Raw genomic sequence first — 244805 nt, 5'->3', positions numbered from 1 at the left:
TCAATCTGATGAGTTATTTGATTCAGATCCTTCATATTACTGTGTGACCTGTGGCTTATGCTAAAACCTTGGGCCACCCTTTATCCAATGTGGTTCAGTTCATTTACCTCTGCTCAGCCGGCCTTGTGCAAAGGTGATGTCAGAGTGTGGTCCCATCTCTCCTCTTTCTACCTTCCCCTCAGGCTGTTGGTTTGGGTTAGCAGCCTAGCTCAGACAACGTCAGGGCACAAGATCACTGGAGCCTCTTGACAGCCCAGGTTCCTGCCATGCTGGGGCTTGGAGACAGGCTCAGGGAGTGACCTTCTCTGATTCTCCAAGCCCACCTCTGTCCTGAGTTATCATATTTCCAGGTAAAGATGTAGGCCAGACCCTTCAGGACCCTGCCACTTACTTTTAAGGATCTTGCGTCCACTTGAGATCTGGGGAGTAAGGAGGGGCAGTTGAGATCTTCCTCAAGTTTTTTGCAAATATCTCTGAGTCTGCAAAGATACGCTTGCCAATTTGCTCAAATCTGCCACATTCATTATAGACGGGATACTCTTCCATAATTTGCTCTGCTATTTTGTTGTTGTTGTTGCTGCTGCTTGCAACAAAACAGGGTGGGGTGGGGTCTCACTCTGCCATCTTTTTGTCCTCATATTTATCTCTGCCAATTGCTTCTGACTGTTGTCACATTCTATGAAAGTTGACAGCTGGATTCTCACCAAATTGAGAGACTGTGTGTTGAATCGTCTGATTCAAAATAAATGCCATTCGTTCTGTGTATAGCTGGAACACCTCACAGGTCACTCTGAAACTGGAGTTCAGCAGGAGGCCTGTGTGCCTGCTTGTGACGACACACTAGGCAAGCGTGTTAAGATGTGGTGGAGAAAGAACATAGTGGCTTCACATCATAAGTCACAAGAAGAGAGAGATGCTCCCCGTTGTGTCTCACATGGGCGACTCTGCGTGGCCTCCAGATGAGCAGCAGCCAGGCTTTACCGGTTTAATGACGTTCTTTTTCGCTTCCTGTGCAACATCAGGGAGTTTATTGAGTTGTATATAAATACAGTGTTCTCACTGGGTATGGCAGCTTATGCCTGTAGTCCCAGCACTTTGGGAGGCTGAGGTGGTGGATCACTTCAGCCCAGAAGTCCAGGAACAGTCTGGGCAACATAGTGAGACTCCATCTCTACAAAATAATTTAAAAATTTTTTAACTTAAAAAAAATTAAAAATTAAACATAGTATTTTTTAAATGTCCCTGCTTTTCCTTTAATGTTTTACGTTTCACTTTCTCCTTTCCATTTTGTTCTTTTTATTCTGTCTCCTGATCCTGTAACAAATTTGTAAGCACCAGTACTTCTAATGCCCAGGAGGTGCTTTTATGACTCCACTTTCCCTCGAACAAGACCTTATTAGCTCTTTCGTTATAATTCTTTTAATTAATTAATTTATTTATTTATTTTTGAGATGGAGTCTTGCTCTGTCACTCAGGCTGGAGTGCAGTGGCGCAATCTCGACTCACTGCACCATTCTCCTGCCTCAGCCTCCAGAGTAGCTGGGACTACAGGTGCCCACCACCACACCCAGCTAATTTTTTGTATTTGTAGTAGAGACGGGGTTTCACCATGTTAGCCAGGATGCTGTCGATCTCCTGACCTCATGATCTGCCCGCCTCAGCCTCCCAAAGTGCTGGTATTACAGGCGTGAGCCCCTGAGCCCAGCCTTTCATTATAATTCTTACTTCCTCCTCAGTCTGTCTTTTACAAAAACATCTATTTTTTTAAATTATGTGTTATTATAAAACAGGCTAGAGAGCTTAAATTTATCTGATAGTTGACCATGCAGAAAGTTGATTTTTGATATGGCTACAAGTCAGAGGGCACCCTACCCCAATTTTTCTAGTTAATTCCAAAGTCCCTTTACAAAGGAGAAACTTGAAGGTAGGTGTTTGTTCATTGTCTTTTCTTCACCTCCTTATATATAGAAGTTGGTATTAGCCCAGAGGACTCTTTTATTTATTTTAACTGGTAATTATGATGTGAAAACTGGTAATTATGATGTGATATATGTATCAGTCAGGTTTCACCCAGTTATGCTGCAGGACAAACAGCCCCAAGATCTTAGCACCTTCCCACCACCATGGCCTATTTTTCACTCACATTATACATCAGCTGTCGCTCTGCCCCATGCCCTCTTCATTCTGGGATCCAGGCTGCAGGTGTAGCAGGACGAACCACAGACAAAACTCTTCAGACACCAGATTAAAGAAGGAAGAGGTTTTTTTATTCAGCGGGTAGTGATGGCAGACTCATGTCTTAAGAGCTGAGCTCCCTGAAAAAGAAATACTTGGCCTTTTTAAAGGCTTACAACTTTAAGGGGTCCACGTGAAAGGGTGGTGATAAATCAAGCAAGCATGGGAAACGTGACTGGGGGCTACATGCATCAGCAAACAGAACAAAAAGTTTTACAATGCTTTTTTCATACAGTGTCTGGAATTTACAGATAACACAAGTCGTTTAGGTCAGGGGTTGATGTTATTATTATTACTTTTTTTTAACTCCTAGGGCTGGGTGGTGGTGCCAAGGTTGTCTGACTGTTTATCTTACTTTTGTTTCTTTCTCTCTTTCCTCCTGTCTTGTGAACTAGGCAAGGTGGGGGGAGGGAGGCAGCAGGAGTAGTAGTCTCCTTCTACTTCCTTATCCCCCACTTTGAGGAGAGGGATAAGGAAGTGGTCTCCTTCCTTATTCCCTCCTTTGAGGAGAGGGATACAATGTAATACACTTGTGCTGAAGTTTTCTGATGAAGGATGGTAGCTACACAGGAACAGCTGTTACCTGGAACATTGACATTATCCTGGCAGAGGGAAAAGAGAAACGGCAGAACCATCCTCTCGCTCTTAAAGTTTCTGTTCAGGAGCACCAGGCCACTTCCACTCATCTTTCATTGGCTAAAGTAAATCCCATGGCTGCGCCTAATGTCAACGTCATGGGAAATAGAATCCTCCAGCAAGGATGATTTGTAGGGAAAGTCCAGTAGGAAGGACTGATAATGGAGTGGCTGCAAATGTTTTAAACAAATAATGCAATCTACCAGAAGAACAAATAAGCAATCTACTATCTCTGCATTAACCTTGCACTTATTTCATTGTCCCTTGCATGTGTGTTTTTATTATGAAATATTACAGACATACAGAAAAGTGCATAAAACATCACTATGTACTATAATGAATATGACTGAAAGGGCTGGTCCATACTGAGTTGAACACATCTTTTTTTCTTCTTCTTTTTGCTTTTTTTTTTTTTTTTTGAGACGGAGTCTCACTCTGTCACCCAGGCTGGAGTGCACTGGTACGATCTCGGCTCACTGCAACCTCTGCCTCCCGGGTTCAGGCGATTCTCCTGCTTCAGCCACCCGAGTAGCTGGGATTACAGGCACACACCACCACACCCAGCTAATTTTCGTATTTTTAGTAAAGAAGGGGTTTTGCCATGTTGGCCTGGCTTGTCTCAAACTCTTGACCTCAAGTGATGTGCCCGCCACGGCCTCCCAAAGTGCTGGGATTACCAGCATGAGCCACCGTGCCTGACCGAACACATCTTTTTATGTACAGAGGGTAGAACTTATTTTCTGCAAAGTGCCAGAGGATCATTACAATGATTCAAGAGGTTTGTGAGTCCAAATGATAGTTATTGTCTAGAGAATCTCAGCTGTCCTTCTGTCCCCAGGGCCTTGGCTCTGTGTATCGGAGTTGCAGATGAGCTTCCTGAGGAATGAGATGGGCTGGCAGCTACTCAACCTGGCCATGGATCACTTCCTCCCAGCATGCACCAGTGAAAAGCAATGCCTGTTCATCTCACATGCACCGTTTCCCTCCAGCTGCTCCTCTGGATTTGAGCTTGGCCTGTGTCTTCCCAGGGCAATGACATAAAGGAATTCACAAACATAATGTTGACAAGAGGCCAGACACAAAAGACCACATGCTATATGATGCCATTTATATAACATTCAAAAATAGGTAAAACTAATCTATGTCATTAAAAGTCAGTGAGCAGTTTCCTTTGTAGGAGTGCTGACTGAATGAGAGATTGAGGGGGTGCTTCCAGGGTGCAAGTAACGATATTTCTTGATCTGGGTGGTTACATGTTTGTGTCCATCTTGTGAAAATTCTTTGAGCTGTACAACATATGATTTGTGCATTTTTGTATATGTGTTAGATATCAAACTTTTAAAAAATATATTGGGTAAAAAGTGCTCAGAAATGCTGTTTTTATAATCATCACTTACCTGTCATCTAAGAAAGTCAATGTGTGTAAACTATGAAAAGTGATTTCTGGCTGGGTGTGGTGGCTCACATCTGTAATGCCACTGCTTTGTGTGGTGAGGTGGGAGGATGGCTTGAGCCCAGGAGTTTGAGGCTGCAGTGAGCTATGATTGTGCCACTGCACTCCAGCCTAGGCAACGCAGTGAGACCATCGCTATATATACATATAACAATTTCTGTTTATTGGCTGAAGTGATCTTATGACAATCATATCCAGCCGAGCCTTTGCACTAAATAGTTATATCAGTTGGGAATTAAATTCAACTGCAGGGAACCAAAAACAAACAAACAAACAAACAAATAAAAGTGTCTCAGTCAAGACAGAGTTTGTTTTTCTTAATGAGGAATATGAAGAAAGATAGTCCAGAGCTAACAGGGCAGCACCAGTGGGACATCAGGTACCCAGTCTCCTTCTGGCTTTTCTCTCCGCCATCCTGAGAATGTGACCTTCTTCCTCATGCTCACAAGGGGGACGCTGTGCTCCAGTCATCATGCACGTTCCAGGAGGAAAGAAAGAGAAGATCTAAGAGAAAAATGGACAAGTTAGACAAGTCTAATCCCTTTTAAAGGGTTTTTTCAGGAGCCCACCTCTTCCTGATTCAGGCGTGGTCGCTCAGCAACCTCCTACCATGCAGGCAGCTACTCCAGGACCCAGTTCCTGCAGTGCATGGCAGCCAGCAGCACCACAAGGCCAGCAGCTTCCTGCAGTGTCTTCTTTTTTGGTGATTTTGTAGCAGAGTGCCTCTAGTGAGACACCATTCTGTGAATAGCTTTCTCTCACTCCATAGAAGACAGTTTCCTGGAAAGTTCCAGAGGACAGATTTCTAGCAGATTCTACCAGCAAACACCGCAGTGGCTTCTCTGCCATCCAGGGAACCACAGCTGTGCCCTCTGCAACAAAGTCTGGATCTCAGCCTTGCGAGAATGGGGGTAGAGAGTTGGGGGGAACTTTTTCTTAGTCCTGAGAATGGTGGCTGCTCTTTATTTTTTTATTTTATTTTTCAGACAGGTGCTCTCTCTGTCACCCAGGCTGGAATGCAGTGGCACAGTCTTGGCTGCAGTCACTGCAACCTCCGCCTGCTGGGCTCAAGCGATCCTCCCACTTCAGTCTCCCAGCTAGCTGGGACTACAGGCACACACCATGCGCAGCTAATTTTATTTTTTGTAGAAATGGGGTCTTGCTATATTGCCCAGGCTGGTCTGGAACTCCTGGGCTCAAGTGATCCTCCTGCTTCAGCTCCTAAAGTGCAGGGATTACAGGCATGAGCCACTGTGCCTGGCCTATTACTATTTTAATAGTTCTTGGTTTGCTCTTCAGAAAACTGGGGCGGGATTTTCTCTTCACCTTGAAGAGTGAATCATCTCTGGTTTAGGAACCCCAAAGTGAATTCTAACTCTTGTGAGGTCTTGGGGCATCCAGAAAAGTCACTATGAAGTGATAGGAAGATAGCGGTGGTGAAAGGCCCAATTCCAAGGAGGAAAGAGGAGGTACCAAGTGCTCGTGGTAGATGTGAGCTTGAATTCACCAAAGCCCAGCTGTGAGTTTCTTCAGAAAGGAAACTCCGTTGAAAGTGCAGCCTGCAGCGCCATCTTTTGGCCATGTCTGGGAATGTCACAACTGGAAGGAACACTGTAGGCAACTGGTCACCTAGGATGCTGGCGAACCCTGCAAGTTCTTAGACACACTCTCAGAGGTACCGACTCAGCAGGTTTGGAGGATTCACATGTTTATCATATCCCTCCGGGTATTCTCGTGTAAGTCGTTCAGTAATCCCCTACCTCCCCGCATCTGGAAGCCCTATTTTAAAGTTGTCAACAGGCCAGGCGCAGTGGCTCACGCCTGTAATCCTAACATTTGGGAGGCCAAGGTGGTCAGGAGTTCAAGATCAGCCTGGCCAACATGGTGAAACCCCGTCTCTACTGAAAACACAAAAATTAGCCGGCCGTGGTGGCACATGCCTGTAATCCCAGCTACTCGGGAGGCTGTGGCAGGAGAATCGCTTGAACCCAGGAGGTGGAGGTTGCAGTGAGCTGAGATCGTGCCATTGTACTGCAGCCTGGGCGACCGAGTGATACTCCATCTCAAAAAAACATAAATAAATAAATAAATAAAGTTGTCAACAAAAATGTGCACAAGGCTGTGATGCACTGAATAGGTCACCGTGGTGCCCCAAAACACCTAACCCAAATCTAACCATGAGGAAACATGAGTCAAACCCAAAAAGGAACTTTCTATGACATGACTAGTCTTCACTTTTAAAAAATGTCGAGGTCATGAGATACAAAGAAAGGCTGGGGAAATATTACCGACTCAAGGAGACTCTGAGACGGGGCAAATGAATGCAAGAGATGATCGGAGATTTTGTTTTGTCATATAGGACACTGTAGGAAAATTGACAAAATCTGAATACGGTCTGATCATTAGATAATAGTACTGTACCAATGTTAATTTCATGATTTTGATACTTTTACTATATTTGTATATTTGTACTAATTTGTACCAATTGTACTATATTTGTACAATTATAGTATAATTGTATATAGGAGAACGTCCTTGCTTTTAAAAAATGCACACTGAAGTATTAAGGGGTAAAAGTCCAACAAGTCTGCATTTGACTCACAAACAGTTCAGGGCGAAATATGTATATACATGTTTATATGTTTCTATGTGTGTACGTACATGTCAATGTATATATTTGTGTTTTTTTCTGGGTTTTTTTTTTTTGGTTTTTTTTTTTTTTGAGACGGAGTCTCACTCTGTCACCCAGGCTGGAGTGCAGTGGCACAATCTCGGTTCACTGCAACCTCCGCCTCCCAGGTTCAGGCAGTTCTCCCAGGTTCAGGCAGCCTCCTGAGTAGCTGCGACTACAGGCGCCCGCCACCATGCCTGGCTTTTATTTTACTTCACTATTTTATTTTATTTTATTTTATTTATTATTTTATTTTATTTTATTTTTGTATTTTTAGTAGAGGCGGGGTTTCACCGTGTTAGCCAGGATAGTCTCGATCTCCTGACCTCGTGATCCACCCGCCTTGGCCTCCCAAAGTGCTGGAATTACAGGCATGAGCCACTGCGCCTAGTCCTGTTTTTTTCTTTACGTCTTTATGTATATATTTGTAATCTTGGTGAAAGGTATTCAGGAATTCTTCGTGCTACTTTGCAACTTTTCTAAAGTCTAAATTTATTTTTTTAATGAGGAGTTAATTTTTTCCAAGCCTCCTGAAAAATAGCGTTATAATGCCACCATTCAATTACACGGTAAGACAGTAATACCCCACCTTTCTATGGAGCCCTTGGTAGGTGCCAGGCATGTGCTAATTTGAGGTTTATCTCATTGAATCCTCACAGCAATCCTGCGAGGAGATGTTATCATGACCCCCAATTTTCAGATGACGAAACCTTCAGCTCAGAGAGGTGAAGTGACTTGCCCAGGGTAACACAGCCAGTAAGTAATGAAACTGGGTGGCTGTGCTCTCCGAATCCAGAGTAATTTCAAAAGTACAAGTAGCAGCACGTAGGGTCCACAACACTGGATGGCAGGGTCGCACTGTTCAGAGGACTGGGGGCCGCTCCCATGGCTGCAGATTGAACTCTACAACCACCTTCAAATGTGCCTGGCCCTTTGCTATGCCTCTGCCCACCCTTCTGCTGCTCCTGGCATGTCCTGCTCACTGTCTCCACCAGTCCCTCTCCTACTTCCTGTTCTGGAATAGACTATCTGTTCCCCCATGTCCCCTTCCCAAGCTCCCTACCTGGGAGAACACTCTCCCTGCTCTGTGGTTCCACAGCCCTATACCTGTCCCTTTCTCAGGGACCATCCCAGTGTTTTTGTTTTGTTTTTTTTGTTTTTGTGTGTTTTTTGTTTTGTTTTGTTTTTGAGACAGAATCTCACTGTATTGCCCAGGCTGGAGTGTAGTGGTGCAATCTCAGCTCACCACAACCTCTGCCTCCCAGGTTCAAGCAATTCCCCTGCCTCAGCCTCCCGAGTAGCTGGGATTACAGGCACATGCCACCACGCCCAGCTAATTTTTGTATTTTTAGTAGAGACGGGTTTCACCATATTGGCCAGGCTGGACTCAAACTCCTGACTTCAGATGATCCGCCTGCCTTGGCCTCCCAAAGTGCTGGGATTACAGGTGTGAGCCGCTGCATCCAGCAGACTATCCCACTCTTTATCTCCTGCTGCAATTCTCCTGGCAAAGCAGAAGAGTGTAGCTGTAGCTAGCTCCAGCTGGGGACTCAGCCAGGCCTGGATCCAAAACCTGGCTTTATCTATCACTGGCTGTCTGATCTTGGGCAAGTCACTCGGCCTTTCTTAGCATCTATGTTAGTCTGTTCTGCATTCAATACCTGAGACTGGGCAATCTGTAAAGAAAAGAGGTTTATTGCCGGGCACAGTGGCTCACGCCTGTAATTCCAGCACTTTAGGAGGCCGAGGCAGGCAGATCACAAGGTCAGGAGATCGAGACCGTCCTGGCTAACACGGTGAAACCCCATCTCTACTAAAAATACACAAAATTAGCCGGATGTGGTGGTGGGCATCTGTAGTCCCAGCTACTTGGCAGGCTGAGGCAGGAGAATGGCATGAACCCGGGAGGCGGAGCTTGCAATGAGCTGAGATCGCGCCACTACGCTCCAGCCTAGGTGACAGAGTGAGACTCCGTCTCAAAAAAAAAAAAAAAAAAAAAAAAGAGGTTTATTTGGCTCCCAGTTCTTCAGGCTGTACAAGCATGGCACCAGCATCTGCTCAGCTTCTGGTGAGGCCTCAGAAGCTTCCAATCGTGGCAGAAGGCAAAGGAAGAGCAGGTGCATCACATAGCAAGAGAGGGAGTGAAGAGAGAGAGGAGGAGGTACAGGCTCCTTTAAACAACTGGCTCTCTCGTGAACAAACAGCAAGGACTCACTTATTACCATGGGGAGGGCACCAAGCCACTTAAGAGGGATCCACCACCAATGACTCAGACACCTCCCAACAGGGTCCATGTCCAACATTAGGGATCACATTTCACCATGAGATATGGAGGGGACAAATATTCAAACCGTATCAGCATCTTTTAAGTCAAACAGAGGTATTATAACCCAATTCATTATAAAGAGTTATTGGGCATTTAATAACATCTGACAAGCAACAAGTACTTAATAAGTCTTAGCTACTATTTTTATGTCCAATCTCCATGACTGTTTTACATTTTTTTCACAAAAATTAGTTATAAGCATGTGTTGAAGTTTTGTTTTAAGCTTGTCACAAAGCCAAGTCAGTAGTTCCCTTTTGTTATGGATATTTCAAAGGAAAAGAGAATGGTTGGATAATCATTATTAAACTGAATACAAGACAAAGAATGTGTGATAATCATCCAAGTGTTTGGGTAGCTAATTTCCCCAAAGAGGTTTTAATCTTGTTAAAGTTTATCAGAAAATTGCTTAAGCATTTATCAGGAATGCTCATGTCCTCCCAGAAGGAGGTTGTGAATTGTATCACGAAAGTGTTCTATCCCAGGCTGTGACTGGGACACTTTTCTTAATCATACCCTTAAGAATTGGCAGAGCACCATGTCTCACTCCTGTAATACCAGCACTTTGCGAGGCCGAGGCAGGCAGATTACTTGAGGCCAGAAGTTCAAGACCAGCCTGGCCAACATGGTGACACCCCATCTCTACTAAAAAAGAAATACAAAAATCAGCTGGGCAAGGTGGCATGTACCTGTAATCCCAGCTACTGGGGAGGTTGAGGCATGAGAATCACTTGAACCCGGGAGGCAGAAGTTGCAGTGAGCTGAGATCACACCACTGCACTCCAGCCTGGGTGACAGAGCGAGACTCCGTCTCAAAACAAAACAAAAGAATCATGGCCGACATTTCCTGAGCCTTCACTATGCATCTAGTCTGCAGCTGTGTCAGAGGCCTGGCTTTGAAGCAGGTTCTGGATGCATTGCATCATTGATGCCCTCCACTCCCCAGCATGCTCAGTTCAGTGTACAACTCTGCAGGTGTCTACAACATGCTGATGAGATGGGTGAGTGGGAGCAGTGGCCATCATGTCCCAGGCCTTTGCACAATGTGGAACACACAACACCCTCTCCATACCACCAAGATGGAAATAAACAGGTTTCTGAGAGTAGAAAGACCACCCACTGCTCTCCCAGTTTCACTGGGTATGAGTTTGTGCTATTTGGGAGAATGTGACATGCTAGGTGCTTTGTCCAACACCATAAAGTAGGTTCCTTGTCAGGGAGATAACAAGGCACTTTGTTCTGGCCACAGAGCCTGGTAGAGCATCCAAAGGCTCATTATCAAGCATGGATTCCTTTCCTCTGACGGACAATGAAGAATTGGATCCAAGTTGCTCATTAAGTTCCTTAGGGAGTTGTTGGACATCTTGCCACTGTATGAACAAACAGATGGACCTGGCTGCTGGCTGCAAGGATATTTTGGAAAAAGCAGGTCTGCCTATCCATTATGAAGACTAAAATATTATACTGGGATAGGGTGCATCATCTCCAAGCTGGTTTGGGGGTGAGGTCAGTGGTTCTCAAAGTGCGGTCCTCTGAACAGCAGCATCGGCATCCCCTGGAAATTTGTTTGAAAGGAGAATGAGCCCGGGTGCGGTGGCTCACACCTGTAATCCCAGCATTTTGGGAGGCCGAGGCAGGCCAAGGTCAGGAGTTCAAGACCAGCCTGGCCAACATGGCGAAACCCTGTATGTACTAAAAGTACAAAAATTAGCAGGGCGTGGTGGCACACGCCTGTAGTCCCAGATACTCCAGAGGCTGAGGCAGAAGAATTGCTTGAACCCGGCCGGGCGCGGTGGCTTAAGCCTGTAATCCCAGCACTTTGGGAGGCCGAGACGGGCAGATCACGAGGTCACAAAATCAAGACCATCCTAGCTAACATGGTGAAACCACGTCTCTACTAAAAAAATACAAAAAACTAGCCGGGAGAGGTGGCGGGCGCCTGTAGTCCCAGCTATTCCGGAGGCTGAGGCAGAATGGCGTGAACCCGAGAGGCGGAGCTTGCAGTGAGCTGAGATCTGGCCACTGCACTCCAGCCTGGGCGACAGCAAGACTCCATCTCAAAAAAAAAAAAAAAAAAAAAAAAAGGAATTGCTTGAACCCGGGAGGCAGAGGTTGCAGTGAGCCGAGACCACGCCACTGCACTCTAGCCTGGGTGACAGAGCGAGACTCTGTCTCAAAAAAAAAAAAAAAAAAAAAAAAAGAAGTCAGAATGCTTAGTCCCCATCCCAAATCTACTGAATCAGAAACTCAGGGGAGGAGCCCAACAATCTGTGCTTTAACAAGCATTGTAGGTGATTTGGATGCATACTCAAGTTTGAGTTGAACTGAATTTTTTTTTTTTTTGAGACAGAATCTCACTCTGTCACCCAGGCTGGAGTGAAGTGGTGTGATTGTGGTTCACTGCAACCTCTGCCTCCTGGGTTCAAGTGATTCTCGGGCCTCAGCCTCCCGAGTAGCTGAGATTACAGACACACACCATCACACCAGCTAATTTTTTTGTACTTTTAGTAGACAGGGTTTCACCATGTTGGCCAGGCTGGTCTTCTCAGGCAAACCACCCACCACGGCCTCCCAAAGTGCTAGGATTACAGGCATGAGCCGCTGCACCCGGCCCTGACTTGAATTAAATGGTAATATCTTTTCCTCTTTTCTTCTTATTTCACTTCCTAGCATCTTCTCTTTCTCACCATCCTCTCCCATCCCTTCTCCCTCACAAACCAGCAACACCTTCTCAGAAGCCACTGGGGTTTGATCTAAGCGCTCAGGTGGGTTGCAACATCTTTTGAGAGATGACCAGGGTGGGAGATGATCAAACTCCAGAACACTGTTAAGTTCTCCCAGTGGAACCTCTGAAAGCAGACCTGCCTGGATGAGCTAGGAGACATCTTGACGACCATGACAGCACGTATTTCTGAGGCAGAAACAAATCCGGGCCAGAGTGTGGAGCCTGTGCTGTCCTGGGGCCAGCTTTAATTGATCATAAGAATGTTTGGGGCAAAATGGCATAGGATAAGAACAGCAGTGGGAGAAAAGGCAAAAGCCATAGGTTACCACAGAGAGGCCTGGAGCAATGGAGCTATTCAGAGAAAAATACAACAAACAGCCACCAGGGTGGATTTGTTAGAACACATCAGCATTGGTCCGGTGCAGCGGCTCTCGCCTGTAATCCCAGCACCTTGGGAGGCCAATGCGGGCGGATCATCTGAGGTCAGGAGTTCGAGACCAGCCTGGCCAACACGGTGAAACCTCATCTCTACTAAAAATACAAAAATTAGCCGGGTGTGGGGGTGCGTGCCTGTAGTCCCAGCTACTCAGGAGGCTGAGGCAGGAGAATCGCTTGAACCCAGGCGGCGGAGGTTGTAGTGGGCAAAGATCACGCCAGAGTACTCTAGCCTGGGCGTCAACAGCGAGACTACATCTCAAAGAAAAAGAGAACATATCAGCATTTACTGAAGACTCAAACGGACTTCCTACACATCTGGGGCTGATATTCGGAGGATGTTCAAGGAAAGGGTGACTTCTGAAGGTTGGAGAACAAGGGATACTCCTATAACACATGGAAAAAGAAGATACAGCCCAACGACTCGTTTCAATAAATATTTGCCAAGTGCCAGCAATTCGCCAGGGCACATGCTGGATTTTTAAGCAGGGTGCAGATCTGGTACCTCACTCTGGTACTGTGGTCCCTGCTAGGAAACTCTTCAGCCACATCCTCAGCCACCTCTGGGTTGACACAGACCATTCAGGATCCCAGGGCAGCTCCGGGATGCTAAAGTCCAAAGGACTGAATTGCTATGGACTGAACTTTGTACTCCCAAAAGTCACATATTGAAGCCTGATACGGTTCGGCTGTGTCAACACCCAAATCTCACCCTGCATGATAATAATCCGCACATGTCAAAGGCAGGGCCAGGTAGAGACAACTGAATCAAGGGGGTGGTTTCCTCCATACTGTTCTCGTGGTAGTCTCAGGAGATCGGATGGTTTTATAAACGTTGAGTTCCCCTGAACAAGGTCTCTTGCCTGCCACCATTAGTAAGACGTGACTTTGCTCCTTATTCGCCTTTCGCCATGATTGTGAGGCCTCCCCAGCCATGTGGGAACTGTGAATCAAATAACCTCCTTCCTTTATAAATTACCCAGTCTCGGGTATGTCTTTATTAGCAGCCTGAGAACAGACTAATACAAAGCCTAACCCTCAATGTAATTGTATCTATAGATAGGGCCTTTAAGGAGGTAATTAAGGTTAAATGAGGTCATAAGGGTGGAGCCATATTCTGACAGAATTAGTGCCCTTATAAGAAGAGACACCAGGGAGGCCATTCTCTCTCTCTCCACCATAGGAGGACACAGCAAGGCGGCCATCTGCAAGCCAGGAAGAGAGCCCTCATCAGAAACTGAATCAGCCAGCACCTTGATTTTGGACTTCCTGGCCCCCAGAACGTTGAGAAAATTAACTTCTGTTGTTTAAATCACCCAATCTATGGAATTTTGTTATGGCAGCCCAAGCTGGCGAAGATACCTCCCTCTGCCCACCCACACCAAGCTGTCCCGTTGCCATGGCTATGCCACAGTTTAGGGCAGGGGGCAATTCAAGAGGTGGCCTCTTGCGAAATGGGAAGCAAAGTCAAGGTCTCCTCTCTTGTTCTCAGTGTTCTAATATACTTGCACCCTCTCCAAGTCAAAGTCCAGAGAAGGGAAATTGGGACACCCATGTGAGCCTCTTGTCATCTGCTTCTCTGTTCCCCTTCTTCTTCCTTAATCCCTTAAAAAAAAAAAAGCATCAGGTAAAAACCTTTTGTGATCCCTAATTATATCTTTATTCTTTCTGACTCCAGCTAAGCCTTCATGGTAGACAAAAGTGTCTACTTCACATCCCTGAAAAATTTTATGGGAATAGATTCTCCAAGTTTGCTTACTGGTTACAAAGGAGCAATAATTTAAATTAAAAAAAAAAAAAAAAAATTGAAGAACTCTGCCTTGCAAGGTTGTTGTCCTATTGCATAATCCTATTTTTGAATGGTAAAGGCTGACTGACACTGTGGTCTTCCTTGGCATTCAAATCTCCCCCTAGCCAAAAGGATGCCTGCAGTATATTAGAGAAACTATGATGTTCTGGGAAAGAAAAAAGAGAAAGGCATGTTAAAATAAAAAATATATCACCCCAATTTGCATATATACATACAAATCTTTTTTTTTTTTGAGATGGAGTTTCACTCCTGTTGCCCAGGCTGGAGTGCAATAGTGCGATCTCAGCTCACTGGAACCTCCACCTCCCAGGTTCAAGCGATTCTCCTGCTTCAGCCTCCCGAATAGCTGAGATTACAGGCGCCCGCCACCACACCTGGCTAATTTTTGTATTTCCAGTAGAGATGAGGTTTCACCATGTTGGCCAGGCTGGTTTCAAATAAATCTTTTAACCAAAAAAAAATGGTATATCACATTTTACATACTTCCCTGCTCTGAGCTTCATTCACCTAAAATTGTATCTTCACCTTTCTCTCTTGGAACATAGATATCTATCTTGCTGTCTACCTCTATCTCCCTAGTCCAAGTCACCAATATCTCTCACCTACACAACTGCCATAATCTTCCAACTGGTCACCCTGCTTCCACTCTTGCCCTGGTATAATCCATTCTCCAAACAGGAAAAAAAAGAAAAAAAAATTTAAATAAAATTTGCTAATGTCAAGACTTCTGCCTCTAAATAGAAGGGAGTAGTTGACAGGCCAATGTTCCTGCTAAGAACTGGAAAGGGTGGATAAAATAGAAAACCATCGTTTTAAAGGCATCAGAGAGCTCTGGAGGCAAAGGACTAGAGACATTAAAATTCCAGAAAGGGGACGAGGCGTGGTAGCTGATACCTGTAATCCCAGTACTTTGGAGGTCAAGGTGAAAGGACAGCTTGAGCCTAGGAGGAGTTTGAGACCAGACAGGGTCTCAACATAGCAAGACCCTGTCTCTTACAAAAATTAATAAGCAGCTGGGCACGGTGGCTCACACCTGTAATCCCAGCACTTTTGGAGGCCAAGGTGGGTGTATCACGCGGTCAGGAGTTCAAGACCAGCCCGGCCAGACAATGAAACCCCATCTCTACTAAAAATACAATAGCCAGGCATGGTGATGAGTGCCTGTAATTCCAGCTACTTGGGAGGCTGAGGCAGATAATTGCTTGAACCCGAGAGATGGAAGTTGCAGTGAGCCGAGATCTCACCACTGCACTCCAGCCTGGCCTGGGTAACAGAGCAAGACTCCATCTCAAAAAAAAGAAAAAAAATTAGCTGGGCATGTTGGTGCAAAGCTCAGCTTCCCAAGCAGCTGAGATTAAAGATAACCATTAGCATTCTTTCATATTTTTAAATTATGGTATTTATAGTTTTGGACATAATGCTATTGCACAGTTAATAAACTACACTATAGTATAAACTTAATTTTTTTACACAAGGGTCTTCACTATGTTGTCCAGGCTGGCTTTGAACTCCTGGGCTTGAGCAATCCTCTGCCTCAGCCTCTAGAGTAGCTGGGACTACAGGTGCATGTGCCACCACACCTGGCTAAAATAACTTTAATGCAGTGGGAAACCAGAAAATGTGTGCAATTCACTTTATTGCAGTGGTCTGGAACGAAGCCTCTAAAATACAGCTACATATACTTATCTGGGCTGGGATCTCCTTGAGGGCACAAACTGCCTTACTCACCTAGTATCCTTTCCTCTAGCTTAGCGTCTGGCTCCCAAGTAAATGCACAATGCTTTTTGAGCGAATGAGCCTCACTCTCCCAGCTTTCCATTCTCCTCTCAGTTCTGCTGTGGAGTCTCCCACCAGCTGCTTCCCAGGCCCTCATACTCAGCACACAGCCCAGCAAGGGCCACGCCTCCTTGACCTAATCCTGGCTCTTGGGCCACCTTGGTCAATGGACTGCCCTTCTCAGAGTTCTTCAGGCCCTGAAGACCTGGGATGGCTCCTGCCTCACATGCAACAGTGGCAAGAGGCACACATGATGATCTAATGCCAGATGAAATATGCAGACTTAGGTACTGGCCTGTATTCTACTGCTATCCCCTCCACTGTGGCAGACATCAGTCATCAGTTACAGCTTCCTCAAGTGGACCCAGATTCCTTCCCCTGGCATCTGTTCAAGCAGCCACAGCCAGTTGGCTAAAGGTGGCAAACAGAAGTCAGAGGATGGTCCTCAAAGGCCAACGCAGAAAAAGGACCTGTGATTTCTGGATCCTTCTGCAGGGAACCGATTGGTGGTGTGGTGCCTTTAAACATCAAGAATGCCTGCCCCTTAGGCCAGGCATGGTGGTTCACATCTGTAATCTCAACACTTTGGAAGGCCAAGGCAGGCGGTTTACTTGAGGTCAGGAGTTCAAGACCAGCTGACCAACAAGGCAAAACCCCCGTCTCTACTAAAAATACACAAATTAGCTGGGCGTTGCAGCACATGTGCATAGTCCCAGTCACTTAGGAGGCTGAGGCACAGGAAGCGCTTGAACCTGGGAGGCAGAGGTTGCAGTGAGCCAAGATCACACCACTACACTCCAGCCTGGGCAACAGTGAGACTGTCTCAAAAACAAAAAACAACAAGAAGAAAAAAAAAAAAAAGAATGCCTGGCAGACCATTAATGTGTGAAATTCATCAAGACAGGCTTACCAGCCTGATTTTTGCCCCAGCTCCAGCCAAGGTGGTTTTCACTTCAAATGGGGAGATGAACTGCACCTTTTCACCATGGCCCTTGGGACACGTGTAGATTCCTCCCTCTGTAAATCAAGAGATGAGAGTTCACACACGCACATCCTTAGATAATGTCATGGCTGCAATTTTTCTTTCTCTTAAAAACAGGTCTCACTCTGCCACCCAGGCTGGGCTGCAGTGGTGCCATCATTAACTCATTGAATCCTCAAACTCCTGGGCTCAAGCACTCCTCCTGCCTCAGCCTCCTGAGTAGCTGGGACTACAGGAGTGCACTACCGTGCCTGGCTAATTTTTGTGGAGACGGGATCTGTTGCCTAGGCTGGTTTTGATCTCCTGGCCTCAAGAAATCATCCCACCTTGGCCTGCCAAAGTGCTAGTAATACAGGCACAAGGCACCATGCCTAGCCCTTGCAATAACTGACTGTACCCTAATCTCCAAAGCCTGACTGTAAGGGAACCCCTCAGTTCCATCAACGGCAGCTGCTCCATGTTCACCCTACTCCCACTGTTACCCCATAACCTGGCTCTCAAGTTGACACCATGGATTTTACATCCCACACATGCTGACCAACTTGCCCCAGTTTGCTCAGGATCTCCCTGGGTTTAGCAATGAAAAACCCACTTTCTGGGAAACCCCTCAATCTCAGGCAAACTGGGATAGTTGATCTCATAAGTAGGCATTTACTTATGAGCCAGGTCATCCAGGACACTCCAGCCTTCCTGAATGACATCGGACCTGTCTCACTCCATAATCTACCCTGACTATTCTGCAATGCCCTCAATTCTCATGGGTCCTAAATGCCTAAATGTGAACCAACTACCAGCACTTGTTCACCTCCTAGTTCCAAATGTATACCTCGAACAATAACCTCTGAGTCAAGTCTCCAGAATATATGCATTAAGAATAGGAAAGGCTCAAAGAGTGAAAATCAGATCTGGCCTATGGCCTACCTTCTCCAAAGCCAGTCTTGCAGGCTCACAGGTTGTCACTGATTTAAGAGGCAGATGGAGCAATTCTGTAAGGTTTATTGAATGGGTGGGTAAAAAGTGAACGACAGCTACAAATTCAAGAATAAAACTCTTAGTTATTAAAGTCATTCCAGGCATGGCCAGAGGGATGCAGGGCTGGCCTTCCCTGTCCACGGTCCTCCGAGGCAGGTGAAGTCTCCCATGTCTGGACCCCGAATCTTGTGCAGATTGAACAGTGGATCCGGGGTGCTCTGAGCAGGCAGCAGGGAGCAGCTCTGGTGACGCTTCATGTGGTGGCCTCACTCTCTATTCTCTGCCCCTCTGGTGTCCATAAACACCACCAAGAGATCCTGCAACAGAGAACAAGTGAGACCAGTGATTCAAAGTTCCCATCTGCATAAGCACAGATCAGTCGGGCCTCTGGCTGTGGGTTCCAGCTCTTGGCATCAACTCACCATGGTAAGAAATATCAGCAAACCCAGATGCCAGGTCACCAACTCCATGGTCTTAGGACTTCCTTGGACTGTCCTTGAATCTAAGGCTGAGACCTAAGAGGGTAAGAAAGCATACAAGTATTTAGTCTCCAGGGCCATCTCCTCCTCCCCAAGCTGACACCACAGAGAGGGGTCCCATTCAAGCAGGGCAAAGCTCCTCATTCAGGCACACCAAATTAAAAATCCCAACAGAAAGGACACAAAAGGACAAACATCTTAGTTCTGTTTTTCTTTCAAACAGTTCACAATCGGGGCAAATGACCAGCTAGAGTGATCCACAGGAATACAGCTTTCCTAGTCCCACCTACAACTTTCTCCATTTATTCGACATTACTGATAGCGCCTGGAGAAACAATACGGATTTCACATTTCATGAAGCAAAGCCCGTGATTCACAATTCTCACGTGTGCCCTTCACTGCTATCTGAATTCATGCCAGCGTGGGGCCCAAAGAGAAATGCAGACTGGTTTCTGGCAGGAGGATCCCTAACATGAAAAGACAAAATGAACCCTCAGAAGTCAGCGGGTGGGTCTAGTCATCATATCACACGGGCCTACAAAGGCCCAAGCTCTGAAGGGCTGGCAGGGAAAAGGCTGCAGCATGGGAAAGCTCCAGGGTTTGAAAGGGAAGGCTGGGCCAACGCAGGGAAAACGTCTCTTAGCACTCCTACCCCTGCACTATGAATGATCGGGGCGCAGGCAACCCATGGCCATTTTTGGATACAAGAACAGGGAAGGACAGAAGAGAGCCAGCAAGGGAGGGAGGCTGGTGTCAAGGGCCTGAGGAATGGCCTGAGACAGGGAGAGCAGCTGAGCTGAGCAGAGGCCTAGCCACGGCCACTGTGTGTACTTCTAAGACCCCAAAAGGAGTCAAGACACTTTCAGCATTTAAAAAATGGAATGCTTTTGGGTTGGAAAAGGTCAGGAGCATGTGGTCCTAACATCATACACGCACACCCCGAATGAAAAACTCACTGCTAATCCAGATCACAGCATACTGCGGACACACCAGCGCTCAAGCAGGGAGGAAGGTTCCCCCAGGGAACTCACTTTACCCATCCAGATTTCTGGAGGCCCTTCCTCTGCAACAGCCACTGAAGGCATGTGAGAGACAGCCTCACAGCAGGACAGAACGGGGAACCACGGGATACCACTTTTACCTTGTTTCCCCTACATCATCCAAGCCCCAGGAATAGCATACGACTCTGTAGGATGCAAAAAAACATATTCCAGACAACAGTCTAAAAATCTCACCTTAGGGACCCATGGTCCAGCGCCCTGCTGCTATGAAGACGACACATCCCATGGAGCCTCGGCACACAGCGGACCCACCTGAAACAGACACAGAGAACACTTAACACAGGGGCTGGCAGATCATAAGCATCCCACAAATGCCACTGTCTCTATTAGTACTTACAGCCACATTATTGTCTCAGGAACAAGAAAAACGTCACTCTAGGAGGGGTCGGCAGACTGTGAGAGAAATGGCATCTATGCTAACCGATGTGCCCGCTGTGTGCTGCTTATCAGTATACATTAAATAGACCCAGCTATCCCTTTTCTGGACACATACTCAACAGAGATCAAATCACACCTCACAAAGACATCTGCACTCCAATATTCACTGCGGCATTACTACCAATCACCAAGATACAGAAACAATCTAAGTCACCATCAACAGATGAAAGGAAAAAGAAAATGTGGCATACACACACACACACACACACACACACACACACACACGAAACATTCACCCATAAAAAGAAGACCCTTGGCCGGGCGCGGTGGCTCACACCTGTAATCCCAGTACTTTGGGAGGCCGAAGTGGGTGGATCACCTGAGGTCAGGAGTTCAAGACCAGACTGACCAACATGGTGAAACCCTATCTCTACTAAAAATACAAAAAATTAGCCGGGCGTGGTGGCACATACCTGTAATCCCAGCTACTCGGGAGGCTGAGGCAGGAGAATCACTTGAACCTGGGAGGCGGAGGTTGCAGTGAGCTGAGATTGTGCCACTGCACTCCAGCCTGGGCTACAAGAGCAAAACTCCAGTTCAGAAAAAAAAAAAAAAAAAAAAAAAGAAGGCGACAACGACGACCCTGGGCTAGGCATGGTGGCCCATGCCTATAATCCCAGCACTTTTGGAGGCCAAGGCAGAAGGATGGTTTGAGCCCAGGAGTTGGAGACCAGCCTGGGCAACATCGTGAAACCCCATCTGTAAAAAAAATACAAAAATTAACCAGGCATGGTGGCATGTACCTGCAGTCCCATCTACCCAGGGGGATGAGGTAGGAGGGTCACTTAAGCCCAGCTAACAGAGGGAGACCCGGTCTCAAAAAAAAAAAAAAAAAAAAAAGAGAGAGAGAGAGAGAGAGAAAGATCCTGTCATTTGCCACAACATGGATGGACCTGGAGGATACTATGTTAAACGAAATAAACTAGACACAGACAAACAGTGCATATCTCACTTATGTGTGCAATGTTAAAAAAAAAATTAAAAAAAGGTCAAGCATACACAGATAGAGAATAAAATGGCGATTACCATGGGCAGGAGCTGGAGGAAATAAGGAGATGTAGGTCAAAGGACACCAAGTAGCAGATACACAGGATGAGTAAGTTTAGATGGCTCATGCACAACGTAAGAGATTTCTGTTAAGTAGATTTCAGCTGCTCCTCACATACACTAAAAACGGTGACTATGTGAGATGACAGATATGTTCATCGGCTTCACCACAGTAACCACCGTGCTATCTATATCCGTCCCATTATTCTATAACATCATGTTGTAAACTTCAAATATAGACAATAAAAATTTTAACAACAGGTTGGGTGTGGTGGCTCCCGCCTGTAATCCCAACACTTTGGGAGGCTGAGGCAAGTGGATCACATGAGACCAGCCTGGCCAACATAGTGAAACCCTATCTCTACTAAAAATACAAAAATTAGCTGGGCATGGTGGTGTACATCTTTAATCCCAGCTACTCGGGAGACTGAAGCGCAAGAATCACTGAACCCGGGAGGCAGAGGTTGCAGTGAGCTGTGTTTGCACCACTGCACTCCAGCCTGGGTAACAGAGCGAGACTCTGTCTTAAAAATAAAAATTAAAAACAAAAGGATGCCGAGGCCAGAAGGCTTTTGGAGCAGGCTATGTCTGGCAGTGATCAGCACAGACCTGGAATGGGTAACGAACAGGTGGGGTGGGAGAGCCCCACGCCCACCATCTAGTGTGTAGGAGCTGTGTTCATACATCTGACTATACCGCACATTGTCTCCCTCAATTATTACTCCAGCCCTTGCCACTGTAATCTAAGGCCAGAGGGAAAATCCACCCCTGGTGGACCACGGATGCTGCTCACGGCCAGGACTGAAGGTGGACTGTAACAGCTGGCTTGCTCTAGGACATTTTTAACCCCAGCACTGCTCAATGGGATAAGCCTTGTCACCTTACAACAATGTGTCTTCTCATTTACTTTGTGTCCAGGTGCAACATGTCAGTTACCAGGCATGACGTGAAACAAGACAGAGGCACTGCCCTGAGGAAGCTCACAGCAGAGGGGGCATGAGAAGCAAACCAAGAATCCCCAGACAGTGTGACCAGTGCTGACAGGTGGGAAGGAGTGTGATGGGGAGGCAGAGAGAGCTTCTGCGTGTAGCTCTAGGAAGGGGTAACCACTATTGTGGCTCCAAAACCAGCTCAGAGACATAAACTCAGTGAGGCAGGTCTCTGCTTCACCGTCCTTTCCTTTAGCCTCTGAGTACCCTCCACCATGCTGGGCACAAGGGGCACTCAATGAACCATACAGCACCAGTGTATGGTAGATGGACATAACAATGGCTTCTTAGGAAACGAAGGTTGCCATGTGGAGGTTACTGGGAGAAGGTGCTATATAATCTGCATGCTTTTTACAAGCGGATGAGGTGCTCCCATCCAGCCCACCACCACTAGACTGCTGACTGCCCTCTAAGTTCCCCCAAATAAACCCTGTTTCCTTCACTGGCTCCAGGTCTCTTCTCCGGCCTGTTGAACCTGGCGCCATCCCTAATGAGGAAACAGGGGTCTGGCACGACAACCAGGAACCAGGAGGTAACATCACTGATGAGAATAAAGACATGTACGAAAGCTCCAGAGTTTGGAAGGGACAGGAGTGGACCCTGCAAACACGGGGAAGTGCTTTCATTGATTCCTCTCCCTGCACTATCAATGACCAGGGCACAGGCAGCCCACGATCACTTTCGAATACAGGGGGCAAAACAGGGCAGTGAGTGAGCTGAGAGGGGAGGCACTGCCAGCAGCTTAGGAAGAACCCAAACTAAGAGACCTGGAAACAAGTCAGTGACCAGATTCGCAGCCTAGAATTGCAGCAGCTGCTTCTGATTCTCAAAGATTTCTAACATGCTTTGATTTCTCAAACTTGAGCACGAGTAAGAATCACCTGGAGAGCATGTTAAGCCAGATTGCTGGCTCCAGCCCCAAAACTTCTGATGTAGTAGGTCGGGACAGGGCTAAGCACTTGCATTTCTTACAAGTTCCCAAGTAATAGGGATGGTGCCTGGTTCTGGGACCACAGTTTGAGAACCACTACTCCAATGCTTCCCTCATAAGATAATGAGAGGGAAGATCAACTCTGGGTGAAATATTGAGAATTCACTGGCTTAGGAAGTTAGAATTGTGTGATACTACTATCCATACATCGGCCAGGCATGGGCTTACTATCCATAATCCCAGCACTTTGGGAAGAAAAGGTGGAAGGATTGCTTGAGCCCAGGAATTCAAAACAAGCCCGAGCAACATGGTGAGACTCCGCCTCTACAGAAAAATTTTAAAAATTAGCTGGGTGCAGCAGCATGTACCTGTGGTCCCAGCGACTCGGCAAGCTGAGGTGGAGGATCACTTGAGCCCAGGTCGAGGCTGCAGTGAGCCATCACTGCACCACTGCACTCCAGGCTGGGTGACAGTGAGACCCTGTCTCAAAAAAAAAAAAAAAAAATCCATAAATCACTTGATAACAAAGATTGCCACCAAGTCCAGAGAAAACCACTAGTTAATTGCCTGCCTCCAAAATGCAGTACTCCTCCCACTTCAACAAACTAGGCCAATCCACACTAGGATGACTCAGAGCCCAAGGGGAGCTCTGTAACCCCACCGTGCTTCACACAGTGGAGTGGCAGAGGAGGAAAAGAGGGTGTCACATGTCCCTGTGGGCCTCAGTGGAGGAGCAAGCAATGGGAAGCAGCCTCTGCCTCCCCTCTAGTGACCTCAAAGCCTTCGTCCTTGCAGCCTGAACACCAGTGCATTCTCTAGAGAAGCACCCAAGATTCATACCTTACAAGCACCACAGTTCAGCCTCTTCTTGAAGAAATGTCACCTGAGGCCTCTGGGCCCACAGGACAGAGGTCAGCTGACAATCCTGCAATGACAAGAAGCCACACACATCACTTCTTATAACACATCCCACTATCCAACATGTTCAACAGGAAAAAGCGACCTCTCAATTAGGGTGGGGTAGGCTAGAAGGCGGCTGCATCAGTGACTTCCACTTGGTCCTCCCTCTCTAGCTTTATTCCTGATCTTACAACTCCACCCATTCCTCCAGCCAACCTGAGAACCAGTCACCCTCAGGGGAGCCCTGAAGGCCAGCACAAAAGGCAGAGGAATTAAGAGCTGGAACGGTGGCCAGTGAGTGACACCAATGCACACCTCAGAGGGGCAAGAAAGCAGGCGAAACTCTTGGGTGGGAAGTGAGGGAAGTGTTTTGCCTCTCAGAACACAGCTATGCTGCCCTTGCAGCAATGAACACTTTCTCTTTCTTATGACAAACCCTTCAGGACCCCCTATTCCAGGCCAATGACATGTAAAGATGTAAAGATGCTACCCTATCCTGTCCCCAAGTTACACACAAACACACACACACGGTCAGCCCTGCTCACCCCAACCTCAAAGTCTCCCTCATGTCCCCTCTTCCCTGGTACATGTGCTCCTCACCTCCCCTCCTATTCAAGTGCTATAGAAACCACCTTCAGGAAGTTACTTCATGGAAATTCTGTGGATATCACTGTACATGCCAATATTGCACTCATTCAAAACCGTGCTATCCCCCGCGATGCACCATGACTCATTATACATCACATTCCCTTCCCATGAGCCAGACTGATGCTCTACAACCCAGATCCACCCCTCAATACACAAAGCCTGGTTTCTGCAAAGAGAGGTCAAGCTGAGAAAGACCTAAGCATGATGTCCCCCGGCACTGACTCTCATGTGGCAGTCAAGAAAGCACCAGACTCCTCAAGGGCTGGCAGGAGAAAAACAGGAGTGTGTGAAAGCTTTAGGGTTCGGATGGGATAGGGTGGACCCTCCAAACACGGGGACAACTTCTTCCGGTGTTCCTCTCCCTGCACTATCAATGACCTAGGCACAGGCAGCCCGTGATCACTCTCGGATGCAGGAGCAGAAAAGGACACAAGGAGAGTCAGGAAGAGCAGGAGGATGGCACCAGGGCCTGTGGGATGACCCAAGTTAGGGACAGTACAAGACTCCTGCAGCTCCCATCTGTCCTGCAAAATCCCATAAAACCTAACCACCAAGGGGAATAAAAGGGGAGACACCTCTGGCAAAAGCCCTGGAAAAATCTGGGGACTAGAGAGCAGGATCATGAGGTCACATCCGTAAAAATCAATTCTGCCCTACCTTTGTTTTCTGTATCAGGAAATTGAGATTCAAAACAGGTCAGATGGCCCTTTGCTGGTATCTGGGAACTTGGCTCTAGAGATGTTCCCAGTCAACAGTTTACTGATCAGAGCTGTTCACTGGACACAGTCTCTCTATGCAGATAATGTGGTACAGGCGCCTGTTTTCCTCCTGGAAGTCTGGAATTCTGGTGCATGCTAGGCCGATGGTGTCTACATAACCAGCTCCCAGTAAAAACCCCGGGCATGGAGTCCCTACTGGGCTTCCCTGGGCAGAAACACTGCACACAGGCTGAAAGCATTTTCACTGCTGAAGGGAGAGTGGGTTCCACGTATTTCTGAGGGAGGGAGAGAGCATGAGGAAGCCGGCACAGGGATTCCTCCAGACTCAATCTGCATCATTTTTCCTGAGTCATATGGCTGTGGACCCCTACAATGTCGCTAGGATAAATCTAAACCATTGATTACAACTGGAAAGAAAATGGTCAGAGCCAGGTGGTGGCAGAGGAAGAACTAAGGGCCAGATACGGACGGCCCTTACTCCAGCCATTTTCCATTATGACTTGCTGCTGATGCACTGCAGGAAAAGCCCCAGCGCTCGCCCCGGGCAGGTCCCTGCAGGGGCCTCCTCCTCCACAGCCCCTGAAGGCACAGGAGGGCCAGCTCCAATCCAGGTTTCCCAGGGAAGAGGAGTCTGGATCTGGGAATCCATGGGATGCGGCCCCTCTTCTCATCCTCACCTCTCCCTACATCACCACTAAAGCACCAGAAAAAAGGGAACGTGACTTTACAGGGTGCAAAAAGCCAAAGTTCCAGAGATGGACCCGAAACCTTACCTCGGGCCCTGCGGTCTGCCACTCTCCTGCGTCCCAACACCTCTCACCAAGCCTCTCTACACAGTGTTGCGAAAATGCTGACTAAACTGTTTTCACCTGAATAGCCGGAACGAAACAGCAGCTCATCTCTAAGAAAGGGCCTGGAGAACTTCTAAGGCAGGGATGACAACCGCTTCATCTGTCAGGCCAACTGTTACTAAGTTCAAGAGGATGCTGGGACCGTGATGTTCTTGGGACTGACTGTGCTGTTTCTCCAGCAGCGTCTGGCGAGCACGGAGGAGGCAGTGGGGAAGCCGTGTGGAGGCTGCTGCCATAGATCCCTCGGTGATATTCTCCCCTGCCTGTCTCTGGTCCTTGATTCCTTTCCCCACAAGCTGGGGCGAAAATCCTCCCCAGTGGCCATGTAAGGTCAAGGCCAACAGAACTGAGTCACCTCAGAATCCTCTGAAGGGGTGGAAAACACCAAATCTGCTCCCACCAATCCCACGTAGGTGCTGACTCAGTATTTTTCTCTAACACCACAAAATGCAATGAACCCATCTCCTAACAATGGAGGGACTCTCCCTTTCTTGTTGTTCTTTCTTGAGACAGGGTCTCACCCTGTTGCCCAGGCTGAGTGCAGTGGCACACCTATGGCTCACTGCCGCCTTGACCTCCTGGGCTCAAGAGAGCCTCCTGCCTCAACCTCCTAAGTACTTGGGACTACAGGGGCAGGCACCGCCACGCATGGCCAATTTTTAGTTCTTATAGAGGAGGGGTTGCTCAGGCTGCAGTTTATCCTTTGTCCCATGCTGTCGGAATACTGACCATCTGGCAGACAGAACAAAGTAGGGAACAAAATTCAGACACTACCCTTAAGACCACAGCAAAGAGGGCCAGGAGACAAGTCAGGCAATAATTTCTGTGGGGTCAGCTTGGTGCAGAGGGGGTTGGATAAGGACGTGGAAGGAGAGGTGTGGAGGCAGAGAAAGCTTCCGGGAGGAAGGAGCAGGGCTGCCCTGTCTCAGCTCCACACCCAGCCCTTCTGCTCCTTGAGGCCAAACCCTTCACCTCATACCCTTCACTCACGTCTCACACTAACCTGCCCTGGGCCAGGGAGAAGAGCAACACAACTCAGTAGACGATGCCAGGCACCAGGAGGCATCGAAGAGGTGGTAGGAGGGAGGAGGTGTGGGAAAGCTCCAGGGGTTGGGAGAGACAGGAGTGCACCCTCCAAACACGGGGAAGTGCTCCCGGCAGTTCCTCTCCCTGCACCACCAATGACCAGGGCACGGGCAGCCCATAATCACTTTCTAATGCAGGGTCAGAAAGGGCAGAGGGCAAGCCCAGAAAGGAGGCCAATGCCAGCATTCTGGGCAATGGTCTTACCTAGAACAGAACAGCTGCCATTGCAACGAGCAGACTTACAGCCTAAGATTACAGGTGCGACTTCTGATTCCCCGAGATCACTTACCACTCCCTGCCAGAAGCTGAAAGGAAGGTAAACACCGGCAGAAATATTTAGAATCCTGGGGCTCTTCTCAAAGACTGGGCTGGCCGGGCGCGGTGGCTCACGCCTGTAATCCCAGCACTTTGGGAGGCCGAGGCAGGTGGATCATCTGAGGTCAGGAGTTCCAGACCAGCCTGTCCAATATGGTGAAACCCCAACTCTACTAAAAATACAAAAAAAAAATTAGCCAGGAATGGTGGCGGGCACCTGTAATCCCAGCTACTCGGGAGGCTGAGGCAGGAGAACCACTTGAACCCAGAAAGCGGAGGTTGCAGTGAGCCAAGATTGCGCCATTGCACTCCAGCCTGGGCGACACAGAGAGACTCTGTCTCAAAAGAAAATAAAAATAAAAATAAAAATAAAAATTGGTCAGGCGCAGTGGCTCACGCCTGTAATCCCAGCACTTTGGGAGGCTGAGGCGGGTGGATCACCAGAGGTCAGGAGTTCGAGACCAGCCTGATCAACACAGTGAAACCCCATCTCTACTAAAAATACAAAAAACTAGCCAGGCGTCATGGCAGGCACCTGTAATCCCAAATGCTCAGGAGGCTGAGGGAGGAGAATCACTTGAACCCGGGAGGCGGTTGCAGTGAGCCGAGATCACGCCACTGCACTCCAGCCTGGGCGACTGAGCGAGAGTCTGTCTCAATAAATAAATAAATAAATAAATAAATAAATAAATAAAACAGACAGACTGGGCTGGAGGGTAGCAACATTGGCTATCTGTTCCACTGAGGCTCACGGAAGACCACTCAGCCGGCCACTGGGTATGAATCCAGGCTTGAATCGGAAACGCAGCCCCTCTGTCCATTCCAACACACGGTTTTCCTCTCAACATCACAGGGACTTTCTCAGGGACTCTCAGAGCCCAAATCAAGCTCAGGGAGCACCTTCTCGGCAGCAGCCCTGAAGGCAGAAGAGGGTCCAAACCTGTCCCTGCCTGCTGAGGAAGCAAAGACGGGAGCAAAGCGAAGCAGCCTTCACCTGTGCCCTCGATCCCCACCCCTCAGCACCCAACCACCTCTGGCCTCACAGCCTGCAGAGAACTTGAGCTCTAGAGAACCGAGCAGAACCCCACTTACCTGGGACCTCAGAATCCATGCTCTCCCAGAGGACACCTCTCACACACATGGGGCAGCAGTCGTGTGACACTCCTGCGGGGCACAAGAAGCCAAGATGTGACTGATGCACTTGACACTGCTTATGGCAAGTCCAGGAAACCACAACATTCACCCACAGAAAACACACCTGGGGAATCAGGGTCTCAGGAGGCGAATGTACTGACAGCTTGTCTAGCCCATCTTGGGTCACTGACACAGTCCCCTGAGGTCATCCCGTCTGAAATGGACAATGGTTCCTCTCCACAAGAGGAAAACCTTGTAACTTTTCCTTTATTACCAATAACCAAGACACAAGCAGCCTGTAATCACTTTGCACACAGGGGCAGAAAAAGATCCAGGGCTTGTTGAAATCGGAGACCAGTGTCAGAAGCCTGGAAAATGGCCTGAGCCGGGACAGTGGCACAGCAGAGCACAGGATGAGGCAGCTTCCATCTTCTCCCACATAAATGGAACCTGCCCCAACCAGGAGAGGTAAAGGAAAGACCCTCCAGATGAGAAGCTGACAGAGTTCTTCGGACGTGGAAGACAGGGACTGTGTGATCCTAAGAAAAATCACCTCGGTGTACTCCTGTTCTCCAGATGAGGAAACTGAGGATCATAAAAAGAACCAAAGCTAGGGAGTGGTGGTAAGGCGTTCAGGACCAGGATACAAGTAGGTTTGATGCCAAAGCCCTCCAGCTTTTGAGTCACATATTCCAAGACACAACAATGATAAGGGATCCCTGAAGACACTAAACCTAAGCAGGCACAAGAGAAACCCAATGCGTTCATCATGGCCCCAAAGAGAGTAAAACTGGGGCCAGCACAAAGACACCCTCACCTCACTTCTGTCTACTTCCCAGACGTCACGCCCAGGGAACCTGCATGCACCCACTCTTGTGGGACACAAAGCCCCAGATCTCCAGAGGACAGACCTCGTGGAACACCATGGTCCACCTGCTTCCCGGCAGGACGGAGACACCTCTCATGGGCCCCTCTGCACCAATCAACCTCCTCTGCCAGAATCAAGAAGCCCTGGATGAGCTATCTAGACGTCACCTGGTCAAACCTGTTCTGGAAAGGACAAGGAGAAGACTGGCACAGAACCAGGTGGTAAACGTTTCCTAAAAGTTGGCTGGTGTTAACAGTGGTTCACGGTCTCAGCAACACGAAAAGAGTTCGTCTAGAGAAGAACCACACATCAGGGACAGCTTAAGTCTCATCTTACGCACATATTGTTGAATTTGTGATCCTGAAGCAGCACACTGAAGGGGACTCTGAACCTAGGACAGGTTCTGGTGTGGCACACCAGCGTGGCGGAGTCTGGCATACACAGTAAGGGCTGTTTCGGGCAGGATGGCCCATCTGTCATCTGTGGGTCAGGGCTGATTACACATCTCACTATCAGCCATGCCTACCTACACCTCTGGCTTTGGTCCTTGACATCACAATGACAATCCTGTGGGGAAATTCATCCTGGTGGCCCACGGACAAGACAGTCAAGGGGAACACCATGGGATGACCACTGGGCCAGTGGGAAATAGCTCTGACCACCCCCACACAGGCTGCCTCGCTCAAAAGTATTCCACTGACATGCAACAAGGTGACATGCAAAGCCCTGTCACCTTACAATTCTAAGTCTTTAGGCTGGAATGCAGTCCAGGCTGCAGCACAGGCTGGAATGCAGTAGCACAATCTCGGCTCACTGCAACCTCCACCTCCTGTGTTCAAACGATTCTGGTGTGCCTCAGCCTCCTGAGTAGCTGGAATTATAGGCATGTGCCACCACAACCTACTAGTTTTTGTATTTTTTAGTAGAGATGGGGTTTCACTATGTTGGCCAAGCTGGTCTTGAACTCCTGGCCTCAAGGGATCCATCCACCTTGGCCTCCCAGAGTGTTGGGATTATAGGTGTGAGCGACCGTGCTCAGCCCATCTCCTGTTTTTCATTTGTTCCTTAACTGCTGAAAATCAACCATCTGCCAAGCACCAGGTAAGTCAAGAGACAAGACTCAGATACTGAGACAGGCGAAGTGGTTCGCACCTGTAATTCCAGCACTTTGGAAGACAGAGGGAAAATCACTTATAGCCAGTTCAGGACCAGCCTGGGAAACATAGCGAGACCCTGTCTGTCCCAGCTATTTGGGAGGCTGAGGTGGGAGGATCACTTGCGTACAGGAGTTCAAGCTATGATCACGCCACTGCACACTGCACCCCAGCCTGGACAACAGAGTGAGACCCTGTCACTAAACAAATACAATAAAATATTAAACAAAAGCTCAAGACACTGCCCTCAAGGTCAAAATAGAGAGGCAAAGACAATCAAGCCAGTAATTGCCACAGGGTGTGACTAGCAGAGCTGTAGCTGTGGTTCCACCACCAATCCTAAGGCAGGGACACACCCTCATACACCTTGGTGAACGCCTTACAGACACCGCACTGAGCCTTGCACAGGGAGCACTCAATAATCATCAGACACCAAGCGCCAGGAGGCATTTGACAGATGGTGAGGAGGTGTGAGAAAGCTCCAGAGTTTGGAAGGGACAGGAGTGGACCCTCCAAACACGGGGAAGCGCTTTCAGCGATTTCTCTCCCTGCACTATCAATGACCAGGGCACAGGCAGCCCACGATCACTTTCGAATACAGGTGCAAAAAAGGGCAGGTGAGCCCACGTTCGCGTGTTAGCTGCCACATCTCCAAAGGGGTGCTCACTCCCCAGGGAAGAGAAAGGTACCCAGGACCCTGACAGCCATCATCACTTCACAGGCAGATTCCATCTGTCCCCACCCAGAGTCCACAGGAAAACTGACTTCTGGTAAAAATGCCTCGGCTGTACACTCAGCCCACCAATTCTGAGTATCTACACGTGGACAGGCACTATGGGTTTAAAATCAAGAAAAACAGCCAAGGCCTCTGCCCTCGGAGAGCTTTTGCAGTTTCCCTACTTTACAGAAAATCACCCTCAGGAGAATGAAGGATCTTAGCCAGGATGTGGGCCCCAAGGCCAGCCCCTGTCTCCTAAATCACGCTTTGCTCTGCACCCGCTTTGCCAGACAGTTCTCAGAACTCAGAACTGGCTGAGCTCATTGACCGTCCCCTCTACTGGGTCCCACAGAAGGGTCCTTCCCCACGGTGCGCATAAGCAGCGGGCATTCTCACCCCGCGGACAGTGGACGCCCCTCTAGGGGTGCAGATCAGAGTGCTGCAGGAGGGGGCGCTGGCTGGTGCCAAGCCCTCCGAGGAGCAGCACAGCCCACAAAGCCTAGGCAGGGAAAGAGCACGGGGAGGGGGCTTTAGGACAAGGCCCGGGGACAGAAGTCCACACTCTGCCCCACTGGGGTGCTGGGAGCGTCTTCCATTTAAACCACAGCTAACTGGTCTGTAAAATGAAGGTTCTAACACCTTTTAAAAGGTACTGAGGGGAAAACAAGTTAACGGTCCCAAGGACATGGCACAATGACTGACACTTTGCAGGCAAAAGACAAGTGGCTTTGGGGACTTCCAATGCCAGGAGTCGGGGGCGGGCACCTAAAGTCGCCGAGTCCTGTTTCCCGTCATCCAGGGGCACTAAGCCTCCCCGCAGAGTAGCTGCGCGGACAGGGGGTCTGACGTCTGCACGTGGCCGGCTCAGCACACCGGCGGCCGAGGGCGCGGCTCATCCGCCAGTATCTTTCCCGAGGACACGCGAATCCCAGGGGGCTCACTCCAGCAAAGGGGACGAGGCACTGCACCAGGGACCGGGCCTGACCTCTCTGGCCGCCTTCCCTGGGGCCTCAGTTTTCCCCGATGGTGAGAGTGTCGCAGACCACGCGCCCTGCTGTGGACTCACCTGGCGCCCTGGCGTCGAGTGGCGGCGGAGACCTGACAGCGCGGGAAAAATCAAGATGTCTGCAGATTTCGAGCGATGGGGTGCGGTGGCTTGCGATGGTGTGTGATGGCGTGCGATAGCGAGGGACGGCGAAAGACCGAGGCCACACGACTAGCAAGCTACACTGGTTTCGCGCCGGCGGAAATACAGATGAGAGCGCGAACTGCGGCCTAGAGCGGAAGGAACCGACGCGAGCAGCCCTGCAGCGTCCTCTGGCGGAGCGGAGCTCAACTCCAGACTCTGGAGGACTTGGGATAAATTTCGAAAACAGCCTGGAAGTTTAGAAGTAATCTTCTCCCACTTGCTTTGCTTTTCTGTTTGTTCTGAAGATGTTCCTTGGTCACTGACTCTTATTAATCTGTAGGAATGGCCAATTTTCCATGATAGGAGCTGTTACTACGATGAGGGGACTGTGCTTAGTTTGAACTTCTTTCTGCAAGAGTTCAAAGGCGTCTCTTTGATTCACCACTGTACTCGGTACCCAGTTCAGTGGCTAGCACCGTTGAATGAATGCATTCTACCCCCACCCCATCCATTTTTTTCTGAACAATGTCAGGCCGAGATGACTGAGTCATGGCCAGAGACTGGAATGTGAGGGTGAGAAGATGAGCCAAGAGGGGAGCACAGCGGGTAACTGCTTTGCTAAACTCCAGCCTCGAAGTACACGGGATGGAGGGTGGAAAGAGTCTCTGAACTTCAAGATTTGCATATGAGGAACTTGATCAGATTTGCACAGTGACGGAGACTATAGACAGATGTTCCATGTTCTCTGCAGCATACTGGAGACAATCTTGGGAGGGGACTTAATGGCCCACAAATTCTCATAAGCACTGGCACTGTCTGCATCCTGGGCAGGGTGTGCCTCTTGGGCCTGAGACAGCCCTGCTACTGACTCTGCCCATGTTCTGGAGTGCAAGCAGCCCACCCTTGGGCCTGATGAGGAGCCCACACACTCCGCTCCAGTCAGATTCTTAGTACTCAATAGGTCAGAAGGACAAGAAAATCCAGGCCTGACCTACGCGACCATGAGGGAAATGGGGGTCCTTAAGGTGAGATCTGCTCCATATTTTGTACCTGGGAGAGGCCTATGGGATTCCAAGACTGTAAGAACATTGTGAGTCTCTGTGATGGGGAGGGGCTGTGGGATGCTGCTATGGTTTGGCTGTGACCCCACCTAAATCTCATCTAGAACTGTACTTCCCATAATTTCCACCTGTCGTGGGAGGTAATTGAATCATGGGGGCGGTTACCCCCATGCTGCTGTTCTTATGATAGTGAGTTCTCATGAGATCTGATGGTTTTATAAGGGGCTTTCCCCGCTTTTGCTCTATACTTCTCCTTGCTGCCACCATGTGAAGAAAGACGTGGTTGCTTCCCCTTCTGCCATGATTGTAAGTTTCCTGAGACCTCCACAGCCATGCTGAACTGTGAGTCAATTAAACCTCTTTCCTTTATAAATTACCCAGTCTCAGGCAGTTCTTTATAGCAGCGTGAGGATGGACTAATACAGATGCTGTGACTGAGAGGACACTGGGCAGGGGGGTCAGGTGTGCACACTTGTGGCCACACAACCCTGATGTCCTCTTCTGCCTCCTACTCTTGCTGTTACTCTCCATGTGACTTTGGCTAAGTAACCTAACTTCTCCGCCCAGCCTTAGTTTCCAGTTACGGAAAATAGGCAGTCATAGTTCCCTGCTCATAGCGTTACTGTGAGAATTAAATGAAATGATTTATATCAAGACCGTAGCACAGAACAAATATCCCAGGCCTAGTAGTTGCTGTATTGTAGTATTCTGAGAAAGCTGAGGGCTTCTGTCACTGTAAGGACCCTGGGATTATTTATGAAGCAGAGGAAATGTGCTGTGTTTGAAAAGTCTAAGATAGCATTGTCAGCCAGGCATGGTGGAGCAGTCCTGTAGTCCCAGCTACTCAGGAGGTTGAGGTGGGAGAATCACTTCAGTCTGGGAAGTTGAGGCTGCAGTAAGCCGAGATCACACCACTGCACTCCAGACAGGTTGACAGACTGAGACCCTGTCTCAAAAAAGAAAAAGAAAGAGAAAGATAGCATTGTCCAATAGAAATATAATGCAAGGCCGGGTGCGGTGGCTCACGCCTGTAATCGCAGCACTTTGGGAGGCTGAGGCAGGCGGATCACCTGAGGTCGGGAGTTTGAGACCAGCCTAACCAACATGGTGAAACCCTGTCTCTACTAAAAATACAAAACTTGGCCGGGCCTGGTGGCATGCGCCTGTAGTCCCAGATACTCGGGCGGCTGAGGCAGGTGGATCACCTGAGGTCAGGAGTTCGAGACCAGCCTAACCAACATGGAGAAACCCCATCTCTATTAAAAATACAAAATTACCAGGCATGGTGGTGCGTGCCTGTAATCCCAGCTACTCTGGAGGCTGAGGCAGGAGAAACGCTTGAACCCAGGAGGCGGAGGTTACGGTAAGCCAAGATCTCCCCATTGCACTCTAGCCTGGGCAACAAGAGCGAAACTCCATCTCAAAAAAAAAAAAAAAAAGATAAAATGTAAAAGTAAAATTAATTGTAATAATTTATTTAACTGAATATAACCAAAATATTATCATGTCAGCATGTAATCAATATTTTATAATTACTTATGAGCTATTTACTATTCTTTTTCTTGTATGAGGTCTTTGGAATCTGGTGTGTGATTTACATTTATGGCACATTACAATTCCGACTGGCCACATTTCCAGTGCTCTGTAGCCACATTTCCAGTGCTCTACTCCCCACCACAGATCTAAGGCAATCTGGCTCTCATCACCCCTTTGGAGCTGGAAGAGACACAGCAAACAGGAGGCTGAGTGCAACCACAACCCACGCCCGCCTCTGCCGCCCCACCTATGAGCCTGAAAGGGCTTGGCCTCCTGCATATTCAGATTGAGGCCTCACCGAGCTGAATCTTAGGAGCTAGCAATTAAGGCCAAGGTGCCCTCAGAAAGCTGGAAACAGGCAGAACTGCAGATTTTCTGTAGTTCCAGATTTTCTTTTGCACTCCTTATTCCCATAACACTAAGGAAGGCACCTTGGCAGGTTCATTCCTGCAGCCCCAGTGCCTATAGCAGGATCGGCACCTAAGACGAGTGGTTGATGCTTGTTCCACAGTAGTGGAACAGGATGTTAAATTAGCCGGATGTGGTGGTGGGCGCCTGTAGTCCCAGTTACTCAGGCGGCTGAGGCTGGAGAACAGTGTGAACCTGGGAGGCGGAGCTGGCAGTGAGCCAAGATGGAGCCACTGCACTCCAGCCTGGGCGACAGAGGGAGACTCCATCTCAAAAAAACAAAAAAAAGGAAGTTTCAGCTGACACATCAAGGAAAGGAGAAAGGAGGCACCAAGATAGAGGGAATAACCATATACAATTGCATCTCAAGAAACAAATGAGGCCGGGTGTGGTGGCTCATGCCTGTAATCCAAGCACTTTGGGAGGCCAGGGCAGGCGGATGACAAAGTCAGGAGTTTGAGACCAGCCTAGCCAACATGGTGAAACCCCATCTCTACTAAAAACACAAAAATTAGCCAGGCGTGGTGGTGGGTGCCTGTAATCCCAGCTACTCAGGAGGCTGAGGCACGAGAATCACTTGATCCCAGGAGGCAGAGGTTGCAGTGAGCCAAGATCACACCACTGCACTCTAGCCTAGGTGACAAGAGTGAAACCATCCAAAAAAAGAAAGAAAGAGAGAAAGAAAGAGAGAAAGAGAGAAAGAAAGAGAGAAAGAGAGAAAGAAAGAGAAAGAAAGAAAGAAAAAATTAAAAATGCAATAAAATTGCTGTTGTGATAGGCAAAAATTGATTTGAGTATTGGCAGTTTTTGAAGGTTCCGTGATAAAATAGCGGCTGCCTTCCAAAGAAGATGCTGGACAGATGCAGAACTGAGGAAGGAGATAACTTAAAAGAAAAAGAGAGAAATAATCAGGATTAAACATCTCCCTAGCTTGGAGATGGTGCGGGCTTCTTGCAAAAGCACCAGATGAGACGTCTCCCCTCTCCTTACCCTTTACTCCACCTGGTTTGATCCTGAAAGTATTGAGAGTGAGTAAATGGACAGAAAATTCCTATTGAAGAGAAACATATCTGGATACATGAAGAGAGAAGGCCCATGTCCCCACCCCAGCAGACAGCAGCCCATCCTGTACGTCGCCCCAGCTGGTGGAGAAATGTCTTACCTATGAAAGATCATTGAAAACATAATAATGCATTAGACTGAACATTTAAACTTGTTGAATGGATTCAGCAGATCTGTAACTAATCCTGGTTTTTTTGTTTGTTTGTTTGAGACAGAGTCTTGCTCTGTCACCCAGGCTTGAGTGCAGTGGTGTGATCTCAGCTCACTGCAACTTCCGTTTCCTGGGTTCAAGCGATTCTCCTGCCTCAGCCTCCCGAGTAGCTGGGATTACAGGCACATGCCACCGTGCCTAGCTAATTTTTGTATTTGTAGTAGAGATGGGGTTTTACCATGTTGGTCAGGCTGGTCTCGAACTCCTGACCTCGTGATCCACCCACCTCCGCCTCCCAAAGTGCTGGGATTACAGGCTTGAGCCACCATGCCCAGACTTTTTGTTTGTTTGTTTGTTTGTTTTTTGAGACTGAGTCTCGCTCTGTCACCCAGGCTGGAGTGCAACGGTGCGATCTCGGCTCACTGCAACCTCCGCCTCCCGGGTTCAAGCACTTCTCCTGCCTCAGCCTCCTGAGTAGCTGGGATTACAGATGTGCACCACCACACCTGGCTAATTTTTTTGTGTTTCTAGTAGAGATGGGATTTCACCATATCGGCCAGGCTGGTCTCAAACTCCTGGCCTTGTAATCCACCCGCCTCAGCCTCCCAAAGTGCTGGGATTACAGGCGTGAGCCACCACACCTGACCCTACTGGTGTATTATTAAAAAATAATAAAATAAAATTGTTGAATGGAAACTGTGTTTTCCATATTTAGTGATTGCAAGACTTTTTATTACCTAAGAATGATCAGAAAAATTATAAGGCTTTGCCTGATATTTTTTAGGGATAGGGGAGAGACACTTCCACTTAGCAAGTCTAAGCAGACATATCAGGAGTCCTGCTTTCAACCTACTGGTTGCAAAGGATTGGATTGTAGCTGAGAAGACAAGGTTCTACCACGGGAAGTCTGTGACCTCATAGTAGCTGAGAAATCCCCGGGGCCTGCAGCCCCTTCGCCAGAAGAGATGGAATCATGGCCAGCTGGACAGCGTCTTCCAAAGAGTTGGTGCCCGGAGTCTAGGTGGGAAGTCAGCAACTGACCATGCAAGACCTGCGGGAGCTCCAGACCCATCTCTGCGCCAAGAGTGACCACCGTGCTGCAGATTTCGTTGTTATCTGTCCATTCTCCTCCTCGGCTTCTTACTGCTCCTCTGTTACTGTGTCTTTCAGGAGTCCGTTTGGGTGATGAGCACTCTCTGGGGGCACTATGGGGGCATCCATGGAGCGTGGCAGCAGAGTGTTGCAATAGAAAACAGGTAGATGGGCTGGGCCAGGTGACTCACACCTGTAGTCCCAGCACCAGGGAGGCCAAGGCAGGCAGATCACTTGAGACTTGAGGTCAGGAGTTTGTGACCAGCCTGACAAACATGGTAAAATCCCATCTCTACTAAAAATAGAAAAATTAGCCAGGCATAGCGGTGGGCGCCTGTAATCCCAGCTACTCAGGAAGCTAAGGCACAAGAATCGTTTGAACCTGGGAAGCGGAGGTTACAGCAGGCCGAGACTGTGCCACTTCACTCCAGCCCGGGTAATACAGCGAGACCTTGTATCAAAAAGTAAAATAAATAAAATAAAATAATAAAAGTAAATTAAATTTAAAAATAAAATATAAAATAATAATAAAATAAAAATGAAGGAGCATCAGAGATACTCGGGTCCCAATCCCCTCTGCCATGATCTAGCTCTGGGCCCTGCTTTTCACCTCAGTTTACTCATCCCAAAAACAAAGCTGTGACGGAAAGGAATTTCCACTATTGTTGTTGTCATTGTTCTTATAAATACAATCCTGATCTTTTCCAAAGCCAGGATTTTTTTCCTCTCTTTTACCAGCAGCGTGTTCCCTTTCATTCCCTGGCAGGGAAATTTGCCCGGGTTTGGAGAACAGGGTGGCTGTTGCTGGGCTCCGTGCTCACCGGGCTGCTCTTTCCCATGCTGGCCATTGGCATCTGCCTCCCGCCCTGTGTCATGCTGTGCTCTCTTTCTGTGTCTGCATTTGAAAGCGATCATCAGCTGCCTATTGATGCCTTGGTCATCGATAGTACAGGCAGTTGAACTGCACAAAGCATTCTCCGTGTTTGGAAACGCTGGTGCTTTTCTCGCATTCGACTTCTCTTCTGTGAACACTCTCAAGCCTCTGGGGCATTGTGCGCTGTCATTTTGTTTGGCCTTTCTCAGCTTGACTTCTTGGCAAACATTAGGCTGTGTATATCCGGGACTATTTGTTCCCCAGGACGAGGTTAACTACTCAAGGGATGGCTGAGGCTCACAGAGCATGAGCCCTGCACAGAAGAGGTAACATTCACCAGCCAGGTGAATTGTATAAAAATTGGGTATAGATCCTGATTATGATAGGATTTCCAAAGAAAGATGGCTTCTTGGAGGTGGTGTGCTTTGGTGGTTTTCTGTTTGTGTTTTGAGACATGGTCTTGCTCTGTTGCCCAGGCTGGAATGCAATGGCATGATTAGAGCTCACTGCAGCCTCAACCTGCTGGGCTCAAGCGATCCTCCTGCCTCAGCCTCCGAAGTAGCTGGGACTACAAGCACATGTCACCATACCTGGCTAATTAAAACAATTTTTTTTTTTTTTTGTAGAGATGAGGTCTCACTATGTTGTCCACGCTGGTCTCCAACTCCTGGGATCAAACGATTCTCCCACCTCAACCTCCCAAAGTGCTAAGATTGCAAGTGTGAGTCATCGTGCTTGGACCTTGGTGGGTTTTTCTTTTTCTGGAGACGAGGTCTTGCTATGCTTCTTTGGCCTCAAGGGATCCTTCTGCCTCAGCCTCCCCAGTAGCTGGGACTATAGGTGCACACCAGCGTGTCTGGCTCTTGGTGGATTTTTGAAGTACTCAAATAGGAGTCCTTTAAAGTTGCAATGGGAAGGCTCTTAAGGGTTGGGGGGGAGAAAGAGGAAGACTCTGAAGCTGAAGAGGAGGAAGGGATGGGGAGTGGACACCTGTGCTGGTATGTGGATAAGTTAGGAACCAGAGGGGGCAGTATCTCCCCATCTCATTGTGTGGCCTGTAATAGATGACCTTTAAATGTTGATGCAAAAGAAGAAAGGGAAATGTTCATTGTGGCAACAGGAGAGGGCTCACTTAATTCTGACATGTAAGAAAAATTCCTTGTGTCTCAGTCTGCTTTTGGCTCTGAGGGCTTAAAAAAAAAAATGAAAAAGGCTGGGCATGGTGGCTCACACCTGTAATCCCAGCACTTTGGGAGGCCGAGGCAGGTGGATCACTTGAGGTCAGGAGTTCAAGACCAGCCTGGCCAAGATGGTGAACCCCGTCTCTACTAAAAATACAAAAATTAGCTGGGCATGGTGGCGGGCGCCTGTAATCCCAGCTACTTGGGAGACTGAGGCAGGAGAATCGCTTGAACCCAGCAGGTGGAGATTGCAGTTAGTGTGCCACACTGAACTCTAGCCTGGGCAACAGAGCAAGACTCTGTTAAAAAAAAAAAAAAGGAAGGAAGGAAGGAAGGAAGGAAGGAAGGAAGGAAGGAAGGAAGGAAGGAAGGAAAGAAGGAAGAAAGAAAGAAAGAAAACAGGACAACTTAACTGATTCAAATAAAATAAAATTAGGGCGAGGCATGGTGGCTCACGCCTACAATCTCAGCACTTTGGGAGGCTGAGGCAGGTGAATCATTTGAGGTTAGGAGTTCGAGACCAGCCTGGCCAAGATGGTGAAACCCCGTCTCTACTAAAAATACAAAAATTAGCCGGGTGTGGTGGCGGGCACCTGTAATCCCAGCTAATCGGGAGGCTGAAGCAGGAAAAATCACTCGAACCCAGGAGACGGAGGTTGCAGTGAGCTGAGATCACACCACTGCACTCCAGCCTGGGTGACAGAGCAAGACTTTGACTCAAAAAACAAAACAAATAAATTAATGAAATAACAAAAGCAGAAAATGAGCATAGGGCCAGGCCTGGTGGCCCATGTCTGTAATCCCAGCATGAAAGTACATCAATAGGAAATGTATGTTGGTGTCGTGGAGCAACATCTCAAAAACCCTTGGAGGATGTTATGGACTGAATATGAGACCAAGGCAGGAGGATCATTTGAGACCAGGAGTTAGAGACCAACCTGGACAACATAGTATGACCCTATCTCTACAATTTTTTTTTTAATTAGCAGGGCCTGGTGGCATGCTCCTATAGTCCCAGCTACTCAGGAGGCTGAGACTGGAGGATTGCTTGAGCCTGGGAGGTGGAGGCTGCAGTGAGCCATAATTTCACCACTGCACTGCAAGCTGGATGGCAGAGCAAGACCCTGTTTCAAAAAAAAAAAAAAAAAAGTTGGCAGACTTCAGTTGGAAAGTCTTGGTCCCAGTGCCCTTGAAGGGCAGGAGTGGTGCTTCTGCCCTGTGAATGCCTTCTGACCCCACCACTCGGGAGAGGTGGACACGAGAGTGGAAATCAGTTGCCTCTATAAATGGTGACAGCTGGATGTGACCACCTGCAGGCTCCCTGACACCTACTCCTCCTTCCTTTACCTCTGTTGCAGCCCACCTTCCCACCCCTACCACACACCCTGCCATGCTGGATAGGGCCTGCCGGGTGAGCTTCCTCAGGAAGGAGTGGGGACTCGGCCAAGCATCCCATGAACGAGCAAAGCACAGACACCCTGAGGGGTGTGCAGCCTCAACAAGTCCTAACCCACACTCAAGACAAATTAGACGAGGGATCTTAGAGATGGGTGACTCCTCCAAGAGCTCCAGAAAGGGTGGAAGTGCCTATCCTTGGCCCAGAAGGTAATTTTGAGAATTGAGAGCTTGAGTGTCAAAGGTTGTAAAAATCAGGCCGGGCATGGTGGCTCACACCTGTAATCCCAGCACTTGGGAGGCTGAGACAGGCGGATCACCTGAGGTTGGGAGTTCAAGACCAGCCTGGCCAATATGGTGCAATCTACTAAAAATACAAAAATTAGTCACCAGGTGTAATTCCAGCTACTCAGGAGGCTAAGGCAGGCAATCCCTTGAACCTGGGAGGCAGAGGTTGCAGTGAGCTGAGATCGCACCACTGCACTCCAGCCTGGGTGACAGAGCAAGACTCTGTCTCAAAAAAAAAGTTTGTGGAGTTCAGAATAGCATTTCTCAGAAAGCCCCGCTACTGCTTGCAAATCTTTCCTTTTTTTTAATGACCCTGCACAGGTTTCACTGTCACAGGTTTAATTAAAGTCTTCTGCTTGATCTCAAGTAGCTTGGAGAAAAAATCCCTCAAAGTGTTGCCCTTCAGAGATATTTTCAACGGCCTTTATTAGAAGGACCATTATTTAAGGATTACATGGTATGACACAGGGTGACTCTGCTGCACCAGAGAAGAACACGCTACGGAAAACACTTTCTCTCCTTTAAGTCAAGTGTTTTCTGTGTCATCGGCTTGCCCAAGCATCCCTGGCATCTCTGCTTCTCAACCATAGGCTATGATGTGAATGGTGCTCCCAGGAGTAGTGCAGTACACGACCTGCACAACTGTATGTGGCAGTCCTGCCTACCCTCAGTGGAAGCAGGATGGAGATATTCCCCTGGGTAAATGTGGCATATGTCCCTCACTATAAGCAAAAAACTAGAGCGAGTGTGAAGTCAGAAGTCCACCCAGAGAGAGAGGCAGAGTTGCAGGACAGGGATGGAATTCCAGTTCTGGTGTTCGTTGTTTTGGAGGCCCAGCTTGACCTCTGCCCTTCCCCTCGCTTGATTACATAAGTTTCCAATAATGTATTTTATTTTTGAAGCATAAGTTAGGTTTGTATCGCCAACACATTCTATCTAAAAGCCCAAGTCTTTTCCTTAACTTGTCCTAAATGGCCAGTTATTAAGAAATTCCACTGAGGGTTTGGCTGTTGCATACAGCCTTGTGGGCGTTTTGCTTATCCAGGTTGACTTTCCCATCTGTGACACTGGCCTACGTGGTGAGGGATTCCAGCAAACAGGGCAGCATGTTGAGTTCTTGAATAAGTGTGTTGTGACAGCCTTTGTTACAGCATTTAAAGAACAGTCTGTTCTCAATGACTGACCCTTTGTCTGCTGACGTCAAAAACAAAACAAGACTGCAGACACACTCTTGCCAATGATAGAAGGGATGCATGTTTGAAGTGGATTTTTTTCTATTTTTTTGCTTGGAGAGGAGGGTGTGTGGACACTAGGCTGGCCATGGTCCAAGCTGACCTATTTGCCAACCGACCCCCGACTGGGCTGCCGTAACAAAGTGCCATCATCAACTGGGTGGCTTATAAACAACAGAAATTTATTTCTCACAGTTCTGGAGGCTAAAAGTCCAAGATCAAAGGTACCAGTAGATTTGGTAAACCAGGAAGTGGTGAGGGCCCACTTCCTGGTTTATAGACTGATGGCTGTCTTCTCACTGTGTCCTCAAATGGAAGCTGACGTTTCACAAATATTTTCTGGGTAAATGGATGGGTGGGTGAACTCATGGAAGGGATGCTCCTTTAGATGAACGCTTGGATAAAGGGCGTTAGTAGAGGGACAGAATTGCAGCTCCGTCCGGCCAGGGGGCGCTGCAGGCACGTCTGCGCAGGTAGGGGCCCGGCGGAAGCGCCGCTCTAGGCTGCAGCCGCGCCCCCAGCCGTATTTCCGCTGGCGCAGAGCACCCGAGAGAGAGTCTTGTGGCTGCGGTTTGCAGACTGCTCTTCGCCCCCCTCCGCGAGGTTACCCCTGTACTGGCCGCCATCCATCCTGACGCCCGGGATGAGTCACTGAGAGGCAGCGCCCGAGGCGTGGTCTTCCCAAGAACCCCCAGTGGCCTCCCAAGGCGGGTGCTGTGTACCTCCTTCCCGACAAAAGGGGAAACTGAGGCCCCGAGGGGAGTGGGAAGAGCCGGCCGGACGTCAGGCCCAGCCCCTGGTGCAGTGCTGCGTCCCCTCCGCCGGGGTGGGCCCCTCAGGATTCGCGTGTCCTCGGGAAAGAGACTGGCGGGTGAGCCGCGCCCTCGGCCTTCGCTGGGCTGAGCCGACCCCATGCAGACGTCAGACCCCCGGTCCGCACAGTCTCTATGCGGGGAGGCTTAGTGCCCCTTGAGAAACGTGCAGCCCGGGGCCTTGCACGCGGGCTGAGGGGCTCTAGAGACCTCGCGACTTTCACTCCCCCGACCCCGATCTCCGACTCCTGACTTTGGAAGCCCCCAAAGCTGCTTGTCGGTTGCCTACAGAGTGTCAGTCATTGTGCCACGTCCTTGGAACCGTTAACTCATTTTCTCCTCAATAACCTGTAAAACCTCCACTTTACAGACCAATTGGCTGAGGTTTTAATAGAGGACGCCCAGGGCCCCAGAGGGGCGAATTCCAGACTCCTTTGCCAGAACCTTGTACTAAGCCCCTTCCCTATGCTTTTCCCTGCCTAGGCCTCGTGGGCTGTGCGGCTCTCCTGGAGACAGATGACAGCTCTCCCTTGGATGACTTTGCTGGTTCCGCACCAGCCAGAGCCCCCGTTTTTCCCGCAGCACCCTGATCTGCACTCCCTGAGGGGCTCCCACTGTCCGCGCGGTGAGAATGTCCCTGGGTAAGTGGTGTTGGTCATGAGCACCATGGGGGACCCCAGCGGAGGGCATGGCCATGAATTCCGAGAACTGTCTGGCAAAGCCGGGTGCAGAAGAGAGCCTGGCTAAGTTCTTTCATTCTCTTGAGCTTGACTTTCTGTAACGTAATGAAACTGCGAAAACTCTGTAAAGGGGAGATCTTGCACGTTTTTCTTGCTTTTGAACCCATGATGTCTGGCAACCCGTAGATACTTAATATTTGTGGGATGAATGAACAATTTAGCCTTTTTTTTTTTTTTTAACCAAAAATTAGTCTTCTGTGACTTTCTTGATGGGGGCACATGAGATCTTTGTACTGCATTAGGTGGATAGCGCTCAGATCCTTTGGGCTTGGCGCTTTGGCAGTCTCCAGGCAGCTCATTTTGGCCTCTGTTCCTGGATTGCCCTCTGCTCTTTCCTGCGCCTGCATTCGTAAGTGATCACGGGCCGCCCATGTCCTGGTCATTGGTAGTGCAGGCAGAGGAAATATGGGGAAGGTTGCCGTGTTTGGAGGGTCCACATCTTCACCTTCCTGTCCCGGGAACTTTCCTACACTCCTGCTTCTCAAAGCTGCACACACCTGGGGCATCCAGGGGATTGGGGGCTGCCGTGGGTGTCACGTCATGATTAGAGCTTTCACTTCCTGCTTCCTGCTGTTGGGAACCAGGCTATGTGTGTTGCTTAAATTCCCTTGACGACCAGCAGAGTCACTGCCTCAGCCGCGGCACACTCCTGTAAACCTGGTTTTGATCTTTCAATCTTCTGCTGATTAACTACACATTGATCAGTGCTGGCCACCCTCACCCTGCCATAGACCATCCACTGTCTTCCTCTGTAGAGTTAACTATTTTCTCTTTTATGAGGAAATAGTGTGTTTGCTTAGGAATGTTTACTGTCTGGTAACTACTGTGCTAAGCCCTTTCCTGTTGCTTGCCATCCCTGCTGTGAGCAGGGACAAGCTAGGTGCTCACTCATGGCATCTTATCTGTTGCAGATAGTCCACTGTGTGCAGAGGCATGGGAGTTGTCATGTCGGGAACATGCTAGACCTCCGTGTCCTTGAGGTAAGATCTCTGGTTCATTCTTTGGAATGTTGGTTCTTTGTATCTAGTACAGTCCTGTACATGTTCCCAGGGGCTTTGGGGTTGGTGTAGGGGAGTTGAGAGGTGAGATGAGAATGGCACTGTGGGTCCCCAGATCCGCTGTCCACCCAGCCAACCCACATCACCTCTGGCCCTTCATGTGCCTTTAGGACTTCCTGCTGGGGGGAAACCTCCAGAGTCCCACTTTGGTAATAAGAGGTCTCTGCCCTTTCTCCCTGGGCAGCAGGATGTTGTAATGGAAAATGGGTGGACCTAGGCTTCAGAGACTCTGGTCCTCTGGCTTTAAATCCCCTTCTGCCACTATCCCAGTCAAGGACTGATTCAGAACCTAATTTTCTTCATTTGGAAAATAATGTTCTGATAGAGGTGACTTTTGTGGTACTTGAGACCACATGATTCCTATCATTACCAACCAGTATTTTCCCACTGTTTTTGCCCCATGTGACTTCTCTTTGATTCCTCCTGGCAGGGAAGTTCTATGGGGCTTTTACAGGAAAGCAGAGCCACTTTTGGGGTCCTGGGCTGGATTGTTTTCCTGGACTGGACTTAGTCCACAGGCTGCTGGCATCTGTTTCTCCTCCTGCATCTCTCTCTGCCCTTGTATACACCTGCATTCAAAAATGATCACGGGCTGCCTGTGCTCTGGTCATCGATAACGCAGGGAGAGGAATTGCTGAAAGCCGTTTCCCGTGTTTGGAGGGTTCACACCTGTCCCTTTCAAATGCTGGCGCCTTCACACACTCCTTCTCTCCTGCCAGCACCTTCTGGTCTCAGGAGCATTGCAGGATGCTGTGTGAGTGAGTGATGGGAGACACTTTAGTGTGGCTTTTTTCAGCTTAGCCTCCTGTTATCAGAGAACAGTCTCTCTCAGTGTCAAGGTTTGGGTACTAGATGGTGAGAAAAGCCTGTGTGAATTATTTTTTTTAACAAATAAGTGTGATGTTGGGTGGCATACAGTCACTGCCTTAAGATTTTCAAAGAGAAGCAGCCTTTTGGAGGTGGTGGACCTGGGCAGGTCTTTCAAAGAGTGGGATGCGATGGGCAATAGAAAGGTATTCCAGGGAGGGGTAGCAACATGAGAAGGTCTTTGAGTCTGGGGTGAGCAAGAGTGAGACAGATGTGCAGGCAAGTAATGAGAGCGTGGAGGGATGGCTGCTGGGGTGGTCCTTGGCTCCCAGCACGGCGAGGTGGGACATCTATGGGAGGGGCCCTGAGAGGTCTCTCCAGCTGTCTCTCTGCCAGTTGCACATCTGCTCGGTTGCATGTCAAGACTCCTAGGACAGTTTTGCTAGACTCCTAAGTTTTATTTTGAGTAATCTTTGGGAGCATTGAGATTCCTTTTTGAGATGAGTTTGGTATGAAAGAAACTGGCAACTCATACCTTGATTAACTGGGGGCATTCCCATTGACATCAGCTTGAAGAAAGATGGCAGAGCACTGGCGACCAAGCACTTGCAGCCTCCTGCTCTGTGGCCCCTCCTCACTCCAGGGATGCCGCCCTGGGTCTGGAGACTGTTGGAGGAAACCCCAGGAGGTGCAGGCACTGAGCCTCTCGAGACAATGACCTGGGGTCCCAGCTTCCCTGGAGGGGTCTCCTCATGGTAAGTGAATGCCAAGAGGTTAAGTCGGCCTGTGTTTCCCAGGCAGAAATTCCAAGCCGCTGGCTTCATTTGTCTTCTCTTTTAGATTGTTTGAGGGTTGATCACAGACCAAAAGTGATGAGTGATGTCACTCCATGACGCATGGCTGGACCTTCTTGCCCCTATTGTCTCAGCACAACACTAATCGACTTTTCCCTCAGCGTGGGTGGAGGGTGGGCAGAGGAAAAGCCCTGTGGCTCTGGGGACTTGGGATCCAGAGGTGAAGACCTTTCAGCTGGCTCTGCCCTGCCAGTGCCACAGAGTGCCATGGCCCAGGAAGACTGGTTTTCTTCCATCTAGGCCAGGCCATCCAGTGGCCATCCTCCGTGTCCTCCTGCCTGTTCCTGGTGTGACTTCTGAAAACCAAGAATTTGTTCCTGTTGACTTTTTCTGTGCTGTGGACCATTGTCCTCTCACGCACTCAATAAATCTTGAAACATGCCCTGCTGCTAGTTCTTTCATTTTTGTGTATTTGTTTTTTTTATCAGTATCTCCGTGTGCCAGCAAGACTGGGTATAGAGACTGCGTCACAAGGGCAGGTTTTCTGGTTCTCATTCGTTAAGACTTTCCCCTTGACACACACCCAAGGCTTGACCTAGGGAATGTGAGATGGAACGTGGGATTTGGACTGGGGTTGAACAGTAATCCCAAGTGCATCTAGGGGTTGCAGGGGTTCAGGCTTAGGAGAGACGGGGAACTGTTAGGATTAAGTTGGCGGGGGAAACATTTGAGCCAGAGCTTTGGGAGAGAAGACGGGATGACTTAGGGATGGAGGCAGGGGCGGGAGTCCTTGAGGAATGTAAGAGTGCCCTGAGCTCAGGTGGTGGATTGCAGGTGAATGTAGGAGTTGGTTTTGAGCAGAGGAGAGAGTGGAGTGTATGAGGAACAGCTGCCCTTGGAGAGCTCTATGGGTGTGGTAGGCAGTGCCAGCCACTGGGGCTTCTGTTACCATGAGATAGATTTGGTCTTTGGGAGTTCTCTTTGGTAGCAGCGATCGCAGTGATGTGCTCAGTGTGTATGTGTGTCACCACCGCACATATTACCCTGTCCTCGTTTTTTAGGTAAATTTCACACACAAGAATACTCCCAAAGGCCATGGGAGAAAGTGGGGGGTCAGTTGGTCCCATTCCTTTAGTTGAAATAGAAATCACTGTGACTAAGCCGGGCGTGGTGGCACACGCCTGTAATACCAGCACTTTGGGAGGGTAAGGCGGGCAAATCACTTGAGGTCAGGAGTTCAAGACCAGCCTGACCGATATGGTGAAACCCCATCTCTACTAAAAATACAAAAATTAGGCATGGTGGCAGGCACCTATATTCCTAGCTACTCAGAAGGCTGATGCAGGAGAATCACTTGAACCTGGGAGGTGGAGGTTGCAGGGAGCTGAGATTATGCCACTGCACTCCAGCCTAGGCAACAGAGTGAGACTCTGTCTCAAAAAAAAAAAAGAAAAGAAAAGAAAAAAAAAAGAAATCACTGTGACTAGGATTGAGGGAAACCAGGCTTTCAGGCATCTCTGATGACCTCTGCCAGCAGGAGACATTCTTGGGACTGAAGAGTCCGCTCTGCCAGCCATTTCTGGCGAGGGCCTTATTTCTGCATTGTCCCCCTCCTTATTCCTACCCGAGAACCACCTGACACCTCTGATTTGCTCTCTTGAAGATCCCCCCACCTGCTGCAACCCCTCTCTGGTCAGTTTTATCCAACTGTGTCCCTTGTCCTTTAGTGAGAAATGACCACATTTCCCCCACCAAAGAAAGGGGGTCAAAGTTCTCCCCTTTTCTGAGTCCACTATTTTTAGTGAAGTTTTACACTGGTTGGTGTCTTGAATTGGTAGACCTGTCTTTCGTTAGCAAACTGACCCCTCTCATTGCTAAGCAGGTTCCCGTCCGCTAATAGGACCCGTGTCTACACCCCACTCCCTTCTCCTTTAATCTCTCATTGTCTTTCTCTCTTTTATGGTCTTCTTGACCCACTATCTCAATCCTGCAACCCGGGGGTCCCTTACACCCTGTTTAGTTTGTTTTATAGGAGGCAACAGTGATGGAGTAGTGAAAAACACGGGAAGAGGCGAGACTGCCACGCAGTGGGGGAAGAGTGTCAGCTATAGAGATAGATCACTTACCATGACCTGGCCCCCAGCATAAAAATTTCCTTACTAACCCAGACTGGTTGATTTGTGGAGGGTTCCCTCATTTATCACCCTATTTTCATGCATCCTAGTGGTTGCAGGCTGGATGTGAAGGTCAGTGAACTAATATGTTAGAAGCTCTTAGCATAGCACTTGGCACACAGGAAGTGCTCAGTAAAGGACAGCTCCTCTCAATCACTGGAACTTCCTTTCCAATTGTATGTGGTCCTCATTGCTGGCCCAGCCTCTTAGGTCTTTCTTCTCCTGCCCTCTGCCACCCTCGCCCGACCCTACCCTTGGCCTCTAGCCTAGACTTCCCATTCTCCAGAGGAGACAGCGAGGCCCTCCTCACTCTGCCTGTGGCCTGCCTGTCCACCCTTTTCTCACACAAGCACCCTAGGCCTCAGCCACCCTTCTGCTTAAGGTCCCTGCACATGTTCTTTTCCCGGCCTATGTGCCTTGGAATGCATCATTCACTTCAAGCTTAGCTGATTCAGCTTGTGTCACTTTCTTCAGGAAGTCTTTGCCGGCGGAACCTCCACCCAGACTGGATTCCCCGCCCCTCCTTCCATTCATGTGAAATATCAGTTCTGTGCAGGCACAATTCTAGGAACTGGTAAACAAAACAGGCAAAAGAGCAAATCCCTGCTTTGTACTTACATTTTGGAGGACAAGGGCATATCATAAAGTACTAAAATGGGTAGAATGTTTGAGAAATGTTAAGGAAAAAAGTTACAAAGCAGGGAAACAAGATAGGAAGTTTGGAGACCAGCAGAGGGAGTGGCATTTTAAATTGACTAGACGGGAAGGCCTCCCCAGGGAGGTGCGATTTGACTAAAGTGAGGAGCTCTCGCGGCTGGGTGTTCACGGCAGCCTGTGCAAGCCGCCATCACCACATGGACCATGGACAATAGGAAACTTTTCCTTTGGATACCAGGCTCGGTGAAGTGGGGAGACAACAGGCATCTGAGGCCACTGCAATGCTGCTTCTGATTATGGACGTTTCACCATGTTGTGAGGGTGGCAGCTGAATCAAGCCAGGATTAACTGGTCAGCACCTGGAAGGGTGTGTCTAGAGTCCAGGCTCTGCACCTGTCAGCTCCCCATCCCCCACACCTCCAACCGCAGCTCAGCGGTCTAGGGAAGCCCAGTCACCCAAGGACAGCCTTGATAGGCCTAACCCATCACCTTGGTCCAGGACCCATAGCAGTGATCACCGAGCCCTGCAGTGTTTCTGCTGGGAGAGTTCTGCATGTCAAGAGACTGAGTAATTGGTTGCAGAAACAGGAAGAGACAGAGTAATTAAGTCTTAACAGCAGCCTAGGAGCACAGAACATCGAGCTCCTGTTGCAAGTGAGCTCCTGTTGCAAGTTTCTAGAACTCACAGGTGGAGAATGAAATTTCAGTTGCCAAACCACGTTCGTGCTCCTCCAGGCATGACTGTCAGCAGTATTCTGACTTGCCATCAGGCCTGGGGGTCAGTTTTTTCTGAATTTTTATAAGGTGTGGCCATGTGACCAAGATTCCTCTTCCTTTTCTAAAAAAATTTTTTGTTTATTTTTTGAGACAGAGTCTTGCTCTGTCACCTAGGCTGGAGTGCAGTGGCGCGATCTCGGCTCACTGCAACCTCCGCCTCCTGGGTTCAAATGATTCTTCTGCCTCAGCCTCCCAAGTGGCTGGGATTATAGGCGTGCACCCCCACACCCAGCTAATTTTTTGTAATTTTAGTAGAGATGGGGTTTCACCATATTGGCCAGGCTGGTCTCAAACTTCTGACTTCAAGTGATCCTCCCGCCTCAGCCTCCCGCAGTGTTGGGATTACAGGCATAAGCCACCATGCCCAGCCTGTTTTTAATTATTTTTTTATTTTAAGACAGGGTTTTACTCTGTCGCCCAGTCTGGAGTGCAGTGGCGCAATCTGGGCTCACTACAGCTTCAACTTCTTGGGCTCAAGCAATCCTCCTGCCTCACCCTCCTGAGTAGCTATAGGTGTGTGCCATCAGGCCAGGCTAGTTTTTGTTTTTGTTTTTGTTTTTGTTTTTGTAGAGATAGGATTTTGCAATGTTTCCCAGGCTGCTCTCGAAATCCCAGTCTCAAGTGATCCTCCCAAATTGGCTTCCCAAAGTGGTGGTGGTACAGGCGTGAGCCACCACACATAGCCCTTTTTTTTTTTTTTTTTTTTTTTTTTGAGAGTCCTTACATTCACTACTACTGTGTCCATTACTAAAGGCAGCAAAATGAGTCTTTTCTCATTATAGTAAAAAAACTTACCAACATAATGCCTGACAAGTGGCAGGTGCTCAGTCAACATTTTGGGATAAGGAATGAGGCCAGCAGATGCCCTGATAGTGTGCACCAGGAATGACTCATGCAGGCCCCTCTGCCTCTGTGGGTACAACTGATGACAGGTGGGCCTGGTGAAGTCATTAAGAATCTGATGTGGCTGGGCAAGGTGGCTTGTACTTGGAATCCCAGCTACCCAGGAGGCTGAGGTGGAAGGATCACCTGAGTCCAGGAGTTTGAGACCAACCTGGGCAATACAGCGAGACCCTGTCTCTAAAAAAAGAATTTTTTTTAATTAGCTGGGCACATTGCCACATGCATGTAGTCCCAGCTACTTGGGAGACTGAGGAGGAAGGATTCCTTGAGCCCAGTTCGAGGCTCCAGTGAGTTATGATCATGCCACTGCACTCCAGTCTGGGCAACAGAGCAAGACCCTGTCTCTTAAGGAAAAAAAAAAAGACCCAGGCAGGTGGCCCATGCCTGTAATCCCGACACTGGGAGGCTGAGGTAGGGGGATTACTTGAGCCCAGGAGTTTGAGACCAGCCTAGGCAACATGGTGAAACCCCATCTCTACAAAAAAAATACAAAAATTAGCTGGGTGTGATGGCACGTGCCTGGAGTCCCAGCTACCAGCATGAGTGAGACCCTGTCTCAAAACAAACAAACGAGCAAAAAAAACCTGATGTGGTCACTTAATTGCTATGGGGCCTGGAGCACATTATTTCCCTCCCTGACCCTCAGCTTCTGGCTCTCTGATTTGACCATCAACACAGCATTTACCCCCAAATAGCAAAGATTAAGATGATGCATGTTAAATGCATAACATAGTAACTGCCTTGCATGGAGTGCTCGATAAATGTCTGCTGTTTTTATCTGATGAGCACATATAGCTTGTTGATAGTTAAAATGAAGAACAAATATAAAATGTCATTATGACAGGCTCATCTGTTAAGGCACCACGAATACTTTCTTCTTTCTTGTTTGCTAATTTGCACACATCCCAGCAGGGTTGGTGTTAATCACTGCTACCATTGATTGAAATTCTATTAAATCCCATGCACTGTATTAAGCCTGTATATATAATTACCTCACTTAATCTTCACAACCACCCAGCGAGGTAGATTTACTTATCTTCCATTTTACAAATAAGGAAACCAAGGCTCAAAGAAACGGAAGAGACCTGTCTCACACCTAATGAGTGGCTCAGCTAGTTTTCCATTTCCTGCTGTATTAAATAGTGAAAAGTGTTTCAGGCTGATTTCATAAATAGCATAAGCATACCAAGCTGCTGGGCGCGGTGGCTCAAGCCTGTAATCCCAGCACTTTGGGAGGCCGAGGCGGGCGGATCACGAGGTCAGGAGATCGAGACCATCCTGGCTGACACGGTGAAACCCCGTCTCTACTAAAAAAATACAAAAAACTAGCCGGGCGAGGTGGCGGGCGCCTGTAGTCCCAGCTACTGGGGAGGCTGAGGCAGGAGAATTGCGTGAACCCGGGAGGCGGAGCCTGCAGTGAGCTGAGATCCGGCCACTGCACTCCAGCCTGGGCGGCAGAGCGAGACTCCGTCTCAAAAAAAAAAAAAAAAAAAAAGCATACCAAGCTTGTCAGATCCTTGTTTATACTGGAAAACTGGAAATTAGGATATTTTACTATTTGTTCCATCTGCTTCAAATTATTGCCTATTATTTAGACTTGTTGAAATAGTCCCCATCTAAATCAATGGTTTTGCAGATCGAACTTATGAACCTGACATGTACAGGGACAATAGCCATGTTTTAACCAACACCAAAATATCAAGTGTCCTTCCCACTGCTGTTGTGTCTGAAGCAAGAGTCATCCCAGACCCCCAGAACTTGAGGAAACTTGAGAAGGGTATAACCAATGTGGCCCAATAACCAGGATTAGCATCAAGAAGAGCCATAATCCTACCAGGCAATTGTTGCCTGGCACCGGAGCACCTGTGACACAGTGGCTGGGAGATTCCATGGCTGAATTGAGCTGGGAGAATGAAGAGCTGGACAGAATGAAGGTTCATTTGTCCATCCGAAAAATATTTTTTAGGCACTGTGCTGGGAATAGAGATACCAGGATGAACAAGAAAGTTGTTGCCCTCAAGAGGATCGCATAAATGTATAGAGATAATAAGTTATATGAATTCACATTCCAGATACATATGAACAATCACTATGTGCTGGGCCTTGCTCTCAGATGGGCATTTGGGTCTGAACAAAGCAGATGAAGGAGCTTATAGTGTAGGACAATGCTGTCCAGTTAGAAATATAATGTGAGCACATATATAAACTTTTCCTGGTAACCTCATTAAATAAAAAGAAGCAGGTGAAATAAATTTTGGTAATATTTATATATTTCATTTAGCCCATTACAGCAAAGAATATTGTTATTTCAACATGTAATTAATATTAAAAATTGCCATTATTATTATTTTGAGATAAGAGTCTCTCTCTGTCACCCAGGCTGGAGTGCAGTGGTGTGATCTTGGCTCACTGCAACCTCTGCCTCCCGGGTTCAAGTGATCCTTCCACCTCAGTTTCCCAAGCAGCTGGGACTACAGGCATGTGCCACCATACCTAATTTCTGTATTTTTAGTAGAGATGGGGTTTTGCCATGTTGGCCAGGCTGGTCTCGAACTCCTGGCCTTAAATGATCTACCCGCCTTGGCCTCCCAAAGTGCTCAGATTATAGGCGTGAGCTACCTTGCCTGGCCAATATTAAAAATTATTAATAAGATTTTTCCCCAAATGAAATCTTTGAAATCTGGTATATATTTTATACATACAGCACATCTCAGTTTAGACTAGCCACATTTAGAGTGCTCAGTAGCCACATATGGCGAGTAGCTATCTTACTGGACATCATAGCTTTAGACAATAAAGGGTTCAAGGATGCCTCCTTCACAGGAAGGCTGCTGCATCTTGTGGGGGCTTAATGAAGCTGTTCCAGCTTGGATCCCCCATTCTCTGGTATCCCCTCTTCCCCCATCTTGGCAGAGCAGGGCCAGGTATATATCAGACATGCTTGATGGAATCCTACCTCATGTTCCAGAGCCTTCTGGAGGCAGGACACCGAGTCCTGGGTGTGCTTCTCTAGCACAGATCCTACTGGAGTTAACTTTAGTGTGCCCAGTCAGTCACTACCTATTTACAAAGTGCTGGCCTCTGTGCTAAGCACTGTGAATGCACGCCAGTGAACACAGACATTTGTTAGCTCATAATCTCATCAAGATAAACAAGATACAATGAATAAATTGTTGAAAAACTATGAGAAATTCTATGGAGGAAGAGGGAAAGGTGCTGCAGGAGTAAATAGGGCACCTGACCTCTTGGGACTCAGGGAAGTAGACTTAACTGAGCAAAGGAGGAGAGTGGTCCACATGCAAAAGCAGCGTGGAGGATGCAGGGAGGAGCTCAATGGTGGTTGGTGTGGCTGGCATGCAGCCCAGAGTGGTGTGAGCACTGGCTTTGGAGTCACAGATCTGGTCCAACTTAACTAGGTGACTTTGATGACAAGTTTTAAACTCTGTGCACCTCAGTGATCTCCTTTAGAGGGATGTGGTGAAGATTAAACAGATTGATGTTTGTTTTTTTAAGACGGAGTCTTGCTCTGTCACCCAGGCTGGAGTGCAGTGGTGCAATCTCCACTCACTGCAACCTCCGCTTCCCGGGTTCAAGCGATTCTCCTGCCTCAGCCTCCCGAGTAGCTGAGATTACAGGCATGCGCCACCACACCTGGCTAATTTTTGTATTTTTAGTAGAGATGGGGTTTCACTATGTTTCACCAAGATGGTCTCAAACTCCTGACCTCAAGTGATCCACTCGCCTTGGCCTCCCAAAGTGCTGGGATTACAGGCATGAGCCACCACGCCCTGCCATGAGCAGCTTTTTTTTTTTTTTTTTTTTTTTTTTTTTTAAATAAACCTTTGATTTTGGAATAATTTTAGATTTACAGAAAAATTTAAAACCTAGTACAAAAAGTTCCCATATGCCCTTCACCCAGCTTCCCCTAATATTAGCATCTTATGTAACCGTGACACATTTGTCAAAACTAAGGAATTAACACTGGTACATTACCATTATCTGAACCACAGACCCTATCTGGATTTCGCCAGTTTTCCCATTGATGTCCATTTTCTCTGCCATACAGAATAGCACATTACATTTAGTTATGTGTCCTTATCTCCTCCATCTGGAATGGTTTCTCAGTCTTCCTTTGTTTTTCATGACCTTGACAGTTTTAAAGTGTTGGTAAGATATTTTGTAGAATGTTTCTCAATTTGGATTTTTCTTTTTCTTTTCCTTTTTTTGAGATGGAGTCTTGCTCTGTTGCCCAGGCTGGTGTACAGTGGCACAATTTCAGCTCACTGCAGCCTCCACTTCTCAAGTTCAAACGATTATCATGCTTTAGCCTCTCCAGTAGTTGGGACTACAGGTGTGTGCCACCATGCCCAGCTAATTTTTGTATTTTGTTCTGTTTTGTTTTGTTTTGTTTTGTTTTGAGATGGAGTCTCCCTCTGTCATGCAGACTGGAGTGCAGTGGTGTGATCTCGGCTCCCTGCAGCCTCTGCCTCCTGATTTCCAGTGATTCTCCTGTCTCAACCTCCTGGGTAGCTGGGATTACAGGCATGCGCCACCATATCTGGCTAATTTTTGTGTTTTTAGTAAAGATGGGGCTTCACCATGTTGGCCAGGCTGGTCTCAAACTCCTGACCTCAGGTGATCCATCCCCCGCTCAGTCTTCCAAAGTGCTAAGATTGCAGGTGTGAGCCAACACACCCGGCCTAATTTTTGTATTTTTAGTAAAGATGGGTTTTCACCATGTTGGCCAGGCTGGTCTCATACTCCTGGCCTCAGGGGATCTGCCTACCTTGGCCTTCCAAAGTTCTGGGATTACAGGCGTGAGCCACCGCACCCGGCCCTCAATTTAGGTGTTTTTAACATTTTCTCATGATTAGACTGGAGGCTATGGGTTTCTGGGAAGAACACCCCAGAGGTGAAGTGCCCTTCTCATCACATCATATCGGGGGTACATGGTATCAACGTGACTCATCATCAGTGACATTAACCTTGATCACTTGGTGAAGGTGGTGACTGCCAGACTTCTCTGCTGTGAAATTCTTATTTTTCCCTTTCCATACCATAATATTTGGAACATAGATTTGATTTTAATAGATATTCTAAAAATATATATTTAGAAATCTATACCCACACTGAAAGAGTATATATTTTTCTCAAGCACCTTTGGGGTATTTATTAATATTGTTTGCATATTTAAAATATTTACAAATATCGTCTACAGCATAGAATGTGGTAACTTTTATGCTGCAAAGCAAGTCTCAAATATTAATACCAGCACATCAGTATCAGGAATAAATGGGCTGGGCGTGGTGGCTCACGCCTTTAATCCCAGCACTTTGGGAGGCTGAGTTGGGCAGATCACCTGAGGTCAGGAGTTTGAGACCAGCCTGGCCAACACAGTAAAACCCTGTCTCTACTAAAACTATAAAAATTTGCCAGGCATGGTGGCATGTGCCTGTAGTCCCAGCTCCTCAGGAGGCTGAGGCAGGAGAATCACTTGAACCCCGGAGGTGGAGGTTGCAGTAAGCTGAGATCTTGCCACTTTGCCACTGCACTCCAGCCTGGTCAACAGAGCAAGACTCCATCTCAAAAAAAAAAAAAAAAAAAAAAAAGAATAAATGTCCGCAATATGTCACTACAATATAAAGTCTAAATAAAAACAAAACAAACATTAAAAATACTCAGACCTGAAGGATGATGAAAATACTGTATTATCAAAACTTCTACTATGTATAGCTGAAACAGTAGGAAGGAGAAATTTATAGCCTCAAATGCTTTCATTGGGAAAGAATTTCCCACCAGTAAGGGAGGGTGTGACTCATTACACAGGTTAGATGGAAGTTCAGAGAGTTCTCCCCAGTGTGTTTGGCATTTCTCCAGGACTTTTGCAGCACTCCGAGGAATCAGAGCCCCAGTAACGACTGAGATTGAATGAGCCACTAGTGCAGTAAAATGCAGACACAGAACAGATTATATTTGATTCCACAAAGAAAAGGAATGAGGTCTTTTCCCACTTTAGCTTTGTGAAATAATTTCCACTTCCATTGGAGATGCTGAAGGAAATCAGGTTTTATATTATGTTTTATTTAGATCTGCTAGAGATACTGTGTTTTGTTTTTCTTTTTTATTTTTTTGGTTGGTTGTTTTTGAGACAGGGTCTCCTCTGTCACCCAGGCTGGAGTGCGGTGGTGCAATCACAACTCACTGCAGCCTCAACCTCCACTCAGGCAATCCTCCTGCTTCAGTTTTCCAAGTAGCTGGGATCACAGGCACCTGCCACCATGCCCAGCTAAGGGTTTCACCATGTTGCCCAGGCTGATCTCGAATGCCTGGGCTCAAGTGTTAGACCCACCTCGGCCTCCCAAAGTGTTGGGATTACAGGCATGAGCCACTGTGCCCGGCCCGTTTTGTTTGGGGCAAGGGTTTTAACATTTTTAATATATATATATGTAAAATACACACACACACGCACACACACACATACACATACATACTGGCTGTATGTGGTGGTGCACAACTCTAATCCCAGCACTTTGGGAGGCCAGGCTGATGGCTTGAGCTCAGAAGTTCAAGACCAGCCTAGGCAACATAGTGAGATCCCATCTCTAAAAAAAAATACAAAAAGGCCGGGAACAGTGGCTCCCGGCTGTAATCGCCCAGCACTTTGGGAGGCTGAGACAGGCAGATCACAAGGTCAGCAGTTCGAGACCAGCCTGGCCAGCATGGTGAAACTCCATCTCTACTAAAAATACAACACATTAGCCCAGGCATGATGGCGTGCACCTATAATTCCAGCTACTCAGGAAGCTGAGGCAGGAGAATAGCTTGAACCCAGGAGGTAAAGGTTGCAGTGAGCCAAAATCGCGCCACTGCACTCCAGCCTGGGCAACAGAGTGAAACTCTGTCTCAAAAAAAAAAAAAAAAAAAAGCCGGGCATTGTGGTGCATGTACCTGTATCTGCAGCTACTTGGGAGGCTGAGGTGGGAGGATTGCTTGAGCCCGGGAGGTTGAGGTTGCAGTGAGCCAAGATTGCACCACTGCACTCCAGTCTGGGTGACAGAGTGAAACCCTGTCTCAAAAAAGAAAAAATACCGTCCCTGCCAAATCTAAGACAGACAACTTTTCTTTTCCTTCTTCTTTTCCCTTTTTTTTTTTTTTTTTTGAGACAGAGTCTAGCTCTGTCGCCCAGGCTGGAGTGCAGTGGCATGATCTCAGCTTGCTGCAACCTCTACCTCCCTGGTTCAAGTGATTCTCGTGCCTCAACCTCCTGAGTAGCTGGGATTACAGCCAACTGCCACCATGCCCAACTAATTTTTGTATTTTTAGTAGAGATGTGGTTTCACCATGTTGACCAGGCTGGTCTCAAACTCCTGGCCTCGAGTGATCTGCCTGCCTTGGCCTCCCAAAGTGCTGGGATTACAGGCGTGAGCCACCGTGCCCAGGCCAGACAGCTTTTCTATAGTGAAATGAGTCACACAGGAATATAATTGCGACCATTTTCCCTGGCAAATATCTAAGTAACTTTAAGGTTAGTCGGCTCCTGTGTCATAGGCATTGCCATGTGTGCTACCTTTTTCAGAAGGCCCCACTTTCCTTGTAAACCTCTCTCCATCTCTAATAGGCCCTGTATGGGCTCTGCTGTCTCAGTTTTAACTGTCTTCTGCTTGATGTGAGTTCAGCCTGGGGATATAAAGCTTTGCAGAGCCAATGCCTTTGAATTATTCCCTGAAAGCTTGATTAGGGAGGCCAATCATTATGGGCTACGGTGGGATTCCTTGAACTCTCTTGGAATGGGCTCACCAAGGACTACCTTTGGTTCCAGGAAAACCTATCATTTTATTTCCTTTAAACTAAGCATTTTCAGTGTCATTGGCTCAGCCAAGCATCCCTAGCATTTCTACTTTTCAACCATAGATGAGTGGTGCTCCCATGAGTTGTGCAGTACACAACCTGCACAGCCATATGTGGCAGTTGTGCAGGGTGGCAGTTCTGCCTCCCCTCAGTGGAAGATGGATGGGGATTTGTTCTAAGGTAAACCTGGGATGCATTCCTCACATATGCAAGAAAGCTGAGTGAGTGTAAAATTAGAAGTTCGTATATGGAGAGAGGCAGAGACACAGGACGGGGAGTCCCAATGGAATTCCAGTCCCTGGTGTTGTCTTGCAAGTCGGCCTTGATCTCTGCCCTCCCCCTCATTTGATTATGTGAGCTTTCCAATCAGTATCACTCTTTATTTATTTATTTTTAGCATAAGTTAGGTTTTTGTCATGAACACATGCTGGCTAAAAGCCTGAGTCTCTTCCTTAACTTGCCCCAAATGGCCAGTTACTATGGAATTCTACTGGGGGGTTGGCTGTTGGATGAGGCACTGAGGGTATTTTCTTATCCAGGTTGACTTTCCCATCTGTGACACGGGCCTGCCTAATGAGGGATTCCAGCAAACAGGGTGGCATGCTGAGCTCTCAAAATAAACATGTATGGCAGCCTTTGCACACAGTATTCAGAAAACAATCCATTATCAGTGGCTTGCCCTTATTTTTTGGTCCCTAAATGTATTTCCTGGCATTAAAAATAAAACAGCAGGCATGCTCCTTCCAAGAAGGAGAAGTGTGTGTGTAAATTGGTCCTTTTCTACTGGAGGCGGTGTTCTGGGGTACGAGTGAGGGCCCAGTGAGGGCTCAGGCTGACAATCAGGATCTACCTGGAAAATGGTGTTCTCAAGAGTGGAGGAGGCCGGGCGCGGTGGCTCAAGCCTGTAATCCCAGCACTTTGGGAGGCCGAGGCGGGTGGATCACGAGGTCAGGAGATCGAGACTATCCTGGCTAACATGGTGAAACCCCGTCTCTACTAAAAATACAAAAAACTAGCCGGGCGTGGTGGCGGGCGCCTGTAGTCTCAGCTACTTGGGAGGCTGAGGCGGGAGAATGGCGTGAACCCGGGAGGCGGAGCTTGCAGTGAGCCGAGATCACGCCACTGCACTCCAGCCTGGGAGACACAGCGAGACTCCTTCTCAAAAAAAAAAAAAAAAAAAAAAAAGAGTGGAGGAAGTGGGCTCAAAGGAGCTTGAGGAGGCTATAGGGGCAAGTGCAGGACACCAGCCAACGCAGTCCTGGAGTGTGCAAGGCCCAGGACCAAGATTTTTGCATGGCCCCTGCCTCTTTCTGTTCTAGTCCAGGAACCATCTCTTCATCTTTTTTTTTTTTTTTTTTTTTTTTTTTTAATGTAAAATGTGCCATTCCTGCTTACTCTTATGTTGTCATCACAAAAAAGGTACATTGTTTGGAACCTGTTACTATTGAATATCTTGCTTTAGCAGTTCCCTAATACATTTATTTAATGTTGGATATATCATTATGTATGATGCTATATCATCCATGGGTGGCTGACTTGTTCTCAAAGATAGTTACTGTGCCTTACAGATGAGAACTACAAATATAAATGCTGCCCAGAGTATGCAGGAAAAGGTGAATGATAATTTGTTTTCTGGTCATGTTAAATTTACCATTGGGAATTTTTTTCTTCAATGTAGGACAACACCTCTTCCAACCGTATCTTGATCTCTTTAGGTCCAAATCGTTGCATTCCTATAATGTGGTTGCTTTCAATGATGGCTGCACCCCTGCCTTCCACATGCCACCATTAGCAGGGAGCACAGCAAGGGGCCTGTGAGCAGAGTGAGAAGAGCAAGCTTGTTTAAGCAAGATACTTCCATCTCTTATTCTCCACGGCTTAAGACCAATGAAAGAATAATGTCACCACATCAACTGGAGCATGAAAGTACATCAATAGGAAGTGTATGCTGGTGTTGGGGAGCAACATCTCAAAAATCCTCAGTGGATGTTACAGATTGAATATGTGTTCCCCCCACCTCCTGGCCCCAAATTCATACGCTGCAGCCCTAATCTCTAATGTGATGGTATTAGGAGGTGGGGCTTTGGGAGGTAATTAGGTTTAGATAAGGTCGTGAGGGTGGAACCCCCATGATAGGTTGGTTTGTTTATTTATTTATTTATTTATTTATTTATTTATTTATTTATTGAGATGGAGTCTTGCTTGCTCTATTGCCCAGGCTGGAGTGCAGTGGCACAATCTCAGCTCACTGCAACCTCCGCCTCCTGGGTTCAAGCAATTCTCCTGTCTCAGCCTCCCGAGTAGCTGGGATTACAGGTGTGTGCCCCCACGCCTGGCTAATTTTTGTATTTTTAATAGAGACAAGGTTTTGCCGGTTGCCCAGGCTCATCTCGAACTCCTCACCTCAAATGATCCGCCTGCCTGGTCCTCCCAAAGTGCTGGGATTACAGGCGTGAGCCACTGTGCCCGGCTGGATTTAATGCCTTTATAAGAGGCAGAAGAGACACCAAAGTTTCCTCTCTCTAACACGTGAGGACATAGCAAGAAGGCAAGCGGGGAAGAGGGCCCTCACCAGGAACCAAATAGGCCAGCACCTTGATCTTGGACTTTCCAGCCTCCAGAACTGTGAGAAATAAACATCTGTTGTTTAGGCTGTGGTACCCAGGCTGTGGTATTTTGTTATAGCAACCCGAGCAGACTACGACAGAGGAGATAGGCATGGCCAATCCTGGAGGACAGACTGACAAGTGATCCGGAGCCTGCCAAAGCGGTGAGGTGACTGCCCTGGAGCCAGCTGGGGAAGGGGTGCACAGGTAAAGGATGCCTGCCGCACGTATCCTCCTCCCCAAGATCACCCTGGCTGCAGTAAGCCAGACGTGGCACTCTGGCCTGAAGACAGAGGGACAAGCCAAGGCATATATCCACTCAGGCAGCTCAAGCATAAGCATTTGCAGAGCCCAGACCCTTGAACTCGTGCTGTGTCCAAGTGAGTGAGAGTTACCCCCAATCAGCATGTCAATACCATTTCTGATAGCTTAATCTCATATAATCTGGTGAAAGAAATTCTACGCCAGTCAGCAGGAGTGAGCTGTGCAAGGCTGCTCTCAGAACCAGATCTGGCTATGATGACTCCATAAACATGAGTTCTGGAGCTTCTCAGGGCATCTGGTCGACCCTATGTATGTGTGAGAGATGGGTAGGGGTAAGAGAGAGGGTTGGAGAGCACCCTGAAGAGGAGAAATGGCAAATGGCACCCACAGGGAACAGACTTGGTCTGGAGCTTGGTTGCCCTGCCTAGATGGCACCACTCACCCTGGCCAGTCCCAGCCACTGGAGAGAGACTTGAAAAATTTCAAGGTAGAAAACTGTGGTCAACAAGAGTCATGTGGGATCTGGTCTAGACAGAGACACCCTTCCTAAATGGCATTGCTAGCCCCAGAGGGCACTTAAAAACTTTTGAGGAATACAGTCCAAAGTGCAGGACCCTTTTAAGGCACAGGGTCTGGCACAAGGGGCCCCACTTGCTTGACTCTAATGGTGTTACGACCATCAACCACTGGATACCATCCACTAAGACTTAACAGTAGGAGCAAGAAGGTGGGTTCAGCACTGAGCCAATGAAGCTTCTGTCCATCCCCTCATCCATCCATCCATCCATCCATCCATCCATCCATCCATCCGTCCATCCAACACATGTTCATTGAGCACTTACACCATGCCAGTATTGTGTTAGGTTCAGGAGAAACAGCAATGGATCTGACCAACTGTTTCTACCCCAAGCTGGTACTGCACAATTAAAAAAGAAGGAAAAATAAAACCAGAAAAAAAATGGCCACAGACGTATCTCACATAAAGCTGTTCAGTTACAAACTTTTCTCATTTATGGTTCTTGAAAAGTGTTCCAGTTACTGTGACTACATACAATTTACCCCAAAACTTAGTGGTTAGGGGTAAATGACATTATTTATTTTACTCATGAATCTGCTATATGGACTGCTCAATATTTTTCATGGATCCACATCTCTTATGGGTGCTCTCAATAGGGTTAGTTTGTCCCTGCTCAGCTTGGTGTTAGGTGGGGGGTGGAGGCTTGAAGCCTGGGGACCAGAATCATCTGAAGGCTTCCTCAATCTGGCTATTGATGCTGACTGACACCAGAAACTTAGCTAGGGCTGGTAGCTGGAACACCTCTTCATGTTTCCTTTATGTGGCTTGGGCTTCCTCCCAACATGGTGGCTGGGGTCCAAGAGTGAGTATTGTGATAGGTAGCAAGCCAGGTAGAAGTTGTGTCTTCTTTATGACCTAGCCCCAGAAATCACATAGCATCACTTTTGCCCTATTGGGTTGGAATGGTCACAGACTCAGCCAGACTCAAGGAGAAGGAACATTGATTCCACTTCTTAGTGGGAGGAGTGTCAGTTACATCATAAGAGAACCACGGGATGGGTCATATATTTTGGTATGGCATCTCCCAGGGTGATGCTTTCAGGGTAAATAAAACAAAACAGATTGGTGAAGTCATCTTTGGAAAAAAGCGTGTCACAAAAGCTTATACCACTGCTCCTCTTTTTTCCAGTTCTGTGCCTTTCCAACGTACTATACAAAATGCTATTTTGACATTACAGTTTCAGACGAAGACATTCCCCAATTTAGTCGGTGTTTCTAGTCAGAGATCATGCTGAGGAACAAATTTGAATTGTGTACTGTGTTTGGAGAATCCAAAATGTTTTACTATATCTAGCATCTCATGTGTCTTTTAGGTTTATTACACATGTGTGCTTTTCTCAAATGTTTCAAAGTGTTCTAATGTTTAGTCTTTAATTTTCCCTCGAGGTATATGTGTGTATGTGTGTTTTATTTTTTTTTATTTTTTTTTATTTTTTTTTTGAGACGGAGTCTCACTCTGTCCCCCTTGCTGGAGTGCAGTGGCCGGATCTCAGCTCACTGCAAGCTCCGCCTCCCGGGTTCAGGCCATTCTCCTGCCTCAGCCTCCCGAGTAGCTGGGACTACAGGCGCCCACCACCTCGCCCGGCTAGTTTTTTTTTTTGTATTTTTTAGTAGAGACGGGGTTTCACCGTGTTAGCCAGGATGGTCTCGATCTCCTGACCTCGTGATCCGCCCGTCTCGGCCTCCCAAAGTGCTGGGATTACAGGCTTGAGCCACCGCGCCCGGCCTATGTGTTTTATTTTTAAGGTTGTTTAAGTGAAGCCCTCAAAAGTTTTAAAAATCAGCAAAGAGTGCAGGAAAAACATATCTTTTATACCAGGCACAGTGATATGTGCCTTTAGTTCCAGTTACTTGGGAGGTTGAGGCAGGTGGATCGCTTGGGCCTGGGAGTTTGAAGCCAGCTTAGGCAACATAGCGAGGCCCTGTCTCTTAAAAAAAAACAAACCATCATTTAGAGAATGACTCATTTGCATCTCTCCTCCATCAACTTGCACCTAATATTAAATCTTGTCTTTCTGTCCAGAGCAGTAAGTCTTAATGCATTACATTTTATGTAAAAACCATATTTTAAGCAAATTTATTGTTCGTATAATTTTCTGTTGCATCAATATATTTTTTCTGTTAACAATATTTAGGTGCCTTAGGTTGGAATTGAACACAATTTTGCCCATTTTAATTATTATTATTATTATTATTATTTTGAGACGGAGTCTCGCTCTGTCGCCCAGGCTGGAGTGCGGTGGCGCGATCTCGGCTCACTGCAAGCTCCGCCTCCCGGGTTCATGCCATTCTCCTGCCTCAGCCTCCCAGTAGCTGGGACTACAGGCACCTGCAACCATGCCCGGCTAATTTTTTGTATTTTTAGTAGAGACGGGTTTCACCCTGTTAGCCAGGATGGTCTCGATCTCCTGACCTCGTGATCCGCCCGCCTCGGCCTCCCAAAGTGCTGGGATTACAGGCGTGAGCCATCGCGCCCTGCCGCCCATTTTAATTAATGGGAAAAATTTAATAGCTTTCCACTTAGAAGCAGAATTTCAGGAATGAATTGAAACCACTAGGAGGGTGATAGCTATATTTTAATCATCTCCCCAAGGGCTTTTGGACAGCTTTCCCATCCTCTGTGCCTGTCACTTTTCCAATTCCCATCACCCGTTGTTCTTCCAATTAGTCACCCCTCCCTTGTCTGTTACAGGTGTTCAGTATTGTGTTAGAATGCATCTGGTTGCAAGTAACAGAAAACTCAACAAACTCTGGTATACATAAGATCCCTCACCCCCATAAGACAGGAAGGTAGTACAGGGTTTGTATAACTGCTTGAGTATGACCTAAACAAGCAGGCTCCTGTCTTTCTGCTCCACCTTCCTTAGCACAGTCCTCCTCATGGCCTCTAGGCTGCTGTGCCCCCAGGTGTTACCCAGTTCCAAGTATGAAGCAGGGGAAAAGTGAAGGACACAAACTTCTCCAAGGGAAGAAAGAAGGGAAGGTCTCCTTTGATACTTCTGCCTACATCTTATTGGTCAGGACTTTGTCTCACTGCCACCCTTAGCAGCAAGGGAGGTTGAGAGCTGTGTGCTTTGCTTTTCAGCCCCTGTAGTATAGAAAGGCAAGGGAGTGGTTGAAATAGATCTTGAGTTAGCCTACTACATAATTTGTCACACTGTGTTTAATTGAAATGTATTGCTTGGATCCCCAGTGTCCTGGACATAGCCTCGTTCCTGCCCTAGCACATTCTTACCCTCCTTTTCCCTCTTCCTTCCTGTAGCTATTTTCCTGGGGAGTGAGGTGTGGTCCTGAGGAAACACTCTTCAGTTTTACCCTTTCTGTGAGGATACTAGTTCCCTTATCACTCATTCCTCCATAGTCTCTTCTAACTGAGGTGAGGAGTCAGAATCTTCTTTGCTCCTTTCTGCTTTTCAGACAACCGTGCCTTCACCTCTACTCAATACCCTGACCCCTCCCTCTCTGAATACCCAAGGTCAGCCTCAAGGCCAGGTCCTCCGTGAAGAATTCCACCATCCCTCCCTCCTCTCTCAGTCCAAGTTTCCTCCTTTACACTCTCAAAGCACTTAAGCTGTACCTCTCCAATGGTATTAGTTTCTTCGTTGAAGTGAAAGCAAATTATTGAAAGGGGTACTGTTTACAAAATGTCTGGCGCATTGCAGGTGCTCGAAGTAGTATCTCTTCCTATTATTATGTCTTATCTCTATGAGATTCAGTTCTTTAATGAGAGGCTCTAAATCTTATGTTCGATTCACCTTTGTAACCCACACCAAGCCTGGAATAGAGTACTGCTCATAATTAATGCTGTGCCCGTGTAATAAGAGTGCGGCGAGTAAAGAACATCATGTCAGAGGAAGGGTGCTGTAATGGTGGAATGGGAGAAATTCCTAGAACCTGGGTGGGAGCCAGAATCTTGCAGAGAAGCCCCTTACTCCGTCTGTACCGAAAGCAGGTAGAGAGGATGTCGTAAGATTCCTAAGGACGCAGGTGGAGCGCCTCCTCTGTGCTGCGATGAGGTAGGCGCATTCGTCACTTCACTCCTGCCTCTCCACTTGATCCGGAAAGGAAGGACGGAATGCGTCCCGCGCGGCGAGCTGGGATAGCTGCGCAGGCGCAGCTTCCGGCTCTGTGTCTCGGGAATTATTTGACGCCACCGGTTCAGCCCCGCAGAAAGCGCTCATTAGGCACATCGCGCACGCGCAGTGGCCCACTTGGCAGGGGAGTTATTTGACGCCGCCGCCCCTGGCAGTCGGAAGTTGCCTGAGCAGAGCCCAGCCGGCTGGCCCGACTGGCCTTCGTCGTCCCTTGGCGCCCTGGGAGAGTCGCTGACGGGTGGATTGACGGACCGTCTGAGGACGGCCGGCCAGGGCGGTGAAAGCGCCGGCCCTATGGCACGGGTCGCGTGAGGCGGAAGGCCGAGTACGGCCGGCGGCGGCGCCCGCCCCGGCGATGCGGGCCCCGCCCGTCGCCTCAGGTAACCGGGCAGTCGGCCCCGCCGCGGCCGGACCCTCACCTTTCCTTCCCTTCTCTTCCCCTCCCGGCGGTCCAGGGACGGCTGAGGCTTGTTTCTTGGCTCTGGGTGCTCCAGGGGCCCGGCCTTTGGAAGCGCATCTCCAAATGTTTGGGAGACCCACGGGGGCGGGGAAAGCTTGGCCCTGGAGTGGGCGGTTGCTGTCGAGTCTGTAAACCCGGTCTAATCCTTGGGAGCTTCCCCGGCCGGGCAAAGCTCTCCTGGCAACCTGGGGGAGGGGGCGGGTCTGGAGCGGAGCGAGACAACTCCCGCAAAGAATTTGGTCCAGCAGAAAGGTTAGGCGAGTTGCTGCCGCCCAGTGGGGACGATGCTGCCCATTGCACAGTGACACTTTGATGAAGAAGAGTTGATGATGAGAGTAAACAGCTAACCCCCATTAAGCGCTTCTTATCCGTCAGGCATCATGCCAGGCCATTACGTTCACCACGTCTAACTTCATAGCAACCCTATGAGGTAGGATTATTGTCCCCATTTTACTGACGAGGCAGCTGAGTCCCTGGGTGGTTGGGTGACTTAATTACCCAAGGTCGCATAGCTAGTAATTTGAACCGAAGCATCCAACTCCAGAGACCCAAGTGCTTAACAATTAGGGCAGTGGCTCTCCAACTTTGCTACACGGTAAAATCACCTGGGGACTCTTGTGAAGGTTTCTGATGCCCATGTGGCATCCCAGACCAAAACAGTCAGAATATCTGGAGGTGAAAGCCAGACTTCAATATGTTTTTTAAAGATGCCCAAGTGATTCCAGCGTGCAGCAAAGTTTGGGAACCGCATGTAATTTGATAATTCTGCATCTCAAAAAGCATCTCTGTTTCTCCAGCTTAAGTGTGCAGGAGAATTGTCTGGGAGCTTGTTAAACATGCAAGTTCCACCCGCAGAGATCTTTAGGTTCACTGACCACTACACCTTGTGAAAGACTGTTGGGGGGGGATGTAACTTTCTCTGCAGGGATTCTGAGTCATCTGAAACATTTAAAATGTATGCATCTTATGCAAACTACTCTTTGGAATTTTACTAAATATACAATATTTACAGGTGTAGCGTCTCTAACCTCTGGGTCGTTTTTACATATGCTATTCGTCTGCCTAGACCGTCCTCTGAACTTTCTGGCCACCCCACCCAAACGCACACACTTCTGCTCTCTCCTATATACATATACACACCCCTTTCTTTCTTTCTTTCTTTTTTTTTTTAGACAGTCTTTCTGTGTTGCCCAGGCTAGAATGCAGTGGCATGATCTTGGCTCACTGCAGCCTCCGCCTCCTGAGCTCAAGCAATCCTCCCACCTCAGCCTCCCAAGTAGCTGGAACTACCACGCCAGGCTAATTTTTAAATTTTTTTTTGTAGAGATGGGGTTTCTCCATGTTGCCCAGGCTGGTGTCAAACTCCTGGACTGAAGCAGTCCACCCACTACGGCCTGACATAGTGGTGGAGTTACAGATGTGAGCCACCGTGCCAGGCCTACATACCCTTTTCTTCCTGTCTCTGGCTACATTAGCTTTAAGCATTCCCTTCAAGATACCTCTGTCCCTGACCCCCACCCACCTTGAGTCCTTCCAATTTGCTCTTTAGGAACATCGTAGTGAAACTTACCAGTTATTTTTCTGAGTTGTAGTTCTGTCCCTACTTCTATATTATGAGAAGCTTTAGGGCAGGGACCATGTTTTCTTCATCTCTGTATTCCTTCCAGTGCTTTGACGTACAGACTCACAAAGCTTTTACTCAGTGGAATGTTTGGGTCCTTTTATGTCATAGATCATGTTGCAAACAGATTCTTCTCTATTTCCATTTTTGTAAAAGATGTTTGATAGTTCCTAGCTTATAGAGTTTTGTTCTTTTTGCTTAGGAATGAATATTCAGTAATTTGTCCAGCAGTTGAACACACACATTGAGTTCTTACCAATTGCAAGGCACGCTGTAACTAACCATGTGCAATCAACATTACTTGATTTTTAATGTCTGATTCTATCACAATCAGATGCAATCAAGTCTGTAGGGAAAGTCTTTTTTTTTTTTTTTTTTTTTTTTTTTTTTTTTGAGACGGACTATCTAGTGCACCGGATCTTCACTGCAAGCTGCCTGGGTTCACGCCATTCCCTACTCCCGAGTAGCTGGGACATTGTCCACCTCGCCCGGCTAAAGTAGAGACGGGGGGGAAAGTCTTTTTATTACTATTAGACCTTTGCATGTGTTCCCTACTTCATTGTCCAAAAAAGTGTTTAATTGTCATCCACTAAATGCCACTGCCTTGTTGGTATTTGGTAAATACAAGTAGATGAGATTGCCATTGGTATTGGTTGGTCCTGTTCACCAGGAGAGATGACATAAGTACTTAATGAAGAGTAAAATAATGATGTCACAGGAATTGACAAATTTAGCACATATTTATTGCAGAATGACTGAACTGCCATTGCCCATTTGCTATATTTACAAGTTTTAAAGGAAGGCAGGCTGATAATTCAGATTGGATTTGTTCTTGGTTGGTCTTTTTTTTTTTTTTTTTTTTTTTTTTTTTGAGACGGAGTCTCGCTCTGTCGTCCAGGCTGGAGTGCAGTGGCCGGATCTCAGCTCACTGCAAGCTCCGCCTCCCGGGTTTACGCCATTCTCCTGCCTCAGCCTCCCGAGTAGCTGGGACTACAGGCGCCCGCCACCTCGCCCGGCTAGTTTTTGTATTTTTTAGTAGAGACGGGGTTTCACCGTGTCAGCCAGGATGGTCTCGATCTCCTGACCTCATGATTCGCCCGTCTCGGCCTCCCAAAGTGCTGGGATTACAGGCTTGAGCCACCGCGCCCGGCCTCTTGGTTGGTCTTAAAACCGTGTAAGGGTTTGCAAAAGTTAGTGAATATGTGTGTGAAGGTCATTATGAAGAGGTTTTTGGACAATAAAGATTTTTTTTTTTTAATAGCAGTTAAACATGACAAAGTATGTAGACTGAATTAAAAACACATTTCATAAAATATTCTTTTTTCTTTTTTTTTTTTTTTTTTTGAGATGCAGTCTCGCTCTGTCCCCCCAGGCTGGAGTGCAGTGGCACAATCTCGGCTCACTACAACCTCCGCCTCCTGGGTTCAAGTGATTCTCCTGCCTCAGCCTCCTGAGTAGCTGGGACTATAGGGGCCCACCACCACACCTGGCTAATTTTTTTGTATTTTTAGTTGAGAGAGGGTTTTACCATGTTGGCCAGGTTCGTGTCGAACTCCTTACCTTAAGTGATCCGCCTGCCTAGGCCTCCCAAAGTGTTGGGATTACAGGCATGAGCCACTGTCTCCGGCCCATAAAATATTCTTTATAAGAATTGTTATAGAGAAATTTTCTTGGTTCCGTTTTGTATTATGTGCTCAGTTTTTAGGCTTAGCACTAATAGAAACTGATGGGACAATTTATGTTAAATTCAGATACTCAAGAAACTTGTCCTTGTGTCTCTGATCAGATATGGACACAGTATCCAGTTCTTGCTTTAGCACATGGAAGAAACTCAATCTTTAAGGCTGAAGGTTTAAGTCTGTAGTTGTGCCCCAAAGTAAAGGTAAAAAATTCCACATGCTTAGAGAACAAAAGTGACTCTAATCATGATAGTTTGGGACCTAGAAATGGATTCTGTTTAATACAAGGTACTCATCAGTGTTAGCAGATGTGTTTCCTGACGTGTGCAAAGACTTTTTGGGCAGAATACTTGATTTTCTTTGGTGCGAGATGATTTAAGTTTTAAAATTAAGGCACATGGAGTTTCATTTTATTATAGATGGGGAAAGTAACTTGGCCAAGGCTACATGGTTAGCTTCTAGCCCTCCAGGGCTAGAAAGCAGGCCTCCTTCCTCTGGACAGTGTCCCCTTTCACCCCAGACCCCTGCCCCGTGAGAAAGGTTGTCTTGTGTATTGTTGTGTTGTGTTTGCATGTCTGTGTGTGTGCATGGGATAGGGAAGGGGAGAGAGTGATCTGTTGTGTTGGAGAAACTCAGTTAGATATCTAGAGGCCCCTCGACTTACTATGGGATTACTTCCCAATAAATCTATCAAAGTTGAGAAGATCGTAAGCCAAAAATGCATTTAATATACCTACTGAACAGAATAGCTTAGCCTCATCTACCTTAAACATGCTCAGAACATTTACATTAGCCTACAGTTGGGCAAAATTATCTAGCACAAAGCCTATTTTATAATAAAGTGTTGAACATTTCATGTAATTGAATACTGTACTGAAAGTGAAAAACAAAATGGTTATGTGGATAATTCAAAGTACAGTTTTTACTGAATGCATATTGCTTTCACACCTTGGTCAGTTGAAAATCATAAGTTGAGGATTGTCTGTATAGTGAGTACTTAGTGTGTGAAATGCACTTAGCTATATACACTGGGAATACAAAGATAAATAAGACATGGCCTCTGTCCTCTAGGAGTCTAATCAAAGTTATAATAAAAATAATAGTGTAGTATCTGAAGCAGCTCTGTCAAATAGAATTTTCTGCAATCATGGAACTAAATCTTATCTGCTCTAATATGGTAGCCACTGGCCACATGTGACTCGTAAGCACTTAAAAAACTAAGGAAGTGGTGTTTGATTCAAATAGTTTAAACTTGAAACTATTAAAATTAAACGTTTTTAAAATTTAAATAGTTACATGAGATAGCTGCTGTATTGGACAGAGAAGATCTGAGACATAAACAATGAGAACTGTGGTGGTGCTGGTAGGGGGCAGACAGGGTATTCAAATATTCTTTGGGTAGATTACCAAAAACTACCATTTTCCATGTTTTAGGAGAGATGCAGGCAGAACCTGTCTTTCTTTCCTGTAATTCAGGTGTTTAATAGGATCTCTAATAGCATCTGGTACATAGGCGAATACATTCCTTTTTTGCCAGCTTTATTGATGTTTGCCTTATGGGGTCAATCGGACTACAACAGAAATATGAAGTATAGTCCCTTTGCCTTTATTAGTCATAAGGTTAATATGGATGAATTTGGTGCACCTTAAAATCCAGCACAGTTTATTTATTTGCTCAGTGTTTTAGCACCCTGTATCCTCTTTTTCTCAAGCGAAATGGGCATGTCTTATAATGTATACCTTCCAATGGTACATTTCGAAGTATGTCAACTTAGGTTGCTTTATTTGATCCTTCTCCCAGGTCACTCTAGATAGGCACTGCAGGTATTCTCCCTGTTTTACAGATGAGGAAACTATGACAAAGAAATGCCAAGTGGCCGGGTGCGGTGGCTGACCTGTAATCCCAACACTTTGGGAGGCCGAGGTGGGAGGATTGCTTGAGCTCAGGAGTTTGAGACCAGCCTGGGCAGCATAATAAGACTTTGTCTCTATAAAAATTTTTTAAAAAATTAGTGGAGCGTGGTGACACAATCCTGTGGTCTCAGTTACTTGGGAGGCTGAGTGGGAGGATTACTTAAGCCTGGGAGGCAGAGGCTGCTGTGAGCCGAGATCGTGCCACTGCACTCCAGTCTGGGCAACAGAGTGAGACCTTGTCTCAGAAAGAGAAATGCCAGTTGACTTGTCCAAGGTCATATGGTGAGGTATGGAGTCAGAACAAAGGGAAGCAGCATTGGACTTTGAGGCAAGAGGTGGAGTTTCTTGTCCCAGATCTGCTGTTGCTCGATGTGATCCTGAGCAAGTCATAGCTTTGCTTTGTTTCCTTACCTAGTGGTTAGTGACATAAGTCTTAGCTAACCTTCTAGGGTTGTTATTGGAATAAAATGAAGTAACATGTGAAAGCTCTTTGAAAATGATCAATTATGCAAAGGTACATTGTGCTCAAGCAGGATCTAAAGTAGTTTTTCTTTTTTTTTTGAGATGGAGTCTCGTTCTGTCACCCAGGCTAGAGTGCAATGGCGTGATCTCAGCTCACTGCAACCTTCGCCTCCCGGGTTCAAGCAATTCTCCCGCTTTAGCCTCCTGAGTAGCTGGGATTACAGGCAGCTGCCACTGTACCCGGCTAATTTTTGTATTATTATCATTATTTTATTTTATTTTTTGAGACAGAGTTTCACTCTTGTTGCCCAGGCTGAAGTGCAATGATGCCATCTCGGCTCACCACAACCTCTGCCTCCCGGATTCAAGTGATTCTCCTCCCTCAGGCTCCTGAGTAGCTGGGATTACAGACACATGCCACCATGCCCGGCTAATTTTGTATTTTTAGTAGAGACGGGGTTTCTCCATGTTGGTCAGGCTAGTCTTGAACTTCTGACCTCAGGTGATCCGCCTGCCTCGGCCTCCAAAAGTCCTGGATTACAGGCATAAGCCACCACACCCGGCCAATTTTTGTATTTTTAGTAGAGATGAGGCTTCGCATGTTGGCCAGGGTGGTCTCAAACTCCTGACCTCAAGTGATCCACCTGCCTCGGCCTCCCAAAGTGCTGGGGTTACAGGCGTGAGCCACCACGCCCAGCCTCGAGTAGTTTGTTTTGTTGTATTATGCTGCTGTCATAACTCATCAGTTACCATATTGAATACTACTGTACCATGGTGTCATCTTTGATTTCTCTTGTCTTCCTCACTATGAAACTTTCTTTTGGGCAGCCATCGTGTCTTGTTTATAGTTGCATCCCTAAATCCTAGGACAAATTTGACATGTAGCTGGTGTTTAATGTTTGTTTAATGAAATAACTGATGTCTGGATGTACTTTACAAAGTTTTAAAGAATTGTTCTTTGTAATGAGACTTGAAGCTCCTTGAGAACAGGGATCTTGTTTATTTTCTGTGCTGGTTGCATAGAAGGCATGTAATAAATATTGGTTGAATCAACTGATGTAATTAATGTCAGGCTGTGGTCTTAGAGTGTCCACCATTGTATTGATTATTTTAGTAATTTGTCATTTAGACCAAACTTGCATGTTATTTTGCAGTGGTGCTTACAAGCCATAAGTTGTTACCCAGCACACACAACCTTCAGAGAGAATACCTAGAAAATGAGTACATATAGAGTTGGGAAGGAAATTAAGGGATCTGCAGGCGAGCACTGTTGACTTCTTTCCCTTCTTCTCATCATATTTACCTCTGGAGCATTGAAGGTAGAGATTTCTCTGCTAGCAGCTCAGGTTGATAGCAGACAGCCAACTGGGGAGGAGACTCAGGATCCCTAATATAGCAGTTAAAGTTCTTAATCATCTGACTTCAGTTATATTATATCTCACTACAGTGCCTGACACTTCCCCGTTATCCCCCTGACCGCCCTCAACCTTAGCCTATATGGTAGCCACATTGGAGTTTGCCCTTCTACTATCCCTTCACTGTATCTCGTACACATCCATCAAATTGCTTTAATGGAAATTTAGTTTCTGATGTGTCATGCCTGTGATAATGTTAAACTTTCTTCTTTTTTTTTTTTTAAGACAGGGTCTTGCTCTATTGCTCAGGCTGGAGTGCAGTAGTGCGATCTCAGCTGACTGCAACCTCTACCTCCTGGGTTCAGACAATTCTTATGCCTCAGGCTCCTGAGTAGCTGGGATTACAGGCGTGTGCCACCATGCCCGGCTAAGATAAGGTTAAACTTTTGCTCATTTTCTGCTTCCAGTTTTACTGAATTAATTATGAATATTCAATCCTAGCATTCAGAGTCCTTCAAAATTGGTCACTGCTTACCTTTGAAACCTTACCACTTTCTACATTTAGCTTTCTTTCCTTTCACTCTGGGTTTTCAGTTTCTGGTGCCTTTTTTTTTTTTGCCACCTGAAGCAAGTGTCCTTTCTTTTATGTATTTTCTTTTCTTTTTTTTTTTTTTTTTGAGACGGAGTCTGGCTCTGTTACCCAGGCTGTAGTGCAGTGGCACAGTCTCGGCTCACTGTAACCCCTGCCTCTCGGATCCAAGTGATTCTCCTGCCTCAGCCTCCTGAGTAGCTGGGATTACAGGCGCACACCACCACACCTTGCTAGTTTTTGTATTTTTAGTAGAGATAGGGTTTCACCATGTTGGTCAGCTTGGTCTTGAACTCCTGACCCGCCTCGGCCTCCCAAAGTGTTGGGATTACCGGCGTGAGCCAATGTGCCTGGCTCTTTTATGTATTTTATTTTCTCTTTTATCTGCCCCCCTCCTTTTTTTTTTTTTCTTTTTAAGACGGAGTCTTGCTCTATCGCCCAGGCTGGAGTGCGGTGGCGCAATCTCGGCTCACTGCAAGCTCTGCCTCCCAGGTTCACACCGTTCTCCTGCCTCAGCCTCCCTAATAGATGGGACTACAGGCACGTGCCACCACGCCCGGCTAATTTATTTTGTGTGTTCTTCGTAGAGACAGGGTTTCACCGTGTTAGCCATGATGGTCTCAATCTCCTGACCTTGTGATCCACCCTCTTTGGCCTCCCAAAGTGCTGGGATTACTGGAGTGAGCCACTGAGCCCAGCGTTATCTACCCCTTTTTACCCTCAGTCTTATCACCTCAATTATACCCTTCCTTCAATGCACAGTTCATATGCTCTGTATCTGTAGTCTTCCCTGATCTTACCCTGTTGTTTTCCAGCTCAGCCTATCTTTCAATCAAAAGTAGTCTTTTTCCTTTGAACTTCCATGATATCTTGCCTATAGTTTTTAAAAATATCACATTCAACATTTTCATGTTCTAACTTAAACGTAGTTATTTATGGTATGTATTAGTCTGTTTTTACACTGCTGGTAAAGACATACCCGAGACTGAACAATTTACAAAGGAAAGAGGTTTAATGGAGAAATCCTAGTTCCATGTGGCTGGGGAAGCCTCACAATCATGGCGGAAGGCAAGGAAGAGCGAGTTACATCTTATGTGGATGACAGCAGGCAAAGAGAGAACTTGTGCAGGCAAACTCTGGTTTTTAAAAAGCCATCAGATCTCGTGAGATTCATTCACTGTCATGAGAACAGCACAGTAAAGACCTGCCCCCATAATTCAGTCACCTCCCACAGGGTTCCTCCCATGACAGATGGAAATTGTGGGAGTTACAATTCAAGATGAGATTTGAGTGGGGACACAGAGCTAAACCATATCAATGTATAAATGTTAATCTCCTTACTTAAGCCATAAACTCATTGAAAACAGGAACCAAGTCCTATTAATCTTTCTTCTTCATGGTTTTAACACTGCATTGGACAAAATAGATGGTTAATAGCTGTTTATTGAATGAGTCTACTTGGTGGTCCCTGCCAGTGTCTCTGAATGTTCACATGTATAGTCAGGATGCTGACATATACTTACCAATTCTATGACATGAAGATGTAATAAAAACATATTACATTAAATTGTACCAACATTTCTACCACTAAGTTAAAACTACAGTTGACTTTTGAACATCATAGGGGTTAGGAGCACTGACTCTGTGCAGTCAAAAATTTTCATGTAACTTTTGACTCTCCCAAAACTACTAATCGTCTTCTGTTGACCAGGAGTCTGGCCAATAACATAAACCGTCAAATAATACATATTTTGTATATATATGCCATATTTTTAAAGTAAGAGAAAATAAAATGTTACTAAGAATTATAAGGAAGAGAAAATATATTTACTATTCATTACATGGTAGTGGCTCATAAAGGTCTTCATCTTCATCATCTGCATGTTGAATAGGCTGAGGAGGAAGCAGAGGAATTAGTTTTGCTGTCTCAGGGATGGCAGAAATGGAAGAAAATCCATATGTAAGTGGACCTGAGCAGTTGAAACCCATGTTGTTCAAGGGTCAGCTGTACTTGCATTTCTCTGCCATCCTTCTAATCTTTAGTCACAGCTGTATGTTTACTTTTATTATTATTATTATTATTATTTTTTGAGACGGAGTCTTGCTCTGTCGCCTAGGCTGGAGTGCAGTGGCACCATTTCGGCTCACTGCAACCTCAGCCTCCCAGGTTCAAGACATTCTACTGCCTCAGCTTCTCAAGTAGCTGGGATTACAGGCACGCACCACCACGCCTAGCTAATTTTTGTATTTTTAGTAGAGACAGGGTTTCACCATGTTGGTCAGGCCGGTCTCAAACTCCTGACCTCAGGTGATCCATCCACCTTGGCCTCCCAAAGTCCTGGGATTACAAGCGTGAGCCACCACATCTGGCCTTTGTGTTTATCTAGTTGTAATTACAATATATATGTTTTTCTTCCTCTATTTGATATTTGTTGATTGTTTACATGGACAAGGGCATGTTTCAAACAGATTACATATGTGATTCTTTAATCACCACACAACAAAATGTGTAGGCTCCTAATCTATTTGCTTTTTTTTTTTTTTTTTTTTTTTTTTTTTTGAGACAGAGTCTCGCTGTATAGCCCAGGCTGGAGTGAAGTGGCACAGTCATGACTCACTGCAGCCCCAACACCAGTACCCAAGTGATCCTTCTACCTCAGCCTTCAGGGTAGCTGGGACAACAGATATGTACACAACAGGTGTGTACCACCATGCCTGGCTAACTTTTTTGTGTTTTTTGTGGAGATGGGTTTTCTCCATGTTGCCTAGGCTGGTCTCAAACTCTTAGACTCAAGCAATCTGCCCACCTCCGCCTCCCATGGTGCTAGAATTATAGACATGAGCCACCATACCTTATTCTACTATTATCCCCATTTTACAGACGAGGATGTTCCAACACAGAAGTAGAGTAACTTTTGCAACATTACCCAGCTTGCAGGTAGAGCTGGGATTTGAATCTATGAAGCTTAGTTCCAGAGCACTGGCTCTTAACCACTCTCATGTATGTTTTCATGCTTCTATGTAATCTCAGTGTTTAATGGCTACATAATAGTATATAGAATTAATATGCCCTAATTATGAAATTTTCCCATTATTGATGGAAGTTAAATTACACCCTCTTCCCCATCTTATATGTAATACTACAGTGAGCATCTTGTACGTTTTTTAAAATTGAGCTGTTTCGTAAGGATAAACTTAAGTCAGATTACCGTGTCAAGGCATTCTGTGTCTTCCGCTTTGTACTGGCAAAACATTCATGCTATCCTTGGGTGAATGTTTAGGAAAATGACATATCAGCCTGAGCTGCCTTACAAGTGTGCCAACTTATTAACAGGATGGAACTACAAACAGCCCCATGGCAAGTGGACTAAGACATGGCAAGTGTGATCAAGACTCATGAGGGTTCTGCCATGGTGCTATCCTGAGAGGTTGATGCAGTTATGAACATTCTTGCCTAGGAGGGCCTAGGTGGTGTGGCAGTTCTGGCTCCTGAAAGTAATGTTCTCCAAGATCTCTGAGGTTTGTTGCTTTGGATAACCTGAGCCACAACAGCAGGAGGAGGTTTTTATTTGTGTGCGTTTAAGGTAGGCTGAGTGGGCACAGTGGCTCATGCCTGTAATCCCAGCACTTTGGGAGGCCGAGGCGGGTGGATCACAAGGTCAGGAATTTGAGACCAGCCTGGCCAATATGGTGAAACCCCGTCTCTACTAAAAATATTGAAATTAGCCAGGTGTGGTGGTAGGTGCCTGTAGTCCCAGCTACTTGGGAGTCTGAGGCAGGAGAATTGCTTGAATCCAGGAGGCGGAGGTTGCAGTGTGCCAAGATGGCGCTACTGCACTCCAGCCTGGGTTACAGAGCGAGACTCCGTCTAAAAAAAAAAAGAAAAGGTTAAAAAAAAGGGTAGGCTGGCCACTGACGATACTGGGCCTAATGGAACTCCCTCTACCAAATCTATCACTGCACTTTGCCTTCATCCTTTTTTTCTCTAACAACAACCACCATGAAATAAAGTGAAGTTGTAGGACCTCCATAGTTGGGTTATAAGCCCAGCCCCTGCAGCAAAAGTGGGTTGGGGTGACCTCTGGGGTACCAACAGCTTATACACAGAGTATACACTTCACTATCCTCTTTCCACAATGATTTTGCTAATTCAGTTACCAAAACTAGTGTATGCCTTTATCTGTGATCAGAGGCATAAATTGGACCATAGATAAGTTCTTTTTTAGCCCACTTTTTTTTTTTTAATTTATCTTTTATCTTGAGTTTAGTTGATAACATTTAAAGAGTAGGAGACTTTGGCCGGGCGTGATGGCTCACGCCTGTAATCCCAGCACTTTGGGAGGCCGAGGCAGGCGGATCATGAGGTCAGGAGATCAAGACCATCCTGGCTAACACGGTGAAACCCCGTCTCTACCAAGAATACAAAAAATTAGCCGGGTGTGGTGATGGGTGCCTGTAGTTCCAGCTACTCAGGAGGCTGAGGCAGGAGAATGGTGTGAACCTGGGAGGCGGAGCTTGCAGTGAGCCAAGATCACGCCACTGCACTCCAGCCTGGGCGACAGAGCGAGACTCCGTCTCAAAAAATAAAAAATAAAAAAGAGTAGGAGACTTTGTAGAAATGTCCATATTTTCTGTGTCTCTTCAAAAATTGGATTATCTGGCAAGTCTGGCTCTGCATTCCTTCCAGGTGACAGCTAGAACTGAGTAATAGCTGTAAACAGAGCTTGTATATTCTCCTTTGCCATAGCACTCACTCTACCCACTTCACTACTTAATATGTTACTTTCCTACATTGGTCGTTTTCAATCTTTTCAGATTTTATGTGGTAATTAACTACCTTTGTATCCTGAAATTAACAGATAATATATAACCTACTAGCCAAGCATGGTGGCTCACACCTGTAATCTCAGGATTTTGAGAGGCCAAAATGGGCAGATTGCTTGAGTCCAGGAGTTTGAGACTAGCCTGGGCAACATGGTGAAACTCCCCAAAATACAAAAAATTAGCTGGGTATGAGGAGGGAGGATCACTTGAGCCTGGAATGTCGAGGCTACAGTGAGCCATGATTGTGCCAGTGGATTCTAGCCTGGGTGACAGGGTGAAACCCTGTCTCAAAAAAAAAAAAAAATTTATATATATATAAAGCTTACCAACACACAGATTTTTATAAAAAATCAATGAAACTTTCTAACTCTAATAAAGGAAAAACATAAATTACTGTCATAATTAAGATTTCAATAAAAGTATGTACAACTATGCCTAGAGGGCACAATGAAGTAGGCAGGTACTTGTGTCTACTTATAAGTTGAGAAGTAAGACGGTAATATGACACTTTTTCTTTATGTTTGCCATCTTGAAATAAGGGCTAAATAAGTATATATGTAGTCCCTGCTATTGTGTTTCTGACACAAATGTGGATATTAGCAGTTCAAATACTGCAAGTGGCTTGGCCATTGGTGATATGATTTTTCTTTTCTTTTCCTTTTTTTTTTTTTTTGAGACTGAGTTTCGCTCTTGTTGCCCAGGCTGGAGTGCAATGGCGTGATCTCTGCTCACAGCAACCTCCACCTCCCGCGTTCAAGTGATCCTCCTGCCTCAGCCTCCTGAGTAGCTGGGATTACAGGCGTGCACCACCACGCCTGGCTAATTTTGTATTTTGAGTAGAGATGAGGTTTTTCCATGTTGGTCAGGCTAGTCTTGAACTCCCTACCTTAGGTGATCTGCCCGCCTTGGCCTCCCAAAGTGCTGGGATTACAGGCGTGAGCCACTGTACCCGGCCTGGTGATGTGATTTTTATAGGGTTGTGAACAGTTCTTGGTTCTAAAGATAAGGAAGCTTAGTCTTCCTCAATTTACGTGATTAATTGCATTATTGGAAAATTCAGTCTATTAAAATATCACAATATATTTTGTATTTATATGTAAATGAAGTTAATTTTTAGTCTTAGACAATGATTTTCTAGCAGATGTTCAAAAGTCATGTGAGATGTAGCATAATTGTTCATTGTGCAGGACTGTCTCATGCAGTACAGGATGTCTAGATTTCCTGACTCTGCCTGTAATACCAGGAGCCTGCCCCAATCGTTGTGCTAACCAAAAGTACACTTAATATTTCCACAGTGCCTCTAGGTAACAGGTTTTTCTATTAAAAATCATTGCCCTAAGTTCTCAATTGGGTCCTTACCTCTTCATCAGAGTTGAGTTTTTTGTTTTTTCTTTTTTTGAGATGGAGTCTCTCTCGTCATCAAGGCTGGAGTGCAGCGCGCGACCTCAGCTTACTGCAACCTCTGCCGCCCAGGTTTAAGCCTCTCCTGCCTCAGCCTCCTGAGTAGCCAGGAATTACAGGCGCCCACCACCATGCCCGGCTAATTTTTGTACTTTTAGTAGAGACAGGTTTCGCCATGTTGGCCGGGCCGGTCTTGAACTCCTGACCCCAGGTGATCTGCCCGCCTCGGTCTCCCAAAGTGCTGGGATTACAGGTGTGAGCCAGAGTTGAGTTTTATCACTTGTTTTGTTAGTTTAATAAGTACAAAATAATACTTTAGTTGCCTTTGTGTTTCTTCCATATTTGTTTCTAATGTTTATGTTCTCTTCATTGTTTTACTTAATATATCTGTAATTATAATGCATTTTTTTGTCTTAATGTTTTTTGTCTGTCTGCATTTTGTTAAAGTTTAGCATCTTTTTTTCTGTTACATACATTTTGATGTTTTAGTTCAGCTTTTTCATTGTGTCCTTTCTATATCTTTGTTTTTTTTTTTGAGATGGAGTTTTGCTTTTGTGGCCCAGGCTGGAGTGCTATGGCGCCATCTCTGCTCACTGCAACCTATACCTCCCGGTTTCATGTGATTCTCCTGCCTCAGCCTCCCAAGTAGCTGGGGTTACAGGTGTGTGACACCATGCCCAGCTAATTTTTGTATTTTTAGTAGAGATGGGGTTTTACCATGATGTTGTCCAGGCTGTTCTCAAACTCCTGACCTTAGGTGATCCGCCCACCTGAGCCTCCCAGAGTGCTGGGATTACAAGTGTGAGCCACCACGCCTGGCCTATATCTTTCTATTTTACATGTTTCTTGAAAGCATTTTTTGTTTTCATTTAATCATCTAAACATTAATACATTTAGAGAATGAAAATTTCTTAATTTAAAAACTTAAAAAAGTTTGTCAGAAGGATTTAAGAGCTATTAAACCTATTTCAATTGGTCTTTCATAATGTATACTCCTCTCTTCAGAATTGGGAGGGTAGTGGCAATTTCTTAAAAATGCAGATTGTGAGGCCCCAGCTCAGACCTGCAGAATTGAGATTTCTCTGAATGGGACCTAGGAATCTGCATTTTCAGCTAGACCCTTTCCTCCCCCGATGAGTCTTAAGTGTACAGTTTGAGAGCTAGTTTGTCCTTTTTTATTTCCTTCTTAAAAACTGTTTTCTTCCAATAATGTGCTGTGATGGACCCTGAATATTAAATATTTATTTAATATTTGAAAACCATCCAACTTTTATTTTTACTAGTAATTAGCTTCAAACAAATGAACATTTTTCAATTTTTATTTGAATATAACATACAAAATTTTGGACACACTTTAGTGGAATAGAGGGAATACCTTCTGATATCTTCCTTTTTCCCATTGGTGAACCTTGACACTTTCAAACACATGTTCAATGTCCACTGTGTGCCAGGCACTCAGAGGTTCAGGAGGTGAGGTCCCCACTCAAAAAAGGCTGACACTTTTGTGGTGAATGTATCTCTACACCACTAACAAATGAGCTAATGGGCAGCTTTATATGAACATTCGGTAATAGGCACTCAGCTGAGAGGAGTTGGTCTAAGGAGTCAAGAAAGGTTTTACCAAAGAGAGGACATTTGAGTTGGGCTTTGAAGGCTGAGTACTTCATAAGGTGGATCAAGGCAGGGAATGGCAGTTCAGTCAGTGGGAGCAGCATAACCAGTGACCTAGGGTAAGAAAGAATTTGCTGGGCTTGTGCAATCAGTAGTTCTTTGTGGCCATTGTTTGGGATGTTTGTGGGAAAGTGGCAGTAGAAGACAAGGCTGGCAAGGTGGTATGTGCAGTTCCCATTAGAATTCTAGCAAGGCTTTATTGTTGATTTTTTGATTTGGATAAAATAATAAATTGTATACTGAAGAATAAATGTCTAGAAAAGACAGTAAAGTTTTGGAAAAAACATTCTATAAAACCACTGAACTTAAATCATTATGGGTTGGCATGGGAATAGACAAATAGTTGAATAGAACAGAAGTCTCATAGATTCTAGAATAAATGAAAATTTAATATATGACAGAATTAGTATTTCAGTTTAGTGCATAAAGGATGTATTTTTAAGAGGTGATGCTGACACAACTGACCGTGCATTTAGAAGAAAGTAAAATCGGACCTTTTGTACACCACTTACAGAAGTAAATTCCAGATGAATATACAAGTTAAGTGTGAAAAATTATGCAGTTATCTTGCAGGAAAATCTAGGAGACAACATATTCACGTTAGGGTTATGTTTTCAAATTTTTGGACTAAGACCTGTAAGAAATGTATTTTCTGCTCGGTGTGGTGGCTACGCCTGTGATCCCAACACTTTGGGAGGCTGAGGCGGGCGGATCACCTGAGGTCAGGAGTTCGAGACCAGCCTGACCAACATAGAGAAACCCCGCCTCTACTAAAAATACAAAATTAGCCGGGTGTGGTGGTGCATGCCTGTAATCCCAGCTACTCAGGACGCTGAGGCAGGAGAATCGCTTGAACCCGGGAGGCAAAGGTTGTGGTGAGCCAAGATCGCACCGTTGCACTCCAGCCTGGGTAACAAGAGCGAAACTTCGTCTCAAAAAACAAAAAGAAAAAAAGAACAAAAAATGCGTTTTCCATTGTGATCCAGAACATATGCATATATTACAAAGGAATCAAGTTTCACAGAAACATTGCTTACCTTTATTCTGTGTGATGCCTTTATCATATATCGTATACCATCTAATTAAAATAAATGTTATCCATAACATTTATTTCATGACTCACATTTATTTCATGTTTGAAAAACATTTATTATCAAACATTTATTTCATGTTTGAAAAACATTGATAGTTTCGTGACCCACAGTTTGAAAAACATTGATAGAGGGGATGGGAGGGTAAAACCTTCTTTTTTTTTTTTTTTTTTTTTTTTTGAGACGGAGTCTCGCTCTGTCGCCCAGGCTGGAGTGCAGTGGCCAGATCTCAGCTCACTGCAAGCTCCGCCTCCCAGGTTTACGCCATTCTCCTGCCTCAGCCTCCCAAGTAGCTGGGACTACGGGCGCCCGCCACTTCGCCCGGCTAGTTTTTTGTATTTTTTAGTAGAGACGGGGTTTCACCGTGTTAGCCAGGATGGTCTCGATCTCCTGACCTCGTGATCTGCCCGTCTCGGCCTCCCAGGGGAGGGTAAAACCTTCTAAGCCAGACTCAAGACCGGAAGCTGTAAAATAAATCTTTGGCTGGAACAATGAAATTTTATTTTATACCTATCAAGTTGGCAAATAAATAAATAATGCTGATTTCTAGCAGGGAGGGGGTGAAATGAGAGAATGGCTCTTTTTTTAATTTTTTTTTGTTTTTTTTTTTCGTTTTTTGTTTTTTTTGAGACGGAGTCTCGCTGTGTCTCCCAGGCTGGAGTGCAGTGGCGTGATCTCGGCTCACTGCAAGCTCCGCCTCCTGGGTTCACGCCATTCTCCCGCCTCAGCCTCCCAAGTAGCTGAGACTACAGGCGCCCGCCACCACGCCCGGCTAGTTTTTTGTATTTTTAGTAGAGACGGGGTTTCACCATGTTAGCCAGGATAGTCTCGATCTCCTGACCTCGTGATCCACCCGCCTCGGCCTCCCAAAGTGCTGGGATTACAGGCTTGAGCCACCGCACCCGGCCTAGAGAGAATGGCTCTTATCTGTTCCTAATGTAAACGGGAATTGTTACGGGTTTTTTTGGGAAGCAATCTGGTAAGACCTAATAATATTAAAAATACATGTACCCTTTTATCTAGCAGTTTAACTCGAGAACTTATTCCACAGAAGTAAAAAGGCCGCTGCTTCTTAAGGGTATGTTAACAAGTATGTTTATTGCATCATTATTTCCTGGTGACAAAAAAATGGGGAATGAAGTGAATGCATATCATTAGGAGACTGGTTGAGTAAATTAGGCCACACAAATGCCATGGAATATTATCTAGCCATTAAAACGAATCTGTTATTAGAAGGATGTTCATGAGGTACCTGTACAATCTCTAGCTGTGCATGTATGTAAGTTATTTTAATATGATTGGGGCCGGGTGCAGTGGCCCACGCCTGAAATCCCAGCAGTTTGGGAGGCCAAGATGGGTGGATCACTTGAGGTCAGGAGCCTGAAACTAGCTTGGCCAACATGGTGAAACCCCATCTCTACTAAAATACAAAAATTGGCTGTGCGTGGTGACATGCTCCTGTAATCTCAGCTACTTGGAAGGCAGAGGCAGGAGAATCCCTTGCACCCGGGAGGCAGAGGTTGCAGTAAGCCAAGATCGTGCCACTGCACTCTAGTCTGGGTGACAGCGAGACTCTGTCTCAAAAAGAAAAAAAAAAAAAAAAAAACAAATTAAAGTTTTGAGTGGCACAAAATACAGGAGGGAATGTTAAGATGTTAACAGGATTTTCTGTTCATGAAGTAAATTATTTGGACAGGGAATGACACCTAACAAAAAATGAAAAGGGTGCAAAACCACACTAAAACTAAAACCCCTGTAGTATAATATTCTTATGCATTTGTGTAAGAGACTATACAGTGTGTATATATTTATACTATATGTATATGTAGTATACACATAAGTATTTGTGTGTATATATGTTAAATTTAAAAAGCAAGGAAAAAACGTGTGGGAATCAGTTGTCTTTTGATGGTGATGGCTCTCTATCAGAACTTTCCCTTTCCCCCCTTATATTGTTGAGAGTGCTTATTTCAGGGGGACACCAGGATATCCTTGGGGGAATTCCTTATACATCATGAGGCAACTGAGGCAATTTTAGTAGTCAGATGCATCTGTTCTTCCTTTGAATTGTGGGTGCCTTATTAGATGATGGCCCATTCCTCCTGCCTTCCCGTTTTCAGAGAAAGATCCAGAGGAGGAGGAAAAGGAGGGAGGAGATTACAGGATCCTTATAGGGTCACTGAAGGGTACCCGGGCCCAGAGTCCCTCAGACTCCAGAGGAAGCTGAGTAGATTGAATCGGATGAGAGGGATAGTATATGGATTCCTGTGTATGGAAAGGAGAAAGAAAGGTAGTTTGGGACCACACTGTGAATGACTTTGACTCTCATACTAAAGAGTTTGATTTTCATTCTGTAGCTCTGTGATTCTCAAATGTCATATGCTTTTTTTGTTGTTGTTTGAGACGGAGTCTCGCTCTGTCACCCAGGCTGGAGAGCAGTGGCGCAATCTTGGCTCAATGCAATCTCCGCCTCCCGGGTTCACGCCATTCTCCTACCTCAGACTCCCAAGTTGTTGGAACTACAGGCGCCCGCCACCACACCCGGCTAATTTTTGTATTTTTGGTAGAGACAGGGTTTCACCATATTGGTCAGGCTGGTCTCAAACTCCTGACCTTGTGATCTGCCTGCCTTGGCCTCCCAAAGTGCTTGGATTACGGGCATGAGCCAGTGTGCCCTGCGATATGCTCTTCTTTTTTAAAAAATTCTTTAAAAGTTTTTCTTTATACTTAAATAGAGTTAGTCTTAGAAAAATGTCATAAGCTCTTGATGTTTGGTGAGCTGGGATAAGGTTTCTCAGGATAAAATTAAACAATGCTAATCTCTTCCCAGTTTGAGGAAAAGGTAACTTTTAGGGATAGAACTTTTTAAAGATTAATTATAACCTTGAGTTTGCTTAAACTGCTTGCTGGGCAGATTTCAGAACAAGTAGAAAGTGGAAGTTAACAGAAATGAATTGGAGAGGGCTAACCATCCTTTATCCTCTTTATGAGTATGGGATTTATGGTTGTAATATTTACATTGCATTCATACAGATAAGTTTTCTGCAGCTGATGTCCAGTAGACTTAGATATCGTTTTATGGAGCGTGTACAGAATAGGCAGAAGTACCTGCGTTGGAGAGTGTTTAGAATAGGGAGAGACAGCACATATCATGGCTAAGAGCATATGCCCTGGAGCCCAACAGATGTGGGTTCAAAACCTAGCTCTGGCTGGGTGCGGTGGCCCACGCCTGTATTCCCAGCACTTTGGGAGGCCAAGGCCAGTGGATCACCTTAGACCAGGAGTTCGAGACCAGCCTGGCCAACATGGTGAAACCCCTTCTCTACTAAAAATACAAAAATTAGCCGGGCGTGGTGGCATGCACCTGTAATCCCAGCTACTTGGGAGGCTGAGGCAGGAGAATTGCTTGAACCTGGAAGGCGGAGGTTGCAATCAGCTGAGATGGCCGCCACTGCATTCCAGTGTGCCTGGGCAACAGAGCAAGACTCCGTCTCAAAAAAAACAAAAACAAAAAAACCCAGCTCTACCATGTTATAACTTTAAAGCTTCAGGTAAGAAGCAAACCTCTCTATGCTCCAGTTTTTCATCTGTGAAATAGGGATAGTGTTACTGAATATTCATAGGGTTGTTTTAGTGATTATATGAGTAGTATGTATTAAATGCTTAATAAGTGGCAGCTCTTAATATGTTTCCTAAAGAACACTGTGACTTCCCAGTGTTCCAGTACTGGTAGTTTCAGCACCACTGTTTCAGAGAATGAAACAGTCTCAAAGAATTTTTAAGTGTAATTTGAGGACAGTGCTGAGAAATTGTAGGGATATGTATTCAGCAGATAGTAGGTACTCTGAAACTGTTGACTGAAAACCTGGGTCTTAGTAAGTTCTCCGTTGTCTCCCCTTCCTACTTAGGACATTCCATTCTCCCATGTTTTTCTGTCCTGGAACCATGTGGAGGGTTCCCTCATCTGTGAATGTCCCATATCTGATCATGTTATTCCCCTGCCCAATGGCCATCTTCTCCAGCTCTGCCCCAGGGCTTCCGAGGGCTCCTTTGGGGAGGTGCTCAGAGAGCTGCAGGTTCTGCCTTCCTACCTAATCTTACCCTGAGGTTCTGGGATATTCTCAAAACATTTAGATATATTTTTTCTGTCTTCAGAGGCAAGATGTTTGCAGCATTCTTTATCATGCCGAAAGTCTATACATCTGTTCTATTTATTTCTGTTAATTTCCAGTAGTATAATTTGACATGCATTTCTGTTTTGTCTTTTCAGGTGCCATTTGGATTGTACTTTAGTGGCACGATGTACTCTGAGTGGAGGTCACTGCATTTGGTGATTCAGAATGATCAAGGCCATACCAGTGTGCTGCACAGCTATCCAGAGAGTGTTGGACGAGAGGTGGCAAATGCTGTAGTCCGTCCTCTTGGGCAGGTGTTAGGTACCCCTTCAGTGGCTGGTAGTGAGAGTTTGTTAAAAACTGACAAAGAAGTAAGTGTTTCTAAATTTCATTCTCTTATATGAAAATGTACATTTGTTCTTGAAGAATTTGTTTAATGTTAACTTTTTTGTTCTTTTTTCTTTGAAAAGAGCTGTAGTAGAATAACATCAGCTTTTTAATGGATTTCTGCCCAACGTAGTATGACTTCTCAATTTTGATCTTGTTTGAGTTGAGGGCTGGGACTCGGAGTTTGTGGAGGTTGTAAGGAATGAGTTGTACTGTTTTGCTGTTGGGACTTTTTACTAGTTATGGTGAATTCTCCACTTAAGCTAAAGGCCAAGACAGAGACTTGAATGTCAAACCCTTTCCCCAAAGCTCTAGGCTTAGTCTTCTGATTTCCATTTAGAGTGTGGTTGGAAGACCTCATGCCTACCTCTAGATGGCCCCTGACTGAAGACTCATGTCGAGTTTTCAGGCTATGCGTATGCTGTGCTTAAGCTCTCCCTTGTCCCCATACCTACCTACCCCTTTCTGACTTCCAGGTTTAAGAGTGCTGCAGAGAAGCCAAGCCCTTCTGGCCTAAGCCTAGGTGGTTGGAATTGGGGTTGTGTTTGGTGTTTTTTTTTTTTGACACAGAGTCTTGCTTTGTTACTCAGGCTAGTGTGCAGTGGCATGACCACAGCTCGCTGCAGCCTCGGTCTCTCTGGGCTCAAATGATTTTTCCATCCCAGTGAGTCCCAAGTAGCTGGAATTACAGACACATGCCACCACGCCAGGCTAATTAAAAAAAATTTTTTTATAGGGATGTTCTTACTATGTTGCCCAGGCTGGGTGTTTACTGTTTCTAAAGATAGGGTTTCTTGGAATGGCTTGCCCTGAAGCTGGCCCTTTGTTCTTGGGTTCAGCGGCGTAGGCTGAAGTTAAAAAGTTGCTATTGGGAAGTCGTGAAGGGGCCCTGAGAATGGAGTGGTAGAGGAGCTTGCTGGTATAAATTCTAGCTAAGACGCAGGATTAAAACTTTGTCCCTTGTCTTGAAGAAGCTCATGTAACCTTCAGGCTTCACTTTTAGCAAAACCTGTACCCTATGTCTCAGACCCTTTTTTTCTGTTTGGTTTTTGGTTTCCTGTGAAGGAGAGATTAGACTTAGATATAAGACTAAAACTTGTAGCTCTAGGGGCAGTTATCCTCCCTCAGCCATGGGTCTCTGAAGAGTGAAGGTCTTCAGTCTGAGGAACATTTTTCTCTCTTCAGAGGACCCTAGATTTATCCCTGAGGACTAGCACAGACCCTAGTGCTTCTCCTCCTGGTGTGTTTGTGATCACTTGTTGCCTTCTCCTGGGATGAGATGGTACATGAGTAGATGGAGGTGCTCTGGTGTAGCCCTTATTTTTCTCCTTTCTCACCCTTGAAAAGAGATGAGAATTCCTGTGTCCTCTAGAATTACACCTTTTTTTGTTTTGTTTTTTTGACACAGAGTCTTGCTCTGTCACCCAGGCGGGAGTGCAGTGGCATGACCTCGGCTCACTGCAAGCTCCACCTCCCGGGTTCACACTATTCTCCTGCCTCAGTCTCCCAAGTAGCTGAGACTACAGGCGCCCTGCTACCATGCCTGGCAATTTTTTGTATTTTTAGTAGAGACAGGGTTTCACCGTGTTATCCAGGATGGTTTTGATCTCCTGACCTTGTTATCTGCCCACCTCAGCCTCCCAAAGTGCTGGGATTACAGGCGTGAGCCACCGAGCCCAGCCTATTTATTTATTTTTTGAGACAGAGTCTCGCTCTTGTTGCCCAGGCTGGAGTGCAAAGGCGTGATCTTGGCTTACCGCAACCTCTGCCTCCCAGGTTCAAGCAGTTCTCCTGCCTCAGCCACCCGAGTAGTTGGGATTGCAGGCATGCACCACCATGCCCGGCTAATTTTGTATTTTTTTTTTAGTAGAGACGGGGGTTTCTCTGTGTTGACCGGACTGGTCTTGAACTCCCGACCTCAGGTGATCCGCCCACCTTGGCCTTCCAAAGTGCTGAGATTACAGGTGTGAGCCACTGCACCTGGCCAATTTTTGTATTTTTGGTAGGGACAGGGTTTTGACATGTTGGCCAGGCTGGTGTTGAACTCCTGACCTCAGGTGATCCACCCGCCTCGGCCTCCCAAAGTGCTGGGATTACAGGTGTGAGCCACTATATCCGGCCTAGAATTATAAAATTAGACGATTGTGTGAAGATGCCACCAAAGATATCTTCTTGGTTTTTCATCTGATAATCAGGGACCTGCAATGTCTTTTAGAATCTCTTCTATTATGTGGCTAAATCTTGCTACACCCTGCTCCAAATTTGTCACAGCTTCACTGTGCTGTTATAGGCTTCTTTAACACTTATTGCAGTTAAACCATATATTTCCTACCCTTAACCTTTGTAGTTGCTTTTGAGCTTAAAAAATGTAATATATATATTTATCTTGTTAGATTTAACTTTGGTTTTAAGCCGTTGAAGTCTTTTTGAATCCTGAATTTCTGTCCAGCAAGTTGGCCATCCTTTTTAGCTTTGTGATATCTACAGATGATCAGCATGCACTGTTTTTCTTTTTTTTCCTCCTAAGTTAAAATCTTGGCAGAGCCTTTGGCATGCCACTGAGCACCTTTTACCAAAATGATCTTGGCACATTAATCTGTTGTTACTCTGTAATGTGGTATCTTGACCAGTTGTAAATCTAGCCATTCTACCATCCTCTGGGCCATATGTCTCCATCTTGTCCACAAGGAGATCCTGGGTCTGCCCAGGTTTCTTGCTAACACCCAGATACCCATTTGCCGGAGAACTCTGTTAATGGCATGGTGAGAATAGCTTCAAATTTCTAGTTGGAAGACCAGGGTTCAAGTTTTCAGCTCCACCTTTTATAAACCAGTGACTTGTGCCAAATTACATAATCTTGCTAAGCTTCTGTTTTCTTATGTATAAAGTAAGGATAGTTTACCCTGTCTACACAGGGTTATTGTGATGGCTAGATGATATTTATGAAAGTGCTTTGTAAACTGCAAGGACTACACCATTGTCAGCCCTCTAAATAGTAACCCTGTTAATAAAGGAATGAAGCTCATTTGGCATGACTTGATTTTTTTGAGCAGGCTGGGTCTTGGTAATCATGCTTCTCTTTTGTAAGTGTTCACTGATTGCTTAGTAATTTGTCTCAAAGTTTTGTCTGGAATTCACTTAAACTTTCCAGTTTGCAATGTCTGGAATACAGTTTCCTCCTTTTTTTTTTTTTTGCAAATTGGGGTTTCTCATAGATGGTGACATATAGCTCAGATGATGGTAGAATGGCTGGATTTATAACTGGTCCAGATACCACATGACAGAATAATAGTAGACTAATGTGCCAAAGTCATTTTGGAAAAAGTTGCCCAGTGGTACCTTCTAGTTGGAAGACCAGGATTCAAGTTTTCAGCTCTGCCTTTTATAAACCAGTGACTTGGGCCAGATTATTTAATCTCTACAGTTACGACTGCAGGCAGCCTAGTGGTTCAGCAGTCTCTTAGGCAAGTTCTCTCAGTCCTTAGGATGTGTTTCAGCTAGGTCAGGAGGCAGGGACTCATTCAGTGCGGCTAAATGCCTTGCTAAGATCTTACCCAGCTTCAGTCCTTTCTCAGCTGTGTTTGTTCTTCATTTTAAGTATTTTTTTTTTTTTTGGCAGAGGAAACAGTTGTAAAATAAGAGTCAAACAGTTTATCTTTCTTCTTGTTTGTTCATTTGCATAATCTGGAGATGGAATGTGACTGACTTTATATGATTTTCTAAATGCTACACATAAATTAAGTGGAGAAAAAACTCTAAAATGTTCTATTTTTGTGTCTCTAATCTCTGGAAAATTGAAGTGACCTGTATTTACTTTTTAATTCACAGAGCAAATAATAATAATATCTAAAGGGCAAAAACCAGCCTAGGATTGATAGTCAAAAATAAGTAATTTATTTTCTTCTTAAATCTTTTGCTTGGGAAATTGTATGTTTGATATGTGAAAAATGCATTATCTAAAATAAATCTGATACTTACATTGAGATGAATATCAATTTAGAGGCTTTTGGCAATAAAAGAGATTGACATTTTAAATCAGTCTACTGAGATAGGCATGTATAATAATTCTGTATGGATATTTTCTTTTGTCTAGGTAAAATGGACCATGGAAGTAATTTGCTATGGACTGACCCTTCCATTGGATGGAGAGACTGTAAAATATTGCGTTGATGTATATACAGACTGGATTATGGCTTTAGTGTTGCCGAAAGATTCTATTCCATTGCCAGTTATTAAAGAGCCTAATCAATATGTTCAAAGTATACTAAAACACCTACAAAATCTTTTTGTACCAAGGTAAGCTGTACCTGTCTATCTGGCCCATTATCAGGGGCATAGTAAAATATTCATAAATGTTACTGTAGTATAGGAGCTGATTTCATTGTTAGTCCTCTGAACAGTGACTTCGTGTGTTCAATTAAAGATTGTATTAATGTGAATGTTAGGAAAGATGGGCTTATGTAATGTTTACTAGGCGTTTTTAACAGGTATGTGCTCTTTACAAGTTTTTGGCTTTGCTTCTAAAATCTCATACCTCTTAGATATTAAAATACTGTAACATCTTTCCCTTCTACTCAAAAAAATATATACTTTTGCCTGTCACAATTCTTGTTTCCATTTAGGCTAAACACAACTAAGGGAGATGTATCTACCTTAAGAGGCATCTTTCCTATGAGAGAATGAAGACACTTGAAACAATTATGGGCAACTTTATAGTAAGCCAAAAGATTACTCTTGATAGTTTGTTTCTAACTTTTTTTCCATCTTCTTAGGCAAAGGCCTTAAATATCATAATGTAGGATACCTTCAAGGAGCAGTAGGGCAATCTCCCTTTGGTAAAGTTCTGGTTAGAGCTTTTGCTCTGTCATACAGTGAGGGACTTTGAAAACCAGCTCTGTAAGTTTTTAACTTTCTAAATATAGAAGGAAGATTACTTTGGAAAATCTGAATTAAAAAAGAGAACTCTCCGGAACTCTGGTCTGTTGGCTCAGGTGTAAACAGCATACCATGCATGAAATGCCTGGTGTAGTCTGGCCACTAACCAAACTAGCTGTTCTTAATTCTGCATGAATGCTGCTGTTTAGTCAGACTCATAAGTCAGACATTCCTCTAAGACCTCTTAAAGATCTTTCCCATCATGATGTCTTTTTGTCGTCTTCCTCCTCCTTCTCTCCATCACCACATCTCATTCTTGTCGGTTCTTTAGTTCCGCCTTGTGAGGAGAAGTCCTACCTAACCACTCAGGCCCACAGCGCTCACACCTTCTCTGAACCTATGTGATACTTTCTGTATCACTCTTGTATCTCTTGCTGTTTTGTTGCTTATCTTTTAAAATGTGTGTCTCCTTTCCCCATCTAACCAACTTGAAGGCAGGAACTGTGTTGTCTCTATTTTAGGCTTCCACAGTATCTGGTGCAGTACTGGTATTTTAGTACTTAATACTTACCTTAGGTGTGAATTAAATGCGTGTTGCTTGTATTTATTGATTTCAAATGGAATTAAAAACAGGAAATAGGCTGGGCACAGTGGCTCATGCCTGTAATCCCAGCACGTTTGGAGGCTGAGGCAGGTGGATCACCTGAGGTCAGGAGTTCGAGACCAGCCTAGCCAACATGGCAAAACCCTGTCTCTACTAAAAATACAAAACGTAGCCGGGCGTGGTGGCATGTGCCTATAATCCCAGCTACATGGGAGGCTGAGGCAGGAGAACCGCTTGAATCTGGGAGGCGGAGGTTGCAGTGAGCCAAGATCGCACCACTGCACTCCAGCCTGGGTAACAGAGCGAGACTCTGTCTCAAACAAAACAAACAAACAACAACAACAACAAAAAAAACAGGAAACAGTTGGGAGTACTTAGAATATTGTTTATAAGCAGGTTCTTCTAAAATGATATAATAGTTTTAATACTTTCTTGTTATCTTTTTAGGAGACTACTGGGCTTTTTCTTCATGCCTGCGATAGTCTCATGAGTAGTATTGTCACTGTGTCTCTTTCCTCTTTGTAAGCCTGCTACCTCTCAGTGCTCAGCTAATTTGTATTGATGAAAAAAAATTAATGGCATTTGAGTTAATTAGGCTTGTGCCTTTGCTTTTTCTCTTTTGAGATACATGACTACCTTATAAATGGTTTTGCTATTTGGTAATTACCTTGTTTTCTCAAAAGTGTGCATGCATAAGTGTTAGTAAATTCTGAGAGGCTACTCAACTGAGAATTAGAGTTCTCTTCCTGGCTAATGTTTTAGGAAACTTAGCTGAATATTTTCAATGCTAAGTATTGGTGTTACAATCTCATCTCCCATTATTTGAAGTTTTAGTTGTTTATTTGATTCTGATAGTTCACAAAACTGTCATCTAAGTTTACTTAATTAGTTGTTTTTATAAAAACTGACACTCAGAGGGAACTGCCTGTACCATTTTGCTAGAGATTATGTCACAATGAATGTAACCGTTCTCTTTTGCCCATCAGTTTGATTTTTTTTTTTTATGATTGAGCGAAGAGTAAATCACCTTTTAAAGGTGATTAAGGTTTTAATTGCTCACATATACTATACTGTACTTTAAAAAAACATATTATTGTTCTAAAGCAGGGTTAACAAAGAGCCAGATAGCATTTTAGGTTTTGTGGGTCATATAGTGTTGTAATTACTCAGTTCTGCTGGTATGGCATGAAAGCAGCCATAGGCAGTATGTGAATGAATGATCATTACTGTGTTCCAATACAGCTTCACTTACAATATAGATAGTAGGCCAGATTTGTAAACTCTATTTACAATAAAAGATAGCAGGCCAGATTTGACCCATTGGCCATCATTCACCACCACTGTTCTAAAGCAGTTTTTCTGAAGATCACAAGTTACTTTTTAAAAAGTAACTTGATATTTTTGAAAAGGAGATCTCTGGTGTTTAGCTCTTCTGTTTGTTTTTTATGTAAAGGTTACCTTGTTAGCTTTAGAACTTTGGACCCTGCATCTGAATTTAGGCCTTCTGAGTGAGGAGGAGCCTCAGTACCTGAGGAACAGGTATTTCCTTTCCTGTCATTGGACAGGAAATGGTAGGTAGGCCTAAATTACCATGTAGGAGGCATGCACTCTTGGAAGAGTGTCAGTTCCAGGGCCATTAGTGGCATTTTTATTTCTTATTCTGGACTTCCTCTTACATTACTTGATTAGGTTTGGGGCTATGATATAGTTTTTTTTTTTTTTGAGATGGAGTCTCGCTCTGTCGCCCAGGCTGGAGTGCAGTGGCCAGATCTCAGCTCACTGCAAGCTCCACCTCCCGGGTTTACGCCATTCTCCTGCCTCAGCCTCCCCAGTAGCTGGGACTACAGGCGCCAGCCACCTTGCCCAGCTAGTTTTTTGTATTTTTTAGTAGAGATGGGGTTTCACCATGTTAGCCAGGATAGTCTCGATCTCCTGACCTCGTGATCTGCCCGTCTCGGCCTCCCAAAGTGCTGGGATTACAAGCTTGAGCCACCACGCCTGGCCCTAGTTTTTTATTCTTCTTCAAGTAAGCCGGAGCAGTAGACACAAGCTTGAACCTTAGGGCTTTACCTGGACTAGATCCACCTTTAGCTGAATGTGGAACATCTCCCCACTCCTGAGGGTGCTTGGCTCTTCCTAGGCAATTTTCTCATCATTTTGCTTTAGGTCTGACTTCTTTAGGGAAAACTTAGTGGTGTCATTTGCTTTCAACTCTAGGGTAAGTGACCGGTTTTCCGCATCATGGCCCAGAATCTGAGAATCTCTATTCTAAGGTTGGGTTGACAGTTCTAAGGAAACTCACTTCATTTTCTGGAATTTCTTGAGGAAACTCCCCAATCTGATTCAGATATGTTTCTATCAGTTCTTTGTGACAAATGACAATATGTAGAAACTTGGCCTCAAGACTTATTTCAGTAATATTAGATACTTTTTTTGGGTTTCCCATAAGAGATCTGGAGGCCAGCTTACCACTTGCTAATACAGTGGATTTCCTGCTATTCTCAAAATTCTCACTGTTCTACTTTGGAAAGTGAGGGTAAGGGCTCGGGCCTGGACCTCTATCTTCATCCTCAGTCCTAGCCAAAATACTTTGATCTGTTATATAGATAATTTTTCTTATGAGATTTCCCTTGGAAAAAACAGTCCTGCAGTGAGTTTTAAAACTGTTGTTCCAGGGTATCCTGGGAACCTTGGAGCCTCTATCTCTGGCTATGTGTCTTTTTCTAAAATTAGAGCAGCAGTAGCAGGTATTTATTTCTGAATCAATGCCTACATACCTCATCAATTTTGGGGACCTATTAGGCTATTCTTTCTGGCCCTTAGGCCCTTCTCTAATAGACCTTAGCTTCAGAGGGACTATGAGCACTGTAAAATCACATGTAGAATTCTTGCAAATATGTGTTTTTAAAAATTAAACAAGAATACCAAGGTCGTTCTGCTTAAATGTAAGCAGCAAGGGTGGCTGTGGGTATTTACTTGTTAATTCAACAAAAACCTATTGAGTGCCTGCTATTATATGTTAGGCATGTGTTAGACATAGAAAATCCAGAAGTGAAGTTTATATTCTAGTATTCCCGCCTTCCTCCCAGAAGCTTTCCAGTTCTCATAGGAGTGGTAGGTTTAGAACCCAGAGTGCTGAACTTGACGATGAGTAAGAAGTAGCTTTAAACTGAAGATGGTATGCCTAGCCCTCTCTGCTGATAATATTAGGGAGCTTCACTGGACCACTGCTTGCCACATCCATAAGTCACCTGTCCTGAAGCTGTTGCTGTCTCTTCTTCAGGCTTGCCAGTGATACCTGTCTATCTTCTTCAGACAGGAACAGGGTTCCAGTCAGATTCGACTATGCTTACAGGTCCTGAGAGCCATTCAGAAACTGGCCCGTGAGTCATCTCTCATGGCCCGAGAAACCTGGGAAGTCTTACTGTTGTTTCTTCTGCAGATTAATGACATACTTCTGGCCCCACCAACTGTTCAAGGTTTGTTTATTTATTTATTTATTTTTCTGATTTATTTCTGAGCTCCAAATACAGTTCATCTTTAAACTCAGTGAGTGGTAGACTCATTGGGGATTTAAATTTTGGCATAACGGTTTACAAACGAAGATGAACAGTTCTTAGAATGGAAACCCTCAGGCACAATATAACTTTAGCGCTAATGAAGTTATTTTACCTTCAGTAATAATTTTGCTAATACAGGGAGGGACTCAGTGAATTATGCATGTTTGATAATGGTGGGAACAGTAGCTCATTTAATAGGATAGGCCGGGCGCAGTGGCTCACGCCTATAATTCCAGCACTTTGGGAGGCCAAGGTGGGTGGATCACCTGAGGTCAGGAGTTTGAGACCAGCCTGGCCAACATAGTGAAACCTCATCTCTACTAAAAATACCAAAAGTAGCCGGGCGTGGTGGTGGACGCCTGTAATCCCAGCTACTTGGGAGGCTGAGACAGGAGAATCACTTGAACCCAGGAGGCAGAGGTTGCAGTGAGCCAAGATCATGCTGTTGTACTCCAGCCTGGGCAACCAGAGCAAAACTCTGTCTCAAAAAAAAAAAAAAAAAAAAAGTTAGGATAGAGCCTATATAAGAAACAACTGGCCAGGCGTGGTGACTCACACCTGTAATCCCAGAACTTTGAGAGGCCGAGGCAGGCGGATCACCTGAGGTCATGAGTTCGAGACCAGCCTGGCCAACATGGTGAAACCCCATCCCTTCTAAAAGTACAAAAATTAGCCAGGTGTGGTGGTGGGCGCCTGTAATCCCAGTTATTCAGGAGGCGGAGGCGGGAGAATTGCTTGAACCTGGGAAGCGGAGGTTGTAGTGAGCCAAGATCGTGTCTTTGCACTCCAGCCTGGGCGACGAGTAAGACACCGTCTAAAAAAAAAAAAAAAAGAAAAAGAAAAAAAAGAAACAACTAACCAATTAAATTAGAGCCTATAGATAATGTATTACAAAGTAGTTATCAAAGTAGAGTCTGAAAACTTGATAGTGACAGAAGATATTTTACTCAGCAAATGAAACTTCCAAAGTCTTCTAACTATTCTATTTGGAAGTGTGCCAGTTTGCCATTCATTAGCTAGCCATTAAAATGCCTCCAGTTTTATGACTTTACAGTGTATTTCAGAATCCCTGCTTTGTATATAGCACAATGTATATAAACTATAAGTTGATCATCTAGTTCCAAGTTCTCTTGTTGCTTATTCATCGGTATACTCTGTTTACTAACACACGTGACTGTGCTTGTGTTCTCACACAGATGCAGTGTTCAGGGAAATAGCTAAAAGGAAGCATGGAATTTCAGTGTGGGAAGGGATGCGATGATAGGAATACTCTGTCTGGTATTGACAATAGCTGGCCAGTCATTGATTCATCAGCTCTCTATTGCTTACTCCTCATGCCAGGGATCTCAACAGCATGAGGCAGACAATTCGTCCCCTTCTTGGGCTCTTTGTTGTTGAAACTTTGGTTTTGCTCATTTGAAACACACATTCTTATAACTTTTCCTGTGAGTCCCAACTTTGCCTTCTGGAGCTGTGCAGTGTAAAGACCACTGCTATTTTTCCACCTGGTTCCAGGACTTAGAACAGGGGAACAGCCCATTTTCATGGTTAAGGCCCTGTCCTTCCCAACACCAGTCCTTTTGCTCCATTATTTGTGTGTGTCTCTCTCTCCCCACCTTGAAGGGTGGCTTTCAGATACTTGGAGCATTGTATGGCAAAGTTTGGAGGTAAAAAGACATGGGTTTTTGTTGTGATTCCTTCACTTACTGGCTGCATGAAGTTGAAGAAGTTGCTTAAACTTTCCGAATCTAAGTTTTCTCATCTTCAAAATGGGTATAATTAGTAGTTGGTATTGGGTATTACAGATACCTGTCCTGCAGAATTAATGTGAGGATTATATGAGGTCATTTGTATGAACTATTTGGCATAGAAACTGACTCATAGTAGTCAGTCATCATAGTCATCCTTTACCTTCACCCTTGTGTCCGCCTGTCCCCCTTGCTAGAGGATTAAGGCCTTCAATAAGAATTGAACAGGACAACTTGAAATCTTTCAAAGTAGAAATTTTTTGATGTATCTATGATTTTGGGCACAGGAACTCCTAAGCATTACTTCTCATTTTTACTATTAAATGATTATTTGAAAGTCAAAACTTAACATTGCACTTACTTTAATTTTTTGACCAGTTCTCCCACATCAGTGACTTAAAAGATTCTGCTTTAAAAATAAGTTTGCCAAAGATGTGTTTTCTTTTCATTGGTAAGGTGGCATTGCTGAGAATCTAGCAGAGAAGTTGATTGGTGTTCTCTTTGAGGTGTGGTTACTAGCTTGTACTCGGTGCTTCCCAACACCTCCTTATTGGAAAACAGCCAAGGAGATGGTGGCTAACTGGAGGCATCACCCAGCAGTGGTGGAGCAGTGGAGCAAGGTCATTTGTGCGCTCACTTCCAGGTAGGTTATTGTCACTGCCCTACCTTCCTTCAATCCCTGTCTGACCTTAGGCAGCTTTCTGGCATTCATGGAATACATTGTAACAAAGGCTGGGTCTTTTGTTACTGTACTTTAGATACAGAATTGAGCCACTTTTTAAACATAGATATAACAGTTTGGCTAGTGCCCATTTAAAACCTTTCAGAATAATCAAGTATTCTTGAGAAACAGATAAATGTTATACCCTACTTCCCCCACAAAAAAAAATTCCACTCTTATTTTGATTACTAAAATATGCATAATCATTATTTTAAAGAAACAAACCATAGAAAGGTATAATAGAAAAGTTCTCCTGAAATCCTACCATGTATATTTATATATAATTTTACAGAAATGGGACCATACTATAAATGCTACTTTGTAACCAAAGTAGGTAGTTTTTTTATAATAATAATTTTACTTTTTTGCCATTTATGTATAATACCATCACTGTTTTGTAAGTACACTCTTAGGTTCATTTTTTTCACACTTATTTTTTCATTTAAATCCGATTTTAATATGCAGGCATACCTTGTTTTATTGTACTTCACTGTGTTGAGCTTCACAGGTACCATGTGTTTTTTTTTTTTTTTTTTCAAATTGAAGGGTTGTGGCAACCCTGCATCAAGTGAGTCTTTTGGTGCCATTTTTCCAACAGCATGTGCTCACTTTGTGCCTCTGTCGTATGTTGGTAATTCTTGCGTATTTCAGACTTTTAAATTACAATTATCTGTTATGGTGACCTGTGATCAGTGATCTTTGATATTACCATTGTCGTTGTTACAGAGTGCCACGTACTACACCTATATAAAATGGTGAACTTTATCGATCAATGTTGTTTGTGTTCTCACAGCTCCACTGACCAGCTGTTCCCTGTCTCTTTCCCACTCTTGAGACACAATAATACTAAAATTAGGCCAATTAGTAACTAAAATGGCCTCAAAGTGTTCGAGTGAAATGAATAGTTGCATGTCTCTCACTTTAAATCAAAAGCTAGAAATGATTTAGTTAGGAAGGTTTGTTGAAAGCCAAAATAGGCTGAAAGCTAGGACTCTTGCACCAAATGTTTAGCCAAGTTGTGAATGCAAAGGAAAAGTTCTTGAAGGAAATTAAACATGCTATACCACTGAACACAGGAATGATAAGAAAGCAAAACAGGCTTATTTATGATATGGAGAAAGTTTGAGTGGTCTAGATGGGAGATCAAACCAGTCACAACATTTTCTTAACCCAAAGCCTAATTCAGAGCAAGGCCTAACTGTCTTCAGTTCTGTGAAGGCTGTGAGAGGTGAGAAAGCTGCAGAAGAAAGCTTAGGAACAGGCTGAGGTTGGTTCATGAGGTTTAAGGAAAGAAACCATGTCTATAACATGAAAGTGCAAGCTGAAGCAGCGAGTGTGATGGAGAAGCTGCAGCAATTGATCCCGATGATCTAGCTAAGATCATAGATGAAGGTGGCGTCACCAAACAACAGATTTTCAGTGTGCATTGAACAGTCTTGTATTGGAAGAAGACACCATCTAGGACTTCTATAGCTAGAGAGAAGTCAGTGCCTGGCAAGCTGAAGCCAGTGCTCATTCACCATTTGGAAAATCCTAGGGCCCTTAAGAATGATATTAAATTTGTGCTCGCCTTGGCAGCCCGTATACTAAGAATGATGTTACATTTATTCTGGCTGTGTGCAAATGGCTCATGCCTGTAATCCCAGCACTTTGGGGGTAAGACATGGGCAGATTGCTTGAGCTCAGGAGTTTGAGACCACCCTGGGCAACTTGACAAACCCCGTCTCTATAAAAAATAAAAAAAATATCCAGGTATGGTGGCTTGTGCCTGTAGAACCCGCCTCCAAGGTTCAAGTGATTCTTGTGCCTTAGCCCCCCGAGTAGCTGGGATTACAGAGGTATGCCACCACACCCTGCTAGTTATTGTATTTTTAGTAGAGATGGGGTTTCACCATGTTGGTCTCAAATTCCTGGCCTCAAAACAGTCCACCCATCTCAGCCTCCCAAAGTGCTTGGATTACAGGCATGATCCACTGCGCCCAGCCTGACTTTCAAATCTTGTTTAAGAAATAGAGTTGACCCTTGAGCAACATGTTTTTGAACTGTGTGGGTCCACTTATATGTAGTGGAAACTTTTTTTTGAGATTTGAGACAGTTTGAAAAAATGTGCACCATGTAGCCTAGATATATTGAAAAAAGAAAATAAAGGTATGTCATGTGCATTAAATATATGTACATGCTAGTCTTATATTGTTTACTACCATAAAATATACACAAATGTGTTATACTAAATTAAAATTTATTAAAACTTATGCATGCAAATGCTTATAGACTATACATGATACCATTTGCAGTGATGTAAACAACAGGTAAAGAAATGTAAACATAAAAGCTACAGTATAAATCGTAATTGCATAAAATTAACTGTGGTACATACTATACTACTGTAATAATTTTGTAGCCACTTCCTGTTGCTATTGCAATGAGCTCAAGTGTTGTGAATATTCACCTAAAACCCCATGTGACACTAATCATCTCTGCTTGAGCAGTTAATCTCTCCAGTAAATAGTGTATCTCAGTAAAAAGTGATGTCTCAGTTTTCATTTTTCATCATATTTAATACAATACTGTAAACCTGGAATAAATAATACCATGGGACCCATACGAAGTGCCATTAGTGGTGCTGGAAGTGCTCCCAAGAAGCAGAGAAAACTCATGACATTACAAAAAAAAGTTGAATTGCTTGATGTGTTCTGTCGTTTGAGGTCTGCAGCTGTGGTCACCTGCCATTTCAGGCAGACAATTGATTTTGTGAAAAGATGACGTAAACTTATGGTGTCAGTAAACACAGTACAGTGTTGTAAATGTATTTTCTCTTTTATATGACTTTTTTTTTTTTTGAGACAGAGTCTCACTTTGTCACCTAGTCTGCAGTGCAGTGGTATGATCTCAGCTCACTGCAACCTCCGCCTCACTGCAGCCTCTGCCTCCCAGGCTCAAGTGATTCTCGTGCCTCAGCCTCCTGAGTAGCTGGGATTACAGGCGTGAGCCACCATGCCCAGCTAATTTTTTGGTATTTTTAGTAGAGTCAGGATTTCTCCATGTTGGCCAGGCTGGTCTCTAACTCCAGGCCTCATGTGAGCCTCCCCGCCTCTGCCTTCCAAAGTGCTGGGATTACAGGCATGAGCCACTGTGCATGGCCCTTTTTAATAATTTTTTAAAAACGGGGTCTTGCTGGGTTGCCCAGGCTAGAGTGTAATGGCTGTTCATAGGTGTGATCATAGTGCACTACACTCTTAAGGTCCTGGGCTCAAGCTATTTAGGTTGGTTCAAAAGTAATTGCAGCTTTTGCCATATTTTAATTACTTTTGTACCGACACAGTATCTTCTGCCTCAAGTCTTCCAAGTAGCTGGGACTATGAGTGTGCCACTGCGTCTGATTTTCCTTATGATTTTCTTTGTAACATTTTATTTAGCTTTCTTTATTGTAAGAATACCATACAAAATATGTGTTAATTGTTTGCTATTGGTAAGGCTTCTGATTAGATTAGTGTTAAGTTTTTGGGGGCTCAAACATTATACATAGAGTTTTCAACTGTATGAGGGGCCAGTACCTCTAGTTCCTATGTTGTTCAAGGGTCAACTGTACGTTTTGTAAGGCTATAGCTGCCATATCAGCATTAAAAGGACTTTGGAAGAAGTTGATTCCAACCCTAATGAATGATTATGAGGGGTTCAAAGCTTTAGTGGAAGAAGTCACTGCAGATGAGGTGGAGAAGTAGCAAGAGAACTACAATTAGAAGTATAGCCCAAAGAGATGACTAATTGCTGCAATGTCATGATAAAACTAATGATGAGAAGTCTTATGGATGAACAAAGAAAGTAGTTTCCTGAGGTGGAATCTACTCCTGGTATAGATGCCATGAACATTGTTGAAATGACAGCAAAGTATATAGAGTATTATATAAGCTTAATTGGTAAAGTAATGGCAGAGTTTGAGAGGATTCACTCCGATTTTGAAATAAGTTCTACTGTGGGTAAAATGCTATGAAATGGCATTGCATGCCACAGATAAATTTTCTTGTGAAAAGAAGAGTCAGTCCATGTGGCACACTTCATTGTTTTAGTTTTTAAAACTGCCACAGCCACCCCAGCCATCAACAATCAACATCCTGATCAGTCTGCAGCCATAACCTCTACCAGTGAAAAGATGACTCTAGATGACACAAACAAATGGAAAAACATTCCATGTTCATGGTTTAGAAGAATCAATATCATTAAAATGACCATACTGCCCATAGCAATCTATAGATTCAACACTATTCCTATCAAACTACCAGTGCCATTTTTTCACATAACTAGGAAAAAACCTATTCTAAAATTCATATTGGAACCAAAAAAGAGCTTTAATAGCCAAAGCAATCCTAAAGCAAAAAGAATAAAGCTAGAGGCATCACATTACCCAACTTCAAACTATACTACAGGGCTACAATCCCCAAAACAGCATGGTACTAGTACAAAAACAGATACATAAACTAATGGAACAGAATAGAGAACCCAGAAGTAAAGCTTCATAACTACAGCCATCTGATCTTTGACAGAGTCAATAAAAACAAGCAATGGGAAAAGGACTCTCTGTTCAATAAAAATAGTGCAGGGTTAGCTGGCTAACCATATGCAGAAGAATGAAACTGGACTCCTGCCTTTCACCATATACAAAAATTAACTCAAGATGGATTAAAGATTTAAATGTAATGCCTCAAACTATAAGAATACGAGAAGAAAACCTAGGAAACACTATTCTGGACATTTGCCTTGGGAAGGAATTTATGACTCAGTCCTCAAAAGTAATTGCAACAAAAACAGTTGACAAGTGGTACCTAATTAAACAAAAGAGTTTCTGCACGTAAAAGAAACTATCAACAGAGTAAACGGAAAACCTACAGAATGAGAGAAAATATTCACAAATTATACATCTAACAGAGATCCAATATCCAGAATCTACAAGGAACTTAAAACAATTGAACAAGCAAAAAACAACCCCATTAAAAAACAGGCAAAAGACATGAACAGACACTTATCAAAAGAAGACATACAAGTGGCCAACAAACATATGAAAAAATGCTCCATATTACTAATCATCAAACAAATGCAAATCAAAATCACAGTGAGATACTATCTCACACTAGGCAGAATGGGTATTATTAAAATGTCAGAAAAACAGTAGATGCTGGCAAGACTGCAGAGAAAAGGGAATGGTTATAAACTCTGCTGGTGGGAATGTAAATTAGTTCCAGCTACTGTGGAAAGCAATTGGAAGATTTCTCAAAGAACTTAAAATACGACTACCACTCAACCCAGCCACCCCATTGCTGGGTATATATCCAAAAGAAAACAAATGATTCTACCAAAAAGACACATGCAGTCTTATATATTGCAGCACGATTCACAATAGCAAGGACATGGAATCAACGTAGATGCCCGTCGGTGGTAGACTGGGTAAAGAAAATGTGGCACATATGCACCATGGCATACTATGCAGCCATGAAAAAGAATTAATTATGTCCTTTGCAGCAACATGGATGCAGCTTGAAGCCATTATCCTAAGTGAATTAACACAGGAACAGAAAACCAAGTATCACATGTTCTCACTTATAAGTGGGAGCTAAACATTGGACGTAAAACTCATGGACATAAAGATGACAACATTAGAAACTGAGGACTACTGATGGGGGAAGAGGAGCAGTGTTGAAAAGCCCAGATGATGGGATTATTTGTACCCCAAGCCTTAGCATCATGCAGTATACCCAGATAATCTGCACATGTACCTCCTGAATCTAAAATAAAAGTTGGAAAGTTTTAAAAAGGGAAAAGATTATGACTTGCTGAAGGCACAGATGATTAATTAGCATCTTTCAGCAGTAAAATATTAATATTTTTAAATTAAGGATGTACATTGATTTTTAAAGATATAATCCTATTGCATACTTAATCAACTGCAGTATAGTCCAAACATAGCTTTTATATGCATTGAGAAACCAAAAAAACGTGCATGACTTGCTTTTTGCAATATTTGTTTTATTAGGGTAGTGTGAAACAACCTGCAAGATCTCCAAGGTATACCGGTATAACTCTAGATATAGATAAGGGTTCTTTAAAAAATATAATACCTTTATCACACCTAAAAAAGTTGACAATTCTTTAATATCAGTTAGCCAATCGGTGTTCAAATTTTCAGGTGCAGTTGGTCCTCTGTGGGTTCTGTATCCATGGACACAGCCATTCAGAAATCAAAAATATTTGGCAAAAAATTTCACAAAATTCCAAAGAGTAAAAATTGAATTTGCCTTCTACTGAGTACTGCATTGAATCTGTGCGAATGAAGGGATGTGTATGCATTGTATTAGGTATTATAAGTAATCTTGAGATGATTTAAAGTATATAAGAAGATGTGTGTAGGTTATATGCAAATACTAAATTATTTTATGTAAGGGGACTTGAGCATCCATGGATTTTGGCATCTGAGGGGTGTCCTGCATCAATCCCCCATAATACTGAAGGACAACTGTATAGGTTTCTGCTGTCTTTCTCTTTTTTTGACAGTTTCTTACTCTGTCACCCAGGCTGGAATGCAATGGTGCAATCACAGCTTACTGCAGCCTTAATCTCCTAGGCTCAAGTGATCCTCCTGCTTCAGCCACCTGAGTAGCTGGGACTGCAGGCGTGCACCACCATGCTTGGCTAATTTTTATATTTCTGATCACAATGGGGCTCCTCCATGTTGTCCAGGCTGGCCTTGAACTCCTGGGCTCAAGTAGTCCTCTTGCCTTGGCCTCCCAAAGTGCTGGTATTACAGGCCTGAGCCACCACACCAGGCCTAGGTTTCTGCTTTATTTTTCTTTGCAATTTTTTTGTTGAAGAAACTGGGTTGTCTTACAGAGTGTTTCACATTCTGGATTTTTCCAATTACGTCCACATTGTTAATTTAACATATTCCTCTGCCCCGCTGTATTTCCTGTAAACTGGTAGTTAGATCTAGAGTCTTGATCTCATTCCAGTTTGACTGGGGGCAAAGAGAAGGGGTGACAGGAACAAAAACTTTGTAGGTAGTATTATGTATCAGAAGGTAGACTTCTCTTTTTCTGAGTTAATAAAATGTTTAGATCTTTATTATTATTTAAACTAAAAAATGAAACTTTGGAATATTTTGTTGATTCTCATATATCACAGACAACATCAATATTATGAATCTAGCCATGAGTGGTGGCTCACATCTGTAATCCCAGCACTTTGGGAGGCTGAGGCAGGACAATTGCTTTAAAAAAATTATGAATCTGTTTTTAAGTAATGCTTTTATCTTAATTGTGATAACATTACATGCTTATAATAGAAAATTTGGAAAATGTAGGGACAAATACCTATCATTTAGAGCCAACCCATGTTAACGTTTTAATGTATTTTTTCCATTTAGTTCCCTTTTTAAAAATACCAGTTTGAAATTATTCTATATAATATTGTCTGCTTGTTTCATTTGATGTCTGATTCTTGTCACTTTTAGTTACACATACTTTTTCTCATTAAATAGCTGTTGAGATCATATTTTTAATGGTTTTGTAGTTTTCCATTATGTAATTGGAATATAATTCATTTAATAATTGCCTTGTTATTGTTGTTGTTATTTTTGTTTTTTTGAGGCAAGGTCTTGCTCTGTTGCCCAGGCTGGAGTGCAGTGGTGTGATCAGGACTCATAGCAGCCTCAACCTCCCCAGGCTCAAGCTATCCTCTTACCTCAGCCTCCCGGGGCAGCTGGGAGCTACAGGTGCATGCCACCATGCCCAGATAATTTTTGTAAAGATGAGGTTTTGCATATTGGTCAAGCAGGCCTCAAGCCCCTGTAACTCAAGTGATCCACTAGACTTGGCCTCCCAGAGTGCTGGGATTGCAGGCATGAGCCACTGTGCCAGCGTTGTTTTTTTTTTTCTTTTCTTTTTTTTTGAAATATGGTCTTGCTCTGTTGCCCAGGGTGGAGTGCAGTGGTGCAGTCATGGCTCTTTGCAGATTCAAACTCCTGACCTCAAGCAATCCTGCCATCTTCCCCTGCTGTTTTGATATTTATGTTGTTCCCATTATTTTATTTAAAAAATATTGGTGATATGAATGCTTTATACATAGTCTTTATATGTATTCTGATTATATTATCTTTAGATAGAGAATAATTGAGTTAAAGGGCTTTGAATAGTTTTAATACATTTAGAATATTACTATTAAGTAATTGAGTAGTTGAGTTATTTTTATGGTATATCAGAAATTCTAAACTTCATGTAAAACTATTATAACTTAGTTATATTGCAGAAATTTGCAGTGAGATGAATCTTTTAAAAAATTTAAATATTGTATGATTATATAATTATATAAGTATAATTGTATATAAATAGCTACGATTTATAAGTAATATGTAATGTATACATGTGAAACATATATATAAATGTATGTCACAGAAAGACAGTTAAAAACTAAGATCACTGACAGCTGAAAAACACAAACTAGAACTACAAAATGGGAAGAAATGATGATTAACATACCTAACTTATAAAAAGGTCATAAATAATAATTCAGAATCACTGATACACAAATAGAAGAATTAGGCTAGTCAAACCAGAAAGAGAAGAGATGCAAGGAAAAACTTTAAGAATCAGTTTACAACAGAATAAATGTCCCACAGAGCACACGAATGGGGCTGGAAGAGGGACAAGTAAAAAGTGATGAAGCTGAACTGAAAAGAATTACTATATAAAAGACAAGGACAGCAGGAAGTAGCAGTATTTTAATAATTATTATTTTATAATTTAAGTATCTTAAATAATTTTCTATAAATTAGTATCTTAAATTATTAAATTTATTATTATCTATAAATACTTTAAGTATCTTAAATAATTTAAAACATTCTTTTTTTGGTATACTTGTTTATTTTACCCAAAAACTCGTGTATCTTGTAAAGAAGACGCTAATAATAACACATGTGTATTACATATAAAATATATACACCAGCATATACTCTCTTCTTCCCAGCTTCTTTCCATTAGAAATCATCTTGGAAGTCTCCAGTTTGTTTTCAATGTGAAATTTTTTTTTAAATGAACACATAATAGTTGTACATATTTTTGGATTACATAGTGATGTTTTGATGTATGTATTAAAAATGTATAGTGATTGATCAGAGTAATTAGCATATTCCTCATCCCAAACATAAAAAACTAGAAATCCTCTTTCAGTTTGTCTGTTTTATGAATGAGAGTTTCCATATGTCTTGTTCACTTATGTGAGGTACACACGTTTCATCTATTTTCTTTCATGTTTCTGTGCTTGAGTGTATTTTTCAATCTGTTAAGAAATGGACTCAGTGGTGTGCATTTATTTTCTAGATTGCTACGCTTTACATATGGGCCTTCATTTCCTCCATTTAAAGTTCCCGATGAAGATGCCAGTCTGATCCCTCCAGAAATGGATAATGAGTGTGTTGCACAGACATGGTTTCGCTTTTTACACATGCTAAGGTATTGTTATTTTATTATTTCACGTGCTATTTACCCAGTAAGTGTCTTAGGGCAGGAACCATGCTGTAAGTCTCTTGTTTGAATTCAGAATGTGGACGCTAAGCACCATTCATCAAATGGAACCCTGTTGGACAACAAGCACGTTTCTATCCTGTGCCTCCTGCTCTCCCTGTCCCAGCAGGGTTAGGCTGTCCTCAGCCGCTCTTGGTTTACACTCTCTAGGAACGTGTTCCCTGTGGTAGATGCCGCACTTGTTCTCTTGCCTGTTGCTGCAGCCTGGCTGATGATCTTTCTCTTGGGATTTTGTCACATTCTTTGGGGACTGGAAGTTGCTTTGCTCCTCTCTGTGTCCAGCACTGACTGGTCAGTCTGCCTCTCAGAGCCCTCCTCCAAGCACCTGTTTAAAGTTTCAGTGGGAGATACACCCTAAAATTTTGCAGTGGGGTATACTGCTACATCCTGCTGTCCCTGTCTTTTATATAGTAATTCTTTTCAGTTCAGCTTCATTACTTTTTACTTGTCCCTCTTCCAGCTGCATCTGTGTGCTCTGTGGGACATTTATTCTGTTGTAAACTGATTCTTAAAGTTTTTCCTTGCATCTCTTCTCTTTCTGGTTTGACTAACCTAATTTTTCTATTTGTGTATCAGTGATTCTGAATTACTCTTTATGACCTTTTTATAAGTTAGGTATGTTAATCATTTTGTATCATTTCTTCCCATTTTGTAGTTCTAGTTTGTGTTTTTCAGCTGTCACTGATCTTAGTTTTTAAATGTCTTTCTGTGATCATTTTCTATTTCTTTTGTGTTCTTTGATCAGATAGTCACCTATGATTTCTTCCAATGTTGTTTCCTTTGTAATAGTAAGTTCTTTTATATACCTCAGGATCTGTCTTTATATATATATACACACACACACACACGCATGCACGCACGTAATTTGCAGAGATAGGGTCTTCCTACATTGCCCAGGCTGGTCTCAAACTCCTAGACTTAAGCAGTCCACCCGCTTCAGACTTCCAGAGTGCTAGGATTGCAGGCATCGAGCCACCGTGCCCAGCCTGGAATTCATCTTTAGTTCACATATTACTTCATTAATTTCTTCATTTATTTTTATGTCAGAGTCACACTCTTAATTATTTTAACTTTATAATATTACTGATATTTAGTAGGTCTAATGTCTTTTTCTCTTTTTCCTTCTCTTAGAGTATTTATCTCTTCTTGCCTGTTTAACATTTCAGATCAATTTTAGACCAATTTTTCAAGTTACAAAACATAAGCAAACAGAAGGAAAAACCTCAATGAAATCTTCTGGGGTTTGGATTGTGTATTAATTAGGGTAAGGAATATGTTCTGCTTTAGCAAATGAACCTGAAAATCTTTTATAAAGTCTGGAATCAGGACTGGCTCTGTTCACATAGTCGTTCAGGGACCCAGCTGGCAGAGGCTCTTTCATCTTCAACAGATTACTCCATTAGGATCTCAGTGTTATAAGCAGGAGTTTCGTATCTGGCTAGCAGATGGGGAACAGAGAGCAAGGAAAATTTTGTGGGAGGGTTTTATGTGTCAGGCCTTGAAGTAATATAAATCACTGTTACTCATATTCCATTAGCCAGAACTCAGACACACATCACAATTGCAAGAGAACAGAGAATAAAAGAAAGTTGTGAACAGCTATCCAGACTCTGCCAAAGATGAGACTGGTATTAAGCCTGTATTTATATTTAGGAAACGCTGATATCTGATATTGAGTCCACCTTTCTAAAAGCATGTCTTTTTCTTTTTCAGAATTTTGCATATCTTATTGAAATGTTTTACAGTTTTCTTCACAAATATTTTTAATATTTTATTTACCATTATTTCTAGGTATTTGTTGCTGATGCTGTGAAAAGCTAACTCTTTTCTGCTATTCTGTCTTCTAGATGGTTATTACTGCTGTAAAGAACATTTTTTACTTCATGTTATTTTGTATATTATATATGGCATTTAAAAGAGCTCTGAGTATTTCACTGATTCTTCTGAGATATGGACACATACCTGCAAATAAGAAGTGTCTCTTTTCTGATAATTCATACTTGTTTTGGTGACTAATTAAAAATACTTTGGATGCAGTAAGACTTGGACTTGAGTTCAAATTCTGCTAGTTTTTTCTTTGTGAACTTGAACAATTTATTCTCCCTGTGCCTCAGTTTCTTTTTAATCTACATAATGGGAATAATGATTGTACCATCTCGTTATAAGAATTGAAGAAGAAAAAGCATGTAAAATGGTATGATGCCTAGTGCATGGTAGGTCCTTGAAAGTTGCTATTATTACAGTTATTTCTGCATATTATTTTACTGCATCCATCAGAACTTCTAGAACACTGTTGAATTAAAGTGATACTGTTTTGGCACCTTTTTTGGTTCTGATTTTCTTCAGAATGCCTCTAATATATAGAATTTTGAGTAGGATGTTGGTTGTCGATGCTAGATGTTCTTTTTTATGCTCCTGCTTTCCTAAACAATCAAAAATTTTATTTATTTATTTTTTAATTTTTTTTTTTTGAGATAGAGTCTCGCTTTGTTGCCCAGGCTGGAGTGCAGTGGTGCTATCTCTGCTCACTGCAAGCTGCGCCTCCCGGATACACGCCATTCTCCTGCCTCAGCCTCCTGAGTAGCTGGGACTACAGGCGCCCGCCACCATGCTCAGCTAATTTTTTGTATTTTTTAGTAGAGACGGGGTTTCACTGTGTTAGCCAGAATGGTCTCAATCTCCTGACCTCGTGATCCGCCTACCTCGGCCTCCCAAAGTGCTGGGAGGCAATTAAAAATTTTTGAAAATAAAGGCTGGGCACGGTGACTCACGCCTGTAAATAATAGCCCTTTGGGAGGCCAATGCGGGTGGTAAGCTTAGGAGTTCGAGACCAGCCTGGGCAACATGGTGAAACCCATCTCTACTAAAAATACAAAAAACGGGCTGGGCATGGTTGCTCACGCCTGTAATCCCAGCACTTTGGGAGGCTGAGGTGGGCGGATCCCTTGAGGTCAGGAGTTCGAGACCAGCCTGGCCAACTTGGTGAAACCCTATCTCTACTAAAAATACAAAAATTAGCTGGGTGTGGTGGCGCATGCCTGTAATCCCTGCTACTTGGGAGGCTGAGGCAGGAGAATCACTTGAACTGGGAAGCAGAGGTTGCACTCCAGCCCGGGCGACAGAGCGAGACTCCATCTCCAAAAAAAAAAAAAACAGCAAAAAACAAATTAGTCAAGTATAGTGGTGCACCTGTAATCCTAGCTACTCAGGAGGCTGAGGAACAAGAATTGCTTGAACCTGGGAGGCAGATTTGCAGTGAGCCAAGATCATACACACTGCACTGTAGCCTGGGCAACAGAGCAAAACTGTCTCAAAAAATAAATAAATAAAATTAAAATATAAATAAAGTCAGGAGTAGTACTGAATTGTTTCAAATAATATTTTTGGATCCATTTAAACAATTAAGTGGTTTTTCTTCTTTCATCTGTTGATGTGAAATATTAATTAATTTCCCAGTGTTGAACCATCTATCATTCCTGAAAGAAAAGTTTTGCTTGGTTATGGAATGCTTTGCTTTTAGTGTTTTTCTGAATTGTCTGTAGTTCTATCTTTTGATGAATTGGATAGGAAAACTTCCTATCCTTTTTTATGGTCTGTTGTGTCAAAGTTTTATGTTCCTTAAAAGTTTGAAATAAATGAACTCTAGTTCTAGAGTCTTTTTTAGAGGTAGTTCTTAGATATTCTTCTTGAGCTGACTGTGGTATTTTAGTTAGAGTTATTTTCAGTGGCAAAAATAGGAGCCTACTTAAGCAAATGCAGGTGAGAAAAAGAGATTATGTGAAAACAGAGCAGTCTTACCAGGCTCTATGAAGCAGCGAGCAACCCTTTCTCATGTTGGGGAGGAATCAAGGCAGCCTCGGGACAAATCACTGTCATTTGCTTCTCTTTGCTCTTTTGATTCTCTTGTGCATGCGCATTGTTCGCTTTCTCCAGCAGGCTTCCTCCTGAGTCCCTGTTCCCTCCTGCCTTTGAGAGGGGGACATGCAGTCTCTTGATAACTGCCCAGTCGTGTAAATAGCTGTGATACTGCTTGACTTCAGTGCTTGTCCTTTCAGTTCATGGGGGCTTTCCCTTTGCTTAGTTTCTCCAAAGGGAAAATTGGATCAAATTATCTTCATTAATTAGGTCTATGGCAGACATCTGGATACCTCCTTTAGGACAATTTTACCTCCTTTCTTTTTTTTTTTTTTTTTTTTTGAGATGGAGTCTGGCTCTGTTGTCCGGGCTGGAGTGCAGTGGCCGGATCTCAGATCACTGCAAGCTCCGCCTCCCGGATTTACACCATTCTCCTGCCTCAGTAGTAGCTGGGACTACAGGCGCCCGCCACCTCGCCCGGCTAGTTTTTTGTATTTTTTGGTAGAGACGGGGTTAGCCAGGATGGTCTCGATCTCCTGACCTCGTGATCCGCCCGTCTCGGCCTCCCAAAGTGCTGGGATTACAGGCTTGAGCCACCGCGCCCGGCCACCTCCTTTCTTAAATAAGCTGTGAGTGGCAGGTCGTGAGGATTATTTATGATTGTGATTATTTGTGATTGTTGGCAAATTTCCTAGGATGAAGGTTGTATATGATGGGGAGATAGGCATCAATATTTTGTGTTGTATGTTAGTGATTTATCTTTTTCCAGGAAAACAAAAAAATATTTTTCATTTTTGTTTCCCATAGTGTTCTCAAATGCTTGTCTTTGGACTTGTGTATGCCCACCTGCCCTTTAGGCCCCATCTGGAGATTGTTTCAGTACATTTAGGTGAAATCTGGATTTTTAACAGGTTCCCCAAATGCATCAGGTACACAGGGCATTTGGAACTGCTGGAATGCAGTTTCTTTTAGTTTTTCGTATCCTTTGTTACCTATTCTCATTTCAAGTTTTACTTACTTTCTTGAATCTGTTCTCTAAATATTTGGGTGCCAATAAAATCATTCCTGGTTTACCTTTGGAGAAACTGGTATGAACCTTTCTCTCTCCAGTTTTTGATGTATCGTAGACACGAATTTAACCAAGCTCTGCTGGACTTAGGTGTAGTTCCATTTCAGCTTTACTCCTTGTTCTTCTAATTTCTGAATAGTTGAACTACAGCCCCCAGCAGGCACTGCTGGTAGAGACGAATCTCCCCTCCTCTGTCTTACTTGATGGACTAGTACAGTTCTGTGGAAACAGTATGCTTGGAAGCCCATTTTTCTTACATGCATACACATTCCCCTTTCCCCAATTACAGTTACTTGAAATTCTTTTGGTGGGTGGAAAAAGAGGTTTTCAAAGGCAGAGCATGTATAGATCACTGATTCCTATTTCTCAGCTAGTTCTTTTGCCTTGTAGGTAGTGGAAATTCTGTTCACCTGCTTTAGATTATCAGTATTACTTTGAATTGGAGAGGCTTCTTAATGGAATGCTAAGCAAACCATTTGAGTGAAAAATTGTAATCTGTTTTTAATGGAAATATTTCAAACTGTACATAAAATGTAATTAAGCACAAATACATTGTTTTGAAATGTATGGCTTTAGTACATACACATGAACACAGCATAAAACTATAACACTAATCCTGATTTTCAAATATAGGTTTTTTTTTTAATTGGAAATGTTAATATTAAAGTAAAATTTTCTCCTTGGAGTTCTTGTTGACATAGCTTTACCATTCCATTGCTTAATTCTTTCTTTCTTTCTTTCTTTCTTTCTTTCTTTCTTTCTTTCTTTCTTTCCTTTCTTTCTTTCTTTCTTTCTCTTTCTTTCTTTCTTTCTTTCTTTCTCTTTTTCTTTCTTTTCTTTCTTTCTTTCTTTCTTTTTCTTTCTTCCTTCCTTTTCCTTTTCCTTTTTTTTTTTTTTCCTTCCTTCCTTTTTTCCTTCCTTCCCTTCCTTCCTTCCTTCCTTCCTTTCTTTTTTTTTTTTTTTTTTTTTTTTTCCTGAGATGGCGTGTTGCTGTGTTGCTCAGGCTGGAGTGCATTGGCATGATCATAGCTCACTGCAGCCTCGGCCTTGAAATCCTGGGCTCAAGTGATCTGCCTCAGCCTTCCGAGTAGCTGGGACCATAGGCACGTGCCACCATGTCCATCTTCTATTGCTTAATTCTAAACATATTAGGAAAAGTGTCTATGTATACTCTTAAAAAATTAAAACTTTTTCTAGTCTTACTTTGATTCTCATGCTCTGAATAGGCAATGTTCATGTAACCACTCTGCAGATCTTCTGTAAAGAAGTGATGATATTTGAATCACTAACCCATTAAATACAAATCAGTCTCTTCTCTGAATCAAAGAAATAGGCACAAACAGTCCTGTTCTTAAATTAGATTACATGTATTTTATTGCTATAGAAATTTCTAAATTTGTGATTAATTCTTTTCTCTCTTTTAATAGTAATCCTGTGGATTTGAGTAACCCAGCTATTATAAGCTCTACTCCCAAATTTCAGGAACAGTTCTTGAATGTGAGCGGAATGCCGCAAGAATTGAATCAGTATCCCTGCCTTAAACATCTGCCTCAAATATTTTTTCGTGCCATGCGTGGAATCAGCTGTCTGGTGGATGCATTCTTAGGTGAATTTTGTGTATGTTGCTAGATGTATGAAGAGCTTCATTTAGATAACTCTAGAGGCTAACCCTACGAGTTATTAGAAAACATCCAAAGGAAAAGATGAACAGATTTGATGACAAATAACAAGCGAAGAAAAATTATTTGCAACAAATAAAATAGCCAGAGGGTTATCGTTTTTATGTAAATATTTAGGTTGGTGCAAAAGTAATTGCAGTTTTTGCCATTTAATGTAGCCAGAACTGCAATTACTTTTGCACCCACCTGATACATGAAACAAGGTGCTAAGAACAAGAATTAGGCTAGTAGATAAATGGACAAAGGATAAGAGTAAATGATTGCAAAAGAAAAGAGTGTTCGTGCATACTAGCTATCCAAGAAAATGCAGATGAAAATGCATTTGGGACCATTCTCGTGTATATCTCTAAAAAGCAAAATTATACCTTTAGTGAGCCATTCTTTTAAGCTGTTTTTCACATTTATTTTAGATATATGAAAAGTCAAATTTTTAACCTGTTGAAAGGCAGTGATTTATAATATCTGTCATTTTCTAAAATATTTATGTGTGCTTATTAACGTACAGTTAATATGTTAGCTCCGATTAAGTTTGGCTGCCACTTAACAACCAAAAATCCTAATACAAACAAGATAGCTTATTTTCACATATGTTAAATCTAGGGCTAGGCTGTACAGGGCCAGTATAATGGTTCCATCACCAGCAGGGATCCAAGGCCCTCTCCATTCTTTGCACAGTGCCTCATGGGCCGTGATGGTTGAGTGAGTTTCAAACATCCTGTCCAGGAATTAGGAAGGAGAGTCTGCATATAATTGGTCCTTTAAGAAGATCTCTTAGAAGACCTACCCAACAGTCACCAACTTCTTTATGGTCAAAATATGGCCACATCTAGGTGCAAAGGGAGCTTGAAAATTGTGTCATTTTTTTTCTGGGTAGCCATGTCCAGCTAAAGTTTGTGTTCTGTTACTCAGGAAGAAACAGTGAATAGATACTGAGAGGCAACTAGCAATCTCTGCTATAGTCTATGTGTCCCAAACCTTCACTAGGTTGCTGGGAAAAATTTTCTGATCACATATTTTGACCTATGAAGAATAATTTCATTTGCCTTTTTTTTTTTTTAAGGTATTTCTAGACCCCGATCAGACAGTGCTCCCCCAACACCTGTGAATAGATTAAGTATGCCTCAAAGTGCTGCTGTCAATACCACCCCACCACATAACCGGAGGCACCGGGCTGTTACTGTGAATAAGGCCACCATGAAGACAAGCACAGTAAGAGTTTATATCACCATTGTTAAGCTATATAAGGTTGGCTTATAAAGTCTTACTGTTTTCTCAAACTTTTCATTGGTATGGGTGTGTTCCTGTGTTCGTCTAATAGGTTACTACTGCTCATGCCTCTAAAGTTCAGCACCAGACGTCTTCCACCTCTCCTCTGTCAAGTCCAAATCAGACTAGTTCAGAACCCCGGCCACTGCCTGCCCCTCGGAGACCAAAGGTTAACAGCATCTTGAATCTCTTTGGATCGTGGTTATTTGATGCAGCATTTGTTCACTGTAAACTTCATAATGGGATAAACAGAGACAGCAGCATGACTGGTAAATATTACTCAAGAAATATGTTACCACTTTTTTCCTTTTCCTTTTTCTTTTTCTTTTTAGTCTTTCCTACCTGCAAGATTAATATGTATCTTAAGCTCTCTGTTTCTGATCAAGCAATGTCTTGTGCTTAACCCCTTCCAGCTGAAGTAACAGAACTTTAGAAGATTTCCTCCCTGTTCTTTTTATGTATGTTCTATGAGGTTTGGCCTTTTGTCTGGTTTTCTTAGACATACTTAAGGTTAGCCACATTTTGTTGAATCAGATTTCTTTCAGTAGGTGACCTGGAAGTTCCCTTCATGTCAGCCAGGATAATACAATTTATATAAAGAATTAAAAATTCAAACTGGAAATTTACATTACAGGAAGTGTTTTCTTCAATTTTGACAGCCATTCACTCATTAGTACATGTAAACATCAGAAAATTTTTGCTTCACACTATACTGTAACCTCTCAGATTTGTAGTCTAGAGAACTTTATTTCAAGGGCACACTTTCAAAAATACTACTTGCTCTTTAACTTAATAAGATTGATTGGTGGAGAATTAATAACTCAACCCTGATATCTTCATTTAGATTTTATTATAAAAAGGAAACTGTCTAAATAAGAGCTGGTGTTTTTTTTTTTGTCATCTTAACCATTATATTTGGCATAGGGTGCAGGATGGATGGGTGGGGTAGTGCAGTGTTTTGAATATTTATAATATGCCTTAGCTAAAAAATGACAATGGCTGACATTTATTGAGCTGCTATTACTGTGGGCAAGGTACTGTGATATATGCATTAATGAGTGTATTGGTTGTTTGGTAAGAAAGCACTCTTCTGCTGGGGTTGGAAATAAGACAAAAAGACGTCTACTTACATTAGTTGATGTATCTCTAGGGAGACTGTTAACTCCAAGGATAAAACTAATACAATGGCCAGAAGGGTCTCTGCTTTCTCTTAGAAATGGTTTCTTAGCTGTTATTATAATTCTTAGCTATTATTATTATCATCTCAGAACCAGGGTCTATGTCTGTGAACATTATACACATGTAATTATTTAGAATGTTATTACAAATCTTTAATTTAGAAAAATTGTGAATATAAAGATTTCTAGGAATATAATTTGAGAATGCCATGTTTGAGTTTAGGGATATCTTTGCTTGCTTTATTTTGTTCAAATTCAGACACTTTATATTCTGCCATTTTCATATTATAATTTTATTCACAGTTTGAAAGTAGTGCTTCTGGGATAGGTAAATGTGCTTACTTACAACAAGTGAAAACTTTTAAAAGACGACTTTTGGGTTATGCTTGTCTTTATGTTCGTGTACCTTATATTTTGAGTTTTCTGTACCATGTTTATATTTATTAATTTGCATTTTCTAGAATGAATCAGTCCTGTTTTTCTTTTTTATTTTTGTTAAGATGTAATTCTTACAATGTAACTTTTGGGTATAGAGCTGTTGACACTGAAATCCATGAATCTAGAATGGCTCAACCTGCTACTTGGTTGGTGGGCTTGCTTAAAGGAAACTTATAGATCTTTTTGCTCTCCAGGGAGTTTGTAACAGCTTTGCTCACCCTCTTGCACCAGAAGATAAAAACCAGACTTCAAATCATATATGAACAACATCTTACTTTAAAATTTTTCCTTGCTGGGGAGAGGATAGAAGCTCCTTTTCTCCTCATTGTGTTCAGAGATGATAAAAGCTGTTACATTACCCAGGAGATATGAGGTATCCAAATAGTTAAAGGGGTTAGAATGCTAGGTGCCAATCTTGAGGTCTCAAGTCTGGTGGGAGGCTTGGGTATATTAACTGTTTTTAAGTACTGGCTGCCATCAAGGAATTCTGCCATGCAGTTCACCTCTAACTTAAAGTGTTTGCTTCTTTGAACTGGTTAGCTTTAGATTTACATGACAGTACACTGTGCTTTGTAAAAGTAACATTGAGCTGGGAAGGGTTAATGAACTAAAATTTTAATGCACGTTATGGGCACTTCAAAACCTCAATTCTTTGTAGTTGTGTAATTTTCTTCGTTCATTGTTTTGCATGATACAAAAATCATAATTTTGGACCTGAATGCACAATTTCCTGTGTTTTTGAACTAGCTTGTGGTATCGTAAAACTTTTAATTTAACTTTTAAAAAGCTAAAAAGCTTCTTAATTTATTGTAAAATTTCACCATCTTTAAAGTATTTTATAATTACTACTGTCCTTTGATTTGTTTCCATTTATTTCTATTATCTTGCAGCATCTTTTATCCAAATTCTTCTTTCTTATAAATCTTGTAAGTAGGAACCAGAAGCTTCTCCTTAATTGCAGTCATGTTTTTATTTTTTTCATAATTCCATTAAAAATTTGATTGTCATTGTCTCTTGTAGTTCTTGCACTTGGGAAGAAAAATACTTTTCTGTGTTTTGAATGGGGAAGATTGTTGGCAAAAGCAAATTAATCTGCCTGAATCAGTCCCATTATTTCTGTATACTAGTCTGGTCATGTCATGAATTCCAGGACTTTGCACTAACTGTGTTTTGGCTTTTTTTTTTTTTTTTTTTTTTTTTTTTTGAAAGCTTTAAGCTTATTTTTATACAGATTTAGTGTTTGATTTGTATGCATTCTGCATGTAGTGTTTTTCAAATGTATTATTGCTGGATAGCTTATTCAGGACTAAAAATGGCTCATGGGAAGTTGCATAAAGATTTATGCTTGACTCTGCATTCTATTAAATCTATTATAAAATAATTTAAGCATTTCATGTAGAGTAATAAAAGATTTCAGAGTGATTTTCAATACACTGTGAAATCTTTTGTTAAAAATAAAAGCAACTTTCAAAGGGCTTCTGTTTCAGTGATAACGAATGACCATGATAATCTTTTTTATCAATCCAATTTTCTGATTTATCAGCCTCAAGTTAGCTGCTGTCTGTGGTTGTTAAAATTCATTCTCATTTTGCTTGGTTGAGCGATTCTTTGGTGTGTGTTTTGGAGTTGGGTGGGTTGTGGGAATGCTCTCTTTTTCTCCCTGCCCACTTCTCATCCTTACTTTGCCCTCTCCCTAAAGTATACAGACTGGTATAGGGTTGCCCATTTAATTAGGATGTCCATCTAGGGTAATGTGTAAATTGCAGTAGCTATTTTTCTTAACGTTTAAGCATCATTGTGTAGGGGGAAGAAAAAACAGAAAAGAAATAATAGAAAAGCCAAATTCTGTATTATATATCTGTATGTGGATACAGATATATACAAATGTACTCTGCTGATCAAAAATCAGTTGAAAAATGCTTCTTGTACAATCTGTTAAACTGACAATGCCACTGTAAATTAATTGTAACCTATTTTCAAAGAAGATTTCAGAGAGCCCTTTTTAAAAACATTAAGACATAGTTGCTAAACAAAAGCACTTATTGGATTCAAGTAGCTATTTAATGACACCAACATTTGATCTTTGTGTCCAGGGTCCCATGAGCCTACTTGGCATATTGCAAATATAATAAAACCCTCCTTTTCTCTCCCCAGCCATTACAACACAAGCTAGCATGGAGTTTCGACGGAAAGGGTCACAAATGTCCACAGACACCATGGTTTCCAATCCTATGTTTGATGCAAGTGAATTTCCTGATAACTATGAAGCAGGAAGAGCTGAGGCTTGTGGGACACTGTGTAGGATTTTTTGTAGCAAGAAGACTGGAGAAGAGATTCTGCCAGCTTATTTATCCAGGTCTTGGAATTTTTGTTTGTTTTTTCATTTATATAGTTTTGATAGTGAAGCCATTGTAGCGTTGCTTGGCCGACTGAACCGATGAGTGAATGTTGGTCAGAAATACCTACAGATGTCTGTAAGTGATCGACATTTGCCTGAAATCTTTCATTTTACCTGTCTCGTCTGATTTGGTAAAGACCCTTAAGACCCTTTTTGTTTTAGAAGTGCTATTTATGTCATCTTATTTCAATCTTTTTAATATGGAGAGATTTCGAAGGACCACAATAATTTGTTAACAAATTTTTAGCGCAGTATTCGCATGTAGGCAGTCCAGAAATAAGTCAGCTGTAAATCCTGCTTCCAAGGAGCTTATTTTCTGGGCAGAGCTACAAACAAAGCCATGTGTACACGTGACAGTGATCAACAGGAATAGGATGTTGATGGGAGAGGTACAGATAATGTGGTATGGGCATTCAGGGGAAGAAGCAGTGCACATTTATTTACTCCAGGGGATTCAGGAAAGAGTTATGAAGGATTGAATGATTATGCTGGACTTTTAAAGGATGGTTAGTGTTTAGACTGTGTTAGGAAGTTGGTTAGGGTCATCTTCTCCAAATCTATGGCTTTAGCCATCTTTGTTAATGCCTCTGCCATCCATTCAGTTGCTTAGGGCAGAAACGAAGAATCATTTTAGAATCCTCTTCTTCTGTATCTTTAGTTGATCAGCCAACTCCTGCCTTTCTGCTCCTTAACCCTCTTTCTGATTGCTCTTTTCACTCTATCCACCATTATACTTTAGACTTTGTCACTTTTCTCCTAAACTAACTCATAATGGCCTCCCGTTCATCTTGACGCTGTTTTGCCTTCCTTTACTGATCATTCACACAGGTGCAGAAATGAGGTTAATATCAACAGAGTATTTAGATATCTGCATACTTGTTAGGTTCTCAGAAGATAGAATTAAACTGACCCTATCAGAGGGAACTAAGTACAGAATTTTATGAATATGAAAAAGAATGGTATATACAGGCAACTAGGCAGGGTTATCTTAACTATAGGCACTTGGCTTTAAGCAACAGAAACCTTCTCAATCTGACTTAAGTAAAAGGAGAGTAAGTTGTGAGAAGCTAGTTATATTTATTAAATTCTAAGGTCAGAAAATGCAGTATGACCTCATGAAGAGCAGATACTCAAGGACCAAAACAACTTTATTCCTCTCTCTCTGTCTTCCTGGTCTCCCAGAACTGCTTCATTCTTCTCATCTCTGCAGATCATTTTCTCATATTGTAGTGTGCTTCTGAGTTCCCAGTTTTCATTAGCCAGGCATGGTGGCACTCCCCTGTAGTCCCAGCTACTCAGGAAACTGAGGCAGAAGAATCGCTTGAACCCAGGAGGCAGAGATTGCAGTGAGCCAAGATTGTGCCACTGCGCTCCATCCTGGGCGACAGAGTGAGACTCTGTCTCAAAAATAAATAAATAAATAAAAAGTACCCAGCTTTCATGACCTTGGTCTAGGTGACCATCAGGGCCAATTAGTATCTCTGAATTTTAATTATAGACTCCTGGGAAGGAGGATCTGATTAATCTGCCTGTCTCTGGTCTAGTCAGCTACAGTTGTGTAAGTAGGTCACATAAGGGTGTTGGAGCTCACCCCCTTGTTGTGGGGGCACGTTTCTCAGGAACTCTGGGCTGGGGGAGATATCCTAAATGGTACTCTAGTAGTAGGGGAGAACGCTATCACAATGAACTTTCTGACTGAGCCATAATACTGAATGGATGGTAGTAGGACAAACTAAAACAATAGATTCATGAGAGGGCAAGTGATCGGTTTAGTTTTGAATCGATTGAATTTGAAGTGCCTATGGGATATTTGTCAACAAATATTTATTAAGTCCTACTTTGTGCCAGATATTGTGCACAGAAGTACCATAGTAATCAGTAGACATCCAGATATCCAGTAAGCTTTTGGCTAACAGATCTGGAGTTCAGTTGAGAGGTGTGGGTTAGAATGATTTGATTATATTTAGTGACTTAAGAAGTGTTTAAAATCAGGTTAGTAAAAGAGAGAGCTTCCAGAACTGAGGTTGTCAGACTGAGGAACACCATCATTAAGAGGCAGGTAGAGTAAGAGGACCTGTGAAAGAAAATGGTCATAGAAATCAGGGAAGCACAAGGAGACAAGGGAGTAGTCAAAGGGTTGAATGCTTTCAAAAGGCAGAGTGAGTTAAGAATTAATCATGTCTCTTGGATTTGGCAATCGAGAGCCCATTGGTTATTTGCTAGTATGGTTTTAGTTGAGTTCTAGGGAGAGAGATTGAAATGGGTTAAGCAATAACCAGTAAGTGATGAAGTTGTTTCTGAAGAGTTTTGCAGAGAAGAGAAACTCGCCTCACAGTAGAAGAGTATAACAGTGTAGTTGCTCTTGAGTAATGGGAGATTGAATGCTTAGTAAGTTGATTAGAGTTTGGGGGTAGAGTTAAAAACTAAGGTATATTCAGGCATATTCCTAAAAGGAATCTTATTCAGGTGACCTTCATGATGAATACAGAAGATCAAATGCAGGTTTCTTTCTTTCGTTGTCCCCCCAAAAATAATGGGGAAGGGACAAAAATAAAAACATACTTTTTTTCCCTAGGAATTACTAAATGTTGCAACATTTTTCTTTTATGGAATTTAACTCAGCAATTCCCCCAGTTTATTGAAAAGTACTGCAGCCTATTGTTTTGTTTTGTTCTGGTTGCCTTATTTGCAGGCCCCTAGAACTTTGAGTTGCAAGACTTAAACTTTGAGAAGGTGCAATAGACATGAATGGTTTTTTTTCTTCATTAAGAAAGATGATTTGGGTCTTAGTGTATATAATTCAGAATTGTTTTAATTCCAGTAATACCCTTTAAAGGGTAAAATTCCAGTAATTCCAGTAATACCTTTTAAAGGGTAAAATTCTAGTAAATTCCAGTAATTCCAATAATGCCCTTTCTTTAAAGGGTAAAAATAGTGAAGAGTGGAAATAGACTTTCAGATAACTATGTAGCAAATAATAATTATGAAAACTTTTGATTAGCAGTTTGTTTAAAATTTTTTTCTTGCTTTCCTAGATTTTACATGCTTTTAATTCAAGGTTTGCAGATAAATGATTATGTGTGCCATCCTGTCTTGGCCAGCGTTATTCTAAACTCTCCTCCTTTGTTCTGCTGTGACTTGAAAGGGATTGATGTTGTGGTTCCTTACTTTATTTCAGCTCTTGAAACCATTTTGCCTGACAGGTAAGCTATCATTCTCTGCTGTTATATCAACTGTCTGATTTGGCCTGGTCTGTTGGTGCTTCCTCCCCAGTTTCCTAATGTATCCTGTCTAGTCGTCTTCATAGTCCAAGAGAACCCAGGCCACACTTAATGAGTGTAGTGTGTCCAAACGCACCTCATCCCTGAACTCCTTCAGTTCTGATTTGTCTGTGGGCTTGTTGAATTGTTTTTGGCCTGGTCTAGAAGGGTGAGAACAACTCCAACACAGAGGTCTTACCTTTGTAGAGTAGGCCTTACATTTTAGATAAAGAAATCGATCGGCCGGGCGCGGTGGCTCAAGCCTGTAATCCCAGCACTTTGGGAGGCCGAGACGGGCGGATCACGAGTTCAGGAGATCGAGACCATCCTGGCTAACACGGTGAAACCCCGTCTCTACTAAAATACAAAAAAAATTAGCCGGGCGAGGTGGCGGGCGCCTGTACTCCCAGCTACTCGGGAGGCTGAGGCAGGAGAATGGCGTGAACCCGGGAGGCGGGGCTTGCAGTGAGCTGAGATCCGGCCACTGCACTCCAGCCTGGGCAACAAAGCTAGACTCCGTCTCAAAAAAAAAAAAAAAAAAAGAAATCGATCAACTTCTAGTTTAATTCAGTAACAGTTTAACTTAGAAATACACAATACACATATACACAATGCTAGGATTTGGAAAAATTGGCATTATATGTATTTGGCAGTAGCTAATGTACTTTAGTTCAAAAATACTAATATCTTTTTATTTTTTGGCAGAGAGCTCTCAAAATTCAAAAGCTATGTAAATCCAACAGAATTGCGAAGATCCTCCATTAATATCCTACTTTCTTTGTTGCCCCTCCCTCATCATTTTGGCACAGTCAAATCTGAGGTAATGTTTTGTTAAAGTTTTTTTATATTCTATATTCTGTTTTGTGTACTAATTTAAGTCAAATCGAATGTTAAAAATGGAACAGGGGATGTTTTATTTTTCAACTCAAGTTATTTCATTCAAGTTATTTCAAGTGAATTAACAAAGTTGACTTGTGATTTGTTTTTTTTTTTTTTCTCTGTCAGTTTTTCTACCAGTTTTCAAGCAGTTACAGGCTGAGGACATCTATTAACATATTGAGTGTTAGTGACAGAGTTAGCACAGTGGCTAATGTTAGACTGAAAGCCTTTCTCATTAGACTGATCTGTTCCTCCACTCTGGCCATTCCCACATGGGCATCATGAGCTGCAACAGCTGATGTTAAATATTATTTGCTTTTTCCATAGGTGGTCCTGGAAGGAAAGTTTAGTAATGATGACAGCTCGACTTATGATAAACCAATAACTTTTCTGTCCCTGAAGTTGAGACTTGTGAATATATTAATAGGTGCCTTGCAAACAGAAACGGACCCCAACAATACCCAAATGATACTAGGTTTGTATTCACACATTATGTTGTAAGTGAAACCCAGTACTGTTGACTGCTGGCCTGATGAAGAGTCGGCAGTCAGTGACCGGAGCCTAAACCTAATGTAGCTCTACTTATTCTGAATCAGAGGCACAGTTAGTTTTTTAATGTAAGAAAATTTAAAGCGGTGAGATGAGGGAAGTAAAGTGTTACAGTTGTCTTGGTTGGCCATTTTATTTGTGCTTTTGCTTTTCTTTCTCTTCTCCCTTCTCTCCTTTCTCCACTCTTTGCCTCTCCTTCCCATCCCTCTCTTCTTTCCTCCTTTCTCCTGCCTCTTTCTCTTCCTCCTGCCTCTTCCTCTTCTTCCTGCCTCTTCCTCTTCCTCCTGCCCCTCTTCTTCCTGCCTCTTCCTCTTCCTCCTGCCCGTTACTTACAGGTCTCGTCAGTCTGTACTTTCCTCCTAGTCCTTTTTCTCTAGAACATAGTAGCTCATGATTTCTTCAGAACCTTACTTTGTATCCCTCCTGCTGGGATGTTCTTTCCCTAGATTTTTGTTTAGCTTTTCTTCATCATCTTTTTAGAGAGAGCTTCCCTAACAGACTTTGCTAAAGATGATCTTATTTCATAATTTTTTTCACAGCACAGAACCTGAAATTATTTTGTTTGTTTAAATGCTTGAACTCCCCCCTTTTTACATGTTTTTCAAAATATATCATAAGGTATTTGTTGATTGACAGATCTATTGTTAGCACTAAGGGACAGACAGTCTTATCTCCCTGAAAATCTTCAGAGAGACCCTGATGAACAGAGGAATTCTTCTTTTCTTCCTCTAATATGATGTTCAAATTGGGTAAACAGCAATGTATTACATTTGCAAGCAAAGGGTTTTCAATTGTTGCTTCTGTGTCTCAGTGCCACTGAAGTGCAACCCTGGGTATTGAGATCACCACCCTTGACAGTGGAAGCTCTTAGGAAAGTAGGGCTTTCCTCAACCACATAACAGGAGTACCCACTGAACCATGTGAATGCAAATACCATCCCAGCCCACAAACCTGGGTGGCAGTTAGAACGCCCTACTTATGGAGCAATTGATCTCTGAGAATGCTTTGACCTTGGCAGTGGTTAGAGGCTTGCTTTCTTCCCTTCATTAGCAAGACAAGAATTAGGCTTCTTCCTAGCATCTTAGATTTTTATCTGTTCAAAAGTGGGATCAGACATTCTGTTTAAGCCCTCATGCCCCTGAGGAGGTGGGGTGTATGTCCTTCCAACAGGAACACAATCCATGAAATGGTTTCTAAAAGGCCTCTAAAACAGAGAGAGAGATCCTGAAGAGATGGGTCACAGTGGCCAAGAACCATATTTATCCAGAGACACCTAATTAATAGGTGACTAGAATTGTCTGTATCTGGGCAAAAAGTTTTTTAGGGTTTCATAAGTCTCAAAAGCCATTAATTGTGGACACAATTTTCTAGACTCACAAATGGGAGTTTTTTGCCAACTCCCTGAGCTGTTGAGATCCACATATAACTTTTTGATTCCCTAAAAATAGCCTACTATTGACCAGAAACCTTACTAATAACAGTTGATTAACATATATTTTGTATTTTATGAATGTTATTAATATATACTGAATTTTTACAATAAAGTATGCTGGAGAAAAGAATATTTTATTAAGAAATACATGGTGTAATCCCAGCACTTTGGGAAGCCGAGGCGGGTGGCTCACGAGACCACCCTGGCCAACATGGTAAAACCCCGTCTCTACTAAAAATACAAAAATTAACAGGGTGTGGTAGCACATGCCTGTAATCTCAGCTACTTGGGAGACTGAGGTAGGAAAATGCTTGAACCCGGGAGGCGGAGGTTACAGTGAGCTGAGATCATGCCATTGCACTCCAGCCTGGGCAATAAGAACAAAACTTCGTCTCCAAAAAAAAAAAAAAGGCTGGGCGTGGTGGCTCATGCCTATAATCCCAGCACTGTGGGAGGCCGGTGGGAGGTGGGTGGATCATGAGGTCAGGAGTTCAAGACCAGCCTGGCTAAGATGGTGAAACCCCATCTCTACTAAAAATACCAAAAAAAAAAAAAAAAAAGGGCCAGGCATGGTGTCAGGCGCCTGTATGTAATCCCAGCTACTCAGAGGCTGAGGCAGAGATTTGCTTGAACCTGGGAGGTGGAGGTTGCAGTACGCTGAGATCATGCCACTGGACTCCAGCCTGGGTGACAGAGTGAGACTCCATCTCAAAAAAAAGAAAATCATAAGGAAGAGAAAATATATTTTTAGTACTGTATTTATTGATACCATAAATTGTTTATAAGATAAATCGTCTCAACTGTTGGACAGTTGCAGCTGTAGACCCCAATATACAGTACATATCAAGCAACTCAGCTTTTTCTTGTAATGTCATGACTTTTCTCTGCTTCTTGGGAGCACTTCCAACATCACTAGTGGCACTTCCTATGGGTCCCATGGTGTTAGTCAAGGTTCATGGTGTTGCAGTAAACATGATGAAAATATGTGAGAACCATGGATACTGCAGTATTCAGTCTATGAAAGAGATGAACTACTCACATGGAGATGGTTAACATCGCATTATATTTTAAGCAGGATACTCATTAACACTTGAGCTCACCCCAGTAACAACAGGAGGAGGCTACAAAATGATTGCAGTAGTACAGTATGTACTACAGTTAATTTTATGCAGTTATTTAATACTGCAACTTAGTTTACATTTCTCTGGACTGCAAATGGCATCATGTATGGTCTGTAAGTGTTTGTGTACGTAAGTTTTTTGATAAATTTTAGCTTTTTATTTTTTATTTATTTTTAGAGACAGGGTCTTGCTTTGTTGCCCACTCTGGTTTCAAACTCCTAGGACTTCAGGCGATCCTCCTGACTCGGCCTCCCAAAGTGCTAGGATTACAGGTGTGAGCTAGTATGTCCAGCCAATTTTAACTTTTTCTAATTTTTTAAATATTTCTTTTCTTTCTCTCTCCTTTTTTTTTTTTTTCTTTTTGGGATGAAGTCTGACTCTGTTGTCCAAGCTGGAGTGCAGTGATGCAGTCTCGGCTCACTGCAGCCTCCGCCTCCCAGGTTCAAGCAATTCTTCTGCCTCAGCCTCCTGTGTAGCTGAGAGTACAGGTGCACACCACCACGCCTGGCTAATTTTTGTAATTTTTAGTAGAGATGGGGTTCCACCATGTTGACCAGGCTAGTCTCCAACTCTTGACCTCCAGCCCCACCTTGGCCTCCCAGAGTGCTGGGATTATAGGCATGAGCCACTGTGCCTGGCCATTTTTTTTTTTTTTTTTTTTTTAATATTTCTAGGCTATACAGTTTGGGAGTTTTTTCAAATTGTCACAGATCTCCAGAAAGCTTTCTAACATGTTTATTGAAGAAATCTGCATATGGGCCAGGCGCAGTGACTCACGCCTGTAATCCCAGCACTTTGGGAGGCCAAGGTGGGCGAATCACGAGGTCAGGAGATCAAGACCATCCTGGCTAACACAGTGAAACCATGTCTCTATTAAAAAAAAAAACAAAAACAAAAAAACACCTGCATATGTACAGTTCAAGCTCATGTTGTTTAAGAGCCAACTGTACTTTCATGGGTATTTCAGGAATGCTCAACCAAAATTATATTCTTATGTCTACTATTAATCATTTAAAATGTTTTAGCCGTTTTAGTGTTCTTGTGTATTTTATATAAAATACTGTTTTGTTGTTGTTGCAGGGGCAATGTTAAATATTGTTCAAGATTCAGCACTTTTGGAAGCCATTGGTTGCCAGATGGAGATGGTAAGAAGCATACATGTAATCTGTCAGAGAATATCACTTTTGGATTTTATGTAAATTATATTCCAAAATGTCCATCTTTGTGAATTTTAAAGGCCCTTAGTTTGTAAATCCTGCTCATTGGCTCAGAAGGATTCTTTTTAAAAATAACATATATTTTGAGGTTTACTTTTCAGTGCCTCATCAGCTGTACATCAGGTTCCCAAGAGATTCTGTATGAGAGAAACTACAGCTAAATCCAGTCTTTATTTCTGAGCAGTATCTACTTAAACTCTTACTTGTTTTGCTCTGGTGGCAAACTTGGTGGAATAACCTAGGAAAAGTCCTAGCCAGCAAGCAACTACTTTAACTTTTTCTTTCCCATCAATTCTTTGTAACCCCTCTAGACCTAAGTTTACAGGTCCCTGAAAGCACCAGTGCTTCTAAATCAAAAATGCTTCTCAGAGACTTCCAGTGCTCTCTGCTTTGTCTTCAAGATATATCATCCCTATACTTGGAGTAGAGGCAAGAGAATGGGGGGGTTAATAGGGTATACTGGGGTAAGTTAGGTATATGTAGTAAGTTGAGTAGATGTAGGATGGGTGATCAAAATATTATTGAGGAAATTACATTCGTGTCTCAGTAGATGGTTAATAATAATTTACTGATCTGAGTATAATGAACTGTGTTCATATGGGGGAAAAACGAGGGAAGTCTAACAGATAGGTTTATTAGCCCCTATACATATGGGAGTTAATACTAACCCTGGTATTTTATTGTTTGTGTTTTCTGATATAACTATATTTGAAAGTTGCTGTTTGTTTATTCATGCTTTTTAAGCTTATATTTCTGTTCTGAAGTTTTGCTTGGGAGGCACTAGGGTATTTTTTTTAAGGACCTGGAATCTAGTGAAGTCTAGTAAAGATGAAAAAGCTGGGCCAGCCCTTTGTAAATAGTGGCAAAGAAGACCCCAGTATGGGCACCTGTAGTAGTCAAACCCTTCATACCCTCCAGTAGATGTATCTATGTAAAAAAATACCACAGTGGTTTTAATCCCTTGTCAATTTCTATCTATTACTATCAGTTTGTACTATTCAGTTGGCACATTCTGCTTTATCAACATGGTTTTTAATGATTGACCTTTATTTATACTCGTAAACTGTGATGTAACCCTCAAACACTTGATTCTTTTTCATTTGACTAGGGTGGTGGAGAAAATAACCTGAAGAGTCATAGTCGCACCAATAGTGGTATTAGTTCAACAAGTGGTGGAAGCACGGAGCCCACGACTCCCGATAGTGAGAGACCTGCTCAAGCTCTCTTAAGAGATTATGGTTAGTCGTGTTTCTTTTGAAATTCAAAGTTTAATAGAATGACTTTAATGCTTACATTTATAAAACAAAAACATTAAAAATTTTAATGTTCATGTTTTTTATGTACCTTAGTGTAGTAGAGAGGATGTCAGTCTTAAGCTAAGAAAAAGAAAACAAATCTTTTTAATTTAGCTGTATAGCTTTTGGGTAGTATATTAGATTTGGGGTAGTATATTAGATTTTATAATTGATGGTAATGGGTGATCAGGAAACATTTCTGAATTCTCTACTATGTGTGGTGGTAGAGAACCAAATAAGATGTGGGCTCTGCCTCAGAGCTCACAGTGTAGTGGCAGAGATGTCCAATAAGGCAGTTATTGCAGTGTGGCAAGGAGGGTGATGGGGGATGTATTAGATAGCAGCCCAGAGGAAAGCATGTCTTCATGTTAAAACCTGTGTACCCCCTACTATAGCTCACTAGATTCATTAGCCCTGAAACATTTTTATTTTTTGTTCTGCCAACTAAAACATTTGCCAGCCAAGCATCCTATACAAGGTTGTCCCCTACCTTGGGCAGTTGTTTTATGGGTTCTGTGAGTTTGTGGGTACCTTTATGTTTTTCTGTACAAGTACTAACGGTGTATTGAATCTGTGAGCACTTATCCAACTAGATTGGAGTGATATCTAGATTCTTAGATGTGAGTTTAATTTTTTAATCATCTGGAGAGTTCATGAGCCATGTTCATGAGGTTCATGAGGCATGTCATGAGCCATGTTCGTGAGTTGATGAATTCATGAGGCATGTTTCTATGGTTTAAGTTTGCAACAAGTATCCTTGAGCATGTCAGATATATAAAGCCATTATGTGGATATTTGACACATTTAAATATTATATTTGTGAAGAAGTTATTTAAATTATCTTATTCACTGTGTATGTAGATTTAGGCGTTCTATAGGTTGAAAATTATTTTTCATGCTTTCTAAAACATGTTTAAGCTAAATAAATTTTTCAATACTAGCTGGGCGCAGTGGCTCACGCCTGTGATCCCAGCACTTTGGGAGGCCAAGGTGGGCGGATCACCTGAGGTCAGGGATTCGAGACCAGCCTGTGAAACCCTATCTCTACTAAAAATACAAAAATTAGCTGGGGATGGTGGCAGGCAACTGTAATCCCAGTTACTCGGGAGGTCAGGGCAGGAGGCTCGCTTGAACCCGGGAGGCAGAGGTTGCCGTGAGCCGAGATTGCGCCACTGTATTCCAGCCTGGGCAACAGAGCAAGACTCCATCTCAAAACAAAACAAAACAAAAACAAAGAAAAAAAGAAATTTTTCATTACTGCATGTGTTCTAATATAAATGTTTTAAGTGATTATTGTTTGTTTTAGCATTTTGAACTGGTGTTAGTGAGCTCTGCTTGTAATGTCGTAAACTATTTTTTACTAAGAAATCCTGATTTGTGTTAGTGTCGCATGAGTGTCTCTCTTTAATGATCATTCCTTTTTCTGTTGTCACTGCCCTCTTTCTGATAGGATCGACAGGTATAATGTCCCTAAAGCTTCCTTTATAAATTCAGTTTAATTTGTCCTTATTTAATTTTTCCTAATTTCCTACTAGCTAACTAGTGATTGCTTTTAAATATAGATTGGAGCCCAAATAAAAATACGTGTGGCTTGGTTATTTAATTTTTTTAGAAGTATTAAAGTAATCCTGGAGAATTAAATGTTAAAGTGTGTTTGAAAAGGCATTGCATGTGAGTTTTGATGGCTTAAACCCTGTAAGTAATTTCAACAGATGCTTGCTTTAGAGTACTTCCCAGCATCTGAGGAGGCTGTAAAATTAGAATTCTTTCCTCTATAAAGTTTGAAGGAAATGATTGATAGCCTTTTCATCACTCTTTTTGAAAATGTACCTCTCTATGAGTTGATAATTTAGAAACTTTAAGATTTACGTTGTTATAAAAATGACACTGAAACTGCCAAATCCCACAGTTGTGTGAAAGTGCATGAACCAGGAGCTAGAAGCTGCTCTGGTCTAGCACATATGCCTGTGCACTGTGTAGTTGGGCTTGGCACTCAATCCAGTGGGGTGGGGAACGTAGCACTGTGTGGGTGCCCGTCGTTCTCACTGTGGCTGCTGTGGTCTGTGCCTAGTGGATGCTGTGCTTCTCGTTACTAATGCTTAGTTGTTTTCCCTCCCTGTGGGATGTGGCATTGGGGTTATATCCTAGCTCTTAATACAGATTCAGCTGCTGGGCTCCTGATTCGCAGCATTCATCTCGTCACCCAAAGACTCAACTCCCAGTGGCGCCAAGACATGAGCATATCACTGGCAGCTTTAGAGCTCCTCTCTGGCCTTGCAAAGGTGAGGAAGACAGTTCTTTTATTTTAACCCAACAGCCTTGGGCCGTGGTTCTTTTTTCTGTATCTCTTGACCCCTTGTGTGGGTATTTTAATGTTGATCATACTCAAACATAGTTTATATCCAAAGTGTGCAAAGTTAAGCCTCCAAGTGATATTCTATGAACTGAACTTTACTTTTTAAAATAGATTCAAAGAGTATGAAGAGATTTTTACTGTTAAATTGTAGGAAACATTTCAATACTTGTCATTTATTTATTTGCATATGATAATAAAATACATATTGATTTTGTAAAAAATGGTTATCCTAATGTATACCATTTGGGATTACCTGTGGCTCTGCCATCCTCCATTATCAGAGATAAGTGAAAATTGGCTACACTTTTTTTTTTTTTTTTTTTTTTTTTTTTGAGACAGAGTCTTACTCTGTCGCCCAGGCTGTAGTGCAATGGTACAAACTCGGCTCACTGCAGCCTCTGCTTCCAAGCAATTCCCCTGCCTCAGCCTCCTGACTAGCTGGGATTACAGGCATACGCCATCACAGCTAGCTAATTTTTGTACTTTTAGTAGAGATGGAGTTTCACCATGTTGGTCAGACTGATCTCGAACTTCTGACCTCAAGTGATCCACCCGCCTTGGCCTCCCAAAGTAATAGGATTACAGGTGTGAGCCACTGCACCCAGCCTTAGCTACACTTTTCAGATTTCTTTCACAGCCATTATTTCAGTTTTGTGGAAACTTAGAACTTAGTGGTCATTTGTGCTTCTCTTAAGTGTATTCTTTCTTTTGAGATGAAATTTGTATAATATAAAATTAGCCATTTAAAAACAAACAATTCAGTGACTTGACACATTCACAGTGTTAAGCAACTTCTACTTATAGGTCTAAGATGTTTTTATCATCCCTAAAGGAAGCCCCATACCCATGAAGCAGTTTTGCTTCAGTCTACCCACCCCACTCCTCTGACAACCGCCAGTCTGCATTTCGTCTCAATGGATCCACCTATTCTGGACATTTCATATAAATGGAATCATACAATGTGTGACCTTTTGTGTCTGGTTTCTTTCACTAAGCGTAATGTTTTCAAGTTTCATTTATGTTGTAGAATGTGTCACAACTGTATTCCCTTTTATGATTGGATAATATTTCATTGTGTGTATATACCCCAGTTTTTCCGTTTATCAGTTGACGGACATTTGGGTTGTTTTAATCTTTAGGCTGTTGTCAGGTAGTGCTGCTGTGAACATGTATGTACATGTATTTGTTTGAATACCAGTTTTCAATTCTTTTGAATGTACACCTAGGAGCAGAATTACTGGGTCATATGGTAACCCTATGTTTAACTTTTTGAGGAACTGCCAAACTGTTTTTCATAGTGACTGAATCATTTTACATTCCCAATGTATGAGAGTTTCACTTTCTTTGCATTTTCTCTAACGTCTAAGTGTTTTCTTATCAGTAAGATGAGCAGGATTATCTTACATATAATATATAATTGAGGAAATATAGAAAATATTTTGTGAACAAAAAGTTGATGAACAGGTGTTACTGTCTGGGATGATACGGTTCAAATCCTCGTTTTTTAGTTGTGGGAATAGGTGTCAGAGGCTGTGACTTACCTAAGCCATAAGAAACAAAATAAGTGATAAAACCTAAGGTGTTCTTACCACCACTTAGAGTTTACCTCAAAGATCCTCCAGAATGGACATCATAATTTTGCGAGAAGCACTTACTGGTACAGAAAATAAAAAACAGCCATTTGTGAGACACACAGGACCGCACTGCTGTCTTTGAGAGCAAGGTACTGTTTCCTGTGACCTTTAGTACACTCAGTAGTAAGGAATAATTAGTCCTAGACGGAGCACTGCTCTGGACCTGCCTAACAATTCATAAAGGGCTAACACTTCCTGATTTCATGATTTCGTGTAAGGCTACAGTAAATCAAAACAGCCTGGTATTGGCATAGGGGGGGACAAATGGATTGGTGGAAGAAAATAGTATATCCATACATAAGTGGTCATCTGATTTTTGGTGCAAAGGTAATTCAAAGGAGAAAGGATAGTCTTTTCAACCAGAGGTACTATAAAACAATTGGATATTCATATACAAAAAACAAAAAATTTTGATTCATACCTTGCACTATGAACAAAAATTAACTCAGACTGGCTGGGCACGGTGGTTCATGCCTATAATCCCAGCACTTTGGGAGGCTGAGGCAAGATGAGATCAGTCTGGGCAACATAGTGAGACTTTGTCTCTATTACATAAATATATATGTATAAACTAAACTATACAACTTCCAGAAGAAAACAGGAGAAAATCTTTGTGACCTTGGGATAGATTTCTTAGATGTTACGCTGTGGAAGAACAAACTGATATGTTGGACTTCAAAATTTAAAACTGCTGTTCTTTAGTAAACACTGTTAAAAGAATGAGATGACAGATCACAGGCTGGGAGGAAATGTTTACAAAGCATATATTTGATGAAATATTTGTATTCAGATTACATAAAGAACTCTCAGAACTCAATAATAGCCTTTCCTTTTGGTGGTGCACAGCAGCAATATGGCGGTGAAAATTTCTAAGAAGAGGAAGTTTGATAGCATCTTAAGAAATAAACTGAGCGAGTTCTTCACTCAGAAGCTTGCAGAAGGTGACTACTCTGGGGTTAAGGTCCAAGTTGTAACAACCAGGATAGAAATCACTACCTTAGCTTCCAGGATGCAGAATGTTCTTCGTGAAAAGAACCACCGAATCTGTGAATTGGCCAAGGTAGTTCAGAAGAGGTTTGGCTTCCTTGAGGGCAGGTAAAGCTTTATGCTGAAAAGGTGGCCTAAAAGAATTCTCTGTGCCATTGCCCAGAAAGAATCTGTACTGTAAACCACTATTAGGGTTTGCTGTGAGGAGAGCCTTCTGTAGCGTGCTATGGTTCATTATGGAGAGTGGGGCAAGGGCTGCGAGTTCATGGTGTCAGGGAAACTCTAAGGACAGAGAACTGAATCCATGAACTTTGTGTGTCATCTGATGATCCATAGCAGGGACCCTGTTAACTGCTACATTGATACCACCATCTACCATGTGCTGATAAGACAGGGTTTGCTGCGCATCAGAGTGAAGCTCATACGTTCTGTGCCCAAGTGGTAAGATTGGCCTTAAGAATCCCCTGCCTGACCACGTGAGCACTGTGGACCCTAAAAATGAGATACTATTCGCCATGCCCATCTCAGGACAGATTAGGAAGCCATGCTCTACCCAGCCCCAGCTGCGTAATAGGGTCTCCTTGGCAGCTGGATCTGGAGTCTGGATGTTGCCTTGTAAAGACTTTTAATAAAATCTTTTAAGAAGACAAAACACAACAACAAAAGCCCTTAATAATACAACAAACAACCCAATTAAAAATTGGGCAAAAGATTTGAATAGATGTTTTATCAGAGACGATATACAGATGACAAATAAGCATATGAAAAAATACTCAATATCATTAATTATTAGGGAAATGCAGTTAAAACCATGATGAGATACCACTGCAAATCTCTTAGAATGGCTGAAGTATAAAAGACTGGCCATACCAAATGTTGGTGAGGATGTGGAGGAACTGTTGATGGGAATGTTAAATGGAACCACCATTTTGGAAAACAGCTTGGCTGTTCCTTAAAAAGGTAAGCATACACCTACATATGACCCAATAATTCCACTCCTAGGAGATAAGAGAACATATGTCGATACAAATACCTTGTACATGAATGTTTATAGCAGCTGTAATTATAATATCCAGAAGCTGGAAATAACCCAATGTCCGTTCATAGGTAACTAGATAAATTGTGGTATATCCATGTAATGGACTACTGTTCAGCAATATAAATGAATGAACAATTGATACACCCAAAAGTGTAGCTAAATCTGAAAATAATTATGCTGAGTGAAAGAAACCAGACCAAAAAAAGGTACATATTGTATGACTTTTAAATGATTTTATTTCTTTAAACTCTAGAAAATGCAAGCTAATCTATAGTGACAGCAGATCAGCAGTTGCTTAGGGGGAGGGGCAAAGAGGAGTAGGAGGAAGGATTACAAAGGTGCATGAAGATATTTGGAGGTGATAGATATATCCACTGTCGATCGTGGTGATACTTCACAGGTGCATACTTACGTCAGAATTGACCAGTTGTATACCTGAAATATTGGGCAGTTTACTGTATGACAGTTATGCCTCTGAGCAGCTGCACAGAACTTTTTGCAGAACCTAGAGCATCACTGTGAGGTTGGGTTAGGGGTTTAAAAATGTGCCCATGTTCCTTCAGTCTCTGGCAATGATGGACAGGTGTACCCAATGGGTTTGGGTTTTAGGGCATGAAAAACTATGCTAAAATGAAATACTGTTTCAGCACTTGAAAAATGCCACTATTTTTGGGGGAGTATTACAATACATCTGAAATAATCTGTTCCTATATATACATAATATAAAAAAGCAAGGCTTCCTGTAGTGTATCACATTGTCAAATAGGTCAAGCTTCAGTGCAAATGCTTTGAAATTGGTACAGTAATTCCTGGCTGATTGTTTTTGTTCTCCAAATGAATATGCTTAGGTAAAGGTGATGGTTGACTCAGGAGACCGGAAGCGAGCCATCAGTTCTGTGTGCAGCTACATTGTGTATCAGTGTAGTCGGCCAGCTCCTTTTCACTCTAGGGATCTGCATTCCATGATAGTGGCAGCTTTTCAGTGTCTCTGTGTCTGGCTGACAGAGCACCCTGATATGCTTGATGAAAAGGTGAGTTTATTTTATTTTAAACCATTAAGTAAAAACAAAAATGTGTGCTAGCAAAATGCCTTTTGAAAGAGAATATCTAAATTTAAATACAGTATTATACACTTTATAAACTGAAAATACTTGTTAGATTACAGTGAAACCCTTGTCCTTTTGGGTACAACTTGAAAACTGTTCATTTTGCTTACATTTGGTTGCAAATTAAGTCATAGAGAAATTCTTTAGAAAGATGGGACCTTGACTAATTTATATGAACTATCAAGACTGTTGTTTCTTGAAAGGATGGTAGCCTGGAGATAGCTAGTAGGCACTTCGGTCACCCTTCACCAAACAAAGAAGGGCAGATGATTGCCAGGCTGCAAACCTAGAGCACAGCTCGTCCTAAAGGTTGCTTCTATGGAAATATGTTACTCCATACTCATTTCTTCACTCTCAAGTGGACGCAGATAACTAGTCCACGTTCCCTACCATTGTTCCATGTAATGTCTTCCTTATAGGGAAGCAAGTGTTATAAGGAATTTACAGTGCAAATAAAAGGAGAGATCATTCGATATTTATGGAGATCTTTATGTAGTTTAAGGAATAATATTGTTGATTAAATCTTAGTCATTTTCATTATGGCTTCTGAAGTTATAATACCAGAAATTATCTAAAAATGTCAATGACAAGATTTCCTTTGGATATTAATAATATGTCTTAAACCATCCCCCTCACTTTGATAGCTAAGTCCAGAGATGCTGTCTGTCTCTCTGTGGTTACACTATCCCAGGCTTAACTGAATTATTAATCTCTTTGGTTTGTGCTTTTGTGATTTACAGTCTTTGGTAATTTAACAAGAAAGTTGAATTGAATTTATTTATCTAACACTCTAAACACCAAAATTTAGTTCTTTAAAGAGAAATTGGGGGGTGGGGGTGTAAAGTTTATTGTATTACTATGAAGTTAATATATACTCATTAAAGAAATTAGCAAGAATCTGGAGCCCTTCCACCAAAACACAACCACTGCTAGCATGTGGATGGATTTCCTTGTCTTCTCATGAGAAAGATGTGTTACAAAAATTGATCTGCCTTTCCTGCTTTTAGGACTGCCTTAAGGAAGTACTGGAGATTGTGGAACTGGGTATCTCAGGAAGTAAGTCCAGGAACAGCGAGCAAGAGGTCAAGTACAAAGGAGATAAGGAGCCAAACCCTGCATCTATGAGGGTAAAGGATGCTGCTGAAGCCACCCTAACATGGTATGGAAGTGACCGCACAGGGATTGTGCCTAGGAACTAGATGGGGTTAGCAGTGATCCATGTTGTTTCCTTTCCTTCCCGATTGTTCAGCATTGCATTATGCAGCCCCTTTAGGATACTTTTTCTCCAGAAACAAAATGGAAAGAAAATCTATATATATATTTTTACCTGTTTTTTAGACCAAAAGAAACTAGGAACTTGGGATTGAGAGTTTGAGTTCTTCTTTTTCTATACCATTTGATGTTAATTCAAGTCATACCGTGTTAGAGCTAGACTTACTGTACCCCCTCACTTTGATGCTAAGTCCAGAGATGGTGTCTGTCTCTCTGTGGTTACACTATTAGATCTGCTTTACAGCTCAGTGGTCTGTATTCTCTGCTATACCATTTATATTACATAGTATAGGTTCATTCAACCAAGATTTATGAACTCTCCTAAGAACTGAGAATAGGATCATAAAGATAAATCTGATTTAGTCACCATTATGTCTACCATCTTGTCTGGTAGGGAAGATAAAATATGAACACAAATAGCTATAATATTAGGTGGAAAATAAGTGCTCCAAGAGAAGAGGTATAAATAAAATGCTAGGGAGTTGGAAGGAAGAAATGAATACTTCCAGATAAGGGGAAGTCAGAGTAACATTCTTAGGGAAAATGACATTGGACCTGACTCTGAGAGGATGGGTCAAGTTTGAGCTGCAAGCCAGAGTACAGGGTGGGTAAGAAGGCACCAAGACTGCTGTTTTGAGCATTTTGGTGTAGTAAAGGAGTAAAAACAGGGAGTTTGGTATCTTGAAAAAGAGTAGCAGAGAAAGTTGAGAGAGTTTATGTTTGGCTTGTAAGTGAGCATAGTGGAAAGAGGGAAGGAAGGCAGCTTAGTCACATTTGTGGACTGAATGGAACAGTTAGTGAAGATTAGGTGGAACCATAGTACACATGGAAAGATGAGGCTCATGAAAGGACATGTGCAGATGAAGGCTCAGAAAATGTAAAAGCAGAAAGGAGAAGTGGCAAGTCAGTCTGGGCTGGGGCGTCTTGGTCTTAGTAAAGCAGGCAAAACCGCTTGAAAATTTGTGTGTAAGTCAGCCCTTACCAAGATCCCAGCATCTTCTATGAGTTTAGTGGCCTGTTGCTTACTTGGGACATGCACAATGAAGTTGGATTTGTTTCTGTTCCTGTGGGCTTAAGTCATTCAGTGAAGTTTTAGAAGAGTGCTTCCTGTCATTTAGTCCTGCTCACTATGCAAATACTGGACTTTCGGTGACTTTATGGAGGTTTGGCAAATAGCTAGAAAATAATATTTAAAAAAATGTGAATACAGCTACTGAAACATGCGCTTATGCTGATGATGAATACTAGAAGTAATACAAGTTCAGAAAGAAGACCATATGTGGGCCAGGGGAGCCTTAAAAGTGTCATAGGCCCGGGCACAGTGGCTCATGCCTGTAATCCCTGCACTTTGGGAGGCCGAGGAGGGCGGATCACAAGGTCAAGAGATCGAGACCATCCTGGCCAACATGGTGAAACCCCGCCTCTACTAAAAATACAAAAATTAGCTGGGCGTGGTAGTAGTCCCAGCTATTCAGGAGGCTGAGGCAGGAGAATCGCTTGAACCCAGGACACGGAGGTTGCAGTGAGCCAAGATCACACCGCTGTGCTTCATCCTGATGACAGAGTGAGCTTCCATCTCAGAAAAAAAAAAAAAAAAAAAGTCATGGAACTAAAACTTGATGTATGTCTTACTCTTGAAGAGTAAGAAGGATATGGAGAGAAAGGAGGGGACATTTCTCATTATGCAAAAATAAGCTTGCTCCATCCTAGCCTGGACGGGGTGTTCTATGAGTGCATGACTGGCAGTGAGGGTTGCATATGTGCTCAGGGTGAGTAGAGTCTTGGGATGCTTCTTCTCAACCTCACCAGTAAGCTAGATGGCTTATCTGTTTCTCTTCAGCTGTCTTGTCTCTGCTAGCAACTCGACAAATGGTATCTCCAGTTTTCAGTCTTAACTGTCGTCATGAAACATGTCCCTAACCAGATTTCTGTGTTCTCTCACAATTGCTGCTTTGTGTTAGTATCATTGCTGTTGCCAGTTATGCAAACACAGAACTTTGGCTGTTTGTCTGATTTGTCTTTCTGTCATTCCCCATGTAAAGCCAGTGACTGAGTTAAACAGATTTTATTTTTGTAAAGTATTTCCTCCATTCTCTCCAACCTGGATAGCATCCTAGTCCAGGCCCTCCTCACTTCTTGCCCAGTTGCCCTATTTTTGATCTCTTAGCCCTTCTTGTTCATCTTTTATTCTATTGCAAAACTCATCATCCTTAAGCACAATTTTGATTCTACTGCTTGAATGATTGAAAACCTTGAGTAGATCTGTTTCCTTCCTTGTCTAAACTCCTCGATTTGGTTTTCAAGGGCACCATCTGATCTTTTCCACCACTGCTTTGCAGCTTGTCTCTTCTGCCGTTGTCAGGCCTGACAGAGCACTGTGGCTATGAACTGGCTGTGCTTACACCTGTTTATGCTCTTCCCCTGGTTTCAGGACCTCTTTTTTCTTCCTTTGGCTACATCTTCCACTGTTCGGTGCTTATAGCAAATCAGGCTACCTCCATGGGGCCTTTGGTTATTCCGCTTCTAAAGATGACTCTTTTCTGCACTTCTGTGCTCATTCTCTCTAACCCTAATGCACAGCGTGGAATTTTACACTGTCATGATTGTACCTGGTTATGTGTGATGCGTGCTAGTGTTGTCTCCCCAGTCTTGGTAGAGAGCACGTTGGCCTCTTTGCCAACACAATGCTGAACACATAGTAGAAAATCATGGAGTACAGATTAGCTGGTTAGGTTTTTTTTCCCCTCTGTGTACACTAATACAAATTCAGGATTAGGGCTCTTGGAAGTCATTTCAACAGTCCCTTTTCCTGTCACCTTTAAGACATGTGTACCAAGTTATTTAGCCTCTAATTTGGAGATTTTCTAACCCCCAAGCTTGCCTATTTCATTTTGTTAAAGACTTGATACTTTACATCAAGCTAAAATCTCTCCCACTTCTATGCATTGGTTCTGATTCATACTTTTGATCATTAAATCCTTTTTGTCCAGGCAGTAGCAGTATCCAAAAGCAGTCCTCATGTTCTCTCTGGTTCACTTCCGCCATTACCTTCAGTTTTTTTGTTTTGTTTTGTTTGTTTTTTTTAAATATTACAAAGATTCAAGTACCTTTATCATCCTGGTTATTCTCAACTGGCATAGGTTTGACTATGCGCCTCTTACAGGTGGTTTACAGAGTATAATACTCTATTATTATTATTTTTTTCTTGAGACAGAGTCTCGCCCTGTCATGCAGGCTGGAGTGCAATGTCATGATGTTGGCTCACTGCAACTGCTGCCTCCCAGAGTCAAGCAATTCTCCTGCCTCAGCTTCCCGAGTACCTGGGACTACAGGGGCGTGCCACCACACCCTGCTGATTTTTGTGTTTTTAGTAGAGACGGGATTTCACCATGTTGGCCAAGCTGGTCTCGAACTTCTGACCTCAGGTGATCCACCCGCCTCGGCGTCCCAAAGTGCTGGGATTATAGGTGTGAGCCACTTGCACCCAGCAGAGTACAATATTCTAGATATGTTTTAATGATCTTTAAACTCTGTATAATATTACGTTTTCATTAAAATGTACTCAGACTGCATTGCATTTTTGAGAACTTGGTGATTTGCATTAAGTCAACTAAAATCCTTGAGTTTTTTTTTCACACGTTTACCTTTCATCTGTTTTTCTCATCCTGTACTTGTTTGGGAGTGTTTGAAAGTAATGCACAGAACTTTACATTTAAACCTGAAATTTCTTCACCTAAGATTTACCTCATTATTTTTAGTCTTTAAGATTCTTTTGGATCTCAACTGTTTCTATGGTATGTTATCTCTGCAGCTCAGCTTTTGGTCAACTGCACATTTAATGAGCATACCCTGTGTGTTCTAAATACATTGATAAAAATATTGAACAGATAGACTCCCAAAGCACATTGTCAGAACATTTCCTTCAAGTCCACAGGGATTTTTAAATCTATCTACAAGTTCATGATATTATATGAAACAGCATTTCATATAATATGAAATGGGAGTAATAATGGTATATGGGAATAATAGTGGTACCTATGAGAATAGGATTGTTAGGATATTATGTGAATTGTTGTGATATGATATTGTATCACATAATATTATAACAATTCCATCAGATAGGTACCATTATTATTCCCATTTTGTAATGAAGGAACTGTAGCATAGAAAGAAAGTATCTTGAAACAAAGATTTTATCTTGTGATTCTAATATCATCCACCCCTTCATATGCATCTCATTTGGAAAACCAGTATTCCACAACGCATTTGTCATCTCAAATCTCAGCTTGAATGGCCTCTCCTCTTTCACTCTAAGGTGTGAACCCAAAGATCTCTAACAATGGAAAGGAACATTGCTCAACAGGTTATTTTTCTTCCATTTCCTCTCCTCCTAAAAGGAAGACTGCCTCAGACCTTCAGGGACCAGGAGAACTTGGCATTAGTTCAGGCCTCTAATGGTTTGCAGAAAATAGGAGAAACACCAGGAGATCAATAATGAGAAAATATGGCTTTTAAACACCAGGAGATCAATAATGAGAAAATATGGCTTTGGTTTTCTAAAATGGGATAGAGATGGTTGTCACAAAACATATGGAGCCAGGCACGGTAGCTCACGCCTGTAATCCCTGCACTTTGGGAGACTGAGGCGGACGGATCACGAGGTCAGGAGATCGAGACCATCTTAGCTAACACGGTGAAACCCCGTCTCTACTAAAAATACAAAAAATTAGCCGGGCGTGGTGGCGGGCGCCTGTAGTCCCAGCCACTCGGGAGGCTGAGGCAGGAGAATAGCATGAACCCAGGGCGGAGCTTGCAGTGAGCCAAGATCGCACCACTGCACTCCAGCCTGGGTGACAGAGCGAGACTGCCTCAAAAAAAAAAAAAAAGCATGTGGAATATGAGCTTGCTGTATTCCATGCAAGATTCTAAGATGTCAAATCAAATAGGTTGCCTGTAAGGGAGTAGGTCACTGAGATCAAATTATACCAGCTTAACCGTATTTTCTCTTCTGGATATGGACCAGACTGGAAAGTGAGATTAAATGTCTCTGAAATAGACATACAAATATGCATCTGGGGTAAAGGGCTTTTTAATCTTGGAGGGGAGAGTCTGGACAGTATGCCATGGCATTCACTACAAGGAGTAAATCTGACCTGTCGAGAAGCATGGCTGTGGTCCATTAAAATTCAGAAGAGTGAAAGGGGACACATTGATGCACAAGGTAAACTGAAGATTTTGCTTTGGGAATTAACTGTTATCTTTTCCATTCTCCGTAGCATTATGCAGTTGCTCGGCGCATTTCCTTCACCTAGTGGTCCTGCCTCTCCTTGTAGTCTTGTGAATGAGACCACTTTGATTAAATACTCCAGGCTGCCAACCATAAACAAGCATAGTTTCCGGTACTTTGTCTTGGATAACAGTGTCATCCTGGCAATGCTGGAACAACCTCTTGGAAATGAGCAGAGTAAGTTTTAGTACTTTGAGCCTTCTCTACTGCTTAATCAGTGTTACCAGTACCATGAAGCTGTTTCCAGGATCTGGGAAGGACAGCCTACAGATTCAAAGTAGGTCAGAAAGACTTCTAGCTGTGGGACGATAGCACCTGAAAAATAGGAGGCCAAAAAATAGAATATACATATTAGATAGAGTCTTTTAAAGGCTCTTGATGTGCATCTGAACTAGCTCTGTAGTTTTATAGAAGGTGATGTTTTAGTGGGATCCATTGTGTTGTTTATCTTTGTCACTTTTTCTTCCCCTTTAAACTTTGGATCCTGCCCCTCTGCTCCCCTTCCTCTCACTCCTCATGTTCTATATCAATTGTTGGTGCCACCTACATAGGCTAGAAATTTGAGGAGTTATCTTTACCTGCTCCTTCCTGTTACTCACTTATGTAATTAGTTTCTAAGTTTCCATCTTCCCAGGGACCCTTGGATCTTTCCTTTCCTCTGTATTTTCCCGATACATCCAAGTGCAGGTCCTTAATATTTCTCACCTAGATTATTACAGTTGTTTCCTACCTACTGTGATTCCTCCAACCCCCAAACCCCTTGCCAGTTCTAACATGTGTTTTCCCTACTTCCATCGTACTTGCTGCCACCATGGTATTCATCCTCAACTACAAATGACCATGCAGTGCCCTACTGAAAACCCTGCAGTGATTTTCCATCAACACAACATGCACTGTTTTCCTCCTTTCCCTCCCCCTCAGTTATAAGCCATCTCACAATATGTGATAAAAACTGCGACCCAAACTATCCACAAGTACATTTTTTTTTTCTGATGATAATTGGCATCAGCCAGTATGTAAAAGAAGCATGTTCTCAGACCCTTGTTGCTGGGAAGGGGAAGGAGAGTGAAGGTTACAGAATATGTGGGTATAAAGTGACCCATGGAATCACTTGGTACACAATTCCCTTAGTTATGAGTGAAAAACTCAGGCTCACAGAGGGTGTATGACTTGCCCAGGGTTACTTGGGACTAGAGCCCAGATTTTCTAAACCCTGTATTGTCCCTTTCTGTTATTGTTGTTGTGCAGTGATAGGACTTGCTCAGTGATTAAAGATTTGCCTTCTTGCCTTTGTAAAGGTGAAGAGTCCTGTGCTAATTTTGTTGATTATATGAGTAGGAGCTCATAAATCCATAAAGTGAAAGTGAGACATTTCCCTGTAGTTTGAGATGAAAAGAATACCATCATAACCTTCTGTTGTGTTGTGGTGAGATGCCGTGACATTAATATCAAATAGAATGGTGCGTTTTATTACTGCCTAACTTCAGAAGTGCTACTCCCAAGTCTTTTCTACAGGCATTTCATCCTTTTCTACCCTAGACCTGGAGCTTGCTTGAGTTTCTTTCCTAGCCTGTGCCTATTCATGATTCCTCCAGCCTCCTACTCCCAAGCCATCTGCTGAGGAGTCTGCAAAATCCCAGTGTCCCCTTCAGGCTTCCTGGCCTTTTTCCAGCTTTTTAAAGACTCTCCTACTTTCATTCCAAATAATTTCATTGCATAGGAAGTTTACAAAAAATATAAGCAGTTGGAATTGTATAGATTTACAAGGACATTTTAGTAGTTTATTGTAATAATAAGAAATTATAGAGAAATTTGAAGACGTTTGACTCCCACACCTGAGACGGAATAATAAAAAGAAGGTTCTGGGTCACTCAGGAAGTCCATTCTGAGTGTTTTTTAACCCCCACCATGCCCCTGAACTTCTGCTGAGATGGAACAGTGTCTGCCTATGGTGGGCAGTGGTACACAAAGGCATGGGCAAATACAACACTAACACTGCAAACATCCAGTCTATCTTTCTGCACTTAAAGTGTTCCCAACATTGGGAGGTTAAGAGTATTTACTGGGACAGTGTTTCCCACAAATATGTACATGTATCACTGGAGGTATGTGAGATGATCTTAGTTGATATATTAGTGAACATAATTTTATGTTTTTTTAAGCATATGCTTTAAAATTATATAATTAGCATGCCAAAATTCATGATTTTCCATTTAGAGACGCACAGTAGTGGTTGATGTAAAGTAATAGTACTTAGAGTACATGGGTATGGCAGAAACCACAGAGGTGGTACACAAAAGATCAAAGCTTAGGAAACACTGTTGGGCCTTTGATTGTGAGAAGCTCTGCAGTTGATAACAAGTTTATTTTAAATGGTTGTTGTCTGAAATTAAAACTTTTATATACATATTTTATTCTAGATGATTTTTTCCCCTCTGTCACTGTGCTGGTCCGGGGGATGTCTGGAAGACTTGCTTGGGCACAACAGCTTTGTCTTTTACCCAGAGGAGCAAAAGCAAATCAGAAGGTATTCATCAGAAGTTACAGGGAAGTGTGTGTGTGTTTTGTAATTTAAAGGTTAGATAACATTCCAACAGAAAACACAGATCAAATAAATATTTTTGATCCCTAACCAGATTCTCAGTCAGTGGGTTCATATCAGAATCATCTAGGAACCTAGAATTCCAGATCTACTCAATTACTCTTTAAAGACATCTTCAAGGCAGATGTCTTTTCAAAAAGCTTTGCAGGTCATTCTGGCATCTACTTAGGAGTAATTACTGTTGTGGACAATGGCCCCAGTTTTTTTCCATGTAATTTTACATATAATAAAAGTCAGGTATATACCATATGTGAAAAAAATTTGGCGGGACTTCTGATGTGTCCAGCAACAGGACTTAGTTTCACATTGTTTTATATGATTTGTTCTTATATAGTAATTGGTAATAGAGTGTATACTTTTTTTTTTTTTTTTAAAGAGTCAGCATCTTGTTTGTTGCCCAGGCTGGAGTGCAGTGGTGTAATCATGGCTCACTGCAGCCTAAACTCCTGGGCTCCAGTGATCCTCTTGCCTCAACCTCCTGAGTAGCTGAGACTATAGGCACATGCCATTGCACCCAGCGCATTTTTAAAATTTTTTGTAGAGACAAGGCCTTGCTTTGTTGCCCAGGCTGATCCCAAACTCCTGTCTTCAAGTGATCTTTCCACCTCAGCTTCCCAAAGTGTTAGGATTACAGATGTGAGCTGTCACACCCAGCCTAATTTAAAAAAAATATATATATATATATACACACACACACACACACACACACACAGACACACACATATATGCTGTGTATAATTTAATGAAATCTTTTGGGGTGCAGTTTATTTTATTACATTTGTAATTATGTGAATAATACTTGAAAAGTTGGAAAATTCAGATAACGAAGAAATTTTAAATCACCTTTACTCACTACCCAGAGGAATATAACCACTGCTAATATTTTACTGGATTTCCTTCCCATTTTTTTCTTTTCATAAACAATAACACTTGAATAGAATTTGAGTAATTTTGTGTACTGCTCTTTTCACTTATAACATTGTAAGCTTTTACTTCTGCTACTAAAAATTTTAAATATGACTTAATATTTCACCAGCATTTAAGAGACACCACAAAATTGGAGCATGTGCCTAAAATCATTTAATATCTTAGATGTCTCTGTTAGATGAGATGTGTTTTTCACCCAGTAAGGAACACTCGTCTATTTTTTCTTGGGGGTACAGATGACATTCTGTCAACAACTCTGTAATTTAATAAGTTAGCATTGAAGACTGAAGAGGAAGGGGACCAGCAAAGGAGCTAAAATTTGTTTAGGGTTCACCATGTATATATTAAAGCATGGATTTGGAGCTATGAAGACCTAGATTTGGTACCCATACTCTCAAGCCATATTAAGGTTCTTGTTAAAATCACTTTCTAGAGATGCCCAGTGAAGCCAAACTTGTCTTTAATTATGTGGAATGATGTGAGAGCCCCTGGGGAAGAAAGTTTGAGTCTTAAAGCTCCAAAATGCTTTACCCACTGGATTACCGCTGAATGTGGGAGATTCGGGCCTGCAGCAGTAGAGGTCCACAGCCCATTTGTCAGTCATGAGATCTATAAGAAGTCGGTGAATATTTTTAGAAAAATAGAGTACATAGGGGCACAAGTTACTTCCCTTTACTGTTATCTGTAGTATTTGCAGGTTCTGGGTGAGTTTTTGTGACATGTAATCCTAGGGAAACACAGCCATCTAAGAGACCAGGGAAATCCATGTCATTACAGATGGGTGTTGGACCCTATATAATAAACAAAATGTTACTTGTTTTAACAGCTTTTTGTGCCTGAACCTCGCCCAGTTCCTAAAAATGATGTTGGATTTAAATATTCTGTGAAACATCGGCCATTTCCTGAAGAGGTGGACAAGATTCCTTTTGTGAAAGCAGATCTCAGCATTCCAGATTTGCATGAAATAGTCACTGAAGAAGTAAGTACATTATTTTTAGCTGTCATCAAGGGGACGAATAGAAACATTCTTACAACTTCCATGGTCAAGCCAATGCTTTTAGTGTTGTTGGAGATGATTTATAAGATGACATGGGTCTCCATCATCCAGGAGGTTGCCATGTTTAAGACGAATATAGATTGTGGCTGATCGAAAGGAACTGCACATCTCTTAGAGCTGTCACTGGGCTGCCTGGCTGTTCATGGTAGGTTTCAGTAGTGTAGTGACATGATCAGACTCTGTTAGTAGAGTTATTTGGAGAAGGAAGACCAGTTCAGAGACTATTATGACAATCCAAGTCCTTATAAGAAAGGAAGGACTTTCACTGATAGGGAAGTTTAATATATAAAATGTATTGTGGAGGCAGATCCAAGCAGTCTTGAATTGATGAGGGAAGGAAAAGAACCAAAGAATTTTAGATTTTGAGCTTGAGTGACAAATATCAGTGCCATTTACAGAAATATAGACATAGGAAGAGGATAGGTTTGAGAAGATGGGGAAAATGTATTTGGCTTTAGATTAATTTAGAGAGTTAATTAAGATAACTGGCTCTTAGGTCAAGGGAGAAGAATTTTAAGAAGTCAGGGACAGAAGTATATCAGGACATGAGAGAACAGAAGAGCAGGAATGGAGGAAGAGCTACACTAGCCAGTGCTGGAGAGACCAGGGAGAAGAAAGAATAGAAAAAGTTCCCTGGATTTTGGCATGAAATTTAGGTGACCTTTGAGAACAGGTGTGTACAGTAGGAGGGAGAGTTCAAAGGGCTGGGGAGTGAATGTATTGAGGAAGAGGCAGTGAATAGAAACCACACTGTTAACAGTAAAGGGAAGGGTACAGAATGGGTAATATTATATAAGGAAATGGCCTCGTTAAGGAAAGAAAAGACTAGTTTTTTTTGTTGTTTTTTTTTTTTTTGAGATGGAGTTTTGCTCTTGTTGCCCAGACTGGAGTGCATTTGTGCATTCTCAGCTCACTGCAATCTCTGCCTCCTGGGTTCAAGTGATTGTCTTGCCTCAGCCTCCTGAGTAGCTGTGATTACAGGTGCACGCCACCACATCCAGCCAATTTTTGTATTTTTAGTAGAGACGGGGTTTCACCATTTGGCCAAGCCGGTCTCGAGCTCCTGACCTCAGGTGATCCACCTGCCTTTGCCTCCCAAAATGCTGGGAATTATAGGCGTGAGCCATCGCACCCGGCCAGAAAAGGCTAATTTTTAAATATTTTTTTACATTCAAGGATGTGAGGATTATGAACATGCTTATAGATTGAAGGAAGAAACCAGGAGAGAGGGGTCTGGCTAACATTGTAAGATGGGCATTGGGACTTACAAGTAATAGATGCAGTAGGGTCAAGAGTGTAGTCTAGAAAAGAGATACTTCTAAGACAGAAGGAGAGAGTAGGTGAAGGTTCAGAGACATTTAGAGAGGAAAGGAGGGAAATTGAAGAAGTTTATGAAAATTTTAATCCTGGTTCTTGGCAATGTAATAGGGGATCCAAGACAGTTCTTAAAAATTGCCAGGCAGTCCAGCTGAGGTTAAGTAGCATTATCTACAGTGAAGTTATTTAACTCACTCTGCTGACTTTCTTCAAAAGTCCTTAGGATCTGGAAGCATAAGAATTTGACTGGTGTGGAAATTGACAGGTGTGGAAATTTGGAAGGAGAAGGTTCAACACAGCCGTTTAATGTGCTTAAGGAGAAGGTATTTAGCTGTTAGATGTGGGGGCTTCAGCTTAGTTGGGAAGCAGATAAAGCCAGAAGGATGCTAATGGAGTGGGAAAGCAGGGGGAGGGGTTGAGTGCCCCACAGCAAAAGTAGAGCACGAGCTCAGGGAAGTGAAGGGATAGGAGCTGCACAAGGGGCTTATGATTGGAGAGGGAATTTCAGACTTACAGCCCTGGAAAGCAGGGCACATCTCAGGTTCAAGTTTGTTTTCATGGATGGCCAAAGTTGTGAAGGTTGAGGAGCTTGTAGAATCCTGAGCCAGGTTGTTAGAAGGATTGTCACTCACCAGGGGATGGAATTTTAAACAAGGATTGATCAGAAGAAAAGGTGGGAGGAGTTTCTAAGAGTACAGTCATGTCATCCATATGGATGAGGAATTCCAAACACAGGGAGCATGTCAGGGTAAAGATGGACAGTGATCTGGAAGCGAGGGGTGAGAGTGACAACTCTATCCTCTTTCTTGCCTATTTGAAGGGAACCAGAGACTGAATGTTTTCATTTACAGTGAGAACATGAAGAAGCAATTGTTGAAGGTATAGGGAAGTTTTTTTGGTGTTTGTTTTAACCTTGACCCATGTTTGTTTAATGGCATACTCTGTATTGAACTGAATCAGTGTTGATTGTTGAAAAGTATCTTCATTTTCTTTGTTGCTTGTAGCTTTATTTTCATTTTAAAATTAAGATTGACTTAGCCAGGTATAGTGGGACTCATGCCTGTAATCCCAGCACTTTGGGAACCTAAGGCAGGAGGATCACTTGAGCCCAGGAGTTCAAGACCAGCTTGGTCAACATAGAGAGACCTCAGTCTCAAAAAAAAAAAAAAAAAAAAAAAAAAAAATTAAGATTGGCCTTATTAGTTTCAAAACATTTTCAAAAAATGAAATATTTGGTTTATTTCAGTTAGAAGAGAGACATGAAAAATTAAGGAGTGGCATGGCCCAGCAGATTGCTTATGAAATACACCTTGAGCAACAGAGTGAGGAGGAATTGCAAAAGAGAAGCTTTCCTGACCCAGTTACGGATTGCAAGCCCCCGCCTCCTGCCCAGGAATTCCAAACAGCCCGCCTTTTCCTCTCACACTTTGGATTTTTGTCCTTAGAAGCATTGAAGGTAATTTTCATGAACTTTTATGAATAAATATATTCACAAGTTAACAATCAGCTGACAATAGCTAAAATATTTTTATGAGGATATAAGCAAATTAAAAAAAAAAACCAGGTTAAAATTTTACCTTGCATACAAATAAATGAAATTCTGTGCTGCTGTAGGTTGTAGTTTGTGCTCCAGGACAGGTCACCCCATGAATGCATTCAGAGTTCTGAGTCTGAGGGGACTGGTTTGATAATACACCTAACTCTGAATTTTCCTAGATAACGCAGTACCCATGTTAATGAAATCTATAGATAATTAGAAAAAGAATGTTAAAAATCTTCCCCTACTAAGCATTATTACTAAAAATATAAGCTACAATTAACTTTGCTCTTTCATGCCACTTTTAGAAAAGAATGAAGTTAATACTGTAGTATTTGTAAGTCAAGCACTTCTTATATTGTCCAGTTTATAAGATCAAACTGTCTGGCTTTATGTCCTGGAATCACTGCTTGCCAGCTATGTGGTCTTTGGTGAGTTTCTTATCTTGTCTTAGTTCCTCATCATCTATAAAGTGAGGGTGATAAAAGTATCCATCTCATTGATCATGTGAAGATTAAATGTGTTCACTCATGGAAGATACTTGGTATATATAGTACTTAGCACGAAGTAAGCCAGCCTATAAGGTAAATATTGCCATTCTTCTTAATTCCATTAGCCTTAAAACAATTTTACAGCCAGGTGCGGTGGCTCATGCCTATAGTCCCAGCACTTTGGGAGCCCAAGGCAGGAGGATCATATGAGGCCAGGAGTTCAAGACCAGCCTGGACAACATAGTGAGACCCCCATCTCTCCAAAAAATTGTTTTTAAAGATTAGCTGGGCCGGGCGCGGTGGCTCACGCTTGTAATCCCTGCACTTTGGGAGGCCGAGGCGGGCGGATCACGAGGTCAGGAGATCGAGACCATCCTGGCTAACACGGTGAAACCCCGTCTCTACTAAAATACAAAAAATTAGCCGGGCGCGGTTGTGGGCGCCTGTAGTCCCAGCTACTCGGGAGGCTGAGGCAGGAGAATGGCGCGAACCCGGGAGGCGGAGCTTGCAGTGAGCCGAGATGGTGCCACTGCACTCCAGCCTGGGCGACAGAGTGAAGACTCCGCCTCAAAAAAAAAAAAAAAAAAAAAAAAAAAAAAGATTAGCTGGGTGTGATGGCACGCCTGTAATACTAGCTTCTCAGGAGTCTGAGGCAAGAGGATTGCTTGAGCCTGAGAGTTCAAGGTTACAGTGATTTATGGTCACTCCACTATACTCCAACCTCGTTGATAGAGTGAGACCCTGTCTCTTGGAAAAAAAAAATTGACAAGTGATGCTATTCCTGTTTTATAGATGTGGACATAGAGGCTCAAAAATGTGAAATAACTTGTCTGGAGGTGGACTTGGAATTTATTCTAAGTCCTGTTTGTTTTGAAAAGTACAACTGAAGATTGCCAAGCAAGAAGTTGCTTATTGCATAAGTTGTCCCCTGCCCTTACTCCCTAGGAACTACCTGGTTATAGGCCATTTAGCTTTGTAGGAAAGTAATAGGGACATTGCTATTTGATTTTGTATTTCAGCATATAGAGGGAAAATGTTTTTTGCATTTTTTTTTTTTGTAGAAAATTGAGTTTGATGCAGCAATATGAACATAAAAACTTAAAATGCAGAATACAAGAGCAGAGAGAGGAAAATTATAAGAAATATAGTGGTAAATATGGAAGGGAAGGAAAAAAGATGCAACTTACAAATCATTAGTGATATTCCTAGTGGAGAAAATTGAACAGAGTAGAAGCAGTAAATAAAAATATACTAGAAGAAAATTAATGCTTCCTATAGACTTCAGGGACACAAGAAAGGCCATAATAGCCTTGTCTCTGAGATTATAGTTTTCCACTTCTGTTATCTATTCTAGCTGAAACTTTTAAGCTTTTAAGAAGATAATTCTCATGCTTTCTCATCTGTATGAGAACATAGGAAAAATAAAGTTACCTGGTTTATTTTATGAACCTTAGAATATTTCTAATAACTAAAACTTGACAACTCATACATACAAAACTACAAACCAGTTTTACTTATGAATATATTTACAAAAGTATTAAAGGGAATGCTAAGCAGACTTAGTTCTGAATTAATAGCATGTTAAGTAAATGGTCTTTCATGATCAAGTAAGGTTTATCCCAGGGACTTAGCAATTAATTATCAGGAAATATTAATAAAGCTATTAAGAAAATAATTTGGTCCCATTAGCAGTTCAGTCAGTGAAACAGTAAGTCAGTATTTACTAGAATCATATTCTGATTTTTAAAAAAATAACAAACTAAGCCAGCACTACTAGTGTAGGTTCTTATTTTAAAATATTTATCTAAATGACAACCCAGGAGCAAACTAGAGGAATCTTTTGTTAAAATCAGAAGTAAAAATTACCTACCTTGACTACTATTTAACAACGAGAATTTTTTAGTCAATGACGTTTTTTAAACTTTCTAGTTTTAAATAATTATAGATTAGCAGGAAATTGCAAAATAAAGATATGAGAACCTTCCTGCGATGATAAATTCTTATGTAACTACAGTACAGTATAAAAATGAGGAAAGTCAATGAAATGTTAAACTAAGAGGTAAAAATCATTGGAAATGAGAAGACAGTTTGTAGGTAATATGACTTCTAGTTTGACAACCATAAGACAATCAATAAAATGTTTAAAATAAATGAGAATTAAGATTGCCATACACAAAAGTACAAAAATTAGTAATTATGCCTGTGATATTCAGTTAAAAATACAATGCAAAAATGCCCCATTTACAGCCGTGATGTTGACAAAAGTTACCCTAACAAAGTATTTACAAGACCTAGAGGAAGAAACTTTTAAAAATTATTAAGAGATATAAAATATGTAAATGTTATGTTCCTAGATTAGAAGATCATACAGAAGAACAAGCTGAGGAAATACCTTACTTTTAAAAAAAAAAAGAAGAATGAGGACATTCTGGTCTACAAGGTGTATTACAACATGCTTCAGGTCCACAATTCCTTATCCATGATTTCAAAGTAAAAACTGAAAACTGGAAAATTTTTTATATATTTGTAGTAAATTCATTTAGTGACAAAATTGGACCTGAATTGACATGAGGCTGTTTGTAGTTTTATGTCACTTAGTGTGAATACACTTCTGTTTGACTACAGAAATATTAATGTCTTTGATTATAGAATATTGCCCTAGACCTTGCTAGGAATGTTATATAAATGACTAGAAGGCTAGACTCAATCCTTGCCAGTGTGAAAGACAGTCATTCTTGCTTTCTCTGGAGGGAGCTTTCCTGAAAGATATGCTGTGGTTAGCAGAACCTTGTTTGGCAAGATCAAAATCTCAAAGAAGATAGGGGATTAAGAGGAAAACAAAACAAACATGCATTTCTGAAAAATTTGTAGACTTAATTTTTTTATAGAAGATTTAGGTTTTCAGAACAATTGAGCAGAAAGGGTAGAGAGCTGTCATATACCTTCCCCACAGCCCAGTTTCCCCTGTTATCAACATCTTGCATTCATGTGGTGCATTTGTTATGATTGATGAACTTATATTGGTGCATTACTAACCGAAGCTGGTGATTTACAATAGAGTTCACTTTGTGCTCTACAGGTCTCTGGGGTTTGACAAGTGTATAATGACATGTGTCCACCATTACAATTGTACAAATAGTTTTACTGCCCTCAAAATCCACTGTACTCCACTTATTCATTCCTCCCTCTTCACTCCTCACTCAAAACCTAGCAGCCACTGGTCTTTGTACTGTTTCTCTATAGTTTTACCTTTTTCAGAATGTCATATAGTTGGAATCATACAGTACGTAGTCCTGTCACACTGGCTTTTTTCACTTTTATCAATATGCATTTAACGTTTCTTCATTCAGTATGCATTTAATGTGTCTTTTTGACTTGATGGTTTATTTCTTTTTATTGCCTAATAATACTCCATTGTATGGATGTACCACAGTTGATTTATCCCTTCATCTGTTGAAAGACATCTTGGTTGCTTCCACATTTTGGTTATTATGAATAAAGCTGCTATAAACATTTGTGTGCAGGCTTTTGTGTGGATGTGTGTGGGAAAATACCAAGGTGTGCAGTTGCTGCATTGCATGGTAAGAGTATGTTTGGCTTTGTAAGAAACTGCCAAACTGTCTTCCAAAGTAGCTGTACCATTTCACATTTCACCATTAATGAATGAGGAAAAAAGTACATTAAAGGTAAGTTCTAGAAAGCACAATATTATAGAGAAAACAGGATCCAAAATTATATACACAATATAATCTCAGTTGTCTTTAATTTAAAAAGAGGCAAATAAAAGAACTAAAAGGAAGTATGTTAAATAATTTCTTTAGGATTGTGGTTGTGTTTATTCCTACCATTCTACATTTTTAAATTTAATTTTTATTAAACCATGAGCAAGTATTGTTTTTATAATTATAACAGTGCAAGAGAATAGGTAATAATTGCTCCTTTCTTCTTTTGGTGGCAGGAACCTGCAAATAGTCGTCTACCTCCTCACCTTATTGCACTTGATTCCACGATACCTGGATTTTTTGATGACATAGGGTATCTGGATCTCTTGCCATGTCGTCCTTTTGACACAGTTTTTATTTTCTATATGAAGCCAGGTCAGAAAACGAACCAAGAGGTAAGAGTTATGAATTTTTTTTTTTGGTATATTTTTGTGCTATAAATACACATCTAGAAAAAAAAATTGAGGCAAAATTAATATGGAGAGTTTATTTGGGCCAGAGTTGAGGAAATGGGAAATGCTGGAAAGTTCTCCCAAGAACAAAGGAGAGTCTCAAGTTTTTAAAGATAAAAAGGATGAGCCAGGAGAACAGATGATTACAAAAGTTGTTTTTCAGGAATGCTCATTGGTTTACAGAAATAACATTGATTAGTGAGTAGATATAAATTATTGAACTGTAGGATATGAGCTGTGGTGTCCAGCACTGTTAGTTTATGAACTATTGGTGGTGACATGCAGTCTAGAGTCCATATAGCACGCAGCTTCAAAATTATTAGTTAGCTCAAGCAGGATGAGATGCGACTGCTATCACATTTCAGTGCCTTTCTGGGCATGATAATTTGAGGGAGACTCGCATTCCTTAAAAAGTTTCATTTTCATATACAAAATTTTACATGGTATGTACTTGTCTATGGCAAGAAGTGTTTTATACTCGATGCCTAAAGACTTGCTATGAACCAGTTTGAAAACAGAATTAACCAAAACTATGATACTTGGAGTCCTGAGTCTTTTGACCCTTAAGAAATGTGATTTAAATAGGAGCTGTAGGGTATCTTTCTTCCCCCTCAGGAATTCAGATTCATAAGACAAAATAAACTGAAATAAAGAAGGGTAGTCATAAAAAGTTAAAGTAAGGCTCAAGAAGAATAAAACAACAGCAACAAATATTTATTGAACATCTTCCCTGTGGCTCAGCATGCCAGGATATAGAAACGAGTAACAGTTTCCCTTTTGAGAAGCAGCTCACCTTCCTAGTAATTTCAGAAACAAATCATTTCAGTTGAGGAATGCGTGGTGTGCAGTGGGGGAAATAACAGCTGAAATAAAGGAGAAAAACAGAAGGACTGGCCGGGTGTGGTGGCTCACGCCTGTAATCCCAGCACTTTGTGAGGCCGAGGTGGGTGGATCACCTGAGGTCAGGAGTTCAAGACAAGCCTGGCCAACATGGTAGAACCCTGTCTCTACTAAAAATACAAAAATTAGCTGGTGTGGTGGCAGGCACCTGTAGTCCCAGCTACTTGGGAGGCTGAGGCAGGAGAACTGCTTGAACCCGGAAAGCGGAGGTTGCAGTGAGCGAGATTGCACCATTGCAATCCAGCCTGGGCGACAGAGAGAGACTCCATCTCAAAAACAAAACAAAACAGAGGGACTAAGTAAAACATAGCTGGATACGTGTAACAAAGAGACTAGGAGAAGGATGAAGAAAAATGTAAGATAGGTGAGAATGGAAAACTGAGAGCAAAATGGCAGGAAACTTGAAGTGTTTTTTGAAAAGGAATAATTGAAATATAGAATAGGCAGGAAGTTACTGACTATAACTAGGAAAAAACTGAAGGAAGACTTGTAAAATGTAGTATTCAGATGTGTAGGGCACTGTGACTGCATGATCCTGGAGTTTTACTGTAGTAGTCATTTTAAGACCATCAGCTAATCAAATTAGCATGCCTAAAGAAATTTACCAAAGTTTCCAAATGTTTAGAAGCACTGTTTCAAATGATTTGTGAGCTCCTAGAAAAGAATGCTGATTTATGAGAAAGTTATTTTTTTGTTACTGAGTCAATAAAGTTAATAAGTGTCTGTTGTTAGGTGAACAAAATCTGTAAGATTTCTGGCCCCCTAAAACTGCATAGAGGCGAAGACAGATGATTAAATAAGCAACCAACCGTTGTAAAGGGTGCTAATAGGGTCATTAAAGCACGTTCTAGGAGCAGTAGCGGGAAAACCTAATCTGGTTTTAAGGTGGCCTGGAGGGAAAGATACTCTAGCTGGTATTTAAGGTGTGCATTAACTGTAGGTAAGGAGGCAGAAGCAGATTGTCACTGACAAAGTAATAATAATGTATAAATTCTTCAGGGTAAAGAGAGTATTTTATCTTCATAAAATTCATTATGGGGTCTAATATACTTGGAGCTTAAGAGAAAGTGGGCTGGTGGTAGCCAGAGATGAGACCGATGGACTCAAGTGTTTTAGAAGAACCTCAGTAAAATTGGATTAATTCTGGAGGTGGGGATCTGTTTTGAAGGAAGTCAGTGCATTCTTTGTTTGAGAATAATGAAGCCACTTTCTCCTGCCTGTACAAGAAGACACAAACCCTTGAGGCACCTCCTAACCCAGTCCAGTTTCCCTAGCTGTTTAGAAGCTGAGGGTAACTAGGAGTTAATGAAGATTTCCTGAGACCTCCTTTGGAATGTCTGAGACCTGTCTTCCCTAGCCACAGGGTAGATTAAGATTAATTTCTGTCTGCCAGAATCCATGCAAGTTGAATTGGATTCACTTATTGCTTCTTGACTAAATTTTCAAAAATTTTTTATTTAAAAGTTTTACTTCTAGTTAAAAATTTGAATTGCAAAAACTAGAAATGGTTGTTAAGTCAGTTTCTTGGCACCCATAAGAATGTGAAGGGATATGGGTAAACTAAATAGGTTCACTTCTAAAGAGACTGGTTTTAGGCCGGGCACGGTGACTCACACCTGTAATCCCAGCACTTTGGGAGGCTGTGGGTGGATCATGAGGTCAGGAGATCGAGACCATCCTGGCTAACACAGTAAAACCCGTTTTTACTAAAAATACAAAAAATTAGCCGGGTGTGGTGGCAGGCGCCTGTAGTCCCAACTACTCGGGAAGCTGAGGCAGAAAAATGGCATGAACCCGGGAGGTGGAGCTTGCAGTGAGCAGAGATTGCGCCACTGCACTCCAGCCTGGGTGACAGAGCAAGACTACGTCTCAAAAGAAAAAAAAAAAATAGACTGGTTTTGTGCTTAAGAGGTAATGACTTTGAGATGATTTGCAATGGGTCAGATGTAATGGATGTAACTTCTTACATTTTGACTTTCACAGGCCTTTATATGATCTTGGTATAGATTAGCATTGTATGAATGACATCAGTGATCTGTGGACTGGCTGCATCATAGTTATTTGGAGGAATTTTTAGAAATAGTGATTCCAGGATTCTGCATTCGCTGATTTTAATGTAGAAGGTCTAGGGCAGGCGAAGAGAACCTTATTTTTACGCGATTTCCCAGGTGATTTTGTTACACTCTGCTCTCCACCCTCCCCCTTTCGTTTTTCATTTGCAAAGGTATTTCTTGTTTTCCTTCCTTTAGAAATGAGTTTTTCAAGAGTAGCACTATTACCATCTTGGGCCAGATAAGTTCTTTGTTATGAGGGCTGTCCTATGTATTTTAGAACATTTAGCAGCATCTTTGGCCTCTACTACTAGATGTTTGTAGTGTGCGTCACCAGTTATGACAACCAAAAATGTCTCCAAATGTTGGATGTCCGCTGAAAAGCAAAATCATCCCTAGATGAGAAGCACTGTTTTAGAGTGAGGGACGCTTTGTGAGGCCAGTAGAAAGCGCACGCCTTACATTTAGTGCTTAGTGAAGAGGAGAGAACTTTGTGGCCACTTCATTTTTCCTGAAATTCTCTTCTTTGACCTAAGAAAAGGATATTTTCATACTCATTTATTAATTACACCTAATGTTTATTGAATTTTAGTAGGTTTTATAGCCTTTGTCAAGATTTATAGTTAAATAGTTGCATCCCTATGTAATGTTTCTCATTAACCAGACAGTAAACTTCATGAAGGTAAGGACATAGTATCTTTTAGTAAACATGCCTGGTTCAGTAATTGTTTTGCTAGGAAGAGAGCTCATAGCTTTTCTTGCATTATTTCATAACCATTGTTATTATCTCTACTCTATGGATTAAGAAACTGAGGCAGTGGGGTTACGAAACTTGCCCAAGGCTCAGCCAATCCAAATCTGTCTAACTCTGGAGAATGCATTTTCTCTATAGTGATATATCCTCAAATGTATTCTGAGCTTGGACATGATTTGTCAGAAGCTTCAAAGCTAACCAATTTTTATGAAGATTTATTTTGATACATTATTTTTCTTCCTTCATTATAGCTGATGATTGGTATGTATTTCAGATTTTGAAGAATGTGGAGTCTTCCAGAACTGTTCAGCCACATTTCCTAGAATTTTTGCTTTCCCTTGGCTGGTCAGTAGATGTGGGCAGACACCCTGGTTGGACTGGGCATGTTTCTACCAGTTGGTCTATTAATTGTTGTGATGATGGTGAAGGATCTCAACAAGGTAAAACTCACAGTGCTTCAAATGTCAGTTGTTGCTTGTTTTGTTAGTCTTGTTTTTTTTCCCCCTTTACTATGATTTATAGTCTTATTAAAAATACAAAACCAGGCTGGGTGCAGTGGTGCATGCCTGCCTTTGAGAAGCCAGGTGGGAGGATCGACTGAGGCTAGGAGTTCAAGACCAACCTGGGCAACATAGCAAGACACCGTCTCTACAAAAGATGAAAAAATTTTCTAGGCTTGAGGGCCACGTATTTGTAGTCCTGCCTGCTCAGGAGGCTGAGGTGGGAGGATCACTTGAGGCCAGGATTTGGAGCTGTGATCATGCCACTGCATTCCAGCCTGAGTGACAGAGCAACTCCCTGACTCTAAAAAACAAACAGAGGTATATAGAGGAAAAGTATCCTTCCCCTAATCCCAGTCCTGACAGGGTAACTTAATACTAGTTTATATATTCTTCTAGACATTTTCAGTGTATATGAAATATATACACATAATGATAGAGTTAATTAATACAAAATGACTGGCTTATTACAATGCTGATAAGTTCCTTTTTTATAATATGCATAAGATTCAATTTTCTATACAAATGGTATAATAAATATAGGTCATCCATACAAACAATACAGCTTCCTAACAAGCATGTTTTGTCTGATAAGTAGTTTTCTGTTAACCAGTGTGTTTTATCAACTGTGGCTATCAGAAGAGTCATACTTAAAGGTTAGATTCTTGGGATATTATACCAAAAGCTTTGTAGTAAACAGCTGACCATCTCTGAGGATTCTTGCCCATCCCCTCAGATCCTCTGAGGAACTGTAATCAGGATAACAAGTACCAGAGCAAGTATAAATTTAAACTTAAGACCTTTGCCCCACCTGGCTAATGCTTTGTGTTCCTGGGCTCCTGAGGTCACTGGAAAGTTAGTATTACCTCTCTAAAGTGGATAATGCCTATGCCCAGTGCACATTTTTCATTTTGATAAATATATCAGTTGGATACTTATGGTTGCAAGTATCAGAAAACGTGACCCAAACTGCCTTAGATTTTGAAGATAATTTATTGCCCATGTAACTGAAAATTCTAGAGGTTGGTTAAGCTTTGGTGTCATTTGATCAGCATTCCTGTTTTATTTCTTTACAATTTTCCTTTAGCGTTGCTCTCCATATTTTGGCTTTGTCACCAGCCTGGCTTCTCTAATAGTGCAGAAAGGCAATTCCAGGCTTTACATTCACATACCACAGCAGCCTGAAGAGGAGAGATTAGCCAGATCTCAGAACCCCCTACTCCCCGAATCCGGAACTATATGGTGATTAGACTATCCCAAGCCTGTCCTTGTGGCAAGAAAGAATGACTCTGGTAGAGAGATACAGACAAGATAGAACTAGTATCAGAGGTCAGTCCCACATGCACATTTTGCCTGCTGCAGAATAGGGGTGGATAGAGTGGCTGTTGGGATAGTAACCACAGCATCTACTACAGCAGATACAAAGTCCCTGCCCGGAGCCCACACCAGGAGTCAGAAAACGAAAGCCCAGTTTTTGAAAATAAAGTTTTATTGGAACTCGGTCACACTCTAGATTACACATTGTCTATGACAGCTTTCATGCTACAATGACAGAATCGAGTAGTTGTGGCAAAGATCCTATGGCCTACAAAGCCGAAAATGTTATCTGTCTGGTCCTTTACAGAAAAAGTTTGCTAACCTCTTGTCTAAGCTCCCTATTTGCCAAATCTTCACCAGCATTAGGTATCTTCCAGTTTTTTAAGTGAGAAATTTTTCATTTTTAATAATGCTTGAGCATATCTTACCATATTTTTATTTCTTTCCTGAGAAGTGCTTGTTCATTTCCCCTGTCCAATTTTTGGTCAGATTGTTGGTCTTTTATGTACTGCTGGTAGGACACTGAGTTCATTTTAATTGAGAACTATATAGCTCTCTTGAGTGTTTCTTTTGTTAATTCAGTCTTCCTGGCTTAGAGCAGATGCTATTACTAAAACTGGCTGTACATTTTTATACAATGTCACTGACCATTGAGGAAGGTGGAACATAGGCCAACTTGAGGAGCCATAGAGAGAGACCAGGGATAGAAATGCCTTAAAAGCCAGAGTCCAGAGATAACGCACATGTGTACTCTCTCTCTTCTCTCTCTCTGTGTCTTCCTCCCTCCTCCTCCTCCTCCTCCTCCTCTTCTTTTCCTCCTCCTTCTTCTTTCTCTCTCTCTTTCTGTCTCTCTCTCTCTCTCTCTCTCTCTCTCTCTCTGCCTGCCTGCCTGTCTCTCTGGCCCAACTCCCTTCTGAGGTACTGGGATGGTCTTCCTTTTGATTATTTATTCACCGGATCCAAAGGACTGCTCCCTTAATCTGCTTCATACACATGAATTAAAAGCCCTGCTAATCAGAAGTGGTCTGATATATAGTCATTTGAGAAATTATGAAATTAAGATTTTATGATTTAAAAATAAAGACATCTAATAAGCATTATATTTTATTCTTTCATACTAATTGGTTCTTGCTGGAAACATATATTCTATTTATCACTTTATTAACCAGTTAACATTTCGTGTAGCAAGATGATACTGGTTTTTTTCTACTTTTTGAAGCTGTAATGTGGTGTTTCTTTTTCCCAGAAGAAGTGATTTCCTCTGAAGATATTGGAGCTAGCATTTTCAATGGACAGAAGAAGGTGCTGTATTATGCTGATGCCCTTACGGAAATTGCTTTTGTGGTTCCTTCTCCTGTGGAGTCCTTAAGTAAGACCATTTTGCATGGTCCTGTTTTAGGATCTATATTTATATTCCTGGGTTGTGTGATATTACTGCTTTGGAAGAGATTTTGAAGTGATCTAAGGCATTCTTTAGCTTCTAAGGCATTATAACAGAATATGCAGAAGCACAAGGTATCTTCTCTTAACTTTTTAAGGAAAGTAGTTAAAGACAAGCAGACTGACCCTCTGATAATCTTTAAATAGTGAAGGAATCCCATTTCAACTGATATGCTTTCTTTAATTAATCAGTACATAGGCTTATTTTCCAGTTCATTTCTTTCTATAATTACGAGTGATCCCTCACTTACTTTTTGAGAGCCTTTGCATGGAACCACATAGAATCCTACAACGGGAAGGATCTCATGATAGCATCTGGCCATTCTTCTGAGCAAGAGAAACTTAAGCAGCCTAGAAAAGATGGTGGTCCAAGACTTTTCTTTTTAAGAATTGGGAGTAATTATTACTTCTTAGTCTGAACTCACAGTTTTATTTTGCCCAGAACCTTTGCTTTTTGCAAGTTAAGCCTGTTTGTTCAAGCCTGACCGAGTAGGTGGTCAGGCAGTAGATAGAAAACTTCACCTTCTTCTTTGAGATCATTTTTAGGATGGGATACTGTACATCACGATTTCACAGTCTCATTTCCAGACTAACGACTTTTGTTGTGCCCTACCTTGGTAGCTGCCTAACTTTTGTCCTTGGACCCTTGATTTCCCACTCTAGGCCCCTCCCTGTCTTACTCTCTGGGGCCAGCTGTGTCGCTGGAAGGTTGGACCTTCTACGGTTTAGGTTTGAATTATAGCGGCTGTTGGGCTTCCTGTCAAGGTTCTGGTTTACTACTTTAATTCCAGAAGCCAGAACCTGTCCATCCTCTTTGGGGACATACCTGCCTAATTTCTCTGGCCCAGCCTGTTAGTACCAGACAAGTCCTCCCAGCGCTAGAGCCTTGTCCTTACACTAAAGCTCCTACAGTTGGGTCTTTGTCTTCTGTTGTGAAACATCTCCTATGCCAACTGTGCCCACTCCTACTCAGCTTCCTCCTATTTCTGATATTTGGGGATTTTTTTAGATAGGGTGGAGGATAACTTTTTGTGAACTTATCTCTAACCACATTACTCTTAATCATAGAGACTAGATCTTCTGTAGCTTCTGGATGTCCCAGTGCCTATTTGGCACAATGCTACATGATCGAATATATAATCAAAATGATTCAGAGAGTAATAATGGCATGTATTATATTCTACATTTGAAATGTCAAATATTTTCTAGTCTTATTTTGGTTATCCTTTAGAGCAGGAGCTGGCAAACCACAGTGGCACAAGCCAAATGCCGCCAAGAATGGTTTTTACATTCTTAAAGGGTTATAAATAAAATACAAAGAGGAATATGTGAGAGATCTGTATAGCCAGCATAGCCTAAAATACTTAGTACTTGATCCTTTACAGAAAAAGTTCGTCAGCCCTTGCTCTAGAAGCAATGCTTTAAGTGATTTCAGTTAGACTGGTGAGCGTAATTAGTTTTAACAGTCTTGCTCCAAATAAGTGGTATGTATTATAGTTGCTTTTTTTCCTTTACCCCATAGCTGATTCATTGGAAAGTAACATCTCGGACCAAGATAGTGATTCAAATATGGATCTTATGCCAGGAATTCTGAAACAGCCATCCCTGACACTTGAGCTTTTCCCCAATCATACAGACAATCTTAATTCCTCACAGAGGGTAAGTTACTTTGTTGATAGGTCTCCAAAATTTTGTAGTGAAATCAGGGTAATTATAGAATCCTGCCTGAAAAGCTTTTAACCCAGAGAGTAATTATATCAGAGTACTGATTCCTTAGTAACTTAATTTTTTAAAATAAAATTCTCATGATTTTCTCTTTTTCAGCCTGCAACAGATAGTTTATTCTGAGACAGCCTTTGTGGATTCTCTTGATTCCACTATTCTGATCCCATACTTGATTCTCTCATCTGTTCCTTTTTAAACCAAGGTTTTAATTTTGTCTCTGAAATATCCACTAAAGTTACTGCAGTAACTACATGTTTTTTATCTTTAATCTTGCAGTGTTCATCTTAAACAAGTCTGACCATATAAATATAGGAACATTGTGGAGAATAACTCAGTGTATGGATAAATATTCTGAGTGAGGAACACAGCACTTACTACAAGAGGAGCTTTTTGCTTTTATCTTTTTTTTTTTTTTTTTTTACCTTATCAGCGAATATTACTTCTTTATCTGTGATCAGGTCAGAAGTGTAGGAAGATTGACTTAGAACAAATCATAACAAAGACAGAAGTGTCAGCTTGACTTAAAGGTGTTCCTCCATTGTACAAGAGTTTAGGTTGGCTTCCTTCCACAGTGAAAATTACTTTTAATGTAAGTATATACTTAGAATATGGGGAGGTTTTTACCTTTAAAATTGATTTAGGAAAAAAAGGCCAGGTGGTCTAATAGTCCCTGGAGTAGACTGATTTGAAAATCAGGAGTTTTTTAAAGGTTTTACAGAATACAATTTAGAGATGAGCAGTCAGTATTGCATGGCAGTGCAAGATTTTAGCCAAATCTAATACTTTAAAAAATTTTTTTGTTTGAGATTTGTGAACAGAACTAGAATTCAGTGGTGAGCTGCCCATATTTTCTGAATGCCAGCATAGTTATTCCTTAGAACCCAGATAAAGCACCATGTTTTTGTTTCTCACTTATAGTATACTTTGCAGACACTAACAAGCTGAAAAAACAAACAAACAAAAAAGCAAAACCATATGGTTATCTCAATACATGGAGAAAACACAGTTGACAAAAATTCCGTACTCATTATGAGAAAAGTTCTCAGCAAACTATGAATAGAACTTTCTCAACTTGATACAGAGCATCTACTAAAAACCTACAGCTAACATTATACTTACGCATTATACATTATTCTTGAATGCTTTTCCTCTGAGATGGAGGACAAGGCAAGGATGCCTGTTCTCACCACTTACATTCAACATGGTAGAGGAGGGACCTACATAGAGAAATAAGACAAAAGGAAACACAGTACATAGAGATTAGAAACAAAGAAGTAAAACTGTATGTATTTGCAGATGACATGGTCATGTAAGTAGGAAACCCTGAGGAATCTTTTTTTAAATTCACTAGAACTATTGAGGTGAGTTTAGCAAGACTGCAGGGAAAACGTCAGGGTGTTGGGCAAAATTTTAAGATAACCCCCAGCAACATTTGCCTGCGTACAATGTCCTCTCCTTGCATGTGGGTAGAACCTGTGAATATGATAGGATAACCGTGATTATGTTACATTATTTGGCAAAGGGATCTTGTGGGTTTAATTGCGTTACTTTGAGTTAATCAAAAGGGAGATTTTCCAAGTAGACCTGACCTAATCACAGGAGCTCTTTAAATCTAGGGCTAGACGTCAGACATGGAAGAAGTCAGAGTCAAAGCTAATTAGGGGCCTTGATGCTAAGAAAGTAGTCTGTGAATATGGCCAGATATCTGTCACTAGTTTGGGAGAAATCTCTTGGTCTGGCCATTTTCTGTGAATGTCAGAGTGGATACAAGCATCCAGGGGACTTGCCATGGACTCTGGTCATCTGGTAAAGACATGTATATTTCTGTGCTAATAAAGCAGTTTTTAATTTTAAAATTCACCTCAAGTATGAGATTCTCCGCTCTGTACACATGAGCTTTGTTTAGGGCTTTAGCACAACTTAGCTCTGCTGCATGCCTCAAAAGAAGTGCAACTCAGGGTACCAGTTTGCTAAAGGGGAGCCACACAGTCCTGTTAACCTTGCAGTGAAACTTAGAGTTGATTAGGGTGGCGGGAAGCCAGAAGCACACTGCATGATAATGAAGGCCCAGACAACTTGTTTTTCTTTCTACTGATGAGAAAAAGGAATTAAGCATAAATTGCAGTAGGAGACATTTGTTCTAGATACTGCGTGTAAATTTTGTTTTTATTAATGCAAATTATTATTATTCAGTATTCCTTCCTTATTTTTTCTTTGACAATTTTAAGCCTTCATTTTCTTGTCCTAGGTTAAGACTGATGAACAGGAGCCAAAGAAGTGCTTTGTTGCAAATGTATACATGTTTTCCTAAAGTGATTTTCCATGACCTGATACTTATATCACTGAGCACCTTGACAAATGAATGACTGGGTAGTTTTATTAAGCCAGTTTTTTGTTGCTGTTGTTTTTCCCGCTCTCTGTCTTCTTCTTCATATAGCTCAGTCCCAGTTCCAGAATGAGGAAGCTGCCTCAGGGTCGCCCTGTTCCTCCCCTTGGACCTGAGACAAGAGTTTCTGTAGTCTGGGTGGAACGCTATGATGATATAGGTACTGTATGAGGACTTTGTCCATAAATAAAATGACAATATATGACAATGACTTGCTAAATGTCTACAGGGAATGGGCATATAAGCACGGTGTGGCCAGGAGCTAGTCCTGGAGTTCAGCAAGCCTGGGTTTGCACCCCAGCTCCACTACTCAGTTTCTTTAAGCCTTAGATTACTCGTCTGTTAAATCCTGTTACTTTTTTCATAGTTGTGAAGATTTGATGAGACTAGTAGATACAAAGCTTTTAGTTATTCCTGTTGGCATCACAGTCAGTGGTTTGTTGCCAGTTGGTCTCAGTCATCCCAGGACCTTTGGAAAGGGGAAGGGGAAGCGCTTCGCTTACCCTCTCTCCACCCACATGCTCTACTGTCTCGTTTTAGTATAAAGCTTAGTTTGTCCTTAAGAGTTGCCCTCTGGGTAAGTTTCTCATGATTTTTACGTAAGCAACATTGAGCATTAGAATTATATACTTTGCCTAAAATCCCATCCAGCCCAGAGTTTTTGGGAAAATGTGATAGTTACTTTTCAACAAAGCCCTCAAAGATCACAGAATGTATTTTCTAAAAACTCTTTGCTTTAGATGAAATTAGCTAAAAAAATGAGAGATGATTTTTTTAATTTGTAGAGAATAATTAAGATGATATTTCAGGACAGCACAATCCATATATTTGCCACTCATTTATGTGAAGAGATTAGAAAATAAGATTTCCTGTTATCTGTTTGGGAAAATGAGGGAGATATTAATTATAATGCTATTATTTTCTTCCAGAAAACTTTCCCCTCTCAGAGCTGATGACAGAGATCAGTACTGGTGTGGAAACTACTGCAAATAGTAGCACTTCACTGAGGTACACTCTATTTGCTTGAATTTCAACAGCATGTCTTTTTTTAATATATTGATTGCAGCTTAATAAATAAAGAATTATGAAACAAAAGAGTTGTGGACAATTAGAAATAAAAATAGAGAAAAAAGATCAAAGAAGTTTGTATACAACATACAAGGTTATCAAATTATTATAGCATGGACTTTTTAAAAGCCACTTTATTGAGGTATGACTAACATGTTAAAAGCTATACATACTTAATGTATACAACTTGATGAGTTTGGAGATAAGTATATCTCCATGAAACCATCACAACAATCTATTCCTGAGCACTTCTACCATATCCAGAAGTTTTCTCCTGCCCACTTAATTCATTATTATTATTATTTTGTGATAAAAACCACTTAACATAAGATCTGCCCTCTTAGCAAATTTTTAAGTATACAATACTGTATTATTAGCTATAGCCACTGTACTGTTGATCTTTAGGACTTATCCTTCATAACTGAAACTGTGTACCACCTTTTGGCCAATACCTGCCCATTTTTTCCCTCCTTCCAGTTCCTGACAACTAGCATTCTACTCTCTGCTTCTCTGAGTTTAACTATTTTAGATTTGTCATATAAGTGATATCATGTGGAATTTGTCTTTTTGTGCCTGCCTTATACTTAGCATAATGTACTCTAGATTCACCCATGCTGTCACAAATGGCAGGATTTCCATTTTAAGACTGAATAATATTTCATTGTATGTGTACACCACATTTTCCTTATATATTTGTCCATTGATGGATATTTAAGTTGCCTCCATGTCTTAGCTATTGTGAATAATGCTGCAGTGAAAATGGGAGTGCTGCTATCTCTTTGAGATCCTGGTTTCAGTTCCTCTGGATATATACCCTGAAGTGGGATTGCTGGATCATATGAACATTCTGTTTTTAATTTGTTGAGGAACCATACTGTTTTCCATGGTGGCTGCACCAGTTTACGTTTCCACCAACAGCATACAAGGGGATTTCCTTTTCTCCACATTCTCGCCAACACTTGTTTTCTTTTGGTTTTTTTGAAAATGACCATCCTACCTGGAGTGAGGTGCTATCTCATTATGATTTTGATTTGCATTTCCCTGATGATTAGTGATGTTGGGTGCTTTAGCAAGAGTTTTAATAGTAAAATTAATTGCTATTTTACAGTTATCTAGAGCAAAAAGAAAAATGGAGAAGTAGAGGCAATTTAATATTAATAAAGACCGTAATAATAGGGTAGCAATATTAGATTGAAATAATGGAGTTAAATTGGCCAAAACAATGTGGCCAAATAGCAGCTAAAATATCCTAAATCATATGAGCTAATTAATGGAAAAATGTTTCTAAGCGAAATGTAATACTAACTTTATAATTGGGTTAAAATTTCTGTTTTACCTGCCCATTCACAAGAAGGATAAAAAGAGAATAATCTGATTCTAAGAATGGTAACAATGTAGTTGTGTAGGCTTTGTAGTTTTCAAGGTTTGCTTGCTTGTTTTTGGTTTACAACTAAGAGTTTAACAATTATTTTCCCTGTTTTATTTGTGGGATAAAATAGGTTCAAAGAGGTTATTCCTTAGTATCACACATCCAGTAAATGCAGGAGAAAGTTTCCTGAATCCAGGCCTTTGACCCCAAATGCATTGGCCCTGCATCTCTCTCATCACAGAGATACCCTCAAACTTGATATTTTTAAGTTCCTTTTAGTTATGTGAGCTGATTCAAATTGCATATAAGATGAATTTATTCTAATATTGTTAGATGATTGTTGTTGAAATGAAGTCAGTAAAGATGATTTATTTTAGCATTATCATTTTAAATTTCTAAAAGAGGGCAAGTCATTCTTAAAACTTCCATGCTTTTTATGCTTTGGTGTTTTAAAACAAATTACAGGTATCTTTATGTTCCAAATACATCAGTATGCATCTGAAAAGTCAGATAGCTAAACATAACATCACAATAATAAAGTTACTAATACTTTCTTAATATTATCTAATAGGCAACATTCAAATTTCTTCATTTTTACTAAAATATTCTTCACAATTGGTAAAGAATTCACTCCAGGACTGTATACCTGGTTTTAATTCCTTCCATCTCTTTTAATCTGGAACAGTCCTTTTTTCTTTATGACACTAACTTGCTAAAGAAGAGACTATAGAATAGTTATGAGTAGACTTTTCTAGAACTAATTAGAAGAGACTTATCATATACTGTCTTTGTTGTTTTCACCTTTTTTTTTTAAATTTAAAAAAAAAAAAAAAAATTGGGCACAAGGTCTCACCATGTTACCCAGGCTGGTCTCGAACTCCTGGGCTCAAGCGATCCTCCTACCTCGGCCTCTCAAGTTTTCATCTTTTTAGGTCAAAGGTTGTAATACAATTTGACAGTAAAATGTATATTTTATTGGTAGATTAGCAAAGTTTATAATTTATCTTGGGGACAGAATTACTCGAGGATTGATTTTTCTTTTTCTTTTTTTTTTTTTTAATGTCTTGAAACACTGATTCAGTGTTGCTTTGGCCAAAATCACCTTACCTATATAGAAAGAAAACTCATTGGGTTGCAAAAAGACCTCAACATGTAGCATCACAAATAACATGTCATACTAGATGGGTTGGCCGATCCCTGGTGTGTAATGAGTAACTCACCCCTCCATAGAGGCAGTTGCCGACTTTAGCATCTGCTGCCTGGCCAGAGGCTGTGAGGGCTTTGGCCCTGCCACAATGTGGCCATTTATCACCATAGCCGAGAAGGACACTTGCAGCTGGCTTGGATTAATGGCTCTCCCAACCTCCTTCCCCACCCTGAAAAAAAATTATATCAGGGATTCCTGTAATGGGCCAAAGCTGTGTTCCTGCTTCTGCTCTGGGATTACCAGCCTTGACTATGCTGGAATTCCCTGTACTCTGGCTGGCCACATTTTTGTTCCCTACAAGAAGAGGAACTAAAGTGAAAGTCCCATAGGTGGTTGCTAGATTCTTAACTCCATGCAATAGAGTTCTCTGGCCTCTCCTTCCACCCAGTGTCCCTAGTGGTTTTCCAGGTATATATATTTTTTCAGCCCCTTTCTGTTAGCTTAGAAAGCCTGAGCCAGTAATGAACCTTTAGGACCAGGTGTTATAGGGGGCAGCAGCATAGATTCCCAGAAAGCACATTCTGAGCAGACTGACCCCTTGGCTTTTCTCATACCACTGCCAAGCAACAGGTCCCTTTAGTAATCTTAGGCTGTATGTGGGGGACTTCAACTCTTGGGTGTCTGAGATAAAAATTTTCTTTTCTTAAGATCTACGACTCTTGAAAAAGAAGTTCCTGTCATCTTCATCCACCCTTTAAACACTGGATTATTCCGGATAAAAATTCAAGGAGCCACTGGAAAATTTAACATGGTCATCCCTCTTGTGGATGGGATGATTGTCAGCAGGCGAGCTCTTGGTAAGGTCTTCATATGTGGCTGAAGAGTTACATTTTCTTTCTCTTTATCATTTTTATAAACCAAAAAGAAGTCAATATAAGGAAATGGTGATAATTACTTAATAGTTTCCACATGTAGGAAATGGTCTGGCTCTTGTTAAAAACGGAGCATGTTTTGTTCTTTTTTAATCTGTCCTTAATCTAGTAAGTGTAAGCAAAACCTCACCAACTTCTAGTATTAAAATAATGAAGACAGCTGTTTGTCATCCAGGACGGAAAATAGGTTCTTAGACTAGATTTTTATTCTCCTTTTCCTGTCATTGTGTGTTTCTTGTGACAGTTTTATCTTGGCACTATGTCTATCTCTCTGGGGATGGGAAATTTGCAAGTTGAATGAAATAGTTTGAGTATGCGTAGGGTAGTTCACCTGAATACTTACAGTTCACCTACCTAAGTGACTAGTTTTTAACATTTATTTTAAAACTCTCTATTTTCAAGGCTTTCTGGTGAGGCAGACTGTAATTAACATTTGTAGAAGGAAGAGACTGGAGAGTGACTCCTACAGTCCACCCCATGTCCGCCGGAAACAGAAAATCACCGACATTGTCAACAAGTACCGGAACAAACAGTTGGAGCCAGAGTTTTATACTTCACTTTTCCAGGAGGTTGGACTCAAGAACTGCAGTTCTTAGACCCCTGAATTTCTAAGACTGTTGAACTCCAGTTCGGGAACTGTAACACAGCAGAACAGTTTGATAGGTGATCACTGTATAAATAAAAACAAATCACTCCCAAGAGCTTACTGTTTAATCACCAGAATAGAAGAAACACATTATAACCCATTTGATAGAAGACTTCGGGCTGTCTAGTGAAATGGGCTCCCAGACACAATCATATTCCTGCTGATCATGATGATATACATTTTAGCCATAAACTTTCTTTTAAAGATGACAATTTTAGTTAAACATAAGCCTTTTGAGGAGAAAGGCTTTTATGCATCTCAGTTAAACACGTGCATTGGTAGTATCAACAAATTTGCAATATAGAAGTTGAAGATAGTTTTATACCTCACTTTTTAGGAGGTTGTATTCAAAATTAAAATCTTTCTCAGAATCTTCCAGGACATTTAAAGACTCATGTTGATAGCATGGAGGAGAAGGAAAGAAGTCACAGCCTTCTACTCACTTGTAGGTCTTGTCATCCAGCTGTCACACTGACAAAAAGAAAAGATGATACATGTTTTTTGCTCAGATAAGAAGCCTGACATTAAAATATGTCATATTTTTTTCTCCATATTTCAGAAAGTTGTCCTTCTCATCACTGCACAGATCTGTCTGAAAGCCTCAGTTTCTGGGCCACCCAGGAACAGATCGGAAATGGAGCATGGCCTTGTCCTTTAATGGGGATACAAATAAAGTTTGTGGGGTTAAAAGTTTTAAGATAGCAGTGATACCCCCACTCTCTCCATTGTTGTCCAGCGGGGTGACATAATGACAGGTTAAACATTTGTGATTCATTCATTAAATATCATTTAAAGAAATGTAAATTCACAATAAGGGTTGAAAATTATTTGGTTTCATCCATTGTCTCTTATTTCAGGACCAAGCAGCAAACTGCAGTAGTTTATGAAGGATTCTAAAATGGGGTTCAGGAATAGCCTCTCAGCGCTACTAATTCAGATCTCCCAGAGAACTACTGGATTTCCTCATAATTGACAAACATGAGTGACCATCTCTTTGGGTGGCTACTGTTAGAAATGGCTGTTGTTGTCATGTTTTCTGGACTTTGCCAGCCAACAGATCCCTGCCAGGTTTTGGAAATACTTCTGTTACCTCGCTGCTACTTTTCTGCAGGGATAAAACTTTTGAGGTGGCCAGACCCAGAACATCCTTACAAGGATTCCTGTTACAGTGCTACAGTATACACTGCTCATTTATCCTATTCTCATGTGCTTTCTTCTTTAGTAAGATTATTTTATGTTAAGAAAATAAGTGATATTTAAAGTCCAAAGAGAAATGATCACAGTTGTGTAAGGGGTGTTTTCCCCTTGAACTCTGATGTCAGTAGACTGGGGGTCAGAGCTGCGACGATCTGTTTGGTTTGATGTTATGGTGGGTTACTTAGGGGGTGGGGATAGTGTGGGACCTAATTCCCTGTGCAAAAGTCTCTTATTCCAGAAGTATGCATTTTGTCATCTATAAGCAAGAAATATGGGCATAGCAGCTCTTGGTTTAAAGTTTGCCATAACCTGTTCTTCATGTTTGTTTTAAGCTCAGGTAAAGATAACCTCCTCTTTCTATGACTCCAGTTTCCGTTCAGGTTATAGTATTATTATTCAATAGTTGATTTTCTTTTTAAGCTGGGCAATAAATTGATGTTTCCAGATGGTAGCGTGGGAGAGGGCATTCGGGATAAAGATGAGCCAATTCTACCCTAAAAAATGTTCTAGTGGTTCACAGGAACAAGATGCGGTTTAATAACTTTCAAGGTAATTCTAGATTGACATTTTGAGGGGAAAATGGGCTCTTGTTCTAGTTGAAGTGAGCAGAGAAGGCTATAAATTAACATGTAACTTACAACATTGCAGAGGTTAAAAATAACTGATGTAGATGTACTTCTTCAGTATGATTCTTCAGATCAGACTTTTACCTTTGGCATAGTTAATTTCAGAAAAATATGCTGTGTGTGTGTATGAGGGTTGGACTTGCTGATCCTTCAGTTAGGTCTAATTTCTGGCAACTCTTTGTAATTCCAATGTATTTGATACGTAAACAATGATGTTGAATGCATTTGTGATCTGGGAGACTCCCTGGTCTTCCAGGGAAGGAGGGATGTACAGCCCCTGAAGGCATGAAACTCCCAGTGTGTACGGAGCCAGTGGACTATGGGATACCCGTACCGTACCTTACCAGGCGCTGGTTCCTTCTGCTCAAAATAACATCTGCCCAAAGAGGGAGTGCTAAGAACGCTTAACTCGTCAGTGGGACTCGGCTGGCTCCTGGAGGGGGTCTGTGACTTCAGGTATATCAACACCGATGCCGGGGGTAATTTTTGTCCCATCTCTATGGATCTGAGTTCATGGTCACTGTGTTCACCCACTTGCCTGTGTTAAAAGTCACTGAGTAGAATAGCACCAGAGGAACATATTTAGCACCTAATATTAATATTTTGTAGTCCATTTGATAAATTTGCCAGCATATGTTCTAGCCTCTGGGGGAAAGCCAGGACCACTTTTGTCTGTGGCTTAAAACAGTTCAGTTGCTGTATCTGTTGGGTGTGCCAGGGGGTGGATGAGTGTGGCATTCTGTGAAGAGGAAGGTGGTAAGTAAGGTTGCCCTTCTGCCTTCTTAAGTTGCAGGAGGGAGCTTTTCTGCTCCTCTCTGGTTGGGAGCACTGAGGACAGTGAGGAGGGCTTTTACCTTGTTAATCATTTCCTTATTTAGCTAGCTTTCCTTTTTGTCTAGGGCTTCCTCCTGAGACCCTCTTCCATCCATTGGGCCTTTGAAAGAACTAATGAGACACACACACACACACACACACACACACACATACACATACTCATGCACATTTTCCTTCATTTCCATATCCTTTATTTCAGGGCAGCCCATTTTCCTCTGGATTCATTGATAAATACAAATACCCACACCTTTGACCAGTATTGTTGGTTACCTGCAGGTTCTGTGTATGAGGCCTTCATGAATGGTTACTTTCTCCATACACTAGGGAAGCATTTGTCAGAGTCTTCAGACTGGGTTCTAGAGAGGCAGAGTCATTTCTTCTGGAAGGTGGAGCTTTACCCAAAGTGAAAGTTAGCCTTGCTCAAAGATGTGTTTTGTGGTAGTTGGTAAAAAAGAAAGAAAGAAACACGTATTGGAGGTAATTTGACACTCCTGCTGGCAGTAGTTCTCTATTCACCATTTTAAAGCCCATTCAGGTTCTGTCTTCCTGAGGTAATTTGACACTCCTGCTGGCAGTAGTTCTCTATTCACCATTTTAAAGCCCATTCAGGTTCTGTCTTCCTGAAAAGAACTGATTGCTGTGTTTACATGAAATGACGATTGATTGGAGTCAGATGGTCTGTTTTAAAGATTTCCGTGACAGCCTCTTTTCCTGAGTTGGAGAGATTGGAGGTGGTCCATCCGTACGAAGTGGAATCAAACGGTGGGTTTCTTAGTAGCTAAAGAAGCCATGTACTTACAGTGTTTTTCTCAGAATATCAACTCATGTTCTTCAGATGCTTTTCTTTTTTTATGATGAGGGAAAAGGTGTAATTTGGGATTCCACAGTGCCTTGCATATGGTAGGCGCCCAATAAATACTTGTTGAAGCAAACCAAGTTTCCCAAGTCCTCATCTCTTACAGTGACCAAGACATCTTTCTCCTCTGAAGGGGTTGGCAGTTGTGGCTAAAAAATAAGCAGTGTCATTATTTGCTTGAAATCATATATACAGTTTGTATGAATTTCAGTATGTTGCCAAGACATGCTCTTTTTCTTATTGTATTTTCTGTAAATATTTCTGGCACTGAACTGTAAAGTAAAGGCAAAGTGTAAATATGAAGGTGTACCCGTGCCCCTTGCCTCCTGTGTTTCATCTTCGTCGGTTAGGGAAGAAGGTCCAGAGGTTTGTTTGTATTTATGCCGATCCTTTGTCCAGAAGCCCATGGAATATTGAATGTAATACATTTAGTCAATTAAATTTTAAGGAGATTCTTATCTAATAACTTTGTGTGTGCTTTTGGATACAGGCTGGGGGTTTACTCCTACACTGGTGCTGTGAATTTTACCCTTCCAGGGGATGTCTGCTCGGCTTTGGCTGCCCTTTATAATTTAGATCTGTAGTTTAATTGAACATTAAATGAGTATTTCATGAAATACTCAAAGTTTGATTAATTTTAAGAAAAATATTTGGCCTTCTCTGCTGGAAGGAGCTTGTATAATTAAAACACTGCCAATAGAGGCTCACCTTTCAGAGGCTGGGAATTGCTGAGGAGATAGATACTTACGTTATGGGAGTGAAAGTGCCGGCTGTGCCCTCTGCTTGCAGAAAATTTGAGCCCTACCAGGGCTAGACAGTCAGCAAAGTGGGGAGATGCAGAGATCATCCCCTGCTGCCCACTGCCCCCTTTGTGTAGAGCATCTTGGAGCCAGATGAGCGCCTTCAGGCCTGGATCACACATAGAGGAGTGAATGGACCACTTGAAACAACCATGAGAACCACTGTGGTCATGCCTGTGCCAAGAGCTGCTGACGTGTGCCACCCTCTGAACTGTGCCTGGGACCTGCCTACCTTGCAGTGTCTGTTCTGCCCACTCACAACAGGACCTCCAGCTGGGCCTAGTGGCCAGGGAAGCTGACCACAATAGCCCTGTTTTGGTGTCTGGAAAGGTTTTGTAACCAGAGAAAAATGTGTGCTCAAGCCTTTCCCAGCTATGCTGCTCAGCCTCTGCGACCCCAACCCCTTCAGGACCCAGTGCCAGGGAACCACTCTCAACCCATACCACCTGCTCCTCCTCCTCTTGGCCTCTGGGCCCTGCATCAGGTGCCCCCTGCCAGGGCACTGCCCCTCTTGGTCATGCATTCTAGTCCATTTTCCCAGACTTCCTCTTGTAGGAATTTTGGCCATCCCACAGCTGGGCTAGGACTCTCGAAACCATGTCCCAGCTCTCCCAGCCCCTCCCATGCTCTTATTTTTTCCTGTTGCTGGCCCCATGCGCCCTTCTCCTTGAATTGGTGTCTTTTCCTATAAGCGGGTTTTCTACTCCATGTTTCTCCCTAGGTTTACCGCCCACTTCCTGCAGCTGCTCCCCCAGCCTGGACCTGGGTTTGCCTTTTCAACAGGTGCTTTTAAGTCATGAGACGCCGTGGTCTCAAAATCAAGCCTGTGTCGGAATCATTCTGGTTGCTTATCAGTGTGTTGAATCCCAAGCCACACCCCCACCCCCAAGAGGTCTGAGGAGACGAAGGTGAGCCTGGGAATTGGCGTGTTTAATAAATACACTCCAGCACCCACCCATCTGCTGGCAGCTTTAGGCAGGTGGTCCAAGGGTCCTTTTGGAGAATACCGTGCAGCAGCCACTCCAGTGGGAAGTCCGAAGCAGCCTTTCTGCCGTGGTCTGGCGCATGGAGGTTTACTGAATACTTCATGAGTGAACGGATGACAGATAAGAGAAGATGAGGATGGCATGTGGAAGTGTTCTGGCCACTCAGGAGATCAAGGAACAAGATTCAAGTCGTTAGAAGCCCCTCACAGAAAACCCTAATAAGGAAAGGCACAGAAGCTTCCAGATTAAGTAATAATCATTTATAGTCATTTAATCTAGTAATCAGAATAATCTATGTGTTAGATTTTAAAAGTTTTAAGTGGCAGCCCAGTGACCAATCCAGCCTGGCAGACGTTTGGTTTAGCCAACAGTGCTTTAACGAGGTCTGACCCAACATTTTAAACTTGGGAGATGTCACATAGAAATGTAGACTTTTTGCCTGGCTTGGGAAAGTTAGGAGTCCTGCAATAATGGACCTGCATTTCATTCATAGCAGTTATTGGTGGGAGCTGCCATCACTGCATGCTTAGGATGCAGTAAGCTCCACCCAGTTTGCCGCAGTCCCCAGCACTCCCACAGTGTGGATGTGGGCGCACACAGCTGGTATTACAGGACTTGGGGACCCGGCTGGCTCCTGGAGGGGCTCTGTGACTTCAGGTATATGAACACCAATCTCGAGGGTAATTTTTGTCCCATCTGTTTTTCTAATTTAACAAAATTATCTCCATCTTACAAGAAAGTGACAGAGGGGTATCATGAACCCAATAGCTACTGGGCTGAGATTCAAACCCAGGCCTGCCTGGAAACCTGGGCTTTTTAATTCTCAGCCAGACTCTGTCTCACTGCCTCGCTTCCCACCCTTTCGTCCAGAACACCTCTCCCTCAGAGTGTCCCCTGCGTACTTTGCCTGAAGGACACTGTAACTTCCTTGTTACCTCACAGCTCAGTCACAATTGGGCTGAGAGCAGAGCATGGCCCAGGCTGCCAGGTCCCTTGGGGCAGCCCTGCCAGCCCAGCCCAGGCTGGCCCAGCTTAGCCACACATGCACCATGAGGTACCCTTTGATGCCGCTGGTGAACGACCTCACATTTTCTTTCCTGGTTTTCTGGTTCTGCCTCCCTGTGGGTTTGCTGTTCTTATTGATCGTCTGGCTACGCTTCTTACTTAGCCAAGGTGAGCTTCTTACCCTGCCCAGGCAGGACCTTAATCCTGGAGCTGGGCAGGTGGCCGAATAGGCCAGTGTGCCCTGAAACAACTGCAGAAGGGGCTTCGTTCAGTCATTTTAAGTGCTGGCTTAGATACAAGCAGTCAACTCTTCAGTGGAAAGGTGGTTTGGTTGTTTAGGGTTTCTTAACCTAGAGTTCGAGAGTGAGTCCTAGAGTTTGAACCTAGAGTTCGAGAGTGATCTTTTGAACAAATTAGACAGAGGTTATCCCTCCAGGAGGGATAATCCAGGAGATGAACTTCTAGGTGCCCCTATCAGCTGGGGCACAAGGCTCTGTGAGCAGAGCGTGGGCTGGATTTCAGCTCACTGCTCACCCTCTCGATTGGGTGCTTTTGTGCAGTAAACAGCTTGTACAATGGGATACAGCAGCCTTAGGCATTTTTCAGGTACCTGCAGACCACTCACTGTTTTCTGCCTAGGTCATGTATCAGAAAGGATCTGGCTTCTTTGGGAGGCAAGCTCATGGAAGCCAACTGACATTCACCCTGACCTCAGCATGGGAGCAAGAGGAGCAAGAGGTGGGACCAAGCTGGCTGTGGAGGAAGCTAGGGGTGGCTGGGCCAGGATATGGCCTGGCTGTGTGGCAGGAGTGGGACTTATGGTCCTCTGGCATGTGTCTCCCTGAGCATCCCCTTCAGCAAGAGGTCTCTTGCTGCTGGGCACAGTAGCTCCCGCCTGTAATCCCAGCACTTTGGGAAGCCAAGGTGGCCAGGTTGCTTGAGCCCGGGAGTTTGAGACCAGGCTGGGCAACGTCTCTACAAGGAATACAAAAATTAGACAGGTGTGGTGGCATGCATCTGTGGTCCCAGCTGCTCAGGAGGCTGAGGTGGGAGAATTGCTTGAGCCTGGGAGGTCGAGGCAGCAGTGAGCCGAAATCGTACCACTGTACTCCAGCAGACAGAATGAGATCCTGTGTCCCAAAAAAAAGGCCTCTTTGTGGGGACCACTTGATCTTCCACCTCCTGCTGCTGAGCGCCATGACCTTTGGCCAGCTAGGCAGGGAGGGCGCAGCACATGTTGCCAGCAATGGTCAGATGTTGTTGAGGCGGGGTGAGAAGTCCCTCCCCACACCCCCACTAGCCCCATGATCTCAAATGCAGGGACTTGTAATTGTGTAATTATTGGGAGTTCCTAGCAAGAACCTGGGATGCCCTCTTGTCTCTAGAAAATGTTTATTTAACGTATATTCTCCTCATAGTCCCAGGGTAGACCACAGCTCTCCCTGAGGGGTACAGTTCAGGCACTGGGCCCCACAGCTGGTGGGGAGTCAGACTTGTTTGCTACTGGTGATAAAAGCTGTCTCTCTGGACTCTGGAAGACACAGGTTCAGATTTCATCCTTTTTTTTTTTTTTTTTTTTTTTTTGAGACAGTCTCACTCTTGTCACCCAGGCTGGAGTGCAGTGGCATGATCTCGGCTCACTGCAGCCTCCACCTACTGGCTTCAAGTGATTCTCCTGCCTCAGCCTCCTGGGTAGCTGGGATTACAGGTGCGTGCCATCACACCTGACTAATACTTGTATTTTTAGTAGAGATGGGGTTTCACCATGTTGGCCAGGCTGGTCTCGAACTCCTGACCTCAGGTGATCTGCCCACCTCGGCCTCCCAAAGTGCTGGGATTACAGGCGTGAGCCACCGCACCTGGCCTCATCCTTGCTTCTTTTATTATTATTTTTTTTTCGAGATGGAGTGTTGCTCTGTCGCCCAGGCTGGAGTGCAGTGGTGCAACCTCGGCTCACTGCAAGCTCCGCCTCCCGGGCTCACGCCATTCTCCTGTCTCAGCCTCCCGAGCAGCTGGGACCATGAGTAGCCAGGACTACAGGCGCCTGCCACCATGCCCGGCCAATTTTTTGCACTTTTAGTAGAAACGGGGTTTCACCATGTTAGCCAGGATGGTCTAGATCTCCTGACCTCGTGATCCACCTGCCTCGGCCTCCCAAAGTCATCCTTGCTTAATACTTCCTAATAATAGTGAACCTATTTGCAACACTGACTATGTACCAGGCCTTGTGCTCAACACTGGACATGCATAATCTTATTTAATCCTCAGAATAACCCTGCATAATAATACTTATATCACAATTGGGGAAACTGAGGCTTGGAGAGGAGAAGCAACCTGTCCAAGGTCATACATCTGTGAACTTAAGAGAGCCAATTGTCTGCCTTCAAATCCTGACTCTGCCACCTACCAGCTGCGTGACGGTGGGCACCTCTGTGAGCCTTGCTTTTCTCATCTACAAAATGGAGACAACACTAGTACCTGCCCCCTGGGGTTGTGACAGGCTCCAGTGGTCGATACATATCAGGTGCTTACAGGGCAGGGCACACAGTACACATACACACCTGGCACGTGGTAGGTTCCTGTAGGCTGAGAAAATAATCCAACCAATACTGGTTTTGTCAATGTGGGAGGAAATGTAGGTAGCGTGGCTTTGGATGCCTTCTTTGGAGTGGAGACATTTCTCCTACCACCCAGGTCAAGGCCTGCGGCGTGAATCTCCTCCGGCATTCACTTTGCTTGGAGGCCCAACTCCAAAACCATCCACAACCTACCCCACCCCAAGTCCTCCGCAGACTTTCTCCTGAGAGGCTGTTTACTCCCTGGTGTCATGTGGCGTTTTGAAATAAGTCCTTTGTTAATTTTGCAATGAAGAGAAACCATCCTTAAAGTGAGGTGGGCATTCCTCCCTCAGGTTCTTCATCTTCTAAAATCCCCGATATTATTGTGTGTGTTTTGCGCTTGTGCTGGGAACTGACCCAATGTCAGAGTTTGGAGGGCTAAGAGGGGTCAGGCCACCCAGACCTGTGGTTTTCTATTCTGCTGTGGATTCTTTTATTGGAATCAGTTTGCCTGAAATCCAGTTTGAAAAGCAGACAGGAGTAGCTCTGCTGCCTCCTCCCCATCCCCACCCCCCCAACACTCCTGCTGGCTCCTCAGGGCAGTTTCAGGCCTCAGAAGACAGAGGGTTAAGTGTGGAGTACCCGATAGGATGCACTTTCCCAAGTCGAAGGAGGAGCAAGTGGGGAGGAAAGGGGAGCTGCCTGATGAAACTGGCACTGAGGCAAAAATGATAATGGGCAGCTCAACTCCTGCAGAAGCTGGTCAGTGGAGGACAGTGCTACTGTCTGACCATGACATGGCCATAAGGTGGAGGAAGCCACACACACCCTTCAAGGGGAAGATGCCCTGCTGCCAGTATTTTACTTTTGCGATTTGACAGGAGTTTGCAGAAGGATGAAGGGAAATCTCCAAGAGATGGGTTTGGGGCTGAAACAGAAGAGTGGTGCAACAGCCCCTCATGGTGGCCTTTGGAGCAAGGTGTTCAATTCAAAGCTGCCTTTAAATCCCCTGAGTCCAAACGCACCCAGTGGGAACTGTGGAGTGGGGAGGCTGAATTCGCATCCAGTAGCACCACCCCCTGGCTTTGAGCCTGGACAAGTGATTTCACCATCCTCATCTGTAAAGTACAAAAAATACTAGTAATTGACTTCAGGAAGTTGTTAAGAGGATTAGATGAGAAAATGAATGTAACAACAGTTCGCACATACTCTATGTTCAAAAAATACTCTCTCTAGTGAAGAACAGTCACTTCACGCCATCCTACATTTTTTTTTTTTTTTTTGAGATAGAGCCTCACTCTGTCACCCAGGCTAGAATGCAGTAGTGCGATCTCAGCTCACTGCAACCTCCGCCTCCTGGTTTCAAGCAATTCTCCTGCCTCAGCCTCCCGAGTAGCTGAGACTACAGGTCCACACCATGCCCGGCTAATTTTTGTACTTTTAGTAGAGATGGGGTTTCGCCATGTTGGCCAGGATGGTCTCGATCTCTTGACCTCATGGTTCACCTGCCTTGGCCTTCAAAAGTGCTGGGATTACAGGCGTGAGCCACCATGCCCAGCCCCTACTGACTTGTAAGACCTACTAACTGCCAACACCGTTGAAGGCCTGTGCCAAGTCCTGTGCTGAATTTTACATGTCTGTCTTCAGTTAACCCTCATCCTAGAAGATGCTGATATTATGCCCATTGTACAAACAACCTTTGTTACTTCCCTGCAACTAGTGAAACAATGCAAGAGTTTAGTAAGAAAAATAATCTTCCCCATCCCCTCCTTTTTCTCACCTTACCTCCCCAAGATGAGTCTGTCAGCAAACTCGTGCACATGCTTACTAACGTGTGCAGGTTTTCAAAAAGAATTGGAGAAGGGGGCAGCATTTGCCTTTCTAAACAAAAAGATACTACGTTTCTCTTCAATTTGCTTATAATATACCATAGATATCCTGCAAATCAGAAGATACAGATATGATGCAAACATTTTAACAGCTTCACGACAAGCCGTCAGACGGAAGGTCTGGGTCTCCATGTGGTGTGACTGTGCCACAGCTTAGTCACCCAGACCTCTTGTGATCTGTGGACGTGGACACAGTTCCCAGGTGTTTTATTGTTCATGTGTGTGTTTCACCACAAAACAGTGCTACAGTGGAGATCCTTGTGCTGTGTACTCAGATACTTGTTAATGAATGAACTAGTGGACAAATGCCTGGATGGGTCAATAACTGTGTTGCTTCACTGCCTCCTCCTGGCCCATGCCCAGTACGGTATGTCATTTGCTCACCTATGTGTCCTCCCCTCTAGTAGATGGATATGGCCATTTTCTGAGTTACAGGAACAGCCTTCTTTCTTGGTCCCTAGTCACCCTTTAAGGCCCTGAAGACTTCCTGAGGCTTCAAGGCTGGCTCATAGGATTCTGCCTTGGCCTTACCCTCAGACAAGGCTGCAGGGACACCCAGGCCTGCCAGGGGACTCCTTCCTGGGTCAGGGGTGGGAGACAGCATGTGATCAGCCAAGAGGCCTTGCCTCGTGTCTCCACAGATTCAGAGGAAAATGACTCCGATGTATGCTTCGATTGGGAGCCCTGGAGCAAAGGCCCGGCCGAGTTTTGCTGGAAGGGGACACTCCACGGCCAAGAGAAGGAGAGGCCCTGCTGGTGAACCTGCTGTGCCAGGTGAGGCCCTTCCATGGGCCAGGGGGAGCCTCAAGGCCCACCCAAAGGCTTGGGCAGCTGCTATGTGGGCAAGAGGCTGCCTCTACCGTATTAGAGGTATATGCTCCCTGGCCATGCTGGACAACGGGCTCTCTCCAGCATGTGAGAGCCTTCTGCCTCATTGTGGGACAGACCTGGTGTTGCCCTGTTGGAGGACCAGCCCCCCTGTGCCACAAGGAGCCTTCACAAAGGTCCCCTACCCTTTACCCTAGGGCCTCACCCTCCACTGCTCTGCTGATGGTCTTTGGCCAGCTGTTCCCTCAGACATCTGCGTGAGGCACTCCCTCACCTCCAAGGGCTTGCTCTAATGTCACTTTTTAAGCAGGGCTCCCCTGGCCACCCTATTCGATATTGAAGTCCCCGCCCCATCCTCCTCATCGTGCTTCTTACCCTGCTCTGCTTTCCTTTCACCGTAGTACTTACCGCCTTCTAACACGTTTGATCATGGCTGCATCCAAAGCCCCAAGACACTGCCAGACACACGCTGGAGGCTCAGTACATATTTGTGGAAGGATGACATGGTGTGATTATTATTGTTACAATGGCTGGTATCCTTGGGGGCTCAACAGGTACCAAGGCCTGTCTTAAGCGTTCCCCTTCCACAAGCTTACTTATGAAATCCTATGATGGGGATATGATTCTCACCTCCATTTACAAATGAGAACATTTACAAATGAGACACACACACACATACTCTCATGTGAGGTGTCAGGGCAATCAGATGTTGTACCCAAGAGCCTTTGCACCCATTGAATTCCTAGGAGACCTCAGCCATTCCAGTAGGGTTAGATGCCATCTCTATACCAATGGCCCCCAAATGTGTGTGTCTCATCTCATCTCCTCCCAAGCTTTATTATCTGTCTGCTTGACACCCTCTCATGCCTAGAATAGGAATCTTGATTCTCACTGCCACCCAGCCAAGCAAAACAGCACCCTGATCTTCTGCTAGCTTTTCTTCATCTCCGTGAATAGCACCACTGTGGACTGATTCTGTTGCTCAAGTCAGAAACCTGGGAGCCAGCCTTCTCACCTCTCTCTCGCAACTCTAATCTCCATCTCTCATGTGTCCACCTTTCTCTGTCCCCTTGGCCACCATAGCCTGCCCTACTCTGAAGCTGGTTCATGCAGCGTGTTCACTAGCCCCCACCCTGCCCGAGTGGAGGGAGGAGGTGGTGAGAAGAAGGGCCCCTCACCTACCTCAGTTGTAGTGATTTTTAGCCTTTTGGGTCCTACCTTGACCACTGAGGGCCCTTTTCCCAGGAAAACTCACTCCTATATATGCCCTCAGAGATTTGTGGACAGGGCCAGCTCCACAGATGTGTAACCTGCAGTGCCACAAGGTCCCAGGCTCAGAAGGGTCCCAGGCTTGGTTGCATGCTTGGCTGTTGCTGTGTTGAAATACTTAATTTTTGAACAAGGACCCCCCGAGTTAATTTGCCATTGAACCCTGCGAATTATGCACCCTGACCTGTTTTTATATCATTTGTGGCATGAGAAAAGATTTTCAGACCCTGCACAAGAACCCTATCCCATCTATCCAGAGCCCTTCCCACCCCCATCACTTACCCGCCTCTTTCTTTCTTTTTTCCCTTTTTTTTTTTTTTTTTTTTTTTTTGAGACAGAGTCTTTCTCTGTTGCCCAGGCTGGAATGCAGTAGCACAATCTTGGCTCACTGCAACTTCTTCCTCTCCAGTTCAAGCAATTCTCCTGTCTCATCCTCCCGAGTAGCTGGGACTACAGGCACACGCCATCATGCCTGGCTAATTTTTGTATTTTTAATAGAGACAGGGTTTCACCATATTGGTCAGGCTGGTCTCGAACTCCTGACCTTAGGTGATCCACCTGCCTCAGCCTCCCAAAGTGCTGGGATTACAGGCGTGAGCCACTGCGTCTGGCCTTACCCTTCTCTTTCTTACTCTTTTATCCCAATGGCATCCCTAGTCCCAACCTTCCTTTTGTTTCTAGTTTGGTTTTCCTGGAGTCAGCAGGGCAGTGGTAATGGCGGAAGTGGATGGGAGAGGCTTGCCAGGGAGGCAAGAGGACTTTGGCAACTGTGGTGCCTCCCTGGAACCCACAACTCATCTCCTCTTCAGACCGACATGCGAAAGCCTCCAGAGGACCCAGCCCTTCTCCAGCATCGCAGATGACCTCCAGCCCTCCAGGGAGCCGCCCAAGTCTGGGAGGGCATGGGAGCAGTAAACCAGCCCACTGGGAGAAATTGGCCAATTTAATTCAGAGGGGTCTTAAAGCAGGGCTGGGCCGGAGGGTGTGGGTCCATATTAAAGAAGCGAGGGGCTTCCCATGCCCGGGGGAACCCTAACAAACCTACCAGGCCTGACCAAGTCATTCATTCAACCAGCGTAGGTCCGAGACTCAGCCCTGGCCCCGATTCAAGTCATCTAGAACCCTCTTGGGAAAGCCCAACCCTTTTCTCCATCTGTTCAATGGGGATGGGGGGCTTGCTCTGAACTTCCATTCTCTGATTTCCAACTCACTCCTTGATCGGACTTCAGGCTGATCTTAATAACAAATATTTGATAAATAGCTGCAGAGTGTCTACCAAGTGCCTAGTTTGGTAGGAGTAGGAATAGCTATAAAAGTAGCTCACATTTAGTGAGTGCTTACTACACGTCAGACACTTTTCTATGTGCTTTATACTTACGATTGCTGGCCGGGCACGGTGGCTCACACCTGTAATCCCAGCACTTTGGGACGCCAAGGCGGGTGGATCACTTGAGGTCAGGAATTCGAGGCCAGCCTGGCCAACATGGCAAAAAACTCCATCTCTACTAAAAATACAAAAATTAGCCGGGTGTGATGGTTCATGCCTGTAGCCCCAGCTACTCGGGAGGCTGAGGCACAAGAATCGCTTGAACCTGGGAGGCGGAGGTTGCAGTGAGCTGAGATCGCGTCACTGCACTCCAGGCTGGGCAACAGAGTAAGACTCGGTCTCAAAAAACAAACAAACAAAAAAACAAATACATATGATTGCTTTTAGCCCTTGTAAGAATTCTGCAAGGTAGGTTGGTTACCTCTGTTTTACACATGGGGAAACAGGCACAGGGCAGTTACTAAGTTGCTCAGAGTCACACTGGGAGAGTTAGCATTTGAACCCAGGCCCCATGACTCCAGTACCAGGTCCCTCTCCGCCATGCCAGTTATTCCCCAGGTGGGGTTCTGGGGGAGGTATGGTGGGAGGCGTAAGGTTCCAGAGGCTGCAGGATGATGGGGGTCAGGGGATAAAGGGACAGGCCTTCCAAGGTACCAACTGGGCATCATCTTTATCCCTTCTTTCTCCCTCACTCCACACCCCACCAGCCACCACAACTTCTAAATGTCCAAAGGAGAGAGAATTGAGCCTGAAATCTTAGCTTGTCTCCTGTCCTTTGGTCTCCTGGCCTTGGTCTCTGCTCTTTCTGCCCTGTTGGAATGATCCACCCAAAACACAAATTGGGACATGTCCCTTCCCAGCTTCACACCTTCCATGCTTTCCGTTGTCCCTGGGCTGTAAAGTCTGAGCTCCTCATCAGGTGCAGAAAGCCACCCTTTGGGATTTGAGCCCCACTGAATTTGCTGGATGAGGTTTCTATTCTTATGCAGAGGCTGCAACGAACACTCTTGAATCTAAATCCTTGCACACAAGTGTGCTTCTATCCAGAGAACACATTCTGAAAGGAGAAACTGTTGAATATAAGATATGTGTTTACATTTTGCAGCCACTGCTAAGTTGCCCGACCAAAAAGTGGCCCCAAGGGTATATTAGAAGTACCTGGCTGGGCGCGGTGGCTCAAGCCTGTAATCCCAGCACTTTGGGAGGCCGAGACAGGCGGATCACGAGGTCAAGAGATCGAGACCATCCTGGCGAACACGGTGAAACCCCGTCTCTACTAAAAAATACAAAAAAACTAGCCGGGCGAGGTGGCGGGCGCCTGTAGTCCCAGCTACTCTGAAGGCTGAGGCAGGAGAATGGCGTGAACCCGGGAGGCGGAGCTTGCAGTGAGCTGAGATCCGGCCACTGCACTCCAGCCCGGGCGACAGAGCGAGACTCCGTCTAAAAAAAAAAAAAAAAAAAAAAAAAAGAAGAAGTACCTGTTTCCCCAGCCCTTTGCCCCGCTGTGCAATCCCAACATGCTCTCTTACATACACACACACACACTATCACACACCCTCATACGCTCACACACACACCCTCATAGACACACACACACTATCTCTCACACACACCCCCTTATAGACACACACATTATCTCACACACACACACCCTCATATGCTCACACACACCCCCATAGACACACTATGTCACACACATACCCTCATACACTCACACACACCCCCATAGACACACACACCCCCTCATACAGACACACCCTCATACACACACCCTCATAGACACACACACAGACACACACCCTCATACACTCACACCCTCATAGACACACACACGCACTATCACACACACCCTCATACACTCACACACACCCTCATAGACACACACATACACAGACACACCCTCAGACACGCACACTCTCACACAGACACACCCTCATAGACACACACTCAGACACACCCTCACATACACACACACCCTCATACAGACACATACACTCACACACTCACACAGACAAACCCTCACGCATGCACATTCACACACTCATACACTCACATACATATACACTCACACACACCCTCACACATACAGACACACATACTCATACACTCACACACATATACACACCCCCTCACATATATACTCGCCACACTCACATTCACATGCATACACACACATATGCTGTCACACACCCCTCACACACACACTATCACACACACACTCATACACTCACACACATGCTCACAGACACATGTCCGCTGACACGCATACCCTCACACATACAGGCACACTATCACACACAGACACACAGACACTCTCATACACTCACACAGGCACATATACACACAGTCACAGACATACTCTCATACACACACATACACTCACACACCCTTACATATACAGACACACATACACACATACACCACCTCATGCATACACACTATCACACACTCTCACAGACACACACATGCACACATGCACTCTCACACATTTAAATATTTTGTTTTCAATCAGGCTGTGGCATTTAAATGAGAATGAGGAAGAAACCTGGGCTAGATGACACGCATCCATAAACACGCACAGTCACACACACGCACACACACTCACAACCCTCCCTTCTCCACACGAGCTTTGCTCCAGCTGACGAGCTTTTGTCACCACGGGGTTCTCCTGGGAGCTGCAGGGGTGGCGTTGAATGAGGCCTGTTGGCAGCTCCTCCCTGTGGCAGAAGCTCTGCCTGGTGTTGTCTGCATTGTCGCCAAGTGCCCCATTTTGTGGAGTCTCTCGGCACTGCTTACTCGGCCCTGCCCCGCTGTACTGTGAGGGGCTGCTGGGCCATTGTTCAGCTTGCCTTCTGGCCTAGAAAAGCCAGTGGAGCCCCCCAGCCCTCCTGCCCCACCTGCTGAGGAGCCGACCCCGAGGAGAGTGAGTGCAGTGGGCCCTGCACTGGGGTCTGGGGAGAGCATCTGCCATGTCCCTGGAGCCTTTGAGGCAGAAGGCAGATGAGGCCGCTCCTCAGGGCCCTGGGCAGGTGACAGCTCTGGAGAACACTTGTGGGGAGTGTGGGGAGACGCCTTCCCTGCTTTGGGTGAGGGCTGAGACCCCGGGCCTCTGTGGATGTGGACGAGGTCCCCATTCTGGCACACACACACACGCACACTCATACAGAGGAGTTGGGCGTGTGACTGGTAAACACATCCCGTGACACTCTAGTCACAGGCTGCCGAGAGACATCATCCCCACGTAGCAGCCGCGGCTCACTGAGTGCCCACGCATTATCCCACTGGATTCTCACAACAGCCCTCTCAGTCGGATCATGGTTCCATTTTCAGATGAGGAAACTGAGATTCAGACAGGTTAAGTAACTTGCCCAAAGTCACACAGCCATGAAGTGCCCCATTTTTCTGACTCTTAACTGGGATGTGTGTCTCCAGATCCACAGGGATGCCCTTGGCTCCTCCTAGAGCTGAATGATGGAGCTTAAGGCTGCGCGGTTGATGTCTGTAGGAAACTCAGGTGCACTCGGGGCAGCGAACCTGTCTCCCCAGGCTGAAGATCGCAGGGAACCTGCGAGGACAGTCACCAGCATGACATGGGAGCACTGCAGGGGCGTCAGCAAAGCAGGGTGCATCTGACTGTCAGTGCATCTCGTTGAACGACACACCCCTTGTCACAGCATACCTTCTAGGCACAGGCTTATTTTCTACCCCTAACCCTGGGACCACTCCTGAGTGCAAGCCCCTCAGCCCCCCATCACCATCCCATTCAGGCTGTGTCATCATCTGCAAAACAGGGCCAATCCCCTCTGCATTTGTTTCCAGGAGCTCCCATGACAAAGTGTTACAAGCTGGGTGGTTTAGAACAACAGAAGCGTGTGGGCTCATACTTCTGGGGGCTAGAATTCCACAGTCAAGGTGCTGGCAGTGCCAGGCTCCCTCCAAACCCTGCAGAGGAAGGAGCCTTCCTTGCCTCTGGCAGCTTCTGGTGGCTCCAATGTGCCTCAGCTTGTGGCAGCATCACCCAGCCGCGGTCTCTGCCCTCCCATGGTGTCCCCCCTGTGTGCCTTCCCGTCATCTTCCTGATATGCACGCCAGTGTCTGGCACCGATTTTCCCCTTTCAGAGGGACACAATCTTATTGGGTTAGGGCCCACCCTACCAACCACATTTTAACTTGATTCTCTCTGTCAAGACTCTGTTTCCAAATAAAGCCCCATTCAGAGGTATTGAGGCTTAGGCATTCACACGTTTTTCATATGTTTTTAGCAGGAGAGTTCGACCCATAACACTCTCTTTCGAGGTTATCATGAGGATTGAATGTGGTAACACGTGTAAAGCTCTGAGCGTGGTGCTTGGCTGGCACTTCATTCCATAAATTGCTTTTGAAAGAAAAAGGTTGCCTGGGCATGGTAGCTCACGCCTGTAATCCCAGCACATTAGGAAGCGGAGGTGGAAGCATCATTCGAAGCCAGCAGTTTGAGACCAGCCTGGGTAACATAGTGAGACCTCTGTCTCTACAAAAAAAAGAAAAAGAAAAGCCTGGGTGTGGTGGCGCACACCTGTGATTCCTAGCTCCATCCAGAGGCTGAGGCTGGAGGATCGCTTGAGCCTAGGAGGTCAAGGCTGCAGTGAGCTATGATCACACCACTGCACACCAGCCTGGGTGACAGAGTAAGACCCAGTCTCAGAAAAGAAAAGGAAAAAAAGAAAAAAGTTGAGCACCTGGAAATTAGATGCTCCGTGTACACTGTGTGCCAGGCCCCATTTAAGTGCTTGACATGTATTATCCCTCGGAATCCTCACAACCACCCCTCAAATCAGGCAAGTTTTTCATTTAAATGATGCAGAAGCTGTCACTCAGAGAGGTTAAGGCATTTGCCTGAAGTCACACAGCCTAAGTAGCACAGCTGAGGATCAGCCCCAAGCCTATGAGGCTCCACTTCATCACACTATACAGGACCACGCTGTAGTGGGGAGTGGGGGCTGCTTGGAGGGGCAGAAAGGCAGGGAGGAAATGCTGAGCTCACAACATGCAGGCCCTGGGGGACTTTCTGGGTCTGAGGGGCCTAGGACGAGTCTCTGCAATAGTGAGAGGCCTAGCTGATGGCAGGCTGCCTGGGGAGGTGCTGGCGAGCTGCCAGGGTGCAGGGCCAACAGGTCTGAGCCACTCCACTGTGATCTAACCGGCCTGGCCGATACTCCGGTGGGGGACTGGGACAGGGCTCAGCCGGAGATGAGGAATGTTGCCCTGAGCGCGGGTATACTCACTTCTCCAGGGTTCATTCTGAGTACACGCGGCGGCTCTCCAGGAAGCAAAGAGCGCACTTCCTTACGGAGGCTTGAAAGTGCGGCCATACAAGATTCAGGCCACTCTCTCTTCCTTCCTGCTTTCTTCTGAAGGGTTCCTTGCACCTAAGGAAGGTGACAATGAGCTAGATTTTCAGTTCTGGACTAGAAGTTCATTTACCCAGGACTAACTTGCTTACTCAAGCATTTATTCATTCATTTACTCTTCCACCCATTCACCTAATGGCTCAGTGATTCATTCGTTCACTCGTGCTCTCACATATTTATGCCCATAGCCATTCACTCTTCCACCTGCCCATCCACCCATTCATCCATCCATCCAAGCATCCATCAATCCATCCATCCATCTGTCCATCCAACCATGCATCCATCCAACCATCCACCCACCCACCCATCCAGCCAACCACCATCCTCTCATTCATCCCTTCTTTCATCCCCCATTTTCCCAACCAACTTCTCATTCTTTCTTCCATCTATCCATCCATCCATCTATCCATCCATCCACCCAGCCTTTATTAAGCACCTACCATGTTTCCCACACAAAACTCCCTATGGCTGCCAAAGTAGTTCTGCACCCACTTCCACTGATAATTCACGTACATATTGGGCCCCAGCTCCTTGGCCTCCTGGTGGCGTGGTTCCCTTGTCTCCTCCTCAGGAGGAGGCTCAGGAGAAGTGGATAGATGGTCTTCTGCACAGCCCTAGTCCGCAGGTTCCAACCAGTGACAGCTGCCTGAGACGTGGGGTTTTTCAGGGCCCTTTGTGCTGCGAGGCCTTTCCTCTCTTTGACACCAGAACCATGCATGCTCCTGGGCTCTGTGGCTCCAGTGGGGTCCTGTTTTCAGTTTCTTGGGGCCCATTTCTTGCCTCCCTCAGGCCAGAGCAGAGCTTCAGACTGTGGGGACCTATAGACTTGGGGGCCCTCCTTGAGGAGGACTCTGGGGCCTCTCTTCTTGGAGTACAGGCAAATATGCTGCTTGGAGAGATTCATTGACACCCGGAGCCTTAGAGGAGGGCAGGGCGAGCCCGGGCAATCTGGGGAAGTCCATGGCATTCCGTCTTGGCCAGAGGGGCAAGAGAAGGGGCTCATGGTCCAAAATGGATGCCGGGAATAGGACACTGCCAGGGAAGCTGGCAGGAGCGCTTCTCATACATCCCCCAAATACCCTACTGCTACACCTTGGCTTGTGTCCTTGTTGGCACCTGGAAACCCCTTCCCCCTCCCCACCCTGACACTCAGCCTCTGCTCTCCTCTCAGCCGAGTCCACACACTCCTGCTCTTAGATTTCAGACATTCTGGTCGCTGCCCCCAGGGCTCCTACAGAGCTCCATAAAGATTTGCTGAATGAATGAATTCAAGTTCTCATTTTAAAGATGAGGGGGTTAAATTCCCCCTTCCCCAGCCTTTTCCCAGCTAGTTCCTTCTCCTTTACATCCCGACCAAAAGGCCAATCCCGGGAGGCTCTCTGGATGCCCCCTCACTTTGCCATTCCCATTTCCTGCTCCCTTCCTATCCTCCCGCCCTCATGCCCAGGTCCTGCTCTCTTTACACCCTGACACCTTCCTGTTTGCTTGTTTCCTGTCTCCTTCCAAATGTCACCATCCCCGTTTCACAGAGGAGGAAACCGTGGCTCAGAGAAGTCTCAGAGGGAGTAGCCCAGCCAAATAAAAACCCCTGGGTCGTGGGCACTTTCTTCCACCCATATTAGCCAGGTGCTTTATTCATGTGGTTTTACTCTGAAATCAGGATGGCTGTAGGTAATTATAGCGGCCATGCAAGTCTTATTTCATGACAGTTTTTGAAAGGCACCGTTTCCACTTTGCTGTTCCAGTGCAGGTGGGCGGGACTTAGGGGCATGTGTGTGCCCCCGCGTGCCTGCCTGTAGGTGGCCCCGGCCAAGCCAGCCCCGCCCCAGGAGGAGGCTGGACTTTCATCCTGCGTGAGGGTGTGTGGGAACTGGGTGTGCCACGGGGCCTGTCTCACTCCTCCCTCTCACATTGCTGACGGAGTCATCCTCACTGCGGCAGCACCACGTCGGACCGGGATCCTCGAGGTGCCAGCCCATGGCCGAGCCTGCCCTCCTCCCTGCCGCCCAGATGGAGAGGCTGGCCCCAGCGCCCCTCGCCTCACCATGTCCTCGGATCCCGCGGGCCCGCGTTGCTAGGCGCTGCGCCCAGCGCTGGGCCGACCGGGGCTGCAGGTACAGGGGTCATAGGAGCGGGAGGGAAGCTGGCCCTACTATGTGCCAGGGGCATGTGCTGTCTGTCTTGACAACATCTGTCTTCACAACATCCCTGTGAGGCAGGAATCTTCTTCCATCGTACAGATGAGGAAACAGAGGCTTGGAGAGCCCAGCGACCTGCCCACGGTCACCTGGCTGTCAGGTGGTGGAGATGGTTTCTAGCCCTGGTCCCTGGGACTCCAAACCCAGACCCTTCCTGGGACACAGCATTGCCCTGGGTTCATGCTGCTGGCCTCCTACAGGGGTCACTGATTTTCAGATTCTTAGAGGCCATGAGTGACGCCAATGTGTGCCATTTTCTTTTCCTCTGGATATAGAGAGTATTGGGGGCCCAGGGGCTCAAGATTCAGGAGTCTCTGGGTCAAGATTCTGGGTCATTGTGGCCGTGTGGTCACCTCTACTGAGAACTGGTCACCCCTTACTCCTGCTCAGCCTGCCGCTGACAGCCAGACTAGAATTTTCAAATAGTCATTTCCCCCACTCTGATTACATCATATTACAATTTGATTATTATAGAAAGTCAAACAGTACAAGAATACGTATGTTTATTCTCAAAAACTTACTACTGTTAAAGTTTTGACATACACCTTGGAAGAACTTTTTGACATATATAAACCTAAACTTGTATAGTTTAACACATATAGGCTCTCGTGATACACGTGCTTGTAAGGTTTTCCCCCCGCAACCCCTCAATTAATGTTATGGACATCTCTACATGTCAGTAACATAAAGATCTAGTTCATTCACTTTAATGGCCTGCCAGGATCCAACTTTATGGATATCTTTGGTTAATTTGAATCAGTTCCTGGCTAATGGACATTTAGGTTGGTTCCAATTTTTAACAATTCTAAGCAATACAGCAATGAGCATCTCTGGGGACTTGCATGGGTAAAATTCACGTCCTAGACTTGTAGTTGCAAGTTTAAAAGGAATGGTCGAATCTTAGTAGACCCTGCCAAATTGCCCTCCAAAAGTGTTCTAGCTTGGAACATATCTGCAGCGGGAGACCCCCACTGTCCCATTCATTTGCCGCCCAAGGACCTGAAGACGAGACTTGGTCTGTACTCAGAGAGCAGATTCAGGGGCAGGTGATCCTGATTATAGGACAACTGAGTCCTAGAATTCTCTTAAGGGGACAACTTCTAGGCTCAGGAAAGGGAGGGGGAGCTCAGTGAGACCATTTCATCCATATGGCGTGTTCGCTGAACTCCTATGTGCATGGTGCCTGCCCCACCCCAGGCAAAAATGAGTCAGGATAGGATTTTAATGAGAATCAATTTTTAAGAAGCCAAAGACAAATTTGTTTATCTTTCTATCTATCTATCTATCTATCTATCTATCTATCTATCTATCTATCCTATATCTAATCTATCTATCTATTCATCTATCTATATGTTTCCTATTGCTGCTATAACAAATCACATAAGCTTATGTATCATCTCTCTGTCTCTCTCTCTCTCTCTCATTTATATTGGTTTTCTATTGCTGCTGTAACATATCACATAAACGTAGTAGCTTAAAAAGACACAAATGTGTTATCAGACAGTTCTGAGTGCTGGAAATCCCCAAATCAGTGGTCTGTAGGGGTGCATTCTGTCTGGAGGCGCTAGGAATCTGTTTCCTTGCCTTTTCCAGCTTCTGCCGCTGCCCAGATTCCTTGGCTGATGGTCCTGTTCCGTCTTCAAAGGCAGCTCTGTAACACGTTCACGTCTCTCTCTGACTTTGACCTCCACCGTCATCACCATGTCTCCTTCTCTGACGCTCCTGCCTCCCTCTTTCATTGATAAGGATCCTTGTGATGACATTGGGCCCACTGGCTAATCCAGGATCATCCCCCCATCTCAAGATCCTTAGCTTAATCACATCTGCAGAGTCCCTTTGCCTGATAACATATATTCACAAATTCTGAGGATTAGGATGTGGACATCTTGGGGAGCTGTTATTCAGCTGATCACATCATCTATCCAACTATCCGTCGTCCATCCATCCATCCATCCATCTACCTATCTACCTACCTATCTATTATGGCTGTTCCCCTGACTCCAACAGCACCTTCCCTTAATCTCCTGGTTCCTTGTGATCTTTGAGGCTATTAATATTGAATTCACTATAAGAACTCCTGACCCACTGAATGTGCTTAATAGCTACAGGTTGAATGAACAAATGAATAATACTTAAGAGAGTTTAAAATTTGAACCATTTGTTCTCTTTATTATTGAAAACAAAACAAAAAAAGCAACATGTTTATTTCCAGAACAGTGGTGGGTTCTTTTTGTTGTTTTTTTTGGTTGTTGTTTTTTTTGGACGCAGTCTCACTCTGTTGCCCAGGTTGGAGTGTAGTGGCACGATCTCGGCTCACTGCAACCTCTGCCTCCCGGGTTCAAGTGATTCTTCTGCCTCAGCCTCTTGAGTAGCTGGGATTACAGGCGTGCACCACCACGCCCGGCTAATTTTTGCATTTTCAGTAGAGACGGGGTTTCACCATGTTTGTCAGACTGGTCTTGAACTCCTGACCTCGTGATCTGCCCGCCGTGGCCTCCCAAAGTGCTGGGATTATAAGCGTGAGCCACCACGCCTGGCCCAGAACAGTGGTTTTTAAACCAGGGTTCTGCAAACATTTTATTTGAATTTAATCTTTATTATATCTTCCAAATATTAAACATCTAGTAAAAATACTACCTCCACTCAGGTGTCCCAAATGTTTTTTGTCAACCAAAATTATCTTGATTGTATGATCAGTAAATGCTTTGAATTAAACTTATAAAATCAGCTTATAATAATATACTGTTACCTATTTTGTTTATTGAGAAAAGATTCCACTGCCAAGGAAAAAAAAAAAAAAAAGCGAAAACCACTACCCTGGAACGGGGTTGGTCTGTTTGCTCCAGGCCAATGTTCTTGTGTATTGGCTCACAGGGTCACTAGGTCAGCTCCCCCAATCCTTTGAGTCTGTTCATCTCGCCGGTCACTTGCTTGTGAGTCATTTAGTTATTCAACAAATTCCAGCAGCACTGCAACCTTCAGGATGTAAGCCCCTGTCTGATCTGTTTACCCACGGCTCCCCAGCACTGGCACAGGTGTAGGTGCTCATGAAATATTTGCCTGATGAATGAAATGCTCACTGCCTCTACATGAAGTCCCGTGATGGACATGAGGGTGTGGGCATGAATAAGATGCTCTCTCTGCCCTTAAGATGTCCACAGCCTGGTCCAGGAGGAAGACATAACATTGGTCACTACCACATAATACACTAAATGCTGACCGGAAAGGCCTGAGCAGGGATGAATAGAGTCCGTGTTGCCATCAAACAGAACGTTCCCTAATGTGAGGGCGACACAGAATTCACTGTCTATGTGGGCTTAATCTTAAAACCATGCAATATTGACCTTGGGAGGTGCCTCAAAGACCAAGTTGGAGTGAGGTGACTCTCTTGGGATTCCCCTTATCCTTGCTCCCTCTAGAAATATATTTTCTGTTAATTCATGATTGGTATAAAAATGCAAAAAAAGTAGCAAGTGAAATCCACCTGCCCCTCCCACCTCCAACCCACAAGAACAGCAATTGTGAGAAGTTGTGTACATCCTATAGAATTTTGTGCTTCATAAATATTTACATACATGTATATGCAAAATGTATCTATGATCCAATCCATTTACATAATTGTACTTACGTGAATTGGTTTATATTATGTATACTATTTTATAAATGACATTTCTATCTTTATAATATCTTTTCCTGGAAAGACATAGAAATCAACATTATTCTTTTTTTTTTTTTTCTTTTGGAGACAGAGTCTCGCTCTGCTGACCAGGCTGAGGCTGGAATGCAGTGGTAGAATCACTGCAGCCTCAACCTCCCAGGCTCAAGTAATCCTGGGACCACAGGCATGCCCCACCACGCCTAGCTATTTTTTTAATTTTTGTAGAGACAGGGTCTCCCTATGTTGCTCAGGCTGGTCTCAAACTCCTGGACTCAAGCAATCCTCCTGCCTCTGCCTCCCAAGTAGGTGGGACTACAGGCCTGTGCCACCATACCTGCCCTTACATTATCCTCTTTAAAGACTGTGCGATGTTTCATTTTATGACTGGACAGTACTTTTGTTAACTAGCCTCCTGTTGATGGAATTTTAGTTTGCTTCTTTTTCTCTTTTGGTTGCTGTTATAAACTATACTGCAATGTTCTTGGACATATGTCTTTGTGTACTTATCCTTATGATACATTTTCAGAATAGGAATGATTGATTCCAAAGGTGTATACATTTAAAATGCTGAAACATATTCTGGGTGGTTTTCCAGGAAGGTTGTACCCAAGTAGACTCACCAAGTGGGTGTGAGCTTGTTTCCTAACGACATGACATTCTTGGCCAGACATTATTGTTCTTTGTAGTCTTGGCTGATTGGATTGGGAGAAACCTGTCTCTTGTTTTAATTTGCCCTTTTTATTATTATTAGTGAGGTTGAGCATCTTTTCACATGCTCAGTGTCTGGCAGAGTTCAAAGGCAGATCAGAGAGGCAGAAAGACCCATTTTGAGTCAGGTGCACCAGCCAGATTTCCTTAATCAATAATGGGTTAAAGGACTTGGCTGATTGCACACAGATGGCTTGTAGAAGCAATCACCTTTACAAGGTTCCCCTTCACTCATATTTTCCGCATGTGTAGCTCAAGTCTCTGCCACTGGGCTCAATGGCAACTGATCTCTCCAGACACACCCCCTTGTATGTGAGCCCAATCACTGAATAAATCACCTACACGTGGCTTAAATGTGTCAGGGGTAGAAGGACAGCCTGAATCTCAAAGCCCAGCTTCACCACTTATCAGCTGTGGACCTCTGGGTAAGTTACTTAACCTTTCTGAGCCTCGGTTCCTTTTCTGTAAAATGGTTGTGAACAGCAGTACCTGCTTCATAGACTTGTTGTGGGGATAAAATGACATTAATGCGTGTGAAGGCTTAGTACAGCACACACCATGTAGAAATTGAACACTTTGTGTCAGATATCAGTGGTCAAAGGGCAAGTTCTTGGAGGTGACTCCAAATAGCACAGGCTTGTTTTCATGGGACAAGTACATTCAGGACTACTGACTCCTTGGCGTGGCAGAAAGATTTGCATTTGAGTCCTAAATCCTCCACTCATCCTTGGGAAAGTTCCCTCATTTCTCTGGGCCTGATCCTTCATTTGTAGAATCAGTGCCATTCAGATAGTGGCTGCTGTTCACACTCACACATCCTCCTGGTTCGAAATCTGGAACAACCACCCCAGAACCGCAACTCCAGGGACCACGCTGCCGCTGGGGGCTTCTGACCAGCTTTGCAGGAAAAAGTCCTTGTAAACCGCTCTCCTCCAGGGCTCTCCAGCAGGAGGCGCCTCCCCGGATCCTGCTTACAAACCAGCTAAGGGCAGGTCCCTTCGGATGGAGCTTCCTATTTTCCCTCTTTACTCACAATGAAGCAAAGGTGAAGGTGTTAATTACACCAAGCGGTTAGGCTGCAGCCCTTCACAAGCCTGGGGTCCTCACCCTGCCTGCAATGTGGAGGCCACTTCTTCACCTTCCCTCCTGTCAGGCATCACCGACTCTACCCAAATTGACCAGCAGATGCTCATCCAAGTGTGAGAATGTCTTTTCTCGACACTTGCCAGCCCCGGGTGTTGGCAATCTTTTCTGTGTTTGCCAATCTGATAGATAGAGTTCATCCTTGTTTTAATTTGCATTTCCCTGATTACTTGCGAGGCTCCACATCTTTTCTGCACAGGGCGTTTGCATTTTATCTCCTGTGACTTGTTGATTTCTATCTGCTGCCGACTTTCCCAGTAGATTTTTTGGGTATTTTTTTTTTTTCCTGTTGCTTTCCAGGAACTCTTTATATAAACTGGATAGTAACACTTTATCATTTCTTGCAGATATTTCCTCTCAGTTGAGGAAAAAGGTCTTATGACATTTTTTATAGTGTCTTTTGTCATACAAAAGTTTTAAGTCTTGATGTAATCAGCTCAGCTTTCTTCTGTTACGGCTTCTGGATTTTAATTTGCTTGGAGAGTTGTTCCCCACTACCATTTATTTCTTACCGATTTTGTTCTCATTAAACCCTAATACAGACTTCTATCCACCCAGGGAAATTCCTTTGCACTTCCCAGCATAAAAGACCTGCCCCCATTCCTGGGAGATTTGCATATCTCATTTCCTCCCTGACATTCACTGACTGTTCCTTTAAAACGGAGTTTCAACACCACCTCCTCCAGGAAGCCTCTTCTCAGCCCACTCCCCCTTTAGTTCTCTAGTTACTGCTCTGTTCCCTGGGGCTGTTCGCCCCATCTGAAGAGGACTGTCGGCTGCTCATTGGTCCGAATGCAGCCTTGTGTTTTCATGTTTTCGGAGTACTTACTATGGGCTGAATGTTTTACAGGCGTTACTTTATTTCATCCTCACTGCCTTCTGTATACTATCCCACCATTACCCTGATTTTATAGGCCACACATCGAGAGGACAGACCTAGGCCCAGACAGTGTGACTCCAGGGCCTTGGTCCTTAGCCACTGCAGTCAATGTTTTCTGTTGGGGCGGTAACAAAGGGCCACAAATTTAGTGACTGAAACAATACAAATGTATTGTCTTAGAGTTCTGGAGGTCAGAAGTCCAAAATGGGTCTTACTGGTCTAAAAATCAAGGTGTCAGCAGGACTGTGATCCTTTCTGGAGGCTCTCGGGGACAATCAATTTTCTAGCTTCAAGAAGCCACCTGCCTTCCTTAAGTTGTGGTCCACCTGCATCGGCAAAGCCAAGAGTGGCGGGCTGAGTCCTTCTCATGCTACCATCTCTCTGGTTTTCACTCTTCTGCCTCCCTCTTCCCCATTTAAGGGCCTTAGTGGTTTCACTGGGCCCACTTAGGCAACCCAGAATAATCTCCCCAAAATCAGCTGATTAGCAACTCTAATTCCATCTGCAACTTCATCCCACCTCGGCCATGTAACACACTCATTTACAGATTCCAGGGAGTAGTGGGGAGCGGGGGGTTATTCTGCCTACCCGCAGCCACTCTTCCACATTGCTTTTCCAAACTTTAGTCACCTGCCTCCACCCTCAGGAGTCATCCTGCCTCCCTCCAACCTGGGGCTTAGATCAGTGCCTTGGAGTCACCTGGAGGGCTTGTGCAAACCCAGATTGCTGCACCCCACCCCCAGAGTTTCTAATTCTGTAGTTCTGGGGTGAGGGCTGAAAATGTGCATTCCTAACAGGCTCCCAAGTGATGCTGATACTGAAGGTCTGGAGCCCCCACTTTGAGAACCACTGAGTTAAATGTATTAATCCTTCAAATATTTATCAATATCTGCTCTGTTTGGGGAGCTGGGCTTATATAATAGTAAATAGAATGTTTCTGGTATCAGAGGTCCCAGTATAAAGGAGAAAACAAACAGGCAATGACTATGGAGGGTGGTAAGTGCCAGGACATCAGTGAGCCCAACACCTGTAGGAGGGCTGCAGGAAGTCTTCCTGGAGGAGGTGATGCCTCAGCTCAGTCCCAAAGTAGGCACTGAGCAGGCCAAGGATGGGAAGGAGAAGAGTGTTCCTGGCAGTAGCTGGGCAAAACGTCAGGAGAAGAGGAAGCCTGGTGCCTCTGAGGGGTATACGTAGCTCACACTGGCTGGAGCAGAGAGCGGGGCAGAGGAGAGATGGGATTGGAGTTTGCTTTCAAGCCCTGAGCCCGGCTGCAACCCCAGGGCCAGGAGACCTGAAGGTGGGATGACAATCTGGCTCTTAAGCCCTTGAGCGCACAATGGAAGAGTGAGCGATGAGGCCCTCCCTGTGAAGGTGCCTGCAGCAAAGACAGGGATAATAAGGCCATGCCTCAGCCCTAGGCCAGCCTAAGAGGAGGTGAAACCACAGCAACCTGCCTGATGTTCTTCCTGCTGGTCTTTTCTGAAGGCTTTAAAGACCAGATGTTCTTAATCTGGGGCTCAAGGATGGACCTTCAAAGATCTGAGAACCACTAAAATTATTTTCTAAATGTTACACATCTCTGTGTGTGTGCAATTTTCCGGAGAGAGGATCCACAACTTTCATAAGATTTTTAAAAACTCCCCCCACTGCGCCACTCCCCTACCCCAAACCAGCTAGGAAGATGTTATAGACCAGGAGTTGTAAACTCTGATGCCTTCAAGGATTAAGTGGGACCCTCAGGGAGTCACGTGGCAGAGTGTAACATCTCAGGGCATGGTGAGGATTGTGGAACCGAGCTGTGAATAGGAAAACCAAGCTCCGTAATATATTTTAAGGTTTATTCTGAGCCAGTGTAAGAGACCCTGGCCTGGGGAACATAGTCTCAAGAGGTCCTGAGAAGGTGTCTCCATGGTAGTCAGATTACAGTTTGGTTTTACGCATTTTAGGGGAGACAGGAGTTATAGGCAAAGGCACAACTCAAAGCATGGAAGCTGTATAAGTGGTTTGGCCGGAAAAGGCGGCATATCTTGAAGCCGGGACTTACAGGTTATACGTGGATTCAGAGATTCTTTAATTTGCAATTGGTTAGAGGCGTAAAGCTTTGTCTAAAAATTTGGAGTCAGCAGAAAGGAATGTTTAAGAGAAGGAAGTCTGTTAACCACTATACCGGGTCAGAGTTGCTCGTAGGGGTGTGTAAGTTCACCTTCGTCTGGCACGGCCATAGATCCTGTTTATAATTGGTTATGTTATGGTCACAAAAAGTCCATTTTGTCAGTCTTGTGATGTCTTTTTTTTTTTTCTTTTTTCTTTTTTTAACAGAGTCTCGCTCTGTCACCCAGGCTGGAGTGCAGTGGCGAAATCTCAGCTCACTGCAACCTCCACTTCCGGGGTTCAAGCGATTATCCTGCCTCAGCCTCCCAAGGAGCTGGGATTACAGGCACCCACCACTATGCCTGGCTAATTTTTGTATTTTTAGTAGCGATGGGGTTTCACCATGTTGGCCAGGCTAGTCTTGAACTCCTGGTCTCAAGTGATCCACCTGCCTCAGCCTCCCAAAGTGCTGGGACTACAAGTGTGAGCCACCATGCCTGGCAATTGTGATATCTATTTTAACATTAATGCTGGTCAGATGCTGTGCCTAAACTACAAAAGGGAGGAGCATATGATGAGGAGTGTCCAGTCTCCCATCATGGCCCATCATGGCCACGAATTCAGTTTTGCAGGTTTCCCTGGGATTCCCTTGGCCAAGAGAGTGGGTCTGTTCAATTGGCTGGGCGGCTTAGGATTTTATTTTTGGTTTACAGAGGGCGTTAAGCCTATTTAAAACTTTTGTTTGTTTGTTTGTTTGTTTTTAGAGACAGGGTCTCACCCTTTTACCTAAACTGGAGTGCAGTCACATAATCATAGCTCATTGCAAACTCAAACTCCCAGGCTCAAACAATCCTCCTGCCTATGCTCCTGAATGGCTGGGACTCCAGTTATGCACCACCACACCCAGCTAATTTTTGTAATTTTTTTCTAGGGATAGGGTCTTGCTGTGTCGCCCAGGCTGATTTCCAACTCCCGGGCTCAGATGATCCTCCTGCCTCGGCCTCCCAAAATGCTGGGATTACAGGCATGAGCCACTGTGCCTGGTCTAAAACTTTTAATATCATCAAATTAATGACATTAATACTTAATGTTATTTTAATAAAAACAACATTTAACCCAATACGTCCAGAATATGTTCACATGTAATCAATAGAAAACAATGAGATATTTTACATTTTCAAATATGAAGTCTTCAAAATCCAGTGTGTATTTTTCATTTCCAGCAATCTCCGATAGGATGCTAAATTTTCATCAGAACTCCTTAATGTATATTTAGAGTTCATAAAATATACAGTTGGAAAAGTAGATTTGTGTACCCAAGTTGTTCTAAACATATTTAGGCCTTTTCCAGTAAATGAAACAAGTATCTAGTTTTAAATTTAAATTAGTTAAAATTAAATAAAGTTGGCTGGGCACGGTGGCTCACACCTGTAATCCCAGCACTTTGGGAGGCCGAGGAGGGCAGATCACCTGAGGTTGGGAGTTTGATACCAGCCTGGCCAACATGGAGAAACCCTGTCTGTACTAAAAATACAAAAATTAGCTGGGCGTGGTGGAAGGTGCCTGTAATCCCAGCCAGGAGCCTGAGGCAGGAGAATCACTTAAACCCAAGAGGCAGAGGTTTCAGTGAGCTGAGATTGCACCACTGCACTCCAACCTGGGAAAAAGAGTGAGATTCTGTCTCAAAATGCAAGAAAAGAAAGGAAAAGGAAAGGAAAGGAAAGGAAAGGAAAGGAAAGGAAAGGAAAGGAAAGGAGGAAGGAAGGAAGAAAGGAAGGAAGGAAGGAGTTAAAAATTCAGCTCCTCATTCATACTAAATACCATATTTCAAGCGCTCAGGTGGCAAGTGGCTATAATATTGGACAAATCAAGATGACAATCTAAGTGACTCAGGAAGGGACACACAAGTGTCTATAACCTTGTTCGAAGGAAGGATCAGGGCAAGCCTACACAACTTAACGACTTTCAAAGCTTCTCTGGCAAGCACCACAGGGCTATGCTGCTGGCTGGAAGCCCGTTTTAAGAGGCAGCCACCACTTGGCTTCAGCCAATTGTCACTTAGAGAAAGAGACCCAGGATTATCATCTCCACTGATTATTTTTTCCCAGGAGAAATTGGAACTAGAGGACTTAAAAATGTGAGACCTCCTCATTTTCAAATGATGGCAAGCTATTTAAAGGGTGTGAAAATCCAGGGTGCGTGTTGGGGACGTGGTGAGGGGATGCGGTTTGCTATCTCAGATGGAGATTGGTAGATCATGATCTTCAGTTGCAAATATTTGTCATCTCAGAGGTCATGGGCAGTATCTTAATCTCCCCCAGCCATCTCAAAAATGCAGGCTGCCCCTCCCAGAAGTGCTATGTGAGAATTTTGATGCAATCCGTCAGTTCCCACCCAACTCTTGAAACCTATGCAATTCTCTGAACCCCAGCAACATAATGATACTCCTGACTTCCCAACCCTGGTTGTGCAATGGAATCAACAATACTGGTGCCCAGGTCCCATTCCCAGCAGTTTGGGTGTCATTGGTCTGGCTGGGGCAAGCTCCCTGGGAGATTCCAGCCCATGGGCAGGGTGGAGAAGCATCCTGCCCTGGAGAAGGTTTCTGGGCCTGGTCTCCACACCTAGGATGCAGCTTCTTGGGCCCAGCATGGGTCCTCTGTTCTTCTGATTTGTGCCCAACTTGAACAGCTGAAGGGGGCACCCATAGCTGTGCCTTCCCTGTCTCCCAGCCCAGCCTCCTGTGTGATTCAGGAAGCTAAATTACATTAATTACATTTCAGAATGTTTTATTCTTGTTGTCTATAACACGAAATAGCCAAGCTTGTGACTTTCATAACCCACAGATCAGATCTAGCCGAATTGTTATGTGAAAGAGATGTGGCAAGCATTATTTAATAATTCAAAGAAAGGTCACACTGTCCAGAATGAGCCAGTCTTCTGCGTCTTAATGGGAAAGTTGTAGTCACAGAGGGATTTTAGGAGCTCAGTTAAGATGATACTTAAAAATGTAAAGATAAGATTTGCCTTTTATAACATCTCATTCCCACCCATCCTAACCCTGTCCCCACAGGGATTGCTTCGTAGATGTGAGTGTTGCTGTGTCCTGATGTTCAGGTTGTGCACTGCATGAGAGTGTTACATTCAGAGGGTCACCATTTAAGTCGTCATCATGTACTAAGTTATGTGAGCTATATAGGTGGGCATGAAGAATCGAAACCTCCTGGCAAGTCCTGAGGCAACAGAGGAGAGACCCTCTTCATAGGCACACATGGCTATGTACACATTCATGAGTGACTGTGCACCCACAATTCCCTGGCACACCCATATGCCCATGGCTGTGCCCTGAGATTGCCTGCCTGCCTTTCTTTCTTTCTTTCTTTCTTTCTTTCTTTCTTTCTTTCTTTCTTTCTTTCTTTCTTTCTTTCTTTCTTTCTTTCTTTCTTTCTTTCTTTCTTTCTTTCAAGTTGGGTCCATTATTTTTATTGTGGATTGGGGTTTAGAGGATAAGCACTGGTCAGCATCATTAGCTGCACCATCTACCATCCTTCTCTGTGACCCACCTCTGTGGGAGAGTCTAAATTTAGCCCAAGAAATCAGGATCAAGAAGTGGGGGAAAAAAGCCATTGGCCACATGGCCACTCCTGCTCTATCTACACCTACCAGTCACTGAACACTTACCCAAGTGTGACGGTTTCCATGCAGGAGACCCAAGTGGCTCTGCTAGGGGCGATAACTTATTTGCCTAAAGCTTTTTTCTTTCTCAAAAGTGCGGAGGTGGGGCGGAGAAGGCTGATTTCTAGAAACAGATGTGGAATTGAAGAACATCCCAGGGAGCTAAGTTTTAAGGACTAATCACAAACTTGTTGCTTCTCCAACGTCACGAATCCATTCCTTGCACCATCACACGTTTTTCATGCATTAGAAAGTGCTTCTAGAGCTCCAGAACCATGAGTATCTCACCCTGTCCTGAGCACTCACATCCCCCAGCAAGCGGCCTGTACCAGGCCTTTCTCTAGAAGTCCTGAGACTGAGTACTCTCCGAAGGCTGGAGGTTTGTGCGGAGTTTGTACATGTGGCTGAGCGCTTGTGTGAGGACAGTCCTGCTGGTGTTGATCTCCATCAAGGTCAAGTGATCCAGCTTGGCATGTGCCTCCTGTTGTCTCACAAAGCTGTCAGCAGACACTCGGAGTTTGGCTATACGAGTGTCCCACATGTCCTTGACCAGGGTCCAGATTTCATCTGCCTTTGGGATGTTGTCTGAAGCATGATTTAACAGGAGCTTGGTAAGTTCCATGTAGTAAGGGCCAGGCATTGGGGTGAAAGTTTCTTCCTTTCGTTCATGATTCCTCATCTTCTCCAACTTTCCTACGTCCATCCACTCCGGAGGGAGCAGTCAACATTTGTGTCTTTGCTTCAGGTTAATTGCCAGCCACGGGGGCACTTCCACTGGTAAACCACGGTTAAAAGGCCCCAGGTACCCACCCCAGTGAGGTAGATCTTGTCCAGATTGAAGTTGGGGATAATGGTAACCAGGTCCTTCTCGGCCAGGAACTCGACCTCGGCCATGTCCATGGCAGCGTGAGCAGCCGGCTCGGGCCTCACGGTCTCCTCCGGCCCCTCAGCATCCCGGAGGAGGCGTGTGGCCACCGTTTTCCCCAAGATTGCCTTTCAATTTCTGCTCTAAGAGGCCCAATTCCTATCCTTCATTGATTCCTGACTCAGAACCGGGTGAGTCACTTTATCTGGGGGTTGGAGATAGGGTGGAACATGGAGCGTGCACACAGCCAGTGGCATGTGCACCTGGTACCCGGGAATGTGTTTGAGTGGCAGAGTGGGCTCACCGCAGAGCTGCTGGGGTTGTGCAATAGTGTGCTGTCCCTGTCAGCTATCACTGTGTGACAAATGATCCCCAAACCCAGCGGGGATCATTTCCCGAGGCGATGATCATATACTCCCACCGCTGTGTCTGAAGGTGGCTGGGGATTAGCTGCTCTACCCTAGGCTCTGCTGGGCAGCTCCATTTCTAGCCATGGGTCCAGTTGAACTTACTCCTCCCTGCTTACTGGGCTGTGGTCTGCGCCACATGTGTTCATTCTGGGACCCAGGCAGCAGTTGTCCAGGGACGGCTCTTCTCATGGTGTTGATAGAAGTGTGAGAGGGCCACCCCACCACCTAGGCACATTGCATGCCTGGGTTTGCCCAGAGCCAAAGGCACAAGGCATCCCACACAGCCACTCCCTGATGGCGGCTAGCTCTCTCACCCACCTCTCTCCCTCCTTTCCCTTCACCCCCAACTTGTCACCTTCCCTCAGATTCCCTACTCAGCAAAGTAAAGCTTGGCACTGCCCAACAGTGGCTATCTGTTGCTCCTCCAGCCCGCCCCACTGGGGACAATCTAAATTCATCGCTCCACAACATATCATTACCCAAAAATAATTATGGCACAAAGGACGTGTTCAAAAGAGTCCAGCAACTTTGTGGCTCAGGTGATAGATAAGAACCCAGCTGATCAGAGGCAGAACTGGGGCTACATCTGGGCTAGTGGTATTCCCTCACCAACCACAGGCTGCATCCGGCCAATGAAAGAAAAGAAAACATTCACAATTGAGGAAAGACTGTTGTACAAGCAGCTTATTAAACAGTGGTTGAGAACGTGGACTACAGAGCCAGACTTCCTGGGGTCAAATCCAGTTCTGCCGTTTACTAGTCAGGTAACCTTACAGAAGGCACTTAATCACTGTGCCTCTGTTTTCCCATCTGTAAAATGGGATAATAATAAGTTGTGAAGAGTAAATGAGTTAATCCATGCTAAGCAGTGTTTCTCAGCCAGAATGATGGTGTTCCCCAGGGAACATTTGGCAAGGTCTGGAGACATATGTCATTGTTAAAACTGAGAGAGATGCTTTGGCATCTAGTGGGTAGAGGTCAGGGATGCTGCTAAACTTACTACAATACACAGGACAGCCCTCCTTCACAGCAAATAATCATCCTGCTGACATGCTGTTAGTACTGAGCTTGAGGAAGTTTGTATGTATGTATGTATGTATGTATGTATGTATGTATTTATTTATTTTGAGGTGGAGTCTCGTGCTGTTACCCAGGCTGGAGTGCAGTGGTACAGTCTTGGCTCACTGCAACCTTCACCTCCTGGGTTCAAGCGATTCTCCTGCCTCAGCCTTCTGAGTAGCCAGAATTACAGGTGCCTGCCACCACGCCCAGCTAATTATTTGTATATTATACAACATGTTTCACCATGTTGGCCAGGCTGGTCTCGAACTCCTGACCTCATGATCCACCCGCTTTGGCCTCCCAAAGCACTGGGATTACAGATGTGAGCTACCACGCCTGGCCTGAGGAACTTTAATGCAGTGTTCAGAGTAGTACCTTGCAGCAGGTCACTGTTAATGCCTGTTGATTAGAATAGTCAATGCCAGCTCACTCCAGGGCATGTGTTGGAGTCACTTGTCCCTATGGCCACAGAACCTGAGCTTGTGACTAAAGCCTTTTCCTTCACTCACTGTAACCTATAATACTTATGATGAGGATAATGGTGATGCTGCCAATAATGATAATAGTACCTATTATTATTACAACAATTCCCATTTCTTGTGCACCTAGTATAGGCCAGATATTTTGTCAGACGTCTCATTTACATTTCCTGTGATGCTCGCAGTGAGGATAGCTCTGACTGGCCCCCACTTTGCAGAGGAAACTGAGGCTAAGACAGGTGAAACATCTCGCCCAAGATTCCTCGGTGTCAGGTCGGGACAGAACTCAGCCTGTTGAACTCTGGAATGCCACACCCTCTGCTGTCAGCATTTCATCAGAGTCAGGGTGGCGAGGTCAAGGGCAGGCTCTCTCAGTGGAATTGAAGGCTGCCCCCAAAGCCCTATTCACCACTTTCGGGGGAAGCCCTCGGCTGGGTTGCTGAAGCCAGGCCATGCTCCCTGCCCCAGCAGGTCCAGGCTGAGCTGACCTGGTTTGGCTGCTGGAGGGGAGGCTCGGCCACACCTCCACCGGCTCATCCCGATGGCCCGCATTCTTGCTCCCTCGGTCATGCCGGCTCTCGGCTTCGCTGAGCAAGCTCTCGCTTCTGTGGCTCTCAGCCTTGCATGGGTTTCTGCAGCCCTGCCCTTTGGGAAAGGCCTTTGCTCCACTGTCATATTATTCTCACTGCCTGCTGTGACCTCAGGGGCAAGGATCTCGCTAAGATCACCTTGCAAAGCCCCCTTCTCTACCCCTGCCTTCCCATTTTACAGACTTGGAAGCTGAGGTCCATAGAGGAAAAGGGACATGCCCACAGCTGCACAGAGCATGAGCAGGGGAGCTTGGATGGGAGCCGAGGACTTCTAGGCCCTGCCTCATCTTCCAGGCCACCTGGGGGGAAAGTTCGTGTGTGTGGAGAGAAGGGCTTTGCATTCAGGAAGGCTCCAAGCCACTGTGAGGGCTCCGGCCCTCTGACTCTCTGCGGGAATATATTTCTTCCATGGTCTGCGCTTGTAAGCCCTTGACCACTCTGCAGGACAGGAACTAGAGGCCACTCACTGGCTGGGCAGTCTTGGGTGAATCACTTGCCCTGTCTGAATCTCAGATAGGAAGAGCCCAGAAGCAACGTATATTGATCAAACTACATTGACTGAGGACTTCCTGTTCTAAGCACCTTATATATATTCGCTTCCTAGTAACTGGCCGCAGTAAGGGCTCAATAAACATTAGCTGAATGAGTGAATCGGCTCTTACCCTACACTGCCCAAGGTAGTCTGTTAGCTTCATATTAAAATGAGGAAGCTAAGGCCCAGCCAGGTTTGGGGACTCCCCAAGGTGACATTGCTAATAAACAACAAATCTAGGATTCAAATTCAGACCCATTTGACACTAGAGCCAAATTTCTTGACTTTTTTTTTTTTTTTTTTTTCTGAGACGGAGTCTCACACTGTCACCTGAGCTGGAGTGCAGTGGTGCGATCTCGGTTCACTGCAATCTCTGCCTCCCAGGTTCAAGCAATTCTCCTGCCTCAGCCTCCTGAGTAGCTGGGATTCCAGGCACCCGCTACCACGCCCACTAATTTTTTGTATTTTTTAGTAGAGATGGGGTTTCACCATGTTGACCAGGCTGGTCTTGAACTCCTGACCTCGTGATTCACCCGTCTCAGCCTCCCAAAGTGCTGGGATTACAGGCGTGAACCACCGCGCCCAGCCCAAAGTTCTTGACTTCTAAATTTACAAATCAGTTTATCTATTGCTTTGTGGCATCTAACGACCATCATTTTATTCTGCTCAGGGATTCGATGGGTAAGGAATTGGGACAGAGCGGGCAAGGGTACCTGCCCTCTGCTCCGTGATGTCTGGGGTGTCACCTGGGAAGACTGAACGGCTGGGGGTGACTTCTTGCTGGGGACTGGAGTCATCTGTCTGGAAGTTTCTCTACTCATGTGCCTGACACCTACACTAAAACAATTCAAGGGTGAGGTTCGGCTCAGGCTGTCGACTGGGGCACCTGCATGTGACCTGGCACTTGGCCTGAGCTTCTCAATGTAGCAACCCATTCCAAGGAGCAAGCAGAGAGTGAGAGAGGCAGGTGGGATCAGCTTGGTCACTATGACCAGACGGAGAAGTCTCATCACTTGACCTCTGCTGTGTTCTCTTAGCTGAAGCTGTCACAGCCTGACAGATTCAAGGGGAGGAGACACAGGCCCCACCTCCCCATGGGAGAACTGTGAAAGAATGTTGGGCCATACATGGTACCGCTACAACTACGATATTCCAGGCAGTGTTCTAGGCACTGGGAAGACAGCAGGGAATAGAGAAGCCAAGAAAGAAATAGTTCCAATAGAAATGAATGTGTTATAGAAAAGCAAAGAGCAGAGACTTAATCCAGGTTAGAGATGAGAAAAGTTGTGTTTGAGGAAGTGACTTTGAGTCTGAGATCTGAAGGGTAGTTAGCAGACAAGGGAGGGACATTCCAGGCAGAGGGAAGAAGGAGGTATGTGAGACGAGGCTAGAAGCATAGGCAGGTCAGCCCAATGCCTTTGTAAGGCATTTGGATTTTATCCTCAGTGTCCTGGGATACCATGAGGATTCCTAGATGCAGTGAAAGGCCAGTTCTGGGAGCTTGGAAGATCTTTCTGAACCAGAGAAGGATATATAGAAGAAACATAGGAAGACTGCGATGAGGCTGTGGTTCAGGCGAGAAGTGATGGTGGCTTGGGCCAGAGTGGTGGTTCAGAAGTTAGTGGATAGAAGAGTTGTATGAAAGGTAAAATTCATTAGGGGTTCATGGAATGTGGAGACACCAAAAAGGGTGTGAGGAGTGGCTCTCAGAGTGCTTGATGGAACCATTTGATGAGACAGGGAACTCTGAGAGGGGCACAGTGTCTAGAGTGGGGAAGAAAAAATGCATTCAGATTACTTCATTTACACCTGGGGCCTCCCTAAATCATCTAGTATGGCAGTGAAGTGCCCTGGCACTGGGCCTTGCAACCTGGGTTCAAATCCGAGTTTTGCCACTTGCCAATGGGATAAGTCTGGGTGAGTCCCCCAATCCTGTTGTGTCTGTTTCCTTGTTGGTAATTTGGAGACAATAGCACCCCCACATGGGACTGATGTATTAAACTGAGGCTTGGCCAGGATTGATGGCTTACATGTGGACTCCCAGCACTTTGGGAGGATCACTGGAGTCAAGGCATTTGAGGGCAGCCTGGGCAGCATAGCAAGACCTCGTCTCTACCGAAAATCAAAAATTAACTAGGCATGGTGGCATGTGCCTATAATTCTAGCTACTTGGGGGGCTGAGGTGGGAGCATTGCTTGAGCCCAAGACTTTGAGGCAGCAGTGAGCTATGATCATGCCATTGCACTTGAGACAGAGCAAGACCTTTTTCAAAAAAAAAGAAATAAACTGATGCTTGAACATGTTTGCCTCTGGGTGTGTAGTAAGTACTCGGTAAAGGTTTAAAAAACCAAATTACAACTGGAGGCCGCGCTGTATATTTAGGACCTGCGTACTTTTCTGCATGCGCTATACCTCAACGAAGCGCTGGAAACAAAACAAAGCATCAGCTGTATTTGTGAGGCTCTGAACACCTTTTGTGGATGTGTTCTCTTCCTATCGTTCTCTTCCTAGAAGAGGGGTACTCACCGCCATGCTGCAAAATGCAATGTTGGAACAATGACACCTTTAGCACTGTGGGTGTTTCATTTTGTTTCTGTTCTTTCCTGTGCCCCTCTCTGACCTCCTCAGAATGTTCTTCCAAAGAAATAATTGCTGCCCCCTCACTGCTTAGCTATCAAATGGTGACAGTGTTGACAATTTTGCTTGGGTTTAGTCGCTGCAGTTTTCAAATTGTCACGAAAACACACAGATGTCGGTAATTTCAAAGTGAATCGCAAAGCAACCAAGGAAACGGAGCTGTGCCCCCAGCATGGGGTGCCAAACAGATTCGCAGGAGGCACTGACTAGTAGTTTTCTCAAAAAGCATAAATAGAGCGGAACAGCCAATTTTATAATTAACTGGGACTTGGTCTCCAGTGAAGCTTCTGCTCTGTGCAAATGCCGGAGCTGTTGCCAGGAGGTTGCGCCATGTCCCTTCCTTCAGGCTGTGGCCGACTGGAGGTTTCTTTGCTTTACCACATTTTGAGTCTGTTTCAGGTTGGAACTGTTTAGGACTCGGAGTTGAGCTCTGTGTGGGCAGGCTGCCTGGGAGGAAGCCACAAGCCGGGGTCTATGGTAAAATCCTGGCAGGACAGGCCATGGGCAGAAAGAACATGGGTCCCTCATTCAAACATTGTTAAGAATTTTGAGATGGTGACAGCAGAGCTCTGAACCAAGTGTGGACTGCTTCCGAACCTGGGCCCTGTGTGACTGCACAGGTCGCACATCCATGGAGCCAGCCCTAGGTCCTAGATTACACCTCCAGAAACGGACGGGACAACAGTGAGTGAAGTTATAGGCTGAGGGCAAAATACGCCTTCAGGGACTCCAGGGGATGGGATCCCACAAGAGGGGGGCTAAGCAGGCAGCAGAGGTAAAGTCAAAACAAACAAACATCCAATAAAATAGTCCTTTTTTAGAGGTCATGCGGCAAGAGTTCACAAACCCTCTGATTCAGCAATTCTGCTTCTAGGATTCTCTTCTACTGTGCAAAGGAGCAAAGGTAACAGATGGAATTGTTTGTGATATTGATGAATAGATAAAACCCAAACCTCCATCAAAAGGAGATCGGGGTATTTCAAGTAAACGCACTGTGTGGGGGACCCGCCTGTGAGCATCCAGCTCCTCAGTAAAGAGCTATCAAATGCTTAGTGCGCATGGGACTCTTGTGGGGCTGGTGGAGGACTTGAGTTCTGGGTCTTGGCTGACATGAGCCCAAAACAGTATCTCCTGAGTGAAGAAGAGAGTGCCTGCCTTTAGGTTAAATATGCCAGGGGAGAGATATGAGATGTCTGCACACCAAGGTGTTAGCACGGAAAATGTGGTCGCAGTCGCAGGAGAATGATTGATTTTCTACTTTGCTCATTTCTGCATTGCTGGGAATTTTTACAATAACTGCATATTGATTTTATAACAGAAAATATAGCTAACAAAAATCTGTTTTAAGGCCGGGCTCACTGGCTCATTCCTGTAATCCCAGTACTTTAGGAGGCCAAGGGAGGCGGATTGCTTGAGCCCAGGAGTTCGAGAACAGCCTGGGTAACATGGCAAAAACCCTGTCTCTACAAAAAATGCAAAAATTAGCCAGGCATGGTTGTGTGTGTCTGTAGTCCCAGCTACTCAAGAGTCTTGAGGTAGGAGGATGGCTTGAGCCTGGGAGGCGGAGGTTGCCATGAGTCATATCGCGCCACTGCACTCCAGCCTGGGCCATAGAACTAGACCTTGTCTCAAAAAACAAAAACAAACAAACAAACAAAACACAGAAAAGCATATATGTATGTATTTTTAAAAAAAGCAGCATGTGGATGACTTTTCCTTTTTAATCCAAATGAGTCTTGTTTTTTTAAAAGGACAGTTCAAACCACCTATGTTTACTGGTTTTCTTTGCCTTTTGTTTGTTTCCACATGGGAGCTTAAATATCTATAGAACTTGCAGAATATACACTTTTCCTACTTAAGGAAACTGGGGAAATGGATTTCTTCCCTCTCTTCTGGCAGGGGTAGTTTATGGTCTATTTGCTGGCCCGTGTCAGGGTCTAGATGACTCCAGTGTAGTATTTTTGCCATTATGACCAGCCCCACCGTTTCTCAAGGATTTGGGCCAGCAACAGAGGCATTTTGTCCCTAAGCTCATCTGAAGTCCTGGACTTCATTTATATGGACTAGGAGACTTGCACTGTCTTACTCTGAGATTCGTTGATTGCATGAAGCAGAAATTCATTGATCGTAGCTTGGGAAGAAGAGGGGCATTAAAGGAAAGGATGTGGGAATGGGGGCTCTAGGGTAAACCACATAGCCTGGATCATGAGAAGCTGCAAGTGGGACCTGGAAAATCAAGCTTAGGTTACCCCACATCCCTCCATGGCTGCAGAGGGTCTCCTCTCAGCTTCTCTTGGAAGACTGGCCACTCCAGTCCCTCCAGCCCCACACGGCTTCCAGTTCACATGCCTGATACTGACCCCTCTGCCCTTGGTTGAACACCTTGAGAGAATGAGACTAACTCCGTGATGTATAGTGCCTCTGTGATCGGGTACTTGCTCTGTTCAAAGCTGGCTGGGAGAGGGGAGGAGATGAGGTGCCCTGTGATACAAACAGGAAAACCAGGGCTTGGCAGCCAGACTCACAAAGGAGGAGGTGTGAGGGAAGGAGATAGGAGACTCTCTGGGTAAAAATTCGGTGAGATCCGTGAGACACTGCCCTGTCATTTCCTCGCCTGTCTTGGTGTTTAATCCCCTCTCAGGAATGCTGCATTTACCGTACGTATGTCCAAGACTGTTCGCCTTCACCAAGAAGGTGGAAGCAAGCAAAGCAGTCTGGCCCTGCTCTGTCCCCTGCAGCACTGCTGGTTTGCAAGGATCCCACAGGGGTGATGGGTCACCAGTCGATTTGCTGAGATCACCCTGAGAAACGTGCCTGGGAAGCTTGCTTAGCCCCCAGGGGCCCCAGGCTGATTTCTGGAGAGCCACAAGCCCCAGCACAACCCCCATCATGAGCAGAGACTTGCTGACCTCCCTGCACCTTCCCCACTTGCTACAGCTCTGGCCCCTCCTCAGGCCGAATGAATCAGCTTCCCCAGAAGAATCCCCTGCAACCACGCCCTGCCGGCTGTTCCCACTCCCGGCTGTCCTCGGCGGAGAGCTCCAGCATGGATGGCTTTTGGATGGAGGTGGAACGGATCCAACAGAGAGATGAGCTGAGGGAAGAGGACAGTGGCGGGAATGAAGGCCAGCTTCCAGAGGGTGAGGGATCCCGGCGGGGGCCTGTAGGGGTGGTGGGAGGGCTTGATTCCAGGCAGAGAAATGTGAGAGGATCCAGATATGAACCAGAACATGACAGCATTTTCTCTGTTGCCTGGACTGGTGCAGTATCCTCTTCACTGCTCTCCCTGCTTCACCCGTGCTCCTTACTGTCTGTTCTCCATGCCATAGTCAAGACGATCTTTCAGTAAAGTTAATTAGATTATGTCCCTCCTTAGAGTGAGTCCTTCAGGAAATATTTTTTGAGTCCGTATTATGTGCCAGACACTGTTTAGGCACTGGGGATACAACAGTGAATATAAAACAGTCTCCTATCTACAGAGCTAATGTTCTAGGGAAATTCTAAGCCCTCTGCTCAAAATCCTCAAATATCTCTCCATCTATCTCAGAGTAATAGACAATTATGTGTCCCTATTATCTACTACTATGTAACAAACCACCTCAAGCTCAGCAGCATAATGCAACAATAATCAATTATTATGACTAGTATTATACTTCACTGTTGGAGGGGTTGAGTGGGCTCAGCTAGGCAGTTCTTGCTCAGAGCCTCTTATGCAGTTACAATCAAATGGTGGCTGGGGCTGGAGTCATCTCAAAAGATTTCTCACCTATGTGCCTGGTGGTGGATGTGACCTTCAGGGGGCCTCATCTGGGAGTATCATCTGGGATTATCATCTGGAATATCTGCATGAGGGCTCCACATGTGGCCTGGGCTTCCTCACAGCATGGCAGCTAGGTTCCAAGCACAAGACCAAGAGAGAGAGCTGGGTAGAAGCTGTTTTGCTGCTTATGACCCAGCTTTAGAAGAAAGACAGCATTGCTTCTGCTGCATTCTGTTATCCTGCATGCAGCTATGTTCAAGAGGAGGGGAATTAGACTCCACCCCTTGGTGGGGTGAGAGTCAAAGAATTTGGAGACACGTAATAAAGCCACCAGATCATAACTTACCAGGCTTTACATAATTGACTTCGGGCCTCCTCCCTGGCTCTTCTCCTCCCACCCTGACTTGCTGTCACTCTACTTCTGTCCTCGGGCCTCCTTGCTGGTCCTTGACCCTAAAAGCACTTTCCTGCCTCCCATCCTTTGTCCTCACTGCTCCCTTGGCCTAAAATGCTCTTGCCCCAGGCATCTGCACGGCTTGTTCTCTCCAGTCAGGACTGGGCTCAAACGTTACCTCCTCAGAGAGTTCTTCATCAGCTTCCCTACATAAAATAGCACCTCTGCCCCATCACTCTCCAGCTCCTGCCCTGCTCTATTCGTTGCTACAGCGATGATCACTGCCTGACTTTACCTAGTGCACTTCACTGTGTATGTGCCTGTGACCCCCACTAGAATGTAACTTCCATGAGGCCAGGGACATCATCGGCCCTTTTCACTGCTGTGTCCACAGTGCCTGGAAAAGAGCCAAGCACATTCCCGTCCTCCATCCTTACCTGTTCAGCAGATGAGGGAATGAAAGGGCTCCACATGGAACCCTTCCTGGTTTGGCATGTAATTCAGCTGGGCTTGCCCCTGGTTGGCAAAACAGACGATGCGGTGATGCAGACCTCTTAAGGGCCTAATAGTCACATGCAGTGCCTCCAACTGTGAATGTAAAAAAATCCCTGGTTATACTAGAAGTGGTTTCAGGAGATGCCCTGCATAGGAGGTCCTCCATGTGGCCTCTCTGGCATCTAATTTCCAACAATGCACAGGGAGTGGAGTCAGATAGGGTCAGAGAGAAGCCACTTTGAGCAACTAAACAAACACAGGAGCTGTTTTAGACTCACAGGGCTGAGGGATCCTGAGTGGCATTGAGCCAAGATTGTTTTTGTTTTGTTTTGTTTTGTTTCCTTTCTTTTCTTTTTATTTATTTAATTTTTGAGACAGAGTTTCACTCTGTCACCCAGGCTAGGGTGCAGTGGTACAATCTCGGCCCACTGCAACCTCCACCTCCCTCCTGGGTTTAAGCGATTCTCCTGCCTCAGCCTCCCAAGTAATTGGGACTACTGGCATTTACCAGCACACCCGTCTAATTTTTGTATTTTTAGTAGAGATGGGGTTTCGCCATGTTGGCCAGGCTGGTCTTGAACTCCTGATCTCAGGTGATCTGCCCACCTTGGCCTTCCAAAGTGCTGGGATTACAGGCATGAGCCACCGTGCCCGGCCATCTTTTCTTTTTATTCAGACACCAACTTGAACCAGAGGGATTGTTAATAACTTATTTTTCCCATCAATGTCTATTCATGGCAGGTGATGTTGGATGCTCCATTTATGGTAGGGATCTTGTTTCCTTTTAAAATAGATTTGTTTAAGTAAAAAATGTAGCCCAAGATTAAGGGGATATATTTGGTAAGGAATTTTACAGGGATAATTAGATAGAGATGAAAATTATAAAGGTGGTAGGTGAATGCCTACATTTCAAGACACAGTGGCTCATTGAAAGGATTCTGTACAAACAAAAAAACGTCTGGTATTGTGATAGAATCAGTACCTCCACCAGCCAGCACAAGTCAGGAATGGACCCACAACGTTGCAGCTGCCCTGGAGGCATCTGTTCTGGTTCCAAAGTGCAGGGAAAATGTTGGGGGAAGACTTGGATTATTTGCAAAACCCAGGCTGCCATAAAAGCAGTTTGGTTTGAGTTTTAAAAACAATTATTACTTTGTTGACTAACTTGGTCAACACTGGGTACAACTGTACACCCTACCAATCCTCTCGCACATGTGTTCAACTTCCAGTACGAGCTCTTGAGCATTTCCCCCATAAGGCCAGTGTTTCTCAAGTGTGATCTGGAGAACCTATTGCATTAGAATAATCTGAGGAAGACATTCCAAGTGCAGATTATCAGGCGTGAGGCCTGAACTCCTGGAGCAGAATCCCTGGAGGTAGGACCCGAGATCCTGAAGTCTTAACACACCGTCCCATTCCAACTGATGGTTTTGCTATGGGACTATGACAGTTTCCTTAGGAAGCATAGCTGAGGGGACAATTCCAACACAAATAAGGTCTTGAATATGGAGGACTTCCCAAAGGGACATCAACACCCAGCACCAACTTCCCAACGGGACACCGTGTGACCCTGTAGTGGTCTCTGCCAGATTTTGGAGAAGTGGGTTCATTACTTTGGAGAGAAGTGGGTCCAAAATCAGAACATGCAGGGCCCTTCAGCCAGCTCTGTTTTCCAGGGATTGCTATGTTATGGGTTGACATCCATACACCGACTAATGCCATCAGTACCCCCTACCCCGCCCCCAATTCTCAGAAGGCTCATTAGATCTTCTCCCCCAAAGAGTCTGGTTGGTGTTAATAGGTCTCATGATCAGATATGCAGAAACTCCTGTGTCCAGGTAAGTGTGTGCTTCTATGCAGAACTTTGGTTACCATGTGTGGCTGAGTGCAGAGCTGTGTGTGTTCATCTGGGTTCTACTTCCATTGGCAGAAGGGGAAGCCGAATCCCAGTGGCTGCAGGACACAGGCCTGTTGGGCCTCCTTGGTGGCCTGGGCTTGGACAGCGATCACAAGGAGCTCCTGTCCACCCTGACACAGACCCAGGTGGCCGCTGTGTGCCGCCGGCTGGACATCTATGCTCGCTCAGTGCGAAGACAACACAAGACACCTGCCAGAGATGTCAGGGACGTCTTCGGGGTCTTCAATTCAGTGGTAAGTGGCATATGGGTCATCGCAGGCCCTGTCTGACTGGGATCTCCGTGCTGCCACCACAGCCTGAGAGATGCAGTGATCCTGCTGAAGGGCTGTGTTGGTATGTGTGTGTGTGTGTGTGTGTGGTGTGTGGGTGTTGGTATGTGTGTTGGTGTGTGTGTGTGTTGTGTGTTGGTGTGGGTGTTGGTATGTGTGTTGGTGTGTGTTGTGTGTTGGTGTGTGTGTTGATGTGTGTTGGTGTGTGTGTTGGAATATGTGTGTGTTAGTGTGTGTGTGTTGGTCTGTGTGTTGGGGTGTGTTGATGTGTGTTGGGGTGTGCATGTTGATGTGTGTGTTGGTGTGTGTTGATGTGTGTTGGTGTATGTGCTTTGGTATGTGTGTTGGAATATATGTGTATTAGTGTGTGTGTATTGGTGTGTGTTGATGTGTGTTGGGGTGTGCGTATTGATGTGTGTGTGTTGATGTGTGTGTTGCTATGTGTGTTGATGTGTGTGTTGGTGTGTGTTGGTGTCTGAGTGTTGGTGTGTATGTTGGGGTATGTGTGCATGTGTGTTGGGGTATGTGTGTTGGGGGTGTGTGTGTTAGGATGTGTGTGTTGGGGTGTGTGTTGGGGGTGTGTGTGTTGGGGTGTGTGTGTTGATGTGTGTGTTGGTGTGTGTGTTTTGGGGTGTGTGTGTTGGTGTGTGTGTGTGTGTTGGTGTTTGTGTGTATTGGGGTGTGTGGGTGTGTGTGTTGGTGTGTGTGTGTATTTAGAGTGCATTGGCTTGCACACATATGTCTCCCTGCCTTCCACTATGTCCCTACATTGCATGTAGGTCTTTACCTCCCATGCATGCCACTGCGTATATGCCTGTTGCCACTGTGTGTCCTTGGGTGAGCCTGAAAGCCTAGGTTCTTCCTATATAATTGTTATCGATGCAGGGCAGGCAAGCCCCAAAACTGGGGATTAGCTGTGGAAGCTTTTGGTTTCACTCAGGAAAGAATTCAAGAGTGAGCTGGTGGTAGAAGAAAACAATTTTATGGAGGCGGCAGTGATACAGTAGTGTGACTGCTGCTGCAGAGCAGGGCCACCTATAGGCAGTGTGTGCAGAGCAGCAGCTCAGGGGCAGGACCACCCTATAGGCAGTGTGTGCAGAGCAGCAGCTCAGGGGCAGGGCCAGCTCATAGGCAGTATGTGCAGAGCAGCAGTTCAGGAGCAGTTCTGCCTTTTAATTAAATGCAAATTAAGGAGTGAGTTATTCAGAAATTTCTAGAAAAGGGGCAGTAATTTCCAGGTGTTGCCATGGCAATGGTAAACTGTCATGGCACTGTGGGCATGTCTTATGGAGAGGTGTTTTTGCCTCTTCCCTGTTTCAGCCAAAGTCCCACCTCCTACCTCATTAGCAATACAAAATCCTTTTTTTTTTTTTTTGCGACTGAGTCTTGCTCTGTCGCCCAGGCTGGAGTGCAGTGGCGCGATCTCGGCTCACTGCAAGCTCCACCTCCCAGGTTCACGCCATTCTCCTGCCTCAGCCTCCCGAGTAGCTGGGACTACAGGCGCCCGCCACCTCGCCCGGCTAATTTTTTGTATTTTAGTAGAGACCGGGTTTCATCATGTTAGCCAGGATGGTCTCTATCTCCTGACCTCGTGATCCGCCCGCCTCAGCCTCCCAAAGCACTGGGATTACAGGCGTGAGCCAAGGCACCCAGCCGGCACAAAATATTTTTTATTGTCACTGTGTATCCTGCTGACACTTGAAGCCTGATAGGTTGTGGGCATCATCTCTCTTGGAGCACCTCTGAAGTGGCATAACAGTGATTAAAACCACAGGCATTGGAGCCAGCCAGACTTGGGCCCCAGTGCCCATTCCCAAATTAGCAGCTGTGGGACCTTGGGCAAGTAACTCAGCCTCTCTGGGCTTCAGCGGCTCGTCTGTGAAAAGGGGCTGTGGGTGGCTCCTGTCTCCCGGGGTTGTGTGAGCCTTGTCGGCTTCCCACGTGAGTAATTGGGCACTGTCTGTAATTTGCATAGAAAATGTCATCAGAGAATGGGGACTCCGGTATGAAGGGGACCCAGCTCAGTTCCGGGGCCTCTAAGTCTCCTCCAGGTAAGTGATCGTCATTCTCCAGGGCCCTGAGAATCGTCCAGGCTACATAAAGGGCTGCTCTCCCAGCATTTCCCACTTCCTGCTGACTCCCTGCCTTCCCTGCTCAAGGGCAGTAGGGAGGGGAACCCTGAGGGGACAGGTTGGGCCCTTAAGTGAGTTGTTGCCATCAGGCCCATGGGCCTCAAGATGGGAAAAATCTCTTCCTGGGCAATTGGCCTTATCTAGGAAATCACTTCCTGGGGCAGTGAGGGTCTTAGCTATCATTTCCTGGGGGTAAGGGGCCATAGCTAGGAAATCACTTCCTGGGCAGTGAGCCTGAGCCCTAAACCTAATTATTTGATACTGGGGCTTTGAACTTGAGTTGCGAGATCACTTCTTAGGACTAAGGGCCTAAGTTCTGAACCCAAGCACTTGCTTCCTGGCAGCCACTTCTCACTGCCTTTCTGCTTTGTTTCCCCCGCAGCAGCAGAGCCTGGGGGGCCGCAGGAGCAGGCTGGGAGGGAAGAAGCCTTCAACATGGACTCTGCCTACTCAGAACAAGCTGCGGTGCTCCTGCAGAAGAGCAGGCCATCCCAGGGAGGCACCTCTGCCTGGGGCAAGTGTTCCCTGCCGGTGAGGATGCTGTCCATGGGGCTGGTGGCTAGGTCCCCCGTGCTCAGGCACCAGCACCTGTCTCTTCACACCTTGCACACTGACAGGCACCCAGCACAAAAGTTGTCCAATCATTCATTCATTTAATTCATACCACAAATATTTACGGAGTAACCGCTGGGTGTCAAGACTGGGGAGCAGGGTGCTTACAGTCTAACAGTCCTGTCAGTATTGTTCTTTGTTTTTATCCTTAGAAAGCCCTTCCTCCTCCAGCAAGCTCATAACTGTCCATCAACATGTTTTTCTAGTTACTTTTAAAATTAATGTTAGTGCCTGGAGTGACAGAGAGAGACCCAATATTTTAGTTCTGTTCTTTCCTCCCCCCACTTCCCTCCTCCTCTTTCTTTCTTTCCCTTTCTTTCTTTCTTTCTTTCTTTCTTTCTTTCTTTCTTTCTTTCTTTCTTTCTTTCTTTCTTTCTTTCTTTCTTTCTTTCTTTCTTTCTTCTCTCTCTCTTTCTTCTTTCTTTCTTTCTTTTTCTTCTTTCTCCTTCCTTCCTTCCTTCCTTCCTTCCTTCCTTCCTTCCTTCCTTCCTTCCTTCCTTCCTTTCCTTCCTTCCTTCCTTCCTTTTCTTCCTTCCTTCCCTCCCTCCCTCCTTCCTTTTCTTCTTCCTTTCTTTCCTTCTTTCCTTCTTTTTTTTCTTTGAGACAAGGTCTCACTCTGTCACCCAGGCGGGAGTGCAGTGGTGCCATCTCAGCTCACTGCAGCCTCAACCTCTCAGGCTCAAGCTATCCTTACACCTCAGCCTCTCAAGTAGCTAGGACTACAGTTGCATGCCACCATGCCCAGCTAAGTTTTAAACACTTTTTAGAGTTAGGTTCTTTATACATTGCCCAGGCTGGTCTCAAACTCCTGGGCTCAAGCAATCCTCCAGCCTTAGCCTCCCAAAGTGCTGGGATTACAGGTGTGAGCCACTGCACCTGGCCGTTCTTTTTTCCAAAATATTCAGTTATCTCAGCATAGTTCCTTCCAAATAGGATGTAATCATTGATGGTTAGGTTTTTAAAGATTGAACTATAACTCGCTGTAAAGTGCACAGATATTTACCATGTACAGCTTGGTGTGTATGCCTGTGTAAACACCACAAATCAGTACAGAAGCTTCCTCCCTTGCTTGATGACTTATAATACAGGGGAAAAAAAAAAGAAAGAGAGAAACTTCCTACCCCACCTGAGCTCCCCCATGTCCTTCCCTGGTAATTCCTTTCCCTGCAGAATAACCACTATTCTTACTTCTCTCATGGAGTAAATACAGTCTTTCACAGTCCTGCTATTACTAAAGGAAGTATTTCTTCTTTGACCACGTGATGATGCAGTTGATGCAATCTTAGGTAACATTTTACTGAGGGCTGCCCTGGCCCAGGACATTGTTCCCAAGGCTTCTAGTGCCCTCATTGCTCCCTGACTGTATGATATAAAAAAAGAGAAATAGGGTCGGGCACAGTGGCTCACGCCTGTAATCCCAGCAATTTGGGAGACCAAGGCGAGAGGATTGCTTGAGTCTAGGAGTTTGAGACCAGCTTGGGCAACATGACAATACCGCATCTCTACAAAAAATTTTTGAAATAGCCAGGCATGATGGTACAGACCTGTAGTCTTAGCCACTTGGGAGGCTGAGGCAGGAGGATCACTTGCACCTGGAGGTTGAAGCTACAGTGAGCTATGACTGTACCACTGCTCTCCAGCCTAGGCCACAGAGTAAGACCCTGTCTCAAAAAAAAAAAAAAAAAAAAAAAAAAAAAAAAAGAGAGAAGTGGCATATGTTAGTCTGTTTTCACACTGCTGATAAAGACATGAAAGAGGTTTAATGGACTTAAGTTCCACATGGCTGTGGAGGCCTCACAATCATGGTGGAAAGGCATGTCTTACATGGTGGCAGACAAGAGAAGAGAGCTTGTGCAGGGAATCTCCCCTTTTTAAAACCATCAGATCTCGTGAGACTTACTCACTATCACGAGAACAGCCCGGGAAAGACCTGCCCCCATGATTCAGTTACCTCCACAGGGCCCCTCCCACAACACATGGGAATTCAAGATGAGATTTGGTGGGGGACATAGCCAGACCATATCCTGGTGCTCAGAGAGGAGAAGTGACAGAATTGGCTCCCACAAAGGCCAGGACAGGAACTCCTGGCAGCCTGACCCCGGAGCCTTCCCAGCTGACTACCACACTCTACTGCTTAGGACACCAGCCCCACCCCTGCAGTAGCCTCTATTCCAATGTGAGAGTACTTCCACTCGTTCAGATGGAATTTTCTTAGGTCCGCAGCAAGTTGCAAAAACAGAACTCCCACGTACTCTACACCTAGTTTCTCTTAGTAATAATATTTTCCATTAGTGATAGTACATCAAATAACGTTTATATGTATTTATTTATTTTAATTTTTTTTTTTGAAACAGAGTCTCACTCTGTTGCCCAGGCTGGAGTGCAGTGGCAAAACCTCAGCTCACTACAACCTCTACCCCCGACATTCAAGTGATTCTCATGCCTCTGCCTCCCGAGTAGCTGTGACTACAGACATGTGCTACCACATCCAGCTAATGTTTGTAGTTTTAGTAGAGACAGGGTTTCACCATGTTGGCCAGGCTGGTCTCGAACTCCTGACCTCAGGTCATCTGCCTGCCTCAGCCTCCCAAAGTGTTAGGATTACAGGCGTGAGCCACTGCACCTGGCCTAAATTTTTTTTTTTTTGAGACAGAGTCTCGCTCTATTGCCTAGGCTGGAGTGCAGTGGTACAATCTCGGCTCACTGCAAGCTCTGCCTCCTGGGTTCATGCCATTCTCCTGCCTCAGCCCCCAAGTAGCTGGGACTACAGGCACCCACCACCATGCCTGGCTAATTTTTTGTATATTTAGTAGAGACAGGGTTTCACCATATTAGCCAGGATGGTCCTGATCTCCTGACCTTGTGATCCACCCACCTCACCCTCCCAAAGTGCTGGGATTACAGGCGTGAGCCACTGTGCCTGGCCTAAAATTTTTTAATAATGGGTTTCTATTTCTAAAACATCAGAGATAATTAATATTCAACATTATCTTGTCTTTTTCTTTGACAGTGTTTCTCCATTAAATTATGAATGATGATAATAATTAATCATGCTAAAGGGCCAGGCATGGTGACGCACACCTGTAATGCCAGCACTTTGGAAGGCCGAGGTGGGAGGATCACTTGAGGCCAGAAATTTGAGACCAGCCTGGGCAACATAGCAAGACCCCATCTCTAAAAAAATTTTTTTAAATAATTGGTTGTGGGCCAGGCATGGTGGCTCATGCCTGTAATCCCAGCACTTTGGGAGGCCGAGGCAAGTGGATTACTTGAGGTCAGGAGTTTGAGACCAGCTGGGCTAACATGGTGAAACCCCAGACCTACTAAAAATACAAAAGTTAACTGGGTGTGGGGGTGCACAACTATAATCTCAGCTACTTGGGAGGCTGAGGCAGGAGAATTGCTTGAACCTGGGAGACAGAGATTGTAGTGAGCAGAGATCATGCCACTGCGCTCCAGCCTGTGTGGCAGATTGAGACTCCGTCTCAAAAAAAAAAAAAAAAAAAAAAAGTTGGGTGTGGTGGTGTGTGCCTGTAATCTTAGCTACTCAGGAGGCTAGGGCAGGAGGATCACTTGAGCCCAGGAGTTCAAGGTTACAGTGAGCTGTGATTGCGCCCCTGCACTGCGGCCTGGGCGACAGAGCAAGACTCTCCTGTGAATAATAATAATAATGCTAAAAGCATCACATATTGATCTTTTACCACACACTAAGCATTATGCCAACTACTTCACATATTTGATTTAATTTCATTCTATTAAGCTGGTGATAATTGTGTTAATAAACTAAAAAGTAGTAATAAGTACTGAGTACTCACTATGTGTCAGGCACGATGTTTCATACACTTTATTGAATTTAATCTTACCAACAGTCTTGTGAAGTAGATACTGTTATCACTTCCATTTTGCAGATGAACACACAGGTAAAATTATTTGCTTGCACTCACAGGTAAAGTAAGGATTTGAACCCCGGGGGTGTGACTCCATAGCTCATGCCTCAAGCACTAGGCTGTATTATAAGCATCAATTACCATTTCTTTCCCTTTGAGCACTCACTCGAAAGGGGCACTGGGAAGTGGTCTGGCCATGCCCTCCAGGCAGTGCTGAGCAAGCCTGGCCCTCCTGCTTGCCTTCTCTGACCTTGGGCGGCAGGAAAGCCTGGAGCTGCCTGCAGATTCCCAATGTGGCCTCTAGATGGCAGGGTTGAGCATTCTTTATTTCTGCGGGTGGCATGGCCAAGGCTGGGGAGAGACCTGGTGAGGGAGAGGAACAAAGGGCAAGAGTAGAAGCAAGAATAAGAAGCCCATGGGGTGATCCCTCTTCTCCAGGTCCTCTTGTGGGAGGGCAGGCAGTGAAAACAGTTTCTGTTTCTCGAGGCTTCGCTATATGCTTGGGACTGTGCCAAGCACTTTATATCCATTAGGTCATTTGCTCCCACTAAAATTGTATGAGGCCGTTGCGGTGGCTCATGCTTGTAATTCCAACACTTTGGGAGGCTGAGGTGGGAGAATCGCTCGAGCCCAGGTGTTTGAGACCAGCCCGGGCAACATAGAGAAACTCTGTCTCTACAAAAAATATAAAGATTAGCCAGGTGTCGGGGTACATACCTGTAGTCCTAGCTACTCAGGAGGCTGAGGCAGGAGGATCAATTGAGCCCAGGAGGTCGGGGCTGCAGTGAGCAATGTTCATGCCACTGTACGCCAGCTTGGGCAACAGAGCAAGACAGTGTCTCCAAAGAAACAAACAAACAAACATGCAAAAACCTTCTGAGGTAGGCTCTATTTTATGATTATGGATGGGGAAACAGAGGCTCAGAATGTCACTCTGTTTGCAAGAGTTAGAGCTTGGACCTGACTTGAGGATGGACTCCTGAGCACCAGCTCTTATCCACGCTGCTCTTCCTTCCGCCTAAATGCCCAGGGGAGAAGGGGGAGCCCCCAAATACCCATCAGACACATAGCCTGACAAATTGTCTTTACTTCCCTCTCTATTAATAGAAGTTTACCATCCCCAAAGGCAGACTTGGCGTGACGAGGATAGGAGACTTGTCCCTGCAGGATATGAGGAAGGTACCTTCTCTGGCCCTCATAGAGCTGACCGCGCTCTGTGACGTCCTTGGCTTGGACCTGAAGAGGAGCAAGGCGGGGAAGTGGAAAGCGGCAGGTGAGCAGCCCCGGCCCAGGGAAAGCCCTGTGGCCACAGTCCTGGCTTTCTCCCAGGGAGCTGTACACGAACTCTCCCACCAAGAGAGAGATGCTCGGCTTTTTTTTTTTTTTTTTTTTTTTTGAGACGGAGTCTTGCTCTGTCACCAGGCTGGAGTGCAGTGGTGCGATCTTGGCTCACTGCAACCTCCGCCTCCCGGGTTCAAGCGATTCTCCTGCCTCCGCCACCCGAGTAGCTGAGACTACAGGTGTGCACTACCATGCCCAGCTAAGTTTTGTATTTTTAGTAGAGACGGGGTTTCACCATGTTGGCCAGGATAGTCTTGATCTCTTGACCTCGTGATCTGCCTGCCTCGGCCTCCCAAAGTGCTGGGATTACAGGTGTGAGCCACCGCGCCCGGCCAGTATGCTCAGCTTCTATATTCCTTCTGTTTACATTTTTTTCTGCATATGAAAACAATTCCTGCTCGTTGTGGGAAATTTGTGAAATAGAGTAAAATACAAAAAGGAAAAAATATAATTCAGAAAAGCATTTTTCGTGCATTATCTTCCTTTGTGTGTATGTGTGTGTATCCTTTTTTCACCTCATATTATATAATTATGGTCTGGGAGCAGTGACTCACTCCTGTAATGCCAACACTTTGGGAGGCCGAGGTGGCAAGGTCACTTGAGCCCAGGAGTTTGAGACCAGCATGGGTGACATAGTGAGACCCTGTCTCTACAAAAAATAAAAAAGTAGCCAGGCGTGGTGGTGCACACCTGTAGTCCCAGCTACCCGGGAGACTGAGGTAGGAGGATCACTTTTAGCCTGGGAGGTGAAGGCTGCAGTGAGCCTTGATCATGCCACTGCACTCCAGCCTTGGTGACAGAGAGAGTCTCTGTCTCAACTCTATATAAAACTATAAGACCCTGTTTCATAATTCCATTATATATAATAGAATATATCATAGTTATCGATCTATATTATAGAGTATTATATATATAGAATTTTGGACATTTTCCAGTTATTGTATCATTTAGTGGTTGTCATGATAATGCTACATAACAAACAACCCCCAAACTCATGACTTAAAAACTCTACTCTTGCTCACGTGTTTATGGGTAAACTGGGTGTAGCTTGGCTGATCTAGGCTGGGCTTGGCTCCAAGTTGTTGGCTGAGTGTAGGTCTGCTCTCAGGTCTTTTGTCCTCCTGGGACCAGCTGGCCGTCTGGAGGATAGTTTCATGGTGACAGCAGAAGCTCAGAGGGCAAACTCTACCACACAATGCATTTTAAGCCTCTGCTTGCATCATGTAGTTCCCATGCCATTGGTCCAAACTAGTCACATGGCCTAGCAAGGGGTGAGGAGGTACGCTGTGCTTCCCTAATGGGAAGATTTGCAAATTCACATGGCCAACGGTGTGGATACAAAGAGGGGTAATGAATTTAGAACAATAGTGACATCTACCACAACTATTAAATATTCCTTGAAAACATGATTTTTATTTATTTATTTATTTATTTATTTATTTATTTTTGAGACAGAGTCTCTCTCTCTTGCCCAGGCTGGAGTGCAGTGGCATGATCACAGCTCACTGCAGCCTCAAATTCCCCAGGCTCAGGTGACCCTCCCACTTCAGCCTCCTGAGTAGCTGGCACTGCAGGTGTGTGCCACCACACCCTGCTAATTTTTGTATTTTTTTGTAGAGAGGCAGTATTTCCATGTTGCCCAGACCTGGCTCGAACTCCTGGGCTCAAATGACCTTCACACCTCAGCCTCCCAAAGTACTGGGGTTACAGGCATGAGCCACCTTGCCTCAGTGAAAACACGATTTTTAATCACTGCACTATTTTCCTCCTTGTGGATGTATTCTAATATATTTAACCATTTCGCTATTAGCGGACATTTTTGATGCCCATATCTTTCCTACTATAAGACACAATCACTACTGCTGTGTATATGCTTTTGAATGCATCTTAGATTACTTTAGATTACATTTATGAGTTCAGTTCTTGAGATAATATTGCCCTTCAGCAGTGTGCGAAAGTGTTCATCTTGCTGTGTCATTGTCAGCATTATGCACTGTGATTTTTTTGGTTTGTTTTGGTTTGGTTTTTTGGTTTGTTTCTTTAAAGACAAGAGGATGAGGAATAAAAAAGACCAGGGGGAGGAATCTAGCAGAGCTGGGGCAGGCCGGAGAAGGGAGAAAGAAGGAAGGTGTGGAGAAAATGTGGAAGGAGGAGTTTGCCTGAGAAGACTTCAAGCCAGGGTGGTTAAGATGGACCTGGGGAATACATTCTCTAGAACCTGGCCCATCCTGCAGAGCCAGAGCTCGACCCAGGGCTGCTGTTACATTTTTATACCTGGTGCTCCCTGAAGCAGCAGCGTACTTCCCTTTCAAGATTTTTTTTTTTTTTTTTTTTTTTTTTTTGTGAGACAGTTTCGCTCTTATTGCCCAGGCTGGAGTGCTGTGGTGTGATCTTGGCTCACTGCAACCTCTGCCTCCCGGGTTCAAGCAATTCTCCTGCCTCAGCCTCCCAAGTAGCTGGGATTACAGACACCCATCACCACGCTCGGCTAAAATTTTTTTGTGTTTTTAGTAGAGACGGGGTTTCACCACATTGGCCAGGCTAGTCTCGAACTCCTGACCTCAGGTGATCCGCTCACCTTGGCCTCCCAAAGTGCTGGGATTACAGGCTTGAGCCCCCGCACCCGGCCCTTTCAATACTTCTTTATTCAGCTGAGATTTTCTGCTCTGAGACATATCTCCTCAGCAGTGATGTTTTCATTACTGCTGAGGCCAAATAATCTGCTCAAGAGGAGAGGTTTGGGTCCGGCCATTCTCTCGAGAGCTCAGTCCTTCCACAGGGAAAGGGATCTGATTCTAGTTGCCCAGGAGATCTTGCAGGTCCAAGCCCAGTGGTCGTTCCAGGAAGTGAAACGTGCCTTCTGCTCTTTGATTTCCTGCAGAAACTCGCCTCTTCGGTGTGCCCCTTGACAGCCTGCTAGAAGCTGACCACAAAGTCCTCCCCAGCACACAGGTCCCACTGGTCCTTCAGGCCGTAAGTCGTCCCCAGCTTGGGTTTATGTAATCCTTCAGAGGCTGGCTCTGGGGACCATTGTCAGGAGACATCTAGCAAAGGGGTGAAAGGATGGGCTTTAGAATCAGGCAGACCTGGGTTCAAATTCTGGCTCTGGCACTCGCTAGCTCAGAGACCCGGGTGGATTTTTGTTGTTGTTGTTGTTGTTTTTATTTTATAAATTTTTGTCTTAACTTTTTTGTAGAGACAGGGTCTCACTATGTTGCCCACGCTGGTCTCGAACTCCTGGCCTCAAGTGATCCTTGGGGTGGATTTTTTTTTTCTTTTCTTTTTAACTTCTGAATCTTCAAGTCAAGGGTGGATTTTTGAACTTTCATTAGCCTCCCTTTCAACGTCTGTAAATTGGGATGATGATAACAGTGTCCTCCTCTTATTAATGATTAAATGAGAAAAATCTGTGTGAAGCTCTCACAATGCCTGGCTCATGGAGGTGGTCACAAAAACTATTATTATTTTGAAGGAAACCCTTCTCCGGGTACTCCCCTCTTTCTGATTTTCATGGGAGACAAACACACCATTTTGAATCCTGCTTTTCAGCTTTTCCTAGTTTAAGTGCTGGTTTCTCTCTCTGACAGCTGCTGTCCTGTTTGGAAAAGAGAGGACTGGACACGGAAGGCATTCTCAGGGTGCCCGGATCCCAGGCCAGGGTCAAGGTAATGGTTTGGCTTCCGCCGCTTCACTAAGGCTGCATCTCCCGCATCCTCACATGTGTGTTAAGCCAGGAGAGAATCCAGTCCCTGGCTCGCCGGTGATCTGTCTTTGGTCTCTGTGTGGGTTGAGGGTTTGAGAGGCTGAAGGTGGTACGATGAGCATGATGGCGGAGAGCGTGGGCCCTGGAGTCAGACCACCAACGCTTAATGAGCAGAGCCCTGTGCTCAGTGACACGCACTTTAGGCCATTTCATCCTCACTTCAACCCCACGAGGGAGGTGCTCTTGTTGTCCCCACTTTGCAGATGAGGCAACCGAGCCCCAAGGAAGTGGTAGAGCAGCTTCTACCGGAGCCCTGGGCCAACTGTGTTTTCGTGCCCCTCCTTCCTGTAGGGGCTGGAACAGAAGCTGGAGAGAGACTTCTATGCTGGCCTTTTTAGCTGGGACGAGGTTCATCACAATGACGCCTCCGATTTGCTCAAAAGGTTCATCCGGAAGCTGCCGACGCCTTTGCTCACGGCTGAGTACCTCCCGGCCTTCGCTGTGGTGCCCAGTGAGTGTGCCCAAGCCCTTAGCCTGTGCAAGGATGGAGATTTGGATGTCACTGGCCTTGGTTGGAGAGGGAAGCCATGCAAAGGCAGGACTGCCTGTTCCTGGAAATGTCTGTTCCAGAAATGTCCAACCAATGGGGGAAGAAGCAAGTATGAGCATGTGAGCCCAATATGTGTGCATATGCATGTGCATGCCTGTCCTGTGTGTGTTGTATGGCATCTGTGCATGTGCAGGTGTGTGAGGAGAGAAGGCTAAGGTTTTGCACACTACAGTCCCTATTAGTTCTCACGTGGACGCGTGGACTGGTTTCCTTCACATCTTGATATCCATGGGGTTGAGCTTATCAGCATCGTCTACCTGTGTATCTGTGGACACACGTGTGTGCACGTCCATCTGTGTGCGCATCTACAGATCGCGTCCACCTGTGTGCGCATCTGCAGATCGCATCCACCTGTGTGCACGTCTGCAGATCGCGTCCATCTGTGTGTGCGCATCTGCAGATCGCATCCATCTGTGTGCGCGTCTGTAGATCGCGTCCATCTGTGTGTGCGTCTGCAGATGGCATCCATCTGTGTCCATCTGTGTGCGCGTCTGCAGATCGTGCCCATCTGTGTGTGCATCTGCAGATCGCGTCCATCTGTGTGTGTGCATCTACAGATTGCGTCGATCTGTGTGGGCGTCTGCAGATCCCGTCCATCTGTGTGTGTGCGTCTGCAGATTGCATCCATCCGTGTCCATCTATGTGTGTGCGTCTGCAGATCATGTCCATCTGTGTGCGCATCTGTAGATTGCGTCCATCTGTGTGTGCGTCTGCAGATCATGTCCATCTGTGTCCATCTGTGCGTGCATCTGCAGATCAGCATGTATTGCACGGACCTTCCTCTATGTATAGTCTGCATATATATATTCCTGTCTGGACTTCTTCACAATCCACAATGTGCAAACATAGTCTCTTCTATTTTTCTCAGAAAAATAGAGCAGCTCTCCTGAGATCTCATTCATGACCATGAGGTTCTCCCTGTCTGTCTGAATTCTCCAAAAATCTTCAAGGCTCAGGCAGTCTGATTTCCACCCCCAAGCTAGGGGAGGGGACAGGGATCCTGAGAAGTCTTCTCTGACCTTTGATTCTCACCTCAGTGTTTTGTTTTCTTTTTCCTTCTTCTTTTCTTTTTCTTTTTTTTTTTTTAAGAGATGGGGTCTTGCTCTGTCACCCAGGCTGGAGTGCAGTGGCATGATCCTAGCTCACTGCAACCTTGAACTCTCGGGTTCAAGTGAGTCTCCTGCCTCAGCCTCCCAAGTAGCTAAGAATATAGGCACATGAGACCATGCCTGGCATACTTGTTTAAAATGTTTTTGTAGTGATGGGAGTCTCGCTATGTTGCCCAGGCTAGTGTCAAACTTGTGGCCTCAAGTGATGCTCCCACTTCAGCCTCCCAAAGTGATGAGATTACAGGCATGAATCATCAGGCCTGGCCTCGACCTCATTGCAAAACATAAATCAGATCCCTTCCCTATGCTGTTACCATCCTCCACAGCACCCTTGTAATAAGATTCCACTCCTTACTGGGCCCACCTGCTTCGGCTCAGGTCTTGCCTATTTCTGGCCCCCTTTCCTCCTGGCCTCCTCCTTCCCCACTGTCTGGTCAGGCCCTCCCACTTTGCTGTTTCCCCTCCTCTTTCCTTCCCTGGAGCATCTGCACTTGCTGCTGTCTCTGAATGGAACCTCCCTCCGCCCTCATTTGGCTGCTTCCTGCCTTTTAAGTTTCAGCTGGCTGTCAGAGCCTGTGAGGGGCCTTCCGTGACCCCACACTCCGTGCTGCCTGCTAGCCTCTATAATGATGCAGTGATGCCCATCATACTCTGATTTATTCTTTGCTTGTGTATTGTGTCTCCCCTCTGAAATGTAAGCTCCACAAGCCTGCGACTTTATTTTCCTCCTTCACTATTGTGTCGCAGGTGCCTAGACTGAGCATAGCACCTGACAGGTACTTGATAGGTATTTGTTGATAAGTGAGAGAAGGAAGGAAGGGAGGGAGAGAGGAAGGAAGGAAGGAAGGAAGGAAGGAAGGAAGGAAGGAAGGAAGGAAGGAAGGAAGGAAGGAAGGAAGGAAGGAAGGAAGGAAGGAAGGAAGGAAAGAAGGAAGGTAGGTAGGTAGGTAGGTCAGTCATACGGGGTTGTAGGCCTGGGGCCCCGGGTGCTCAGCCTCTGTGTCTCCTATGCGGCTCTTCTCCAGGTTCCAGGCAGCTCTCAGCTGCTGGGTCTTGTCTGGCTCTGATGAACTCCTTCTTTGAATCTATAACTACTACCTCCTCCTACCCGCCTCCTCTCCCCGGAGATCCTGACACCAGGTGTGAGACGGCTTTTCCTTTTCAACCTTCACAGTACAGAGGGTTTCATGAAACCTTCTGTCTGGGCTCATTGAGCTCTCTGTCTCCCTTCCTAAGGGTGATTTGCTGGTTCATTGCATTTCTGACCCTGGGCTGTAGCCTGGACTGCATATCTGGGTGTGTGCGGCATGTGCGTGCATGCACACGCATGTGTGTGTTTATTTTGCTACACAAAGTACAGCAAGTGAATCTCTCCACCAGCACTGGTCAGGGCTCTGTCTGAGCCAACACTAGACAAGGAAATAGTCCCGCACCTTATGAAAAAAGGGATTCCTGGCTGTTCCCTGGCTTTCCAGCTCTGGAATTTCCCCAAGAAGAGACCAGACTGAGGGAGGGAGTCCCTGAGCCTCCCATGGAGACTGAGGTCCCTCCCTCCCCGCAGACATCCCCGACCTGAAGCAGCGCCTGCAGGTTCTTCACCTGCTCATCCTCATCCTCCCAGAACCCAACAGAAATGCCTTAAAGGTAAGAGTTACCATGCACCACCACCACTTTGCCATGTCAGCCCACACCCACAGCCATGGCTCCAAATGTGCTCATTTATTCATTCATTCAGCAACTTCTGCCAGGTGCTAGGGTTCAGTGACGACCCACACAGACCTCTCTTGAGACTTTTTCCTAAAGAAAGTGGATGAGTCCTGAAAGGGGATAGTCCCAGAGTGGGCACTGCAGAGCGTCAGTTCCACGTGGTGCTAACAAGTGTTAGCACCTTGTGGCCAAGCCTGGATAAGTAAACACAGAGTTCATGAAACAAGATTAAGAATATTTTTCTCCCCAGGACTTCTCAAAGCCTTTGGTATATTGAGGCATTGAGAGGAATCTCCAAGTGGGATTAGAGTATGCAGCACTCTAAAAACTGAGTTGATCAGGGACCTCTTTTGTTGTGGAAAGCATTGCACAGCACTGGTGTTCTGTGCTGAATCAGTTTGGGAAAAGACCCTTAGCAAATTCCCCTTGTCATATAGGAGTGGATGCTCAGCCTTTGCCCAGCTCCCTATACCCTCTTGGCTGTCCTTTGGTCAGACTCCAGATGTGCCTCCAGGGTCAGCCTGTGAAGAGGCCCCAGATCTTCCTGTTTGAGTTTCTGCTTCCTTTTCAGTAAAATGAGGATGATAATAGCATTAATAGCATCTTGTCTAATTGTTTTGGAAATCATAAAAGTTAACTCATAAGGAATCATAGGGTAGAAGATGATGCTTTGCAGTGTATTCAATATGTGTCCTCTGTTCCTATCCCCTCTCCCTCCTTCCCTCCCTTCCTCTCTTCCTCCCTCCCTCCCTCCTTCCCTCCCACCTCCTTTCCATTTTTTCTTCCTTCCTCCACCCATTTATCCTCATTCATCCATCTATTCATCTTCTTTTCTTTATCCATCCACCCATCCATCCATTCATCCATCAATCCCTCCCTCCCTTCTTCAGTCCCTCCCTTCTTCACTCTGTCCCTTTGTCCTTACTGGCTGTGTGACTCTTGGTGCATTCTCCAAGCTTGTTTCCTTCTCTATAAAATGCATGCAATAATAAGAGCTACCTTGACCAGGCGCAGTGGCTCATGTGTGTAATCCCAGCACTTTGGGAGGCCAAGGCGGAAGGATCATTTGAGGTCAGGAGTTTGAGACCAGCCTGGCCAGCACGGTGAACGCCGTCTCTACAAAAAATACAAAAATTAGCTGGGTGTGGTGGTGCACACTTGTAATCCCAGCGACTTGGGAGGCTGAGGTGGGTGGGTCACTTGAACCTGGGAGGCAGAGGTTGCAGGGAGCTGAGCCAAGATCACACCACTGCATTCCAGCCTGGGTGACACAGTGACATTCTGACTCAAAAACAAAAACAAAAAACAACAACAAAAAAAATACCTTATAAAGTTGCTGTGAGGATTAAATAAGATGTACCAACTAAAGGCCCAGGAATACAAAGAATACATCGTAAATAGTAGGTCTTATCACCTTCCCCTGCTCTTCCCAGCGTCTCTGCTTCCCTATTCTTTCCTTTGCATTTTGGGTAGATCCAGACTCCAGAAAGAAGCAGCTGTCCCAGGCCTCACCAGGAAATGACCCATGTTCCAGACCTGTGGCCCTTTTCTACCTGGAAGCCGAAGTCTGACCCAGTTGTCTCATTAGTCTCTGAGGGAGCAGGGGGGAAAGTGTTTTGGACGCACCACAGAGCAGGAAGTGGAGACACAGAGAGGCCGCGGAGTGGGCTCGTGGCACAGCTGGAACAGGAGCCCCTCTTGCTGCTCTCCCAGCTCCTGGCTCCTTCCTAGCGCCCCCTTGTCATGCATCAGGATGCCCTGGGGATGGTGGGGAGGCGCCAGGGATGGGCTGAGGTTTGAGGGAGATTCTGCCCCCTTCCCCAGGCGCTGCTGGAATTCCTCAGGAAGGTGGTGGCCCGGGAACAGCACAACAAGATGACTCTGTGGAATGTTTCCACCGTGATGGCCCCTAACCTCTTTCTGCACCATGGGCGGCCCCCCAAACTCCCCAAAGGCAAGGAGAAGCAGCTGGCAGAGGGCGCAGCCGAGGTGGTGCGGATAATGGTGCACTACCAGGATCTGCTGTGGACGGTGAGTGCTGCTGGGTGCTGGGTATCCCTCCTCTGGGTGCCGCTGCCCTGTCGCCCCTGCTCTCCAGGAGCCTGGGCATTGTCCTTTCAGTTTCCTAGTGTGTCCCTTCCAGGCCCTTTGTTGGCCTCTGCACAGGGCTGTGTTTTCTTCTTCCCCCTGCCTTAGTGACCAAGAAGCGTCTTCCCTTTCTGTCTCCGCCGCCACGCCTCTCTGTCAGTCTGCTGCCATCTGGTCTACCCCAGATTGCAGGAGTTCCCCCAACTCCCACAAATAATTCCTTCACATCAAAGCTTTTATACTGCTGAGAAAGCCCCATCCCTGAGGCCCAGGATCACAGGGCCTGCCTAAAACAGAGCCCGGAACCAGATAACAGGGATACCCCTGCCCCCCTGCCCCCACTATGAGCTTTGCCCTGAGTAACAAGTGACAGCAAGGCGAGGAGCCAGAGGAGGAGAGAGGCCCCTCTGCAGGGTCAGCATGGTGCCCGCAGCACTGAGACCCCTCCAGCTCCTGAGACTCTGTGAACACAAGGTAGCACCATCTACCACTGCTGACCAGGCTGCTTTCTCACCCAGAGATGTGTATCCTCTTCCCTCCATCTGTTCATTCATACTTCCATTTAGTCTCCCATCCACCCACCCACTCACCCACCTACCCATCCATCCATCCATCCACTCACTCACCCACCCATCCATTTATGCATCTGCCCATCACCCACCCACTCACCTACCCACCTATCCCCCCACCCATCTACCTACCACCCATCCACCCATTAATTCCTCCAACTCCCCCATCCACCCATCCGCCAATCTATCATCCACTCACCCATCCACCAATCATGCATCTATCCACTCATCTACCAATCCATCCATCCACTCATTCACCCATCCATCCATCCACCCATCTACCCAACCATGCATCTATCCAACTAAACCATGCATCTATCCAACTATCTACCCATCCATCCACCCACTCATCTACCAACCATGCATCTATCCAACTGTCCACTCATCCATCCAACCACAGTCCTTCCTCCTATCCCTCCCTCCTTCCGTGAAGTCATTAGGTTAGATTTCCTATTCCAGAAACCAGCAAGTGAAGCCCTCTTTGACTGTTCTCAGTTTCTCTCTGACCCTGCTGGGCACTCTTCTATGTTCTAAACACAGCAAGTGCCAGCTGGCACTCCAAACTCATCTAGTACTTCACACTTCTGAATTTTTGCTTATGCAGTTTACTCTGCCTGTAATTCTCTTCCCCCCACCTTTTTTTTTTTAAATGGCAGAAGCCTGCTGTCCTCTGCTCATTCTTCAAGACCTCTCAATTCAAGAGTCAACTCCTCTGTCAAAAGTCCCCTACTCCTCCCTCATACACTCCTTACACCCCCATAGTTCCTTTCTTCTCTGCACTCAGCCCTTTGAGATAATGTTGCTACTAAAAGACATTGGATTGTTATACTTCTTTTTATTGGAGAGAGCTTTTAAAATTCAAGAAATTCCTGAATGTTTTCTTGTTAGAAAAGCTTCAGACAACATAGATGTAGAAAAAGTGAAAGGGGAGAACCCCCATCACCCTTGCCCTTCCCCGTGTGTGTCACCTTTAGTCAGCACGCACATAGCAGAGAGGGGAGTTCAGAATCGACCCCAGTTCCATCAGACCCTGGGAGACAGAAATGTGTTGTTATCAGGGTCCATGGAGTCTGGGTTCTCTGACTTTACTGGGTTCGGATCCCACAGAGAGGCATGGGTTGAGCTGGAGGCCTCTATAGGAATCCCCCAGTGTGGGCTGTCTGGAGGTTCTCAGAGCAGAGCCTGCCCCAGGTGTGTTTTGGGGACACCCCTGCCTGAGTGTGCCAGTAAGCAGCTATCCCTCAGCAGGTGCAGGACCCTCCAGCCTCTGTCGAGGGGAACCACTGTCCACTAAGCCTCAGGGTGGGCTCCACTCTCAGGGTCCCCTACTCCAAGGCCCACTTTAGGGGCTGAACGCCCCCTCCTCATTCCACCAAACCAGTGCTTCCGTCCCAAGTTCAGCACATGCGTATTTCCAAGCCCTGTGGGACGCTGGGCCAGGGAAGAGGCCACGATGACCCTGGAGGGGGCTCTGCCTCTCGGCCTCAGCAGTCCTATCACCCTGCCGAGACTCGATCCTTTCTGGCCAGGTCGCCTCTTTCCTGGTCGCCCAGGTGCGAAAACTGAACGACAGCAGCAGCAGGCGCCCTCAGCTCTGCGACGCGGGCCTCAAGACTTGGCTGCGGAGGATGCACGCAGATAGGGACAAGGCGGGGGACAGCCTCGAGGCGGTGAGTGCCTCCGACCCCAGACAGGTGGAGAAGGGCCCTAGGCGACAGGAGGGCACCTGGAGCCCACGTGGTGCTTACCTTCCTCCGGGTCCCGGCTACCGTGCTACCAGCAACGGCCCAGTGAGGCCACCAGGGGGCGCTGCGGCGCCGTCACGGGGAGCGAGGAGGCGTGGCTGCGAAACGAGGGCTTAGAAGCGAGTTGGGGAGGGGAAATGGAGTGACCCGGAGACTTCCCCTAGAAGCCATCTCCTCAGCCCCATTTTTAGGCAGCCCCCGGCCGAGGGTTGGGAAAATGGGGGTCGCTCTGCGGGGTGTGAGGTGATTGGGGCTGGGAGGGGGATAGTACAAGGGAAGAGCCTTCCAAAAATACTGAGTATTCCTGGCAGGGTTCCTGAACACGGTTCCTTATTAAAGTCCCCATCAGAGAAATTGATGAGCGTCGAGGCTGCATCGTGCACGATGTGTGGGTGATGGGTCTTTATACAAACCTACATGTCTGTGTTTGTGGGTGCGTTGCATGTACCCCTGCTATGTGTACGAGTGCGAAACACAGGCATAGAAACACAAACACAGGCGTAGAAACACAGGCGTGTTTGTGTCTGTGTGTACACACATCCAGAATGTGTATGTCTGTGATCTGTGCCCAAGTGGCTGGTGTGCGTGTGTGTGTGTGTGGCATCTTGTGATTTTCAGCGTGAGCATTTGTGTAAGTGCCATGTATGCATGTTTATGCATCCATGTTTGGACTCCAGGCATACTGGCTCCTGTGTATATGGATCTTCCTCTCTCTCTCTGCAGACTCCCAAGGTGGCAAAGATCCAGGTGGTCTGGCCTATCAAGGATCCCTTGAAGGTGCCTCTCACCCCCAGCACCAAAGTGGCCCACGTCCTGAGGCAGTTCACAGAGCACCTCAGCACTGGTTCCAAGGGTCAAGAAGGCAGTGAGGACATGAACAGTCTCCTTCTACAGTAAGGGGCACCTCCTGGAGGCAGGAGCCTCTCCCCTGCCGGGAGGGCTCTGCACCCCGGAGCTGAAGGCCACCAGGGAGTTACACATGCTGTTGGCCTGGCCTGGCCTTCCCTTTCTGGGGTGGTCAGATGGGTTCTCCAACCTTAGAGAGCTTCTTGGCTCCAAGTAATAATCATTATGACTACCACTCACTCATTCATTTTAATAGTATTTAATGAATGCCCACCACCAGGCACCATGTTTTTCTGTTTGTTTGTTTTGTCTTGAGACGGAGTCTTACTCTGTCACCTAAGCTGGAGTGCAGTGGCGTGATCTTGGCTCACTGCAACTTCCTCCTCCCAGGTTGAAGCGATTTTCCTGCCTCGGCCTCCCAAGTAGCTGGGATTACAGGCGTCTGCCACCATGCCTGGCTAATTTTTTTGTAGTTTTAGTAGAGATAGGGTTTTACCGTGTTAGCCAGGCTGGTGTCAAACTCCTGATCTCAAGTGATCTGCCCAGCTCAGCCTCCCAAAGTGCTGGGATTACAGGCGTGAGCCACCGCACCTGGCCCACCATGTATTAAGAGAATTATAGACTAGGCATGAAAAGAACAGACAGAGGCCCTGCTCTTAAGAGCCCACAGCCCTGAGGAAGAGCTGGACATAACGCAAATAGTCACGAACCAAAGATCAAGTTACAAACTGTATTAGGTTTCACAAGAAACACAGGGAATAATGTATCTAGAAGACAAGGAAGCTGGTGTCGTCTGGGAGCGAGGTGAAGCTTCCTGGCACAGAAAACTGCACGGCAAAGGTTCTGCAGCAAGGAGCAGAGCCTGGCCAAGGATCTGGAAGAAGGTCGGGGGCTGATGTGCAGCCATCATTCCCAGGGTACAGGAAACAGCCTGAGCCCTCAAGAGTTTCCTTCTTGGCATTGGCACAAGGAATCCTCAGACTGTCATCTTCAGCAACTGTCTGGTTCAGCTCCTTCTTGAACAGATGGGAGCACTAAGACTCAGAAAAGAGAAGGGGCTTGCTTGAGGCCACATGGCAGATAAGAGGCCGTGGAATTGAACTCAGGATACCCATAATTATCATATAATAATTGTGATTCTTACATGATAAGCATAATTATCATATGTAATCATACAATGTCCATAATCCATCTTGACACAAAATCTTCCCCTCACCGTAGGCTCCTGTCCCCATCTGTCACCACTCATTCCCCTGCCCTCGCAGTCTCCATTCTGATGCCCGGAAGGAAGGAGCCTCGCAGCGGGGTGCACCTCTGGTTGAGCCTCACCATGTGCCCTCCAGCTACCTCTCCCCAGCCCCTGGTTGCGGGACTCTGTCACTGGCTCCAGCTCTCTCAGGAGGGTCCTTATACGTCTTCTCCCCGGTGGGACCGAAAATCAGTGAGGACTGCCCTTTCCAGACCTGGGGGCCATCACAGTTGTTGGTCTTGCTGTTTCTAGAAGGAAAAGGCAGGAGTTTTTTTTTTTTTTCTTTCTCTGTTTTACAGCCACAGGCCCATGGAGTCAGCCAACATCCTCCTCTATGAAGTGGGAGGGAATATCAGTAAGTTCCACTGTGGGAAACGGGAACAGAGCCCGGGTCCCTGGGAGTTCTTCGACCTCAGAGTTTCACTGAGCCCTTCTGGGGGAGGCCAGAGTCTGCCTGGAGATAAGCCTTCCCCTCAGGCCTCTATCTCCGATGAAATCAGGCAGAGTCCTGCTGTAGGGTTAAAGTGCAAGTGTTAGGAGCCTATCCTAGAGTTTGGATTTTGCCTGGAGCTGGCCTCAGGCTGGCAGAGAGAGGCAGAAGGTTTGTTTAGTGTCAAGGTTGGCAGTTCCACCAGTGAAACTGACTCCTCTGGGACACCCTAGCTGGGATGGACCTCATCCCTGGCCCAGGGGCCAAGGAGTCCTTAAGGAATTCTGCAAATAAATGTCCGGCTCTGGGAGGTCCCTGGCTCTGTGGGAACCAAGGATGGGCAGCTGTTTCCCTTTGCATTCTCTAGAACAATGATCCTCAGACTTTACCGGAACCTCAGGATCCCCTGGAGGGCTAAGACACAGATGGTGGGGCCTGAGAATGTGTGTTTCTGATGAGTTCCCAGAAGTTGCGGATGCTGCTGGTCGAGGGGCCACACTTTGAGGGCCACTGGCCAAGAAGCAGAGGCTAAGACATGGCATCAGTAGTACATGATGCACTGAGCGGGTGCCCCTCAAGAAAAGGGTTCCAAGGGAAGGAGTGAAGGAGGATAGGGAAAGGGCAGGGACCAGGAGTGTCTGCATCCTGGAGCTTGGCCTGATCCACTAGGGGGCTCTAGAGCACAAATCACATCAGAGTGGTTGCATTTTGAGGCAAGGAGACTAGTCTTTGGTAGTCTGTGTCCATCGGTCTTCGACTGTGGGCTTTCCCAGGGGGAGGGGATGTCACTTTTCTGGCAAGGCATCTTCCCTCAGCGGAGCTCAGTCCTCCAGCAGAAGAGGTAACTGTGAGCTGTAGCAGTTAAAATGCATACAGCCAGGGGACAGTGCTCTGCCTGGTGAAGGGCTCTGCGCAGGGGAACAGCGTCTCCCATAGCCTCCCACTCAACCTCCTTCACCCCTTCTTCCCACAGATGAGCATCGCCTGGACCCAGATGCCTACCTCTTAGATCTGTACCGTGCCAACCCACATGGCGAGTGGGTCCTTAAACAGAGCCCCACCTAAACCCTGCGACTCTCAGGAGCAGCCTGGATGCCTCCTCCTCTCCCCTGCTGGCTCTGTGTCCATGTACCCAGCATGAGAACAAAGCTATTTCAAGGGAAGGTCTGAGTTTTCTTCCAAGGCATCGTTCTCTGAAATGCCTCTCAGACCCCTCAGAAATAGACTCAGGACTAGTGCTCTCTCCACTCAGAGGGGATGAGGGGCCAGGGCCTCAGGGAGGGGAAGCCAACACAGCCCTGGGAGAACTGGACAGAGGAAGAACTTCCCTTCACCGTTCTCATGTTTTAACCACGCACACAAAGCCCTCGCTCCCCTCCACCCCCTAGCTCTCCGGAGAGTTGCTTCCTACGTCAAGCTTGCTGTTATGACACCATCACTTGGGGCACTTGGATCTCCATAGGCTTCTGTCCATGGCTTCTAGACTGGAGGAAATTTAAAAATGCAGCACCTCTATCAAGAGATAGTTGGATTTTTTTCCCCCAGGTAAGATTGTTTTGAAAGTGGCCCTACAATGTGTAGTGGCAGCAGCACCAGAAACAAGACCAGGAGAGCTCTATGACCTTGGACAAGCCCCTTGCCCTCTCAGAGTCCTTCAAGGATGAGGAGCTGGGGCCTCAGGGAGAGGAAGCCAACATCGCAGCCATGATCAGCCCCAGGAGAACTGGGCAGAGGAAGACTTCGCTTCACAGCTCTCATGCTTTACATGTTGATTTGTATAACCTTGTCATTTTGTAATACGATATTTAAATTGTTTAAACATTAAAGGCACAAGTTCAATGTCACGCTTACTTTGCCTAAGTGTTTTTCTCTCCAGTCCCGCGCTCGGTGGGTGTTGTCCTTCCAGCGAGTTGACATGGGAGCTTGGTGACGAGAGCATCTTGCTGAGCTGCTCAAAGGGCTCTGGTCCATGTGGTCCAGCCACGCCTTGAACCCACAACCACCGGGGGGACAGGAAGAAAACTCAGAATGCGGAGGCATAGAGTAATGACAGCTGTTGCTGAAGGGTGGGGGCATTGCAGGGACAGCCTCTCTGGGAATCCTCTCATCTCTTACAGTCCCAGGTCTCGCCCTTCCTCCTTTCCTCAGCCCTGGGTCTGTATCCTCAGACCAGGTGAGGCTTCGCTTATTTGTTCATTTAACAATGAGTTTACTGAGCATCTAACATGTGCCAAGAGGTTCACAAATTTAATCTTCACAATAATCCAGTGTC

At 44.5% G+C, this 244805-nt stretch overlaps 3 protein-coding genes, 1 long non-coding RNA gene, 6 other non-coding genes and 1 pseudogene across 20 annotated transcripts; 6 read left to right on the top strand and 5 right to left on the bottom strand.

Annotated features, from left to right (window-relative positions):
• Positions 1–22591: 22591 nt before the first annotated feature.
• LOC126929900 (small nucleolar RNA SNORA71) lies at positions 22592–22725 on the bottom strand. The gene has a single exon (XR_007717333.1). It is a non-coding gene; the product is annotated as a small nucleolar RNA SNORA71 (small nucleolar RNA).
• Positions 22726–24794: 2069 nt separating this feature from the next.
• LOC126929903 (small nucleolar RNA SNORA71) lies at positions 24795–24928 on the bottom strand. The gene has a single exon (XR_007717336.1). It is a non-coding gene; the product is annotated as a small nucleolar RNA SNORA71 (small nucleolar RNA).
• A 2244-nt stretch (positions 24929–27172) lies between these two features.
• LOC126929901 (small nucleolar RNA SNORA71) lies at positions 27173–27306 on the bottom strand. The gene has a single exon (XR_007717334.1). It is a non-coding gene; the product is annotated as a small nucleolar RNA SNORA71 (small nucleolar RNA).
• A 3801-nt stretch (positions 27307–31107) lies between these two features.
• Positions 31108–31241, bottom strand: LOC126929899 (small nucleolar RNA SNORA71). The gene has a single exon (XR_007717332.1). It is a non-coding gene; the product is annotated as a small nucleolar RNA SNORA71 (small nucleolar RNA).
• Positions 31242–44189: 12948 nt separating this feature from the next.
• LOC126964353 (uncharacterized) lies at positions 44190–47418 on the top strand. Its single transcript, XR_007729342.1, has 4 exons — positions 44190–44202; positions 45229–45297; positions 46752–46937; positions 47023–47418. It is a non-coding gene; the product is annotated as an uncharacterized LOC126964353 (long non-coding RNA).
• On the top strand, positions 44657–44788 carry LOC126929904 (small nucleolar RNA SNORA71). Its single transcript, XR_007717337.1, has one exon. It is a non-coding gene; the product is annotated as a small nucleolar RNA SNORA71 (small nucleolar RNA).
• LOC126929902 (small nucleolar RNA SNORA71) lies at positions 45943–46076 on the top strand. Its single transcript, XR_007717335.1, has one exon. It is a non-coding gene; the product is annotated as a small nucleolar RNA SNORA71 (small nucleolar RNA).
• Positions 47419–67187: 19769 nt separating the features above from the next.
• RALGAPB (Ral GTPase activating protein non-catalytic subunit beta) lies at positions 67188–177152 on the top strand. 6 transcript variants are annotated; one of them, XM_050807010.1, is made up of 32 exons: positions 67188–67256; positions 88214–88429; positions 92539–92741; positions 97240–97403; positions 99689–99875; positions 109316–109447; positions 115871–116049; positions 117183–117331; positions 117441–117657; positions 119895–119930; positions 121159–121360; positions 124438–124605; positions 125368–125482; positions 125869–126016; positions 129724–129788; positions 130969–131098; positions 133304–133437; positions 138020–138202; positions 139285–139436; positions 144826–145013; positions 147257–147363; positions 149192–149344; positions 151986–152195; positions 156726–156884; positions 160921–161086; positions 163710–163832; positions 165426–165562; positions 168066–168174; positions 168944–169022; positions 172307–172455; positions 172933–176368; positions 176443–177152. In XM_050807010.1, the coding sequence occupies exons 2-31, from the start codon at positions 88244–88246 to the stop codon at positions 173124–173126; spliced, it is 4524 nt and encodes a 1507-aa protein (XP_050662967.1). In that variant the 5' UTR covers positions 67188–67256; positions 88214–88243; the 3' UTR covers positions 173127–176368; positions 176443–177152. The 6 variants fall into 6 exon arrangements, with proteins under 6 accessions (XP_050662967.1, XP_050662963.1, XP_050662962.1 ...); XM_050807006.1 differs by lacking the exon at positions 67188–67256 and having other exon boundaries at positions 133316–133437; XM_050807005.1 differs by lacking the exon at positions 67188–67256 and having other exon boundaries at positions 163713–163832.
• A 1119-nt stretch (positions 177153–178271) lies between these two features.
• On the top strand, positions 178272–187068 carry ADIG (adipogenin). Of its 6 annotated transcripts, none has more exons than XM_050807362.1 (4): positions 179474–179648; positions 180120–180218; positions 184569–184683; positions 186834–187068. In XM_050807362.1, coding segments are annotated over exons 1-4 (339 nt in total). In that variant the 5' UTR covers positions 179474–179524; the 3' UTR covers positions 186835–187068. The 6 variants fall into 6 exon arrangements, 5 of the variants coding, with proteins under 5 accessions (XP_050663320.1, XP_050663319.1, XP_050663317.1 ...); XM_050807360.1 differs by having other exon boundaries at positions 186706–187068; XM_050807359.1 differs by having other exon boundaries at positions 186682–187068.
• Positions 187069–194588: 7520 nt separating this feature from the next.
• ARHGAP40 (Rho GTPase activating protein 40) lies at positions 194589–244377 on the top strand. The gene is made up of 15 exons (XM_050807085.1): positions 194589–194855; positions 216607–216809; positions 220249–220469; positions 222481–222556; positions 223020–223168; positions 228244–228409; positions 231359–231450; positions 232065–232142; positions 232532–232691; positions 235461–235543; positions 237431–237637; positions 239793–239933; positions 240732–240901; positions 242403–242458; positions 243507–244377. Exons 1-15 carry the CDS (start codon positions 194719–194721, stop codon positions 243596–243598), a joined length of 2031 nt encoding a protein of 676 aa, XP_050663042.1. The 5' UTR covers positions 194589–194718; the 3' UTR covers positions 243599–244377.
• LOC126964301 (DNA replication complex GINS protein PSF2-like) lies at positions 207435–207994 on the bottom strand (annotated as a pseudogene).
• Positions 244378–244805: the final 428 nt, after the last annotated feature.

The sequence above is a fragment of the Macaca thibetana genome, chromosome 10 (assembly GCF_024542745.1).
Source record: "Macaca thibetana thibetana isolate TM-01 chromosome 10, ASM2454274v1, whole genome shotgun sequence".
Lineage (NCBI taxonomy): Eukaryota > Metazoa > Chordata > Mammalia > Primates > Cercopithecidae > Macaca > Macaca thibetana.
The sequence above is the reverse complement of the archived record's forward strand: the minus strand, read 5'-3'. Positions and strand labels throughout refer to the sequence as shown.

What these genes read in the sequence shown, in the direction of transcription:
- ADIG (XM_050807359.1), top strand. Translation starts at nt 179,525, where the DNA reads ATGAGGTACCCTTTGATGCCGCTGGTGAACGACCTCACATTTTCTTTC. An exon ending in ACGCTTCTTACTTAGCCAAG is followed by an intron (nt 179,649 to 180,119) that starts GTGAGCTTCTTA and finishes TTTTCTGCCTAG; the next exon opens with GTCATGTATCAGAAAGGATC. An exon ending in GAGAAGGAGAGGCCCTGCTG is followed by an intron (nt 184,684 to 186,681) that starts GTGAACCTGCTG and finishes TGGCATCCCTAG; the next exon opens with TCCCAACCTTCCTTTTGTTT.
- RALGAPB (XM_050807010.1), top strand. Translation starts at nt 88,244, where the DNA reads ATGTACTCTGAGTGGAGGTCACTGCATTTGGTGATTCAGAATGATCAA. An exon ending in TTGGCACAGTCAAATCTGAG is followed by an intron (nt 125,483 to 125,868) that starts GTAATGTTTTGT and finishes CTTTTTCCATAG; the next exon opens with GTGGTCCTGGAAGGAAAGTT. An exon ending in TTGGTTGCCAGATGGAGATG is followed by an intron (nt 129,789 to 130,968) that starts GTAAGAAGCATA and finishes TCATTTGACTAG; the next exon opens with GGTGGTGGAGAAAATAACCT.
- ARHGAP40 (XM_050807085.1), top strand. Translation starts at nt 194,719, where the DNA reads ATGGCCGAGCCTGCCCTCCTCCCTGCCGCCCAGATGGAGAGGCTGGCC. An exon ending in TCGGGGTCTTCAATTCAGTG is followed by an intron (nt 220,470 to 222,480) that starts GTAAGTGGCATA and finishes TAATTTGCATAG; the next exon opens with AAAATGTCATCAGAGAATGG. An exon ending in GGGGCAAGTGTTCCCTGCCG is followed by an intron (nt 223,169 to 228,243) that starts GTGAGGATGCTG and finishes CTCTATTAATAG; the next exon opens with AAGTTTACCATCCCCAAAGG.